Source organism: Cynocephalus volans, chromosome 7 (genome assembly GCF_027409185.1).
Source record: "Cynocephalus volans isolate mCynVol1 chromosome 7, mCynVol1.pri, whole genome shotgun sequence".
NCBI classification, from domain to species: domain Eukaryota; kingdom Metazoa; phylum Chordata; class Mammalia; order Dermoptera; family Cynocephalidae; genus Cynocephalus; species Cynocephalus volans.
In genome coordinates, this window is record NC_084466.1 from 153,769,296 (window position 1) to 154,055,801 (window position 286,506).

The 286,506-nt window shown below is 49.7% G+C and overlaps 4 protein-coding genes across 6 annotated transcripts; 1 reads left to right on the plus strand and 3 right to left on the minus strand.

The window, feature by feature from the left end:
- Window positions 1-217: 217 nt before the first annotated feature.
- On the minus strand, window positions 218-17,630 carry OAT (ornithine aminotransferase). 3 transcript variants are annotated; one of them, XM_063102560.1, is made up of 12 exons: window positions 17,567-17,614; window positions 13,219-13,303; window positions 12,721-12,874; window positions 11,744-11,971; window positions 8,911-9,135; window positions 8,705-8,800; window positions 6,288-6,415; window positions 5,091-5,213; window positions 4,194-4,322; window positions 3,320-3,433; window positions 2,420-2,564; window positions 218-1,140 (listed from the first exon to the last, which is right to left on the minus strand). In XM_063102560.1, the coding sequence occupies exons 4-12, from the start codon at window positions 11,940-11,942 to the stop codon at window positions 980-982; spliced, it is 1,320 nt and encodes a 439-aa protein (XP_062958630.1). In that variant the 5' UTR covers window positions 11,943-11,971; window positions 12,721-12,874; window positions 13,219-13,303; window positions 17,567-17,614; the 3' UTR covers window positions 218-979. The 3 variants fall into 3 exon arrangements, with proteins under 3 accessions (XP_062958630.1, XP_062958628.1, XP_062958629.1); XM_063102558.1 differs by lacking the exon at window positions 12,721-12,874; XM_063102559.1 differs by lacking the exons at window positions 12,721-12,874; window positions 13,219-13,303 and having other exon boundaries at window positions 17,567-17,630.
- A 14,537-nt stretch (window positions 17,631-32,167) lies between these two features.
- On the minus strand, window positions 32,168-34,648 carry NKX1-2 (NK1 homeobox 2). Its single transcript, XM_063101669.1, has 2 exons — window positions 34,435-34,648; window positions 32,168-32,913 (listed from the first exon to the last, which is right to left on the minus strand). Exons 1-2 carry the CDS (start codon window positions 34,646-34,648, stop codon window positions 32,168-32,170), a joined length of 960 nt encoding a protein of 319 aa, XP_062957739.1.
- An 18,467-nt stretch (window positions 34,649-53,115) lies between these two features.
- On the plus strand, window positions 53,116-187,687 carry LHPP (phospholysine phosphohistidine inorganic pyrophosphate phosphatase). The gene is made up of 7 exons (XM_063101777.1): window positions 53,116-53,282; window positions 71,451-71,638; window positions 74,767-74,920; window positions 81,220-81,283; window positions 82,199-82,291; window positions 98,825-98,916; window positions 186,715-187,687. The coding sequence occupies exons 1-7, from the start codon at window positions 53,158-53,160 to the stop codon at window positions 186,809-186,811; spliced, it is 813 nt and encodes a 270-aa protein (XP_062957847.1). The 5' UTR covers window positions 53,116-53,157; the 3' UTR covers window positions 186,812-187,687.
- A 4,509-nt stretch (window positions 187,688-192,196) lies between these two features.
- Window positions 192,197-273,833, minus strand: FAM53B (family with sequence similarity 53 member B). Its single transcript, XM_063101776.1, has 4 exons — window positions 273,714-273,833; window positions 263,625-263,679; window positions 249,386-250,164; window positions 192,197-196,301 (listed from the first exon to the last, which is right to left on the minus strand). Exons 1-4 carry the CDS (start codon window positions 273,831-273,833, stop codon window positions 195,939-195,941), a joined length of 1,317 nt encoding a protein of 438 aa, XP_062957846.1. The 3' UTR covers window positions 192,197-195,938.
- Between the last annotated feature and the right edge of the window lie 12,673 nt (window positions 273,834-286,506).

Here is a 286,506-nt window from a genome sequence, read left to right on the forward strand (position 1 = left end):
GGGAGAAAAGCCATTATTTTGAAAGAGGAGTATAAGAGATTTTCACCCTCTACATTTATTTTCTTTTTGTAATTTCTATTTTTCTATGGATCACCAAAGGAAGCTGAAATGCTCTTAGAAAGCACATGGAATAAAGCAAGGTAAGAATATTCTCAAAGTGCTTAAAACTGTTAGGTAATTGGTAACATTGCAGTAATAGTATACTGATCACAAAATAGACATTTTATATATAAGCTTTATTTTAGATTTAAAGAAACATTGAAAATAAACATTTTTTTAGAAATTATAATGCAGGGCTGGCCCACGGCTCACTTGGGAGAATGTGGTGCTGACAACACCAAGTCAAGGGCTAAGATCCCCTTACGGTCATCTTTTAAAAAAAAAAAAAAAAAGAAACTATAATCAAGCACTCAACATAATTTAGGAATATTAAGCATTAATTCTTAATTTGAAATAATGACATCGATAGAATACACTGTGGTGTTGGCCAATACAAAGTTTACTTAAAACTATTTATTTTACATATGCTTAACCATTAATTCTTCCTAAAATTCAATGCCTATAATGATTCAACTTTATAATGTTAAGCAAGTCTTTCAGTAATACCCTAGAAATAACTTTTTCAAATATAAAACATTTCTACCAGCAAGGAAATTATGAAAATGTACATAAATTACACTGAAGAATTTGATTTAAAGGCTGCCCATGTACAGATAGCTACACTTTACCTAGAAAGCACACACACACTCTCAACAACACTTAACCAAACACAGATGCCGCTGCATTCTCTTAGTTACATTACACAGCAAACTGCAGGCGCACAATAGTCATCGTATTATGTATCAACTGAAAAAAAGTATTCCAAAAAGTGTCTTTGAGGACACATGGGAGTAGAACGTGCCTGCTTTAAAAGCAGAGCTTTTACCGGACCACCTGCCTGCAGCAGGCCGCCAACAGCCAGTGAACACAGTTACTGCCCTCAGAAAGACAAGATGGTCTTGATAATGATTTCCACGGACTCCCGAATCTCATCCTCCTTGATCACGAGTGGAGGTGCAAGTCTGATGATGTCGCCATGGGTTGGCTTGGCCAGAAGTCCGTTATCTCGAAGTCGCAGACACACCTTCCAAGCATCATAATCTAAAGAAAAAAAGTCAAACACGTTTGCTCAAAGACAAATGTTTAAACATCCCCTTGCCATACACACGGGCAAAATGCAGCCTAACAGAATTCCCAGCACCAGTTCAAGAAAGGAAGCTTTGAGCTACAAATTTGATTTATTCTTATACTTCAAAATTAAGTTACTCCTGACTTTCAGCAAGCACATAACTAGGTTTGAATGGTATGGTTAGATATATCATGGTTTTTATTGGTTTTTCATAAAAGAAAAGGACCAAGCAAAAAAAATACACACATACTAAGGCTGCTGTATTAATTACAGGGGGAATCAATGCAAAAGAACTTGGGCATGACACAATTAACTGACCCAGAACAGGCAATACTCAAAACCCAGTGAGCATGACACATTCTTCAAATGGATTCACATCCTGAGCTGTGAACTAGACTCTCATCTCATGACTTTATGGCAAGGACTGTCCAACTCTAGCTACATATCAGTATCACCAAAAGAGCCATTGCTAATGCCTGTGCCCCACCCCAGACCCACCAAAGCACAAGCTCTGGGGTGAGGCCAGGCTTTGATTCAAAACAAGTGATTCTCAAGTACAGCCAAGGTTGCAATCACTGCTTTATTCATCTTACCTATTTATTTTGGCAGATGGCTGGTAAAGGGATCGAACTATGGACCCTCGTGTTATCAGCACCATGCTCTAACTAACTGAGCTAACCGGCCAGCCCTGGAATCACTGCTTTAAAAGGAAGGGTTATCACAAGAAAATCCAGCAAGGAACCCTTAAGGGTTACAAAAGATGTACTAAAACATCAAACACTCAACTAAGTGGCAGCTAGCATTGTTTTTATTATCAACACCATCATCGTCATCCATATCATTATTACTATTGCCCCTACAACCTCTACTGATATACAAAGTACCAAAGTGAGGAAGGAAAGGATAGCAACGAGGAATTTAACAAGGAGCTCTTCAAGGACAGAGTTCTGTACAGACTAACAGAAAATAACTTGAAATCTCCAAGTATCGTATGACTAACTTAAGGCAGAAAAACAAATGTCTTAAAGGAAAAAAAATAGGCCAAATTAGTTAAACATGCCTTCGGGTAGGAAAGAGCTATATTTATACCATTAACATAATTATAAATCAGACAATACTCTGCCTAAAAGACTTGGTCAATAAGTCAGTCAACTGTTTCAAACAGAGAACTCCAACAACCAATTAAAATACCAAAAGGAAATCTTAGCCCTTCCTAAAAGCAATCTTGAGTGAAATGTTTTATCTCCATACCTTTGGTTTCTCTAATAACAATAGCATTTAATAATCCTTTTCCTCTTACGGCAGTTACAATATCAGAAGGTAGCTTCATGAGTTCGTTTCTCAAGATAGTACCCATTCTGTCAGCATTTTCAGCAAGGTTTTCTTCTTCCAAAACCTGTGTTTAAAGAGAAATTACATAAATGTTAAGACTGCCCCTTTTTTGTTGTTCTTTGGAAGGCAACACGGACTATAAGCAGAGGAAAAAATTAGTAGATAAGGATCGGAGTAACTTAACTTTCATTTCTATTTTTCAAAGCCTGTATTAGTTTACTTTCTAATAAACATACACTAGCTCAGAGCTTTGCCTCAGTCACAAATTCAGTGTCTATCTGTTCTCATGGCAAAATAAGAACTAAAATTTGTTTAATGCATATGATATACTGTCATTAGTTAAATACATAAGTGGACTAAATATAATTTAATTTTTAAATAGAGTGTCCTTTATTTTTTTTCTTAAAAACTTCATCCTCAGAGATTACATAATTTTATGCCTTCGTTAGGCACGTCAGGAATAAGTCTAAAAGCACCGGAAATCCATACTTTAAACAAACAAAAAAACCTTGCTTACTGAGCAAGACTCCTGGTAGGCAGGTCACAGTGTGGGAGTTTTGTGAGGGACAGCCAGGGCCTAAGGGCTCAAAGCCCCAGGAGACTGAAAACTCGGGATACCCACCAAGGAAACCCAGTCTGCTAGGCCAAGATTTAAATTGCTTTTTGAGAATGCCTTACTCCTAAAGTCTTTTGTCTTTACTTCACGTTCTCTAATACCTGGCAATCTTATTAAGTTTCTTATTAAACCTTGGACCCAATTAAAAATCACTTCCATACCACATAAAGAAATAGGTACAGTAACGGCGCATCAGCTTTTACCTCCAGGGCTGCAATGGCCACTTGGCAGCCTAGTGGATTGCCACTATACGTTGACCCGTGCTCCCCCGGTTTGATGGTCAGCATTATTTCATCATCACACAACACTGCAGACACCTGAAGGACAGCACACCCAGAGCACAACTGTTTACATGAGGCTCACATTAAATATACATAAAGCTTCAACCAACAAAAGCTTATGTCTGCCATCCTAACTACCAGTAACAACCTGAGTAATACCTTAGCACACTACAAATACATCAGGCACACTTCAGTGTCACAGAACAATACAATTTTGGAATTAAAAGCAAAAATCTATTTCTGCAACGATACAATTTACAGTCCTTTCCAACTTTAAGGTGAAATGCTTTGTGTAACTGCTTAGAAAAAGTTGAGCACTCTCTTCACCAAAACAGTTTAGTCTATTCAGCAAAAATGTCTATACTTCAGAGCCCTTTAATCCAGTGTAATTATTGGATCAGAAGAGCAAACCCAAGAAAAAACAACAAAACATTAATTTCTTCAATCTCTCTATTCATTGCTCATGGTTTTAAACAATTAGTAATGCCATGGTTCCGAACACTGGAAAAAAGGATAGGAGTCTACACAAGTACTTTCGAGTTAAACTATTTCCATCCAAATCAAATGCTATAGAGCAAATTCCAAGTCATACTCAACTCTTCAGTCAAAATTAATTGTGGGTCATACACTGGAACCCTAAAATGTTTTTATCACAGATATTCCAAGTGACCTGGAGCATACTTGGTAAAGAACAAACCATCTGAAAGGCATTATTGTCACAATCAGTTGATGTAAAAATATTTTAGGGGTATACTTCACTACAGCAGGATGGAAAGAGGCTTGACATTAAACTTACAGGGTATAAGCCACCAGAAAGGGCCTTTCCAAGAAGGACTATATCAGGTCTGACGTTTTCATGATCTACAGCCAGCCATCTACCAGTTCTGGCCAATCCTGTCTGTACTTCATCAGCAATAAACAGAACCTTTTGGAAAAACATAACAGTATTAATTGCTAATTTGGTTTCCACAGGAAACAAAATTTCCTTCACAAGGAACAAAATTTCCCCCCCATAAACGTGTAATCCTGACATGCCTTCAGATTTGCAAAAATGTTTTAACTACCCAAATAATTTCAGGAGTGTCCTATGAAAAGCTTGTGGACACACAAGCTGCTTCCTGTGTCAGGCCACCATCTCCCAGGGGCCCATTCTGCACTGCTGTATGTAGAAGAAAGGTGTTTATGCAAAGGTGAAAGGGTTTGTAGGGCTCTTCTGGATATAACTATCCTCTGGGAACAAATCAATTCACTTGTTTATTCCACAAACATTTATCAAATATTTACTGTGTGACAGAAACTGTCAATGGTGAACAAAAGACACTAATATTAGCCTTGGTGAGAGAAGAGAGAGAGAGCTTATACCTTCTAAAGCAGAGGGATACAACAAAGGGTTTGGGAGGGATTAAGAGGGAAAGGCTCCTGGAGAAGAGAAGAGGAAAACACGGTGAAGGCCAGGAGTTCTGCAGCTCTGCCCAGAGCCCAGGGTATGGCCACTGTTCCAGAGACAGTAAAAAAGTGAGCTTCTGTGCAGGTTTCTAAGTTCTAGAAAGCTCTGAAACTCTTAGAATGATGTTTCCCTCTAGTGGGAAGTTGTTTTAATCTTTCCATTAACCCTCTCAGCAGAATTCAAAGAGATGAGGGAAGTTAGGCAGGAGCTGGTTGGGTCTCACCACAAATAATTAACATGCACAACCTGGTGCCTGGTGCAGAGTTCTCGTACTCCAGTCAGGTAACCTGGATCCGGAACAACAACACCTGCTTCACCCTGAACTGCTTCTACCATGAATGCAGCAACATTTGGATCCTGAAGAGCACGCTAAAAAAGAAATATTCGGGAATAAGTTTAAAAAACTTCTTTTCTACCATATTTGGAAATCTCAAATCATACATTGCACATATTTTTAAGTATGGAAATCAAGTTTTTGCACTAACTTATATCCTGACTTCACAAGTATATTTCCCACTGACCTTCAATCACCAGAAACTCCAAATACTTCGGTGTTAAATTACACTACCCTACATTTTCTAATACATAAATGTATTATAATTAAAACCTAAAGTAAATAGCCTTTTAAAGCCATCTTAAGGCTTTTTAAAATTTTTAACATTTACCTGTACCTATTTGTGGGGTAGAGTGTGTTGTTTCAACAGAGGCAAGCACTGTACAATGACTCACTCGCGGCAGACAGCATAGTTTTGTACCTGTTAATCCACCTCTTCCCCTGCCTCCCACTCCCTTTTCCCTCCTGGTCAGCTCTGGCAACCATTATTCTACTCTCTATTTCTATGAGAACCCCTTTCATTTTTTTTTAAAATTCCACATATGAGTGAGATCATGTAGTATTTGTATTTCTGTGCATTTTAAGGCTTTTTTTAAAAACAAAAATCAACTTCATAATTTAAAAAAGCAAGCTGAAAACAGAGAAATTTTGTCTAGTAATTAAGCAGGTAATACCCAAGTGAATTGTTATGAAATATAAAAATCTTGGGCCGGCCCATGGCTCACTCGGTAGAGTGCAGTGCTGATAACACCAAAGCCACAGGTTCAGATCCTATATAGGGATGGCCAGTTTGCTCACTGGCTGAGTGTGATGCTGACAACACCAAGCCAAGGGTTGAGATCCCCTTACCGGTCATCTTCTTTAAAAAAAAAAAAAAAAATGAAATATAAAAATCTAAAGTACTATTTGGTTGTAAGGATTAGATCACAGAACCTAGTTTTTCCTGTGTTGGAAACTAATTGACCATTACTGAAAGCAAGTCTTAAATCTTGGCCTGACTAAATAAGATAAATTTTCATTATAGTCACATAATGTACTTTTAATTCATATACTCAACAGGTTTAATTTCCATTTACTATGAGCTAAGCATTGTGATACTACTGAAGTACCTCAAGTGCAGGCAGATCATTATATGGGATGACTTCAAAACCTGGCATAAATGGTCCAAAACCATCATAACTGGTTGGGTCTGTGGAACTGGAGATAGCAGCCAAGGTTCTACCCCAAAAGTTTCCAACTAGAAAGGCAAAACGAACAGTGATTATTTCAAAGAAATCCCTAAATTGAATAAGCACTCTCCCCCCAAAATACCTTGGAAAGTATGTATGACTTAAAAAAATTAATCAAGGGTTTGCTTTAGAAAATCTCCAGTGAGCTTTCAATTGTTAAAATCTGATATGAAACACCATGGTTCACATGACATAAGACTACTAGATCTGGCCTTGTAATTACTATTTTAGGTACTTCTCTACTGAACTTCCTGTTATATATACAGCCCCTGAGGACAGATACTTTTCTTTCAATAATCCCAACCCCAATACTAAACCCTAACAATTGAGGCATTCAATGCCTGTTTTCTAGAGAAGGTACATTTATGACAATGATATATGAAAGAGAATGAGTTTTCCTTTTAAAAATCTAATACTGCAAGCTAACTACTCTACAGAATGCAATTTCGGTTTCATTTGAAGAAAAGATTCTCAGACAATCCAAACACTTTCCATTTTGCCTTCCTTGATATTATCCTTTATAATGCTAAATGACAGACATCTGCCTTTCTTCAGGAACATTTTTTAATCCATTAATAAATGTGATTGGGGCTGGCCCGTGACTCACTCGGGAGAGTGTGGTGCTGATAACACCAAGGCTCCAGGTTTGGATCCCATATAGGGATGGCCGGTTAGCTCACTTGGGTGAGCGTGGTGCTGACAACACCAAGTCAAGGGTTAAGATCCCCTTACCAGTCATCTTTAAAAATAAATAAATAAATAAATGTGATTGAAGACCTATCATACGTCATCAACTGTTCCAGGTATTGAGAAAGAATGGTGATCACATATGGCGAGCTCCTTGTCCTCAAGGAGTTTCCTTTTCTAGTAGGGAAGAAACACCATAACATAAACCATTAAAGAAAAATGAACTAGATATTTCAGATTGGGTTAAATTCAAGAAGGAAAGAAACAATGTAGAATAATAGAGAGGTTGGAGATTTGCCTACATTATGAATTTTTTTTTTTTTAATCCTCCCAACACCTCTGCCACCAGCAACTCAATTAACTCAAGACTGGATTATTGGGCTTTGGCTTCATTGCATCTCTAAATATTACTCTTGCAAAGCCTTTTTCACCTGCATCTCTCGTCTACAATAATCTTTTACTCATCCACAAACAATAGCATATTGATTTTGACCAGCCTTGTTTAAAAAAAAAATGCAGTGATTAGACAATGAGCCTATTTGTTCTGTTCTGCCTAACCTCAGCAATCTCCTCCACAGCTCACCCTGCAGGCATGAGGGACTTACAGTTGGGGACAGTCTTCCTCTGTCTCTCCACCCCACTGACTCATCACCAATGCTCAGGTGAAAACATCTTTGCACCCTTTGCTAACATGAAAGAAACTGAACACAGTCTGCAAGAACGAAAATCACCATAAATACAATTTTTGTTTGCAAGAGATAGTTGTGTTGTCCTACAACTAAGGCATAAGATTTTTAAATGGCAAGTTACAGAGTTGTGCAAAGATTACTTTTTCTTCAGGAATCTAATCTGTCATCTCAAATACCAATTACCTCCTGCAATTGATTGAACTCTGGATTCTATTATGTTATGGGGTTTATAATTTAAATGCATGCATTTATAAGCAATAATATTTAATGATTTCAACTATCACAAGAATGAATTTTGACCATGTATAATAACCAATCTATGCATGCTTTTTTTTTTTAAATTAAAATCGAAGCTCAAAAAAAAAGTCAGACTCTATCATTTGAACATCATATAAAGATTCTAAAGTCAGATTACATCATCCCAATTAATTGTTAGTCTCCCTAACCAGAATTCAAGTTATTCCTCTCAACCATTCCCAGAAGTATAACAAGAGCAACCCCAGGCCTCTTCTTCCCAATACCTTCTAAGAAGAACATGGCACAACAGTACATCCAGTAGGACATGACCCCACTCTAAAATATACCAATCCCAACACCTAACAAAAACCCTCCACCGGTAAGACCATCTTATTAACTGGCAAACTGCTATGGGAAAATCTGATACACGGATGAGAAATTAAATTATGCAACCACTCATTTCAGGGAGGGAAGAGTAGGGAGTTAAGAAAGAAAAACCCCACACATGAAGAAATAATTTAGAAATAAACCCAAGAAGAGGAAATCACTCAATTTTTATGAAACATTCAGCAAATAATGTATCATGTACCAGGCAAACACATTAGAAATATTTCATCAATAAATTAAAATAGTAAATGATATTGTATGTTTAAATCATAGCAGTTAATATTTAATTTCACATACCTACAAAAACAATCTTTGCTTTGTATTTCTGAATACCCTTCACAGTATAGGCCCATTTACGAGCAAGTTTACAGGCAGTCTCTCCAGCCTCCACTCCTATCAAAGGGAGATATTTTCAGATTTAAAAAATGTTTTAAATTATCAGAAAATAGTAAGATTATTTTCTTGGGTATTTAACAAAAAAAAAAAAAAAGGAAATGCTTTACCTGTATTCATAGGAAGAACTTTGTGGTAGTTGAAGAGTTTAGTAACATACTCCTCATATTCACCAAGTACATTATTATAGAAAGCCCTAGATGTTAAAGTCAATTTGTCCGCCTGACTCTTTAGGGCATTCACAATCTTGGGGTGACAATGCCCTTGGTTAACAGCACCATACGCACTCAGGAAGTCAAAATATCTTCTGCCTTCTACATCCCATACGTAAACACCTAAAATATATAAGGGAGGAAAATAATTTTAGAAAATTACTGTATGATGTCAAGTCCAAAGATTAGGGCTGCTAGCAAGCCCTTTGAATGCCTACGTATGAATGTCTATTTAATACATACTTTTAGTTAAGGCTTGTTTTAGCTCAGGCATAATAAACTGGTTTATAAGGAATTGTAAAGGATTATATTTCATCGGTCCAGCTTCAAAAGACACATTTAACAAAATATACATTTAACAAGAACAAGAATAACACAAAAAGGCTGAAAACTCTGGAGTGAAACCTCTACCTATATTCTAACATTTAAGAGCCAAAATTAGAATATAAAAGCAGAAGTTACACATAACTCACAAAAATCATGAGAATACTCACCAGGATAGTTATAATTTTTTTAAAAAGGAAACAAGTTTTGGAAAGGATGTGAAGAAATCAGAACTCTCATATACTGGTAGTGGCGGTTCCTCAACAAATTAAACACAGAATTATCATATGACCCAGCAAATCCACTCTTAGGTATATACCCAAGAGAATGGAAGACAGGTGTTCAAACAAAAATTTGTACATGAGTATTCATGGCAGCACTATTCCCAACAGCCAAAAGATGAAAACAACTCAACTGATGAATGGTAAACAAAATGTGGTCTATCCACATAATGGAACATTATTCAGCCATAACAAGGAATGAAGTCCTGACACATGCTATAACATGAATAAATAAACCTTGAAAACATTAGGCTAGTGAAAGAAGCTAGACATAAAAGGCCACATATGATTCCATTTACATGAAATATCCAGAACAGGCAAATTCATAAAAGATAAAAAGCAGATTAGTGGTTGCCATCACCTGTGAGGCAGGGAGAATGGGGATTGAATGCTTAATGGGTATGGGGTTTCCTTTTGGAGTAATGAAAAAGTTCTGGAACTAGATAAAGGTGATGGCTGCACAACACTGTGCATGTACTTAATGCCACTGAATTAAATTCTTAAAATGGCAAATTTTCTTATGTGTATTTTATAACAATTTTTAAAAACTGACTATAGAAATTAAAATATATTGGGGGGGGTTGTTAACACCTACCTTTTACTGTGTACCATACTGTGTTAGGTGCTTTCATACCTTATTACATCAAAAACCCCCTTATGAATAGCAGAGTTACCATCTCTGCTATAGAGGTAAGGAAATAGACATTTAGATTAGCATGTAGCCCAAGTTGGCACACATGGAACATGGACTTGAACCCAGACAGCCAGAGTCCCAGAGTCCACACCTTGCTAAAGTAGGTGAAGAGTTATTTTTGTAAAGCAAATTGTTCCCAAACTTGTAATATATAATATAGATTTTCATTTGTTCAAAAGAAGATATGTCTATATTACACTACTGGTTTCAAATAAAATACAGGCAAAGGACAAAAACGTTTAATACTCTTAATATTGTCATTTTCTGGCATAAAGCTAGGTAATAAACTTTGATTACATTTGGTTAAAGGAGTTGTTTCGAAATGCAGATTAAACCACCATTTGATGCCTATCATAGTAATCATTTATTCAGGCAAGACTCATTAATGGATGCTAAAATTGTAAGTTTCATGAGTAATAGGATATTTATAGAATCCCGAACTAGTCCTCACAAGATACTTCATACAAAAGGGAAAATAGTAACTTTTTAGTGAACTACCTTACCAAGTGATCAAAGACAAAAGCAGCAGTAACAGAATATGTGGACATCTCCTGATGTGATGTACAGAGGAGGACACAATATCACTAAGCAAGGGTACATAATTTGACTCTGACTATGAGGAAGCACCAGACAACCCCAAATTGAGATGCATTCTACAAAATTATTGGCCTATATGCTTCAAAAATATCAAGGTCGGGAAGACAAAGAGGAATTGTTCTGAATTAAAGACGACTAAATCTGACAACCGAATGCAAACTCATGATCTGAGGTTTTCTTTTGTTATAAAGAACAAATAAAATCTGGATTAGGTCTATAGATTAAATAATGATGCTGTATCAGTGTTAACTTCCTGACTTTGATAATTACACTGTGGTTATAAAAGAAATAATCCTTGTGGTTTAGAAAAGACACAGCAGGTAATTAGGGGTAAAGAGGCACCATGTCTGCAACTTCCTCTCAAACAGTTCAGAAAAAAAATGTATAATATGTGTGAGTGTGAGGGGAAAAGACAGAGAGAACACAACAAAAGTGGTAAAATGTTACCACCTGGGAAATCCAGGTAAAGACTAATAGAAAGTTTTTAGTACTGTACTACCACTGTTACAACTTTTCTTTGAAAAATCTAAAATTATGGCAAAATACAAGTTAAAAGAAAAAAGACAACAGCAATATTACAGTACTTTCCTTATTTCCTTTGCACTCCCTCTCGGTGAGGTCTACCATGACAAAGACTAAATGAGTTCATCTTTGTAGCCCCCACAGCACCTGACATAGCAGCACCAGACACTGAGTAAATGTTGAATTAACCATATCTGCAAAACAGACATTAAATACATCTGGAAAAATGTATACTGAGAAAATATAAAAGCAATTAATTTTTATAAAAGGTTTCAAGCAAAAGGGGGAAGGACGGAATGAATTCAAAATGTACCTTTCCCTCTCTCCAGGGCTACAGGTAAAGGATGGTAATTGTGTCCACCATATTTAAATTCCCGTTCAAAAATGTAATCAGAGGATAGAGGGCCTTGGACTGTTCTTTTAGTTGTAACAGATGCAGCAGAAGCCACTGAAGAATGAACTCCACGACGAAGTACCGCAACGGCCTGAAAATGTGCTAGTTTGGAAAACATTGTGTCCTTCAAGGAGGAAAACCACAGACCTATCCAAAAAAAAAAAGAGAGACAGCATTAGGAGTATGAATCTTTCCAGAGTTGATGTATATTGACTCACTAAGTATTTGTGGCACTTATACCACAGTCTGATCCATCAGGCTTGATACTGTAAGTTTTTAGAGTACAAACCAGAGGCAGGGGACCAGATCGGAGAAGACTGCCTGAAAGTAGTCACAGGGTAGGAGACAAAGGGACTGAGAAATATTTTGCATATTGACTCTGTCCTTGTACATGGGGAGTGTAGGAAGAATCTGGTTTCTACAAAGATAAATAATACGGACCATCCTAAAAAAAAAAAAGAACAGGTGTGGAAAGGAAAAAGTGACTTTGGGGGAATGGGAAGAGTGTACCACCAAAATAGAAACTTTAAAAGGTAAAATCTGTTAGCCACAAATATCTAAAACTTCTATAGGTCAAATTTATCATAAGCAAAGGTGAAAGGCAAAAAGACTAGGGAAAAAATGTTTCGCAATTTATAATAGCCTTAAAGAGCTTTTACAATAAGTTGAACAAGCCTTAAAAAATAAAATAAGCATAAAAGATGAAAACAGGCAACTCCCAAAAGAAACAATCTATTTCGCTAGGATGGTTGTTTCCATGAAACTTATCCCCAAAACAGGCAATTATTTGAAGGAAAAAAGGTAATTAGGAAACAGAATATCAAAGTTCATTAAGTTACTTGTATGAATGTTAGTAATAAACCTTAACATCACCGAGCACATCGCCATTTACTCACGTGTGTTTATATATTTCAGAGTCAGGGCTACTCTCTCCAGTTACTACAGCTCTAACTCCATCCCCCACCAAAGTGCTTCACACACCTCTTTGTATCCAATTTGCCATTAAGTATCCTGATAAGCCATGAAGTAAAGACTAAGCTAAGGAAGAAACTAAGAGTAAAAAGGAAATTAGAAAACATGCATAGCAATCACGTCTGGGGGAAAAAAAGTTTTTAAAGATAAGTTCAAGATTAGGAGAAAGGTGCCCCAAACTAGGCATACTTAGTACAATACGTCTTTTTTAAAAGACAGCTTAATTCGTGTTTCAACAGAACTCTGTCAAAGACAAGTCAAACCATGCATAATCTCACAGCACTCTTGATTTGAGCTGCCAAATTAGCAAAACAATACCTGGAGCTTGGCTTACTTCCCTCTGTACTAAACATTACCCAGTAAATCTAGTACGTTCAGGAATTTGCAATTACTAAACAAAATCCGGTTTGTCAAAGACTCACCAACTATCCCTTCTACCCACAGTTCAGACTAGAATACAGATTTTTAATCCAAGTCCACGCAGTCTTCAGAGGGTCCAATTAACTCCTGAAATAAAATGAACAAATGCATACCGAGGTACATTTTTCTAAAGAGAAAATACATAGATTTCACCAGATTTTATCTCAAAGGGGTATGTATCAACAACCCCCCAAAAAGTGATATAAGAATCATTAGACTGGACATGGCTGCTAGCAAAAATGCAAAAATATTTAATTATACTAGACAGAACTTCACAAAAATACTACTGCTAAGACTAAAACATTTACAATTTCTTTCTTGGACTCTTTATGCTCTACTCAGTATAAATTAATTCAGTTTGACCAACTAAAAAATTTTAAACATTAGTTTTTGCCCATCAAATTAGCAATAAAACATAGCAGCACGTCCTCTCAGGCAATACCTAGTGGTACTCTATACTGAAACAACTTTCTGAAAAGAATTGTAGCCATAATAAAAACCTTTGAAGTGTTTGTACTCAGACCAATAATTATACTCCCAAGATTTTATTTAAAGAAATACTCAGGAATGTGGAGAAACATTCATGCATAAAAAATTTTCAATAATGTAAGAATGATTCAACCTAATCATATACATAATAATGTGTAACCATTTAAAGTAAGTTTCTAATGACATGAAAGAATAGGTGTTTTAGGATATGTTTAAGTGAAGAAAATAAAATAAAATATATAGATGTTCAACTATGCTAAAAATATAAGAAAAAACTATAAGGAAAGGCACAAAAAGATCACTACGTCTATCTTTCTACTTTTTCTGTACTTTACACATTTTCTACAATAATTATGAATTACATTTATAATCAGAAAAAAATACCATTTACAATGAAGTTGGATGTCTGTCTGATTGTCATATTAAGACAAAAAGAAAGCTTAGGCAACAAACAAAACTAAGAGAAAAAAAAAGGATTTGTTAAGCTTTGAGAAAAGTGTGGTTAAAAGAAAGAGAGAAATCACTACCCCTAGGAAGTGAGCCCTACAAAAGTTCATGTGTTTCTAGGGAACACAGTCAAATTCTAAAATAAAAACTATTCTATATAATGATTTTACTATCAAGGTCTGCAGCTCTGTGAATTCATCAGTACCACGCAGAGAAGCACCTTTTTAAAAAGGGAGGGGAGTATTTAAAAAATACTGAAAACCCTCATTCAGAGGGTTTTAAGTTAACTAACAGGCTGATAAAAAGACTGCAAGTGAAAAGAATGTTTGAGATTATCTAAACTCAGCATTCTCATTTTATAAGAGTTATTTGCTCAGCTAATTCCCAACAGAAAAGGAATTTTAAAAAACCCTTTTATTTGCCAAGTTCAGGCAGTTTTGCTAAAGAATTACAACTTACTGACAAAACAGTAGCATTCAAAACATTACTAATACTCATTTTTACAGTTTTTAAAGATGAACTATGAATATTTAATTCAACTGGGAAAGGTCAGAAGTTGGATGCACCATGGTGTAGCAGAATCCTGTAAACACACTTCTATTAAAGAACCTTCTGTATTCAAGTTACCGTGTTTGGCACTATGCAAGAAACACTAGAACAGAATTAAGATGGGCTTAAAAATAGCCAACATCAACGATTTCTTCTTCCAAAAAAGGTTTGGAAAACCAGGAGAATAGAATGGAAAGACCATAGAGTTTGGAGACCCAGATTTAAACTCTGTCTATGGAGTATCTCTTGTTGATTTTGTCAATCTTTCTGAGCTTCAATTTCTCCATCTGTAAAATGAGGTTGAAGCCATTCAGGGGCGTTACTGAGAATTAAACGAGTTAATGTTAAAGCATGAACCCTAGCATAAAATGGCTGCTCATTTAATTTCCCTCTGCCCTTAAATTCACAAGAGAGCTAGCCAATTTCTGCAATATCAAAATCAACAGTGGTACGGTTTCTTTTTTAAAACTGGATTTTTTTCATAAAAAAAATTTTGTCTGTTGATAAAAAATTAGAAAATACAGCCAAGAAAATTACCTGCTATTCCATACTTGAGATAACCATTAACATTTTTTTCTACACATAAATACTATGCACTTTAGCTTTTGTTCACCCTCCCCTATAGAATTTACCAGATAGGTCCCTCATGAAGACTCCCAGGAACTGTGTACAGACCTTTTTGTAACAGGTCCTAACACTCAGGGCTCTCGTTTTCATACCTATCCCCCGCGTAGGCCTTAAAAGGAGAGCAACCATGTCTTAAAATTCTTTGCATCCCCAGAACCTAGCCCAGGTTTGGGAATTCTGTTGGCATTCTTTGTCAAATAAACCAGGTCATTTGTAAATACATTTAGGATTCCTGAAAGAGTGAAGGTAGCAACAGAAAGTGACCAAGACTATCAAAAGAGAGAATTAAATCACCTATCCCTAATCAAGTAGTGTGTAACTCTAAGAGGAGGCTATCACTCTCTGATCTCATCTGGAATAACTCATCTTTTGAGTTCACTTCCTTGTCCCTCAAAGGTCAAAATAATGTGCTTCAGGCTATTGTCACACATTTAACCAAGGCTGAAATCCCAGACCTGGAAATGAGAACAAATTGCTATTGACAAGCTAAAATTTAACACTGAATGTTTTAAGTAATGCACACAATTAACATATCCTTCAGGCTACCGTGACTCTCTCTCGCCTCTACCTAACTCATCCTATCTACATCAGAACATGGCTACAACAGCATTTCCACAAAAGGCTGCATTTTGAAGCGTTAATTTAGCTACACTATTAAAAACTATTTTCTTAAACTACTCTAAAAGAACAATCAGCATAAAGTCATTAAAAAGCCACCTGAAATATTCAATCTGAGGACTAAACTTGGTTTTGCTATTTTTTGTCAAATATTTATTTTCCTTGAGGTAATCATTCACAAATAGGGGCCTGTTATAAAAAAGTTCTGCCAACAAGTTTTTGTTTGTTTTTTAACGTAGTAGTATTCTGGCTAAAATTTAACTCAGGTGCGTCACTGACTAAACAACTAAAGCATTACTCCTGAAAAAAGATTGGGTCAGCTACACACACCCTCAACACACCTCTCCAAAACTCGGTCCATTCATCACTATTTTATCTCTGGGCATGGTCCCGTAGTCCCAGGAGAAGCTCCATTTTGGCCCCATCTGCCAGAATGGGATTGGTGAGGCCCAGAGGGAGCCCTGTCTTCCCTGGGCCTCCTCTCCCCATCTCCATTCATCACTATTTTAAAATGTATGAGATCTGGCCCATCCTCACGAACTCAGGAAAGGACATAAAATACGCTCACAAAAAAACTGCAATAAAGGCAGACTATGGGGGAAATCCATATAAGAGCCTCTTTAAGAAAAAAAATGCCTTTTAAAGAATTTTTGCTATTTAAAGCTACATTTAGAATTGAGAAATTGGAGATGAGTAACTTCTTAAGGTAAAGCCACTTAGTCCCAAAGTCACTCTTTCTTTTGCCCTTGAATTTATCTGAGATGTAAAACTGAACGATATACAAGGACAAAGGGAGGAGACCGCAGGTCACTGAATTCCACTAGAATTCACTGATGCTCCTTAATGTTTGCAAAGGAATTCTAAGGATGGGGTGGGGTCTTCGTGCTGAGTGTGTTGTTGGTCCCACTCCCTTGACACCCTCTAATTAACCCGCATGTTACTGTAAGATAAAGTTCTACTTCCGTAATTTTCTGTTTGGACAAATGCTGGAGAGAAGAGATAGGCTGGGGGAGGGGAGCGGCGGGCAGGTTTAGCTGCAGGGCCCAGGAGCTGCCCGGGAGGGCTCGGACCCCTTCTGCACAGTCTCTACCCGCGCCTCCGATCCATGACCGAAGCCACCCGTTTACTGCTCAGTCCCCCTGTATCCAAGATGCACCCTCCTCGCCGACCCCAGGAACCAAGGGTGCCCGCTATGCCCCGTCCCCAAACGCGCCCTTCCCGGAAACTCCGCAGCGCGAGAGGCGTCGTGTCCCCGGAACGAGAACTAGGGGTGCTTCAGGGCTTGGCGGGCTCAGGGCCGGAGAGGAAAGAGGCCCGGCCCCCACGGGCCACGAGCCGAGGGGCCGGCCGGCTCCGCCCGGTCTGGCCGGCGGAGGTGCCACATCCACAGCCCTGTCTGCCACCCGCCCCCCTCGCCCGCCGCGCCCCCGCCCGCCGAGGGTCCGAGCCGCCCGCGGAGGCGGAGCCTGCCCCCCGGCCTTGGCCCGCCGCGCCGCCTCAGCCGGCTCCCCGGAACCAGACCCCGAGCCGCCCCGCGCGCGCCCCTCCCCGCCTCCCCGGCTGCGGTCGGGGCGCCCGGGTCCCGGCCCGAGCCCGTGCACGGCGGCGCCCTCGCAGTACCTGACGGAGCCTCAGAGGACGACCTGGACACGAGGCGTCAACGGAGCGCAGCAGCGACGGCGGCACGTCACAGGAGCTTAAGGCGCGGCTTTGGCACCGCCCCCGCGGCGCCCTCGCGGCCCATTGGCTGGGGCGGACGCCTAGAAACCAATCGCGTGGGCCTCTCCCTCAGCCCCGCTCCCAGCCCCGCTCCCAGCCCCGCCTTCCCGGCCGCGCGCCGCGGACTCTTCTTCAGAGCGCGGGTCGAGTCGCGCTCGCGTCCCCTGCGTGGGCCTGCCACGCTCCTGCTGCGCTTCCTGGCCAGAGCCTTTCCGCGGTCACCTCCGCTGCCGGGAGGAGAGGGATCACTGCCCGCCTTTTCCCGGCGAAAGGAATGAGGCTGGAAGGGATGAAAATGCTGGGCCTCCAGGCTCGCTGCGTTTCCTGGCCCCCCACGGCGCCGGCCGGGCGCGGACGGAGGCGGAGGGACGTGGATGGCGCTAGACGGCAGGCTCGACCCCTCGCACCTGCCCTCCCGGCCTTCCTGCGGTCCCTTGTCTCGCAGAGCCTTACGGGGGTCACCAGCACAGGCTGTGCCCCACGCGCAGCTGCTGGGCCCCGTGCACTCTGACGTGCCGCATGGCCTGGTCGTGCTTCTGAAGCCACCTCCAGAAGGCATCGCTGCAGCAGGAAAATACGCTGCCCCCCTGTTCCTGGCCGGTGTTAGATACTAGATGACGGCAGTACACAGTACAAATTTGCCTGCGGCGCCCTCCACATCCAATTGTAAAACCCAGAATTCAAAATGGATATTCCAGGGTAATCTCATGTTAGAATCAGAAGGGACTTGGACATCATTTGGTCTATAACATTTATGTTATATATTGGAAAACAGAGACCCAGAGAGGGGAAGCGACTTACACAGAGTTGTACGACAGGCGGGGGCAGCCTAGTCCTGTGTGCCACCCACCGCTCTCAGAGGACAGTCGCTGAGAGCTGCAGCACCACATTCCATTAGACCGCGGCGGTCTGTCAGGGTCCCAGGCAGAACCAGATGGCACACTCCAATTTGAAAATGTATTTCAGTGTGGACAAGTAAACCACAAGGGATAGAGAAGTGACCTGGGGCTAGTACACCAGGAAGGGCCATTATTAACTCTAAGCCTAAAGGGCTAAAAGTGGGGTTTCCGGAACCCAAAGAGAAAAGAATTGTGAGGAGAAGCCACCTGCCCAGGCCCAGGTCATCAGACTCCCCACTGGAGGGAGCTGGGTGATAAGCATCTCCTGCCAGGGTTCCACGTGGGCTGAAGACATTAGCAGATCAGAGGCCTAGGAAACCCTGTAAGGCAGTCCCTACAGGTCCTGGGACACAGACCACAGCGGAAAGGGTGGAAATGGGGTAGGGGGGCCAATGGAAAATGAAATCTAAGCTATCTGGTAAGGACGGGGAAGTGATGGCACAGAGGCAGAACTGTGAACAGGGGGGTCATTGTCTGCAGATGTACAGAGCAAGACACAAAGGATTCAGTCCTGCCAGGCTCCCTCTGCCCTAGACCAAGGTCACTTGTTCAGATTGCTATGGCCATTTCCCCTCCGGGGCTCACTGGGGGCAGAACTTTGCCTTTTATTCCTTTAATGTCATTCCACAGCACAGAATAGGTCGTTAGGAAGTTTGGTCGTTCTGCCCAAGGGATCAGAGACTAATTGTTTCTCCATGGTCCTGCTGTACAGACGGCAGGTGTGCAGGGCCGAGCCCAGCTCTTGGAACTCTTACAGAGCACAGGAATCCCCAGCTATGCCTTGGTAAGTAGGGGCGGGTGAGTTCAGGAAGGGGCAAGATACCCAAGATCTAAGTGTAACACCAAAATGTGTCGCAATGCCTTTACAGATAAGGTGCTCTTAATGAAAAAGTTTTTGTATGCGAGAAACTGCTGAGAATGTCTGAATTTTATCTCCTCTCTTATCAGAAAAATGTAATGGGTACAGAGAGCATGGTATTTTATGGTTTCTCTGCCAGCACTTGCTTTTCAGCTTAACATGACCTTGACAGGGAGACCTGGACTCGAAAGCTGCTTGTTTTTGACCAAGAAACAAAGCTGCTCTATTTCTACGTATTTTATTTGTACAATCTAGAAACATAAGGATAGGGCGTACATTATGAAGATTTTTGAACTCCTAAAACTATCAATATTTCAAGTAATTAACTACATGGGAACCATAAAACCTGAAGATATAAAGATTGACCCTGATAGCAGATAATTAACTTCATCAGTTCAATGGACAAATGTATACTGAGTGCCTTAGGTGTCTGACCCTGCAAGGGGTTTCACGTAGGGCAGGAACATGTGAGTCTCTTTAGTAAACAGGGAGAAGTTCAGGAAATGTTCCTTCAACAGGTGTGAACAGAAATCTTGCAACTTTGACCATTTAAAAAAGCTGCAACTACATAAAAAAGGAAAGAATACTTGATTTTCTTATACAGGCAATCCAATTATTTAGTGACCAGAAAAACAATTTATGGGTTATGAAGGCCTCTTGCTGTTCATGACGTCCTTCATTGTTCAACTTCTTACTTTTTATTAGTATAGACTACACATAACTAGGTTTCAAATGATTAAAAAGGAAAATCCAAGCTGACAGACAAGGAGCAAATCTGATCATGAGACTCAGAAAATGTTTGGTGATTTTTACCCAGCAGGAGAATTATGTTTTGCCAGATCATATTCACCCTAGAAAGATATCTTCCCAACGGAAGACTGGGCAACATCCATAACTCATCCCTCCTGTGGCCACTGCACTGAGTTGGAGGAGAGTAAACCTCCTTAAATTCACAGTGGCAGAGATCTGGAGGAGGAGATTAAGCAGAGCAGTGAGGAAGCGGAAGAGAGATAGCTGGTAAAGTTCTGAACTTAAGTCTGAACTGGGAACTGGAGGCAGAGACTCAGAAACGTCGAAGTTAAAATATGGGTCCTGATATGAGGATGTGCCTGCCAGTATTTCTTTTCTCTGCCCCATAGCTGAACCTCACCTAAGAACCCTAGCTGCAGCTCCTGTCCTTCCCCATGTGAGACCCCCCCTGACTGGCTGCAGAGATCTCTTCCTCCTCCCTAGAACTTTTCATCCACTCGTCATAACCTCTCTGCAGTCATTATTTAACCTACTGTATCTCTCTTCTCTATCTATGTCTTATCTTCTCAACCAGACTGTAAATTCTTACAGGTCTGTCTTGCAGGACTTTTACAGCCTCCCAGCACCCATCTCTGTATTGCTTTCAGGAGGAATTATTATTCTACACTTGTCATTACTCATATTTTATTCCCCTGGGCAGGAATTAGAGGCAGAGCAGGTGGCCATTATGGGAGTATGGTCCTGAGATTCCAAAAACCCAGTTGACCAAAAGCCATCTTGACCCCTAGGTTATAATAGCCATTCAGATTAAAGCCCTAGAAGTCTGGATTGAAGAAAGGTGGATACTTCAAAGCATTACTGTGCTGACTCACCACTACTCACTCATCAGTGCTAGAGGAATGCAGCGTGCTTAAGGAATGTCACATGGGCCTGATAAGCTGATAACATTTCTGCTAGAGAGTAGAAGGTGGACCAGTTCTTAGCACGGGGCGTGAGATCTGGAAGGAGTCTCTGAGAGGATCTTGGGAACTGGGTGGCTGTGGCCAGAGGACATTGTGTGCCCAGAAGACTAGGCAAGGGAAGGAGAACAGAAGATACCAGAAGAGGATGGAGGAAGACCAGGCCAGTCCAGCTCACCCAGATAGAATCAGGGCTATTTAAATCAGCTTAGGAACAAACGTTTAAAAAGAAATTCAGCTCACAGAGCTGAAAAAGTCAGCTAATTCTCAATGTTGAAACATATTATTTTTAATAATAATAATTTTATCTCTTAAAGACCAAAGGTAACAGTTTTAAAGACAGAGAAATCCAAGATTCCAAGGTAAAGGGCCCCCACCATGTTACAAAATAGGTCATGGTGCAGCCAAGAAGCCAGGTGTTCCCCCCCCCCCATCTTGTTCCAGGTTTGAGACACTTAATATGAGGTAAGAATTTAGGCTAAGAGCAAAAAAGTTTAAAGTAAAAATTTCTGACAAAAATTTAAGTAGTGAGTTAGCAGCAACATTTATTTGGAAAATACTGTATTGCTCATTAATTTAAAAAATAAGATAAATTCAAGTACTAGTTAAATATTTACATCCTTGTCTATTAGGTTCTAAGAAGTTCAGTGTATTTTGCAATTTTTTTTTTTTTTTTTTTTATTGATTCCATAAAGGTGAACTCTGAGTGCCAAAGCTTAGATTAGCTTTTATTACTTTTGTTCTGAGGACTTTAATTCTGACTCTTTTTGCCTGGACTATAATAAAAACAATACCCCCAAAAAAAGATTTATAAATTGAAAATAACTGACTTTTTCCCTAGCATTGTTGACTTTAATAAATGTAGTTTTAAGATTCTTTTAGTTTCAAAAAGTCAAATGCTATTTAATAAATATAATATGGTATTATATAAATCATTTCATCTTTGGTGAAGACATTTAATATTTTTTGCTCAGAACTTTGCTGAAAGTTATTCATGACTGTGGAAAATCAAGTCACAGACAGCAATGCCAGTGCTGGTATTTGGGTCACCTATATGCTCTGCATTTGTAGTTATCATATCCTTAATAGTGGTGTAGGAGCCTTCTCTTATCTTTTAACATGGGTTTTCCCCAAAGGATTTTAGTGATAAAGATGAATTAAATCCTTAAATTAGAGATCCTTAAATTATATTCTTCCCTGCCACCTCAAGTTTGACTTATTCCATTGATGAAACAAATTAACTTGTTTTCTGACTTCTCTATTAATTTATACATAATTATAGCACCAGAGGATCTCAACTACATTGGTCTGGCCATTTTTTATTTAATTTTGAGCTATTACATAGTGCCTCCTAGTTCACAAAGCACAGTACACAGTTCCAAGAGGAATCAACGGAACTGAATAAATTACAGCTCCAGTCTTCTAAGTCGAGGCAGGCAAGCACCATGCTCAGCCACACTGGTGCAAGTCTAACAGTGGCCCATGATCTAAGAACCAAGTTAGCCAAACTCCAGAGCACCTAGCATCCGTGCTATGTGTTGGGTAAGAGAGCAGGCTTTGGAGTCAGACAATTCAGAAGTCAAATCCTGAAATCCTGACTGCACCACTTGTTAGCTGGGTAAACTGAGACCCCTGTGGCTCACTTATCCCATGCTGTAAAATGGGTTGTTCTGAGGATCACTGATAGATGTGGCACTTCTAAACCATCCAGCCACTTCTAAGCCACCCAGAGGCTCAATTACTTACAATGGTGAGTAAAGTTTCTCTTCCAAGTCCTCTAGCTTTGAATCCTCACCTAGCTTTGAATCTTCCCTCTTTTACACTTTTTTTCATAGATTCCTATGAAAATCTATATAAATCCCATATTATAGTTAGAAAGCTTTTTTAAAAGTGTCCATTAAAAAGGCAACAATATTTTAGCACTGGGATCTGTTTGAGTAATTTTATTTAGAAAAGGCAACTTTTAGGGTTGGCCGATTAGCTCAGTTAGTTAGAGAGCAGCGTTATAACATCAAGGTCAAGTGTTTGGATCCTTGTACTGACCAGCCACAAAAAAAGAAAAGGCAACATTTTTTTTTATTCTGTTGAATGAGATGTCGCCCAGAAGGCTCAGAAGACTGTTCACACTCTGGCTCTCTAAACACGGGCTGCCCTGGGGTTATCTCTGCAGCTCCTGGAGTATGGGAAGCACAGTCTGGCCAGATTACATGTTACAAACTTCACTCTCAGCTGGCCGCCTTCTTGGTCAATAAACAAGCATTGGTAACACCTTCCCACATGTTCGTTTGTTTGTTTGTTTAATGCATAGATGAAATAGCCGGCCCCATGTGTTAATTTTCTAAAGTGACTTGTCCAAGGTCACACAGCTAGTAAGAAAAAGAGCAGAGTCTGAAAGCTGGACCTAATGACTCCAGGGTGATTTAAATTATACATGGGGCTACCAATCACATAAAATATTTGGTTAAATATATTTTTAAATCATTTGGGAGCTGTTTGGGCATTCTGTAGCTACAGGGAAGTGGCAGCATTGGAATGAAAGGTAAATCTCAGAGAGGTAGCCCAGTGCCTCATTGGGCAGATGGTCAAAGGACAGTTTGTAATATCACCTAAATTTCCAAAGATTGATGCTAGAAGGTACTTTGGAAACCTTCACATTATGTAAGTTTAAGTACCTAGCTCTTTTTTTCTGTTTTATCACTCTGTAGAGCTACTTTCCTCTTTGACATCCATTTCCACCCCCCCACCCCCCACCAGGCAACTTCTTCTTTTTGTTTTTCAAATGGTTAATACATTTGCTTCCTTTACAAATCAAGGCAAATTAAAAAATTACTCACTGAGAAGTCTCTTTCCTGCTCCAACCCCATCCCATCCACTCCATTCCTATGAACTACCCTTTGTATTACTTCCTTGTTTATCCTTCCAGCGATTCTTCATGCAAATAGAAGTAAATACATGTCATTATTTTCCTCACTTTATAATGCCCAAGGCAGCAGGTTATAAACACTCTTTTGTGCCGTGTCTTTTAATATGCCAGTATTTCTCTGTGTGACAGTATTGAGACATTGCCCTCATTCTTTTGTTTATAGCTACATAATAGCCCCTATTGCTGGATACTTGGATTATTTCTAGTCTTTTGCTATGACAAACAATGTCACAAAGGACAACCTTGTCTCTGACATTTCATGCAGGTATATCTGTAGGATAAAGTCCTAGAAGTGAGATTGCTCGGTCAAAGGACTTGCCTACATGTCCAAATTCAATGCTAATATATCTAAATCCAGGACCTGAAGGAGAGTAAAGCAGGCTATTCAATGTGTGGTGTGTGGACTGGTGCTAGTCTCTCAACGAGATATTGCAGAAATTGAGAGAAGTTAGAAAATTTAGAGCAACTTTACCTTGTGGTGACATCTAAGTGCTTTATGATTTTTCTAAGTAATTCCTTTTTACTGATTTTTATCAGCCTGTGACAACTGGCTGGAAAGAGAAAAATTGCTTCTTATGGTTATGCAAAATATGTTTAAAATTACTAATAAAAATCAGTGCTCCCAAAGTTTTGAAAAGCTTCTTTATTAATGTGAGAGTTTCAAGTCATTTCAAATCGAGAAAGGTTTGTTTTCCAACCTCCTGAAAAAATTCTGGAAAAATAGAACTATCCCTAAACATCAAAGAATAAAACAAAATTAGACTGACCAAAAAGTGAAAACATGTTTCAGTTATTTAACAACAATTAATTGAATACCAATATATTGGGGTGTAAGAGAAAAAAGATCTGCCAAATATATGGATAAATTGCCATAGAGAGAGAGCATGCCTCTCCCAAATGAAACAAGTAGTCAGTGACACAATACAAAACGTAGTCGGTGCTAAGTGATGTGGTGGGGTATCACCTGCAAAAGATCTGGACTCCAGGCAAAAAAGCAAAGTGTCAGGAATCAGCCTATCTGCCAGGACACCAGTCACCAAAAAGTGGGTGTAAGATGAAACATGGTTGTGCAGGAAGAAAATGTTAGAAAACCTATTTATGTTTTATAATATTCTTTTAAATGTACATTTTATTTTGCAATATAGATCACCTGTTAGCACTGTAGTATATGTATACAATTTAAATAAATACATATATTGGGGATGCAGGCTCACTATTTTTTATCCTGAAAAGTATGTGTAGTGGATTGAATTATGTCCCCCCAAAACTCACTGGAACTTGAATTGTGTCCCCCAAGTTGTATCTATTAGAAACTTAGCCCCCACTGTGACTGTTAAGAGGGTGGGAAATCCTATTATGGTAATTGAAAGGTAGGGCCTTGAATAGGTGATTGGATTGTAGGACCCTGCAGTAGTGAATGGATTAAAAATGGTGGTCAGGGGCGTGGTTCTGAGGGCTTTAAAAGAAGAGTAGAGTCTGCCTTTCGCTCTCTCTGCTCTCCCTGCTTCCACCATCCTGCAATGTGAGACCCCTGGGTCACCGTCACCACCACCAGGTGGACTTTGGACTTCCCAGCCTCACAAACTGTAAGCAATAAATTTCATTTTCTTTATAAATTACCCAGTTCTGAGTATTCTGTTATAAGCAGCAGAAACGGACTAATACAGTATGAGAACAAAAAAGCTGAAAGGCCACTGGAGTGTTAAGGATGGGGCCTACAGGGCAGGGCTGGAGGGTGGGGCTCACGTCTTCCTTGCTTACCATTGCACCCCCAGGGCCCAGCACTACGCCTGATACACAGCAAATGAAGAGGAATTATGTGGGCTCTGTTATAGCCTTGGAAATAAGCACTCGCATCCAGGGCCCAGGTGCTTCTGCAGGTGTGGTTGCTAAATATTTAAGCTTCTAAAGACAGAGTAGGACAAAAGATCCTATATCTGTCTGCCATGGAGTTCTTACTTGAACATAATACTTTCATCTTCTAGAGTTGAAAGAGAAATTCGAAATCAGCTCTGAATACAACTATGTGGGTTTATACTCCATAAACACATGCAATCCTGCTACCAGGAAGACAGAAATTTCTCTAAATCACTGAAGATAGTCCTACTTCAACTTTTTTTAGAAAGCCATGACAGAAGCTAATGACTTTATAAATGGAAAAAAACAGTTATGCTTCATCTCAGTAAAACAAATAACTCTGGTCCTTTGAACTTATCTTGGTACGATCCTTACCTCCTTTGTTAGTTTTGCCACACTCTTGGGGTTATAAATGCCTAGCAAGACCTTTCTAAAACACAGACGAGATCTGTATAAAACAAGAATGGTAAGGGTGGAATCAGTAGCATACTCATGTTTATTTCCAGGCTGAATTCCAAATGACGCCAGTGCTAAGGACAGTTTTTCCTTGTACAGAGACAGCTGACTAGAAAGCCACGGCATTTTCTACACTTCATTGCATCAACTGCACACCTGTCTGTCACCTCCACTCACCTGAGCGCCTTGCCGGGGTCTTTCTATCACACTTCCACAGCCTTGGGTAACACGTGGCACACAGCAGGTGCCCAATAAATGTGCAAAGGAAGGGAAGAGGAAATCTTGGGCCATATATTTAATGTACAAATAGATGGGGGGGGGGATATAAGTGTTTTGAACACACAAAGAACTCTTAAAACTCAACAAAAAGACAAACAACCCAATTAAAAAATGAGCAGAGGATGTGAATGGACATTTCTCCAAAGAAGATATACAGATGGCCAAAAAGCACATGAATAGATGCTCAATGTCATTAGTCATTAGGGAAATACAAACCAAAACCACAACAAAATACCACTTCCCACCTACTAGGATGGTTTTAATTCAAAGAAAGAAAACAAGTGTTGGCCAGGATGTGGAGCAATGGAACCCTCATAGACTGTTGGTGGAAACATAGAAATGGTGCAGCCGCTGTGGAAAACAGCTGAGCAGTTCCTCAATAAGTTAAACATGGAATTAGCACATGGCCCAGCAAATCCACTCCTAGGTATACACTGTAGCCAAAACGATTGAAGACAGGTGTTCAAATAAAAACTTGTACAAAAATGTTCATAAGCAGTACTATTCACAATAGCTAAAATGTGGAAACAACCTAAATGTCTATCAACTGATGAATGGATAAAAAAAAGGTGGTATAGCCATACAGTGGAATATTATTCAGTCATGAAGAGGAATAAAGCACGGACATGCTACAAACACAGATGAACCTTGAAAGCTTTATGCTAAGTGAAAGAAGCCAGGTACAAAAGGCCACATATGATTCTGTTTGTGTGAAATATCTAGAATAGCCAGATCCATAGAGACAGAAAGCAGATTAGTGGCTGTCACGAGCCAGGGTGGGAGGATGATGGAGAGGAGAGGAAGGAAGAATGGAGTGCCCTTTCATTCCAGCACTGCCACTTCCCTGTAGCTACAGAATGCCCAAACAGCTCTCAAATGATTTAAAAATATATTTAACCAAATATCTTATGTGATTGGTGGCCCCATGTATAATTTAAATCACCCTGGAGTCATTAGGCCCAGCTTTCAGACTCTGCTCTTTTTCTTACTAGCTGTGTGATTGTGGGCAAGTCACTTAAGCTCACTCAGTCTCAGTTTCTTCTCAGGTAATGTGGATGGCCTTGGGCAAGTCAATTCCTCCGTAAGACTCCATTTATTTTACCAGTAAATGAGGGGTCAGCCAGTGGGCAAGAGACTTGACCAGGTACTTGACCAAAACAGATACTCAAATGGCCAATAGGCATATGGATGTAGTCAACATCATTACTCATCAGGAAATGAAAATTAAACCAGAATGTGATACTACTGCTTGCCTTCCAGAATCATTGGAAAGAAAAAGGTAGTCTATCCAAAGTGTCCAGAGGATATGGAACACCTGGACTTCTCATTTATTACAGGTGGGAATATAAATTGCTACAACCACACTGGAAAACTGTTTGGCAATATCTACTACAGCTAAACGTGCACACCCAGTAAACCCACTGCTAGATATATTACCAATGGAAATATGAAGACATATTTACCAAAAGACATGAACAAGACTGTTTGGTCATAATAGCCCCAAACTAGAAAGTATTTAATTACCCATTGACAAAAAAAAAAAAAAAAATGGATAAATAAGTTATGGCATTCATATTACAATAAAATACCAACAGTAATAGGAATGAAAAACCACAACTATATGAAACAACATGAATGAAACTCAATGTTAAGCAAAAAAAAAGCCAGACATAAAAGAGTTCCTATTATATGATTTGGCTTTTATAATTAAAGGAAAAAAACCAGACACAACTAATCTGTGGTGTTAGAAGTCAGGATAGTGGTTACCTTTGGGGAGGGTAATTAGTAGAAGGGACACAAAGGGTTCTGGGGTGCTGGTGAGATTCTGTTTCTTGATCTGAATGCTGGTTATATGGGTGTTTCATTTTGAAAATGTACCAAGCTGTACATATCTGATATATTCCATTTTGTGAATATTTATTACACTACAAAAAATTATTTTCCTTTAAACAAGGTGGTTGGGCTAGGTACAGCATCTTTAATGTCTTTTCCCGTGTCAACTGGAGTAACTACCATCATTGTGCCGGGCACTAAGCTAAGTGCACTCCACATAACTTCTCATGTCTTTTCCCTCATCCTCTGAGGTGGCCATTGTGAAGAAACTGAGGCACAATGTCATTGATAACTTGCCAAGGTCACGTATCCACTGAGGGGTGGAAGTAGCTTTGAACCCAGCCGGTCTGAGGCCAGGGGCCACAGTTTGAGCACTACGCTGTCCTACCTCACCTGTAGTCCTTGCCACTCACAGCCCAAGGGAACCAGGAAGGGTTAGGTGTGGTGGCAGTGGCTTTTCCTGGCTGACACCCCAGAAGGGAACCTGAGTGTCTCTGTGGCTCTCTCCCTTTGTCTCCACCCCTTCTGAGCTTTCCTCCAGCTCTGGAGCACTTTATGTTTCTCTTTCTCCATTTTTCTCTCCCTAAATGTGTTCTCCTACTTGCCCTTAGGGTCTTAGATGCTTCCCTTCAACTGACCATATGAGAAAGGTGTGCTTTTAAACATATTTAGCATTTATTGAAGAATTTCTTATGTTACCCCTACTCCTAATTTTGAAAGCTAGCTAAATCAGTTCTTAAGGGTTATTTCTAAAAAACCAGACACACTACATTAACCTGTGCCCATAAAATGGATTGGCGTTCTCTCGATGTAAGAAATGTTCTCCACTCAGCTCCCTGGCTCCATGGTTTCAAGTGGGGATTTAAAATGGTCATTGTTGGGCCAGCCCCGTGGCTCACTGGGGAGAGTGCGGTGCTGGTAGTGCTGAGGCTGTGGGTTCAGATCCTATATAGGGATGGTCGGTGCACTCACTGGCTGAGCGTGGTGCAGACCACACTGTGCCGAGGGTTGCGATACCCTTACCGGTCAAAAAACAACAACAACAAATAAAATAAAATAAAATTGTCATTGTTAACACAATAAATCTATGACCAGCAGATGGGCCCAAGTCTGAAAAATTATCGACTCGGCTTTGGGGGGTATTAAGAACTTATAAAGTAAGGCTAGGAAGTTAATGTCCTAGAAAGCTGATAGGTTGGTATCGATTTAATTAGTAGCCACTAATCAAAATTTTGTGAAGATACTTTGCTTATGCTATGAAAATGGCCATAAATGTGCCTGTATATACTGCCTGCAAGTGTAGCCATTCTGCGTACACTTAGCATGGGTCTGAAAAGGATAGCTTAAGAAAGTACTGTTGGGGTAGAAATACTTTTTATTTGTGAGTGCTAGCTGGTGGGGGAGGGGCTTTACATGTATACATCCTCTGATAATTATAAAATTCTTAAAAAGTTTGCTAATAGAAAGGAATAATTAAACAAGAAATCATTACAAAAAGAATTTATTAGACAAACACACCAATAGAATCTAAGGATTTGGTTGGAAAGCCACCGGGCCTTTTAAAGCAGCAGAAGACCAAAGTCACACGCTCCAAGCATTACTCTGTGACAATACGTGAAAACAAGAAGGAATGACAGCACCATGCTAGTTCACAGACAGATGAGTCTCCTGCCTCCCTTCCTATTTCCTCCATTCTGCTGAAGTCTGTGATTCTGGTACCTGAAAGGACTGGAAAGAAATATTTCCCACTTATTCCAGAGAATCTGTTTCTTCTCATAGATCTTACCTCTGTGCACCGGAACTGCCTGTTCATATGCACGGAATGTTGCTTTTGAGAAACCAACAAATAGTTACTGAAGGAGTGTTTACCAGCTTGTAAAGTGAATAACATAATATTCTCTATTACAGCAACTGCATTTTTAATCTCATCCGGCACCAACTGTCTTTTAGAAAGTTATAATGTGTTGTTCGGAGACATTCTTCTTTACAATAGAAGAAAAAGAGTCTAATTAGCAAATAATACGTAATTAAACAATACATACTCTTAAATCTTACGAGAGTCACGATAATATGAAATCTTTGATTTGGGAGAAAGGAGGATATTTTCTATCATTCCTGATAACAATAGAACTAGATATTTCAAGATGATAATAGTATAATGTGTTCATAATACCGAACAGTGTGCCTTTACTTTGAAGCCATTGATCATTAAATTATTGATGGCATAGGCTACCAAGAAATAGTAAGGAATGTGGTATCCATATAGATATCAGCTGGTCTCAAGTAATCAAAGAGAGGATGAACATACATGATATACTGTAGTTGTGTGCATCTTGGTTTCTGAGATGTGGGCTACAAGACCATATTACATAGAACACTGAAGGAAGGCATTCCAAACAAAACTGGCAAGGGAATTTTGCACAAAGTAATTTTCCAATGGAGATGATAAAAGCAGCAGTCAGAATGCAGGTCCATGTATTAAGTTCCTGCAGTTGAATCAATTATGAACACGGTTTTGGCTTCTACCAGAGCTCTTTACACTCAAGAAGTATTTCTTTCACAGCCCTTACAATCTGTTGCTTGTTCACCATCAAGGAAAGTGTGTTTGGAACAAAGAGTTGCTTTTGAGTCAGGATCTTAGACAAAGATTTAAAATGCTGAGTTTGTGCTTTTAAAAAATAGTCTGATTCATGACGGTGGTGTGCGCCGGTGGCGCTAGCTCTCCCCCAACTTGGTTCAGTATTTGGGAGCCCAGGAATCGCTGGGATGGATAGATTAGTCAAGACTTAAGTTTTAAAGCAGCAAATACTGCAAATCAAAGCAGACAGCCTCATGCATAGACTTCGTGATTTGAGTTGAACCATGGCTGTCTTCGTCAACATTTTTATGCATGTGGTTTGTCCAAGCTGTTCTCAAAACCTGCAGTGCAGCAGACCTGTGACTGAGTTAACTTTCCTAGCACAAACCTCTGGTCTACTCGGAAAAATAAGGAACCCACTACTCTCTCAGGAATAACCTGTGGACAGTCTGTGTGGAACAAGTATTGCCCTCAAGTCCGAATCTTAAACGAAGATGTACAGATGCTGAGTTTTATGCATTTAAAAAAAAAAAAAAAAAGTTCATTTCACAGCGGCAGTGTGTGTGCTCGTGGACCAAGCTCTCCCTGGCTTTGTTCAGGATTTGGGAGCAATCGCTGTTTCGGGCAGATAATCAGGTATGAAGAGGGAAACACTCAGCTATGACAAGGGATCGCTCCTCACCCTCTGAGCTGGAATCTTTGGAGACTCCATCCTAGGTGTAAGCAGCGGGCGGGCAGGGTGTCCTGGCTCCCTCGTGTCTCCGTGGCACTTGTGTTAGCCCCGCCAACCCCCTAGACCCTCCAAAGGGCCCTTGAGCTGAATTAAACCTGACCCAAAGTGAAGAGCGAGGTCCAGGGACGGGAAGATTTGAGGACGGCCTCCGTCTCCAGACCCTCGACCCTTTGTGGCCCTGGATTCCGGGCGCGGGCGCGGCTTCTCCCCGCCCCCTGGCGGCCTCTCGGCAGCCGGGAGCTCAGGGGCGCGCAGACACCCGCGCGCCAGGAGGGGGCAGTCCCCGCGCGCCGGCGCTCCTCCGGGGGAGTGGGGCCACAGGACGATGCCAGTCACTCGTGAAGCCGACGAGGTGGGGACCCCAGAGGTTCCGGGTTCACAGGTGCGGGGCGTAGAAAGGGGTCAAGTAGGAGGACCCGAGGAAGGGAGCGAAGGGGCTCCCGGGGGCGGCGGTGGCCGTCAGCGGGAAGGAGGCGGCGGCCGGGAAAAGGACGTTGGCCGCCGAGTAGGAGGGGAAAGTCTGGAAAGGCAGAGCGCCGGGGCCCGGCGGGCCGGGGCTGCCGACCGTGCCGCCACCGCCACCGCCGCCGCAGACCCCCGCCGCCGCCCCGGGCGTCCCGGCCTGAGGCGCGCCGCCTCCCGCCTGCGCCGCGCCGTCGGCGCCCGGGTTCTGCTTCTTCCACTTGGTCCTGCGGTTCTGGAACCAGATTTTGACCTGCGTCTCGGTGAGGCTGAGCGACAGCGCGAGGTTCAGGCGCTCGCACACCGACAGGTAGCGCGTGGCCCGGAACTTGTTCTCCAAGGCCACCAGCTGCTCGTAGGTGAAGGCGGTGCGCGCGCGCCGCGGCTTGGCGCAGTGGGGCTCCGCGCGCCGGCGCCGGGGTCGCGGGGAGTCGGGCGAGCCGGGGGAGCCGGGGGAGCCCGCCGGGCCGCCCCCGCCGCCCGCGCTGCGCTCCGCGGCCGCCAACGCCGCCGCCGCGCGGGCCTCGGGGGAGCGCGCCGGGCCGGCCAGCAAGCGCGCAGCCCGGGGCCGCCCCGCGTGCTCCGCGTCCTCCTCCTCCTCGTCTTCCGCCTCCGAGCCCTCCAGGGGGGACACCTGGCCGGCGTCTCGGCCCGCAGCATCTAGAGGAGAAGGGGACGATGACCAGAGCGCAGAGCGACCCGGCCCGTCCGGGCCCCCGACCTCCTCCGCTTCCCCCCAGAGCACGCAGCTCTTCCCGCAGCCCAACCCCCATCGCCGCTCCCCTGCCCACATCGCGCTGCCCGCAGCCTCCGACCGCACATCCTCGCGAGCGGCTTTAATGTCCTCTTGCCACATCTGCCGCCAAGTAGGCGTCCAAGAGTGAGTGGGTGAATGAATGACAGTCCGCATTAGGAAAGAACAGTGACCTTGTGGGGCAACGTTATGGGGGCGGGGGTGGTGTAGGGTCGAGGCTCGTCGTACATTAGGACAGCGAGACGTCCAGTGTGTTCGGGTTGTGCCCCTCCAGCCCCTCGAAACCTGCCTTAGTCGGGGACTCCTAGCAATTAAAAAAGAAGCTATTCAGCTCGCCCCCGCCCCCCGCCTTTAGAGTGAAATTCCCCCTTTCCCATCTTCTCTCTTCTGCGGTGTTAATAGAGTTTCAGATTTGTGCGGGGCCGGATCGATAGATGTCATCTATTAAAGGTAAGTTTTAATCGAATAATATTAGGATCAGACAGGGAAAGGGGGTTTGAAGTCGGCACCTGCAAGCTGCGGGCAGGAGATATGCGGGCGCCAGTAATAGAATATCGATCATGGGGCGGGGGGCGCGGCCCCTCGGAGAGACCATCGGAACAACCACCAGGCCGGCGGCCGGGGCCCCAGACAATCGCTGCCGAACTTGGGGAGGGAGAGCAGAGAGCTGCGCGCGTCCAACCTCCCTGGGGACCGCAGCCCCTGACCCTTGCTGTCGCTCCAAGGAAACTCGTGCCCACGCCCCACCCAGGACGAATCCTGCTGTCTTCCGTCCTTCCTTCTTGCCACAAACTTTCCTGGACCCTTCATCAGGTGCCCGCCAGCGTTACAGGAATAAGTCAAAAAGGGTTTTCAGGAGAAGGTACCGAAAGCCTCCTATTACTCCACCCCAGTCCCGTCCCCAGCCCCGGTTAACGGTTGGGTCTGCGTGGGGCAGCCGAGTTCCTGCAGGTGTCTCGGGATGGTTGGAAGTGGACCCCTGACCTCTGTACTCACGAGACCCCGGGCACATGGCTTAACCTCACCTCCCTCGTCCATAAAATGGGCGTGATGTTAACGACGCCGCCAACCCCGCAGGTTCCCAAGCATTGCATTACCGTTGTCCCAGCCCCAGCCCGAGTCCTTGCACGTGGCAGCTCATTAAACCCCTGACAAATGAATGAGCCCGGGAACGTGGGCGCCGGGTAAGTGTTAGTTTCCACTGCGAGCAAGGCGTTGCTGCGGTGCGTACCGCGCAGGGATGGCGCTTCTTTGGGACCTCCCTTTCCCCGAGTGCTGGGACGTCCTTGCTACCTCAGTCCAACTCCAGGCGGGGCTGCACTCGGCACCCGGTCCTGTGCATTAAGAGCCACTCGCCGGGCTCTGGCCGCTCACTCACCCCACACACACTGCGCGTCATCTGGGCAGGGGCCGCCCCGCATGCTTACCAGGGGTCTCCCGCTGTCGCACCGGGTCCCCGGGGCTGGCGTCCTTCCCCGCTTCGACCTCCGCCAAACTTTTCTTGTCTTCCCGGGGGGCGAGACGCACGGCCGGGAGCGCCGCGCGGGTGAATTTCTGCGGGTCCAGGATGTCCAGCACCGAGAAGGAGATCTTGTGGTGGGAGGGAGCCGGCTTGGCCCCGCCATCCTGCCACGCCAGCATGCCCGCCGCCCGCGGGTCCGGGATGACCGCGCTCGGGCTTGCCTTCGGCTGGGGCTCGGCCGCAGCTCTCCGGCGGGGAGTCGGGGTTCGCGCGGCCAAGTGAAGCCGCGGAGAGGGGCGGGGAGGTGGGGCGGGGAGAGAGCCGCGGGGGGCCGCGCGCCGATTGGCACTGGCGCGGCCCGGGCCAGCCTCAGGACTGTCCGGCGCCTCGCGGGGCCGCCTGCCTGGGCTGCGGGAGCCTCCACGCGCCGGGAGCGCGCGCCCGTGGGGACCGCGCCACCCGCCCCGCGCTCCCCCGCCCGACCCGCAGGGACGCGTGCAGCGCGCGAGGGAGGCTTGGGTCCCGCCGCTCCCCGACACACGCGCACTGTCCCCGGTGCACCTGCCTTAGACTGGGAGGTGCAATTGCGGTCAGGACCGACTAAGGCAATGCCCCGCCGCAAATCACAGTAATAGCTTCAGACCCGGTTACCTCGTATTTAAAAGCCCTCGTGTTCTCACAGTTGACAGTTTACAAAACACTTGGGCTTGTGCGCGCTTTTGATTCCCTGAGCGTCCCCGGGGGTGGGCGTGGCCTGGCACAGTCCACTATACCCTTTTTAAAGATGAGGAAATTGAGGTTCAAAGATGAGACGCGATTTGCTTAGGGTCACTGTGAGTTGGTGACAGAAACTGAGTTCAAACCCAGGCCTTCTACTGGACCAGTGCTTTTTCCAGCACATCTTCCTGTCTCGGAAATGGAGGAAGAAAATCCTGCATTGTGTCGGAGTCTTTCCCTTCCACCCCGGAGCCGAGCCGGGCCAGAGAGCAGCAGGAGTTTGGGAGAGGTGACCAGGCCCCGCCAGGATGCCCTGCCGCTTTGGAAACCTTGGCGGGTTGCGGGCTCAGAGCCAGGCGACATGGCTGAGAGTGGCTGCCCCGGGTTGCTGCGACCCTGAGCACAACCCTCGATGCCCTCCGGGCCTTCCCCACAGCCACGAATTCGATCATTTGCAACAGAAATTGGGTCTTTGGGAATTCAGGTTGCAGCTCTGATCCCAATCCCCTCCGAGCCCCAAGAAGAAAAGGTTAAAAGGTGCTTGTCTGGTTTGAATTTACCGTCAGAGAAGACAGACGATTGAAATGACCCCACCTGTCCCACCAGGTCCCCTAGGATGGCGAGCATCAGTGGGTGGGGAAGCTTCTACTGGCCACTTCTGTCCTCCCATGTCTTCTTTTGTCACTGGGTGACCACACTGCAGTGTGTGAGCACTAAGCATTTACTTCAGCGGCGAATTCTGAGGCTTCTCCGAGCCCCTCCGCCCAGATCCACGTCTCACTTTGCGGTCCCTTTCTTCCCTGCCCCATGGGGTTTCCAAACAATGACTTGGCAATTAGTATTGTCTGAGCAGGTAAGAAGGAGGAAGAGGAGGAGAAACCTTCTCATTAAAGTGCTGGGGGCTGCTAATCCCATCTGTTATTGAAGAGGTGTCCTTAGAGGCCAGCTCCTTGTAGCTTTTCTCATTCAAACCTTTCTGCCCCTTCCAGAGGTGGCCACCATATTCCCTGCAGACTTTAAAGCTCTGCCGAATTCAAGCCAGCTCCAGTCCTACAGTGAAGATGGACTGGACCACCTCCCACCAAAGGGAACGCACACCATGTGAAAACCAAAGAAAAGATGGCCCTGGAACCGAAAAGTGGCACCCAGGATCCTGGACTGCAAATCACACACAGAACCTTCCTGAAATACAGATAGGGTACTTTGATTTCTGTTTTGAGAACTCTTTTTCACCCAGTTCTCACTTCATTTTTTTAAATCTTCCTTTTTCGTTTTCTTTCTCCTCCCCCCTTCCCGCCTTAATCGCAGCCCCTTCCACCTCTTCCCATCCATATTTATATTTTCTTGTACTTGGGTTCTTCAGGGTAGCTAGGAATAGACCTCTTTAAGGCAGCTGCAGGATGGACATACGTGGCTTCCCTTGTCCTCTTCTTACTTTTTTTCCTGTAAGAAACCTTGAGACCATTTTCACAGCATGGTGGGCTGGCATTCCAGAGGGCACCCTATGCCCCAAACCAGAGGAACAGGGAAGGCCCCAGACAGCCAAGAGCAGCCCCTACCTGGGTCATTTCCATTGTTCTTTATAAACTGCCTCAAACATTTTTGTTTAAATTATATGAATCATCTTTCCTTTGAGCTCCACAGATGTTAAATATAAGAAAGGAAGCTAGAAAAGGGAGGAGGAACAAATTGGAGAGCAGGTCAAGAACATGTAGAGGCCATGTTCTTTAAACCTGTAAATCTTTAAGAACTCCTTCTCTTAATGATTTTTAAATTTTTCTTAGGACCGGCCTGTGGCTCACTCGGGAGAGTGAGGTGCTGATTAACCCCAAGGCCACGGGTTCAGATCCCTATATAGGGATGGCCGGTTAGCTCACTTGGGAGAGCCTGGTGCTGACACCACCAAGTCAAGGGTTAAGATCCCCTTACCAGTCATCTTTAAAAAAAAAATTTTTTTTTGCCCTTCATTTTTCCAATGTTCCTGATGTGTGTGTTCCGTGCAGTGCAAGGTTACAAGAACTCTCACTCTCAGTACTTGGCTTCTGGGCATAGATGACACACAGGAAACACAGCTGTGTCTCCCACTGACATCAGAGGGATAGAAATGCTCTCTCTTACTCACCCAACTGAAAGAGAACCCCCCCAACCAAAGAGAATCCCCACCCACCCTGCAACCAGGACACATTCTTCAATTTGCAGGACACTGGAGGGGGATGTCCTAGGGGAATTTTTTTTGTGGCACCTGCTATATAAAAGACCAGAAGACAGCGAGGCCTCCCTTTCGGTACAACTTGGCAATGCATTTGGCAAGCTGATATAGATCCACACCAATGTATAAGGTATTCCTATATCATACGCATACCCATATCCAACAAGCCACCCTCCTCTGTGCATGGAGTTAGGTGTTTTTTGTTTTTTGTTCTGCATGGGCATTAAAATTCTGCCTGAGTGCTGTCTTTAAATTGCTTTGATGCTAGGTGGGTTCCAACCCTGACCTGTCCTGATGGCAAGCGATGCCTATAACAAACCCGGGATCAATATTCATAGCGGGTGTCCTGAGCTGATAACACTATCTGAGACAATGTTCACTATCAGTGCGGACAGCTGAGATATTGCGCCATTAGGGATGTTGTGTTAAATAACCTGATCCATTTCTAGGGCTATTTAATGAATTTCACAGTTTAGATAGTATCTTTAAGGAGAAGGCAAAGGCTATTCTGGAGGCACTGATGCAAATCAATGGTGCCAAGCTTCCCGAGCTATTTCACAAACAAAATGGCCTATAATTGCAGCACAGCCTTGAGGAGCTGCTGCCTGCACCATGAACGTTGTTAACAATGGAAAGAATTTGCAATTTATGCAGAGGGAGAGAGGGCAATATTATGAGCCATGTTAAAGCACCTTAGATAAAAATCTTATGTTCCTGAAATAAAATACAACTGAAATTCTCTAGGTAAAACCCCACGGTTTGAGCCAGCCCACAGGGTAGGACGTATATGCCAAAGAGACAGCTTCATAAGGCACAGCTTGGTGACAGAGGGAGATGTCAATCGTGGGGACAGACTTGTAGGACACCCCTTTTCTCAGGCCCTCAGCCAGTTTTCCCTAAAATGTGCTTCTTCAACTCAAATTGGTCTATAAAATGGGAGGGGAAAGGCACTGGATTTTAAAAGGATACTGCTGATAGCAGAATCGGTTGTTTGTTTACTTGACTCTATATCACTTGTTGCTGGAGAGTTCATTTACAATTAAAGGTTAGCATTTACCATTTCCCACCAGAGCTTTGAACTCTGGCTGCCAAGCGGAGCAAGTATTCCTTTTAAAAACCCACCTTGGAGACTTTGATTTGTGAAAGCTGAGTTCAAAGTGTCACCTTCCCACCTGTCCCCAAACTGCAAACAAAATAAAAATGTTGTCTCAACATATTTCACTTTAAAAGATCAGTATGACTTCTTAGAAACCCACGGGTTTAAAAAAATCAACTTCTTTGTCTTAGAAGTACAGAGGTAGCATCAAAGAACATGAGAAAGCGATAGAGGTTATATTGGTAAGTGGAATACATGCTAATTGTTCCTGATAATAATAATTAGTATTAACAGCAATAGCTGCTCTTTCATGGCCTGGCGCTGGACTTAGGGTTTTTGGGGGGTTTTTTTGGCAGCTGGCTGTACCGGGATCCAAACTCTTGACCCACTGTGCTAAGCTTTCTGCACACGTTATTTCATTTAACCCTTCCCAAACCCCGTGACACAGGCACTGTTATGATTCCCAATTTATGGTTCAGAAATATGGAGCTTAGAGAGGTTAAGTAACTTGCAGATGCCCCAGAGCTAGCAGGAAGTGGTGGAGCTGAGATTTGAACCCAGGGACTGAGATTTCAGAGCCCTAGTCCAATATGGTTCTTATCAGGGAAATTCCTGCCCCAGGATGAAATCCCATTGCAAACATTTATCGAATGGCTTTTCCTTCAAAGTTACACACATAGTTGGGATATGTAACAGGACCTCCAAGGAAATAACTAAATCCAAGCACTACCTGGAAGTATATTGTACTACAGGGTTTGGGGGATCCAGTTTAAAAAGCTCTTACATTTTGTGTTTTCTAACGTTTTAAGTAAGATATTACCAGGAAGCTCTCTTGAGAGAGAGGAATTGTCAGGCAAGGCAAATTGCCCTGAGCATCTGGAAAAGCAGAGAAATGTAATTAAGAGAAAGAGAATAGAGAAAAAATGCCAAGTGACAAGCTGAGGACATCTGAAGGGAGAATTGGTGAAGGACAGGACCAGAAAGATCCGGGACTCAGATGCAGTCTGGGCCCTTTCTGGCAATGAGCATAGTGTACCACGTTAATACTGCCCAAAGAGAGGCATATACAGAATAAAGACAGGGAAGTAGGGTAGAATTTTGCAAGCACATAAACCAACTGCTTTTGCATGGAATTCGATGGTATAATTTGTTGTTATTCAGTGGTGTCCTGCAAGGTAGATGTCAAAGTCTTCTGTTCCTGGAATCTGCACCTACATTTCACGCCTTCATCTTCTCCCTGGCTCCCCTGTCTGCAGCCTTGCTGTCCCTGCAGTCTGCTTGCCTCATATGAGTGTGCAAACTCCAATCCTTGGAGGGCCAGGCTGTGGCTTACAGGAGCAAAGCGAGCTAGGCCAGGACCCTGGCAGGCTGGAGCACTGGTGTTCCACATCAAGGGGATGTTGCTACTCTACCCAGTAGAAGGTAATCTTGCAGAAATGTTGATCTGCACTGCCAGATCTTCATATTGGCCCAAACAAACCAGAAGTCTGGATTCTTTGGTGACATCTGCAAACATTTGAATGCTAGTAACTGATTTAAAATGTTGGGAAAAAGGCCGCCAGAAACAGGGCTGTGGATCACGAGTTTGTGACCTTGGCTGTGCACATGCCAAGTGAGTTCGTCTGATTCACTGTCCATGGCATTTCAATGGCTAGGGTGGTTCATGGGATGAAAACTCAATGCCTTAGCATGGAATGCAAGGTTTTTTCAGGATCTGATCTAACCGCCTGTGCAGCCCTGGTCCCTGGGCAGGCCGTGCTCTGTGTGAGATGTGTGTAGGTCCTCTGCATGTGCATGCTACCTTCTCAGAGCTCTGCCTCAGTGAGTGGGCAGTGGTTCAGGTGGGAGGACACCTGACCCATGCAGTAGCCTATTCCTGGGCTGTCTAATGACCAAACTGGTGCAGTCAGCTCAACCAGGTGAGCTGGACCAGCTAGATCTCTGTCTCAGGAGTCTGGATTAGGACCGTGGGGCATGTTCCCTGCCACTGGTGGGCACTTGAGCTCAGTGGGCAAAGAAAATGGAGATGAGGGGCAACTGAGGGGCCACATGAGCACCAGTTATAAAGAAGTAGAGACTCAGCAGGAGCTGGGGGAGTAGATGAGAACAGATGTACACAGCACAGCAGAGAAGTCATGAGACACAGACAGACGGGCGACCACCTTCTTCCTGAGGCTGGCTTTTTTGCTTCTTCTGGGTTCCCTGTGAGCCTCCCTGCAACCCTACACACAGTCCTCCCCACTCTGATGACCCAGAGGGGTCCTGATCCTTGCAACTGGAAGAGCCCTGCAAGAACTGACTCTCACACCTGTGTGCACATGCCACTCAGCAACTCCGTCTTCACCCCGTACCTTCCCGGGAAGCTTCTTTTTTTCTTTAGGTCTCTGTTCAAGTGTTAATTCTTCTGTGAGGCCTTTTCTGACTTACCCCTTGAGGACTTGGACACCCCTGCCCCTGTTGTTTCCGGGGCACACTTCCATCACAGCCCTCAGCGGACATCTCTTTGTTTTACCTGATCTGAGCATCCACTCATTCTTTTCTGTTATCAGTAGTTCGATTTTGCTCTGATCCCCCTGACCCATGCCCTGTATGTGCTAGTCATGGGACTGCCAATCAGGGCCAAGAAGTGGGGGTGGGCTCCCATGGGACCAATCAGGCTCTCTCTCCCTTGGGAATTTGGAGCAGAGAGACACTGGGTTGGGGCTGCTTCATTCTGCCTGTGGTGCCCCAAAGAAATGATCAGTTATTTCCCACTCCTGGAGCTGATGGTTCTGGTACTTTCCAAGGTCTGGTTGCTCAGCATTTCCTTTGATTTTAAAAATTGCCTACATCCTTTCCTACCATCTCCCTCCACTGCCCCTGCCCCCCAACACACACAGTTTGGAATTAAATTAGCCAGAGTCAAAGAACTCTGACAGGCACAGACTTTATCATACTGTAAGGGATACAGACTGGCTGGTCCTTGGACCATCTTACAGTCAGGCTCCAAAGAGCATTCATCTTTGTGCCATTAGCACCCTAGCATTTAGTAGTTTGAAGGGTTGAAAGGGATAAATGGTGGCCCAATAACATAAACCTAAAGGTCCACAGTTTGTTTAAGATGGATTGGAAAGCCATACCTGAAGAGGAGCATAGGCTGAAGATGAAAACAGGACCAACACATGTTTAGATATGAATATGGCTTCATCACGGATCTGACTCAGGGGAAATGTCATGCACCTGTGGAACAACCTTAGCTCTTTGCAAAAGAAAAATTCAGGAGTAAGAGAACCACAAATTTAACCCAGTGTGGCCTTTCTGACACTCTGGTAGAAATGTGTTGTGTTATTTCAGACTCCAAAGATGACCATCCTTAAAAAGCCACATTACCCTTGTGTGGTCCACTCTCAGGCTGAACCTGGTCTGACCCTGGTAACCAGTACAACATGGCTGAAGTGAGTCTATGACCTCCAAGGTTGGGTCACAGAAGCCCTGCAGCGTCCACCCTGCTCTTTGTTCAGAATGCTCACTCTTGAGACATTTCCTCTTCTACTCGTTCAATCTGTAAGATGCCCAAGCCACACATAGAGGCCGTGTGCAGAATTCCAGCAAACAGTGAGCAAGAGCTGACAGCACGTTCCAGATTCTCAGGACCATCCCAGACCTCCTGAGTCCAAATCTGTGTTTTAATAAACTCTCCAGGGCTTCGCTTGGTCTGGTCTCACTTTCCAGGGGAGACGGACTTTGATAATAGGAACAAAAGGTCCCTGTGGGTAGTGGGCACCTGCTACTTTTGCCTGTATGGTGTTGCCTCCTTCGTCCTCTCATTACAGTGTCCTGCTCTTTGCTGGGGGCCTTCTCTTCTTCCAGTCCATGTGGCCATGGTGGGACTGTACACATGTACCCCACTCCCAGCTCTGGTAAGGGTGCATGAGACAGGCCAGGTCACCACAGTTCTACTTCCCTCTGAGCACAGGCACGGGGAGTGGCTGGCACTGACCCAAGAAAGCCAATCACAGTACTTTCTGGAACTGGCAGATCCTGGTGAGGAAAAGGTTATTCACCAGGTGGTTTACCTGGTACTCTGGTACCCCAGAGCTGATAACTAGCCATGCCTGAAGCTACCAATTGCTAGACTATCTGTTTATGTGAGCCAGTAAATTTCTTTTAAATGTAAACCATGTGAAATTCAGTTTCTGTCACTGGAAACCAGGGTCCTGATTAATACAAGCAAATCTGGAAGGATTGTACACACATCTACTATAGTAATAGAGGACTGATGCATTCATATTTGAGCTGAAATTCAGACATAATTTGGAAATTTGTTATCGGAAATGTAACAGGCCTGAGCCCTGTTGTGAGGAATGCATCTCTGCGTACTACAGTGTTAACACGCTGCTCGACTAGCTCTGGCCCAAAAGATGCAAACAAGAGTGGACTGGATCAGGATTCTGGGAAAGCTTTTGTTTTCCTGGTATAAAGGGCAAGACTCAGCTGTCACATGCCCTATTTCCTTTTCCTTCCTGTGTTAGTCCACTTCTGTTGCTTATAACAAAATACTTGGAACTGGGTACTTGGTAAGAAAATAAAATTTATTGCTTACAGTTTTGGAGGCTTGGAAGTCCACAGTCCAGGGAACACTTATGGTGAGGGTCTTCTTTGGTGGTGGCTTTACAGCAATGCAGGGGTCTCACATGGCAGAAAATGGGAGAGCAGAAAGAGCGATAGTTCCTCATGCACTCTCCTTTTATTTTTTATTTTTTTTAATTTTATTTTGTCGATATACATTGTGGCTGATTATTGCTCCCCTTCACCAAAACCTCCCTCCCTTCTCCCTCCCCCCTCCCCCCCCAACAATGTCCTTTCTGTTTGCTTGTCGTGTCAACTTCAAGTAATTGTGGTTGTTATATCTTCTTCCCCCCGCCCCCCGGTTTGTGTGTGTGTGTGAATTTATATATTAATTTTTAGCTCCCACCAATAAGTGAGAACATGTGGTATTTCTCTTTCTGTGCCTGACTTGTTTCACTTAATATAATTCTCTCAAGGTCCATCCATGTTGTTGCAAATGGCAGTATTTCATTCGTTTTTATAGCTGAGTAGTATTCCATTGTGTAGATGTACCACATTTTCCGTATCCACTCATCTGATGATGGACATTTGGGCTGGTTCCAACTCTTGGCTATTGTAAAGAGTGCTGCGCTGAACATTGGGGAACAGGTATACCTTCGACTTGATGATTTCCATTCCTCTGGGTATATTCCCAACAGTGGGATAGCTGGGTCGTATGGTAGATCTATCTGCAATTGTTTGAGGAACCTCCATACCATTTTCCATAGAGGCTGCACCATTTTGCAGTCCCACCAACAATGTATGAGAGTTCCTTTTTCTCCGCAACCTCGCCAGCATTTATCGTTCAGGGTCTTTTGGATTTTAGCCATCCTAACTGGGGTTAGATGGTATCTCAATGTGGTTTTGATTTGCATTTCCCGGATGCTGAGTGATGTTGATAGATGGTATCTCAATGTGGTTTTGATTTGCATTTCCCGGATGCTGAGTGATGTTGAGCATTTTTTCATATGTCTGTTGGCCATTTGTATATCTTCCTTAGAGAAATGCCTACTTTGCTCTTTTGCCCATTTTTTAATTGGGTTGCTTGTTTTCTTCTTGTAAAGTTGTTTGAGTTCCTTATATATTCTGGATATTAATCCTTTGTCAGATATATATTTTGCGAATATTTTCTCCCACTCTGTTGGTTGTCTTTTAACTCTGTTAATTGTTTCTTTTGCTGTGCAGAAGCTTTTTAGTTTGATTTAATCCCATTTGTTTATATTTCCTTTGGTTGCCCGTGCTTTTGGGGTCGTATTCATGAAGTCTGTGCCCAGTCCTATTTCCTGAAGTGTTTCTCCTATGTTTTCTTTAAGAAGTTTTATTGTTTCAGGGTGTATATTTAAATCCTTAATCCATTTTGAGTTAATTTTAGTATACGGTGAGAGGTATGGATCTAGTTTCATTCTCCTGCATATGGATATACAGTTATCCCAGCACCATTTGCTGAAGAGGCAGTCCCTTCCCCAGTGAATAGGCTTGGTGCCTTTGTCAAAGATCAGGTGGCAGTAAGTGTGTGGGTTGATTTCTGGATTCTCTATTCTATTCCATTGGTCAGTGTGTCTGTTTTTATGCCAGTACCATACTGTTTTGGTTATTATAGCTTTGTAGTATAGCTTAAAGTCAGGTAGTGTTATGCCTCCAGCTTTATTTTTTTTGCTCAGCATTGCTTTGGCTATGCGTGGTCTTTTATTGTTCCATATAAATGACTGGATAGTTTTTTCCATTTCTGAGAAAAATGTCTTTGGAATTTTGATGGGGATTGCATTGAATTTGTATATCACTTTGGGTAGTATGGACATTTTCACTATGTTGATTCTTCCAATCCAAGAGCATGGGATATCTTTCCATCTTCTTGTATCCTCTCTAATTTCTCTCAGCAGTGGTTTGTAGTTCTCAGTATAGAGATTTTTCACATCCTTGGTTAACTCAATTCCTAAGTATTTTCTCTTTTTCGTGGCTATTGTAAATGGACAGGCTTTCTTGATTTCTCCTTCTGCATGTTCACTATTGGAGAAAAGAAATGCTACTGATTTTTGTGTGTTGATTTTGTATCCTGCTACAGTGCTGAAATCATTTATCAATTCCAACAGTTTTTTTGTAGAGGTTTTAGGCTGTTCGATATATAGGATCATGTCATCTGCAAACAGGGACAGTTTGACTTCATCTTTTCCAATCTGGATGCCCTTTATTTCCTTCTCTTCTCTGATTGCTCTGGCTAGTACTTCCAACACTATGTTGAATAGGAGTGGTGCGAGTGGGCATCCTTGTCTAGTTCCTGTTCTTAAAGGAAAAGCTTTCAGCTTTTCCCCATTCAGGATGATATTGGCAGTGGGTTTGGCATATATGGCTTTAATTATGTTGAGATACTTTCCCTCTATACCTAACTTATAGAGGGTCTTTTTCATGAATGAGTGCTGAACTTTATCAAATGCTTTTTCAGCATCTCTAGAGATGATCATATGGTCCTTGTGTTTGAGTTTATTAATATGGTGTATCACATTTATTGATTTGCGTATGTTGAACCAACCTTGCATCCCTGGGATGAATCCCACTTGATCGTGATGAATAATTTTACATATGTGTTGCTGTATTTTGTTTGCTAGTATTTTAGTGAGGATTTTTGCATATATATTCATCAAAGATATCGGCCTGTAGTTTTCTTTTTTGGTTATATCTTTACCTGGTTTTGGTATCAGGATGATGTTTGCTTCATAGAATGAGTTTGGGAGATTTGCGTCCGTTTCAATCTTTTGGAATAGTTTGTAAAGAATCGGTGTCAATTCCTGTTTGAATGTTTGGTAAAATTCTGCTGTGAATCCATCTGGTCCTGGGCTTTTCTTTGTTGGGAGCCTTCTGATAACAGCTTCAATCTCCTTTATTGGTACTGGTCTGTTCAAATTTTCTACGTCTTCATGGTTCAGTTTTGGGAGCTTGTGTGTGTCCAGAAATTTATCCATTTCCTCCAAATTTTCAAATTTGTTGGCGTATAGTTGTTTATAGTGGTCTCGAATGATTCCTTGTATTTCAGATGAATCAGTTGTAATATCGCCTTTTTCATTTCTAATTTTTGTTATTTGAGTCTTCTCTCTTCTTTTTTTTGTTAGCCATGCTAATGGTTTGTCAATTTTATTTATCTTTTCAAAAAACCAACTTTTTGATTCGTTGATCTTTTGAATTGTTTTTTGGTTTTCAATTTCATTCAGTTCTGCTCTGATCTTAATGATTTCTTTCCATCTGCTAACTTTAGGTATGGATTGTTCTTGTTTTTCTAGTTCTTTAAGGTGAAGTGTTAGGTTGTTCACTTGCCATCTTTCCATTCTTCTGAAGTGAGCGTTTAATGCAATAAATTTCCCCCTCAATACTGCTTTTGCAGTATCCCACAGGTTTTGGTATGATGTATCATTTTTTCATTAGTTTCAATAAATTTTTTGATTTCCTGCTTGATTTCTTCTTGGACCCATATGTCATTAAGTAGAATGCTGTTTAATTTCCATGTGTTTGTATAGTTTCCAGAGTTTCGTTTGTTATTGATTTCTAGTTTTAATCCATTGTGGTCTGAGAAAATACATGGGATAATTCCAATTTTGTTGAATTTATTGAGACTTGATTTGTGACCTAATATGTGATCTATCCTGGACAATGATCCATGTGCTGATGAGAAGAATGAATATTTTGAGGTTGTTGGGTGGAATGTTCTGTAGATATCTGCCAATTCCAACTGGTCTAGAGTCTTGTTTAGATCTTGTTTTTCTCTACTGATTCTTTGCCTAGATGATCTGTCTAATATTGACAGTGGGGTGTTCAGGTCCCCTGCTATTATGGTATTAGTGTCTATTTCGTTCTTTAGGTCTAATAGCGTTTGTTTTATAAATCTGGCTGCTCCAAAATTGGGTGCGTACATATTTATGATTGTTATGTCTTCTTGATGGATCAGTCCTTTTATCATTCAGTAGTGTCCCTCATTGTCTCTTTTTACGGTTTTTAGTTTAAAGTCTATTTTGTCAGATATAAGAATAGCTACTCCAGCTCGTTTTTCTTTTCTGTTTGCATGGTAAATCTTTTTCCATCCTTTCACTCTTAGTCTGTGTGAATCTTTATGGGTGAGGTGGGTCTCTTGTAGGCAGCATATAGTTGGGTCCTCCTTTTTGATCCAGTCAGCCAGTCTGTGTCTTTTGATTGGGGAATTTAAGCCTTTTACATTAAGAGTTGTTATTGAAAGTTGTTGATTTATTCCTAGCATTTTATTGGTTGTTTGGTTGTCTTAGGTGTCTTTTGTTCCTTGCTTTCTGATTTACTGTTTGGTTTCTGTGTTTGTTGGTTCCTTAGGTTGTAGATAGCGTTTTTGTTTGCTTGTTTTCTCTTCATGAATGCCATTTTTATTATACTAGTGGGTATTGATTTTTCTTGGGTTTTTATGGCAGTGGTAGTTATTTTTCAGGAACCAAACCCAGTACTCCCTTGAGGATTTCTTGTAAGGGTGGTTGTGTGGTAGTGAACTCCCGCAGTTTTTGTTTGTCTGAGAAATATACTATTTGCCCTTCATTTCGGAAGGATAGCCTTGCAGGGTAGAGTATTCTTGGCTGGCAATCTTTGTCTTTTAGTATTTTGAAAATATCATCCCATTCCTTTCTAGCTTTTAGGGTTTGTGATGAAAAGTCTGATGTTAGCCTGATTGGGGCTCCCTTATAGGTGATTTGACGCTTCTCTCTTGCAGCTTTTAAGATTCTCTCTTTGTCTCTGAGTTTTGCCAATTTGACTATGACATGTCTTGGAGAAGGCCTTTTTGGGTTGAATACGTTTGGAGATCGTTGAGCTTCCTGGATCTGAAGATCTGTGATTTTTCCTATACCTGGGAAGTTTTCTGCCACTATTTTGTTGAACATGTTTTCAACGGAATCTCCATTTTCCTCCCCTTCTGGAATACCCATGACTCGGATATTTGAGCGCTTAAGGTTGTCTGATATCTCTCTCAGATTTTCTTCAATGTCCTTGATTCTTTTTTCTTTCTTTTTGTCTGCTTGTGTTATTTCAAACAGCCCATCTTCAAGTTCAGAGGTTCTCTCTTCAACTTCGACAAGCCTGCTGGTTAAACTCTCCGTTGTGTTTTTTATTTCACTGAATAACTTCTTCAGTTCAGCAAGTTCTGCTACATTTTTTTTCAGGGCATTGATTTCCTTGTACATTTCCTCTTTCCGGTCCTGTATACTTTTCCTCATTTCATCATGATGTCTAGCTGAGTTTTCTTGTATCTCATTCAGTTTCCTTAGAATTATCACTCGAAATTCCTTGTCAGTCATTTCAAGGGCTTCTTGTTCTATAGGATCTAGAGTTTGAGATTTATTAACTTTTGGTGGTGTACTTTCTTGATTTTTTTGTATTTCTGGTATCTTTTTTTTGATGTTTATTCATTGTGGCAGGGGTTTTCACAGTCCACCGGTTTGAGACTGACTAACTAGGATGTTGCTGTGGTTGCCAATTTCGTATGGCCACCTCCGTGACTGCTCAGTTGGCCTCTAGTGCCTTGTGTGTGTGGTTGCCTCAGGTCTTGGGCTTCTCCGGGGAGCCACCTTTCTGGTCAGCTTGGACTCTGCTGGGCTGGTAGATCACGTACCACAGAGTGTGTGATCTCTGTTGAGCTTTCACTTCCTGTGCAGGACTTGTCCCTGTTCCGTGTGCTCTGGCCCAGGCTGTTGGATCGTGCAGTGGCGACCCCACTGGGTGTGTGGTTTCGGTCGAGTCTCCGCCTCCCTGGCCGCATGTCTCCCCACTCTGTGCACACTGTGCTGGGCTGGGGCGTGTCTTCTGCAACCCTCGTCTCTCAGCTGGGCCTTCAAGACCCTGCTCGGCACCGCCTCACCCAGGAAGTCTACCAGGTTTCTGGTAGGCACAGACGACCAGTCGCTCTGGGTGCCTTTGTAGCACTGTGTAGATCTTTCTCGGGACTTGTTCACCTTTGTATCCCCCCGGCATAAACCGAATCTAGCGCCCACCTGCAGCCAGCTCTCCGGCAGTTTCAAGCGGACCTGGGAACTCTCCTACCACACTATTCCCAACCAGAGATTGGTTAGGCTTTTTTCCGAACTGGTGGCCGCAGAGATGGTATCTGCCTCCCAGTAACAGGAAGTTTCCTGGGGGCCGGAGTCCAGGGTGTGGTGGAGTGGCAGTTGGCCCGCCCGTACTTCCTTGCCCTCCCGACACTGGCCTGGGACGCCCCACACCACCAGCCCCGCCAGAGAACCGCGGAGGGAGTGGGAGGGGAGGCCGGCCCGCAGGCTCCGGGAAGCCCCGCGCTGGGCCAAGCAAGTGGGAAGGCTCAGTGACGGCCAAGCCGGGCGGAGCTGCAAGCACCTGGGAAAATGGAGACAGCCCCAGGGCTGTGAGTGAAATGGTGATGCAGGCGGGAGCCAGGTGGGCGTCAGCCCCCCGAACAGGGCTTGGGCAGGGGTCACTCACAGGGCTGTGCCAGGTCAGGTTCTCACTCTCTGCCTCTGGTTTGTCGCCTTCCCCGTTCTCAGCCGCTGCCGCCTCGGGCTGTTCAGTAGCGGCACGGCTTGGGCGCTCCCAGGAATCTTCTTTAATGCCGGTCTGAAACCTCGAATCCTGAATAGGGCAGCTGGCTGCCTTCAGCGCGGCCCCAGCCTCCGGGATCCTGTCTGCATCCACAGCAGCCCTGGCGCCGTGTTCCCTGTTTTGAGACTCGCTTTTGCAGCTAAGAAACAGTTCTTTTCCTGCTCCACACTTCAAAGCTGTTGCCTGTAAAATCTGCACTCTCCTTTTAAAGCCTTCTAAACCATGCCCCTGACCACCATTATTAATTCATTCACGACAGCATGGTCCTACCATCTAATCACCTCTTCAAGGCTCCACCTTTCAATTACCCACCCTCTTAACACTGTCACAGGGAGGTTCAAGTGTTGGGGGACACTCAATTTAGGCACCTCCCCTCTTTCCTGCTTGAAGTGCAGAAGTGATGCCTGGGGGTGCAGCAGGCACCCCCAGCAAGAGAGTGAAAGCCACTTGCTGAGATGGTCAAGCAGAAAGATGGAAGTAGTTTATTCCCTGATGGTCCTGGGAGCTGCCGTACCTGCCCAGAGCTGCCTTCCTCTTGGCTTCTTGGTATACTAGAAGAGTAACCCTATGGGCCGAGCCCGTGGCGCACTTGGTAGAGTGCTGTGCTGGCAGCGCGGCGACGCTCCCGCCGCGGGTTCGGATCCTATATAGGACTGACCGGTGCACTCACTGGCTGAGTGCCGGTCACGAAAAAACGACAAAAAAAAAAAGAAGAGTAACCCTATGTAGTACAGTAACTATAGCTGAGTTTCTGCTACATGCAGGCAAATGCAGCCCTGACTTAGACAATGCACTTCACCCATTGCATGCATCCAAAGAATGTAAATGGTCTTGCATTTTTGGATCAGGTCTCAGCCCAGCAGTGGCTCACACTTGGAGACTTGCCACCTTGGTCATTTTTCAGGTGAGGGACCTGGATCCCTGTGTTCATTTCCTTTCACTGCTGTAACAAATTACCACAAACTTAGTGGCTTAAAACAACAGATAATTATCTTACAGTTCTGGAGGAAAGAAGTCCTAAAATCAAGGTATTAGCAGGGCTGTGTTCCTTTTGGAGGCCCTAGGGGAGAATCCATTTCTTTGCCTTTTCCAGCTACTAGCGGCCACCTGCATTTCTTGGCTCATGACCCCTTCGTATCCAGCATTTTCAAATCTCTCTCTCCCTTTCCGACCTCTGCTTCTGTTGTCACATCTCCTTCTCTCTTACTCACCTGCCTCCCTCTTTCCCTGGTGAGGACTCTTGTGATTACACTGGGCCCATTTGAATCAAACAGGATAATCTCCCCACAAGATCTCAGGCTTAATCACATCTGCAAAGTCCCTTTTGTCATGTAAGGTAACATTTACAGGTTCTGGGGATTAGGATGTGGACATCTCAACGGGGCATTATTTTGTCTACTATGGTCCCAGAGATTGAAGGTGACTTGCCCAAAGTCACACTCAGAGCTAGGTGAAAAGAGAGAACCACATGCAGGCTCACACCACTGCCAGAAGCACTTTCTCCTCCTTTTCCTCTTTCTTGCAATGAAGCCAAATCCCAGCTGTTCTTCAAGGTCCATTTCAGGCTGCCCCTCCTCTCAGAAGCCACTGCTCGTGGCTCACAGAGTCCATCCTCATCTGTGACTGTGTCACTCATTGGCACTCACACACATTTGGTCAGCAGCCTTGAGGGTATATGCCTTGTTCTCTGCTCAGTCTTGACCCTTGAAGGCAAAGATCCCACAGACCTTTTTGCACCACTAGAGCTCACTGCAGAGTAGAAGCTCAATACATGTATGCTGCATGATGTTCCTGGCCGATTCTCCAGACTGACCCACTCAGCTCCTGTATCACAGAGTCTGGAAGGCTAAAAACCGCATTTCCAAGACTCCCTTGCAGGTTGGACTAGGTTCTACCAAGCTAGGCATGGTGAAAGGGAAACAGTGGCCACAGGTGCAGAGAGGAAATCTATGGAGAACACGGTGGTGGATGTGTTTGGTTCTTTGGGGGCCGCTGGGCTGGGGGTTGTACTCGTAGGTCCCTGGCCACTTGGGAGCCATGTGATGGCAGCAGTGGTTCCAATGGAGCAGTGCAAGTAGGGGTTTCTCACAGCTGCATGGTTCCTGACTGTATAGAACTGGGGCTTGGTTTCCCAGCCCTTCTGGAAATCTGTAACGCCTTCTCTGACTCGGACTCTCCTGCCTCCCTCCTTTCCTTATAAGGACTCCTGTGACTACATTAGGCCCACTTGGATCAAACACTTTTGCCATGTGAGGTAACATAGTCACAGGTTCCAGGGATTAGGAAATGGACATCTTCACGGGGCCATTATTCCACCATAGTCCTAAGGCCCTGTTTAACAAACCCCTGTAGCTGAAATGGTTTCTGCCGTCTACAACTAAGAAACCTTGTGTAAGATATAATACTCCCCAGCCCCCACCATGTAAATCCCCAAAGGGCAGGAACTACATTTCATATTCCTCTTGTAAACAGTTCCCCTAGTTACCTTACCAATAAAATGTACACAGTTCATTGAACTGGGTTAAAGTTCCACATTCTGATGAATTCTTCATCCTTTTTGTGAATCAAGATCCTGAAACAAAGTGGTGGAATAATATGGTCCTCCTCATTTGAAACCTCAAAGCTAAATCAGACCAGAAATCAAATGTTCTCAAGTTTCAATTTAATTACTGGAAAAGGTCAGGTCCTTGGCCGCCAAGGAAACCCTTTCCTTTTCACATATATTTTTACTTGTTTCAGAAATAATGTAACATTAAATGGAATTTTATAATTCATCCAAGAATCTCACTGGCCTAACACATTGTAATAGCCCCCTTTTCTCCCCATCCCTACTCCTACGCATGCTCATTTTCACTCGCCTGGTGTCTGCGTGCAATTTTGTATTCTACTTTTTCACACAGTGTTAGAACATGAGCATTTTCCACGTTGTCCCCTAGTCTCCGTTTTGGATGGCGTCATGCTTCTTTCATTGGCCATGTTATAATTTCTTGAACAATCGCCGTCCTTGAACATTTCATTTTCTTCCAGCTTGTTTGGACTCATTTCCTCAGCGCCGCTTGTCAGGCGCGGGACTGTCCAACACTGGGTCCGACCGTCCCTGCTGCTTTCAGGGCGGTCACACTTTCCCGCCACAGGATGAGAGCCCCTGCGAAGCGCTGGCACAGTCCGTTCCCTTCATTTCGTTGTTCTTACGGGTGCCTTCTTGTCTTAACCTTGCCCTGATTTTTAAGGATGACTGTTTCCCAGGGACTCATTTTTCCTGCTGTTTGTCCGCCGATCTACCGGGGAGAAGACCCCCGACAACCACGCTATCTCGGGGACGCGTGACCCCGAGCACGGGAGGCAGCGCTCGCAGTGCGCGGTGAGCGCCGAGGTTCCGGGTTTGCGCCCGGCCCTTCCCGCCAGCCCCGCCCCCTGGACTACACTTCCCAGGCGCCCCTGCGCGGCGGGCGCAGCCGCGGAGTGCAGCCGCCCGTCGGGACGGCAGTCGAGGCGCACGGCGGGGCACCATGGCCGCGTGGGGCGAGCGGCTGGCCGGCGTGCGTGGGGTGCTTCTGGACATCTCGGGTGTGCTGTACGACGGCGGCGCGGGCGGCGGCGCGCCGATCGCCGGCTCCGTGGAGGCTGTGGCGAGGTGAGTGGGCCGCCGGCGCGTGCCTGGTAGGCGCCGAGCTCTGCGTGCAGGTGGGTCCCACCGGCCACTTCCGGGCTCTGCCAGGGGGACGGGGCGGGGCTGCTACTCCGGCCCCGCCCCGGCCCCGCCCCCGCCCTTGGAGGACCGCGCTGCATCCCTGGGTGCAGGAGGGTCGCGGCCTTCAGTTCTCATGCACTTTCCTTTAAAGCCTTCTAAACCATGCCCCGGACCACCGTGATTAGTTCATTCACTACAGCATGGTCCTACAATCTAATCACCTCTTCAGGGATCCACCTTTCAAGCGCCCACCCTCTTAGCACTGTCACAGGGAGGGTCAAGTGCTGGGGGACACTCAGTTTAGGCACCTCCCCTCCTTCGTGCTGGACCTCTGCTGGTTAGAGCTGCGCGGCCCTTACTGGATTCGTGCGGCTGCTGAGCGCTTGGAATGTGGCCAGGCTGAGCTGAGATGTGCTGTAAGTGGAACATACACACTGGATTTCCAAGATTTAGTGGGAAAAATGCAAAATAGCTCATTAACATCGCTTTATGTTGATTACAAGTTGAAGTAATGATACTTTTAATACACTAGATGAAATAAAATATGTTAAATGAATTCCACCGGTTTCTTTTGACCTTTGTTAATGTGCTTGCTAGAAAACTTTGAATTACAAATGTTTCTGGCATTGTAATTCTATTGGACTGCATTGGTTTAGACAGAAGGAGGAAGCGGGCATCTGGCCCAGCAAGTCTTGCCCATGGAAGACACTGCCAGGACTGTGGTTGGCAGCACTGGACCTGGATGTCTCCAGCCAGTACTGCAATGGTGCCGATGGGTGGTTGGGAAGGGTTAATGGCACAGATCTTCGCCTCCTGGAATCACTAGCTAGGCACCCTAGCTTGGTGGCCTGACCTCTCTGGGCTCGGTTTATCGGCTTGTAGATGGCAGTTAAGTGAGCCTCTTGGTCCTTCTCAGAGACCCCACTCTACCAGTCTATATGGATGGGAGCCACTGAGATAACAGAGGCCCAAACTGTCCTGCATGGGAAAGCAGGAGGTGTTTGGGAGTCTGGGAGTTTGGAATGGGGGACCTATCATCCAGGAGCACGTGTGAAAGGCAGCCCAGACCTAGGAGATTCCCCTCCACTCTGGGGTTGGCCCTCAGGGTTGGGTGAAGTCCAGGTTTAAGTGCCTTCTTGCCTCCACCTTATTCTTCATTAACCCCAAAGCTTTAGGCTAGCCTGTCATAGATGAGAGCATTATGTGGGCGGCACTTATGGGAATGGAGCGGAGACCACTGGGCTGTGTTTTGGGGTGAAGTGGGCTTCATTTGAAGGAGAATGTCAGAGTCTCAGTGCTGTGACCGAGGCAGACAAGGCCTCATGGGGCTCACATCTGGAGGGAGATGGACAGTAAACCTGCACACAAATGAGTAAACCAGCGATGTGGAGAAAGTAGGGTGCCGAGAGAGTGTGACAGGCGTGTGGGGGGTCTATGCTAGAGAGGGGGCTGGAGATAGCTCTGAGGAGAACTCATTGGACTGAACCAGAGGGATTAGAAGGAGCCATCTTCGGGAAGAGGTGGAGGAAGTGCATTCTAGACAGAAGGAACAGCAGCTTCAAAGTCCTGAGGCAGAGGGAGCTTGGCATGTTCAAGGAGCTGGAAAGTCCCACGTGCCTGGGGGGAATAGGGGGAGAGTGGCCACACCAGGCAAGGACTGAGGGCCACGTAACGGTGAGTGGATTTCATCCTGAGTGGTAGGAAGTTGCTGAAGATTTTAGGCTGGCTGATTTATGTTTCAAAGAAAGTTAAATGTAAAAAGTGAAAACATGTAAGTGCAAATGAAGGAAAGGGAGATTCCTTTTGTGTTGGTCTGTTTCTGTTGCTTCTTGCAGAATACCGGAAACTGGGTGATTTATAAAGAAATGAAATTTATTTCTTACAGCTTTGGAGCCTGGGAAGTCCAAAGTCCAGGGAACACATCTGGTGAGGGCCTCCTGTGTGGGAACTCTCTCCTGGGTCCAGTGATGACTAGGGTATCACATGGCTGGAATGGGCTGAGCAAGAGAGAGACTAAGCTTCTCACTGGCTCTCTTTATAAAGCCATCATAGCCACGCCCATGACCACCCATTAAGCCATCAGTGGATTAATCCATTCACGAGGGCACGGTCTTCACTATCTAATCACCTCTTTAAGGCTCCACCTTTCAATTACCATAATAGGATTTCCCACCCTTTTAACACTGTCACAGTGGGGATTAAGTTTCCAAACATTAAGTTTTGGGGGACACGTTTGACCCTTTGAAATCTCGCAGTGAGAGAAGTCCTTTACATCTGTGCCTCAAAATGTAGAAATAACAAAAAATCAGCAACCAATATGGGCAAAGGACATAAACAATTCACAAAAAAGGAAAGACAAGTGACTCGTAAGCATATGAAAGATGCTCAGCCTTCCTCAAATAAGAGAAATGCAGATTAGAACTATACTGAGATGTCAATTTGACAAAATGGCAAAAATCCAAAAGTTTGAGAATGCATTCTCTAAGTAAGAGTTTGAGGAAACAGACTCTGCCATGCATTGCTTGTGGAAGATACATTTGGCATTATCTATGAGCAGCTCCACTTCTGGGAATTTGTCCTACCTTGTACAAGAGAAATAACATAAGTACAAGGTCATTCATGGCAGCACCTTTTGAAATAGCAAAAGACTGGAGACAGCACAAACATCCATCAGTGGGGAGTATTATGGTCCATCTGTCCATACAGCAGGAAAAAAAAGGACCTAGCACCCCGTACATATAATGAGCAATGTGTACACATATTGCCAGTGAAGACAGCAAGCACACACAGGGTGCTGTCTTCTGTGTAAAAAAGACAGAAATGCAAGTTTGTGTTCCTATTGCTGTTTTTGCATAGAGATACTGGAAGGACACGAGCTACTTCAGAATCTGTAAAGACCAGCAAGAGGGCAGAACTGGGTGGTTGTAGAGAGGGTGGGAGGAAGACTCTTCTCTGTGTAACTTTGTATGTCCACATTTTAAAGTTTTTGAGTCATGCAAATGTACTTGTATTTCCCATTCAAAGTATTAAATTAAAAATATATTGAGAAGATCTCTCCAGCTGCAGTGTGGAGAATGGGGCAGGAGGTAGGGGGCAAGAGGGGAAACAGGGTAACCAGTTGGGTGACTGTTGCGGTGGTCCAGGGAGAGCTGATGGGCTTGGATTAGGGAGATGGCCATGGAGAAGGGGAGAGGGGCATGAATTCAAGGGATGATTCAGAATGAGGCCAATGGGACCTGCTGATATACTGGATATTGCAGGGTCCAGGGAGAACATGAAATGAAGGTGGCTTCCTGTGTCCGATTTGAGCACCAGCCAGGGAGGGGGGCATGGGGCAGGGGCCACGATGGCCCGTGGCGTGTGCCAACTTCCTAGCCCAGGGCTTGGCACACAGTAGACCCCAAAACAGTGTAACATTTGAATATCATTTTCTTTGTTATTAATACAGGAACTCCTTTTGTGCATGCTTTACTTCTTATTAAAGTAAATTATACATATAGAAAAACGCACATATTGTATGTGTAAAACTCAGTAAATTTTTACCAGCTGAACTCACCTGTGTAACCAGCACTTCAGAAGCCTCCTCCATGTTCCCTGGCAATTACTCGCCACCCCCCACCCCCACCCCAGCCCCACTGCCAGGGTAACCACTATCCTGACTTCTAGTAGCACAGATTAGTTTAGCCTGTTATTAACTTTATATAAATGAAATCAATCAGTATGTTCCCCTTTATGCCTTATTTCTTTCACTCAATGTTATGTTTGAGAGATTTGTTCATATTTGTGGCACGTAGTTGTAGATGGTTCATTGTCATTATTGTGCAGCGCTCCAGTGAGTGAATACCACAATTTATCCAATCTCCTATTGATGGAGTAAAGTTTCCCATGGTCGGTTATTACAAGCAGTGCTGTTATGAACATTCTAGAACATGTTTTTAGTGAGCACGTGGATGCACTTCTGTTGGGTGTGCATCCATGGAGTGTGCAGACCTAAGGAGTGGAATTGCTGGGTCGTAAGATAGCTGATATTCAGCTTTGGTAGATGCTGCAGAATAGTTTTCCAAAGTGGTTGTGCCAATTTGCATTTCAGCCCGCAGTGTAGGAGAGTCCTGGTTGTTCCGTGTCCTCACCCACACTTGGGTTTGTCAGTCCTTTTCATTTCAGCAGGGTCATTTTCACCTTTAAAAAACCTTTAAAGTAAAGTAGGATCAAGGATATAGACAAGCCTGAGTCCCTCCCCACATACCTTCTGCTAAGGAACATAGAATGGATTTCAGCAGTGGCCTTGGAAAAGGCCGGTGCTACTTGCTGAGCCCTTGTTTTCCAGTCAGTGACATGGGTCTGCTGTACACACTTCCCAGGCAGGAGAAGGCACTGGGTGTCTCCCGGCAGCCGCCAATGTGGCTGCTCTCCAAGAGCACTCACTATCTGTTAGGCTCTAGCGCTTTCCTCTTGCTGTTTCATTTAGTCCCTCTAACAGTCCCTCTTTAACAGCAGGAGCAACTTTGGCTTGGAGTGGGTGAGGGCTTGCCCAGGCCTCTGAGCTGGGAAGGCACAGGGGCAGCTAGAACCCTGGTCTGCCTGACCCAGGGGCCATGATCCTAACTGCTGTGCCAGACCTGTACTTGGAATCCTTTGAGGGAGAAGGGGGCATTGCAGATGGCCAAGGCTTCTCTCTAACAGCTTCTGATTAGATGCTCCCAGCCTGACACAGAACTGTCCAACAAAGGCCTGCAGAGACTCCAGGGCGTGGCATTAAAAAGAGTTCTGTTAACCTCTGTAGGTTCTGTGCTGGCGTCTTCTGACCAATCTCCAGGAGGGTTTTGTTTTGATTAATTCCTGCAGATTTATCTAGCTGGGGTGTCTGTGGTAACAGATACACCGTATAAATCTAACAGTAGTATAAACAACAGTCCTAAAATATGCCACAGCCAGTTATGTAGCTGAGAGGCAAACAGCTCCCATCCCAAAAACCTGTGGAATTATTTTTGGCTGAGGAGCATCATACCCATCATCCTGGGAGATCTTATCATTGTGCTGTCTGGGGGCCCAGAGGTGATGGCCTGGAATCGCATGGGCTCCCCACGCCATAGGACCTGGTCCCCACGCCTCCGCCTGGTCCACCAGGACCTTGTCAAGTGACCTTGGTACCTCTCTGACACCCTGTGGCTTCCCACGCCAGAGGACCTGGTCCCCATGCCTCTGCCTGGTCCACTGGGACCTTCTCAAGTGGCCTCCGTGCCTCTCCCCCCGGCTCCCAGTCACACAGACCCCTAAGGGTCCAGCACCCACAAGGCCCTGTCCTGCCCAGATGGCAGTGCCCTCTGGCTCTCTGCTGACATTCCTTTCCTTCTGGCAGCTTTTAAGGACAAGGCCCTTCCACCCAGGCCCAGCCTCCATAGGGCCAGCCCCTCACGCTTAGGCCCAGGAAGCCCATCCTGCTCATGGATGACCCTGAGCCCCCACTACGTGCCCGTGGACGCTGTGACTGAAGCACGAAACCGTGTCCAGACCCTCAGGGGCAGTGAATGTAGTGCAGGAAACTTCCCCTTCCAGTAAAATGTGCCTACTTTTGGAGTTTTCCATGGGGATTTTCCACAGATACGGGACACTGTTATTTTCCTCTCTTGATGGCTTAGCCGGGAGTGGACTCGACCAGGAATCTTTCACGGGACAGGACCCGCTTGCCAGGGGGAGCATGCTGGGCTGGCCTGTGTGGCTTCTGCAGCTAGAGTGAGGTTTCTTTGCACCTTTCACTCTGCGGCCTCCTTGATATGCACAGCTTGCTTTGAAGGCCTGAGGGAGCTCAAAGGAAGTTCGTAGGGTGAGATGAGCCCTGCAGAGGGACAAGTGTGATGGGCAGGGATGGGGGGACCTGGGGTCCTGGGCGGAGCATGCGTCTCCACGGCAGCTCCCAGCACTGGGGGCTCCCAGGCAGAGTCTTCCATTCTGTGAGCCTGGGAGGGGTCCACTCACTATCCACCATCCCTCTTCCTGAATTTTCTGTTGTGACAGGGGTCCTCAGACATTCTTATTGTGGGATGCAGAGCACATGGGGAGGGTAAACTCAGCTTTTAAAACCAATGTCAACCACAATAGTAGTTGTCACCATTCTTTGAGGGAGGCCTGTCATGTGTGAGGCAGGTGCTTACCCCCCACCATGTCCTTACACCAGCCCTTGGGGTAGGGGGTGTCCTCCCCTCTTCAAGGACTGAGGGTCTGAGAGATTCAAGAACTGGCAGAAGTAGAAAAAGCAGCTGAGGCCTCATGAAGGATGCATGCATGCATGCCTGCATTCACTCCCATGCCCAGCAAACAGGCACTGGGTGCCTCTGCTGTACTGGAACACCATTCTAGGCACTGGGGGCTTGTGGCAGTGAGCAAGGCAGATGGAAACCCCTGCCCTGGTGGAGCTGATGTTGCAGTAGGGAAGATGGGCAGTAAACAGTGCTCACCCGGAAGGCTAGTGTGTCAGATGGAGGTGGGGACCCGGGGGTGGGGTGCATGGCCTCACAGGTCCTATGATGGGTGAGCTGGGATCTGAAGATACAGAAGGAGCTGGGCTAAGAGCAGCGCAGGTGGAGGAACAGGAGGCCCTGGCTTCTGAGGCCCCGTTGATTCTGCCCTTCATCCTTCCCGGGCAGTGTGGCTCTGGGTCCCCAGGTTGCCTGCTGCACCTTCCTGGAGTGCTAGGGACAGTGCTGGCTGGGCGGGGCCCACTTACTGCTCTAGGACTTGTGGGTGGGCGTAGTCAGAGGTGGACATCTGTAACCAGCCTGGGTCCCCCCTGACATGCTCTTTATTGGAGCCCATTCTGGAGTGGATTGGGCTCCCCAAGGGGAGCTATTCAGAGGCGAGGCCAGGCACAGCGGGGGCTGCAGAGGCCAGCCTCAAGACCGGCCAGCACAAAGGCACAGCGGCTAGCTCTCACCCGATGGCCCCTGAAGCATCAGCATGTGAAAGGCAGTGGGCATTTACTGCATCCTGTCACGGGCCACTAAAGCACATCTGCTGGCCCAGCCCAGGCCTGGCCCCACCTTTTTGGAGCCGGCGGAAGGAAACAGGCTCAGCCTGGGCCCTGGGCAGCCTCATAAAGCAATTCCTACCCAGGACCGCCCCGGATTGCCCTGGTGCTGCTGAGCCAGGCTCACCACCCATCCTTCCAAGTGGCACCTCTCCATCTCTAGTGTGCCCCGAAGCCTTAGGGACCCTGTTAAAACACAGGTGCCTCCTGGCAGGTCTTGGAGCAGTGAGGGACCAGGGCCAGGAGAACTTTGTCTCAAGTCCTCGCACCTCAGGACCTTCTCCTCGATGCTCAACTGCCGAGGTACCATCAGCCCTAGGGACATGGGCCCCAGAATTAGCAAAAGTACTAATACTAATACTACTTAATAATAATCAAGAACTTGGGGCCTGGGCTGGAGCTCCACCTGCATTACCTCATCCCAACCCCCACATGTGGCGCAGCACCAGCCAGAGAAGGGCCCTGTGGGATATTGCAGGGGGAGGGCCATTTGTCTGAGGTTATTTAAGCCAACAGGAGCTTTCCTGACAGCCTGGACCTTGGACAAGGGGTGTTTGTCAAGAACGTGCTGCCCCTTATGCCATTCGCTGTCAGGAGGTGAACCGCGTCATCTGCAGACAAGGGGGAGGGTGTGGGAGAGCATTGTGCCCTCCTCATCCCAGGCTCTGTGTTTTCTGCTTTATAATACCAACATTTTAAGCTTCCTAAGAAATAGGTGTCTTCCTTCTTGCCAACATTCCCACCCGCACGTGAATATACAGTGAAAAGTCCAAGTCCTCCGTCACCAGCCCCGTCCCAGTCACTTCCCTATGGGGACATGGTGGATCCTTCCAGACCTCTTCCTTTGTATTCGCCCAAAGCACAGCAGCTTTCGAGATGCAGCCCTACCCTCACCGATGCTCCTGCAGTCGTTGGGCACCCGCCCACCCGTCACACTCTCCACTGCCACCCCTGCCTCCTTGCTCAGGGAAGGTGTTCTCTTAGTTCACAGCTCACAAATGGTCACTGGAGGCAGAGACCCCTTGCAGGTCCCTGAGCCAGGAGTTTTGAACTCTTATGTAGCCTCAGAGCATTTATCCCCCAAATTGAACTTGGGATAAGATTCACCCTCCCCCCCCAAAAAAAAATAGATGAAAGGGCGGTGTTTGAATAGTTTGTTTCCCAGGTTCAAATCTGTAACGTTGATTATGCGGTCATTCAGTGAAAATGATGAAAGTGTTTTGCTGAGTAACAGTGCTGGAGTCTGGGGCAGTGACCGCACAACCCAGTTGATATGTTTATAGTTTTTTATGTGCTGGAAGCAGCCTGAGTACTGATCGGGAGAGAGGAGTAAAGAAGCTGTGGTTGTCCAGGCCGTGGGTACTGTGCAGCCGGGAAGAAGTGAGCTCTGTTTGGTGTTGACATTAGTTTATATGACACGAATGTTGTATATGCTAAGGGAACGGCTATAGAATTATATGTATAAAATACCATTTTTGTTAAGAAAAAGTAAGAAAGGAAACACAATGACCCTGTGAAGGTTAATTCTAGGTGTCAACTGAGTTAGATGAAGCAATGCTGAGAAACCTGGTAAAGCTGTCTTTTCAGGTGTGTCCGTGAGGGTGTTTCCGGCAGAGATTAGCATGAGGGTCTGAGTGGCCTGGGTGGAAAAGACCCACCCTCAGTGTGGGTGGGAACCATCCAGTCTGCTGGGGGTCCGGAGAGAGCAAAAGACAGAGGAAAGAGGTGAGGCTCTCTCTCTGCTGGAGCTGGACACACTCTTCTCTCCTGTCTGTGGACATCAGAGCTCAAGACTCTTCAGCTTTGGGTTCCAGGACTTACATCAAGGACACCATCAGCTTCCCTGGCTTTGGGGTCTTCGGACTTGGACTGAGTCACACTGCCAGCATCCGGCTTACAGACGGCCTGTCGTGGGACTTTTCTTGACAGTCGCGTGAACCAATTCCCCTAATAAATCCCTCTCATGTAATTATAACATATCCTATTGATTCTCTCTCTCTGGAAAACGCTGACTTATACAGACCCCCATCTATCTGGGGCAGATTAACCACAACATGCGTGAATTGTGCGGAAGGAAGCTGAGGGACGTCAGGTGGACGTGTGAGGACGCTAGCCACGGTGCTGCTCTCCCGAGTGAGGTCTGCTGCTTGGTTTCTGATCTCAGCCTTGGTGGGCAGGGGACACCCTGTGGAAATCAAGGGCAGCCAGGGTGGGATTCTGGGATGGAGTTATTGGTTTACCCAGCAGATCTACCTCTGGCAAGAAGCCCGCGGCCAGTTAGGAGGCTCATGTGGCACAGGTGACTCAAGAAGCACACAGAATCCCAACCCTGCCCCAGTGCCCCAAGGACGCACAGCAAAGCCATACTGGCAAAGCAGTGCTCATGCCTGCCCGCCGTGGTGTGCAGGGTGATGTCCCACACCCCTGGGGGCAGGTAAGTCACTGTCCAGCTTGTAGAGGAGCCTAAGGTGACAGTGCTTACTCAAAGACACCTTAAGGAGGAGTGGGGGCTGGTGCCAGGGCAGGTGCCACCCCTTGCCTGTCACAGAGCTTTATCCTTCACCTAAAAAGTGATGGATGTCAGCTCTGGTGGGTGAGAGCCTGGGTTTCCAGTCCCAGCTCTGCCCCATGGCTGCAATGTGGTCTCGAGCAAGTTCTTTCGCTTATTTCTGCCTCCATTCTGATCTGTAAGAGTACGTCACAGGTGTAACATTTTACTTAGCAGATCTAGCAGCTGAAGGAGCATTGTGTTGTTGAAGGGTCAGATAATGCTGAGGAGGGGGTTGCTTTGCAAATAGCAGTCTTAGTTGTGGAACCTGGTGCATACTCAAAACAAGAGCACTCAGTTCTGCCCCAGGAGTTGTATTTGTCACATCTGTGTATATTTTCATAAGGCCAACACAAAAGGATTCTCGTTCCAACTCTGCCCTGAGGCGAGTCACTCAGACCCTCCTAACTGCAGGTCCCCATCTGTAAATGGGCATATGAACCCTCCTCTCAGATTGTCACAAAGATTCATTGTGAACGAGTGGGTAAAGCCCAGTGGGGGAAAGTGTCCGGTGACGGGGCTGTTGATGGGGTTCCCTCTGTCCTGGGTGTCCACGAACCCACCAGGCCAGGCTGGAACTTTCCCCTCTTTCTAAGGTTGCCCCCAGGCAGTGCACTGTGAACTCCTCCTGCTGTCCTTGCTTCACCTGGCATTTGGCTTCATGTCAGAGTGTACCTGCTTCGAGGGTAGCACTGGGTTTGTCAGAGATGTGATTGTCACTGTCACCACGCTAGTCATCACTACCATGTATTGAGTACTTGAAAAGTGCCAGTGCTTCCCATTTGTTTGTTTCTTTGTTTTTTTAAATGTGATCTTCATGACAGCCCTGTCCTGTAGCTACTGTTCATGCCTCATTTCACAGAGGAGGAAGATGAGGTTGGAGAGGGTTAGGTGACAAGACTCAGGTCACTCAGGGAGGAGGTGTGCCTGCTTCTGAGCCAAGGCCCCACCTTACCCTTGGAATGCCTGGCCTCTGTCCCCCGCAGTGTTCAGCATTGGAGCAGCCTGTTGTGGCTGCTGGCCAAGTTTCCAGGGCTGAGGAGTGGTAGAGAGGCCCCATGATTCCCCCAGCACACACTGAGGCCCCTCATGTCTCTCTCGGCCTCAGTCTCCAGCTCTGTGAAATGAGCCACTTACATCAGATGATCTCCAAGGTCTCCTCTGGCTTGCAGATTCTCGTTTAGAGATTAGTTTTAAATCATGTTTATTAATTACTATTAAATTGATGCTCATAGGCTCAGCATGTTTCCATGACCAGAGCTTTGTGGCTCGGGTGCGTCATAGAAAGAACATGCCTGCCAGGCAGGTAGGGAGGGCACAGACACGGGGAAGGTGTGCCACATGTTTCGTAAGAGGCCTGGAGGGGGCCTGCCGCAGGTCTGCTGAGGTCACTGTCTCCCTGAGGTCACTGACCTGCTGGCCCGGACTGAGGGTCCCAGCCAGGGCTCATCCACTGTGTCACTGCCTCTCTTCTCTACGTCCAAACTGTGGACTCTGAGGGCACGAAGACATGTGTGGCTGCACAACAGTGTCCCACAGGATGTGGGGAGGGACATGGTGAGGTGGGGATCTGGCTGGCAGCCCAGCTGCAGGCGTGCACAGGTTAGTGGAGATGAGGGGTGAGTGCAGCAGGCCCCAGCAGAGCTGGTGGCTGGGGGTAACGCCAGCACAGGTAAGGAGCTGCAGGGTCTCCTCTGTGCCTAGCCCTGGAGAGCCAGGAGGCCAGGTGCCACCATTGCCCCATGTTATGGCTGGGACTCAAGGACCCCAAGAGTCTGGCTGTGGTCGCCTGGCTGTCAAGGGCAGGTGCAAGACCCCAGCCTGGAAGCCAGACCCCATTCCCATGGAGCAGGAGTCTTTCTGTAGCTGCTGTGATCATGGGCAGCTCCCTGACCCCAGCTCAGGCACATCAGGGCACGTGGGGAGCTGGCCCACATCCATCCCCAAGCCAGCGTGGGCGTCCCTTGATATATGCCGATAACTAGTTATTTACTGAAAAACAACTCTGCTCTGCTCAACAGGGCTCCTGTTTGACCTTCTATTTTAAAAAGTTGGGCTCCTAGAGGACATAAGCACTTTGCAGGTTTCAGTTCTCCAAATGTGTGTTTCCTATCTCCCCTGCTTTCTGAAAGGGAGGCAACCAATGATCTCAAATCAGACAATGGCTGGCACTGCCAAGGACTCTCGGTATTAAAGATACTTCAGTGCCATCGGGGCTGCGGAGGGCCTGGGCGCTGCCACCTGCATGTTATTTCACAACAGCCCCCTGAGATGTTGTCACCGTCCTTCCTCTTTCTGAGGAAACTGAGGCACAGTTTTTATTTTTCTGTGCTGGTTCCCATTTCAGTAGTAACAGGGACCCTCCATCCCGCACCAGGTCAGGTCTGAGTTGTGGCCCCAGAGGCAGGAGCAATCTGGTGGGTTAAGGAGGCTGGAAGCCTGATGGGGGAAACGCCCCTCCCTGCCACCTCCATGCCCGCCTTTCCTCCTGGAATGTATTTCTCTGATACCAAGTGAGCCTCTCAAATCTGAAATGTGGATCAGTTAGGTGCTTCTCCCAGTAAAGCGTCCACCATGCTGGGTTCTGGAGAGAGCAAAATATACCGTGCTAGGTATATTTGGCAGAATTCTAGAGATCATCTAGGCAAACTTAATGCAGGAAAATGCCAGTCACTTCCTGCCGGTCTTGGATGCCTGTGAACCCTTGAGCTGTCATTTCCCAAATCTGAGCTTCACTCTGTGGACCAGGCAGCACATCTAACCTGTGAACTGCTGATCTGAGCCCTTTGCTGGCACTGCCCCCGAGGGTCCCCTGTGGCCCTGTTCAGCAGCTCCCTGTGCCTAATGTAGCCCCCCTGAGCACCTGGCTGGCCCCTCTTCTGGCCTCAGTAACCCTGGTACCCAAAGCCTCATATTCTGACCCAGGAGACACCAAGGTGGCACCCATGTTGGTAAACTGAGGCTCTGGTCACTGGGGATGTGGGCTGGTCAAGCACTAGGATGCCCCCAGGTGCTCTGCTCTGCTCAGCTGTGTATTCGACACCTGTTGTTGGAGCACTGGGCATAGGCAGCATGCTGAGTAAGATGCCCTGGCCCTGCAGGGGTCCCGAGCTGCTGGAGGAGGCAGAGGAAGGAGATTGCACCACTGAGGCCCAGAGCAGCATCAAGGGCTGTGAAAGCCCAGCTGCGGGAGCATGGGTGCTGCCCAGGGCAGGGCAGGGCCCGGGGCTTCCCAGAGGAAGGGACCTACAAGCCAGGCCTTGAAGGATGAGAAAGATTTGGCTCTAGGGGAGGGTGAAGGCAAAGACTCAGGGTGAGGGGAGGGCCTCTGGGTCAGACAAAGGTGATAGATTTCAAGGGCTGGAGGGGAGGGACCAGCCGGGAGGGGTCCTGTGCTGCTCTTTCCCTGGCAGACTCCCGCCTCCTGCCCAGCCTCCCCTCCAGACCCCCCCAAGGGAGCCCCTGGCTCTGGCTCTCTGCAGCTTCCAAGCGCTTGGCCAGCCAGAGAGGGCAGGCTGTTGAGCTGTCCCAAGGTCACTCAGGATGTCCAGTAATTGTCCTAACACTTTACCTACTGTGGAACAGTAATGAGAGGGTTTCCATTATTTTCGGGTGAGCGCTCCTGGCAGATGCCGACAGCCAGCAGATGTGTAAAGTCCGAGGTGATTTGTAAGGGACCAGTTCATCTGATGCACGGTAATTGCACCAGGTGACGTTGTCACTCAGAGACTTGTCCTCGCCTGCGGGATGAGGTAAAGGTCAGTTCAAAGATCCAGTTAGGCTGCAGGAAGTGGGAGCAAATCCCCGCTCCCCCGGGACTCCCAGAGAGGGGCAGTGTGCTGTGTCTCAGAGGGGCTGTCTGGGCAGCCAGGGCCCCGCAGGGTGTTGGGGGTGGGGGTGACAGCCTGTCCTGGAGCTGGGCCTGCCCCATGCCGAATACCTCTTTGCAGCTCTTTGCAAGCTGTGCCCGGGCCCTGTAACTGTGCCTGGCTTGGGCTGTCCTGACACTGGGATCATGTATTCCAGGCCTCCCATGGCCAAATCTGTGACAGCTGGTAGCAGGCCCCACTGAGAGATGCCGAGGGTTTGGCTCCTCGGCTGACTTAGTGTGCTTGGCTGCCGTAACAAGTACCTCAAACTGTGTGGCCTAAAAAATAGACTTTTTCCCCACAGTTCTGGAGGCTAGAGCCTGGAATCATAGGGTCAGCATGGCAGGTTTCATGGCCCTGTTCCAGGCTTGTAGGCGGCGGCCATCTTTCTGAGTCACCTGACCTCTTCTATGTGCGTGCAGGGGTGTCGCTGGTTGGTGTCTCTTCTTATAAGGACACTGATCCTGTCATATCAGGGCCCCACCCCATGACTTCGTTTAACCTTCATTACCTCCCAAAGGCCCCATCTCCACATACCATTATATTGGGGGTTAGGGCTTCAACACAGGAATTTTGTGGAGAGTTCATTCCATAGCACTGGCCATTCAGGGCCTCACCATTGTGGCTCGACGCACCATCTCAGAGTGCCACATACACCCCTCCCTGCAGGACACCTTGCAGCAGAGCTGGGCCTGTGTTCTTGGTGCTGCTGGGCCTTGCTCAGGGCTCAGGGTTTCCATTTGAGGGGCTGGGCCCCGGGAAGGCACCCACTCTGTTTACTCGCTTTTCAGGGGCCGCTCGCGCCACCGCAGACTGTTGAGGGAGCAGAGTTGCTGCCTACAAGCTGGTGGCCTCGGTCCAGTCTCTGCCTCCCGGAGCCTCTGTTTGCTCTCTCTAGGGTGGGGACAATGGTTCTCGTGCACTTAGTGAGGGCCACCTGTGAGCCAGGCACCTGGCCTTGAGGATGTGTGTCAGGGCCGTAAGGATGAAGTCAGATCAAGGACACTGAACAAAGGCACAGTGCTGTGTTACCATGTTACTGTTTCAATAAACTTTTATCAGTAATTTAAAATAATGAAGAGGCACCCTGGGACTGGCCGGTCCCTGGTGTTCAGAAAGGGCCTGTGCTGACGCATCTAAAGGGAGTGGGGTCAGGTGGCACCAATGGACAGGACCCAGGAGGAGGGGCTCACCCACGCATTTCCCACTATATTTTCAGGGACAGATTTCATCTCTAAAACTAGAACTTTTATTTTAAAAGTATATATTTAAATGAGCTCACGTTAATATTTCAAAGGAGGCCAGTGGCTTAAGTGTCCTGACGTGAGTTCTGTGATTTACTCTTTTTTTACCCACATCTGAAGTTGTGCTTGGAATGACAGATGTGAGGCACTGTCATCTCACCATCACACCGATTGTTCACTGTTCTGAGAAGGTCACATCATCATTCATTAGCAGTAATTAGTCCCCTGGGACCCCCTGCACTTCTTCCCTCAACTGCTCCATTAACTTGGGTGCGAATCACACATTCCCAGCACCCGTCTATGAAGATCTATCCATAACGTTACAAGGTGATGCTATTAGTTACAATATATTAACTGCCTAATTTAAAAATAAAAAAGCTCTCTTTATGAAGGGCAATTAACCACTAAGTGTAATTGATAATTCGTAAACCTCTGATTAGGAAAGACAAATAATAAGAAAGGGATGAATCACCTGGGCTGTTGAGGGAGACACTGTCAGACCCTCGGTCTGTGTTCTCCGGTGTCAGTAGACGTGCAGATTTTTTCCTGCATCGCACCCGTCAGCTCCAGGGCTGAGAGATGTGGAGGCTCATTGCACAGGGGAATGCCTGTTTTTACCACTGAAGCCTGTCTCTCTGTCTAGGGGATTGTGAGGGGGCTGCAGGCTCAGGGACACCCTCAGGGAAGCAGCAGAGGAAGTCATTTAGGCTTTTCCATCAGTCGGTCATTCAACGAATGTCTGTCCAGAGCTGTTGCATAGCAAGCCCTGTGGAAAGTGCTGGGGATGCTGTGAAAAGAAGAGATCCTGTCCCTGAATTCATGGACCGCGTAGGTCAGGGAGAAAGACAATAAACAAATATATGCATCAGATGATTGGAGATACTGGTTAATGTTATAAAGAAAGAAAAACAGTGTGTGACAGATAGAGACGGAGCAGGGGCAGCGTCACACAGGATGGTTGGAGGAGGGGACATTGGACTGAGACCTAGTTTCCAGTTTCTGTCAGCGCCAATGAGGGTGATATTTGGAGTCCCCCCGCCACCCCAGCAGTGGGGTGCCTGGCTCGTCCCTGCCCTCTCAGTGGTCCTCCACTCCAGCCTCATCTTCCAGCTGCCCCTTCCGTGTATCCCAGGCTGTTCCCATTCTTTCTACCTGAGAGGGTGGGGCCTGCTCACCTGCCCGTCCACGAAGGTGGGCTGCTCGTCCCTTCACTGGCCTGCCCTTTCCTGGGACCTCCTTGTCCATCCTGCAAGACTCCAGTTAGAGCTGGATCTTCCAGGAAGTCTTCTCTAAGACCCCCCTGGGACATGACCTTCCTCCCCTCCATAGGACAGCTCTGGGCACACCAATTTCCTGTTCCTGACTCCATTGTAAGTTCCAGGATCCATGTTGGGATCCATGTCCCCAAAGTCTCAGCCTCAGGAGGAGGAACAGAAAGCTCTTGACCTTTCTGGGACTCAGTTTCTCACCTGTAAAATGGGATTAATTATGTTATCACTGGGGTTGAGGTTGAGTTGAATTTTTGTTTATTTCTCACTTACCCAAATAGAGGTTGATTTTAAACCATAGTTCTGAATAACTGGTTTACTTCCAGACACCTTTGACTGGGGCCACATCTGTAAAAACAAAACATGAACAATGTGTATATTTATATTTATGTGTATTTATTTATATTTAAATATTTATATGCATATACGTTTATATGTATATGTCTATGTGCATAGATATATACATATAGATATATACATATGCATATGAATTTATTGTTTATATATCTACGTATGTTTATTTATAAATTATAAATTATGCATTTAACACTGTATTAATGTATTACTTAGATTATAAAAAATATACAACTTAAAAGGATGGGTGAAGTCCAGATGTCTTCCTGCATCTCTGGAGACCAGTGAAATGGACATGCTTAGGGACTTGTCTGAGAACAGTGCTGGGTGACGATTAGCATAGTTGGTTTATTGTAGTAGGGTTTCTTGAAAGTGCCTTCAGGGCCTCCAGGCCTGCAGCCTGGTGTCTTTTCCATGACTCCACTCTGGGGCTCTAAGCAGATGCCAGATATGACTGCTGCTTTGATGGGGCTGGGTTTGTTGAGGGAAGGTTGTATAATCTGGGCTGGACCCAGCCACCCTGCCGCCTGTGTGGACTGCTCTCTCACACTTGTCCCTTTGCTGCTGGGCACCAGCTGTCCAGCCACCTCTCCCTGTGCAGACGTGCTGTGCGCTGGTTCTCCCAGTGTCTGCTGTTCTCTGTGCTGGATTGCAGGCCAGCCAGTGCTTTCTCTCCCGAGGGTCTCAGCTCCAGAGATGCTTCCCCAGGGAGGCCTCCCCCGACCTTCCTACTCCACCTGGTCGCCCTGTTTGTCCTCTTATAGCACCTCTTTTCTATTGCAAATTGCCCTTCTTTCACGGGGGTTCCTGTTTATTGCCTGCCTCCTACCTCGCCCATCCATGGCTGTCCCTAGAGAGCAGGGACCTTGCCTTCACTCATAATACGTTCCATGCACTAGCCCAGTGCCAGGCTCTTAGTAGGTACTCAGTAATTGCCTGTGGAAGGGTGAAATGTTATTTCATTTGGGGCCTCTTTAGGTATCTGCTCTGTGGCTTAGTGTTCCGAGAACTTGCCCCAGTGCAGCTGGGACATGCAGGTCTCCTGGGAAGGCAGCCGGGAAGGATTCTTGGTGTTGCCAACAATCGGCCACATCTCAGGCTCACTTCACCTTAATGCTGGGTTGGCCGAGGGTCCGGTCCATCCCACAATTGCCCCTTTCCCTGAAGACTTTGTCTGGCAAACCTTTTTTCACTGACAGTGATGAGAAGACAAACTTCAGTGCGGTCCCTCTGCATTTGCACTTTTGGGGAAATACGGATCCAGAGTTAATAAGGCATGGACAAATGTAGTTCCAGTGCAAAGTAGACATGCTAGTTGTGTAGAAAGAGAAATAGCTATGGACATTCAGAAATGACCTTTAGTCAGGCTGAGCAGGATGGTATGGTGGATGGGAGGTGTTGAGTGTATATCGAGGGGGGAGTAGAATTGGTGCGGGTGGAGAGGTAACATGTCCCAGGTAAAGGGGGCAGAGATGCTTCCCAGGCAGAGGGAGAGGCATGGACAAATGTCAGGTGGAGAACCTTGGGGAGTCTTAGGTGTATCAACTCCAGTGAGGATGGAAAGGAAGGTTGTGGGGGTGTGGCCTGGGGTCCCCTACGAAGGGGTCTGCTTCAGCTTAGAAATCCTAGCCTGAGCACACCTGGGGCTCAGTCAGGGCCACTTCAGGGACCCATGGTGACCTGACTTGCTCTGGGACTTTACCTATTGCTTTTGGAGAAGTGCCCATCTCTGAGCGCCTCCCCAGGAGGCCGCACACTCCACGTGCTGACAGTACTCTCAGCCTGACTTTTCTCCCCACCCCAGGCTAAAGCAGTCTCAGCTGAAGGTGAGATTCTGTACCAATGAGTCACAGAAGTCCCGGGAAGAGCTGGTGAGGCTGCTTCGGCGCCTGGGATTTGACATCTCGGAGGGAGAGGTGACTGCCCCAGCACCGGCTGCCTGCCAGATCCTGAAGGAGCGAGGCCTGCGGCCACACCTGCTCATCCATGATGGTAGGCCTCCATGCCCTGGGACTTCATGGGGCTTCCTGCTGGCAGCTAGGGAGGAGTTAGGACCTGGCTCTGTTCATCCCCCAGCCTCACAGCAGAGGGTCCTTAGAGGCAGGTTCCAGAGTCTTATGGGAGGAAAACCCTATGATAGCTTTCCCTGGTCTAGGATAGACCAAGGGGCCAGGGCCTTGTCAAGAAGGCAAAATTCTAGCTCTTGTTGACAGAGGGAAAGAGAGCGAGAGAGAGAGGGAGGATGAACAGCTAGGTTGAGTTCCGTAGCTTTCCAGCATCCGTCACCCATAACCGTGAACCATGTGAGTGTCAGTAACAACCAGCCCTGCTCTTTGGTGCAGCTTGCAAATGGATGTAGGAGCAAGGTTTGCATCTTGATTTTGGTCAGAATGCAAGAAAAGGGCCCCTTTGACCCTCACTGGGGAGTTTTTTTGGAACAAAGAAGAAGTAATAGTGTTATCTGGTACCTTCTGATTATTTAAAAAGAAGAGACATTAGCCACGCTTCAGAATTCAGGACACTTCTGTCGTCCCACTGAGCCTTCCTCCTTTCTTCCTCTGCACTTGATGTTTTTAGTTTTACAAACCACTGGGCAGAGGCAAGCATGCTTTTTCTCTTCCCAGGGCAAGAGTGGGGGCTGTCAGAGGTGGACAGTGCTCCCTGGAGGCCCAAGTGTTGAATTCATAGCCCTGGCGCCAATGAAGGGTGACATGCCCGGCCTTTAGAAATCCCTTTTCTCAGAATCCTTTCTCTGTAGTCTAGGAACCCCGCCAGTGTCTTTAGAACATGGTCCTCAAAGAGAGTAGACTTAAAGGAATTCTCTCTCCCGTCAACCCCCAGAAAAGGGCTGCTAGACATGGGAGTCGGGGGTGGAAGATGTGGGAAGGAAAGGAGTTTTAGCATTTGCCTGGAAGGTGGTGTCAATCAGCGAATCAAACAAGCAGGCAGCAGAGCTTGAGAGGACCGGACCGGAGAGGAGGCAGATGCCCTTCTGGCTGTAGCCCGGCATCTGTGTTTTCAGTAAATGCACCCATGTTTTCTTTCAGACTTTGAATTATTCAAGTTTTATTGTTGGTGGATTCCCACCCCCCCCACCCTACATTTTATTATGAAAAATTTCAGACATACAGCAAAACCCAAAGAATTTTCACTTGGAATATTTTTATACCCATCACCTAGATGTTGTCAGCGACATTTTATGATATTTTCTTCACCATATGTCAATCCATCCCCCCATCCATCTATGTATGTTGTTTTAGATGTATTTCAAAGTAAATTGCAGACCTTGGTATCCTTCCCCTAAATGCTTCAGCATATCATTAACTAGAGTTCAGTATTTGTTTCCAGTTTTTTCCTGTTGATGTAAAATTTACATACAGTGAAATGCAGAAACCTCAGGTGTACTTTTGCTGAGTTTTGGCAAATGCATGCACCTGTGTAACTCAACCCACCAGCAAGATCTAGAACATCACCATCACCCCAAAAGTTACCTCTCCCCTGCCCATCAGTCCCTGCTCCCTGCCCTCTTAGAGGTGACCATTATTTTGACTTTTTCCATTATAAATAAGACTATCCTAGAATTTCATATAAGTAGAATCATACAGTATGTAATTGTGTCAGGGGCCCCCAAAACCACCCCCAGTGTCAATGATTTGCTAGAAGGACTCACCAGACTCAGAAAAGCTGTTACACTCATAGTTATGGATTATTACACTAAAAGAATACAGATTAAGCTCAGTAAAGGAAGGAGACACATGGGACAAAGTCCAGGAGAAACCGGGTGTGAGCTTTCAGTTGTCCCCTCATAGTGGATTTGCACTGGGACATGCTTGATTCTCCTGGCAATGATGTGTGACAATGCATGGGAAGTGTTGGCAACTGGGGAAGACCACTGGAGCCTCAGTGTCCCAGGTTTTAATTAAGGGTCAGTCATGTAGACATGCAGCTCCCATGTGACTTACCTCAGCTACTCAGTCTCTAGCCCACCCCAGAGCTCAAACTAATATAGTGTAGCCCAAGGCCTTAAGCATACAAAACCCCTTTTATCAGGTAGGCTACCGCAGGGGCTCAGAAGTTTTCTCCTAATAAGCCAGTCCCAAGACTCTCTTTAGAATGTGCAGGGTTTGAACAACCTAGGCCTGCTGAATTAACCCTTTCTTTCACAATTGTCTTTGTGTAAGGCTCTTTCACTCAGCGTAGTGCTTTTGGTACTAATCCATATTGTTGCATGTATCAGCAGTATTTTTTTTTTATTGCAGAGTATTGTTCCATGGACTGAACATACCACAGTTTATCCATTCACATGCTGATGGATACCTGGGTTGTTTCTAGTTTTAGGATACTATGAGTAAATCTGTTATGAACATCCCTGTACAGTTCCTTGGGGTAAATACCTAGGAGTGGAATTACTGGGTTATAGGGTAGTGTAGGTTCAGTTTTATGAGAAGCTGTCAGACCTTTTTCCAGAGGGATTGTACTATTTTACACTCCCACCAGCTGTTGCAGTTGCTCCATGTCCTCACCAGCACTTGGTGTTGTCAGTCCTTTTAATTATCATCCTTCTGATGGGTATGAAGTGGTATCTCATTGTGGTTCCTTCAATTGTTTTAATCCAGAAAGGTAAACATCTAATACCAAGAGAAATGAGAGCATGTTTATTTTAGGAACTGAAGACATAAAGCCTGAAATGTGTTGATGGCTCTCACAGTTTGCAAACAGCAGTACCAACCCTCTATGGGTTGCAAGCAGCCTCATTTTGGCCTGCTGCTGGAGATGTGTTACAGGCAGATTTCCCCTCCTAGTTACAAAGCTATGGGTTTCCTGCCCACAGTATTGAACCACAGGAGCTCCTGGGACAAATGCTGGTGTTGGGATTGTGGGTCCATCTTTCTAACAAGCTCTCTAGCTTTGGGGAGCCAGGATGCCTTCATCTATAAAATGGGAACAGCATCCTTTCCTTGTCTACCTGCCATGGTATCTATGAGGATAGAAAAGAAATAGTGTATCTGAGAAAGAGGCAGGGCAGACATGGCAGGCATGACAGACAAGAGATGTCCCTGGTGGGGGTGGGAGGTGGGCCATGTTATCCCAGGGCTTGACCATCCTCTCTCTGTCTCCAGGACTCCGCTCAGAATTTGATCAGATCGATGTGTCCAATCCAAACTGTGTCGTACTTGCAGATGCAGGAGAAGGCCTTTCTTATCAGAACATGAATAAAGCCTTCCAGGTGCTCATGGAGCTGGAAAAGCCTGTGCTCGTATCACTGGGAAAAGGGTAAGTCGGCTCCAGGGAGAGTCATTTCTGGTTGCTTTGGAGGATGCTTTGTGGTTCTCTGACTTGCAGAATCCAGTAGAAAAGGGTTCAGGAAAGTGGCTGTGGAGTGAGCACAGGTTATTTTCTTCCCTCCCTCTCTTTTTCTTCTTGCTTTTTTTCTCTTCATTTCTTCCTTCTCCTTGAATGTTATTTTAGGAAATTGGAATAATCTGTCCTCAGGAGCTGATTGATCAAGGCTCCATGTGGACCTTAGGCTAGAAGAGGCGGCAGGGGGTGGGGAGGGACTACATTGTAGATGCAGAGCCCTTGGAGATCTTAGAGGTCATGTGCTGATTGTCCCAAGTTTGGAGCAAAGAAGGCAAAGGTGCTTTTGCACAGGATATAGCACAAGGTGTTGAAGAATGGTCCCAAGGGATACCTAAGTGGTGAGAAGTAGGCTTGAGGACTGGTGGGATGCTCTGGTTTGGGCACCAGTGTCTCTAGATGCAGAGCACTGTCTCTGTGAAATGGTGATTTTGTGATCCATGTTTTTGTCTGAGCCTTTGGCACACGTCTCACTGTCCCTTTCTATAAAGAAACAGTGTTGCTTATTTTTCTTAACACCTTTCTTACCACCAAGACAGCACACATTTCTCCAAGAAAATACAGATGAGCAAAAGAGGAAAACTAAAAGTATTTTTATTCGGACTGCACAAGGAATACAACCGTCAACATTTTGGTGTATGTCCTTCTGAATGGTTTCCTGTGCAAATGGATCATTATGTATGGATGTATACACAACACTGGTATCAAATCAAACTTGACCTTGCCTGTCCGCTGTTTTTTATTGTTCACCAAAGACTATCTTGTGAATGACTTTCCACACGGTAAGTGGATTTCTCTATGGCGTGATTATCCATCGCATGGATGTCCTGTTGGTGGACACTTAGGTTGTTTCTGATGTTCTACCACAGTAAGGCTGGCATGAGCATCTTTGTGCATTTCAGATGATGTCTTCAGAGACAATTACAGAGCAAGCATTTTTGTGGTTCTTGATTCATGTTTTCTAGTTGCTTTCCAGAAGGCTGCGCAGATTTATTCTGTCATCAACAGAAGCAACACTAGAACTTTAGAATGACAGGTTCTTAAAGTCCCAAGGACACTTTGGAGTCTCTACCCTGGCTTCTCAGGCAGTGCGGGACTTCTAGGGCCATCTCTGAGGAAGTGTTTTTCAGCTTAGGAGCTTCTGGTGATTGGGCACTGCCTCCCTCTGCCTGCTGAACAGGGCCAGCTATTTGAGTACATGGGGAGGGACTTTTTATCCGGCCACTGGCCATTGCTAAGCACTCTCTGTACTCCATTTTGTTTAATTCTGACCACAACCCTGGGAACTGTAGGCAGCGTCATTGCCATTCTGCAGATGGGCATACTGAGGCATAGGAATGTGAAATAAGCCATGGTCCCCCAGCTCATGAGTGCTGGCAGGACCAGAAGTGGCATCTGGCTTGGCTGACCCTAGAGCCCATGCTTGTCACCTCTAGGCTACATTCTAGAAGAGATATTTGTCTGGCCCGTTCAAGATCTTAAATTTTTTTTTAATCTGTTTTTAAAAATTGGAAGAGTTTACATAAAATACCCAGATATCTATTCTTTTGAAGAATCAGAAGATCTGATAGTCCTGGGCCCCACATTCCCTACGCACAGCGGCTTAGCTGGGGCCACTGCCCCTCATTAGTCCCAGTTCACCCCAGACTCCACCACTCCCTATTGCCATGTCTCCAAGCTTCAGTCACTTGCCATATATCGCATGCCATTTGTTGTTTTTCTCATAATAGGGAAATATTTCTTCATGCTATGTCTCTATCTAAATATTTCTCCATGCTATGTCTCTATCAAAAATAGGCAAATGAAAGATATTCCAAGAAAGAAAAGAGAGGATATATATTTTTAGGAACTAAAAATTTCTAGTATGCTTATCATATAAAATGTGGCCTGTATTAGTTGGGGTTCTCTGGGGAAAAACAGGAACCTATAGGATATGGATATATGTGAAGAGAAGTTGATCATGGAGGCTGGGTAAATCCAAGATCTGTAGGGTCTCTGGCAGGCTGGAGACCTAGGGAAGGTCATGGTCGAGTTTGAAGTGAGCCGGCTGGCGGAGCTCCTCCTTGCTTGCGGGAGGCCAGTCTTTGTTCTGTTAAGGCCTTTCACTGATGGGATGAGGTGCACCTGTCTCACCGAGGGCACTCTGCTTTACTCACAGTCCACTGATTTAAATGTTAATCTCATCCAAAAACACCTGCACAGAAACATCCTGAATAACGTTTGACCACATATCTGGGCACCATGACCCAGCCAAATAAATTAACCACTGTGGTCCCTTTTTACACTTCCAACCTTCTGCAATTTAGGTCACTGCTGTGAAGCGAAACACAGGCCTGGTCTGCTCAACTCAGGCTAGGCCTTTTCGGCATTGGTTGCCAACCCCTCATGAGAGAACGAGCATAATTAAGAAGCTCTATTATAACTCATTTACGTTAAAACTTTTTTCTTTAAAGTCTCATAATTAAAAGTTATTCCAGATTATGGGTAAGAGTCAAAATAGGTATGCTGAAAAAAGGTGGAATCAGTTGCTTTTAGGTTTGTGATACTGCAACGAAGTGAGTAGTCGGCAAGGGTTTGTTTAAAAATCAGAGATTAGTGGCTTTGTTAGCTGGTTAGCTGGCCGGGTTTCTGCCTCAGGTGTTCTGACTGTGGGCTGGGTGTTTAAAAGCCAGAGAAAGGAACCCACAGCTTTCGGGCCAGGCCACAGCTTCTCAGAACAGCCCGAGGACCCAGGAAGAGCTGTTGTCACCATGCTGTTGCGTTGCCACTGGGAGTCAGCACTGGTGGGGGCCTGTCCTCTACCAGCAGAGGGCACAGGCTAAGTGGTGCCCGCCAAGGAGGCGACAGCAGCGGGTGGAGGTGCTGAGGCAGAATGTCCTCCTCCTGGAAATGGAGTGATTTACATTTGGCATCTGTTTGAACCAGAGAGTGGGAATTGGCTTGGTAATTTCTTCTGTCATGCCGCCATCAGAAAATTAAGCTGTTTACGAGACAGACTATGGAAGGTTAATGGCTCTTCTGGGAAAGGTCAAGTGGTCCTTTTGAAGGGAGGCTGTGCTGAATAATCGGAAATGGCAGAAAAATAAAGCATAAAATCAGATCTGACTGCTCCTCCCCGGCTTTTCCCTTTCTTTCCAGCGTCCACAGTTTCCTCTTTGTGGCTGCAACACTCAGGTCCTAACCAGGGCTGCTGTTGGTTATGTTATGCCAATAACAAAGGAGAAATATCTCACATCTCTAGAGTATGTAAATAACCTGGGCCTTTATACTTAAAAAAAAATAGGTGCATGTATTTACCGAATCTCTAAAAAATGTTTTCAGCTGAAAGTCAGCCTCAAAATGCCTTTTTGTTTTCCTGAATGAATAAGGAATAAAGAAAAATTCTGGGCACTATAAAAACAAGCCCAGATTCAGATAAACAAAGAAATATTAAAATTTCTTTTTTGTTGTTGTTTTTTTAAAGATGACCGGTAAGGGGACTTAACCCTTGACTCAGTGTTTTCAGCACCATGCTCTCCCAAGTGAACTAACCGGCCACCCCATATAGGGATCCAAACCTGTGGCCTTGGTGTTGTCAGCACTGCACTCTCCCAAGTGAGCCACGGGCTGGCTGAAATATTAAAATTTCCAAGTTTGATTTCTGGAAGTTGGTGTTCTCTGTGGTCGATGAAGATCGGTGTAACAAAGGCAAAGTTCTGATTGGGCGTTTTCAGTTGCATGTTCAGTTTGTTTCCTCCCATCCAGTACTAAATTTAAACATAAGAAAGTCCAGGTTCTTTTACTTTAGAAGAAATACTCGAGGGAATATGAGCCAGCAGAGGTTGTGCAGCGTGGATCTCCTTGGGAGTTTTTTCCAAAGGAGAGAGAAGCATTTGCCCCGAGTCCACCCAGCCTCCTGTCTCTCCAGCCAGCCCCAGGCAGCTGGTGGGCAGGAGGGTGACTCTGAGATGCTCCCATTCCTCCTCCTTCCAGCTGGGTAACCTCTTCACCCTTCTGGTCTCAGCTGAAATACCTCCTCCTGTGGGATGCCTCTCCTGCCTCCCTGCTCCCAGAATGTCTGCGCTCTACTCAGGCAGAGGACCACAGAGCACGAGGTCCCCTTGCCATCCCTGTGTCCCACCCTTTTATATATTTGTCTGTGGACTTGTGTGCTTGCCCACTAGACTGGGAGTCCTTGGGGTGCAGGCCTGGGTCTGGGAGTGTCCTCGAGTCCTGCAAAGGGCCTGTGGGGCAGCGTGTTCATCAGTGTCTGGAGGACTGAGCTGGCCGTGGCTGGTTGCAGCACCCACATGTGCAGGCCCCAGGGCGCGGCGTCTTCCTCTCCCTCTCGGCCCAGCTTTGCTTTACATCCTCATTCGCCATTGCCTTGAAACTCACCTAGCTAAGGAGATCGTCATACCACAAACGTTTACTGTAGGAATGGGAAAAATAAAAGGAAACACTGTTTTGAGGTTATATGAATGCAAAATACATGTCTGAGTTCTGGATTTAAGACATGAAATTAGAGATCTCTAAGCCTGTGTTTTGGGGTCACTCTTTAAAAGGGAGGGCACTTGCAGATCCCCACCCCATGAGTAGTGTGGACCTTGCTGAACACGTGCAGTGTCCCACATGGTCTGCATCTTTGAGGTGGCCTTGGAGCACAGAGCCTGGCAGGCTGGGAGAGGCCTGGGGTTCACTCGGAGACTAATGAGCCTCATCATGACAGGAGATGCCCGTACCTTCAGCAGAGGGACTCCAGGCGCAAAAGCCACCTCACAGGGCTGAGTGCCAGGCCAGCCCAGAAGCTGCTGCGGGGCATGAGAATGCGGAAGGGGCAAGTGACTGAGTGAGTGTCAGGGCCTTAGGCAGGGGCAGGGCAGGCAGGGTCCTCAGCAGTGGCAAAGTCAGAAGGGACATCCCTGGGGCAGCTTCCAAGGAGCCCAGTCCTGACGTTTCAGGTGGCCACAGAACACGTTTCAACCCCACAAACTGGAAAGATCTGTGTTCATTTTCTCTCCCCCTACTCATCTCACTGGCTCTCTCTCAGCCTGGGTGAACAGTTGTTCATAGTGATATTTTCCAATCTTGTTTGAGAATTTCTGCATGCTAGGTATCGTGGTAAAAACAGTATGTGCGTTATTTTGTTCAAGCTTCACAACGGTCTGCGAGGTGGTACCATTTGTTGTTCGTTTTGCCCGTTTTACAGATAAGGCAACTGAGGCCCAGGAGACTTAAGCAACCCAGGGTTGCACCATTAGAAAGCAGAGAAAGGATGTGAATGTTGAAGTCAGCACACTTCCCTATTCTTGTCTCTGGTTCTCTGCACACGTGCTTGTTTAAGGTCCCCAAATTCAAAGGGTGGGAAAAGGAGAAGGGGAACTGAAATGATGAATGGATCACAGACATTTTAATAATTGTAAAAATCAGATCCCCCTTTTTTATTCTTGGATTTCAACAATTCCTGTCTTCAGAGCCGCATAGGCTGAGCTACCTTCTCCGCTCTTTGTAGTCAAGTGGCTTTGCTCAGAGAGAACTGGCCCAGTCCACCGAGTGTCTGAGATGGTGTGTGCCTTGAGGCTTGGGTCTGACATGGGCGTGGGGCCAGCGCTCAGCCAGCGCAGCGCTCAGAAGAGCAGTGAGATCGTCTGGAGAAAGAAATGCTCCTGCAAGCCGAGCCCATCTTGACCTCCAGGAGACAGGGAAGAAATTGTTGTCTTCTCATAAAAGCATCTGGCGCCCGAGAAACCTGGCACCTTGCTTGACCTCCAGCTAATAGGGGATGTGGCAGGTCGCTGTGGAACTAATGGAGTGTTCTTCTTCAGGCAGCAATTAGGGGTTAATTATTAGCAATTAGGGGTTCGCCACATGCTCTGTGGACCTGCTGTCCCTTCCCAGAACACAGGTCACTTGTCTTTCTCTGTGTTAGCAACTGGATCCATCTGCTCCTAGGGTCCCCTGTTAATCATTGCAGCAGGGTCCCCACGAGGCTGGCAGCAGGGGGCCATTCTGACTGACTGAACCGTGGTGTCCCCAGAGCCACTGACCCTCTGTGCTCTTCACTGGGCGTGGCCACCCCACTGGGCCCTGTTGTGCCGGCCTCCATTGGTCATTCTCAGTAGGGCGTCTCACTGACCCTACCCGTGGCCCCACTCTCATGAGCCAGTGGAACCAGGCCAGGGCAGTTCCCGGGTCCCTGGACTCTGCTCAGTGTGCTCCCTCCTGCTCTTTTCTAGGCGCTATTACAAGGAGACCTCTGGCCTGATGCTGGACGTTGGTGCCTACATGAAGGCGCTCGAGGTACCTGCCTGGCTCTTCAGCTGTCTGGGATGTTTCAGGTCTTCCTGGAGATGGGGTGTGCTTGATGTGTGAATGGCCTTGCATGTTTCAAAGTCGACTCTCCTGTTAGGGGCTTCGAGCCATGCAGTCCCTCTCTGCATCACTCTGTTCTCCTCTCCCTCCCCTGCTCTGGTGGGCACACCCCTCCCTGCCAGCATGCCCAGCATGCTGTCTGTGCTCGTGGCTTCCCTATCTGCACTGACCACCTAGCCTCAGTCCTGACCCTGGTCATCTGCAGCACCTCCAGCTCGATGTGTCCTCACTGGACTCCTTCCTGACTCCCTGTCCAGTTTCTAAGGCCATCTGTGGCCAGGCTCCAGCTGGGGCTCCCCACAGTCCATCTTCCCCATGTCCAATCAGCTGCCCCAGCCCAGGGCTCCTACCCCAGGTCAGCTTCACATCACATCTGTCCTCAGGGCTGCAGTGGCTCCTGCCTCCTGCATTCAGGTGGGAGGGTGGGCAGACAGAGCCCTGGACCCCTCCCGGGAGGACCTGTGACAGAGCTGGGGGTGGACAAGGGAGAAGGGAGAGGAGAAGGGACAAGAGAATGGAATTGCAGCTGAGCAAGCAAACAAGAGCACTGGTGCCCTGGTCCTCAGGAGGCCTCGTGGCTTTGCCAGCTGTTGGATGCCTCCTGCTGTGGGCGAGCCTTTGAGTAGATGGCAGGGCGCCTGGTGGTGGGTGCCCCGAACATCCCAGGCACCTGCTGTGGAGTCGTGATGCCCTTGCCTATGAGATATGTTCTTCAGGCCCACAGCATCCTGCCTCTTCAAGGCCTTTGACCCTTGGGGCACATTTCGGACAGTCTTTCCTCAATTGGACATACATCTGCTCCTTGATCCCAAACCCATGCCATGTCCTTCTCTCTTTTCCCAGTATGCCTGTGGCATCAAAGCTGAAGTGGTGGGGAAACCTTCTCCTGAGTTTTTCAAGTCTGCCCTGCAAGCAATGGGGCTGGAAGCCCACCAGGTAAGATGGCACCTCTCGATGTGAGCGTGGGAGGTGGCCCTGTCCAGGGAGGCTCTGGCGCTCATCTGGGGCAGCCTCGGGGCTGGGAGTAGGGTTGAGGCTCAGACAGCCTGTGGGGGTTGCCAGGTGGCTAAGTGTGGACCCCCCCCATGAGAGCTTATTTGTCTGGAAAGGGGGAAAAGACAACAAATGAGGTCCACTGAATGTTTTCAACTTGTTAAATTAGCTTCAGTGTGAGACAGAGAAACAGAAATGCCTGTGGCTTTTTCTAAGTGACCTTTTGCTTCTTCTCCAGAAAGATAAGAATTGGTAAGTCCTATCAGTGTATTAACAGTATTGTCATTGGAATGACAACGTAACAGCAAGATTACAACATTATGTAAGAAATAATAAAATCACTCATCTTGCCACCTTTACATAATGGCTATTTTGGGGATGGACTACCTTCCAAACCTCCAAATCTCAGTTGGAGGTTATGATTTTATTGTCCACAGCCACATACACCCCACCTCGATACCCAGTCAGTGTGGCTTTGGTCCCTGTAGCCGATTCTGAGAGCATTGTTAAGAAACAGTGGGCAAGAGTCTGCAGTGCCCCAAGACTGTCCTGCTGTCTGCTTCAGTGTGGGCACCAGAGGTATCGGGGGATCCCACAGGCATCAGCATCCTGTGGCAAGCCTGGTGCCCTCAGGATCATGGTGGCACTGGCTTATTGTTGGACCCACACTTCCCCATGTGCATTCTGATCTAGAGCACTGGTTCCTCACGATGCTTTGAGAAAGACAGCCCACAACACACAGTCTAGCATCTACACCTACCCCGAGATTCCTAGAGAAGGCAGAAGATGCAGGCTCTCCGGAGTCCCCAGGAAATACCTAGAAGATGCCACACTGGGCTGTGAGAGAAGGAAAGGCTTGTGTCTAGAATGAATCACATCCTGCCAGCACGCCCAACATGCTGTCTGTGCTCATGGCTTCCCTATCCGCCCTGACCACTCAGCCTCGTTCCTGACCCTGGTCATCTGCAGCACCTCCAGCTCGGGGTGTCCTCACTGGACTCCTTCCTGACTCCCCGTCCAGTTTCTAAGTAACCTGGGTTTTTACTGCTTTGCTTCATAGGGCAGAATTTCTTTTTTATTCCAAACGTACACAGAACTAGAATGATGCCATGACCTCCCGCCAATATATTCATCACTCAGATTCAATAATTAAAAGATTTTGCCACATTCCCTTCCACTATCCCTTTTCTGTCTTTTAAAAAATCTACTTTCTTTTGCTGTCATGTTTTAAAGCAAGTCTCAGACTTTTTGTTATTGTATCCTTTCATATTGTGGTATGCCTTTCAAAAAATATGGCTAATTTTGGATAAAACTGCAATGCATTAAAACCCCAAATAATTGCCAGAAAGCTCATAAAAAGATGCTCAGTGTCCTCATTCATTAGAGCCGTGCAAATCAGAACCACAGTGGGATCCACTTTACACCCACTGTGATGGCCATAATAATAATAATAAATGGAAAATAACAAGTGTCGGCGAGGATGTGGAGAAATCAGAGCCCTCATATATTGCTGGGAGGAATGTAAAATGGTGTGCCATTGTGGAAAACCATTTGGTGGTTCCTCAGAGTTAAAGATAGAATTTGCCATATGACCCAGCAATTCCACTCCTAGGTATACACCCAGAACAATTGAAACAGGTGATCAGACTAAAACTTGTATGCAAATGTTCATAGCAGCTGCATTCACGATAGCCAGAAGGTGGAATCAATTCCAATGCCTGCCCATCCATTGATAAATGGGTAAACAAAATGTGGTACATCGATATAATGGAGTACTATTTAGCCATAAAAAGGAATGAAGCACTGATACGTGCTACAACGTGGATGAGCTTTGAACATATGCTAAGTGAAGGAAGCCAGGAACAAAAGGACACATATAGTATAATTTCATTTACAGGAAATGTCTAGAATGGCCATATCCATAGAGACAAAGCAGATTCGTGGTTGCCAAAGGCTGGAGACATGGGGGAACAGGGTCATGGGTACAAGGTCTCCTTTGGGGTGATAAAAATATTCTGGATCTAGATAGTGGTGATGGTTACACAATGTTGTGAATGTACTTAATGCCAGTGAATTGAACACTTCAAAATGGTTACAGTGATACATTTTATGTGATGTGTATTTTATCACAATAAATTTTTAAAAACTGCCTTAAAAATCAACAGTAATTCCTTAGTATTATCTAATATCGATCCATTTTAAATTTCCCTGGCTGTCTCAGAAACGTTCTTTCTGGGTTGATTTGTGGAGTATTCGGTCCACACAGGTGCATGCTTTGCAGATGGTTGTTATGTTTCCTCAGCCTCTCTTTAACCATTCATCGTGGAGCCTTTCAACTACCTATGCAGTTAGAGAGAGCAGGACAAGGAACTCCAGGTTCCCATCACTGAGCTTCAATAATTATCCACTACGAACCACTCTAAAAAATTGTTTTCAACTTTCATTCTGAAGTAATTTCACACTTACAAAAAGTTGGAAAAATAGTACAAAGAATCCCCACGTGCCCTTCACCCGGCTCCCCCAAATGTTGACACTTACTTCGTAATCACAGAACAATGACAAAATCAGGAAATTCACTTTGCTGCAAGAGTGTTAAGCAATCAAGAGACCTTATTCAGACGTCTTCTGTCATCCCACTAACAGCTTTTTAGGGGACACACTGCATTTAGCATGTCCCCTAGTGTCCGTTCCCCTGGGACATTCCCTCAGTCTTTCTTGGTCTTTCATGACTGTAGCATCTCTGAAGAGTACTGGCCAGTTATTTTGCAGAATGTCGCTCAGTTGGTCTTGCTGATGTTTCCTCATGCTTTAATTTACTCTGTGCACTTCTGGCAGGAAACTCACAGAAACGATTCTGAGCCCTCTTGGGGCATTCTGTTAGGAGCACCTGATAGATGTCATTTTGTCCCCTTATTGGTGACATTAACTCAGATCGCCCATTGGGGAGGTGTCTGCCAGGGTTCTCCACTGTAAAGTTACTCTTTGTTCCTTATAATAAGCATCTTGTGGGCATGACTTGACTCTTTGTAAATACCCTCTTTCTGATTATTCCCTCCTCTTCTAATTTTAGCATCCATTGAGAATTACTGCCTGAAACAATTATTGCTGGGGTGTTTGCCACATGCTTTTCTGTTTCCATCATTCTTTCTATATTTATTAATTGGAATTTACCATAAGGAAGATCTTTCCCTTTTCTCCCACTTATTTGTTTGTTTATACCAACATGGACAAAGGATATTTGTTTTATTCCATGAATTACAACCATTCCTATCATTATTTATTGCGTTGCTCAGATTGTCCCATATTTGGCTATTGGGACCTCCTCCAAGTTTAATAGCCACTTGTTTAATCTATACCCTCTCCCCTCCCCTAGATTATTTTGAATCAAAACCTAGAAATCATATCACTTCACCTATAAATATTTCTATGTCTCTCTAAAAAAAGATAGAGATTATTTTTTGAAGCATAGATAGTACCATTATCACATCTAAATAAAATTAACAGTAAATTCCTTCATGTAATCAAATATCCAATCATTGCTCACATCTCCATTGCTTGTTTTATAAATGTTGTGTGTTGTTTACAATTTGTTCGAGTCAAGATCCAAATGAAGTCCGTGCACTGTGATTGCTCAGTATGATTCCTGAGTGTCTTTTATCTGCCAGTCCCCTCCCACTCCCTCCCTTTTGTTTTACTTGCATCTTTTTGAAGAGACTGGGCTGTTTGTCCTGTAGAGTTTCCCAGGGTCTGGATTTTGCTTCTGGCCCTCAGTGGTGCCCTTTAACATGCTCCTCTGTTCTCTCTACTTCCTGTGTTTTTGGTGGTTGGATTTAAAAGCTTGATCAGAGTCAGAGTCTGGTTTTCTAAAAGGACTACTTTTCAGGTGATGTTGTATTTCTCCACCAGGAAGCACAGAATGTCCAGTTGTTTCCTTTTGTGGTGATAGCAGCTATTAACAATCAAGGCCTAAGTCCATTAATTCATTAAGGGTTGCAAAATGGTGATATTTAAATTCTATCATTCCTTCTTCATTTATTACTTTTACACAGGAAAACTTCTCATCAACTATTTGTTACCCTGAGGTTTGTATTGGGAACACCAGATGAATACGTTTCTTTTCCTTTATTTATTAGTTTTCAAAGTAATGAGTTGATTCTCTAGCATCCTCCCAAGGTGACAAGTGAAATTTAAGAATATACATATTATTATAAACCGATGGATTTAAACGTATTTGATTGCTTCAATCCATTGCAGTTATTATCCTAGTGATATTCAAATCATTTAATCTTTGATCAATGAAAGCCTCCTTGAGTGGGCACCTGAGTCCTTTTGACCTGACCGCAGTGGCCTCCGAGAGATTCTTTACTCCCTGTTATGGCAGAATGTTCCAGACGTGACTTGTGCATTTCCTGCCCTGGGCCTGGAATCCACCATCCATCCAAGGAGTCATGCTTGCTTTGAGTGGAACATCGTATTTAAAAACCATGATTGGGACATTAATGGTTCTCACTGCGACGGGTTTGGTCATCATTTCTAAGACTTTTTAGTCAACAAGGCTTGGAAGAATACATATCTTTCAATGTGAGACATATCCTGGGTTCATATTGAAAGTTCTGATCGAGATCAGGCTGCGGGTTTTTCTTAATCTCATCAATCTCATAACTGTGCTTCCTTCTTCCATGCCAAAAATCCTGATTCTCAAAAATGTCAACATAATCATCAATCATTTGCTTTAGCCCATAATACACACAAGAGTCTTGAATCTCAGAAACGTTATGCTGTGTGAAAGAAGCCAGGCACCTCCAATTCCGTCCCTACACCCAGGACCACACAGTGTTGCAGTTACGCTGGGAGTGTGCCGTGTGTGACACTCAGCAGTGTGATTACCAGTTATTGACCGTGACAAAACTGATTACTGGTACAGGTTAAGATTCCTTTTTTTTCTTTTTTTTTTTTTTATAGTTCTTTTTTCCTTTGCAGCATACCCCTCTGGAGATTTATGTATAAAATACTGTATTTTAAAGCTGCTAGGAATAATTCCTTTCTGGGCAGTATTCCCCCAAACAGATCCTCTTTGAATTCACTTTACTTTTAATTTTTACAGTGTTGGTTTTTCAACATTTAAATTTGCTTTATAGTTATGTAACATCTGTGGTTCCAAAACCAAATCCACAAAATAGAAAACTTCTGTCCTTTTCCTTCTGTTCTGTTTCTACCCATCTCCCATAGGTAGCCATTTCTATAAATATCATAGTGATAGAGTCTGAATATGTTGTCCCTCTAAAACTCATGTGGAAATCTGATCCCCAGTGTGGCAGTGTCGGGAGCTGTTTGAGTCATGGGGGCGGATCCCTTATGAATGGATTAATGCTCTCCCTGGGGGAGGAGGTATTAGTTCCCACAAGAGCTGCTTGTTTAAAAAGACCCTGGCACCTCCCCACTCTCTTGTTTCCTCTCGCCATGTGACCTGCTTGTACTGCCAGCTGCCTGCCACTTTCCACCATGAGTAGAAGCAGCCTGAGGCCTGTGCCAGCTGTAGCTGTCTCAGAATCATATGCCAAATAAACCTCTGTTCTTTATAAATTATCCAGTCTCAGGTATTTCTGTTATAGCAACACAAAATGGACTAAGTACATATGGCTTGTCTTCCCATTTTTAAATATAAGCAACTATGTGCATATTTATATCCCAATCATAGTATTAACTTGAGAGAATAAATTCTTAAGATAATTTGTTACAGAGTGGGAGAAAGGCTAATGCTGTAATCTGAGTTTTAAAACCATTATTTAAAATTATGTAAGCAGTATGATCACAACCATCTAAGCAACTCCTTCCCCCCAAAACAACAAAACTGCCACTGCCTAGAAAATAAGACCAGATTGAACTGAATATCCAGACATATTGTTGGTTATATTTGGATAGTTTGTGTTGCTTTGTGTTGCTTCGACCCCCACAGATTTGTCACCCCACTTCCCCTGGGTGACGGAGACGCAAAGGATTACTCAAAGCCCATCTCTTCTGAGCAGTGAGAGACCCCGAAGTGATTAACTTCCCAGGCACCCTCCAGTGAGAGGCAGCCCTTCCTTGGGAAATTAACGCTGAATTGGGGTTCTCGTCCAGCATTTATTTTCCAGAACAGGAAGTTACAGGAAGAGAACATAGGTGGGGTTATAGTTTAACAGTATAGGCTGGTAACTTTCAGTGAAACAGGCCAGATGACATTCCAGTAAGGCAATTAAGTGGTCTTATCAACACAAGCTTGATTTTAGCAAACATTCCTTCCTATAGCAGTTTCTCCGTATCTTTACATAACAGTCAGTAACTAGTCTGTCCTTGAGCCAGCAACCTGCTGTGCCACAATCCTTATCTTGCAACAGAGACTTATAGCCTGAGGAGAATTTCCAGTCCTCCTCAAGGTCAATATTTGAAACTGCAAGGCTTTGGAAAACCAGGCCCTGTGAAGTACACATGCTTTTTAGTATATTCCACAAGTTTGACCTTGGGTAATTTTCTGCAGTCCCCTTTTTCTTCTTTTTGGCATTTTTTACTTATCTTCACAGTCAGCATCTTTCACATATTGAATGAGAAACTGCCCCCCCACTCCCAAGAGAAGCACCGAGGCTCTTATGAGGGTCCTGCTGATCCAAGTTTCTCTTTTTCAGATGCGGGGAGGGGGATAGGTCTATGGAGTCCTGGTGGGTCACTGCACCTGCCTGAGGTTTCAGTCACTGCAGCTGGCTGGTTCCTTTTTAGCATCTGTGGCCTGGGGTAGCTAAGGAATTGCTTTCTCTGGTGACTCGGGGCACATGTGGCCAAGCTATATCCTATTTACCTGCTACATTATCAGTCTTTCTTGCACCCTCAAATGACATCTCTGTCCATCCCCTTGACAGACAGTTGGGGGCAATTGCGTGTTCTCAACACCCCCACCCCACCATTTTTCTGACATGTGCATTAATGATATTTGAGTCTCAGGATGTGTAGACCTTTTAAAGCAGTATTTCAAAATAAGGCCATTTCAGAGGAGCTATGTCTTATGCACAGGGTAATAATTCTCTGTTCCTGCTTCTTCACTTTTAATGAAAAATGCCTGTGAGGAGCTATCTCGCTGCTAAAGTGCCAGGCTGTGGTGAACCTTAAATTTTTCAAGCTGCTTTAATCAATAAAGTTATCACCAGTCATTTCCCTTGGTAACTGCCTCTTCCCGATACCCTGCCTTCCTTCTTGCTGCTGAGGAGTTTTCAGCCCGCGCTCACAATGGATATAACTCCCCAAATCCAATTTTCATTTTAACCTTTCCTCAATAGCCTAGAAATAACAGATGACTGATACTACTCTAGTAGATTAGAAATTCAAACCTCTTAGAGGTAAGCGGGCCCTTTCTAGGGTTCGGTAGTAGGGTAAAGAATAACGTATTTTAAAGGTCACTTCTAGAAATACCTAATTCTCATGGTTTAAGCTTCTGAATCAGTGATGGTTTTATAGCTTCATGCTAAAGCCCAAATGATGTGAAGGTTTTGGAAGTTTTCCATAATCATCAGAAGTTCTATAGTTGTAAATTTTGCGGGTTTAATGGAAATTGGGACTGTTCAAACCAGATGCTTAGCTATTGTGGGACTCAGTATGCAGCAGCCAGGAAGCCGGGGGCTGTAGGGCCCATTTCACAAGGGAGGAGCTCAAGGCTTGGAGAGGAAGGACCTCGTATGCACGGGTGCCAGGCACATCCGGGCACTGTCATCTGCCTGTCTAGTTTATGAAATCCTTATTCCAATTCTCCGCCATAGGTACTCACGTTCCCCTCTTGAGGTTATGACCGGATTTCTCAACCTCGGCACTGTTGACATTTTGGGGCCCGATCACTCTGTGGTAGGGGATGTCCTGTGCATTGTAGGAGCTGAGCAGCGTCCCTCGCCCCCACCCACTAGATGCAGTCGCACTACCTCCTTCCCACGTTGTGAAACCAAAAATGTCCCCTGACATTGCCGAATGTCCCTTGGGGGGAAATACAGCATTAAGGGAATAGTCACAGAAAAGGCTAGTATTGAACCCTATACCACTCTGCTGATGGGGAGTGAAGCCAGACCTACACCGTCATCTTCCCGTCCCCTCCAGGTCTCTCTGCTATGCCCCAGTGCCCCATGAGGGGCCAGAGCTATACCAGTATTTCTTAGGTTCCACAAACGCAGTTTTATAAAAAATTGTATATATTTGTGCGGTACAGTGTGCTGTTTCAATACATGTATATATTGTACAATGATTCACTTAGGGTAGATAGCTTATCCATCACCTAAATATTTATCTTTTCTTTGTGGTGATTACAGTCAAGATCCTCTTTCTAGCTATTTAGAAATATACAAAAATACAATATAATATAATATTATTAGCTCTAGTTAGCCTGGAACACCAGAATTTACTATTCCTGTCCACCTGTCACTTTATACTCGTTAATCCACCTCTTCCCCTCCCCCGGCCCCCTTCCTTTCCTGGCCTCTGGCAACTCATAAATGAAGCTCTAACAGGCATGTTTAGCAATATAATATCATTTTCTATTTTGAAAAATATTAAACTGTATATTGTTGGCAGCATACAGTAGAAAATAAAGTTGGGCAAGATCTTGGTGATGAGGGTAAGTAGAAGAGACGGTGGTTTTCACCAGCTGGTTCATGCTGTCAGGATGGCGTGTCAAAAATGGGGGTGGGGTCTGTAGGTTTATCCAACGAGGGCTGGGCTTAAAAAATGGACTGTGCCCTACCATTTTGCTTCCTGATTCTCAGGGCATCTGTCCTGACTATGAGGCTTTGGGGACAGTCTGTATCCCTGGTGGGGAGACCTGTGGGTGGGAGTGGATGTTCAAGTGAAAGCCACTCAGGGCCACTTGTTGTCCCTGTGGCCTCCCTCCCTCCACCGTAGGTATTTCCACTGAAAGCCCCTCCCCCCACTCTGCTGAGCCCTGCCCCCCAGCTGTGCACAGTGTCTTTGAGAATCAGTTTGGGGATGACCCTGCTCAGCTCCTGACCGGGAACAGGCTGACCGGCTGGGACAGTGTGAGAACCAGGGCCAGGGACAGACACTGCACTCCAGCGGCCCTGGTTTGGACTGGAAGCTCCAGCCTGATGCCTGGCATCCTGCACCGCAGAGGTGGGTCTGAAACCAAAGAGAGTTTGAGGATCTTCCAGCTCTGAAGCTGTCTTTGAGACATGTTTCCGTCATGCAAAAAAACTCGTGGCTTCTTTGTTCTTAAGACATTTTCTCCCCTGGAGCCCTTTTTAGTGGATTGTATTTTTTTCTCAAAACATGCATTAAATTTTTTTTATGTCTGATTTTGAAGTGACTTATGTTCATTAAAAGAGTTAGGAAAAATTCAGAAAAGTATATTTAAAAAAATAAGCCTGTTCATCATTCCACCAGCCTAGAATAACACAAATCATGTTTAATCTTTCTGATTTTTTTTTTGTGTCTGTATATACATTTTTAACACAAAATAGGGATAATCCTTTATCTGCTACCTGAAACCTGATTTTTTTTTTTTTCTCCTCAATACTCTATTGGGAATAGTTTGTTTGGGCTTATTTAAGCACTTTCCAGGGTAATTTTTGTGGCTGCGTAGGGTTCCGTCACATGGGCTGCCGTGGTGTTCTTTGCCATTCCCTGCTGCGGGACGTTAGGTTCCTCTGCATTTCTCTCTTGCACGTTACCCGATGAACACCCTTGTAGGAACATGCGTTTGTACGTTTCTAGCAATCTGCTGGACACCCTCTGGAGTGGTTGTCGGGCTGCGATGCGCACACTTGCTTCTGTTTCAGACAGGCTGTCCGTGTGCCTTCCTCGCCAGCTGTGTGCGCCAGTGCTCGTCGCCCCACACCTTAGCAGCACCTTTGTTTGCTGCTTTTTCAAGCACGGTGTTCTCTAAGTCTTGCTGCATTGGTTTTGTTCCTCACCAATGTGTCAGACATGGTGGACATCGCTTAGTGATACACCATCTCCTGGTTTCTGGGGGAGCCTAGGCTCATCTGGAGCGAGGTGGCATCTCAAGGCCCCTCCCCATGGGGTGCGTGCTCCTGGGGGCTGCAGGGCAGAGACTAAACCTGCTGCCCTTGACCACCCAGCCCTGCTCTTCACTGCCTGTGATGGGGAGAAATACCCCTCCTGGTAGGGTGCTGGATAACTAGAAAACTTGGAAAACATGGGCTTTCTTGGGCAGCTCTTTGGCACTGGAAGCTTAGGCTCTGAAACATCACCACCTGTTAGCCGAGGCTCTTCTCCCAGTGCCTAGGATGGCGAAGGGCAGACCAGGCCGGGCAGACAGGTGTGCAAGGGGGATGAATGAATCTGCTTTTTGAACCCAAACCAGAAGAGCCGCCTCAGTGACTGTGGCACCCCCCCTCTCTGGATCTCTGGGTTCTGAGGAGTCCGACCATTCAGTTTTGCATCTCTGTCTTTCCCTCACTATATTGCAGTCAGAAAAGAAGTGAAACCCAGGCCTGACAGGTAGAGTTTTTTATTTCCCCCGACAGCACACCTCTTGACCTCTATCTTCTTGCCAATGATTTTTTAAATCCTAAATGATTTGGCAATAATTGCTCCTCCTTGCGTGATTATTGCCCTTCACTGATAGTAAATCTGTGAATTCCCCAGGGTCCTGAGCGCATGTTGGTATGCGGAGGCCACAAGCTGGCCCAGACAGGCATCACTGCTCCAGCCCGGTGCCTCGCGGCTGCGCCTGGGCCCAGCACCGTGCTGTCACGCACGGCCACAGCTGCTGCTCGGTGGAGGAGAGCTCGTCCTCCGAGGGACCAGCTTTCTCTGGTTCCATCTCCATGGGCCACAGCAGCAAATGTCCCAGCCCAGGAAGTCCTGAGAGTCTCTATTCTGAGAGGGAAGAATTTCTGCTGTCTAGTGTGTGTATGTGCACGGGGACAAAATTTTATTTTCCCCAGATGCACGATATTATAGGGACACGTAATATTTGGAACACCCGTTCCATCCCAAGGAACCTCCTAGCAAGAGGGCCCCTGGCATCCAGCAGGAGTGGACATTGGCCTAAGTTGGAAGGTTGTGAAGGTTCAGTGGTGGGTACAGGGTCACTCCTTAAGAAGGGCAAAGTAGAATGTCCTCTGGGGTTTCTGGCTGGCACAGCCACCTGGGCCATGTGCCACATGGGTTGCCCAGGCAACCCTTGCATTGCGTGACCTTTAGCATCCCCCTAGTGTGTGTGCAGCCAACTCTGATGCTGGTCCCACTTCAGGAAACACATGGTGTCATGGGCTGTTTCTTCCTTCATGATCTGACGATTTCCAGACAGCTGTGTGGTAGTTTGATAAACACAGACAATTCAGCTCATTTGGATTTGGTGGTGTTTTCCCCAACAGCAGTCCTAGGAAAAAAATTCCAATTTTTACCATATCTGGGTACTTGCCAATGGCACTGTTATTTACTCAATGTTTCTTTAAATAGACTAATTTCTTTCTTTCTCTTTTTTTTTTGCTGGCGGCTGGTCAGTAAGGGGATCTGAACCCTTGACCCTGGTGTTAGAACACCACACTCTAACCAACTGAGTTAACTGGCCAGCCCTGGATTCATTTTTTTTAACTTAAATAAATGTATTTTTAAAGGAACTTCTGATCACTACTGTAAATAGAAAAGCCAAATCTCTCACTTACCGTAACAGATTAATCTAAAAATAAATATAACATGATTACATTTTAAAAATTTATGTCTTTGTTCTACCTAGAATCAAATAGGATGTCACTAGTATGCGTAACACACTTTGGGAAACATGGAAGTAGATGAAGGAAAGATCAGAGAAAATTAGTGAAAAGTATGAACTGTAGAATATTCATTAGGAAGAAACGCAGTTCCATTTCAAGTGACCTGTGGCTTGCAGTGGGCTTTTGGCTTCTCGCAGTTGGCAGAATCATCAGCACTGGTGGTCATTGGTCATCTCCTGGTGCTACATCCGCAGTGGCTCCTCTGACATAGGCCCCTCAGGCCCCTGCTTGAGTATGATTACAGTGGTGAGCCCGTGCTGATTGTTGGAACTGGCCTCCCCGGCTGCTGGGGCAGCACCAGCTGTCTTTGTCCTTTTCCAAAGCTCCTCATGATCCCCCTGGTTATTTGAAGGCCTGTTCGGGAGATGCCCAGGGACAGTTGCTTAGGCTGACCTGCCTGTGCTTATTGGAATTCATTGTTCGCCCTGCCCTGAGGGATGGTGGGCAGATGACAAGTTAGCACACATGGGGTGCCCTCTGCTGGGAGTGCTCCCCTCCACCTCCAACCTGGTTGACCCCCTCTTGCCCTTCAGCTCAAAGCTCAAAACCTTGCCTCCTCCAGGAAGCCTTCCCTGACCACCACCAAGCCCACTAGGTCAGGCCACACAGCCTCCTGTGCTTTATCTCAGGTCTTGACTATGTGTCTATGAAATTAGCTGATTAATGTCGGTCTTTAGTACTTGACTGTGAGCTCCACAAGGGCAGGGGCTGCATCTGCCTGACTCACACTGCCTCGCCTAGCACCTGGCCCACTAAGGGCTCAGTACAAAGGTGCTGAGTAACTGGAAAGAAAGGAGTGCCCGTTGTAAAGTGTGTGGACTGTCCTCCAGCATGGTTAGATTAGTTTTTTCCAGAAAACATTTCCTAATATTTATTTTTCCTTTTTAACATGTTTAGATAACTTATTATGGCCAGGCACTGTGCTAGATGCTTAACTTATAGGATCGCCTTTAAACACCACACCAGTTATGCCTCTTTTACAGCTTGAAGCAGAAGCTTGCCCGAGGTCGCACTGCTAGCAAACCGCAGAGCTGGGATCCCAGCCTGCCTGCTGTGTCTTCGTCTGAGACTTGAGCTCAGTCTGTCCTTTCTGCTGGTCACATGGGGCCTGCTTCCCTTCCCGTGGTCCCCCTTCCCCCTGCATGGAGAGCAAATTCCACCTAGACCCCTGTCCTCACAGGCAGCGTTCAAATCGATGGGCCCACAATCAGTAGGACTCCCCTGGCTTGTGAATACTTTGTGGTCATTGTTTTTTCTTGATTTTGGTTTGTGTATTTATTCACTGGTTAGCCTTACCTAGCATTTGGGAGAAAACTTTTGGAGCAGCTGTCAGTTTCACAGCATCTGTCCCCATCAACATCACGATGCCTACCCTGTCTCAGGAGGCTGGTTTCTCAGGCCCATCTGGCCCTTGACCAAGGAGATTCCTGATTGGTCCTAACGGCAGATCTGTAACATGTTACATGTCTAAGGTGCCAGCAGACCTTCCACTAGCAGAATCTTCCCCTGAAAATATTTTGAAACTTTTAATCAGATTCTTGTGATAGGGGGGTGAGAGAGGCGCTATTGTGTCCTTAAAAATGCATGTATTTATATAAAAAACTATGAATTGATTTAAGGAATAATATTAATAATACATGTTTATATGGCAAAAGGAGACCCACAAATGACTGGTTTCTGCAGCACTGACATGGACTATGGTACCCCTGCCTTCACTGGTGATCTTAAGAAGTCTAGTTGGTTGTGCCTCATGAGTGTCCCAGACACAGAGATCCATGCCTTAATTCAGAACACCGATCTGCTCAGTAAGCATTTGTTTGTTGGTCATGACTAAGTGCCCATCGACAGCCCAGAGTCCTTGCCCTCAAGGGGCTCACACACTTCTGGAGGGGTGAGGTGAGTGAGTAGCCCCTAATAATGCAGCCTTATTCATGCAGTACCTGGTGGAGGGCCCAGAGCACCTTGGGAGGACCACACACCCCAGCCTGGGGGTGGAGGAAAGGTGGAGGTCACCTGAGCTGAGTCCTGAAAGGCTGGGAGGAGTTAGCCAGCAGAAGGGCAGTGAGTAGGCAGAAGGGTCAGCGTGTGCCCACGGGTCACCATTTCTGGTGCCCTCTGTTCCTTTGTGTGGGTTGTCTAGTGTGTCCATCCAGTGTCGTTTTCCTTTTACATTTCTTGTGGGGTGGATCTGTTGGTGATGAATTCTTTCAGCTTTGGATGTCTGAAATATCTTTATTTCACCTTTGTTTATGAAAGATGTTTTTACCGGACATAGAGTTCCAGATGGGCAGTTTATTTTCGTTGGGTACATTAAAGACGGTGCTCCACAGTTTTCTCACTTGCATCGTTTCCAACAAAAAAACCTGTGCCTTTGTTTCTCTGTGTATAACATGTCTTCTTCCCCCTGTGGCTGTTCGTAAGATTTTCTCCTTGTCAATGGTTTTGAGCAATTTGATTATGATGTACCCAGGTGTGGTTTTCTTCATGTTCCTTGTGCTTGATGCTCATTGGGATCTTGGATCTGTGGATCTACCATTTTTGTTGAGTTTGGGAATTTTTCAGCCATTATTTCTTCAAATACGTTTCTGTCTCCTCCTTTCTCATCTTGCTTTCAGGGACTCCGATTACACATATATTAGGCTCCTTGAAGTTGTGCCATAGCTCACTGACGGTCTGTTCTTTTCTTTTAATTATTTTTTCTCTGTGTGTGTCGTTTTGGTAGTTTCTATTACAATGTTTTCAAGTTCATTAATCTTTTCCTCTGCAGTGCCTAGTCCGGCATTAATCTCGCCCACTGTATTTAGATCCCTAAATTGTAGTTTTCATCTCTAGAAGCTTGATTTGGGTCTTTTTCTTTTATTTTCCATTTCTCTACTTAACTTTTGGAACATATTGAATACAGTTGCAAGAACTGATGCTCCTGTCTGCCAATTGTCACATCTGTGTCAGTTCTGGGTCAGTTTTGATTGATTTATATTTCTCCTCATTATGTAATATTTCTCTTTTTTGCATGTCTGATAACTTTTTATTGGATGCCAGACATTGTGAATTTTACCTTCTTTTTAGGTGCTGAATATTTTTGTATGGTCATAAATATTTTTGAGCTTTGTTCTGGGGTGCAGTTAAATTATTTGGAAACAGTTTGACTTCTAGATACCACCTTTAAGATTTTGGAGGCAGCACCAGAGCAGGGGTCAGTCTAGAACTATTATTCCCCACCACTGAAACAAGATGCTTTTGAGACTGTGACCCAATGCCCTGTGAATTATGAGATTTTCCAGTCTAGTTGGTAAGAACAGGTTCAATCCTGTGTGAGGAGGTCCAGACACTGTTTTCTCTAATTTTTTTGGTGTGGCTCTTTCCCAGGTCTCGGGGAGTCTCACACACTCACGTGCATGGTCAGTAGTCTGCTGAATACTCGAGGGGACCCTCTGCATATCACACAGTTCTCTTTCTGTGCGGCCCTCTCCTTGCTGACACTCTGCCCCGTGAACTCTTGCTGCCTTAGTCTCCCCGGAATCCTAGCTCTGACTCCTCAGTTCAGGGCATCTACTGGGTTCTGTATTAGTCTGTATTAGTCAGCTCAGACTGTCATACCAAAATACCTCAGACTGGGTGCCTTAAACAACAGACATTTATTTTTTCACGGTTCTGGATGCTAGAAGTCTTAGGTGAAGGTGCTGGCAAATTCAGTTTCTGGTGAGGACTTTCCTTCTGGCTCTTTCTGGCTTGTCGACGGCTGTCTTCTCTCTGTGTCCTCATATGACCTTCCCTCTGTGCTTGTGTAAAGAGAGAGGATGTTTGGTGTGTCTTCCTCTTCTTATAGGGACACCCATCCTGTCGGATCAGGGCCCCACCCTTGTGACCTCATTTAATCTTAATTACCCCCATAAAGGCCCTGTCTCCAAAGACAGTCAAATTGGGGGTTAAAGCTTCAACATATGAATTTGAGGAGACACAGTTCAGTCCATAGCAGCCTCTCTGCACCCACAGTCTGCAAACTCTGAAGACAGTAAGCTGGGGACTGTCACAAGGCCCACCGCATTTGTTTCCTGGGTCTCAGAAGTCATTGTCCTTCATTGCTTGATGGCCACTGTCTTGAAAACTGTTGTTTCATAGGGTTTGTCTGCTTTTCTACTTGTGTCAGGTGGCAGAGTACATCCCAGAAGCTGCTTTTTGAAATGATATCCAGGCTGCCAGCATTTCCTCTGTGTGTGTGTGTGTGTGTGTGTGTTTATATATTATTTCATTGTTTACAGTTAGTACCTTCACTAATGAAAGCAAAACCTTTGAAACTGTGGACTACAAAGAGTTGCCAGAGATTTAATTAGTTTTCACAGGACCAAGGGTTGGCAAATAACCTGGTTACAGAGTATTTAGCATCAGGTAAAATTCAGCCTGTGTTCAATCAAAGGCAAGACAGCATCAGCACCCCCACACGTCCTTGGGGCACCAAATCACTTTGACGTCTGCTGATTGATTTCAAATTGCGCAAATGTACACCATTCAGAGCCACGGCCCCTGGGGGCAGTGTGAGATATATTCAAGGTGAGTTGACTTTTAATCAATACAATGACAATATTATCTTGTTTAATTTGTATAATGGTGGTTTTAAACATCAAGCAGTTTATTATGTCAAAAAGATGAAGGAGTACAGGAATAAAATTCTTTTGACATCACTTCTGAGCATATTTTACTGCTGTGACAGGCCATCATGATTGGGGACGACATCGTGGTTGACGTCGGCGGTGCCCAGCGGTGTGGGATGCGAGCGCTGCAGGTGCGGACCGGGAAGTTCAGGTCAGTGCCCGCGGCTGGGTCCTTCCTGGGGGGCCGCGTCCTCATTTGTTTTGTTTTCCAAAATAAAGGGGCTGTTCCTTCCAGATAGAAGAACGGTGTGTGGGCATTCACTGTCCTGTCTGTCACTGACCTCTAAGGACGGTCTGGCTGATCTTTTGTAGCAGAAAGTGGAAGGGAGGCTTCTGACACAGGGTCCAAGTTTTGAAATGAATTTGAACAGAGCCAAGGCTCTGTGTGTTCTGGGTGGCCACACACCAAGGAGTTGGGCGAATGTGGGTCGCCTCCTTTGCTGCGGCGGAGGTTAGGATTGTGGCCACTCAGCCCCTCTGGCCCCTCCCCTCTCCTTTTGCTCCACCTTCTCTGTTCTGTGAGTGACAGATAACCTAGAGATGGCAGATGGTTAGTCATCAGTGCTTTATAACTGAACCTACATCTCAAGAAACGCTTCTTTTTTTTGCTGGGTCAGAAGTCCTCATGGTCTCAAGCAGGTCACTGATGGGCACCTGTCAGGTGTCGGGCTCTTCTGGGCATGTGGAGGTGCCCTGCGGTGATCAGGCCCTGGCTCACTTGGCTGTTGAGAGTGTCTCAGACATCAGCGTGTGGTCGTGTCTTATTCTGGGTGGTTTTCCATTGTGGACACTAGGAGAAAGTACAGTTTTGTGGATGCTGGAGAGACGTGGATAAAACATGGTTACCAAGGGTACTCGGATTTGGGGGAGGGGGTAGGTCGGTTCCATTTGTCCTGAGTGATCTGCTTATTCAGGATCAGAGAAGATGGATTACAGGGCCTGACGTTCACTCTAGGTCTCTCTCCTGTGTGAGGGACCCACAGGTGAGCACAGGGGAGCGAAGAAGTCTCAGCACACCCGGGGTCCAGGGTCAAGAAGCCCAGTCCCTTCCCTCCACCTCCTGGACCCTCCCAGGCTTGGAGGCCCCAGTGAAGCCCCTAACATACCTGAAATATGGACATTCTTTCTTCCCCAGGCCCTAGCAGGAGGGTTTCCTGGCTCCCCTCAGTTATGTCTTGTCTAAGGGAGTGAGGGAGACTCCACTCACAAGCCGCAGAATCATTCTTTCCAGGAGGCCAGCCTGGGACCCTGAGGTGCTCAATCCTGCCTTTCCTCCAAATTGTAGATCCTGGTCCTGCTGTTTCTCTCAGGCGAGGGGCACCTCACTGCCCAGCAGAACTCGGTGCCCTGCACTGGCTGTGCAGGGCCCATCGCTCTGTTGCACGGTGCTGCCCAGTGTTGACTCTGGGGAGCCCAGCCCAGCCCCTAGTGCGTGCTTGGTGTGCGTTGCTGACTGATGGGCCTATGGGTGACCCCGACCTGTTTGAGCACAGTGGTGTTTCTTAGCAGAAGCTCAAGACTAAGAACCATAAAGTTTTGTGCACAGGGCTTTTTCTGGTTTCTTGGGAGAGAAACATGTCTGTCCCAAATGTGGCCTCAGTGGGGTCTTTCTGGCCAGCTAAGCCAGGTGCCCCATATGCTGAGACTGCACCAGCCTTGCTGCAGGCCCTGACCGTGCCTTTAGGCTGCTGGGTCTTTAAAGAAGGCCCCACACACAGACGGGAGGCCCACGAATGAGTAGGTGGGCGTGTGGGAGGATCCACCCACCCTGTGCCACCCAGGATTGGCCCATTTCAATTCCAGTTACCTGCGTGTCATTTAAAGAAAAGTGTAAGGTGGACATCCCCACAACTCCGCCTCCTGGAGAGTAAATGCCATCAGCGGTTTGCCAAATCTTTCCCAACTGCCTTCTTTGTGTCAATAACATACCGCTAATGTGTGGGCTTTTTCTTTTTACAAAAGTGGAATTATTCTATTTTGCAACCTGCTTTTTTCTTGAACACTAGTTCAAGGCATCCTTCCATGCCCATCCTTCCTCATTTCAAACACCTGACGAGATGCTATGTGAAGTGCTCAGTTTAGGGCCTGGCACATAGCAAGCCCTCAGCAAGTGGCTGGGTGGCGATGGCAGAGCCACCGCTCCTGTTGTGACACCCATCTAGCTTCCAGGTGCAGAGTCATGGTGCTCTGGTTGGAGGGATGGGCTTGGCCTGCCCTTGAAGGTACTTAAAATTTCAGATCTTTTAATTTGTTTGTAAGGACGCACATCTGCCTTTGTTAACATGCCATGGTCAAGGGACAAGAGCCTCAGCTTGAGTGAGGTAGGGACTGAGTCACCTGAGGGGGAGGCCACACGGGCAGAAAAGGAAGTCAGGTTTTGTGTGTCAGTACATGCAGGTGACGGGGATGGGACATCTCTCAGCCAGTGGCGACTCTCTAGAGCCGCTTGGAGTGTGGGGCTGGTCCAAACATGCAGAAGTGTAAATACGCACTGGGTTTCAGAGACTGAGTGGGAAGAAAGATTGTAAAGAGCTCATCAGTAACCTTTTATTTTGACTGCATGTTGAAATGCTGATATTTCATGTCCATTCCACCTGTTTATTTTAAACTTTGTTAGTGTGGCTGCTAGAAGATGTCACAGAGGGCACAGTGGGCGGGAGGCTGCACTGCCCCCTTCTCCCTCCAGATGGCACTCTCGGTGCACATACTCGCCTGGAGCGGGCCTGGTGTGCTGGATGGGCCTGCAGTGGCCTTGCTGTATGTAGGTCTGCTTGCGGACTGACACCCTGCGTGGTGCTCCCCATGGACGTGGCCAGCAAGGGGCCAGTGAACAGCCTCTGACATCGACGGGCACCCTGGCAACAGGGGCACCTCTGTGGGCAAGCAGCACTGGGTGTGGGGGCCAGCAGGGCCCGTCTGCACCAGATGTGAGCTGTGTCTTGTCTGAGACCAAGGGCCTGTCCTTACGCCTGTGATGGGCCTTTCCTCCCAGTGGCCCTGAGTGACCTCATAGAAGCCGAGGGCCACTGGGTGGGTCAGCTGGGCATCAGAAGGCCTCCCAGGCCCTGACCACTGTTGGTGGCCCTGCTCTAGCCAAGGCTGAATTGGGAGAACAAGGGAGGAAGGAGGTTGACTTGTAATGGGGCACAGGTGGCAGAGAGCCATACGGTGAGTGACTTGGTGCTCATACTTGGTTTGATGCCAGAGAAGGAAAGGGAGGCAGAACCAAGCACCAGTCAGGCTGGGCTGGGCTGTAGGTGGAGCTGGTCCTGGCACCAGAAACGGGGGAAGACGAGTGAGTGACTTGGGGCCTCCTCGGCCAGCGCCTTCTGTTTCACACACGTGCTCCTGACGCAGCCCATCAGAGGTCCGAGAAGCTGAGGCGTTGCTGGGGAGTGGGGTATTTGGGCTCCCTCACTGGCTGTGAGACCTCCCTGTCACCTCGGATGTATCCATTCCCCTTGCTGCTTTCTGCTTTTATCACAGAATGGCCCAAAGAAAAGAGAGTGAAGCCTCAGAGTTGGGAGAGATCCCAGGGATCTCTCCCTGAGTTTGGGAAAGAAGTTTTCAAAGGCCCTGCCCCACTGGGAAAGGAAGGCAGGCAGGAAGGACCCGGAGCTTTGCCCGGGGGGTCGGTGGTCGCAATCCCTGTGGCATGCCCCCACTTCAAGCAGATGCTCACACACTCCCCACCCAGCAAGGCTGCCCGGAGCATAGGCAGAGATACACAAAGCTTTCTTTTCATGCCTGCTCTGTTTGGAAGTCCAGCCCAACCAGGGTGCAGCCCTTACCTGGCTGGCAGGTGAAGGCCTTTTGGGTGTTCCCCACACCTGCCCTTTCCTGGCATGTCTGGCGCATGGGGCAAGCTGGCAGAACCTCCAGACACCTCAAGGTCCCACCCGACTAAAGGGCATTCCTGTGCTCAGGCCCCGGGCAAGATTTTCCCCATGGGGAACCTGTGCACATTGGTGGCCAATCCTGGTGGTCTTGGTGAGTCATGGAGACCCAGAGGGTGCTGGCTGCCCTGCTGTGAGGGGCCTTTTCAGCCTTGCCCAAGGCCACCTGGCGAGGTTTTGCAGCACCTAGACTGGAGCCTGGCTACCCCTACCCTCCTGGGCACGTGATTTTGCTGTCACTTTCTGCCACTAGGAACATCCTGCCCTTATGGTCAAAGTCTGCAGCAGAGCCGCAGCAGCTGCGCGGTCCCAGTCTCGTTTCAAGGCCCAGGCAGGGCTCTGGGGTTGAATGACGGGGCTTGGCTGGGAGGACTGCCGCCCACTACCTGCAGCGCTGTGTCTCCTCTCTCTTTCCCAGGAACAGGCCTCAACTTCCCTGCGGGCTGGGCCCTCCCATTCTGGCAAATGCAGGGAAGGGACGTTCTGCCCAGTTCCAAGGTGCCCTCTGTCCCCAATGGAGGAGGAATAGCTGTCAGCATGCCTGAAACAGACCCTTCCCACCTCTTTATATCCCCAACCGACCCGCTTCTCCTGGGGACAAGCCAGAAACCACACAATGTCGCCCTTCACTCTCTTCCCCAGTCCATGCTGCACACCGCAGCTGGCACCCTGTGTCTTCAACACAAATCGAAGCTGTTGCTGCTGGAACAGCCCCACGCCAGTTGTGCTGCTGCCGTGCAAGTAACCCAGCTACACAGAACTCTCTGGGTCTTGCCTCCTTATTTACTCCAGGTTGGAAGATGTTTTATGAGCCCAGGACGCTCTTGACAAAGAGTTTGCCCTTCTGGACTCAGGAGGGAAAGTTTTCTGGGCTAGGATTCCAGGTGTCCTGCAAGGGCCACTCCTGACTGGGGCTCAGGAGCTCCATCTGATCTTCTCCCCTTTGAGACCCCCTCGAAGGGTGGTGGTCAGCAGCAAGTGGGCGAGGGAGGCAGGGACAGGGTGGGGCTTTATAGAGGTGTCCTGTTTGCTGGGGCCTGTGTAGGGACCACACGTACTGGCTTCCGCTGCTCTACACCTCGCAGCGGCCCGCGGATGCTGCCCCTCTTCTTACCCCCACGTTAGAGATGTGGAAATGGCAGCTCGTTAAATGCCATTTAAAGAAAAGTGTAGAGGGCTGAGCCCGTGGCGCACTCGGGAGAGTGTGGCGCTGGGAGCGCAGCGACGCTCCCACCGTGGGTTCAGATCCTATATGGGAATGGCCAGTGCACTCACTGGCTGAGTGCCGGTCATGAAAAAGATAAAGAAAAGTGTAGGGGCTTTCCACCCAGCCGGGTGGTACCTTGCACAGGCCAGAATACAAGGGGATGCCGAGCATTTGATGACGGTTCCAGAGCTGGGGCTGGAGACTGCCCCAAGCCTGGCGCAGTCGCACGTGGTCACAGCAGCTGTCAAAGCATCACCCTTCGACTGGGTCCTCCATGACTGCAGTGACTGACTTCAAAGTTTTTCCTATAGGAAGAGGCCTTGGTTTCTCTTTGGAATGAAACAGATTTTTCTTTAGTGCCACGTGGAGTTGGAGGGATGCAAGTGAGCCTGGTGTGAATTTTTCAGCAGTCACCCACGCCACAGTGAGTGGCTAGTGGAGGCCAGTTGTGGCGGCCCAGTTGGCAGTCCCAAGTGTTGAGGTCTTTCGTCGCCACATCTCAGAGCCTTGCCACAGGCGGGCTTATCAGGACCTCCTGCCCTGGGCTGCTGGAAGACGATCCCATGTCCCGCTCAGGAAGGAGACTCCGGGCAGCTTCTGGGGGGCAGCTGCCACCCTGCTGCAGGTGGAGAGAAGGGGCTGGTGCTGGGCTTGGGAGCTCACCCTTGGGCTCCTCAGGCTCCAGTCCTAGCTGCCAGTTCAGGGAAGGGCGAAGGGAATAAAGTCGTCCACATGGTAAAATGAGCTGGTGAATCCCAGGCGTGCCCTCAGGCAGTCCTGAGGGCCTGACGGGGATGGAGTCTGTGGCTTTGGGATGTGTGCGGGCACTTCCGGGATCAGAGGTCACTTAGCTCACCTGATGTCATACAGTGAGAGAGACACACACCCAGATTTCAGCCTGTACTCTTCCTCTTGTGTCTCTTTTTGCAACAGCTTGAGAAAACATTTATGTCCTGTACAATTCAACTTTTTGCGTACAGTCACAGAATTAGTCACAGAATCAATTTTATAACACGTCATCACTCCAGAAAGAAACCCCAAACCCTTTAGCCATCCTTACCAAAGCCCCCAGCACAATCCCTGCCAGCCCTAGGCGAGCACTAGCCTACTTTCTGTCACACGTACTTTTGTTTGAAGAACTAAAAGAACTTTTTAGTGTGGTACAATATTTAAAACATAACATTTGCCATTGAAAATTGTGATGTGAATAAAATCTGAATACATAGTTTAATCAGTAAAAAAGCAAACAGCCCCAGGTCAAGAGCTAGGATCTCATCAGCTCCCCAAAAGACCCCAGTCCCAATCAACACCCCCAGTCCCCAGAAGTGACCAGAGTCCCCACCCGTCACAGCCATTTCCTGGTGTGCTGCCTCCCTCTGCAGCGGAGCTGGGTCTTGCCTGTTCTTACCTTAGTCTAAGTGGAGTCATGTGCATGTACCGTGTAGCTGAAGCGCACCATCCTGGTGGCGATGTGTCCTCTGTGGTCTGAGCACACCTCTCTCTGCCCTTCCCTCGGGGGGACATTTGGGCAGGTGCAGTCTGGCCATTCTACACAGGCCACCAAGGATGTTCTGGCACATGTCTCTGGACACATGGGCTTGAGTCCTTCTAGGGCAGATCTGCTCACAGATGACCTTGCTGGGTCACAGAGGGTATGTATGTTCAACGTGACCAGATGATGCCAGATGGGTTTACACCCCCACCACAGTGGGCCAGGTCCCTGCTGCTCCACATCCTGGCCACCACTTGGCTGTTCTGGGAGGGAGGCCCATGTTCTTTCTTGTTTGTGGTCCTGAGGCGTGTCAGGACATTGTCAGCATCTCGCAGTCCAGTTCATGCCGACCTTGAGCTGAACCCAGCTCTGCCTGACTTCAAGGCCTGCACCCCTGAGCACTGTCACCACCCGCAATTAGCCAGGTCTCGCTGGAGCTCCAAGCAGGGGCAGGGTCTCATTAAACAGGAGTGGCCAGTAGGAGGGCTCACAGGCCTGTTCAGGTCCTCCCTCCCGCTGGTTGCCCCCTACACACATGCGCATGTACATCGTACACACACACACAGCCCTCCCTGCCAGTGAGCTGGACTTAAGCAGGGCCTGGCTTCAGGGGCTTCTGACCCAGGGCAGGTCCTGAAGTTGGTCATTTGACCCCACCCACACTACCTGAACGCCTGGCATAAGGAAGTGACAAGTGGCAGCCCCAGAAGTCACATCTCTGCTGCCTTTATGAATAAAGTCAGCTAAACCCAAGCCCCCTCTTCCCCTCCTGTGGGGGTGGATACCAGGCAAGTCTGGGCAGCTCTGGCTGGCAGTAGCATGCCACAGAAGTAAGGGGACACCACACGGAGACCGCAGCAGGAGCTGTGGCCCCACCGTCCTGTGCTGGGCTGGCCGCCTGCCCGGAATGTTCTCTAACCCCAACATGAACCTTGTCCACTTGGGGTCTGCTGGATGCCCCCGAGGACTGTCAGAGCTGCCTGCTGGGGGAGCCCCTCTGAGATCGGGGGTCTCACTCACGTCCTGTCTTGCTGCCCTCAGGGATAGCCTCTGCCTCGTTGCTGCCGTGCTTGGCTGGGGATGTGACCAGCGCTATTGGCACAAACCAGCCCAGGGGCAGGGGTGGGCGCATCTCCCAAAGCTCTCACTGTTACTTCAGTTTTCTAACACCAGGGAATTTGTATTTTTGATCCTTTGATGGGGTCTCTGATCTTTGCATTTTCCCCAGAAAAACAATGACGGGAAGAAGGAAAGGTGGCTTAGACACCCCCACTCCTCCAGTCCTTGCAGACACAGCTTAACAATTCTTTGTTATGGCGATCACACAATATTTGGTTTTATTTGTGCTGATGTTCTTCTGTGTCGTGGGCAGGACCCAGGATGTGATTCCAGTGTGCTCCCCAGCCCCGGTGTCATCCTCAGGTCAGGGAAAGCCAGGGGCAGGGACCCCGCCCCCAATACTCACACCACCCTCTGCAGTCTGGGGCTGGAGTGCCCCGCACACTGGACCCTACCTGATACCTCAGCATGCATGGGCACCTGTGCCAAGACCAGAGCAGTGGGAGACAGAAAAGCCTGGGTCCTGCCCCCCCGAAAGCACAAGTCCAGCTGGCCAGAGACTCTCTTGAGGGCTGCAAGGAGCTGGGTGTGCATCCCAGTCACTCCACCACTTGCTAACAGTATAAACTTGGACACGATGTTTACCTTCTTTGGATCTCAGTTTCCTCATGTGTCAAGTGGGGATGAGCCTCCCCTCCCCCCAGCCACTGCCCAGCTGTGTGAGTTGCACAGGGGGGTGGGGGATTAGGCTTGGCCCCCGGGGGGATGGCCTGCTGTGGCGGTGGCTCCCCCATGCTGTCTTTCCCTAACAGTTCCCATTTGTCTGTACAGCCTAGACCAGGCTGAAGGACTATACACTGCCCCTGGGGTGTCCTCCACTCTGTCTACCCCATGGCCACGGTGGCCCTCTAGAGCACAGACTTGATCCTTCCCACACCTGAAAATCTTGATGGCCCCCACTGCCAATGGGAGGACCCAAGCTCATACTTTTTAAGCCCCCTTTGTCGCCACCACAGATATCTATCGAGCACTACTGGGGCCAGGAACATTGTGGACCTGGGGGATAGAGTGAACGTGGAGGTGTCCCCTGCCCTCTAGGGCTGTTCTTTCTAGTGGGGAGACGACATCAGTACACAAGCAGATAAGCCCAAGAGCAAGATCCTTCCAGACAGTGAGGTACAAGCCCCTTTCCTGATGCCAGGTGGCCTCCCAGACTCAGCTCCTCCCACCCTCACCTGTCTCTGTTCCTCTGGTCCTCGCCACTGAATGACACTCTTGTAAGAACAAGAGTTATTGCTTGTAGTAAACATGCCCCACCCACTGGGTCTGTGAATTTGGGGGATTCTTAAAAAAGGAAAACCATCTGAAAGTTCAGGTTTATTAGTCACTTGAAAAGTAAAAGTGAACCCACGCACCTAGTGCTCCTGAGCCTGTATAGGGCCCGACCTGACCACCACTGCTATAGCTAGGTCGCCTTCTCACACATGCAGCATAAACAGCCAAACTCACGCCTCCTTGCAGGGGAAATCTGCACCCAGTCCCAGCCTGGCCAGCCTAGTAAGTGGGCCCTGTGTTGGGCACTCGGCTTCTGCAGCCCCTGGCAATCACACGGCCAGAGGAGCCCTCTGCATCTCTAGAGGTTTCATCCAGGGCCTCAGGGCTCTGGTCACTGGGACTGGAGAATCACTGTGTTCTCCTGGGCCACAGCCAGCTGTGATAGGGAAGGCCGAGGGGCTGTCTGTGTCCTATCCCCACAGCAGTCCCTCCCCCTACGGCCGGCAGGGATGTGGCCTCATTTTGTCCTGCATTCACACCCGGGTCCCACACACTGGCTTACACGCACACACATACATACACACACACATTCTGGCCTGTGGGAGGGTGGCCACCTGAGGCAGGATCGCAGCTGCCCCAATGAGGAATGGGTACCCAGGCTGCTGTCCTGGGCCTTGCAGACTGCAGACCCAGGGCATGCAGGGCAGAGGGTCCAGGTGTCACAGGTAGAATGCTGGTTCTTGGAAATGTGGGGCCTGAGTGGGTCCCAGCTGGAGAGAGGTGGTCTCGGAAGACAGACTCCAGGTCATGAGGCCACCTCCCCTGTGTCATTTGAGAGGACACTTCTGATGCTGGGGAGGGAGGAGCCTGGTGACCTGAGATTACTGGGTCAGTGGCAGCCAGCTCTCGCTGCTCCTGGAGGGTCCCAGGGCGGTGGGCATCCTGGTCTTCTCCCTTTTCTCCTCCAGATTCTCCTGCTGTCTCTTTCCTCCTGTGCCCACTCCGTGTCCAGGAACTCCACTATGGCTGCTCTACCTCTTTCCAGATCTGTCAGGGTCAGCTTTCATTTTCTCCTTCCTCACGCTGCCTTCTGCTTGGGCCACTAGAGGGCGTCTTGCTGCCAGGGATGGGAGACACGGCAGACATGGCCAGGGCTGAGTGCACACACACACGCCCACGAGCTCATGCCAGCCCCCACATGCACACACTCCCACCCAGCTCCCGATGCACACCGCTAGACCTGCTCATACCTGCACACACACTCTGTCCCGAACTCCACCCTGGCCCCTCCTCTGGTGGCTTGCTGCTTGCCCTGCCAAGACAGGGCAAGCTGGCTGTGCCCCTAGGGGCTGCTGTGTCCAGGCCTCCTGACAGTCAGTGAGGCCTGGAGAACATGGCGGGGCTGAGGGCCACGGGCTGCACTCCCAGCTCAGCAGAGGCCCGTACAGCCTGGGGGTCCCAGGACCTCATGCAGGTGGAGCAGCCGCAGCATCCTCACCAGCCCTGGTCTCCTTTTCCAACTGGCACCTTCTGGGGGCGGCAGGAAAGAGAAGCCCCGAGAACCGCAGCTCTAGGCTTGGGGGCCTCCCAGCATTCTCTGCCAGGTCCCTGCATGAGGACAGCCCTCCACCTGGCCAGCCTGTCCTCCTGTCCCTTCTCCACCTCCCAGCCTTAGTTTGTGCTGTGCCCTCTGCCTGTCCCACCACCCCTTCTGCAGCTTGCCCACATCCTGCCGGGGCTTCAGGGCCTTCCCTGGTGATGGGATTCCAGAGTCCTCCCGACAGGAAGGGCCCTCAGGGGAGCCACTGGCAGAGTGACATCTCAAGGTCCTGTGGTAATGCCATATAAGCTGGGTGTGTGCTGGCTCCCATGCCAAGCCCATTTCTGGTGTGTCCAAAACGTGCTCTCACCTCCGGGAGAATTATCTGGCACTCCCTGGATTTCCCACAGCCCTCTTGTTTTCAAGCTGTTTTCAAGATTTCCAGAAGAAAGAGATTCCATGTACCCTTCTCCTGGGGACAGACCCGCTCCGGTTCGGTCACACATTCCACAGGCTAGCCTGGAGAGAGGCGGACTGTCCTGGGGCCCTTTTCTGACATTCCCTGCACTCTCACAGGGTGGTGGTTCTGAAGATTACGAGACAGTCATATTGTCTGATGTTTCCTCACGATTCGACCCAGGTCACGCATTTTGGCCAGTCGCGCAGAAGGGACTCTGTGTCCTCGGCATCGTGTCGGGAGGCACGACATTGGCTTGCCCCCGTATCGGTGATGTTAACATGGATCCCTTGAGTAGGGTGGTGACACCAGCAGCTCTGCCTTTCCCCTTCTGTGATGAGAGGTATTTGTGGGAGGTGCTTTGAGATGACACTGTGTGACATCCCGCTCCTCACCTGCTTTCGTCACTGGTTTTAGCATGCATTGATGTTTCTTGTTTGAATTAATTAGTACTTCTATCATGGTTGCCAAAGAATTCCACATTCCTCCTAATATTTGCTGTTGGCATTCCACGTTAGGGATGGGTATTTTCTTCTCCCCACTCATTTATTTGTGCCAGTGTGGGCTTCTGGATTCCTGTCCCATTCGGTGGGTTGTAGTCTGTCACTCTGATTATCGTGGTACACAAATGGTCCCTGAGGTGGCACCAGAAGCCCTTCCAGGCTGGCCCTGTGTCCTTGCAACACATCCTCACCATTCTTTGAGCCCTGCCTTGCTTCCTGGCACGAACGGAAGTTCCGGGCCCACCGGCTTCTTCCTGTGCTTCGGCCCTGGAATCGGCCATTTCTTGAGGAGCCTTGTTCCTTTCAGTGGGAAGTGCTGCTGGGAATCTAAGCCCAGGGCTTGGACGGTCTCATGTTGCCACTGGGCACTGCTGCCCTCAGACCTCTCGGTAGACAGAGGCAGGAAGGATGTGCACACGTGTGCACATGTGATGCACGCATGTGCCTGTGTGCATCTCTGTGCTCATCTGCGTCTGTCAGAATTCACGAGCTCATGCAGCACCTGATCGCAGGCCAGCACCCAGTGCTCCTCCAGCCCATGCCTCTGCACATTCATACCTTCTTCCTTCCCACCAGGAGGAGCCTGGCTCCTGTCATTCTCTCTAGATCTACTTGCTTGTAGACAGCCGATCTCTGACCCTGCACGTGGTGGGCACTGCACTTGTCAAGCTGAATAACAGCGGTCTTCCCTATTGGGAGAGGCCTTTTCAGTTTCCTGGACCATTTCCCGTCTGTGGTTCTCATCCGAGCCTCATGGGAAGGCAGAGAAATGCTTCTCTGATTTTCAGGGAAGAAGATGACTCGCCCAGGGCCACCCAGCTGGAGAGGGTGTAGCAGGACAGTTGCCAGTGTGTCTGTCCCAGTCATCCCTACGGCCCCTGTGAAAGCTTAGCCACCTGGTATCAAAGCATCTGGGAAGGGACATTTGTTGTTGGCAGCTGGGCATTTGTCTGGGCTGACGCCACTGTGGAAAGGCCTGCACCCTGGAGATGAGAAAAACCGCAGGCTCAAGTCCCAGCCCTGCCACCTACCAGCTGGGAGACCAATGAGCCTCAGTTTTCTCATCTGTAAAATGGAATGTTTTTTTGACTTATTCCCTTAGTATCCTCAGCACCTTTGTTACAGGAGGAACTTTATATGACTGCAGGAAGATAGTTCAGCAAAACAACAGGTGTGCTGGGTGCACTGAGGCCTCTGGGCATTCGGGACATTCCTGAGGGGGATTCAGAGCCGGCCCACACTCCTGGATAGAATCACAGGGTCATAAACTGGGACAGTCAGGGCACCACCGCTTTGAAATTCGCCCCTGGAGACCACGTCCTGTGATTTGCAAATGCTCCCAGACTGGCTCCGGCTTCCCTTTGTGTTGTGGGGATGGATGGCAGCACTCAGAAGTTTGTGTACTTGGATGGGGGACAGAACAAAGTTTGCCCAAGTATGTCCTATGAGGTTTCTCTTACTGCTCCTGACGTGGCAGCCGCTGTAGCCTTAGGAAAGCATGGCACACCATAGGGGCCAGCCTCTCCCAGAAGGGTAGATGCTTGTTTGGAAAAGTTGACTTTTCATTTAAACAGGCACAGTTGGCTATATCAGTGCCTGCTGCATGGGGATGAGGGTACTGGCTGCTTCCTCCCCCCCCATGTAAGTATACAGCCCCTGTCTTTGCTCAGGTCACCTGCTCCTACCACCCAGAGTGCATCCGAAACACAGCTCTGCTTTGCAGGCACCTGCTGTGTGCTCAGCAGTGTGGGGGAAGACAAGATGAACAAGACCAAATGGACTGAAGGATCCCACAGTCCAGAGGTCCCCAACCCAGTGCTGGGCAGTGAGTGTGTGCCCAGGGTGACTTGGGGTGCTCAGGGAGGACTTGGTGAGATACAAAATGCAGGGGGCATATGGAGTTGGGCTCACTGGTCGGCAGGGACCATGTCTGCCCTGCTGATGTCCCACCTGGTGTGGGCACAGGCTCTCCTGCACACACTGCAGGCACTGATGACAGAGTTTGGGGATTACCCGAAGGATGCAGGGAGGCCAGGTGTAGGAGCTCAGGGATGGTGGGTCGGCCAGAGCAAAATCCTTTGCTGCAGTGGAAGCCCGTCAAAGGCCCCAAAGTGTGATGAGAAGTGGGTGGGCTGCAGGAGAGTCCCGCAGCGTAGGCCACCCATGTTTTAGGAGCAGACACTCTTCATGCGGCAACTGGGTGGTCCCTGCTGGGAGACACGTCACCATCTTTCCTCCAGTGCTGGGAGCTCAGCTGGGGAGCAGGCGCTGGGTCTCCTTCCTCCACCGCAGCAGGGCAAGTGGTTTCGCCTTTAAGTTTTTTTTTTTTTTTTAATCTCCTGTATCTGTGCAGCTGTAGAGAGCTGATGGCAGGAAGTAGACAGTACAGGCTCATCAGAAGCCACGGGCAGCTCAGGTTGGAGGCCTGTCTGGCTCTGGGCCTGACCAGCCCTGGACCAGGGGCAGGAGAAGGGCCTGCCCTTTGGGGTCAAATGCAGGCGATGAAATCTGGAACCCACCACCTAACCAGCTTGTGACCTGCATGAGCCCCTTCCCCTCTTTGTGTTCCACTCCCCATCGGTAAAATGCGGATGACTTGGGGGATTTTGCAGGGTGCTGTGAGGCCTGGTGAGGCCTGGGTTAGGCATAGGTGAGGCCGCCGGTCCTCTCCCTCCTGGTGCTAATCGGTTCTGTGAGCTCTGTCACGGTTTCTGACTTGGGCACTGTGTTGTGGCAAGGGCAGCCGTCCTCAGGCTGGCACTGTTGGTGGTGTGGCTTTGGCTGACAAGGGGCTGGGAAGATCTCATTGACTTGACTATAAAGTAGCCATTAGGCCTTACAGATAATTCCAAGGAGGGACTTCCACAGAATCCATTATTTCCTCAGAGTCCATCTGAAAGATTTCTCTGTAGGAAACATTTTCTGTTTGTTAGTCCTCAGAGCCTAGTGGTAAAGCATGCAGGCACCCGCTGCCCAGGTGCAAATCCCAGCTCAGCTGTGTGTCGGCAGGCTGCTTACATAACCTCTCCGTGCCTCAGCATCCTCACTGTACGTGGGGGTCATTAGTGATATGTCTCCTCCCCAAGGTCGTTGGAAAAATGCCAATTGCAGCAGTGGCAGACGTGGGCCCTGCTCTGCTAGAGATTGTCCCATTAGCTTGTTTACCCTCCAGACACGTGTATGAGATGGGTAACTGACATCCTTGCTTTTCAGAGGTCGAGTAACTTACCTAAGGACTCTGAACCCTTTGAGTCTGACTCCATTGTCCATTCTCGGAACCATTCTGCTGTGTGCAGTGGTCAGTCTGTTGCATTTGTTTCTACACCATTTTAAGTTAGACCAGCAGGTTTTTAAACCATGCTGGCCTTGAGGGGTGCATGCTGGGAAGTCCTGCTGGGCTGGGGATGAGGTACCAGGAGGGAATGCTCATGCCTGGCCAAGGAGCTCAGCGCCGCAGGGCTGAGAGCACAGCTGGTCCAGGAGTCCTCAGCTTGTGGGTCTCTGCACCCCACTTCTGCTGTGGTCCAGCAGAGGAACCAAGGTGGGGTTTATGCACCCCTGCTTCTAATTCATCCAGAGCAGTTCTTTTGTCTTCTGGGGTTCCTTGCAAGATTCTACTGGTCCGTGGTAAAAGGGTTCTGCTGCTTCATAAACATTTAAGGGGTTTGAGGAGCTCTGGTCTCCTGTCCTTCTGCAGATGAGGATGTTGCACGGGCACAGGCCCGTGGGTTGGAGGCTGGTGCTGGCACCATGTTCCGGGCCCTTCCCACCCCCTGCTGTGCAGGCAGCCCCACCTCGCAGTCGAATGGGCTCGGGCCTGTCCCTTGGCTTGTTCCTGAGTATTCCACCCAGAGGCCTTGTGGATCCCACGGATGCTGTTTCTGAGGCTGGAAGTCATTTCTTGTTTTCTTCTGGCAGGAGTCAGCCAGAGGGAGAAGAGGGGGTTAACCTATTTGGAACCCACCAGTAAAGAGGAAGCATCAGTGTTTCCACACATGGAATACTTTCACATAAACTGGTCAGCCCTTTCGAGGCGAACCCAGGTGGATCTTGCTGGGGCCGGATGGAAGCGCATGAGCTCCCGGGCTGTGCCAGCGTAGTGGCTCCTCCCTCTGCAGCCTGAGAGCACCCCGGCCTGGCCGATCATGGGCGGCCCAAGGCTTTGGGCTCCATGGGGACCTTACTGGTGGGCCCAGTGTCTCTGCTGTGCATCCCAGAGCCAAAGTAGAAATTTCCCTGAAGGTTCTGTGAGCCAGAGGGCGGGCAAGGCAGAGGGGCAGGCAGGGCTGGGGGTGCAGAGTTAGAGGGAGGTGAGAGAGATTTGGTGCCACTTTGGAAGGGATCCCTTGATAGCAGGAAGCAGGACAGGCCTGCAGTTGGCAGAGGACCTTTGGGAACCTGAGATATTTTAAACAAATCCTACGACACAGCTCCAAGCCTGGGGAAATCCAGATGGATCCAGAAGAATTAGTTTGAACAGAGTATCTTTTTTTTTTTTTTTTTCTTTTTCATGACCGGCACTCAGCCAGTGAGTGCACCGGCCATTCCTATATAGGATCCGAACCCACGGCCGCTGGGAGCGTCGCTGCGCTCCCAGCGCCGCACCCTCCCGAGTGCGCCACAGGCTCGGCCCTGAACAGAGTATCTTGATAGATCACGTTGGGAGCTATCAGTGGTCTCTCTGTGCTTAGGCATGGAAGGACCAAGCCCTGGCAAGGGTCTGGGCACCTGGACTGTGGTACTGGCTCTGGCATAGACTGCCGGGTGGCTCCCTGACCTCTCTAGTAATAAAAATAATAGCCATCTCTTTAGAATAATCTAGCACTTACAGCGTGTCAGGAAATAGATAAGCACTTTTTCTCTTTTATGAAACAAGCCTGTAAAGTAAATATAGTTGTCTCTGGCTTTTAAATAAAGAATTTGAGAATCAGAGACATTTGGTAATAACCTGGTGGATCCAGGAGTCAATCTAACTCCAGAGTCCCTGCTTGCAGCCCCCGCTCAGGTTGCCCAGACTCAGTTTCCCTGCCTGCCCTCACTGCCTCCTGGCTGCCATGAGAGGTCCTGGGAAAATGGTGCTTGTGGGGTGTCATGAGTGCCCAGTGAGATATTGGGGGCCTCAGAGTGCTGCCCATGTGTCAGGGCTCCTCCTTGTTGTGGGGACCTGGGCGGGAGGATCAGGGTGCAGCATGAATCAGGGCTTGGGGAGTGGGCGGCAGGTGTGTCCCACCGGGGGCGAGTGTGCAATCAGGTGAGGTGGGGAGGCCAGGTCCTGTGGAAGGCTCTTGGCACAATGGAGCCTCTTCTGCTCCACTGCTTAGCCTACACAGATATGAGGAGCCCAGAACTTCCAAAAGCCCTTCCATAGCCCCATCAAGAGATGCCATCTAAAAGCAGCACCCATTAGAGGTGATAGCTGGGCTCTCCCCTCCATGCACCCATTCTCAGGCCTTATCTCACCTTCCACTCTGCCCCCACTTCAGATGAATACTCAGATGAATAAACTGAGGCCAGACAGCCAGGTGGCCAGCATGAGGCTGCCTCCCCACTTCCTGCTCCTATGGGCTCCATTTCATGCCTGGGGGCTGGGCTGATGTTACCCAAGACTTTGGAGTTCCAGTGGGTGTGAGTAATTTAGGCTGCATCATAAACAAAAACTGCTGGGCTCATTTCACCCCATGGTAGATGTGTGTGGGTTTGTGCCCCAGAACATGTGTAGCCCAGGGTGGTCTCAGGGCGGGATCAGGGAGAACTAACTGTACTGTGGCCAGGGCTCAAGCGGGAGCATGTGGCCCCATGGCCGTGATGGGGAAGAAGACCTTAAGACTTGGTGATGCCTTTGGCCCCTTTGCTCTGACCAGGCCCTTGTCTGAGGCCACCATTCTGGTTCTCCTTCCTGAGCCTCCCACCCCAGCCCCCCATGCAGGGGCACAGGAGCTTGCCAAGCAGCCTGGTTGTCCGCCGGTGACTTCCACCCTGGGCCTGAGCAGCTCCCACCTCTCTGCAGCCTTTCCGCCCCTGGCCACGTGGTCTCCTGGCTGCCTTCTCCGACCCTGGGGGGATATTTTGTGGGAACAAAAGAGAGGCCCGATGTCCCAGTCTTCTGGGCTGCACACTTCCAGCAGCTTTGGATGAGTGGGCAGCTGCTCGCTCTGAGCCTTCCACCCTGTGCCAGCCGAGGGGGAAATGGTGGCAGGCCTCCCTCCCCTGAGTGCTGAGGCGGACCCCTGCCCACTGCGCTCTGCACCCGGAGGGCCACACACACTGCCCCAGACCGCGCAGCGCCCACAAGGAGCTTGCTACTGAGTTTTGGCTCCTCCGATCCGGAAGAGACCGGTAATGATGAAGTTATGTCACCAGGTATGCCATTTGTTCAGAGACTCGCATGGCTGGGAGAGCCCCTAGGAATTGTCTAGATTTTTCTCTCCCACCCCTGTCACAGAGAAGTGAGACCCACGGTGGCTGCCCAGTGACGTAGCTGCGTGGAAGCTGGATGAAGCTGAGCTTGGGTTTGCTGGCCAGTGCAGGCTCCCCCTGCCCTCGGCTCCTGCAGCGGACACGTGTGCGGGGAGGAAGCCCTTCCTGAGGAGTCATGCTACCTCCCAAGACATTCCCTTTCTCAGAATGTTGGAAGGACTGGACTATTTTTAGCCGAGCCTCAAGGGATCAGAGAATTAGTTTGCAGCAACTTGGGCAGATGGACTTCAAGTGTAGAATGGTTATGCAGGGCCTCTTTCTGGGGGAATTGGATGATTTGAGGGAGTGTGGGGGTGCTCCTGAGGTGGACCAGAGGGCCCCCAAGTTTTCCCATGACTCATCTACCATCATGAAACCAAAGTGGCTCCCCTAACCCTGAGTTCTCCAGGTATGGGTTGGTAACACAACGGGAAGGCAGTAAAGCCACTGAGTTCAGGCCCTGCTCAGGTCACTTCAGGCATCAGTTTTCTCGTTTTTAAAATGGACCTACCATCTGGGGGTTGGGTGAACTAGAACAGCATGTCCTGCAGAAAGCATCCAGTACATTTCCTGGCACAACAGACAGTAGCTATTGTTATTTTTCATGGTGTTCTCATCACCAATCATAATTATCTGGGGAAACTTGAGCCCCAAGATAGCGGTGGGGGTGGGGCTTTACTGCCCAGTACTTTGGATCAGCTGTTCTTGCAGTGTGGCCATATTTCTGTGGTGTGTGTGCCTCCCTTTCTGTAGAGATGCTCTGGGTTGGTGGGTGGCTGTGCCTTGTGCTGTCAGGCTTGGGGGTCTCCCACCCGAGCAGGGGTCTGATCTGCAGCCTAGGCACACGGCCCTGGCCTGTCCCTCCAGGTCCATGTGGCTGTGGGTCCCAACCAGGTGACGGTGAGGTCTTGTGATCCAGGCCCCAGTCTGGCTTCTCCCCCCCTCATGTCTGGTCTGGGGCTTCTCATTTTAAATTTCTTTTAAAATGAGAAGGAAAGACTCCTGTATTAGTCAGTTTATGTTGTTGCCTAGAACTGGGTAATTTATAAAGAAAATGAAATTTATTGCTTACAGTTTCTGAGGCTGGGAAGTCCAAAGTCCATCTGGTGGCAACAACAGTGACTCAGGGGTCTCACATTGCAAGATGGTGGAAGGGGTGGGGGAGAGAGGGGAGAGAGGGGAGAGAGGGGAGAGAGGGGAGAGAGGGGAGAGAGAGGAGAGAGAGAGAGAGAGAGAAAGAGAGAGAGAGAGACAGAGACAGAGACAGAGAGAGAGAGAGAGAGACTCTCCTCTTTTAAAGCCCTCAGAACCACGCCCCTGATCACCATTTTTAATCCATTCTCTACCGCACCGTCCTACAGTCCAATCACCTCTTTAAGGCCCCACCTTTCAATTACCATAACAGGATTTCCCACCCTCTTAATAGTCTCAGTGGGACCTAAGTTTCCAATACATAAAACTTGGGGAACACAATTCAAGCTTCAGAAAGTTTTGGGGGGACATAATTCAATCCACTACAGCTCCCAAACAGGGCCCCCAAAATGTGTTAATGTTCTCACATCAGAAATAAGTAATATTTTAAAGGCCCATGAAAATCTATTACATTATTTAAACTTTTTGTCATGGAAAGTCACAATGTGCCCCTGGGCATGCCCTGCCTGCCTGCCACGCCCACGCAGCACATCGGAGCCCAGAGTGTGTCATGTTCCGAGCGGCCCAGCAGGGAGAGTTTCCAGGATCAGGGCCAGTGGGTGGGCTGTGGTGGCCCCTGAGCGCTCTGCTGTGAGGAGGCAGCGACCAGCCTGCAGTGCCCAGGCAGGCAGTTTAGATGTGAGATTGACTCCATCAAATGGATGCTCCCTTTTCATCAAGGGCTGCTTTGAGGAGAGCATTCACTGTGGAAGGAGAAGGAAGGGCTTCCGAGCTTGCAGGAACATTGCCCTGGGCTCAGAATGGCCATGTGTGATGGAATTTCTGAACTCAGAGTTCACAAAAGAGCCGGCCTCTGCTAGCCCAGACCTAATGGAGGTGGGGACCATGGCCACTCCGAAGGATTCCACCTGGGCATAGACTTTGAGGCTCAAAAGTCTCATGCCTGTCTATACTACAGCAGTGTCGGCCTGGGACTGCCTGGGAGGATGGCACATTGCTGGGGAAATGCCTGGCAGCCGAGGGGACACTGGGGCTGGGGACCTTCAGCAAGTAGAAGCTCCCATAATTCATGCCTCAACTCAAGCTGCAAGGGCTTCTGAGGGCACACTGGGAGTCGGGGGCTTCTAATACTGTCTGCACAAATTTGCACTGCTGGAGACCAGAAATGAGGTGGGCTGGGTGGGCCAGGTCCAGTCCAGATGGGGTGACCACCTCCATCACCTGCATTCCCATCCTGCACCCGCATGCTGACCCTGTCCCTGCCCAGAGATGAAATGGTCAGCAGCAAGGGGGCTTTGTCTGAGGGTCTCTTCTAAGACATCTTCAGCTGGAACTCCTGGGGCCAGGAGCCCCTGCAGCTCTGGGTGGCTGTGTCACAAAGGCCACCGTCATCATTTGCCCTCTTGACCTTCTCATAGTGCCTCATGACCGCCGTTGGAGTTGCTGGCACCCAAGATGATCTGGGGCCGGGGACTCGCTCTCAGGCCAGTGACGAGTGCAGTTGCCTTCAGAGGCCCGGGGGGCATGTGGCTGCCACTACACCGGGCCATGACCCCCAAGAGGGCTGTCTGTGGGGCTCAGCCACAGGGCAACTTCCACTCACTGATTTGCTGGCTCGTGTTAATCAAGCACTTACATGTTTACAGATGTATGCAGAACAGCCTGGAGAAGTGAGTACTAGTATCTTCCCATTTTAGGTGAGACACTGAGGCACAGGGAGGTTGAGTGAGCCATCCAAGGGCACACAGCCAGCGAGTGGGATTTGAGCCCTGGCAGTCTGTTTCCCGTCTGGGTACGGACCAGAGAGAAGCGTGGGACAGGTGCTGGCTCAGGCAAAGGGGCAGTTAGGGGGTCCCTATCCCCCACCTCAGCCCCCTGCACCCTGGGCCCGGCAGGCTGGAGCCCATCCTTCCTGAAATCCTGGCTGTGTGCCTGGTTCCTGGGGCTCTCACTCCCTGCCTGCACCTTTCCTGATGGCCTCCTCACCCCTCGCCCCATCTCACCTCCCCTCGCTTTCATGGGGTTTCATGCCCCGCCTGCATGTCACCATTTGTGTCTGGCTATCTCTCTACTGCGCCCATCATAGTTGCCCTGCCCTGGCCCCGCCGGCCCCACCTGCCCTACAGGTCTTGCTGCAGCTGTGATGCAGCAGCTCTGTGTTCCATGTCTGTCATCCCCACTGCCCCACACAACATGTCCTGGGAGTGGGGGCTGCCTGTGCCGGGCCTCGCTGCTGCCACCTGGCTCCCGTTTCAGGGTGTGGGGCACAGCAGGTCCTCATCTGGGATCTGTCGGAGGGATGGACATCCAGGCAGGACCTTGTCTTAGGGGTAACCAGGAGAGAGAACATCCACATTCCAGCCCAGGCAGCACAAGCTCTGCCTTCCTGGGGTCAAGGTCCAGTGCTGTGTGACAGCTGCTTCCTGTGCAGTCCCCACATGGTGTGGGCAGGATGCACACCCCAGTGGGACACAAGGTTGTGACCAACCTGAGGGTGACACCTCTGGCTGGCCCAGGTGAGACGAAACCTCATCACCCCACAGTAGGGTTTACCTCCATCACAGATTTATCCTTCCAGTGGGACCAAGCAGGTACCCAGTGGCTGTGGCTGCTGTGATGCCACTCTCTTGGGATGGCAGAAGTGCCCCGGGAAGGAGGAGATATGGGAGCCCCAGGAGGGCTGAGACTTTGGAGCCTCGTGACAGGGCATCTTTCCTGGGCTCAGGGCCGTTCTCAAGACACCCCTGGGTCTCCACAGCCACCCTTAGCTGCCAGCAGTGGCGGCATGCTGGGCTTCATCTTGGATCTCTCATCTGCTCCATTAATCCTTCCAGTTTGGGTGTTTTTGACAGTGCCTCCAATTTTTTTCTTTTTAAAATTAATGTAATTTTTTCTAATTATATAAGAAATGCATGCTCTCTGGGAAATACAGAAAAGCACCAGGAAGAAAATAATCCATAATCCCACCTCCCAGAAGGAACCATAGTTAACGTTTTGTTCTGCTTGTTTCTTTAAAATACAAAAAAACACACTAAATGCAATTATTTATAAAGTGCAATTTGGGGGTTAAGATCATACCAAAGAGACACTTGCCTCTCGCCGTGCTCCACTCCTGGGGATGTGATCGTGCCTTCCCAGAGCTGGAGCCCTGTGGCCTTCCAGCCACACCTGTAACAGCAGTGGGGTGACCTTGCAAGGCCCCCAGGACCGAGCCTGCCCAGGAAGCCAAGAGCCCAGCAGAGCAGGAGGGTAGGCTGGGCCCCCCTCCCCAGGGCTGACCTGAGAGAAGAGAAGGTCTGAGCCAGGTGTATGGCCACCAGGGGACGCGTCCTCGCCCCTGGTGCGGGGCAGAGCTGGTCTTCCCACCTGTGTCTTCTGGGGAACACAGTGGAAAGCCCTCCCCTCTCTGGAACCAGGGGTGTGAGGAACTATGCTCCCCAAAACGAATATCCCAGGTCTGTGGGTGAACCCGCCAGCCCAGAATCCCCAGGGGCCAGGATCAGACTGGCAGGGGGCACAGCAGTGATCGGGACACTTGGAGAGCTGGGCACAAGAGCTGTAGTCGGACTTGCAGGCTCCAGCGTCCACTTCCATGTGTCGTTCAACAAGTTGGGGAGGTCAAGATCCTGGGGGAGAGTCTGGGGAGAGCAAGTGTGCACTCGTCTCGCTCCCACGCCCCCCTGACCCCCAGCCCTGGATGGAGGCACAGCCATCGCTGGATTAAACTCTTCCGAGCAACCCCCCTTGTGGGTGGCCTTCGTCCAGAACCCCCATGGGCAGAGGGTGAAAGGTGGCTACCCCTCGGCTGATGGGGGTGGGCCGAGGCCTCCACATACCCACAGCTGCTGGTAGCCCCTGGGCCTGGGTTGCAGGCCAGCAGGCCCAAGTCAGAAACATTCCATTGGCTTTTGTCGGGATTCTTTTTATTTTTGCAAACTTGACGTTGACACATAGCATACGTATAGAAAAGCATACAGAACTTAAGTGCACAGCTCAATGAGTTTTTATTAAGTGAACCCACCTGTGTAAGCAGAACATGACCAGCCTGCCATCCTGTCAGGCCTTTTCCAGTGACTCTGTCCCCTGAGAAACCCACTACCTGACGCCCTCTAACAGCATGGACAGTTGGTGGTTCTGGAACCTTATGTAAACGGAGTCATACCATGCATGCTCTTCTTTCTCATGGTCAGATTTTGAAAGGGGCGTCTGCTGGGCTGGGAGCCAGCCATGAGGTGTCATCCTGGTGTCTGTGGCAGGTGGTGGTGCTGCCCCCAACTGCCCCTGCATAGGGGAGGTTGCTCAGTCACTCTGCAAATGCTGCCTCTGCCCGTCTCTGGCTCGGTTTGAGGGACACTAAGTCCCAGCTTTGCAGAAACTCTCAGTCCAGAGAGGGGATTGACACATAGAAAGGCAAGGTCTCCTTCTGGGGCTGGATGGCAGGGGGGCTGCGCCCACAGCCTACAGAGCCAGCCCAGAGGGTGGGTGGGGTCTCCCTGGAAGAGGTGGAGCCTGACCAGGATTTCGAAGGATGAAGAAGAGTTTGCCAGATGGACAAGAGCTGGGGAAAAGCAAGTCAGGAAGGAGGAGGGGCATGGACCTTTGTATTTGTGCTGGGGCCCTGGGCTCATGCAGACCCAGCCATGTCCCCTGCCCTGTCCCTGTTGAGACTGGGGCCCAGGAGCCACATGTCAGGTCAGGGGCCAGAGTGGAGCTCATTGCCCACCCAAGCCCTCAGGGGTGGCCCATTCCTCAGCACCATGTGTCCTGGTGTTGGGCCAGCATCTTTGTCTCCTGGACTCTGAGCCAGCTGGACGCACGAAATGTGCTGTGACTCCTGGAGGCATCAGGCAGAAACTGCCAATCAGAAATGTGTCCCCATCTTCTTTCAGTGGGTGTAGAGCCTTTTCTTTTCTTTTTTTTTTTTTTTTTTTGTGGCTGATTATTGCTCCCCATCACCTAAACCTCCCTCCCGTCTCCCTCCCCTCCTCCCCCCCAACAATGTCCTTTCTGTTTGCTTGTCGTATCAACTTCAAGTAATTGTGGTTGTTATATCTTCTTCCCCCCCCCCGGTTTTGTGTGTGTGTGTGTGTGTGTGTGTGTGAATTTATATATTAATTTTTAGCTCCCACCAATAAGTGAGAACATGTGGTATTTCTCTTTCTGTGCCTGACTTGTTTCACTTAATGTAATTCTCTCAAGGTCCATCCATGTTGTTGCAAATGGCAGTATTTCATTCGTTTTTATAGCTGAGTAGTATTCCATTGTGTAGATGTACCACATTTTCCGTATCCACTCATCTGATGATGGACATTTGGGCTGGTTCCAACTCTTGGCTATTGTAAAGAGTGCTGCAATGAACATTGGGGAACAGGTATACCTTCGACTTGATGATTTCCATTCCTCTGGGTATATTCCCAGCAGTGGGATAGCTGGGTCGTATGGTAGATCTATCTGCAGTTGTTTGAGGAACCTTCATACCATTTTCCATAGAGGCTGCACCAATTTGCAGTCCCACCAACAATGTATGAGAGTTCCTTTTTCTCCGCAACCTCGCCAGCATTTATCGTTCAGAGTCTTTTGGATTTTAGCCATCCTAACTGGGGTTAGGTGGTATCTCAGTGTGGTTTTGATTTGCATTTCCTGGATGCTGAGTGATGTTGAGCATTTATTCATATGTCTGTTGGCCATTTGTATATCTTCCTTAGAGAAATGCCTGCTTAGCTCTTTTGCCCACTTTTTAATTGGGTTGCTTGTTTTCTTCTTGTAAAGTTGTTTGAGTTCCTTGTATATTCTGGATATTAATCCTTTGTCAGATGTATATTTTGCAAATATTTTCTCCCACTCTGTTGGTTGTCTTTTAACTCTGTTAATTGTTTCTTTTGCTGTGCAGAAGCTTTTTAGTTTGATATAATCCCATTTGTTTATTTTTCCTTTGGTTGCCTGTGCTTTTGGGGTTGTGTTCATGAAGTCTGTGTCCAGTCCTATTTCCTGAAGTGTTTCTCCTATGGAACTAGACAAGGATGCCCACTCTCACCACTCCTATTCAACATAGTGTTGGAAGTATTAGCCAGAGCAATCAGAGAAGAGAAGGCAATAAAGGGCATCCAGATTGGAAAAGATGAAGTCAAACTGTCCCTGTTTGCAGATGACATGATCCTATATATCGAACAGCCTAAAACCTCTACAAAAAAACTGCTGGAATTGATAAATGATTTCAGCACAGTAGCAGGATACAAAATCAACACACAAAAATCAGTAGCATTTCTTTTCTCCAATAGTGAACATGCAGAACGAGAAATCAAGAAAGCCTGCCCATTTATAATAGCCACCAAAAAAATAAAATACTTAGGAATTGAGTTAACCAAGGAGGAGAAAAATCTCTATAATGAGAATTACAAGCCACTGCTGAGAGAAATTAGAGAGGATACAAGAAGATGGAAAGATATTCCATGCTCTTGGATTGGAAGAATCAACATAGTGAAAATGTCCATACTACCCAAAGTGATATACAAATTCAATGCAATCCCCATCAAAATTCCAAAGACATTTTTCTCAGAAATGGAAAAAACTATCCAGGCATTTATATGGAACAATAAAAGACCACGCATAGCCAAAGCAATGCTGAGCAAAAAAAAAATAAAGCTGGAGGCATAACACTACCGGACTTTAAGCTATACTACAAAGCTATAATAACCAAAACAGTATGGTACTGGCATAAAAACAGACACACTGACCAATGGAATAGAATAGAGAATCCAGAAATCAACCCACACACTTACTGCCATCTGATCTTTGACAAAGGCACCAAGCCTATTCAGTGGCGAAGGGACTGCCTCTTCAGCAAATGGTGCTGGGATAACTGGATATCCATATGCAGGAGAATGAAACTAGATCCATACCTCTCACCGTATACTAAAATCAACTCCAAATGGATTAAGGATTTAAATACACACCCTGAAACAATAAAACTTCTTAGAGCCTTTTCTTTTCTACCTTGTCCTCTAAGGCTCAAGGCTGATGCCACGGGGAGGGAGACCACCTGTGCAGGAAGGGGTTGCCATGGCCCAGCTGTGACTTGGCTGGCTCCGCCCCTCGATGAGCCTCAAGCTTGTCCTTCAGAGGAGGCAAGAGTGGGATAGTGGGGTCTCTGGGGTCCCGTTTGGCTTGGACCACCTCCCAGTTAGACGTGTGGTGTGAACAAGCTAGGGTCCATTACCCACGGTGAGCGCTTGAGATGAAGGGCAGTGTCCCGTGGTCAGGGCTCGGTACCCAGATGTGGCTGGGCATGGGGACCAGGCCGAGGGCAGAGTCGGAGAGTAGACAAAGCTCTCAGCCCCGGGGCCATGGGCTTCAGGGGACCACGGGCAGGAATGTGCATAGATGAGGCATTTTTCTGGGGTAAGGAGCTGTGTGACGGGCTGTTACTGGATTTTCTGTGTGCCTGAAATTTTTTTTTAAGAAATAAGCCACTAATAAACATAGTATATTTATTACTTTTACAACACTTCTTTCGTGTTCTAAATTTTTTAGAGCATTATACATGAGTTAATGTCTATCAGGTTTTCCATATTTCCGACATTTGTAGGGTTGCCCTGCAGTGTGAATTTGCACGACTCTAAAAGTAGTTAGTAAAATTTTAAAACTTTCCTGTATTTTAAAAACTAGTGGGGTTTCAATCCAGTGTGCATCTGTACACGTTTGTCAGTACATGGACCAACTGAAGGCTTTTCCACATTCCTTACATTCAGCATTTTTATCTAGTATGAGTTTTTCATGCCCTCAGAAGGCAGTGGAAGAGCCGAGAGCTTTCCCTTGCTGGTTACAGTCACAGGGTTTCTCTCCAGTGTGAGTTCTTTCATGCATTCGAAATGAACTGGCAAGGTCAAAGGCTTTCTCACATCCCTCGCGTCTGTGAGGTCTGTCTCCAGTGGGCATTGCCATGTGTCTTTGGACGCCTATGGGAGAAACGAAGGCTTTCCCACATTCCTTACGTACATACGGTTTCTCTAGTGAGTCCTTTCGTGTTTTCCAAAGGAACCAGACCACCCGAAGGCCTGCCCACGTTCCTTTCATTCACAGACCTTCTCTCCATTGTGAGTCCCTTCATGACCTTGAAATGAACCGGAGCAGCCAAGGGCTTTCCCACACACCTTGCACTGATGAGGTCCACCCCCAGTGTGTGCTATCGTGGGTCTTCAACCACGACTGAGAAATGAAGGCTTTCCCACGTTCCTTACAGGCACAGGGTTTCTCTCCAGTAAGTCCTTTCATGCATTTGAAGAGTGGAAGGCTTTTCCACATTGCGTATGTTTATACGGCTTGTCTCCATATTCCTGATTCTTGTGTGGTTTAGGTCCAGTGTGAGACGGGATGTGCCTATTACGGAATGAATGACCCGTGCAGACTTTTCCACACAAACTGCATTCACCTGGTTTTACTCCAGGAGGACTGTCCTCGTTCAAATTAAAATTTGGTGTCTGGCTGAAGGTTCCACAATGATGACTTTCTTGACTTTCACTGACTTTGTCTGTAGTGTGATTCCTGTAGAAGCTGAGTTTGCCAAGTGCACCATGACATCTCTCCAGCATAGTCCACCCCTCTGGGGTGAAGCTGACAGCCACATCCTCAAAGGGAACCAAGTCCATTTGCTGATTTGCAGGGTGTCCTGGTGTTCTGCCTATGGCTCCCATGGCCAATTCAGGTCACAGTCAGAGACAGGGGCCGCAGCAGAGCCACCGAGGTCGTTAGAGGTGAGACTTGCTGACACTGTACCTGAAATTACAGGTTTGGCTCTGGGGTCAGTGGAGCAGGCCAGTGGCCCATTTGCACTTTTGTCCTGGATGGACCCTGACTGTGGCAGAGGCCAGGACACATCCAAGAAGCGCCACTGAGTCAGTTCAGGTTCACAGTCTGCAGGGGCCACTGATCTTGTCCTTGTTTGATAGGCGAGCCCCCTCCTTATTCCACCTTAGTCCACTTGTGCTGTTTTAACAGAATACCACAGACTGGGTAACTTATAAAGAACAGAAATTTATTTTCTCACAGTTCTGGAGGCTGGGAAGTCCAAGATCAAGGTGCTGGCATCTGGCGAGGTCTTCTTGCTGCCTCACGTGGCAGAAGATCAGAGGACTTCTTTAAGGCCAGCTCCATGACAGAAAGCCGGGGGAACGTTAGAACAAGCCAGGAACCACGTGTGAAAACCTAAGTGTGCACATCATAATGTCACAAGCTATTAAAGACCCCAGCACTCAGTACTATCACATTGCACTCAGTACTATCACACTGGCAATCCCTGAGTTTTGGAGGGGATACATTCAAGCCGTAGCACCACCTGCAGAGTCTCTGAAGAGCGGCGGGCCGGCCTCCTCCCAGGACCTCCCTTGGGATGCTCAAGCTCACAGGGCTGCCTTGATTTACAGACAGACCCAAATTCACCTCTTGGCTACCAGCCCCTCCCTGCAGGAGACCTGGCACCAGTTTTTGCATTTTACCACCACGAGGTTGTGTGTGGTTCCTTGAAGAGTATGGGCAGAGCTCTAAGCACAAGCCTTGGCTCTGCGGCTGGCTGAGTGGCTGGGTCTCAGTCTTCCCATCTCTGAAGTGGGGAGAAGGCCTGCACATTGTCAAATGAGGTTGCAGATGTGTTGAGCTGTGGGAGCCTGGCAGGCCTGTGGCCTGGAAGTGGCCACTCTCTTGACACAGATGCCAGCACGTGGAAGGCAGTCATGATGGCAGATGCTGTCCCATGGAAGTGTGATGCGTGTGCGCCGCAGTGCTCGTGGGCACTGGGGCTGGCCTCCCTTCCCACTCGCCTGGGGGACTGTGGGATCCAGGCATCCGGTGGCCTCTGCAGCTGTGCCCCTGCTCTGAAGCACATCACCTTTGCTCTTGGTGCCCAGTAGACAGCCACTGCGGCTCTGGGGAGGGCAGTGCTGGGCACGCCAGGCACTCTTTTGCGCAGCAGGAACACCCGGGTTCCTCACTGAGATGTTAGCGGATGGCAGCAGCTCCCAGGTAGCCAGGAGGTTCAGCAGGAAAGACCCACGGGGCAAGTGCACGTGTGTGTGCAAGTGTCTGTGTGTGTCGGTGTGCGCGTGCACACTTGGAGAAGTGAAGATTATTTTTTTAACATGTCTCCTGTGGTTTTCAATTTTCTTATCTTATAAAAAGCAATAGACACGAACCACAGGCGCAGTTCGGTTCTGTGCAGGCTGACGCTGTCGTTCTGCCACGAGTGAGGCAGGGAAGTTCAGTCGGAGAGAAAGGCAGCCACCTCTGCCGTCATTAAGTGCAGTTACAGACCGTGACAATCCCGGCTCAGATGGAGCTCCGAGAAGGGGGGACGTGTGGTATTGCTGAGGCATCTGTCCCATGGGTGCGATGTGGGAATTGGGGACCCCCAGTTGCTGTCCTCCCTCCCTGGGCCAAGCTGGGGGGAGGGCCCACATCCACGTGCATGAGACCTCTTGACAAAGCAGAGTTGCCAGTAGTATGAGGTGGAAGGGACGTGCCATGGATCCTAGGTCCTAGGGACTGCCAGCGTATCTGTGCTCATGCATGGCCGCTGGCAGGCAGGGTGGGGGTCGCTTAGTGCCTGCTCTGACCTGGCACCTTGGTAGGTGCTGAACACAGGATGCCGTTTGGTGAGTGTCAGCCACCCATGTATTTATCAAGGGCTGGTGCTAGGCCCCTGCCAGGCTCTGGGATATACCTGCTAAATATTAGCTTGTATTATTAGCTAAATAAAGCAGTACATTGTCTTGTTGTACTTGTGACTGAGAAGTCACTGAGAGAAGTCCAGAGTCATCCTAAATTCTTTTCTCCCATGTCCTGCAGCCTCCAAGCCTTACTGTTCTCCTCTCTAAATGTTCTCAGCCAGGTCCCTCGGTCACTGCTCCCTGCGCTGGCCTGATTCCTGTGGTCACCTTGTGCCATCAGGAAGCACTGGCTGCAGCTGACAGAACACTCCACTAGTAGTGGTGCAACCATCAGGATGATTATTGTTGACCAAAGAAAGAGAACCTTAGACAGGGTTGATCGTGTGGTTTAACAGGGGCTACCTATTTTGTCTTCTTGATCCACCAGCCTCAGGGTAAATCCAGGGTTTTTTGAGGGCTGCAATTTAGACAACTTGGAGTGGAGAATGGCATTTTAAGAAAAAGAATACAACATTAGGTGTGATGGATACAAAATTAGGTTTGAAGACAAAGAACTGAAGACATAGGTTCAAACAAAAGCATGTACACAGATGCTCACAGCAGCATTATACATAATATCCCAAAAGTGGAAACAACCCAGACATCCATCAGCAGGTGCGTGGATAGACCCAACGTGGTAAGGAATTCCTTGCAAAGGAATGGAGCACTGATACATGCCACAACATGGGTGAACCTTGAGAACATTGTGTTAAGTGAAATAAGCCAGACACAAAGAGCTGCATATTGTGTGGTTCTGTTTATGCGAAATATCCAGAATAGGCAAATCTGTAGAGACAGGAAGTAATTACGGTTGTCAGGGGCTGGGGGAAGTGGGGAGTAGTCAGTGACTGCTTGTTGGGGTTCTTCTGGGAATGATGGAATTAGATAGCAGTGGTGGTTGCACAACATTGTGAATGCACTGAGAGCCTCTCAACTGCACACTTTAAAATGGTTAAAATGGTGAATTTTATGTGAGTTTTACTTCAGTTCTTACAAAGTGAACGTTAATGTAAACACATTGCTGGACCCTGGAAGGTGCCCCCGTCAGTGAGGCGCCTGAGACTGAAGATTTATTAACTTCATGGCAAATTCACCCCTGCTTAGCATGTTGGCTTTTTAGTTTCTTGTTTGTCACCTCATCGTCACAAGATGGCTGTCTGAGCACCAGCGTCATGGTCCCTTTCAAGTGAGCTTTCCTCCCATGGGTGTCCTTTTTAAAGCTCTCCCAGAGGTACCCCCTCCCTTCCCTAACAGACTTCCGGTTATGTCTCTGGAGCTGGGTCACATGACCATGCCTGGCTGCAAGGGCTTCTGGGGAAGAAAGTACCTGGCAAAAGGCCGTGGAACTGTCACAACTGGTTTAGCTGAGCCAGCCTTGATTCTCTGCCTAGGAACAGGCCCATTGCTGCCTCAAACAAAATTAGGATGATAGTCAGCAGGGGAATAGCCTACCTGCCTCCACGATACCCCCACTCACCACATCCTTCACACCAGCAGCCAGGCGAGCCTTGCAGATGTCCGAATCTGTCATGCCACGCCCAGCCCAGGACTACTCAGTGGCTCCCCGCAGCAAGGCAAATGCGTTTGCTCCTTGTCTGGAAGACTTTTCATGGCTGGTCTTCTCCAGCCCAGCCTCAGCTCCCGTCAGTTCCCCTCTTGCACTTTGCTCTCCAGAAACACTGAACTTGGAGTTCCGAACAGCCTGTTCTTCTATAGTTTTGGGCCTTTGCAGTGATGATGTTGACAATGATGACGATAACGGCAGCGGCCCAAAGTGAACACCGCCCCAGGCTGGGTGCTGTTCTGTGCACTTTTTCCTGAATCACCTCACTTCAAACCCATAGTCAGGAGCTGCCCTCATCCCTAGTTTGTGGATCAGGTACCTGGGCACGGAGCAGTTGAGTAGCTTGTCCAGAGTCACGTGGCTAGCAGCAACGAAATAGGGTTCACAGCCCAAGCAGTCCCATTCTTGGCTGTGCCACGGGATGTCAGTAATGACAACAGTGATCAAAACCACAGTGACCATTTCCCAAGCTCTCAGCATGCGCCAGGCACGGTGGGCTGCAGGCATGGCCAGCATCGTGTCATTTAATCTCTATAAGCAGCCCCATGGAGTCAGTGCCGTTCTTCTCATTTTGTAGTCAGGACACTGCAGCTCTGAGAGATGGGGCGTGCAGCCCAGCACCCCAGCGCCAACCCGCCATGTTCTTCCTGGACACCTGATTGTCCAGGTGCTGAGAAGCAAACTCGGCGCTGGAGTTTCTAGCATACAAAGACCCTCACCCAGCTGGAGCCCTGAAGGTGCCTCCTCCAGACCCCGAGGCTTTCCCAGGCTCCCACTGGCCTTCCCAGGATTCTGCTCCTCCACCAGATGCGTGACCCTGAGCCCCTTGTCCCCTCTGCCTCAGTCCTTCCACCATCACTTTTGATGGTGTGACTGTTCACCCACCCGTGTCCTGTCGTCACCCTCCTCAGCCCTGCCCCCCTCTGCAGCCAAACCACCTAGACCCTGAGCTCAGTCACACCCAGCCCCACCCTCCAGCCCATCTTCCTGAGAGCCAGAGGGATCAAGCTGCTCCCAAGCTAGGGAGCCACGGTGCTCCTGGTGGGTGATTGGGGTCTGGCTGTCCCCACCTCCAGCCTCACCTTCAGCATCCGCCTCCCCTGATGTCCTTTACCTGCCACACTCCAGTCTCGCTGCTGTTGAGTGTAGATACAATGACAGGATAGTTAGCGTTTTGTCTTCTACATTCTCCCTCAATATTGCACCACGTGTGCACTTCTAATTTTTTCTATACTGCTTGCTTTCCCCTCTCTTACTGCCCCCACCCCGGAATAATCTGTGGTAACCACCTTCTATGCCTCTCCTTCTGTGTGCACATGCACACACACCCCATCCAAATGCGGAGGTGGGTGTTTGATTTTTTAAGAATGGAATCATCCTCTTTGTATCTGGTAAAACTAGCGGGGACCTCACCCCCTCTGCTCACCGTGAACCAGACCCTCCAGCTCATTCATCTTCAGGTATGAGGGGGTGGTTGGTATTAACCTCGCTTTTCCCTCTTTCTTTCCCGAATCCCCTGCCCAGGGGCCACTGGAAGCCCCAACACACCCAGGGAGGGGAGGGCCCCCTTTCGTTCCTTCGGTTCTCAGTTTTGCTCTCACACCTTCTGTCTGCAGCATGCGACTGGCCTGGCCTCAGAACTGCAGGCTGCTCCCTCCTACCCCAGCTGGCCCTCACTTTGCACCTGGGGCTGAGGCTTGTTCTCTGGGGTCCCTGGTGGCTTTCCCTGAAGTCTGGCAAGATCCTACAAAAGCCATGAACTTTGAAGATGTGCCCTGAGCTCAGCTCCCTTTGCACAAGGCAGGAGGCCCCCAGCAGGTCTAATTGAAACTAATTGAAACAAATACCAAACATCCGATTATTTTGTCAAAAAATATTTCAGTCCAGAACTAGAGTCTGGGGGTCTGGGAGAGGGTGCCAGAGAGAGGGAGATCAGAGTGACCCCCAGCTTTGGGCCTCCACAGATGGCTGGGAGGTGATGCTGTTTGTGGAGCTGGGCCGTGGTGGAGGTTGGGGGCGGTGAGTGGCCTGCTTTGGCTCCCTCAAGATTGAGACGCCTCTTAGACACCCAGGTGGAGACCCCTGGAGGGCAGGTGAGTCTTCTAGCCTGGAACTCTGAGTGACAGATCAGGCTGAGCTCAGTGAACATTAAGAGATTTGTCCAAGGCCACGCAGCTTGTCCCTGGACACTGAGGCTGAGTCCTTCTGCTGTGGCCTTCTCACAGGCCAAGGTGAGATCACAGCCTCGGTGGCCTTGAAGCCTCCCTGACCCAGAAAGAAACAGAGAGGGAGGACAGCCTGACCCCGTGGGACATTCCATTTTAGAATAAGTACAGTCACGCATTTCTTAACACCGGGGATAAGTTCTGAGAAATGCGTCGTTAGGCGATTTCGTCGTATGCGAACATCGCAGTGCACTTACACTAACCTGGATGGTACAGCCCACTACACCTAGGCTGTGCAGATGGCCTGTGGCTCCTGGCTTCAAACCTGTGCAGCATGTCACTGTATTGGACACTGCAGGCAGTTGTAAGGCAGTGGCAGGTGTTCATACATCTGAACATATCTAAAAGGAATTTTCCAGCTCCATGATCATCTTATGGGGCTGCTGTTGTATGTGCCGTCCATCCTTGACCCCGCTGTCGTTTGCCGCACATGTCTATAAATGCATTTTTAAATGCCCGATGTCTTTTAGTCGCTTTCAGTACTTTTAAGTAGCAATGGTGATTATTGTGGTTAGACCTGAATGGAAACTATTAAGTCTGATATGAAAATCTAATTAAATTTTCCCCACAAAATAATTTTCCATCAATGCTTCATGGACATAAGGATTTGATGAGTGAATCTTATCTGCTGAACTCAGAAGTTTAAGGGAAGGGAAGGAACCCTCAGTTTCTGAGCTTTAGTTCCGGAAAAGTTTTATTTTTCTTTTCTTTTTTTATTTTCATTTTTCACTTTAGTCTTATTTCTAAAATCTTAATTCATAGAAGAAACCATTTTGTACTTTTCCACCTTCATTTGAGTACATCTGGGATCCCCATGGTGGCCAGTTCCTGCGATTGGCAGGAATGGGGCCTTACGTCCGAGGGGGCTCTGCCAGGTGGGCCTGCCTCTGGCCGCCTTGAAGAGCACGGTCTTCAGAATCGCAGACCTGGGTTTGAATCACAGCTCGGCCTCTGCCTCGTGGGGCTCTTTGGGGTAAATGACAGCCTCTCCGAGCCCTGCTTTTCGCACCTGTAAGTGGAGATAGTAAGGCCTTCTTTGCTGGTGTTGTGAGGATTCAATTGCAGTTGTGTCTGTGAAGCACTTGGCGTGGTAATCAGCCGTGAGGACGACACTGGCCTTGCAGGAACTGGGTGGCACGGATGCCCTGGGTGGGCGTGCAGGGCCACTGGGCCAGGCTTCTGGCGGTTTCGGATCTCAGGGGCCTGGGAACCCTGAGGCCCTCTGGGCCAGCCTCCTCCCTGTGAAAGGACCTCTCTCTTCAGCATGCCACACGCTGGGCTGAACACCTTCCTTGCCACGGGAGTCTGGTCTGCTGTTGGCACAGCCATCTCCAAACCCTGTCCCCCGATCTGTGTCCCATGCCTCTGCCTGCAGGCAGCTGCTGGGCAAGGGGGTCCTGGATGACCCCGGTCTTGGTTGCTGAGCCCTTGCCCTGCTTGAGGATAACTGCATGTCCCCCTGAGGGACCCCCCCTTCTTGTGGCTGTCAGGGGAGAGGACCTGTCCTCCTTCATCCCACACTGCCCCCCATGCGCACCCTCCCTGCCCTGCAGCACTTGTGTTCCATGCATCTGCTTTTGTTTTTTCATAAGATTTCTAAAATGTGGCGGGTGGGAGGAGGGTACTGGGATGGTCTGGCTGCAGTGGCAAGGGAGGTGGCCACAGAACGGCACAGCCGCAGCATGTTTACATGCACAGGGCTGGTCCCTTCCCGTCCTTCATATAGACGTGAATACAAGTGTGGGCACGAGTATGCCCCATGCCTTTTCCCTACCTTGGCTGGTCATGGAGACGACAGACATGTTTCCACTCTCCGGCGGTGATTCTGGAAAGTGGGCTCTGAAATGCCCACCTGCTGGGGAAGAGGGAAGCCAGGGTAGCTGGGAGGGGTCTAGCTGGCCCCCAGAGGTCAGAGCCCTCCTGCCACAAGCCCACTGCCTCCTCTGGGGCCCCAAGGGAACATCTGCAGCAGGGACCCACCCCACGCCCTCAGAGGGGGCTGTTTGAGGTGGTGCTGGAGCCCAGCTCTGGGCCCACAGCTGGGAGCACACCCCCAGTCTGCCACCTGATGACCTCGCCGTCAGCCTCTCTGTGCTCCGTTTCTACATTACCCATCTGTAAAATAGGGCCACAGGAGCCACCACCTCCCGTGATGGCGTGTGTTCCCCAGGCCTGTTGTCCTTGTCATTGTCCCCCCAGCATCAGCACCAGTGGCCTTCCTCTGTGAAGCCGGGGTTCCCAGGAAGGCAGCCTCCTCCAGCCTCACCACCTCTCTGCCTCACAGAACAAGCAGAGAGGAAGGCAGTGACCGATGAGCAACTAGCCTGCACCCAGGGGCGTGAAGCCCATCCCGTTGCGCCTCGGTGTCCCCACCAGAATCCATGCCTGCTGCTCACCTCTCAGGCTTTGGACTCTTACCTCCACCCCCGCAAGCCCTTCCACTGGCCCCTTGTGGTCACACCCCGCCATCAGCAAGCCCCTACCCCCAGCCTCTCCAGAAACCCACCTCGCCTTTGCGCTGACACCGAACACCCCTTTCCTCGGCTCCTGAGGGCAGTTCTGTCACACTGCACCTATGGAAGGGCAGGAGCCCACCACTGCCTCCAGCTCTTTTCTCATCAAGTCAGGGGACCCTCGGGGTCGAGCCATGGTGGTGGGGAGGTTTGGGTCAGGTAATGGGAAGCGATCCCCAGCAGGGGTCCCTGAGTGGGAAATTCAGATCCATAGGGAAGGGGTGGGGTCATGGGATAGGGAGAAGCCTCTGCCAGGGTGGGCAGAGGTACCACATCCTGAGCCCCTGCGGGCTGGGCTGGCCTCTGCAGGAAGAAAATCCACAGCTCGGAGGGCAGGTTATCATGGGCATGGGAGTTGTTCAAGGCCTCCTCCACCTGCAGGCTGCTGCTGAGTTCCCCCCCCCACCCCCAGCAAGGCTCCCTGGGGAGCAGGGGCTCCCACCTCTGGACCTAGCCCCCCCAAGTCTGGCCTCATTGCTGAGGCTGTCCCAGGATGTCCAGAGGGCCCACCATGTGCAGCCAGCTTCCTGAAAGCACTGTTCCACGAGGGGCCCTGCAAGGAGGCCCAGCGTCCTGAGGCCTATGGCCTCAAGACCTTCAGGGCCCATCATGCCTCCCTCCATGGACCGCAGGCATTTCCTGACCTCTGCCTCTGCTCTAGCTGTCACCCCATCCACCCAGCCATCCTCCAAGTCTGTGGGGGTTCCCAGCACTCCATCCTCACTTTCAGAAGAAGGGCCGGGCAAATGTGGCAGGGCCTGGTGCTCTGGGCTCCCCCGCCCTTCTGCCTTCTGTACCTCTCCCCACCCTGGAAAGTGGGTTAATAATATCCACTCCTCTCCCCGGATAAGGAAGGAAAGCCGTGTCTGCCTGGAGGGACCGTGAGAGTTGTAATTAATGGGCTGTGGAGTGTCCTGATTTCCTAGAGGGAAGAAGGGGGGCACCAGGGTGTCCTCACTGAGGAGTTGCATGCCAGACTCAGCTCTTAATCCTCCAGCCGCTGCCCCCAAGCTGGGGCCACCCCCGCCCCCCAGCTCCCACCAGCCCCCACCGCTGCAGTCGTTTCTAAATTGAGCCTAGACGCACTGGACGCTGGGCTGCCAGAGACCATGCAGAATACCCTCCCTCCCTCCAAACTCCCCAAAGCCCCTCTGCCTGCAAAGGACCAGCCCCAGTGTAAGGCCCCGAACATGCCCACATTTCAACAGCCTGACCCTGAAGAATCAGGACAATCCCTTTGCTAATTTATATGCCATACGTTTGGGGTTTAATTGGAGCATAATTGTAATCCATATGCCTGTTAAGGTAATTACACTTATAAACCTAATATAATCCATAGATCAATGGGTTCGGAGCTAATTAAGGCGACTGTAATTAACATTTACAAAAAACCTTGCAATTACTGGAATATCCTTTAAGCCGGCCATCCGAGCTGACAATGAGTGCCTGCTCAGCGCTCCGGGCCTCCCAGTGCTCCTTTATTCTGCATGCCGGGCCTCTGGGTGTCCCCTGGGTACCTGTTGTTGCCACCCCAGGGCTCAGAGGCAGGCACCCAGCTGGTGAGTGGTGACACACAGGAAGCCAGATCCTTGTGGCTCGGCTGTCCCCAGAGCCTGGCTCAGTGGACTCAGCCTGACAAAGGGGGTCTTGGAGAAAGAGGAGGAGAGAGCCCCGTGCTGGACTAGGGTGAAAACGAAGTGCGGTCTTCCCTGGGGGAATATGATGCTTCCCCCAGCCTCAGAGGTCCAGAGGCTGGACCTTGGGCTCTCTGCTCTCCGCCACCCACCCCTGCACCCCTGCACCCCTCACATCCCGGGGCGGAAGTGGGCAGGGCAGGACTGCCCTGAAACCCCAGGAAAATCCCAACAGCTGCACAGAAAGGCCAGGATTGCTCCTGTTCCCATTTGTTTTCATCTTTGCGAGCTGCACAGCGGCCCACTTGCCAGCCCCCACCTGTCTGGAGGAGGGGATAAGCAGGCAGCATCCATCCCAGTGTCGGGATTACTGCAGGCCAAGCTGTTTGGGATCCGTCCCTTTCCTGCTGTACAGGACGGACGGGGACTTCCTGTTGTCCTTGCTGTGCCTCCTCTGGGAACCACGTGCTCCTTTAGAGAGCATCATATGGGTCCTTTGTGGGGAATTCCAGCATAAAAGGAACGTGACCTGAGCCTGAGTGGACAGGGAGTGTGGCAAAGTGCTTATTAGCTCAGGCTGCCTGGATTCAGATCCTGCCTCTGTCACTTACAGCTGGTACACCCTTGGCCAGCTAGAAGTTTTTAATCTCTTTAAGACTCAGTTGACATAATGGAGATATGGCAACCAAATAATGTGAAGAAAATGCTTAGCATGGTACCTGCTACACAGTAAGCACTCAATTAATGCTACTGTTACAGTTGTTGTCACCTCTGTCACTGACAGGAGCCCTGGAGGAGCTGAAGGGGTGGGGCCGGGCAGTTTCTTGGGCTGTGCCCACCACGCTGGCTCCTGGGTTGAGTGTCATCTGGGGGACCCCAGCGCTTGCTCTTCCCCATCATCACTTCTGTGCACTTTCCATGTCTCTGGGCGTCAGGGTATTTCCAAAGACTTTGCAAATCTTTGCAACCCAGACAGGGTCAGGTTCTCTAATGGAGAAACGAGGTAAATGTGTCCAGGGGATTGCTCCGTGGGAACCAGCTGGTTGGTTAGGAGTGGCACACGCAGGTCAGGGGAGAAAATAAGTCATATTAACAGCTGTCATTTATTGAGCACCTACCATGATCCAGACTCTGGGCTGAGCAACACTCAGACAAGATTCACTGACTGACAACAGCTTGATACAGCTGGTGTTTTAGTCCCAATTTATGGGTGAGGAAACTGAGGCTGGGAAAAGCTGAATCCCTGGTCTGAGTTGGTCCATGGTGGGGTGGCTGGGGCAGGATTTGAATCCCTCTGTTCTCAACACCACTGTGCCCTCTGCCTCCCAAGGGGAGCCCCCATCCATCACTCTCTGCCTAGCTGGGCCAGTGGGGCTGGGTGAGGGGTGGCCATGCCCATGATTCTCCCACCCTGATGGTGGAGAACAGGCAAGGCTGGGCTGCAGGGGGTTGGGGCCAGCTGGACGAGTACCTGCCTGGGCCAGAGGGAGAGGCTTGCAGGATGCTGCGGGAGGTCACCCTCCCTGGGGAGAAATGGGGACTGCAGTCTGGAGACCTTGGGGATGGGGGGGCGGTCTGCCAGGCACAGCTTCTCCCTGGGGGACCTGGCAAGGATGGGCGGCACCTGCAGAGAGGCCTCTCAGAGCCTGGCATGTGCCCCTTGCCCAGAGCCCAGCTGGGCCCTTGCATGTCCGCGCTTTGCACCACCCACAGCTCTGTCCAATCTCCCTTGACCCTCCCACAGTCTGGGGAAGCCGGGTCCCCTTTCCCTGCACAGGGCAGCTGTAGGGCTGGCTTCCTCAATGTCCCTCCCCTCTGGGACCTCAGTCCTGCACTCTGCACTGCCTGTTGTCCAGGACTTGAATATCACAGTTAATATATTTTATCCAGTCTTCTAGTGCTTTAAGGCAGGATAATCATGCTATCATGGTCATTAGCCTCCTTATTTGTTAAAAAGTCCGATAAAATAATTCACATTTTTTCTTACTGATACTAAAACCACCGACATTATTGAGCACTTGTTCTGGACCAGCTCGCCCTGAGCTGTTTACATGTGTTACCTCACTGAACCCCCACGCTGAGTCCCACACCAGTGTTCCCTGTTACATATGAGTTACAGCCCTGGCCCGAGGTCACACGCCAGGGCATGGTGGAGCCTGGCCAAAGCTGGCTGGCTGGCCCCACGCCCGGCGTTTATTTAGTAATTACATGTACGGCTCATTTTGTCCCTACAACCTCCCAAAGTCCACGGCTACTAGGTGGAAGAGGCAATGCTCAGATTCAGACAGTCTGGCTCCCAAACTGTGGTCATCGTCACCGTTGAAAATTTAGGAAAACAGAGAAGTGGAGGAAAGAAAGTAAACCACCAACCAGCCCACCATCCAGAGGTGGCTTCTGATGCCACCTGGGTGTCCACCTTCCACACTTCTGTCACAGACATGCACGCATGTGCCACATATCCCATTCAAAGGGAGGCCGGGAGCCTGTGCTGTTTTGCAAGGTCTCTTTCCAGTAGCTGGTTCCAGAACACCTTTCCACACCGTCGCGCCCTCTCCTGTGTCGTTGTCTCCATGGCTGTGTCCTAGCCCACATGTGTGTGCATCATGCACAGTCCTGCTGGTTCTGCTCTTCGTCATCATGAACAAGGCTGAGCTGAGCATTCTTACAGCGTGGTTTTGCACTTATTCGTGATTTTTGCATTAAGACAAATTCTCGCATATGGAATTGCTGGGTCAAGGGGATGCAAAATTCTAAAGGTTCTGGTACTTCTGCAGAATCCTCACTTCAAACAAGAAGTTGCACCCCATCTGCACTATGCACAATCCTGCCATTCCATTCCCTCACCAACAAATAATGCCAAATACTGGTATTATGACTTTTAAAACATGCCTCTAGTGGCAGGAAAAAATGGAGTTGTCTTTGCTTGCTAATGAGACCAAAAGCTTTTTCTACCATCCTCGGTTACTGATATTTTTTTCTTCTGTAAATTGCATATTCATATCCTTTCTCAATCTTTTTGTATATTTTTTAAATGGAGGCTTTTCTTTAATGAGAAATCTGCATTTCATCGAAGACGGAATGCACAGTCTGTGGCTCAACCATACTCTAGAGAAGATGTCTCTTTTTTGTTTTCTAACCCAGCCAGACACCAGGCTGAAGATGTTGGCAAATTAATTTCAGGCATGCAAGACTGGCCAAAGAAATTACATTTTCATCCCAACCAGTCAAAGTGGTGAGGCCATCTCAAGTCGGCTCTGACCAGGTTCAAATCCCCACTCAGTCATTTTCTAGCAATCCCAGCCACTGGAGACCTTTGCTCCCTGGGCTTTAAAAGGAGGCGCTGTGTGCAGTTTCAGTGAGGCTGGGGTGGATGGAACGTGGGTGGCTGTGAGCCTGGAGGACAGCAGGAGCTCAGCAGACCTTCACTAGGATTGGCAGTGGAGCTCATGACACTGGAAGAAATTAGAACAAAGTCGCAGTTGTTGCAGATCAAAACCGCAGTAGGTTGTGGGAGAGGTTGTTTTCCAGATGTTGTTGGTGCTGGGTCTAGCCCAGCTCCTGATGCCATGAAAGGTCAGGCAGATTAAAAGGAAGCCAGAAAAATGCTTGAATAACTAATTTCCCACCCTGCTGGGGCCCGTGTCACTGCGGAGGTATCTGCCTGCTAATTAAATGGGGTGCGAGGAGAAAGTCGGCAGCGCCCGGGTCGTCCGTGGAGAAGGAAAGTCCGCGAAGTCCCGCCGCCACGTGGTGGGCGGGAAGGATGATCGTGTGTGCTGCCAGTGCTCATCGTGGTCGCTGATGTTTACTGGGCATTAGATTGGATGCTATCTTACCCCCACTTACAGACGAGGGAACTGAGGCATAGGGAGGAAAATGACTTGCCCAGAAAGCATAGCTGGGAGCAACAGAGCCCAGGATTGTGGTTCGCTCTCAACGTGGGCTGTGTTAAGGGTCTCTGAGGTCTGTGCCCAGAGAGGGCCTTCCCCACCTGCTTCACGTGCATGCAGTGGGGTTGGGGTGATGTGGCCTCCCGGCCCTGGGCCTCGTGAGTCAGTGGGGCCCGATAGACCGGAGAGGGAGGGTGGCACCAGGGCAGCTGAGACTGGCCAGGCTGCTGTGCAGAGTCTGAGTCAGTGGGAACAATGAGACTGGGGCCTCCACGCTGGTGGCCTTTGCTTCCGTTTTAAAGTGAGGACACAGGGAGGACCTCGGAGCAGGTTTGAAACCACCCTGGCAGGCAGGCACTTGTCCTGGCAATGCTGCACCATTTTCACAGAGCAAAGTCTAAACTCCTGTGCCCGGTGTTTGAGGTCCTTCTAGAACTGCCCCCACCAAGCCCTCTGCTCTCATCACCCACTTTCCTCCCTCACACCCTGAATTCCAAGCAGGCCAAACACACGCCCTGCTGTTCCGAGCCTGGAATGCTCTCTTCCTCTCCCCACTTTTTCACTTTGACTCTTCCTTTGAGAGCAGCCTCTTCTAGGAAGCCTTCCCTGCTGCCACTGGGGAAGTTTAAGCGTTCCCTCATCTGTCCTCCCAGGGCACCTCATTCATGCCTTGGTCACAGCTCTCGTGCCAGGTCCCTCACTGCACTAGCCCAGACCTCAGCTTCTTTGTCTTTCTATCCCCAAAGTCCAGCCCGGGGCTGGCCTGAAATGCGCTGCAGACCTGGTCTTGAGCTGCCGAATGAGTGAAGGCACGAGTAGATGGCCAGCAGAGCTGGCCCCGGGTGCTCAGCTGTGCTCAGTAAGTGGCTGTCATGTGAATGGGCGGAACCAGGTGGCCTAGATGTGCTGCAGCCCAGAAGCACAGGAATGGGCCTTGGGGACTCATGCACACAGCCCCCTGTGTTTGGAACGTCAGTCAACACACAGCTTTAGCTGGTTACTTTGTACTCAAACCCTTGTGTCCTCAGGAGCTGAAGAGACAAGGGTACATAAATAAATGATCTTTGTCCTGGAGTAAATCACAGTCCTCTTGGAAAATCTGTTTCCTGGATGGGGGATGGGGGTCCTGGTCTCAGGGTGAAGCTGGGGGATGAAGCCTCCCGAGGCTTTGTCTCATCACCCTGCTGGTCGGCTCACAGCTGGGCGGCCGTTAGTGGGGTCAGATGTCATCCATACCCCACAGTGACACTGGGCAAGGCTGACCGAGCAGGGGGGGCATGGGAGGGTGGCTACACAGCGTGGTGGGGTCCTACCAGGTAGTCTTGGGCTGAGGGGTGGGACACGCTGACCAAACATGAGAGGCCATGGAGAGTCTAGGGGAGTGCAGGGCAGGGCCGGGGTGGGGTGAGACCTCATCCTGTGTCAGTGCGTCCTGACACAGTGGATGGTCACACAGCGCCTGTCCTCTTGTGCCTGCTTCTTCCCATCCTGTCCGCCTGGTGCTTTGGGGATACAGGAGAGAGGTGCCCTGTTGACTCTCGGCAACAGTCGAGAGCGCACCAGGCTGAGAGAGAAGCACAGTGATGCTTCTGGAATGTGAGTCCTAGGGCGGGAGCAGCCGGAAAGGCTTCTGTGTGCTCCCTGAGTGGACGTCCCCAGCGAGCAGCTCGCGCTACGTGCTGCCTGCATTGCTGCACAGCCCCTCAGTACAGCCCCTCTCCAGGTGAGGTGAATGAGGCGGGGGGAGCCAAAGTCACCTGCCCAAGATCCCCTGGCAAGCGGCTATTACCCCAGAAGCTGAGCTCTGAGAGGCTCTGTGGAGAGGCCCGGCCCCTCCCATGAGTGCACGTGGTGCAGAGACAGAACCTTCTGGAAGGCTTGCAGGAAAAGATGGGGATGGAAGCTCTGAGCTGGCATCCTGGCCGGCCCTGGGGGTTGGGACAGCGGGCCCCCAAAGGCCCAACCAGCATGTCACAAAAGGGGCTCAAAACCCACTTTTATTTTGGTGGAGCTTTTAGTCCCCATTTACATGTTTTGTTTTTCCTTTGTAGTCCCAAGTGTCAAGCCTAGCAGGGCACAGATGTCTCACCAGACAAAAATAGACCCATCTGAGGAGGGCTTTGTGGCCACAGACATTCTCATGCTCTCAGCAAAACCGAGCTCCCTTGCCAAGCACTCTTTGGGAGGATGTTTGGAAAAAATGTCAAGGCATTCATTTTTCTCTCGACCTTTTTTTGGTTGGAATTGTGGAGCCTTAACACTGGAAGTAAAGAAATTATAAATAAAGATGCGGCCCCCTTCCTGTGCCTGGACAGCTCCAGTGCGCAGGCCTGGCCCTGTTCTCCCAACTCTCCAGGTGGCTTCTCCCTCTGCAGATGTCACCGAGCACCAGGCTCTGGCTGGGGCCCCTGCCTCTATGAGGGAAGTTAGCAAAGATTTCCAGATAGCAGAGCTGCAGGGAGCAAGGTTTCCATACCCTGGGCCAGCAAAGAAAGGGCAGACCCCAAGAGCCAGGGAAGCAGCAGAGGACCCTGAGGGGGTGGCTTCTGGCAAGGTGGTGCCATCCGGAGAGAGTTTGAGCTTTCAGGAATATTTGCTGAGTTCCTCCTAGATTTTGGAAGTGTCCTTTCTTTGCTGCCCTTTGGTGGCACTGACCATCTGCTGAGGAGTTTGGGTGGGCTCTGGGAGTACCTGCCCATGACATGTCCCTACTGGCTCTCAGCTGTACCCATGTGTCTGCACTTACTCAGCTGTGGATCTCAGGCACCCGGCCAGGGTCCTGGCTGGCTTCCCCAGGGCCCACTCCCTCCCAGCACATTCATAACCCGAGTTGTGTCGAAATGAGGCCACCCACCAAGGCCACAGAGGGGGACTGCTGGTGGGGCCAAGGATGTATCTGCTGGGGAAGAGGCCACACCCAGGCCGGGTCTGCCACGGGCTGGAAGCCCCCTTTCTGTGGGTGGTGAGCAGGTCCTTTCTGTCGTCCTCAGCAAGTCTGGAGTGGCCATGGCTTGGGGAGATAGATGGACTGTTGGCAATACAGGGTTTTCCTGCCCTGTTGGTCCTTTGGTGGCACTGACCATGTGTTGCAAGTCTGAGGGCCCCTGTCTGGGTGGTGCACCACTGGCTCAGCAGCCCATGCTTGGTGGGTTCCATGGGGTCAAGCATATCTTCAGTCAGAGCTGCAAAGTGACTCCCTGCAATGGTGTTGCCACCTGAGTTGCCACCAAAACTGGAAAGCGTCGGAGCTGGGCAAGATAGCGGCTTTCAGGAGCTCAAGGAAGAGGCGTCATTTCCACTCTCCAGGGGTCATGATCTGGTTTGCAGCATGTGCAGGGCCACCAGTGCCACCTCCACCACAGCACAAGCTCCGAAGGGGTGAGCCCAGGTCCAGGTCACGCAGCAACCTGTGGTGCCTCAGTGTGATCACTACTTTGTTTTAAAAGGGAAGAGGATTGCTTTTTGGTTTAAATTTTTTAAATTTTATAAATGCAATATGTTCACATGGAAAATTTGGAAATTATAAACAGAGGAAGCAGCTAAAAAAAAAATCCTTTCATAACCCACCAGTAACATCAGTTAACATTTTGGCATATTTCTTTCCAGTCTCCCCTTTTTTTAAGTATTTTTTAAACATAATTGAGAATGTATTTTATGAACAATTTTACATGTACTTGTTAGCTTTGAAATAGCCCATCTGCGTTGTCGATTTGGGCTACGGGGAAAAGACCAGATTGCTGAGTCTTAGCTGAAGCTGTGGGAGAAGGAAATCTAAAAATACCCTCCTTGCTGGACTCGCTCAAGGAATGCCAGTGGCCCCTCGTTCTCTTCCCAGTGAGTGCAGGAGAATCAGCAGGACACAGAGCGAGCCTCGTGACGGGCGCTTGGTGTTTGCGCTCACTGAGTGCGCGCTGCGTGGTCTCCATCAGGCTCAGGGATGACACAGGGGCTGTCAGGGCAAGAGGGCTGCTGGAGCCCGGCCTGGCTGCAGAGGGGCCGGGGCTCGACTGCTTCCTGAGGAGCCCCTCAAGGGCCCTCGAGGATCTTCTGCAAAGCCAACATTTTAGGGGGAGCTGGAGGGGTCTTCTGTCAGAGACACATGCTGCTTCTTCCCCCAAGACCCACCCTGGTTGTGAGAGGAAAAAAAATCTAAGCCGTGAAAAGCATCAGTAGAGACTTCTGCTTCCAGCAAAATGGAGAAGTACCTTTTCATATTCTTCCTGCTGAGTAAAAACCCTTGATGTTAGTTACAAAACAAACAGAAGAAGACTCTGAAACGCAGAGAGAAAACGGACTGGCTGGGGACCTCAGGACCTGAGGGACAACATAGTGGTCCCCTGGGTTTTCTTTTTGCCTCATACGTCCCAGACTTGGCGCTGAAGAAGCCAGCAACTCAGAAACACCATCGGGAACAGACCAAAAAAGCCTCCACAGAAGCCTGCTCTCTCCAGCCAAAGGACCAGGAAAGGGGCAACTTAGCAACACAGAAAACTTTTAGATAATACCTGTGGTTTCCACCCCCACCCATGCCAGCAAGGGCCAAGCGGGGAGCCTAGACTTCCACCCCCACCAGGCTGTAATGAGGGTCCCCCACTGGGGTGTCAGTGGGGACCACATGAACAGCCTGTGTGTCCACCCCCACCCAGTGGTAACAAGGAATACCTCCACCTCCCCACTAGACAGGCAGCATCCTAGTGGACAGTCAGGGCTTCACCCCTATCCAGAGGTAATGCGCCCCACACACACAGTGTCAATGGAGATCACACAGGAAGGAATAATGAGGGTTTCCTCCTTCCCAATGAAGGTGGAACTCCCACCCTTGACCAGCAGCATTGAGAGCATCTCCCCCACCTTGGTATCAGGAGGCCAAGTGGAGAACTTACACCCCACCTGGCAGAGGTGAGGCAGCAGTATCCCTCTCCCCTTCCAGAGTTGTGTTAAAAAATAAAAAATAAAAAATCCAGCTAAAAGAGAAGGTTCATATAAGATCTAGAGTCTCATACCACATACCCCAAATATCCAGGTTTCAATACAAAACCACTTGCCATACCAAGAACCTAGGAAATCTTAACTTGAATGAGACAAAATAATCAAGACACCAGCACTGAGGTGACATGGATGTTAGGACAAAGATTTTAAAGCAGCTACTATAAAAATGCTTCAACAAGCAATTGCAAATACACTTGAAACAAATGACAAAGTAGAAAGTCTCAGCAAAGAAATAGAAGATATAAAGAACCAAATGAAAATTTTAGAACTGAAAAATACAGTTGCCAAGATAAAAAACTCAATGGGTGGACTTGACAGCAGAATCAATGGGACAGAGGAAAGAATCTGTGAACCTGAAGATAGAAAAATGAAGGTTACCCATTTAGAACAGAGAAAAATTAGACTGAAAAGAATGAACAGACATTTCACCAAAGATGGTATACCGGTAACAAATGAGCAGATGAGCACATGAAAAGATGTTCAACATCATTAGTCATTAGGAAAACGCCAATTAAAACCACAGTGAGATGTCACTACACATCTGTCATATTGGCTAAAGTAAAAAGTATTGATGAGGAGGATGCGAATCTGCATCACTCAGACACTGCTGGTGAGAAGGTAAAATGGTACAACCACTTTGGGAAGTAGTCTGGCAGTTTCTTAAAAAATAAACATGAGACTATTATATGACTCAGTAATGGCTCTCCTGGGCATTTATTACAGAGAAATAAAAACTTATAATCCACACAAAAACCTGTATATGAATGTTCATAGCAGTTTTATTCATAATAGCTCCAAACTGGAAGCAACCAGATGTTCTCCTGTGGGTGATGGTTAAACAAACCGTGTGTAAAAAGAAGCAAACTGTTGATACTCACAGTGACTTGGATGAGTCTCCAGTGAAAAAAGTCTATCCTGAAAGGTTATGTATTGTCTGATTCCATGTATACAACATTCTCAAAATGACAAAATTATAGTGATGGAAAACAGATTAGTGGTTGGCAGGGGTTGAGGGAGGTGTCGGGCCAGAGGGAATTGGGGGCGGCTGTAAAGAACAGCCTGAGGTCTGGTGCTGATGGGAATCTTCTGTATTTCCACTGGGTTGATGTCAGTATGTTGGTTTTCATACTGTTCTGTAGTTTTGCAAGATGTTACCATGGGGGGAAACAGAGTTACTTAGATTTCTTACAACTATATAACAATCCACAGTTATCTCAAAATAATGAGCTTATTAAAGAAACAGTGGAACAAGAAAGAAAGGAGCCTTTGTATGTAGCAACCCAGGAAAATGCCTCCGATAATCTGAAGTGGCCGGAGCTGATGGCAAGCTTCCTTAAGAGTGACAGTGAGTCTGGAGTGAGCTTATTCCTGGGGAAGACACCAAGGTCCACATGCCCAGGTCGATGCTCGTGGTGGTGGAGTCAATCATCCTGTATCTGTCTGAACAGCAGTCTCCTGCTGTCATTCCTGTAACACTCACAAGCACCTTCTAGGTGTGTGCACTAGGGACACAAGTCCTTGGTGCCCAGGACAAGAAGGATGAGTAACGGGGCAGCTGCAGTGTGGGGTGCCGAGTCTGGGCTGGGCTAGGGCACTGTGCTGTGGAATTTCGGAGCGTCGTTCTTCTTACCTCTGAGTTCCAACGTGGGGTACAGTTATATTATTCTCTTATGATGGAAAAAATTACATAATAAAAACAGACGCCTGGGGTCTTCAGGCAGGAGCTGAGGGACACACCCGTCTGCCTGGATGCAGGCAAGAGACAGCATGCCCAGGGTCCTGAGGCAGGAGCCGAGGGCAGTGTCCCCTGCTGGGAAACTGGCAAGGAGCACACCGAAAATGCCAGTTCCTTGCAGGTGGCCCATCACAGCCACCACCACAGCCACGGCTGCCACAAAAGTGGCTGGACACCACAGCAGTTGCCACAGCCACCGTGTAGGCGGCCCACCAGACACTTGACTGCAGTGACACAAGGAGAGTCACCAGCAGAGACCAGAAAAAGAAAACGACGTCTCTCTCCTCAAAGCCCACTCTAGCATAACAGAAGAGGCACCTGCTCTACCATGCCCCCGCCGTACTTCTGATTTTAGTAATTTCTGTTTTCTCTTTTTTTTTGGTCAGTCTAAATAAAAGTTTGCAAATTTTGTTCATCTATTTAAAGAATCAAAAAAAAAAAGGCTATTAAGTAGTCTGCAAAGCACATTGATGTAAATATTTTAATCAAACATTGACTTTAGATAATTCTTTTAGGGCGTAATAACCTTTATATATGTTGTGTAACTTGTTAAATATGTAACTATCATTCATTTTCTTTGAAATCAAGCTCAAAACTCATTTCTTGTTATGACCTAAGTTTTTTTCCTAACTTTATTTCTTTTCTGCATCTCTTCTCTTTTGACAGTTTTGAATTTTGTAAATCGGATGGTTAAGAACATTTTTGTTTTTAAGAGTTTATCATAATACATTTCTATATTATTTTTTAAAAAATAAAAACAGAAAGCACATGAACAAAGAAAAGCCCCTCTGCTGTCCATCTTCAGGGAGCTCATAGGGCACCACGTTCCTGGGGAGTCCTCTGACAGCAGCTCTGGGATCTGGGGTCTGACTTGCCCGGGTGGAAGAAATCTGCTTCTAAGCACTTTGCTGCTGGTTCTCTGCCCTGCGCCTCTCTGACACACACGTCCTCACCTGGGCCAGACGCACCTGTTCTAGCCTGTTGTCCCACCAAGCACTAAGCCAGAAGGTCATCTGCACACAGGAACAAGGACAGCTGTTGGTCCAGGGGTGGTGTCCACACCCAGCACACGGTCCATGTTAGGCTCCGTGCATTCTTAACACACACTGTGCCCTGATGTCTGCAAACGCGATGCCCAGCAACAAGTGAGGCCCACCTGCGACACTCAGGGGACCTCACTGGACAAAGCGTGGGAAGGGCATCCTCCCCCCTTGGGAATATTTTTCAGTTGTGATAGAGGGTTTAGTTTGTCTTCTTGCTCGCTTGTTCTCTACCTGCAGAAGTAAGAACTTGTCACCCTTGCCATCCCCGACTGGGGGTGATAAAGAATACAGGCACCTTCGTGCTCTCTGTGTAGCCACAGTCTCCGAGAATTCCCTTTCTGGCATGTCTGCCACAGTTCACGTTTAGGGTTATGGTTTAGTTTGGGGAGGGGTTGAGTCGCCAGATTTTGCATCTATTTTTAGAAAGGCCACTATTTTTAAATGGATAGTTGTCCAACCCTGTGTCTGACCCTGTGTCCTTCGAGCACCACGTTAGGAAGGGCCTGGTGCTCAGGAGCCTGACAAGGAAGTAATGCAGGCCCTCGCTACGCTCCCCGGGTGGCCACTGTCATCCAAGAATTTCAGGTTCTTTCCCGCATCACTTCTTGTCACATCCAGTTCTGTCAGGCAGGAAGGAAGCACCACCCTCGTTGTCCCAAGGCGTAGCCAGAGACCTGGAGGGCATTTTGACCTTGCTCAAGGTCACCGGGAGGCAGCTGCAGACATTGGCAAATAGAGCCGTGGAGTACGGTGCCGGCCCCAGCCCCAGCGATGAGATTACAGTAAGGATGGGGGGTGGCGGGGTTGCTGCAGGAGCCCAGGAGAAAACTGGGCTTTACACCTTCAGAAACCTGAGAAAACCAAGACACCAAAGCTCAGAGTGCCTCTGCTATCCTCAGAGGGCCTCTGGTGAGGTGGGCCTGGGGGGCCCGTCCTGCCCTGGGTGGCCTGCAGAGCTGGGCTTGGCCGCTGTGCAGTGTTTGTTGTGGGCAGTTGCTATGCCACGCTCCGGTCTCTCAGCGGGAGAGGCCCAGGGACAGGTGTGGCCAAGCCTGGTGACTTCCGGCCTGGCCTGGCCTCCCAGCCATTCCTTCTCCAATTGCTCTAAGGGGACCAGGTCCTGGTTTCTGGGTATATCATTATATACTCTCCAGATTCTTGCAGATACTGGGAGTCTGGTCAGCATCGCTGGGCCTTGGGAGACCCACTCTCAGTAGGGGTCGTCCTTACACCCCGGGGGACACTAAGCTGGGAGACCGCAGGTGCCGGCCCCCTCTGAGCTTCTGGATTTAATAACTATATCATGTCCCATGGTTCTTTTTTTAAGTTTCTTTAAATGAACTTTATTGAAAAATGACATACTTGTAGAGAAGTGCATGTATCATAAGGGTACAATGTGATATATTTTCACAAAGTGAAATACATTCTGTAACCAGCCCCAGATCAAGAAACAGGACATTTCCAGCCCCCCATGTTTCCCCTCCTGTTATTCCCCCTCCCCAGGTGACCAGTTCCCAGACTCCGACCCCAGGGAGCAGTTCTGAGCTTTGCTTTGTGTAAGAGACACTGTGCAGCGGGTACCCTCGGCGTCTGGCTTCTGGCTTCTCTTGCTCAGCACCGAGTGTGTGTGACTCTCCGGGCTGCTGCCTGCAGGCGTAGTCTGTCCTCCCGCAGTGCTGTGTAGTGCTTCCCTGTGACCTGACGCAGGCTCCCGACATTGCTGGGATGGTGCTCTGGAATGTTCTTGCACAGATCTGTCGGGTGTGCTCGGGGCAGTGGGATTCCGCATCTGACGCCCTTCTTCACCGCAGGCCCATGAGGGGGACTGTTGTCCCAGGGTGGTGTGAGAAGGAGGTCACCTTTTGGTAGTCACTCTGCATGTGGCCTTGTGCTGGGCACTTCATACCCCTCACCCTGTTTAACCTTTACACAACAGTCCTGCCGTGGGTGGTTTTTCCCTGTTTTATAGAAGGGGAAAGGGAGGCACAGGAAAGTGAAGTGACAGCAAGCCCCTGGGGACACTGGGGTGCACACCCAGCTTTGTCTGCAATGAGCTTGTGCTGGGGACCAGCACCCTCCTCCCATGACTGCAGGCCACGTGGGACAGGGTCTCCCCCCAGTTCATGAGAAACAGGCTTGGAGAGGACCAGCTGGCCCTGCCACTAATGGGGGGGTGTACCCCGTTTCCAAGGCAAGCCTACAAACCCCGGGTCTGTGCTCTGGGGTTCTGACCCCCTTGTGTCCTGTCCCCGCCGACACACACAGCACAGGACGAGGCTCCTCCCAGCGCCGGTCGGCACCCTCTCCTGCGGGCAGGGCCCCTGGGGCATCTGTCTTCTCTGCCCAGGAGGGAGGGGCTGCTCGTGGCCCCATCTGGGCATGAGACTGAGCTGGGAGGTCCAGGCTCTTACAAAAACTGGGACTTTATTTTTTCTCTCCCTGGTTTTGGATCGGGTTTCCGAAGTTGTGCAAATGTAGGAATGAGGCCTCTGAGCCCCTTTAGCTGTCCCCACAGGGCAGTCTGCGAGCCAGCTCCTCTGTCCCAGGCACTGCAGCGGGGCCCGCCATCTCTGCCATCACGCACCGCTGGGCTCTGTCGCGGAAAGTCTGAGAGCAGAGATGGCACAGCCACGTCTCCAGAGCAGATGGAAAAGGAAGCAGGAACATGGAGGACCTGCCGACACTCTTGTGTCACGCGACTCGCTCATTCCACAAGTATTTGCTGAGTGGGCTGGTGTGCTTGGTGGCCCCAGAGTAATCCTGTGCCGGAGAGTGGCATAGCAACTGCCCACAACAAACACTGCACAGCGGCCAAGCCCAGCTCTGCAGGCCACCCAGGGCAGGTGACCAGGACAGACATGTCTGCCCTCATGGAGCACACAGTCTAGCGGGGCCACATGCGTCTGCCACCTACCCAATCACAGATGCGATGAGTGCTGTGAAGGGAAAGACCAGAAAGACCAGGGGATCCAAGACACTGCTGAGTGAGTGGCAGTCATGAATTGCAAGCGAGTTTTGTCTGTTCTTCCTTTTAAATGTTTGTTGAGGTGTCACATGCAGTAAAGTGCACTGATATTCTTAAGTGTACAGCTTGGCAAAGTTTTACATATATGTACACCTGTGTAGCCACCACCCAGATCAAGATATGGAACATTCCAGTGCGCAGTCAATTATGGCCCCCAGATTTCCACTGTTCTGACATGCAGCCATGGATCAGCTTTACACCTTTTTCTATTTATTCCTCACAGCAGACGAGGAAGGCCTTTTACTTGAGAAAAACTTCGTTAATTTAGGTTTAAAATGTATTGCTAACAGGCACATCTGACCATGTCCCTCCCTGGCTCACCTCCCTTTGGTGGCTCCCAGGATTACTCTGGGGATTAAGTCTAAGCTCCCCACACAGCTCCGGCCAGAGCTAACAGGCACTTAGCCCTCAGGGCTCGGGTTAGCTGGCACTTCCTCCAGGAAGCACCCCCTGCCCCACAGTTCTGCTTCTCTCGGCTGGAGGAGGAGCCTCCTCTGTCCCCATGGCACCCCACCTGGCCCTCGTAGCCCTTCTCCTGGCCCGTCACTGCCACGCAGTCTGGTGGGGGACTCTCCGTCTCCACTGCTGGATGGACCACGTGTGTCTCACCCCTGGTGCGGCCCCAGTGCACAGCTCTGCTATTTGCGTCCATCTTTTTTAGTGCAGTGCAGCCAGACTCATTAAGCACCTCCTATGAGTCAGGCGTTGAACTGGCCCAGGGCCTCTGGGGGTGAAGGGATAGTCGTGAGGTGGGAGTGGTCCAAAATCAGAGGTTTTCCTCTCTGAGAAGACAGGTTTTTAATTTTTTTAATTGAGATATAATTTCTTTTAAAGTACATAATTCAGTGGTTTTTAGATTTTAATATATTCACAAAGTTGTGCAACTATTACCACTGTTTAATTCCAGAACGTTTATTTACTCCAAAAAGAAACCATGTACCCATTAGCTGGTGCTTCCTAATCCTGATTCCCCAGCTCCCGGCAACCTCTAGTCTACTTTCAATCTCTATGGATTTGCCTGTCTGGACAGCTTGTATAAATGGAATCAGACAACATTTGGTCATTTGCGTCTGGCTCTTCTCATTTAGCACAGTGTCTTCTAGGTTCATCCGCACCGTAGTATATATCAGCACTTCATTCCTTTTTAAGGCTGAATGACATGCCGTTGTATGGACATACCACATGTCGATCCACTCGTCAGTGATGGGCATTTGGGTTGCTTCCACTTTTTGGCTATTGAGGATAGTGCTGCTGTGAACATTAGTGTACATTTTGTGTGGACATATGTTTTCAACTGTCTTGGCTATATAACGAGTTGTGGAATATCTGGCTCATATGGAAATTCACATTTAACTCTCGAGGAACAAGCAGCCATTTTTAAAGACCGGATTACAACGTGCAAGAAAAACTTACATTTATTCACTTCCGTTCATGAAATGTACCAACAAAATCACATGGTGAATGTGAACCTTTAGAGCCTTGGCCCAAAGGTCCCTTCACGAGGCGTCCGGGACGTATTACCTGGAATAGGCCACAGACCCACATGCCCAGAGGAAGGGCAGCAGAAGGTGGGGGTGCCCCAGGTTTTCAGAGACGGCTGTTCGTGGACGGGTTAGTCACGCATGGTCCAGCTCCTCAGTGAGCTCATCAGCTCTTAGAAAGGTGATATTTTCATGGCTTTTCTGCTGTAGTAGATTGAATTATGTCCCCCCAAAACTCCTTCAGTTGTGATGCTTGAATTGTGTCCCCCCAAGTTTTATGTATTAGAAACTTGGCCCCCACTGTGACTGTTAAGACGGTGGGAAATCCTACTTGAAGAGGTGGTTGGACTGTAGGACGGTGCAGTAGTGAATGGATTAAAAATGGTGGTCAGGGACGTGGTTCTGAGGGCTTTAAAAGAAGAGAGTCTGTCTCTCTCTCTCTCTCTCTGCTCTCTCTGCTTCCACCATCTTACAGTGTGAGACCCCTGGGTCACTGTCACCACCACCAGATGGACTTTGGACTTCCCAGCCTCAGAAACTGTAAGCAATAAATTTTTTCTTCTTTATAAATTACCCAGTTCCAAGTATTTTGTCATAAGCAACACAGACGGACTAATACATCTGCCAAGTCCTTCACTCTGTAACCAGCGTCAACTAGGCAGCACTCTGTGCCAGCACCGGCCTGGGCACTGGGAGGCAGCAGTGGCCAGAGCCAGAGGTCCCTGAGCTAGCAGAGGAAGGCCGACATGAAAAGTGGCAAATGAGTAAATTGTGTCATATGTAAGAAAACGAGAGGGCGCTAGACAAAGAGGAGGATGCAGGGAATGGGTCCCAGGTGGCGTGGGTGCAGGTGCAGGGCAGTGAACAGGTGGGTTCAGGTGGGTCTCATTGAATCAAGCAGTGCAATTGGAACCAAGACTTGGAAGGAATGAGGGGTCAGGGATGGGGGGGTTATGAAGATTTGAGGGGAAGGAACATTTCAGGTGGAAGAAACAGCAGCCACTGCAAAGGTCCTGGGGTGCTGGAGCAACAGCGCAGAGGAGCCGTGGCTGGAGCAGAGGGGAGGGGAGCACTGCAGGGGGAAGGCTGGGCCCAGCATGGCTTTCGCTTTATCCTGCCAGGCTGGGTCTGCCAGGTTGGGCCATTGCAGGGTCTTGCGCAGAGGACAGCCATGAGGTGAGCTGCCTTCAGGTATAAAGGGCCCTCTGGCCGCTGTTTGAGAGGTCACAGGGGGCATGGGCAGAGTGGGGAGACCGGTCAGCTGGCTTCAGCAGCTGCCCACAGAGAGGCAGGGGTTGCTCTCAAGGGAGGCATGCGATGTAAAGGAAATACTCTGTTCAAATAATGTTCTCAGAAGATGGACACTAGAAAGGGGATGTCACCATGTCATTGTACTCCCGAGAGACCTGCCACTGGCACAGCCTCTTCCGTGTGCGTGGCAGCACATCCTTTGTACGTCAGTGGGATCAGACCAAAATACAACGTTTCCCATCTCGGTTTTTCCGGATCCCTGTAGCCTGTGCCGTGAGTGTCTGTGTGGACCTGGTTGTGCCATCATGTATTTAACAGTTCCTGGATGGGCAGACATGGTTGTTTCTAGCTTTCCACTATTTCAAACATAGTTGCAGTGAAAATTCTTATACAAGCATGTGTGCTTTTATGCAAGCTTTTCATTTTGGAATAATTTTATATTTATAGAAGTTACCGAGATAGCACAGAGTATTCCTGTCTATTCTTCACCTGATTTCCTCCATCAACACCTCACGTGTCCATGGAACATTTGTCACAACCAAGGAACTGACACTGGTACACTGTCTGTTTGGTTTTGTTCTGGCAGCTGGCTGTTTTGGGGATCTTCAGTTGTGATGTTATAACACCTTTTCCTCGGTGTTATAACACCATGCTCTAACCCACTGAGCCAACCTGCCAGCCCATGATACACATACGGTTAACAGACTCCCGGACTTCATTCGGATTTCACCATAAGCATGTATTTTTGTATACTTGTTTGGTTATTTGTTTAGAATAAATTCCCTGAAGTGGAATGACTGGGCCAGAGGAACCATACAGTTTAAATCCTGATACCCTTTGCCTTATTGCTGCCAAGAAACTTGTGCCACATTATCACACCACAGCGTGGACGAGGGTCCCACTGTCTCCCATGCTCACCAACCACTGAGCATCATGACCAGGGTAAGATCACCGGACTTGGACCGCGGCCACCCGTGCCAACCCAGCCATTTGGTAGATGAGGACACAGGCTTCCTTGCAGAGGCCTGGGAGCTTCCCTGTGCCACTCCTGAAACCCAGAGGTTCGCATTCCCAAACCGTGATTTTGTTTACCTGAGACTCAGAAAGGTCCAAGTTTATGTTGGAGTCCTGGGAAACAAAAACCATTCCACAGCCTCCAGGCACGCAGGTCCCAGGAGCCACTGTGCTGCCCTGTGGTTGTCACCCATGAAGGCGCCTGGCCAAGGTCCTGGCCCCGGTGCCCAGGGGAGCCATGTCTGCAGCTGCGCCTGGCACAGCGCAGGTGACGCGGAGCCCCCATGCTGGCTCCTCCTGACACCTCTGTGAGTTCCGTCTTCCATCAACGTGTGTTGTCTGCGTGCACATGTGTGATACCCGAAAGACAAGCAGAGGAGACCGCCTGCCAAAATATTTGCTGTCACAGAGAACATTAAGTTGTGTGTGACATATGGCTCTTGACACGCAGCTACAGCAAATAAGCAGTGCAGCACAGAGGGCGGCAGGTTTGCTGGGAAGCGAGGCTGGGAGCCGCACCAGCAGCCAGCAGCCCCGTGCAAAGGCGCCGGTTCATGGCTGCCCTAGAGTAGGGCCTGCAGGGAGGCCCTCGGCCCAGTCACCTGAGTGCCCGGAACCTCACACGCAGAGCCTGGCCCGAGGACAGCCGCAGGCTCCTCACTGGCTGTAATCTCCACCAGGTGCTCTGTGTGCACAAGTGGGGGTACTGGCAGTCAGGGAGCTGCTCCTGAGGTGCCAAGGTCACAGGCACACACACCCCACCCCTGTGCCATACCGCCCCAAGGACACAGCCAAAGTTCTGAGGTCGTCCCAGCCCAGGGAGGGAGTAGTCACATCCCACCGGGCACCTGGCATGGCTCTGGAGGTGGCAGCATCTGAGTTGGGCCCTTTAGGGTGATGGGAGGATTTGTAGGGACAGGAGGGAGTGGGGTGCGGGCAGAGGTGCAGAGGTGGGGGCGTCATCTTGGAGAATTGACAGTGGCTTCCTGTGTTTCACCTGCTGAGGAAATGGAGTCTTCTCGCGCCTCCCGACAGACAGGTGTCCACGGCCCACCTCAGTGTCCCTGCAGGGCTCCTCTCCTTCCCAGTCGTCCCTGTCGTGGGCTCCAGGGCAGATTGGCTGGCACTCGCTACTCTCCGTCTCTAGCCTCTGCCCAGGGGACCCCAGGCCCGTGGGATTCTTCCCCACCTCTGCCTGCAGCCCGCCCCCCCCCGAGTTGGGGACGCTGCTGTAAGTAGCCTCGTGACTTCTGCCCTTGCCTGTCAGTCATCTCCAACCCAGCAGCTTCAAAACAGAGGCCGTTGGAAGTTTAAGCAGAAACAGGGTACTTCCATGGCCTTCAAGTATTCCACCCCCCACCCCCAAATATTTAGCAACTACAAAGGGAAAAGCAGGAAGTCGTACAGCGGAGAATCCTGGTGGACACAGCCTTGGCCAAACGATCAGGGTTAATGTCTCCTGTGATAAGACGTCATGTACTCCTGATGACGCGCTGAGAAGGGCTCGTCACCCAGTGTTGGTGTCCTTCCCAGTAATGCGCAGTCACATTGGGGGTCAGGGCTTCCGCATGAGTTCTGGGGGGACGTAACGTACCACGTCCTCAACGATCGCCTGCTAACCGCCTGCTGCAGAAGCCCACCCCTCTCTCTGGGGGCCCTGCCTAGAGCAAGCTCCTGTGACAGTCCCTTGGCCACTTCCTCCAGCCTCTCTCTGCACTGCTGCGGCGGGGCTCCTGGGGGCAGGAGCTTCATGTTTGCTCCTTGCTGCGTCTCCGTGCCTGGAGCTGGGCTCAGAGCAGAGGAGGTCTCATCGGCGCTTGCGGCTCTTGTGTCCATCTCGCCCCTCATCCGTGGCCCCCTCTGTCCACTCGGGCAGTGCCTCCCCCTGCACCAGTCTCCCTAGACCCACTGCCACCTGCTCCACGTGCTCCTGTCTGCATCCCCTGTGCTGTCTGTCATGTCCCAAGTTAATGTCCTGTTCCTCCACACCTAGGCCCCCAAAGGTGTCGCACAGATGGGCAAATAAGTGAAATGCCCAGAAAGAGTGAGCTGGCACCTGGGCGTGCAAGAAGGGTGGTGAGGTATCCGGAGGGCAGAGTGGGGGCCGGGCAGGGACGATGGCCTTGCCAGCCTGGGGACTACAAGTGGCCACCCAAGAGGACCCAGCTCGGGGGTCTGCACAGCCATCAGCAGTGCATGAGACTCAGGTGCCAGCTGAAAGCAGACGGGCCAACTGGATGAGGTACTCGCTTTGTCACTAGCATCAGACCAGGTTTCCTCAATCACTTTGTTCTCTGACACCCAAGGTTTGATTATTAGCTGCTGGGGATGACTTCATGTGAATTTTACTTCAGGAGATTTTACTGCCAAATGCAGTGCACACCTGGCAGGACAAGAGTGAAAATACAGCTTTCCCAGAAATACATTTAAAGAAAAAAACTGTTAACTGGGCAGAACATACAGCACTAGTGTGAGATGTGAGGCAGCAAAGGGATGCGGGGCCATGCGTGGGGGTGGTGGTGGGCAACTCCCCCATGGCCTATAGTTAGCCCCCCACGTCCTGCCTCCAGCCCCCTGCATATCACAGCCTACCTCCCCCACAGCCTGCCCCAAGCCACCTCTCCAAGGCCTGACCTCAGACCCTCCCCCAATATTCTGCCTCCACACCCCCCTCCATATTCTGCCCCCACACCTACCTCCATATCCTGTCCCTAGGCTGCTGGGAACATAGGGTGCAGGATGTCTGGTGTCCCCACTGCACAAGCACACACAAAACTGCTTCTCCCTAAGCAAGGGACAGGCAGAGGTCAAAGTGTGTGGCTTCTTCAGGGCAGGGGTGCTAGTGCAGGGCCTGTCCCAGACGGGCACCCACTGTCAGTGTTGGTGGAAAGCCCTGCCCTCCCCATGTCTCTACCTCCATAGCCAAGGACCCCAGACTCCGCCCCTGTCCCATCTGGCCAGTTTCAAGGGGACTTGGCTCCTTTGGTCCTCAGTTCTCAGGTACCATGTCCTGCCCACGCAGCAGCCTCCGCAGGAGATGCAGGTACTATAAGTTGCGTTTTGAGGGTGAGGAGACTGAAGAGTAAGTGGTAGAAATGTCTGCTGAGCGCTTCCCCATGTTAGAGCTCGGGGAACAGAGGCCAGGCAGGCTCCACACCCCGCCCAGGAGGGCCTGTGTTCACGGCAGAGGAGCAGCTGGGCTGACTGTCCGAGCATGTGCTCCTGACCACCACGTCGTGCGTCCTGACCATCAGGGCCAGCGTGGCTCAGCCAAGCCCCAACAACCTGGGAACGGAGGGCACCTCCCACCCCCAGCCCACCCACACGGCCTTGGCCCCCATCTCACCTTTTTGTTAAAGCGAGATACACCCTGGAATGAGCCCACCCTGAGATTTTATTGATCCAAAGAAGAAACTTAATTAGCTTCATAAACTCACTCGACACTCTCCAGAGGACCCGTCTCCACCTTTCAGGGCCCCTGGGGAGTCAGGCCCTGAAGCCAGTGGCAGGTCCCTGGCCTGGCCCTGCCTTCTAAACATGGAAACTTCTCCCTGTAGTCCCTCTCCTTCCCGGAGGTGAGGCGGTGACTGAGTGTACACATGTGCACGTGCACACACACGCAGGCACACGCACGCACATACACACACACACACAGAGGCACAGGCACGCACACGCACACACGCAGGCACACGCACGCATGTGCACATACGCCTGCACCTCCTTTCCCTCCTCGCGGCTGGCACTGCCTTGGGGCAGCGTTTCTCCCTCCACTCTCACAGCCCCAGACTTGATTTTCATGGCCCCTGTCGTAACTGGTCACTACTCTAACTCCTCGTGTGATTGGCCCTCCAGGCTTGAGCTCGCTGAGGTGGGGCTGTGCCACGTGGTAACCACCTGTCCAGCTCAATCCCAGCACCAGCACAGCCAGGCACACACAGACCCCAGGCTTCCATGGCTTACGCCATTTGGCTTCTGTTGCAGCTGTCCTTTGCAGAGGCTGAGCAGACCCCTTCCTCAGTGCCAGAGTGTGATGCCTGTAGGAGGGGCCCTAGAGTAGCCTTCAGCCCAGACTCGGCCCTCCAAGTCCCGGGACAGTAGCCTGCACACGCCTGGGTGGTGGTTCCTCCCGCGGCCACGTGTCCAGTTCCCACTGTCCTCCCAGCCCCGCCCGGGTGCCGTCCCCTCCAGGAAGCCTTTGCAGACCCTTCATACCACCCTCGCCCTGGTTCCCAGGCATATGCAAGGGGAGTAGAACAAAGGATAAATCCTTATGGGAATTGCTGACTGTCACTGAGCATGCGTCCCCGTGGCCACCTCATGGGCAGCTCTGAGGCCCCACCTGACAGGTGAGGGGTGCAGGAATGGCTCAGAGTCCTCCCAGAGCCTGAGTGTTTCACTGGCCCTCATGCATCATTCTCCCATCTCTTCATTCACTCATTCACACATTGATTCATTCAGCAGGGGTTCTTGAGTGCCTCCTCGGTGCCAGGAGCTCTGCTAGGCGAGAGCGGGGTGGTGCAGAGCTGGGCGGGGCTTCTGCTCTGGAGGACTCGTGGGACTCGGATGGTTACCACCAGGGTGACAGGCTGTGATCGGAGAGGCATAGGGGGCTGGGGGAGCTAACAGGATGGCATCTAGCCCCACCTTGGCAGCAGTGGGGAGGGACATACCTGTGCCAGTTGTCATGGTGGCACAGAGCTGAGGAGAACCAGGCACAGCTGCTGGCTGTGAACAGCTTATGCTCTGCCACGCATCAGAAGCTGGCAGGATCTGAGTAGTGTCTCTGCTCTCTCCCCATTGGGCCCCCACAGCCGGTGCAGCCTGGCACCCAGTGGGCATTCGCTGGTGGCTCGCACATTTTGTTTTGACCTTTAGAAAAAGAGCTCTTCACATTGGGTGCTGCTTTAGCTTTGGCCCCACCTAACTCAGCCTGCTCAGAGGGGTTCCTAGCAGCGGGGATAGCATGGAGGAGGGGTTCCGCAGGCAAATAAGTCTGGGAAGTGCTAGGCTGCTTGAGGCTAGCGTGCTCCTAAGGACCTTGCCCCTCCACCTCCAGCCCCTGAAGTCGTTCCAGATGCTGTCCCTGGGTCTCCATGTTGGAGTCTCTTTAACACAGGTCTTACCGAATAAATAGTAGGTAGACGTGCACTGTAACTATCTGCAAAGGGGTGTGGGGTCTCACATGTCCCAAAGGAGCTTGATGACAGACCCTCATTTAGGGAGTGCCTCATGGACCCATGTTTAGAGTACCCTCCACAGCAGATAGCCCCACCACCACCACAGAGCTGGTGCGTCCAAGTCACTCCTGTGTTTTGATGTAGTCAACTCCTGGAAGGTGGAAGAATCACAGCACTGAATGCTGTCCAGTTTCCCTCAACTGTGTTCACAAGACATGGCGCCAACAGGAGAAAGCCATACACAGCACCTATTCATTTAGAGGCCTGGCCAGCCTCTGGAAATCAGCATTTCAGTGCTGGCCAGGAGGGCGGCCAAAGTGACATGGGAGTATTTCAATGTATGGCTATCCCACAATTTATATTCCAGTCTCCTGTTGATGGATGTGTAGGTAGTTTCCAGGTTTTTTTCATGATTATAAATTATGCTGCAGTGAATGGTGTTGGACATGTCTCCCTGTGCAAATGTGCTAGGATTTTAGACCAATATTCCCTAAACTTGCTGCATAGTTACTTCACCTTAGAGAGCTTGTTAAATATACATATTTCCAGGTCTGCCCTAGTGGGTCTTATTTTTGGACCCAAGAATCTTTTCTTTCTTTCAACGAATACTCTGGTGATTCCTATTGTCAGGGAAGCTAGCAAGTCCTGATGCAGGAGAGCCGGCTGGAGTGGACGGGCATCTTCCATTTTACCAATTAGATAAATCATGCTGGTCACTCCGAAGTGGATGTGCACACATTTCTACCCCTCCAGTGGTGGAGAAGAATCCCATTTCCCCATATCCTTTCCAATTCTGTGAGACTGTTTAAACTTTTCCTAATCTGCAGGGTGTGTGATGGTCTCTCGCTTTAATATAATCTGTGTTTTCTGTGTTATTAGTGTGGTTGCACACTTTTAGAAATATTTGATGGCCACTTAAGCTTTCTTTTTGTGGATTATGTATTCATATCTTTTGTGCGATTCACTATGGAATGTGGTCATTTTGTTACTGATTTGTGATCATTCTTTGGGCATCTACTTCTGCTCCTTTGTCAGTTAGATGTCAGCAAACGTGCACTCCCAGTCTGCAGTTTGTCTTTCCACTTTGCCATGGTGTCTTATTGAACAAAAGTTTTAAAGTGAAGTACAATCAGACTTGTTAATTATTTTGTTATGGTTTGTGCATTTTCTATCTTGTCTTAGAAATCCTTTTATCACCTACTTACAGTTAAAAAGATAGTCTTCTACATTCTCTGTCAGAAGTTCTAAAGTTTTGCTTTGCACATTCTGGTTCTAAATCTACTTGAATTGACTTATGTGTATGGTGTGAGGTAGGGATTTACTTTTATTTTCTATATGGATAACCAGTTGTTCTAACACCATTTTTAAATAGTCCACCCTTTCCCCAGTGACTTACAATGTCAACTCTGTCATATGCCAACTTTCCATATTTGCTTTTATTAGTTCCTATTAAATGTTTTCTCCTTAAAAAAAAAAAACTTTATTAAGATATAATTCACATACCATACAATTCACCCATTTAAAGTGTATAATTCAATGTTTGTATTGTATTCACACACCATCATTATCAGTCAATTTTAGAACGCTTTTATCACCTCAAAAAGAAACGTTGTATCACTAATCTGCTTTCTGTCTCTATGGCTTTCCCTATCTGATCATTTCATATGAATGAAACAATATAATATGTGGTCTTTTGTGTCTGGCTTCTTTCACATAGCATAATTTTTCAAGGTCCATCCATGTTGTAGCATGTATCAGTACTTCATTCCATTGTATGGATATTCTACAGTTGTTCATTCATTTGTTGATAAACATTTGGGTTGTTTCTGCCTTCTGGCTACTACAAGTAATGCTGCTAAAAACATTCATGTACAAGTTTTTGTGTGTACCTATGTTTTTATTTATCTTGGGTGGCATATATCTAAGGAATAGAATTGCTGGGTCATGTGGTATCTGTTTTTAATTGTTTGAGGAAGTGCCAGACTGTTTTCCAAAGCAGCTGCACCGTTTACATCTCCACCAGTGGTGTATGAGACTTCTGATTTTACTGTGTCCTCACTAATGCTTATTACTGTGTGACTTTCTGATTCTAGCCATCCTAGTGGGTGGTGAAGTGTTGTCTCATTTGGGTTTTGGTTTGTAGTTTATTGATGACTAATGATGTCAAACATCTTTTCTTGTGCTCATTGGCCATTTGTATATCTTCCTTGGAGAAATCTTCCAAAGTCCAAATGCTTTGCCCATTTTTAAATTGGGTTATTTGTCTTTTTATCATTGAATGTAAGAGTTCCTTATGTATTCTGGATATAAGACCTTTATCAGATATACAATTTACAAATATTTTCTCTCATTCTGTGGGTTGTCCTTTTATTTTCTCACTGATGTTCTTTGAAGCACAAGTTTTTAATTTTGATGAACTGTAATTTACCTGTTTTTTTCTTTTATTGCTAATGCTGTTGATGTCATATCGAAGAATCCTTTGACAAATCTGAGGCCATGAAGATTTGCCACTATGTTTTCTTCTAAGAATTTTGTATTTTTAGCTATTACATTTGGATATTTAATCCATTTTGAACTCATTTTTGCATTTAGTGTGAGGTAAGGGTTCAACTTCATTCCTTTGCATGTGGCTATCTAGTTGTCCCAGCATCATTTGTTGAAATGACTATTCTTTCCCCTTTGAGTGGTCACAGCATCTTTGTTAAAAATCACGTGGCTGCACACACACTTTTATTTTTGGACTCTAATTCTATTCCATTGATCTATGTGTCTGTCCTTATGCTAGTACCACACTGACGTGATTACTGTTGCTTTATAGTAAGTTTTGAAATAAAGAGATATGAATTCTCCTACTTTGTTCTTCTTTGTCCAGACTGTTTTGCGTATTTTGGGTCCTTTGCAATTCCATAGGATTTTTAGAATCAACTTGTCAGTTTCCACAAAGAAGTCAGCTGGGATTCTGATAGGGATTTTGTTGAATCTATAGTTCCATTTGGGGAGTGTTCTTCCAATCCAGAACATGGGATGTTCTCTGTTTATTTAGATCTTCTTTACTTTCTTTGAATGATATTTTGTAGTTTTCAGGTATAAGCTTTGCACTTCTGTTGTTAGATTTATTACTAAGTATTTTATTCTTTGTGATGCTATTGCATGTGGAATTGCATTCCTGTTAGATGTGTTTTTAAAACAACATTTTAGAGTAAGTTTTTCTCAGGCAAGCTCAAGGCTGATGTGCTCAAGGTCCCAGGTAGGGAAGCAGCAGGTGAGTCCTGGAGGACCATCTCCTCCCACTCCTACCCTAGCAGCTGTCCCAGGTATTGTGGATGGGTCCCTGCTTGGTCTCCTTTCTGTCTACATAAGAAGTGGGGAGAAGAAAGGGGGATGATCAGTGAGGTGAGTCGGTCCTCCCTTGAGGGGCAGGCCAGTGGAAAGAAAGGCCCATACTGTTCCCCCAGAATTCTTCCTTCCTGACAGGAGCAGAGGTCAGGAGAAATAGCCCCCACCCCAGACTTGATCTGGTGTGGACCGTGGTCAGTTACAAATATGAGTGAGAAGGGCCCCTGCCCTGAAGGATCTCCCAGACCTGTGGCAAAGAGACATAAACTCAGCACAGGATGCTGAGGCTGGCCTGGCGACACAGCGCTACGCCCAGGGTGGAGTTCTCCTGAAGTGGGCAGCCGGCAACGTCTGTGAAGGTCCAGGCAGGCTTCATGGAGGAGGAGAAATCTGAGCTGAGTCTTGAGGGAAAGGCAGATTCTCTGGCAGACAGAGGAGGGGAAGACTTTCCAGTGGACAAGGGGGAAAGTGGTCCACAGGCCAGAAAGAGGCCACAGCTCGCCCGTGGACCTCCACCTTGCTACTACTAATTTTAATGGCTCAAAAAATTTTGTAAATTAAAGGTTTGCTTATTTAAACAGAACTTCCCTGGGTTAGTAGTAATTAGGTTTTATTGTCATTATCTTGGAAATTGCCTCACCACGTGTGTGAACACTGGCCTATTTCTAGGTGAGCATATAAATCACTGTCTCGTGGAATTGTTTTTAACTAAGAGGAACTTCAGGGGTTTTCAGGTTCCAGTGGTGTGCTCTAATGTAACAACCAGCTCTTCTTGGCGAGGGGTGGGGGACCGGGTTTGTAGCACTCTCTGCTTTCCATGGTGTAAATACTCCCACCATGGCTGATTTTGAGCTCCCAATGTGATGTCGCTAACGTGGAATTGAGGAGAGATGCACAGTCAGCTCTTGCCAGCCAGTGTAAGCCGCTCCAGCACCCTGCTGCTTGCAGCCCACTTAGTGTATGTTCTGAAAAGGAAAATGCAATCTCATGATTCTTTCTGGGGGGAAACTGGTTTTAGCCATACAGACATTAGCTAATTTCACCCCTGAGTGCTTGTTCATGGTTGTGTCGATAGAGCCCTGGGAGAGAAGGATGCACGGATATTACTCAGAGAGGGGACTACTTGTGGCTCATCTTTGCGGAGCATGAGGTCGGCAGTGGATGAAGCAAAGGGGTTTCTGGGTGGGCTACTGATAGAGTTTGGATGTGTTGTCCCCGCTAGAACTCACGTGGAAATCTGATCCCCAATGTGGCAGTGCTGGAAGCTGTTTGAGTCATGGGGGCAGGTCCCTCATGAATGGATTAATGCTCTCCCTGGGGGAGGGAGGATTAATGAGTGAGTTCTCCATCAGTTAGTTCCCGTGAGAGCTGGTTGTTTAAAAGACCCTGGCACCTCCTCTCTCTCTCTCTCTCTCTTGCTTCCTCTCGCCATGTGATCTGCTTGTACCCACTGGCTGCCTGCCACTTTCCACCATGAGTAGAAGCAGCCTGAGGCCCATGCCAGATGCAGCTGTCCCAGAGTCATAAGCCAAATAAACCACTGTTCGTTATAAATTACCCAGTCTCAGGTATTTCTTTATAGCAACACAAACAGACTAATACAGCTACAGAAAAGGCAAGAGGAGGACGTGGAAAGAGCAAAGATATTCTAATCCCATAGGAAATGCCACCTGGCAGGGACATTCCCAGATGTGACCCCAGCTCCATCTAAGCATGGAACACTCAGGAGTGCACAGAGGGAGCTCCCACTTCCCTCCAAAAGGGGAGCCAGGTATCTGGAGAGCAGCCAAGGGTTTGAATGCTGTCCCCTCCAAATTCATGTGAAACTTAATCTCCAGTGTGGCAGGGTTGAGAAGTGGGGCCTTTAGGAGGTGATCAGGTCATGAGGGTTCTGCTCTATGAATGATTAATCCATTCATGGATTAATGGGTTAATGAATTAATGGGTTATCATAGGAGTGGGTCTGGTGGCTTTATAAGAAGAGGAAGAGAGACCTGAGAGAGCACATTCAGCCCCTCACCTTTATACCCTGTGCCACCTTGAGACTCTGCAGAGTCCCCACCAGCAAGAAGGCTTCCACCAGATGTGCCCCCTGACCCCAGTTTGGGATATTCTTTTATAAGCAACACAAAACAGACTAAGACAACCAGGTTCTGGGTCCAGGCATTGCCCCAAGGCAGACCTCTCTGCTTCTGACCCTGGTCCTGGCCAACAGTGCCCTGCAGATGGGGTCTCTGCACAACAGCAGCAGCACAGCCTGGTGGGAGCCTGCGTTAGAGCTGACATGCAGATAGTGCCCATTCTGGCTGTCGTTCCTCAGGCCTGGGCACGGAGGCTCAGGAGTGACCCTGTCAGTACCTCGGCAGCGTTTACAAGGGCTCCAGACAGCCCTTGCCTCTGTCCTTGCTGTGTGCCAGCCACTTGGGACTCTGAGTGGGGTGTTAGGTCCAGAGGGCCATGGAGCCTCAGGCTGGGGCACAAGCCTCTGGATGGCAGGGGGCCCCCAGGGAGGAGGGGCCACGCTATGCCACGCCTTGGCAGTTTCCTTGGGGGCTCAGAGGGCAGCCCCTGCCCTGTCACTTTGGCCAGCAGCGCCTTCTTTCTTGGGCCCCTGTAACTTCACCATCAGTTCCTCAGTTCAGTCTGAACATTGTCTCTCCTTCCTGATTCACCCCCTTCTTCTCCATCCCTCCCGCCACCCTGGAGGCCAGGCCTTGCCCCTCAGCCAGGGTGATCATGACAGCGCCGCAGCCTGCACCCTGGCCCACGCTCCTGCCCCACTGGCCGTGCTCGGCCTGCTTCTTCCCTGTCCCTCCACTTCTGCCTCCATGGTCTTCGGCCTAGGCCGTTATCCTCAGGTGCAGCCAGAACCCAGCCTGTGTTTAAAAGAAAAAAGGCGAGAAATGCTCGTGCACTGTCTCCGGGGCCGAGCCCACGTGCCCCCCACAGGAGGAGGACATGGAAGCCCCAAGGCCTCAGTAGTGATGGGGATCCCGCCCGCCAGGCGGTGCTAGGGCACAGTGGCCCTGATCAACACACTAGCAGGGCCACCCTCCTGCTCGCCTGCCGGCTGTGAGCGCCTGTCCCATTGCCCACCGCCCCTCCCCGGGAAACCCACCCTCACCAGTGCTGGGTGTGGAGGGCCAAGGCTGAGAAGAGACGGCCACCGAACAGGCACGTGTTGAGGGTCAGTGGCTTCGTGTTCCTCCCCGAGGCAGCCGTGGCCTAGCACGTGTCAGCCTGGGCCTCCTCACCTTCTGGTGACCCCTCCAAGGGGACCACGGGGTACAGTCGACCTTAGGCATTGCTCTCTGGAGCAGCCACCTATGGTTTTTAATTTTTAAAAAGTTACAACTGTTTTCAAATGTCTGTACAAAAATACCCATATCGATGGGTTCGAGCTCCTCAGGACCTGCGGTGACCATGGCTTGCAGGGGTCGCAGCTCCCCCAAGTCTGCCTTCCACGGGGAGGGACGGGGGTGGATGCACATGTCGCATTGCTCCCGGGACTGAGGCAGGAAGAGCAAAGGTTAGGGAAAACCAGACAGCATTTTCTCTACCAGCTGTGTTGTTGGCCAAGCACGGCTATTTATAACCACAGAGGAGCATCTGTAAATCAAGGCCCTTCCCCCAGCAGTGCAGCTACTGAGGACTCTGAAATGATCTCATGGTACCCCCTCTGTTAATCCAGCTGAGGGAAAACAGGCCTGTCACCTTCAAAGACCAGCTCCTCTGCCGAGGCTTGCTCAGACCCTCACAAACCCTTGTTCCTGTGGCTGCGAGGTTTACAGGCAGCCTTGGGGACAGTCCGTGCAGAAGTGTCAGTTGCCTTTTCCTGCAGGAAGCAGCTCAGCTTGGGGGCAGCATGCTCATGCCTGGTGGTGGGATCTGCGTGCCACCTGGAGCACGCTTCAAGTCCTCACTTCTCGTCCATTCCGCACACAGAAGCTGTCAGCTGCTGGATCGAGCTGCACCCGCCAATCAGGCTAAGCTGCCTCCAAAGGCGAAGACGGATCAGCACACATGAAAACTTGGCTTTAAAAAGGTGATGTGGGCTCAGCCATGGAGTTCACAATCCTGCAGGACTGCACTCAGGAGCCAGTCCGGGCAGCGCCACGCAGGCTCAGCACGGGGAGCAGGGAGGAGCCGGGCCCCTCCTGCGTGTGAGAACGTGGGCCAGGCTCAACCGGAAGGTCACTGTGCTGAGGGCTCACCCCTCCCCAGTCGGGGACTGGCCTCCGTCGTTCCCATTCTCTGGGCTTCCTTGCTTGCTGTCCATCCTGGACAGACCCTCTGGCCTTCCCTGCATCTGTGGGGACGCCCCCCGCTGCAGAGCTGAGGTCGGCTCTCCGTTGAGACCCGCAGAGCCCTGGTGCCGCAGCCCCCTGGCTTGAGGGCCCTCCATGTGCAGCAGCTCCCAGCCCAGCTCGGCGTTGAATGAGCCCATTATTCCCAGCCCTGGGCCGACGGCTCTTCAGGCTGGCGGAGCTCAGAGCTGTCCGCCTGCCAGATCCAGTTGTTTGACTTCATGTTTCAAGGCCAAGTCCTTTCAGGAAAGTTCTTTCCACCCTGCCCCCCCTTAGAAAAATAGATGTGCGATTGACTGGCTTTGCAGGTTTTTAATCCACAGTTCTTTCCAAAGAATAGTGTGAACAGCTCATCCGTCAGCCACATGACACTGCCTCTCGCTGTCTCTCCCTCTCTCTCTCCTTCTTTCTGTCTCCTTGACTGTCTCTGTCTCTGTCCCTCTCTCCTTTCACAGGCACACGAAATGGAAGTGGGAGAATGTGAGCATTTCGGGGTGGGGGCAGGATGGGCACTGGCTCTGGCTGAGGCCCACATGGGAAAGCACCCCTCTACCAGGGAGTGGCTCCCACGTGTCCATGGGGTGGTGCTGGAACCTTCCACCCAGCTCTGCTGCTGCTGGATGTCCCTGTCAATACCTCTCTATGCCTGTGATGTTTTGAAAGACTGGCTCAACGGATAACCCATTTGTGTATTTGTATGCCCACCTGGTCCCCACAGTTGGAGGGTGGCACCTCTGGACTTGGCCTTGTGTCTCCTGCAGGTGAGGGATGAAGGGCAGTCAGGGGAGCCTTTCTCGTGCTCCGAAGGCACCATCAGAGCCAAGAGAACTTTCCGTGACCTAGAACTCTGAGTTGAGGTCTGATGTGGGCATTGGGGATGGGGAGCGCCTCCAGGCCGCCCTGAGACAGCCACTCTGTGACCCTATCAGGGGACTTGGTTTTCCTGCCAGGCAGTCCCACAGCCCCTACCCAGCACCTGCAACTTGTCACTCCTAAGCCAGGAGCCCCAGGAGGGGGGCAGATGGCGTCTGTCCTGTCTGCCCAGTCCCCTCACCCACCCCACAGGGAGGCTCAGCCAAGGCCCCGCATGAGGAGACACAGTGGGTGAGAGGCCCAGCACTGCCACTCACCTGCTCTGTGACCCCAGGGACGTTACGGCCCCTTCCTGAGGCTGCACTCTTGTCCACAGAACAAAGACCAGATTTTAATAGTGCACACATGGAGGAGCAGAATGGGCTGGTAGCACTGTGCCCTGGAACCTAAGGGAGGGGACTGTGGTTGTTAGTAAACACGGTCGCCAGCCTTCTTTGCAGGAAACCGGATCCTGGTTCCAGATAGAAAAGGTCCTGCCTGTCCTGAGGCCTAAGGTCATCATCCTTTTGTGAAGTTTCCTTCAGACCCAAGCGTGAGGAATTCCTGTTTCCGCAGCAGTCTGTGTGGAGGACATAGCCGCCCTCCTAAGGGGTGTGGGGTTTGCAGGAAATAAGCCAAGGGCAGAGCATGGTGGGTGGGTAGGTGCTGTTTCGGGGCCCAGGCTTGTTAATTAAAGGGCAGCGGGGCCGGGAGGGAAGGCTCCCCATACCTGACCGCTGGCGTGCGCTGTGTGGCCAGCATGTGTGTCCTGAGTGTCTGGTGGGGGCAGGGGGTTACAGGGGGAAAAGACAAAACCCACCCAGCACGGGGGTGGGGGGTGCTCCTTAAGGTGGAGCAGAGCCGGGGCAGTGGGGGGCTCATCCACAGGGCAGGCCCGGGGCTGGGGGCAGAGTCCTTTCCCCCGCAGTGGAAGGGACGGGGAGGGCAGGGCCCCCGAGGACTCCCACCCCCGGCCTGTCCCTCCCACCCCTGCTGCCCCAGGTTCCTCCAGAAGCCCCAGGTTCCTCCAGAAGCCCCAGGTTCCAAGCAGCACCGTAGGAGAATGTCAGGTTTAGGACTGAGCTGGTTCGGACAGTGAGGTCCAGAGGGGAGAAGAGACTTGCCCAGGGTGTGCAGCAGGCTGCTGCCACCGCTGGGTCCTTCGTCGCATGCTCGCTGCCTGCTGTGGTTACACTTGCTCTCCGTCTCTAGTTTCTTTAGGTGGGAGCTTAGATGATTCACCTGAGACCATTCCTCTCTCTAACAAGCCGCCAGTGCTGCGCCTTTCCCTTGTGGTGCTGCTTTAGCTGCATCGCACGCTTTAGACACCTGGCCAGAGCATGTGTCCCGTGCCCCGCAGGCGGCCCCAGTCAGCAGCCGGTCCGAGGAAGAGTGTGCCCATCTTCTCTCTGACTGTGGGCCTCCAAAAATGGAGCTAACAACACTTTCCAGTTCACTTCCTAGGGTTCCGAGGAGCAGATTAGACATTGCCTGCTGGAGAACTTTGGAGACAATTTAAGATACCAGCAGGTATCTTTCCTCCCTCCTGCCCACCTCCTAACACACCCTGGGCCAGTTAATGCAAAAAATAAGTGAGCAGAACCCATCAGGAAATCAAATCTCAGGATGGGGGACACTGAGGGAGACGAGCCCTACAGTGTAAAGCCTCAGCGCCAGCACAGCATGTTTCTGGCACACAACTAGACCAGGGAGGGGTGGCTGCCTGCACGTCACCCAGGAAGAAACATGTGGCAGATGGCACCTGAGGCCTGCTTCCCCTGGACCTTGGGCCCTCTCAGCACACTGGAAAGGGAGGTCCCATTACCCACGATCACCCAGCCCCAGCATGGCCCATTGGTTCTCGAATCTTGGCACACTTGAGCCCTGGAAACACGCTGAACCTGTGGCTCAAGGTTGAGCCTTCCTGGTGAGACCCAAGGGTCACTGGTGGGGAATCAGGACTTAGACGACTAAAGGGAAAATGAGTCACTGGGGCGTCCTGAAACTTGGGAAAAACCCTGGCCCCAGAATTCTGAACCTATATTGCTGCCACCTGCCAGGTTCCACCTTCCGGACCTCAGTTTCCCCCTCTCAGCACCCTCCTGAGGATCACTGAGCCCTGACAATGTCATCTCCACCCACAGTGGGTGGCTAGGTGGGTGGGAGCTGCTGGAGCTGCTTCTGGGCCTTTCTGGAGGCTGCAGAGAGGCTATTTGGGCCGGTTTATGGTTTCCCAGTAAACAGTGGGACAGGCCAGGCTCTGAGGAAACCAGGGCGGTGTTGGGTAAATGTTCTGGAGGAGCAGCTCTGCTCCCTGGCCTGGGATGAAACGGGAGAAAACAAGATTCCATCTAGGAATCGTCCAGGGCACGGTGTCCTGCCAGGAGCCAGGGCAGCTTGGATGGGGTCCCTGCCGGCACAGTCGGCCCAGTGTGGGGCACACTGCCCTAGCAGTCTGGTGTCCCTGGGGGCCGAAATGAATGGCCCCTCACTGGGCTGCTTCGACGATTTATGAGGTGACAGTATCTGGACTGTGATTAATGAGGTGGCCTCAGTCAGCTTTTCGGGGAGCCTGGGGTGGGAGGTGCTAAGTAAATACAGGGGGAGGGTGCTGGCCACTGCTCTCCACTGGTTCACTCTGTGTTTCTGTTTCTGTGCCTCAGTTTCCCCATCTGTATAGAAGAACAGATGACTGCCCACAGCCCCCCTTCCCCTGGCTCCCGTATTATAAGTACAGGCAGGAGAGAGACCTGGGAAGGAAACTGAGGGATCCCCTTTCTGCTCAGGCCCTGCTGCCCTGTGGGTGGCAGACAGACAGCCCAGAGCTAGGCTCAGCCCTCAGGAAGGACACGGATTCTGTGGGTACAGCCTCCGTGAACATCTGCCCTCCCTGGCCTCGGTTTCCTCATCTGAGACCTGAGGGGTTGCCCCCTAAAGATGCTCCAGTTCTTGGTTTTGGGGGCTCATTTTTCTCTCTCTCTGGTTGTTTCTGGCATTGGAGTGACACCAGGATCCGTATCTCCAGCCCTTCCTTTCACCCCCACATGCTGGCTCCATGACTTGAAGCAAATCCCATTACTCCCGTGTCCTCCTCTTTGGGGCTGTGATATGAAGTCTTCACCAGGAGGTCCCGAGCGAGATACCACCGTGGACATGCTGGGCGGACCCCTGGGCTTTCTATCCAGAAGGTGGTGGGGCTTGGGACCAATGTGACGCCTGTCGGTGGCCAGTGGCTGGCCAGAGGGGCCGGCTGAGGACCAGCTCTGGGCGGTCTCCAGGAGGTGTGCATTTGAGGTTGGCAGTTCCACAGGCCCCAGGGGTTACCTCGGCTGAGCTGGGCTGGCCTCTCTCTCTAATTAACTGATATGGTCTGCAGAGCAGGTGGCATTTGCCATACCCAGCCAGGTATTCGGCCCCAGGGCCAGGACTGGCCTGGACTGTCCCTCCCACAACTGTTGTGGCCCAGGAGGGGCTGCCGTGCCCCTTGTGTCTAGCTGGGCTGGAGAATAACCTTGACTTCTTGGCCTTGTCAGTACCTCCTGTGCAGCAGTGGCAAGAAAAACTAGAAACGTAGCTATTCTTAGGTGCATTCCTGAGACAGCACTCACGGCAGCCCCCAAGGGAGCTGGGAGAAGTTCTGCACGTCCCCACCGCACTCAGACAATGGCTTATTCCCCACGGTTTCCTGCCACTCCCTGCCGTCGCCACGGGCATGCACGTGTGTGACTCTTGCCTTCTTCCCCACACCCGGACCCTTGTTCCCAGCTGCATGGTATTTTACGGAACAGCTGTAGCAGCCTGGCCTTAATTACTCCCTGTGGCTGAAGATCGGGATTTTTTTTCTATTGTGACTTGTCTTGAATGTCTCTATAATTTGTATAGCTTTTTCCCTTCGATTCTGCAGACTTCTTTTACATTTTATTTTTAATCAACAAATAATAATTGTATCAGCAAACTTTTCTTGAAAACTCCCCCATGCCAGACTGTGTATGAGGGCTCTTTACAGTTGTCTTTAGGGAAGGTTTCTGAGAACGGGTTGAAGAACACATTCTTTCTGAGGATGTTCCCGTCAGCAGTCAGGTCACCTCCCCACATGCGGCAGCCGCTGCTCTGGGAGGGAGGGCCCGGGGGCTCGGGGCCGGGGCGGATGTGCGATCACGCAGAGGGCCTCGAGGTGATGCGCCTCATTCGGGGAGTCACTCGATCGATTGGGTGGGGTCTGGACCCAGGCGCAGAGTCGGGATTGTGCACGGGACACTACAGCCAGGCCGTGTGCCCCGGGGCTGTTGCTGCCGCCCTTTGTGCAGGAGGAGCTCCCACTTGAGCTCAGTGGCGGGCGGGCAACAGCCACGCGGCTCCTGGGTTGGAAGCTGACATCAGGAGGGGTTGCAAGCAGCTGGGTGCGGTTCCTTCTGTTGCATCAGTGCTGGAGCCTCCTGATCGTGGTTAGTGAGTGACAGATGACTACCTCGGGACCCTCACAGTGGAGCACATGACGCTCAGAGGCGGCATTAAAACGTCTCATTCACCATCTCGTTCGCCACTGCCTCTTTTGGCTGGAGCGAGTCTTCCCCATGAAGGTCCTCCACCAGCCTTGGGAGCAACTTCTGGAGCCTGGGGGACCACAGGGAACAAGGAGAGGAGAGCAGGGACTGTGCCACCTACCCTGGAGGCATCCTCGGAGCCGGATGCGTGGCGTGTGAGCTGAATGATGAAGTCCCGCAAGGGGCTCTGACACCCCAGTGGCTTCAGGACCTCTGCCAGCTTGCCTTGCTGTACCAGCGGGCCCCCTGCAGCTGCCCCAGGCCTGAGGCTGCCTCCGTCCCCTGTCGGCCCCTCCACACGACACACGGGCGAGACAAGCGGGAGAGCCCGGACATCAGCTAGAGCAGCCCCTGGGTTTGTGAGTGGGGACTGAAGCATGAAAGATGGACGCCTCTGAACAAGAGGTGGCCACGTGGCTGAGGGAGAAGTGGGAACAACCAAGCGACCGGCAGTGCCAGGTGTTGGGACATCCTGAGCCAGTGTGGACCCAGAGGCCGACCGTCCCCTTTGGAGCCACATAACAGGCACCTGAGAGTTTGCACGCATAGAAGATGGCCAGGGGTCTGCTCGCTTGGCAAGAATGGCTTTTGAGCTTCTGCAGAGCCCATGCTGGAGCCTCTGCTGCCACATAAAGCCACGTATGTCCCTTGCATCCTGGTGTGTGCTGCTGGGAAGCTTGTCCTCCTGAATGATCATTCGTTTCTGTGTAACCTACAGAGTTTCCCTCTTTGCTTTATTTGCTGGGGAACTCAAAGAGCATTTTTTTGCTCAAATTCTCAGGCCTCTGGTGCAGATATTTTCCCTTTCCTCACTGTGGTTTCTGGGCCACCTCTCTAACTTCCTCTGGATCCATCCTAGCATAAATATCACCATGTGCCGCCTTAGGCTACCTGGGACACAGGCTTTAATTGAGGCTCAACTTGCATACAGCAAAGTGCACGAATCTGAAGTGTACGGCTGATGAGTACCCCTTTACAACCACCCGCAATGGAGCATTTCCAGCACCAGAGGGCCCCCTGGGCCCCTTCCCAGTCAGCGTCCTCCTCCAACGAGCCACCCTGTGACCTCGTCCTCCTCAGTTTTCCCTGATCTTAACCTGTGGTGAGTGGGCTTCTGCACGTGCACTGCTCCTGTGCATTCAGCCCTTTCGTTTGTTTCTTCCCTCCACGTTGAGCTGTGTAGCAGGAGTCCCTTCTGTCACTGATGGGTGGTGTTTCCTTAGATGACCGGACCATGATCTGTTTATCCATTCTACTGCCGATGGACACTGGGGTTGTTTCCAGGTTGGGGTCCTGATGAACAGAGCTGATAGGAATATTCTTGTCTATGTCTCTTGGTGGACACAAGCCTCATTTCTCTTGGTCATGTATGTGACCCAGAACTGGAACTGCTGGGTCCCACGGTGTTCATGCACTTAACTGTAGGAGATATTTGCCAGACATTTTTCCAGAATGCGTGCCGCACCATTTTGCATTTGGCCAGCATGTGTGGGAGTTCCTGTCGCCCCACATCCTCGCCAGCATTGGGCACAGCCAGCCTATCCCCCCACTGTGTGGTTCGTGACACGGAGCCACACTGTGCTCTTGCTGTGCACCTCAGCAGCACTCCTGGTGCTGAGCGCCTGTCCGTGTGCTCAGTGGCCATTTGGACCCCTCCTCTGTGAAGTGCCTGTTCTAATCCTTTCCAAGTGGGACACGTGCAAAGAAGTAGGAGCTCGTAGATCAGAAGTCCCGTGTGAATCCCTGGAAAGCCATGGAGCGAATGGAGCTGCATCTCCAGCCCAGGCCTCACGTGGAGTGAGAGCGCCCCGGGAGGGGCTGCCTGCTCACTGGCATGGGGGCACCGCGGAGCGCGGGGGCCTGTCGTGAGATCTGCCTAAGCAAACAGACCAGGACAGAAGTTCCAGGGTAAACCCTGTTCTGCCACTTGGAGCTCTGGGGAAGTCCCTGACCCATCCTTGAGCTTAGTTTCTTTACTTTTCAAGGGGGAGCATTGGTGCCACTTCCCAGGATAGCAAGTCCCCATGAGCCTTCACTGCCACCTCCCAGCACAATCCCCTGGCCCAGCCACCCAGGTCTGCGAGAGGCAGTGGAGATGACACTAGGCCCTCAAAGAGTGGCACTGAGTGACCAACTCCCACTGCCCCCAGGACTGGCAAGGGGAACGCTGAGATCAGAGAGGGGACTGGCACCACTCTCTGTGCCCTCGCTTCTCCTGGGCCGCCTCATGAGAACCGGGAGCTCAGGTGTGCAAGGCCAGGGTTGGCTGAGCTAGACTCGGGGCCTCCCTGCCCCGTGTGTTCTGGTTTGAAGAGGAGAGGCGATGGGTGGTGTTTCTGGGGGGGCCCTGCCCTGTGCCCCTGGGTGGGGGCCATGCAGACTTCTCCGGAGATTTGGCCGTTGGCGTGCATAGTGCGAGGGGCTGGGCCAGCTCTTTTTAATCTAAACACACACCAGGTGCTCAACATGTTTTTATAAAAATATTATGAACAGCTGTCACAGGCTCCTCTCCTTGGAGGCCAGATGCCCAGTCCCCAGCAGCCCCCTCCCTGTGCCAAAGTGAGCCTTTCAGGTGAGCCCCTGCCTGCTGCTTACTAGCCCAGCCCCTGCTCCTGGTGGGGTCTGGGCCGGGCTGCAAGTGCCTCCAAGCCCAGGGTGGAGAGGCAGACAGACCTCCCAGCTGTGTGACTGTGTGACTGGCTGTGTGACTCTGGGCAGGCCACTGACCCTCTCTGAGCCTATCAGCTATAAGGTGGGGGTGGTAGCACTTACCTCGCTGGGCTGCTGTGAACACCAAAGGAGCTGAAGTATGGAAGGCCCTCACTGGGTCCCCGAGGGAGAGCTCTCCTTGACCGTCACATTACAAATAACATTATCAAGAAAGTCCCCTCGGCCTGGAGAAGTGGGCCCAAGGGCAGGCTTAGGGGACACAGGCTGGGTCAGCATCCCCCAGGGGCTGCCCCTTTCTCTCAGAGGAGTCCAGCATGGCCCCTTGCCACCTGTCCCCTGGCACAGCTACAGGGTCATCTCTGTAGGGTCTGGGCCGCCCGGGCTTGCTTAGCAACTGCAGAGCAGGAGCACGGCACCCCATCCCTGGTGGCCCGGCTGGCGCACAGCCTCAGGACTCTATCAGGAGCCCTTGGGAAAGCCCGCCTGAGATGTTTGGGACTCAGAACTGTCCCGCCATCTCCACAGGTGGTGCCTGCTCTCCTGATGGTGACCCAACAGGACTTTCCCATGAGGGGCTGTGAGCCTTCCCTCGCTCCGGCCAGAGCCAACTGTGAAGACTCAGCCAGGAGCAGGTCCACTCATCCATCCACCCTGCAGGGTGCCTGCTGCCCATCCATCCGCCTGGACTGTCCCTCCACCCCGGTGCCAGCTGCGTCATCTCCTTGAATCTTTACCGCAGCCCTGGGAGGGGCTCTTTCCAGCTCCACTTTATGGATGAGAGAAGGGCGGCTCTGCGGCTATTTGCCCAAGGCCACTCAGAGGTCAGGGCCAGCCTGGTCCAAACCCGTGGCTGCATGGCCTGGAGCCCAGCTGCCCGGAGCCTGCAGGTGGAATAGCGGGCGGGCCCCACACGCTCTGCCCTGCAGCCCCGGCCCTCGCAGCCTCCTCTTCCCGGTCCCTGGCCCTGCTGCGGGAGGCTCGAGCCCTTGTGTGATGGTAATTAGGGTAGCCTGATCTCAAGGTCAGGACCGAAATGCTTTTTGGAAACAAAAATGGGGGAGAAGAGAAAGCACCTTGCTGTTTGCACACCTGTGGGAGTCTTGGTGGCGTGTGGTGGCTGACTGCTCGGGGCCTGACTAGGGGTGCCCCAGGAGGGCCCAGGAGCTGCGTCTGCTCTGAGGCCCTGAGGGGAACATCAAGCTTGGTGGACGGAGCCGCCTGCTCTGGGGGTGCTGTTCCCGAAACCATCAGCCCCCATTCTGGAAGGTTCTAACTCGATGCCCTGGGCCTGTGTCCCAGAAGCCGCACAGGTGTCCATTCATTCGTCATGCATTTGTCCTGGGGGTAGGACAGGTCCTGGGACCACAGGGGCGGGTCGCTGTGGGTTGGAACTTGCAGAGGAGTGGCTGTGAGAGGATGTTCCCAACAGAGCAAAGGCCTCAAGTGAGGCTTGGACAGTTGGGGAAGGTCAGTGTTGGGGAGCTGGGGGCAGCGGAGGGGAGCATGGGGGTAGCTGGCGGGGCCAGCTCTGGGGCAGCCTCGTTGGGCTTGTTGGTCGTGGGGACCCTCAGGGGTGGTGGTGCCTGCTCAGACCTCCCGGACCCCTCACCACTGTTTTGGTGCCACCCCGGCTTCCACCACCTTTGCTTGCACTGCCAGGAGCTCCTGCTCTGCCGGTGGCGCCTGCAGGGAGCTGCAGGCAGCGGGCGGGGCAGGGACCACCCTCAGGCTTCAGCTGCACGGGCCCGCAGGTTGGGCCGCAGGCAGGGCTGGCCCAGGCTGGGTGGGGCCGGGGTGGGTGGGCGGCATTTCCACGCTTCTCAGGCCGGATGTGAGGGGAGAGGGCAGCTCACCGTTGAGCAGGTCTCCTGAAGGAAACCCTCTGTGGCCTGGGGTCTCAGGCAGTGGGGTCTCCCCTGAGGAGCACGTGTGGCCCCTCGTGTGGGAGCCTAGGCTCTAGGGAGGACCTGGAGAGTGAGGCCAGGCCAGGGAACGAATCAATTATAGGAGAGCGATGGGGCCTCTGATGGGGTCCACACAGGTGCCACGGAGTGCAGCGTGGGCACCTGAGGAGGCAAGGGCCAGGGGAGGAAGACTTCGGGGAAGACTATCTGGAGGAGGTGACTGGCTCCTGGGGAATGAGTCCCAGACAGGCAAAGCTTCCGGGCAGGGCAGCAAATTCAGATGCCTGCGGGGCAGGCGGGAGATGTACTGGAGTGAAACGTGCCTGGTGTAAGAACAGGGAGACAGTAGAGAATGGTGGCAAGTGTAGCAAACGAAGCCACTCGCTCCGTCACATCAGCCTGTTGTTGCCTGTGGAATGCCAGCCCGTTGTTACTGACTCTTGCTGATTTTCAAAAGAAGCCAGACTTCCAGCTATTTGTGAAAAGCTCTTTGTGGGCCTGACTAGCCATGTCCAGAGGCCTTACTGTGTGTGCGAATTGGGTAAAAGCCTGAGGAAGACAGGTGGTGGCACCTGCCACATGCTCCAGCCTGGACCTGGGGGCTCAAGGGACCCGATCTGTTGGTGTGAGATAGGCTCTGGAGACCACCGACACACTGCCCGGTCACCGTCAGTGTGTTCCACCTGTTCTCAGCCCCCACAGTGCCTGCACTCAAGGGGGCAGCAAGAACCACCCAGGAAGCAGCTGGCACCATGGGGTCAGTTCTGGTTGACAAGTTGCCACCTGGCTGAACCAAGTTGTAAATAGGCCCTGTTTCCTCCCTGTGGACAGGGACAGTGGGTGCCAGGGCCCACTGCAAAATCCCTCCCCCTCTGGGCTCAAGCCCTACCCAGTCCCCCACTGCCCTGTGCCTCGCTGGCCACGCTCTTGTTCAGGCCTAGGTTTGAGATGCCACTCAGCACCCACTCTTGCTGCAGCCCGGTGCTCTGTGAGTGGCATCTGCGGCTCACCCTGCCTGCTGGCCGGTGGCAGCTTGGGGTTGGGGACAGCAGGCAGGTCTGACTTCCAGGAGTCTGTGGCTCCTGGGGATGCATGAGACTGTGGGTAAGTCCCTTCCCCTGCCTCGGTTTACCCACCAGGGCTCCAAGCCCCTGGGACTGGTCCAAGTCCACCTCCCGCCTGAAAGAAAGGGGAGTTCAGTGAGCCCTGCCCTCCCCTCACCCCAGCTCTTCACCAAATCCAGATAGGGGTCAGACCACCAGGAGATGGCAGGGCCGGGAGAACAGGTAACATGACCCCCCCCGGCTGCACCCCAGCTCCCCGCGCCCACACCTGCAGCGCACATGCAGGGAGGGTGTGTCTCTCCATCGAGGTGCAGGATCACCCCACTCCTAGCTTCACTGACATGTTGGACAGGCCTGGACAGGTCGGGGAGGGCGAGGTAGCCAGCCACAGCCCCTGGAGGGGTACCGGGGCCAGGTGGGACAGCGTTGGGGGGTCCCAGCCCCTCACCATTGCCAGGCCATCTTCACACAGCACTGCGGGGGCACACGCTGCCAGGCACCTGCCCTCCCCTCCCCTGTGATGTCTGACTCAGCCCAGGTGGGAGAAGGGTGGGGGTGAGGGGCACAGCCTTCTCCTCTGCACAAGGACGCCATGGGAGGGGTGCTCTTCCCCCCCTGCCCTGCACATTGCAGAGGAGCAGACGGATGGCCTGACCCCAACCCCTGCTGCCTCTCTCGCTGGGCCATCAGGAAAGGGAACTTGGCGGCACGACCCCCTGACCCGGCTGGAGCTCTGGCTCTGAGGGAGGCCCAGCCAATGGAAGCACGTCCCCATTCCCTTTCCTGGCCAGGCAGCGTGGGCCTCAGTGGGGCCCAGGACGAGAACTTGTTCAGGCCTGGGTTTTCATTTAGATAACAGTTTTCTCCCAAGTGATTTTAAAGCAGCCCGAGAAGTCCCTGTCCCTGCAGCTTGTTAGGCAAGGGGAGGGCAAGTCTTGCAGGCTGGCCAGCCTCACAACAGCCCGAGTTCTGGGCTGGTGATGTGGCCTTAAACCCTAGGCCATCCCCAGGTCTCTCCAGACCTGATGAGGAACGGGAGCCAGACCCACATTGCCGTCTGCACACGGCCCCAGCCTGCCAGCATCAACAAGAGGGGCCCTGGGCTGCAGGATCCCCAGTGGAGCTCCGGGCTAGCTTGCAGTGGGCCTCACGCCTGCTGGGCAGGGCTGGGGACAGGTCTGAGGACTGAGTGATCCCTGAGTAAGGACAGGCATCTGAGGCTGAAGCTGATACCCACCGGTACCTGGTTAAGGCACCCAGGCGGGGCCTAGCACTTGAACACATGGGCTTCTGTTTCCGTGTGATCTCCTTGCAGGCAGGGACCAGGTCAGAGTCCCTCTGTGCTCCTCTTGGTCACCAGGCCTGGGTGCAATAGTTGCTCAGGAGGCCTCAGCTGGATGAAGGCTCTGTGGGAAGAAGCACCTACCTCGTTTCTTTGTAAGCAGCAGGATGCAGTGTTTTCCCAGAGGCATCTGGGGGTGTCCATCCAAGTCTGGGCATGCCCTGCCCCAACCCACCTTCAGAACACAGGCCCTGTGTTGGCCCAGGGGCCAGAGGAGTAGGCCTGTTTGAGATCTGTGACCGACTCTGCCCACCCAGCCTCTGCACTGCGAGGTCTCTGACCCTCGAGCCCAGCTCAGGCCAGGGGGTTGCAGGGCAGGCATGTGACGTCCTCACGGTGTGGTTCTGGGCCAGCAGGTGGACAGCAGGAAGCCCCCTGGACACGTGCCTAATGTTTGAGCCATGGTCCGTGGTGGGTGTCCCCTAAATGACCTTCAGAAAAGCATGGACTTGTGGGCGGGTGGAGGCAGATCTCTCAGCAACATTGTCCAGCATTTGCAGAGGCCAAGCTCTGGCCCACACCCTTTTAGAAACAACCGCTCAGGCTCCTGGGGGTCTTGGACTCCTGGGGCACAGAGGGAAAGACGCTCTTTGCCCAGCCTCATCACCTCCGGCCCCATGAATCGACGCCCTGTGTCATTTTCCTCCAACTCCGTCAGCGCAGTCCAGAGTTGGCGTCAGCCTCCTGACACCAGTGCCCAGATCCCTGAATTCACTGGGCAGCCACCTCCAGCACCCAGGCCCTCAGCCACTGCCCTTACAAAGCAGTCAGAACAAGGACATGTGCCCTTGCCAAGGAGCCCAGAGCAGCACTGGTGCCTCAAGAACCCCTCCAGGAGAGGCTGCACCTGTCTCCCCTTAGGTAGTGGAGCTGTAAAGGGGGTGCTGGCCCTGTGTGTGCGCTAGAGAAGGAGTCAGGGAGATAGCCCTTGCTGGGCTCCTGTGCAGGGTGTCTGGCTGTCGTGCCTTCAGCTGGCACAAAGACCATCCCTGTGACGCTGTCCAGGCCATGCGCAGAGCATAGGTCCGCCTGTTTTCTGCCTCTCCCTTAGCCATCGCCTGCGTTGGGCCCACAGGGCGCGAGGGGGAGGAATCACTAATGACAGACTGTGCCCTGCCCAGCTAGGGCCTTTGTTCATTCATGGGGCGACATTTCTGGTGCCTGCTCTGGGCCAGGCCTGTGGCGGGGGGGACCACCGAGGGCAGGGCCACCTGGCCCTCCTGGCAGGTGAAGGACACGGTAGCACAGGCTGCAATGACGTGGGGCAGGGGAGGGGACGGGTGCTGCGTGCTCAGAGAAGAGAGCACCTCACCCTGCAGAGTGGAGCATCGAGTCGGAGCTGGGGCCAAGTGGGTCGGGTCTGGAGGGTGAGGAGGAGTTTGCGGGTGGAGCAGGTTTCAAGGGCATGGCATGGACAGTGGCGTGGGACATCTGAAGAGCAGCAGGCCCTGGTACCGGGTGGCCGTGTGTGGAGGGAGGTCAGCTGCCGGGGCCTGGTCGGGGTGGACTGTCTGCTCTGCTGAGGAACTGGGACATGACGTGGGCAATAGGGAGCCCCGACAGTTTGCACAGGGGAGAGGCGGGAGGGGAGGGCGGGCCTGAGGGAGGACCGCGCCCAGCCCCCCACACGGGGCGCCCTCGACCTCCACTTCCAACCCTGAAGATGGGCAGGAGCGCGCCCTGCGGGTGTGGTGCGAGGTGGGAAGAGGTGCTCCGAGTGCCGCCTCACCCCAAGCAGGTCCCCAGGCTCTAGGCTCAGCTGGAGACACCCAAATGCCGCCTGTGGGAAGCTGAACCCGAGAGGAGAAGGGACCCCAGTGGTCCCTCAGCAGGGCGCCCAGCTAAACCTGCTGCTTTCTCCACCTTCCAGCCGAGACCTGAGGGCCGTGCGCTGCTGGCTTAGTAAGGGAGACATCCTCAGGAGGACGGCAGCAAGAAGGATGGATGGGAGCTGGGCTCTGGCCTTAATGTCCCTGTTTCTGGAAGCTTCCCTGGCCTCTGCAGGTCCCCGTCAATGCCCTCAGACCCCTGGCCCCTTTCTTTCCTTCCCAACACTGGTCACAACTGTGAGTGCAGAATTGGGCTGTGAGGTGGGAAGATGAGAGGGCAGGATGGGGACGAGGTCAACGCCAGTGCCAGCTCGCAGGTCCCCAGGTGCAGGCAAAACTCCAGGTGCCTTTTCAGTCATGCCCACTTCATTCTCAGAGCAGCGCTGAGAGCCAAGTCATGCGCCCACCTTACAGACGAGGAAACTGAGGCTCAGGCAGGTGGACAGACACGGCTCATGGGGTTAGAGCAGGGAGCCCACCCTGTGCGGGGCCTGGGCTGGGCCTGGAGCAGGGGGAAGGGCAGTGCTGTGACTCCCATGGGGAGCCCCCGGCCAAGCCTCTGCTGAGCCCATATGGTCCAGAGAAAGGGGGGCTCCCCCAAGTCACAGTGGGGCAGAGGGTGTTATCAGGGGCCCGCGTGGCCTGGACACGGGGACTCGGGCTCCCTGCCCCATGACTCTGGTCTGTGTGTCTCCCCCACCCCGCCCCATGGTGCGTGCTCTGTCCCTCCCTCCCTGTCCCTCCACACCCGTCTGTCTGGCCTCCTTCCCTCTTGTCTCTCTCCAGCCCTCACCCCCTTCCCGCTTCCCCCGTGTCTCTGCTCACCCTCCCCCACTCCCACCTCCTTCCCTGTTGCTGGGTCTCTCCCTCTTTCTCTGACTCTGGGCTTCTCTTTCCTCCTTTCCTCTGTGTCTGTCTGTCTGTCTGCCCTCCCTCACTCCCCGCCTGTCTCCCTCTGTCTGTGTGTGTCTCTCCCTGCCCCGCTGTGCTTTCAGTGCCCCTCCCTCCTCCGCCTGCTACCCTCCTGGTCACACACATCCTGCTCTGCCCTGGCAGGGCCACTCAAGGCAGGGAGGTCTTGGTCCTTTCTGCTTCATCATCTCTGTTTCTCTCCCCACTGCCTAGGGGCATGTTTTTGCTGGGTTTCTTGGTTCAGCTCCATAGTGTGACATCTTTGGGTCCCCTGGGTCAAAGGGCACTGGCCAGCCACACAGCAAGGTCCTTACCTGCCCAGTCCATTGGACCAAGCATGGCTGCCTGAGGAGCTTTGGGGCAGGCAGGCCTGGAACGAGTCCCCTGACACCTATCCGGCTCCCAGAGAGCAGCAGCCCACAGCAGCATCGTGTAATTAAGACATAAAAGTCCACAATTTCCGCTGCATGTAGGCAAACACCAGCAGGCTGTTAATGCAATCCTTTCTTTAGTGGATTCTTGAATTTAAATGATCTGCAATTACACCTGGTTAGCCATGCATGCCGTCCCATTCGGCTAGGTGCCGTCCGTGTGCTGAGTGGGGTGGCTGGAGTCACATGACAACACATCTGTTACGTGGGATTCTTGTTCCCTCTCAGGGTTGATTTCATTCTACTGGACAGTAACCCTGGCCCAAGGACATTCATCGGAGGTGTCTGAGGAGGGGAGTCCTGGGGGCTGGCTGCCTGGGGACTTGGATATGTTGGGGGGGCGGGTGCTTGCTGGGAGAATTTTTGTTCCACTTTGGGCATCTGCACTGAGCTTGCTTTACTGGGGAGAAGAGGGGAGTCAGGAGGGAACTGATGGGGCAGCAGAGAGCAGGAGCCTGTAGCCTGGCGGGCTGGGGTACCCCCCACATGTCATCAAGCTGGGCTTTGGAACTGCCCTCAGGACTCAGGGACAGCGGAGGGAAACCTAAAAGGTCATATCCAGGGCAAGGCAGGACATGGCCTCGCGCACACAGGCTGAGCAGAGGGAGACCAGGGGCCGGCGGCAGGGAGGCACCATCCCTGGCAGGTGCAGAGGACAGCAGGGGCCAGAGCCAGCGTGCCGGCCACTTCCTGCAGGATGTGCTATCCCTGGCGTGGGGGCTGTTGGGGTTCCAGGCCCCTAGAATCTTGGTCTGAGCCTCCCTGACACTCCTGCTCCAGTGCCTGTGGTGGGACTAAGTATGCCACCCGCTCACCGTCTTCTCTGCATCTCACATACTGATGTGTGTCCATCTGTCTGCCTGTCTGTCCCCCCACCAGCCTGTGTGCCCAGGGGATGTCTCCAGGCCGGCCACTGCTCCATCTCCCTGGCCAGCCCTAGCCCTGGTCCACATATGCCCTGGGAAAGGCTCACTGAGCTCTCTGTAGCGAGAACAGCACTGAACATGCCACCAGCCTGTCCTTTCAGCCTCCAGTGTGTTGCGGAGAAGCTTTAGTTTAGGGACAGGGACACCAGAGCACAGAGGGACTTGCCCAGGTCACATGGCTAGTAAGGGTGGAGTCATGTTTATTCTCATGACACAGATCAGGAAACTGAAAACTGCGGGGAGAGACGGTTTACTGACCTGGCCAGCTTTTCTGGTGCCCTCCCTGACTGTTTCTCAGAGGCCCCTCCCGCCCACCTGCTCGCCCTCCTGCCATGACCTGCAGGGCCAGCACAGTCTCAGAGGTAGAGCTGCCACGAGCGTCCTCTCCTCCCTTGTGTCCTAGAGGTGTGTCCTGCTCCGAGAGAGACCCAAGTAAGGGGGGGCACTTCAGCAGCCACAGGAGCAATCTTGTACCCCCGCCTGCCCCTCATTCTGTACTGGGGGTGTCTGTACAGCCTGGAGCCAGGTGTGGCTGGCAGTGCCCACTGAACAGCAGCCCCAGAGGCCAGAGCCGCCCGCTTCCCCTGTAGCACTGGAGTGCTCGAGCACGGAGTGCCGGGTTCCCAGGAGGAAGAACCTGCTCACAGGAAGAGCTGTCTACGGAGGCCATGGACAGCAGATACACCAGCACCAGGGGTCCCGCCTCTTCTGTAAGGGCCCACACAGCAACCGTTTTGGCTTGCAGGCTGTATTTAGTCTTTGCTGCATGTTCTTTCCTTTTAATGATCCTTTAAAAATATAAAAACTGGCCACAGGCAGGATTTGGCCCATGGGCCGTAGTGTGCCAGCTCCTGGGTTCCACACTAGCCAGTGATGGTAATAGACACCTTGTATTTGTGAGTATCATAGGTGGCTTTTTAATTAAATTGTTGCAGCATAACATATATGGCAATAAGCGCACTAAAAGTGAACGGCGTGATGCATTTTGCATATGAGCATGTGTCCACCCATTACCCCCATCCAGGTCAAGACCTAGAAAGAACATTCCCATCTCCTCTAACCCCACTCCCCCAGGAAGTAGCCACTGTCCTGACCGCTGTCTAGAGGCAGCTTTGCACACTGGAGCTGTGTATAAATGGAGTCATCCAGTGCAGACTCTGCGTCTGGCTTCTGGTGCTCGTCGTTGTCAGTGGGACTCGCCCTGTTGCTGCGGGTGGCGGTAATTCATCCTGGGTGGGAGTGTTGTCAAGTACTCTCGTGTGTGAATCTGCCACATCTCTTCTTCCATCCTGCAGCTGATGGGCCCGTGTGCAGTGTTCACTTTTTTGCTGTCATGACCCTCCAGACCACTGGGCTGAAAACCCTTTGAAAGAAAAAAAGCCCTTGCCCATGACAGTCATTTTAGGGTAAAGCCTTTTGCAGAAACCAAACCCTTTGAAAGGCTTTTAGATGTTATCAGACCAATTTTAACCACTTCCTTCTAGACCAGGGTGGGAGCTTCTGAGGCTACTGGGAGGATGGATTTCCCTGCTTTCCCGGGCCTTGTGGTCAGGCCTTAGGGTGATCCAAGAAGCATGTCCCTCAGCAGTGGGTAGCTTTGCAGAGGGAGGCCCCACCTCCTGCCAAGCTCCAGCGAGGCCTCTCTGGGTGCAAGGCTGTGGGGAGGGGCCTTCCAGTGGCCAGGACTGCCCACATCCCCTGGGATGAGGTCCCACCTCCTCAAATGAGTGTCAAGACTCTGGGATGTCTCCACCAGCCCGCCTGGACCCCTCATGTGATGGGATCTCCTCTCACTCACCGTGTCTACTTGGAGGCCCTGCTCAACTTCAGGACTCAGCGCACAGCCTCTCATCCACAAAGCCCCTAGGCAGGGCCCAGAGGCTTCTGCACTGTCCTGTGGTATCATTCCCCTGGGTCCTCTGCATCCAGCTAGACCTCAGGAGATGTCTGGAGAATGGATGAAGGCCTCAAGGAGGTTCCACCACCTCGAATCGCAGCCAGAGAACAGCTTTTTCAGGAGCCCATGTGCCTTCTCTGCCAGTGGGAGTGGCCTTGGAGTGCACTGACCAGATGGCAGGTGGCATGCACGGACTCCCTAGGCACCCCAGCATTTGGGCGGGCAGGCACTCCGGGTCTCTGTCCCCACTATGCAGACACACTGGGCTCCTCCCACCAGACACTAGGCCAGGCCAGGGGTGCGGGCAAGCCCCAGAGAGTCAGAGCAGGATGCACTTGTGGCCCTGCTCACACGGGTGTGATGCCTCTGCTGGAGGCACAGACAGGGCCGGGGCCAGTTGTCACTCTGCCACAGGCTCCCAACAGGATATGGATTCAAGGAGGTGTCCAGGTAGAGGGAACAGTCAGAAGGGAGGTGGGTTGGGGGTGAAGGGAACAGCAGATGGCCATAGGACAGACTGCCTCACTGAGCATAGAGATTTCCTCAGGGTAATGCCAGGCCTGTGCTAGATGCTGGGAGGCATCTTTGCTGTAGCCACCAGGGTGTGTCTTCAGGGGGTCAATGTGGGGTCAGTGACTAACCCATGGCCCTGCTCTCCAGGCCCGGTGATGAGCACCATCCAGAAGTGAAGGCTGATGGGTACGTGGACAACCTCGCGGAGGCTGTGGACCTGTTGCTGCAGCACGCAGACAAGTGACGGGCCTTCTGGGAGGGCCCCAGCCTCCTTCCAGCCCTGCTTCTCCACCCACCCCAGTTCCCAGACCACCAAGGCCCTGGAAGCCCCGCCCCCTGCCCTCTTCTTGAACCTGCAGGCGAGGGCAGTTCTGGGCCACCTTGCCCCTAGACCTGAGCCAGCCAGCCCCTTCCTCTGCCTCCCCCTCCCCAGTCATGTCCCCCCAGCCTCTGGGCAGAGGTCTGTTCCCTACTGGGTGGCTTGCCCCCTGAATGGGCCCTGACCATGGCTCCCTGGAGTGAAGTTCATGAGGATAGGACAGACCTCCAGAGAATGAAAACTCTCTGGGCCTGGGCTAGAAGGCTGCCTCTGTGAATGTCCCAAATCCCCGAGTTTCTTCACTCTGTATTTGCACCTGGTTCTTGAAATGCAGTAAGCCCCACCTAATCAGATTCAAGCATTTTATCTACTGCCCCTTCATCATGCCCCCATTGCATTTAAGTGATGAGTCTGGAGAAAATGCAGGGGCCTCCCTGCACAGATCATGCAGCCCAAAGCCAAGTCAGCCTCCCTGGGTCTGCCCACTGACCCTTGCCCACCACCCAGTCCACACACCCCACCCAATGTCAAAGTGACCCATTAGCACTGCCCCCACTCCAAACAATGCCAGCCCAATGCTACTTTCCCTGTCCTGTCACTTTTGCAGACAAAGGCTGGGGGGCAGGTTCTGGGGGCACTTTGAAGACTACTGTCCTATGGAGCAAGGATTTTAACCTCTGCTATCAAGGTTGAAAGCACAGAGGGTATACTTTCTGGAGCCATAACTGGATAGACTTGAATGTGTCATGTAATGTGTACAGTAGGAAACTAAAGGTTCAATAAACCCTGCCTTGAACAGTAGCCTCTGACTCAGGCCTTGACTGCCAGGAAGGGCTGTATGTGGGGAGGCCATGAGCAGGGTCCCAGGTACTGTCCTTGGCCCTGCAGTGTGCTTAAACCACTGGACATCAGAGGGGCAAGGGCCCTGAAACACCTCACCTGCTCCAACCCCTTTAACAGATGGAGAAACCGAGGCCTGGGCTGACAGTGAGCTGCCCTTGACCCCCACCCCCACCCCCCGACAAGGCATCATTGGCACTGTGTTCCCTGGCAGAGCAGCCTTGAGGCCTGGTGGTGTGAGTAGCACTTTCCAGACCAAGGGAGCAGTGGCCTTCCCCACAAGACCTCTGGGACCAAATTCACTCATAACACAAGATTCAGGTTTCAAAATCAGACAACTGGATAACTTGATTGCTCTGTTTCTCCCCATATCAATTCAGAAACCACTGATAAATCTTGGGAGACAACTCATAAAAGTAGTCTTGGGTCCTCTGTAATAGGATTTCCATTAAAGGAAGGAAGACCCTGAAACCTGAATCCCCCTGGCCCTGGCACAGTAGCTATGAGCCAGGGGAGGTGGGGAGGCAGACCAGCCACCATTAATTCAGGATTAGGAGGACCTGGTGACTGTATCTTTTCATCAAGATGAAAGGCCACCAGCCAGGCTAGTGTCACTGGCATTCAAGGGAGGGCCCTTTGGGCTATTAGCTGGGAAGTATGCGATGGCTTGCTCCTTGCTGGAGTCCCCGAATTACAGCACATTCAATCAACAAGGGGATGTGCAGGCAGTAGGCCGCAGTCATTAGCAGTTTGGAGGGTGACTGCGGCGGGGACATGCCTGCATGTGCTGCTGGGTTTGCTTTGCGGGTGTTTGGTTTTCCTTTTCCCTTTGGGCATCCCTTGCTTGCTCTCCCTGGCAGGAGTTTGCAGGCAGGGCAGCGCCCCCTCTGGGAGAAGGAGGCTGGTTCTCTCACTGACAAGCTGGGCCTCCTCTTTCAAGCTGCTGCCCAGGAGTGGGGTGCAGAGAGGGACAGCTCATGAGGGTGCAGACCTCTGTTTTGTCTGGGCAGAGAGCATGCCACCCTCTGAGCTGCAGTGGGCTCAGTGAAGAGGATGTTGTCATTCTTCCCATTTTACAGATAAACAAACTGAGGTGCAAGGAGACAAAGTGACTCACCCAGAAGCTGACAGTAAGGGGCAGAGCTGAGACTTGAATCAAGGTCTGACCCCACACCCCATGCCCGTTCTAGGCCTTCTGCAATGCTACCCCCATCCTTGCCCAAAATCCTTCCACAGGGAATGGCCTGGGATGGCCCCAGTGGCTGTGATTTTCCAGCTGAGCCAGTGTACTGTCATCTTCTCTTTAGAGATGAAACATTCTTCTGGGGGTTGAAGGTCCAGCCCTGCCTGTGGGGGATTCATGTAACCTCTGTGCCTCTGTCACCTCATCTGTAAAATGGGAAGATTCATTTCCTTAGAGGCATTTACTGAGCCCTGCTGGGTTACAGGCAGATGGGCTCAGGTCCTTGGGCCAGAGATGGCATAGAGCCACCTGTCCCATGTAGGGCTGGAGTTTAGGGATGGCAGTGGCCTAGGGACCTGTGTTAATGGAACTGCCCCTAAGAAAGACCCTCAAACTCCAGGGCAACAGGCCAGGCTGGCTCCCAGTAGCCTTTTCTGCAGATACCTGGAGTGAGGCAGCAGCCTGGGCTCAGCCACACTTCGCAGCAGAGCATCTGTCAGGAGGAACAGGGTGGATAGGGCAGAGAGGAGAGCAGTGAGGGCAAAGCCACCTCTTTAGGGCCCTTCTTACCCCTGGATCTTTGAACTCTAAGGCCCACACAGTACGCAGCCCTGGGATGAATATGCCATCTCATGAAAACCCAATTCCAATTAGGTTAATCCATCAAGAGACTTTACTGTCTCACATGACTTACAGTCCAGGTCTGGCTGGATCTGGGGTCCCAAGTGATGGCACAGGGACCCTGTCCTTCTCCATCTCAGTCACTCTACAGGTGGCAAGATGGCCCTGCAACCCCAGGCTCCCTTCCTGCTTGCTTGGCAACCCCAGGGCCTGCAGAAAAGGTTCAGGAGGACTCTGGCAAATGGACCCGACCAACACCAGGACAGGGGTACAATGTCAGCCCCACCTGAACTCCCACAAGAGAGAGGCAGGTGTGTGGTACCAGATGAGGATGTGAGCCAGCACTTGTCCACACTCTCATCTCGTGATGTGAGGCTGCAGGAGGTGGAGTCCTCAACAGCAGGTGTGTGCACCATGGGGCCCAGGTGACTTCAGTTCTCTCCTTCTCCAGTTCAGGTTCAATGTAGGTCCCTCCAAAGGCTCAGAGAAGCCAAGCCCAGACCTGGTCCCACTGTCCTGGGCCCTCCCTGCTGGGTAGTTCCTGCCCCCTTCAGGGAAGCCCGTGGGCAGCTGGCAGGTGGAAAGGCTCTTGTGTGTTCACCTTAGAGCAGAAGTGGGGGACACAAGGTGGGACCAACACATGTGGCATGCCTGTGGGGTGCTCATGGGTCCACCTCCCATCCTAGTGTGACTATCAATAGCTCCAGCTCTCTGTCTCAGAAGTGTCCTGGTTTAGATGATAAGTAGTGTTGGGCATTTTGTATTACCTCTTAAGTTTTGATTTCTTTTAGATTATAAAAGCAATATGTATTATTGTAGGAAATTTGAGAGAAGTATAAAAAGAAACTGAAAGTCACCCAGAGTCTGCCTAGTGTCATTATCTGGGGACATTCCCCTTTGGTCTTTCTATGCACACTCATGATTGTGCTGTTTGTCCAGGGTGGTAGTGGGGTTTTTGCATTGATTTTCTCATGCAAGCCCCCAGGGTTACAATCCCTGTGTACAGATGAGGGCATCGCTCCAAGAGTGAGCACATGGCCGGTGTCCCACAGACAGTGCCCCCATGTCACACACACCTGTGAGCTGGCCCGGCTTGAGGACTGCAGCCAGACCCCACAGCAGGGCAGAGGGGAGCTGCTGCCCAGCGAGCCCTAGCACCTGTGCCCAGGGGCAGAGTCCCAGTTTCAACAAACCTTGAAGTGCAGGAAGATAGACAAGGGGGTAAGGCTCTGGAGAAGGGAGCCAGGGTGCCCATCACTGAGCCAAGGTGAGCTTGAGTGGGGCCGGCATGAGGCCGGAGCCCAGCCAGGGACCCTGTCTGGTGGGGGGTGGGGCAGGTAAGGGGCTGTTAGGAGCCACAAGTTCATCCAGGGCCACTCTGTGCCCTCTCACATGGGGAACTTGTGGGAGGCCCACTGTGCCTGGAAGAACCTCCCCTGGCCTCTGCCTTGCCAGTCATCCAACAGGTATCTTAGGCAGGGATGAGGGTAGGCTGGGCAAGTCAACACGTCCAGCCTTGGATCAGTGGGTCCCTGGGCCTCAGGTGCTGCAAGGCTGCCAGAGATGGGAGTCAGGGGCTCACCTCACCCCTGGTAGCCTGGCTTCGCCTGTTTTTTTGTTTGTTTTTTTTAAAAGATGACTGGTAAGGGGATCTTAACACTTGACTTGTTGTCAGCACCATGCTCACCCAAGTGAGCCAATCGGCCATCCCTATATAGGGATTCAAACCCGTGGCGTTGGTGTTATCAACACCACACTCTCCCAAGTGAGCCACGGGCCAGCCCTTCACCTGTTTCTTGAATTAGTTGTTCATAGCCCATTCTGTTTGAAAAAGGCTCTGGTGCTAAAAAGAAAACAAACCAAGAGTCGGAATTGAGCGCTCCAGAGCCTCATTCCCAGAGGGGATCCTGCAGGACCTAACAGATGTCCTAGGCAAAAATTCCGTGGCCAGATTACATGGGCAAATGTTGGGTTGTGAAAACTAAACAAACATCTCCACGCCTGTCCTCAAGGCTATAAATGCCCTGCATCTCCTGAGGTTGGTTAACCAGGCACAGGGACTATGTGCCCATGCTGGGCCAAGCTGCATGCTCTTATGTCACCACAGGCTGAGCACCAGGCTGGACATTTAGGAGTGAGACCTGGAGCACACTGCCATGTGGCCCTTGTATCTCAGGGTGGCTGAAGGCTGAGCTGATGTGCTCATAAGGGCAGACTCTATGCTGTGTGAAAGGCAGACTCCTTCCCCACTCCTGAGTGACCAATTACAGAAGGACTGTCTACTCTCTGCTGTCCTGAGGTCCCTGGCTCTGGCTGCAGTGAGGGGCTGGGCTCCTCCACCCCCACTCTCACACGTGCACTGGCCCCTGGGTGCTGGTGCTGGACAGCCTGCCTCTGGAGGGCTCCCGTGACTGCAGCTGGGCCACAGCAGCCCTCCCACTCCACAGGTGTTCACACAGCCGCCCGCATTTGAGCATGCCCATGGCTCTGGGACATGTCTGCTACCCCCACTGGGGATATGGATCCTGAGCCTGAGGCTAGGAAGGGACAGAAGGGTCTGGTCTATGCCCTTCCCAGCCCACAGCTAATGCTCCCATGGGCAGAGGGGACCTGCTGGTTCAGTGCACCCAACAGAAACCACACAGCCAGCTGCAGGCAGTTGGGTATTGAACCAGGAAGCTTTATTTACACAGTAAAGTAACAAGCAAATTCCTGAGAGACTAGAGCGGCTCTAGTGCAAGACAGTCACAGCCTGCTCAGGGAGGATAGGCTGCGGGGGGCGGGGGTTGAGGATAGGACAGAGACCCAGCGCCCTCTGCACACAGATCGCTTTGCCCCTGTGCAGGGGACTGGCCCAACACTACACTTTCTGGCCGCCACACTTCCTGAAGCTCTGCAACACCGACGAACAGTTTGGGAAAGCATACTACAACCCTAGAAACAGCCTATGTGCTGTCACCTGTATCCCGAGGACATCTCCCCCACGCACTGAAAACTATGCTAGAAGGTGAAACTATCCTACCGAGGCTATAGGTGCTTGGCTGGGCTGCTCTGTCCCAAGCGGCTAACATCTGAAGCAGTCATCCTTCAGGTGACCACCCCTGTGGCCACAGAGCACATGATTTTAACCTCCCATGGCACGAGATCCAGGGTGTGTTTTCATTGCTAGGGAAGCTTGCTCCAACAGGCAAAGTGAGCAGAGCATGGACAATGCATGCCCCCCTGCACTCGGAGACCCATTTGGATGTTGGGATTTGTTTTCTTTTTAATGTGAAATTTTCCTTTATTTAAACTGTCTTTCAGCATACAAATTCACAAAATTTTCCTGCTACAAAATTTTGTTGAAAAGTAAGGCTTTCTGAGAGTGAAAATCCATATGTACGGTCAGGATGAGCTCCCCGTGGGCCCCGGGCCAGCCCTGGCCCCCACCGTGAGTAAGGCAAGGGGGTTGCGACAGTGTAAACGGAGGCTGCGCCTGCGCCTGCCCGGCCCCCAGCAGACGACAACGCCTGTCAGTGCAGTGGCTGTTGCAGCGAGAGGGGATGCCATGGGACAGGAAGCCCCTCCTCCCCACCCAGTGCTCCTGGAGCCCCTGCCCCACTCGTCCTCCAGGGCCCCCTGGGCAGGTGGATGACCTGGCCCAGCGACCCTCTTGCTGTGCACTTCTTCAGTCTCCCCTCGCAGGCAGGAGGGCAGGGCACTGACAAAAATGAGGCTCCTGCTGCTGCCATCAGCTGGGGCCCCATATTGGGGTTAGCCTGCCTGTCCATGCCCCATGGGGATGACCCTGGGTGAAGCTCCCTCCAAGAGCTCCGAGATCAAACGTCATGGGGCCAGCACAGTGGAGCAGGGTAAGCAGCCTCTCTGGGGTAAGGCTGCTCAGAAGATGGCGGTGGCACCTTCTGGATGGGGTCTGCTCTCTCCAAGCAAAAGACAAACATGAAACCAGTGGAGCCATTTCTTTCTCTAAGCAGAAGGGATGCCCACATTTTCTCCCTAATTGCTGCTACTGTGGCTTGGCTAGGAGCTTTGGTAGAGCAGGAAGTCGGGAGGGGGCGGGGGGAGCCTGAGGAGGCTGGAGAGGGTCAAACCCTGACTTGGGCCTGGACCTCTTCTACCCCTAAGTGCCCTGGGGCTGGGCTTGCTGGCTGATGGGACTAGCTTGGTGGGAGGTAGGGAGGACAAAGCTGTGACTCAGCAAGCACCATTGCTTGTCCTTCCTGAGGGCAGGTGGCCCACACTATGGCCTGTGGCACACGCCCATCACCATGTGCCTCCCTTCCTGGTGCTGAGAGTGTGGCTGGCACTGTGCTCCCTCCTTCACTGCAGTGCCGGCCAGGAGATGAGACCCTGCCCTGCCCTCACAGGAAGGTCTGCTTTAGAGGCTGTGCTCCGTTCATGTCCACTCATGGGGTGGCCATTCCATGTGCCAGCACCTCCCGTCCTAGGTGGGTTCTGAAGACACGAGGCACAGGCATGCACTCTCCACACCCACCCACCAACTGCCCCAGCCTCCTCCGGATTTGCTCTGAGAAGACGTGGCTTCCACCACCCACCAGGCAGGGATCAGGTGAGATGCCATCATCTACCTAGAGCTGCCAGCTCTCTGGTTTGGCTTTCTGAGGTCCTGAGTGGATGTGCCTGTGGTAGGAGCTATATCAAACATCAAACTGAGGAGAGCTGGTTGCCCCCCCTCCGGGACCTGCCTACCCAGCACACCCACTGTGCCATCCAGCCTGAGGCTGTCAACAGTCTGAGGGCCCCTGGGTTGGAGGCTTTCTGCAAGTATCTTATGGCTGAATTTTAAGAAACACCACCTACAAATCAGAACTTGAGCCACCACCCTGTTGATGCAGTAAAAAGTGAGGATTTAAACAGTTTCCAAAAGGGCCTTTCTTTAGGAGGAAGGTAAAGAGCATGTGGACTCACCCTACAAAAGTGGGGCATCCACTCGCCCACAGGAGATGAGTGGAAGCAAAGTGACCACACAAGCACCTCTGTCATATGTCTGCGCACTCAGGAGATTGCACCAGCCACTCTTACCCTTACAGGAAAATGAGCCACTTGCTCCTAAGCCAGCCCAATTACTACTGTCTGTGGAAGATGCCAAGTTTGCTAAAAGCCAGATTCCCAGATTGCCCATGGGGTGTGTCTGCAGGGCAGGTGGGGAGGAGCTGCCTGAGGCAGGCAAACCTCAAGGGGTCAGGGGCTGGGGCTGGGCCTACAGCCGGAGGCGGCACTGAGTCCTGGTCTTGTCTTGAGGGACAGTGGGTGCCTTAATTAAAGCCAGCAGTCCCGTGAACAAATTGGGAGTGTGCTTGGATACTGTAGGGGCTCAGAGGCCCTGTCCCAGGCATCCTGGAGTGGCCAGCAGATCCTTCACCCATGAACTGTGTACAGGGCTGAGATCTGTGCACCTGCTCAGAGCTCTTTTCTCCTAAGGACATTTTCAAGAGACCATCCTTTTTTCGTGACATCTCTACACTCACCTGAATCAACCAAGCTAATCATTTAGTGGCTGGTTAGTCACAGAGAAGGGCCGTCATCTGCCAGTCCTGCTAAGGCAGCCTCCAAAGTGGCAGAGCCATGGGGGCAGCCTCTCCAATTCCACGGGAGAGCAAATGGGTCTGTCTTCTCTGCCAACAGATCCACCAAATTTCTACCCACTGTGGACAGTCTCTAACAAGCACCCCCAAGTTGTTCCTTGGGACCTAAGAGTTTGGACATGAGCTTACCCTCTGAGGGCCACTCCAGCACCCCAGGAACTGTCTCCCACACCTGGAATTAAGGCCAAATGGTTCTGATGTTACTACAGAAGGAAGCATCTCCCGAACTTTTGCAAGACTGAAGCAGGGAGATCTAGGAAAGAAGGCACGGAGTAAAACTGAGTGAAAGAAGCTGTGGGGCCAACTCCCCAAAATTGAACCTGAGCGAGGCCAAAAAGGGCCCTGACATAGCCATGTGGACCCTGGCCCCAGCCCTGAGCCCAGGCCCTCCCTGACAATCCCCACCCAGGGGATGCAAAGTGGTGCCCAACTTTGCGGGGGAAATGACAGAGACTGCCCAACAAGCCATGAGGAGAAAGGTGGAAAAAACCCAAACCAAAAAGCTGCTCTGTAGGCTACAGTAGTTCCGTGGACCTGGTGGCCGACATGCTCAAGTCGCTGGTGAGAGGCTGATATACTGCACTGCGTGGCATGGCCAGGCCAGCTGTCACAGAGCCAGTCACTGCAGGCTGGACAGCCTCTCCCTGGGAGGTGGGTGGGCTCCCTCTAGGACCCAACGCCTCTCAGGAAGCTTTCATCAGGCCCAGGAGTTGGGTTCCCACTTCGAGTGGCCACCTAGTGCCCAGAGGGAGACTGGTTGACTCTAATGCACCCCCATCCCTGACTGGCATCCACGGCCCCCTCAGTTCTTCTCTATCTGTTCAATGTCCAACTCGCCATCCAGGGAGCAGAGGCTGTTCCCGGCAGCTCTGTGGTCCCGCCAGGCTATGGCCAGCTCCCCTCTCCTGCTGCAGTCCTCGCCCAGGGTGCAGCCATCTGACTCCTCACATGACAGGTCCTCCTGGCAGGCGAGGTGGTCGTCGAAGGAGTGGGGAAGAGGCTCGGGGATAGGGGTCCCAGCGGGAGTCCTGCCCCCTGGGCTGGAGGCCGACAGCAAGGCGGTCCAGGACCTGGTGCTGCTGACATGGAAGGCGAAGGGGCTCTGGGGGCTGCAGTCTTCCATCCCCATGCTCAGGCAGCTGAGGCTGCTGAAGGTCTGACAGTTCTGTGGAGGGGCAGGTAAACAGGTTACTAAGGGGTCGTGTTCCCTCCCAGAATCCCAGGACCACACACACCACAAGGCCAGGCCAAAGCCTAGCTGGCAATTGGCCCACCAGGCTATGACAAGACCACCCAAATCTTGGATTCCTCCACCTCCTGGGCAAGGACAAGGGGCCACCTGCAATTCACTCACAAAGAAATACTATTGCCAGTGAACACTCTGTGATAATAAAGAAATGCAAAATTCTATTATTCACCTACTAAATTACCAAAGAGCAAAAATTTGATGAACACCCAGTTCTGGGGAGGTTGCAGTGAGACAGACTCACTCATAATGTTTCATGTACAACCTTTCTAAGGGATGACCTGGTACAGATATATCTGATTCCTTGATTAGGCAATTTCACTACTAGGATTTTTATCTTAAGAAAACAATGTAAGATGCATGCGAAAATTAAGTGACATGAATCTTTCTAGTCACACTGTTAAATGGAAAAGAAGAGAGTAACCCAAATCCCCTACAATGATGGTTAGATAAAGTATGTATTTTCAGACAAGAGACATTATGCAGCCATTAAACAGAACACAGCAGCAGCGAATTTACTGACACACAGTGATGCTGCCCTTGAGAAGAGGCCTGAGTTAGATGGAAACATTGCCAGGCTGCATGCTGTACACAGGGGGGCATAATGCCCACCCCACTCACTTCCCACAGCTGGGGAAGGGGAATCGGTCCAGAAGGGGTTGAGTTGACATCCCAAACCTGGTGCCTATCAGGACCATCCAGGGAGCTGGTTTAAACATGAGTCATAGGCCCTGCTTGGAGATGCAGAATCTCTGGAGGAGAGTGGCCCTGTGCCTTCCTTAGGCACTGGCAGTGGGGGTGGGAGAACACTGATCTGTTGGAGGGGGGACCGGGCTCCAGGCAGAGCCCTCAGGTGCCTCATCTGTAAGAGGCATGTGATGGCCCCTGACTACCTTGTAGGGCCCTCTGAGGCCCCAGAAAGAGTGTGGCTGCATTAGAATTCACCTGCCTGCCAAGCGCTGCCTCTGTGTGGGAGCTAGTCTGGGGCAGGAGGCAGCCTGGGGCCTGCCCAAGCAGTGGGTGCAGCTTGAACACAACTTCAAGGGTACGCAGGCCAGTCTTCTCAGAGCCGCCCACCAACAACAGGTGGCAGGCCTGACACTGTACAAGAGTGGGTGTAGTTAACCTCCACTTTCAGAGCAGAGTACAAAATTGGGCCTTCTTCTCTCCAGAGACAGATGCATAGTCCAGCAGCAGACTGGACGGAGGCTCTGACAGTGAGGCATGCCCATAGCCCAGCCCCAGAGGTCCCCAACAAAACCAGCAGCAACAAGGCCCCTTCTCAGAGGGGGTGCACTAGAGGGGCTGTGCACATAAGGCAGGGACTTGGAGCACCTGCCACCTCTTGCTCCACAAGCCTGCCAGTGCCAAGATCACAGACCTGTCCCCAGGGCCCTGATCCTTTCAAAGCCTGTAGTGTTTGCGTGTTGCTCTGAAATAAGGATGACCACCAGATGTCACAGGGAACAAGCTGCTACAACAGGCTCAGCAAATGGAAAATAAAAGGCACTATCTTTTGAGGAACGTGGCTGTGCCTGTTGTGGGCATGCTCCTTGTTCCTGAACACTCTATGGAGGAAGCTGTTCTGAAGAGTTTGCTTTTCTTGGAATCTTTTGATTAACTGAAAAAGGTGAAGGCACTGGGATCGTAGAGAGAGAAACAGGCCACTGAAAGACCCAAGATGCTGGCCCAGGCTGCAGAGGGAGCCCAGGTCCTTCTAGCTGGCACCACACTGAGCCACAGGCCCCATCTGGGCCGTGGCAGCATTCTGTGTGGCCCCGGGGTGCACAGAGCACATTCCCTCCCACCACAGCAGGGGGCTGGAGATGGCACCTCATACAAAAAGGCTCTCAAGATCCTCAACACTTCCAGGCCAGGCTTGGACAAAGGATCAACAATTCCCGAATGCAAACCTGATGTCTGGCGAGGTGGGGTCCCCAGATGCCTGTGATGGAAAGGTCTCTAAGGCCCATTCTGCCTCTTAGGCACTCTTATGACAGGCCTAGACTGACTCAGGATAGAATGAGAACTGAGTGGGGGGCACAAGAAAGTGGAAAGATGGCCCAGCCTGTGCAGCCTCAGCCCTTTTGTTCCTGGCCTTGCTGGGCCAGGCTGACCAGGACAGAGGCCCAGACTTTCCCATCCCCAGCTGAGTGGTCTGTTTCTTTGCCTGTGTAGAAGTTGTGCGGTGTAAGAGTAGATATAAATAACAATGTCTAGTCTAAGCCCAAGGGTCCTGAATGCTGTGCTGTGCATGGATTCTAGGTGGGTGACGGGGCACTGACTTGACAGCCCTTGGGTATCAGCCATGCCTGTTCGCACCAGTGTACCCAACACCTGAACACCTGCCATTGTTTTTTCTGAACTATAATGTGAAAAAGGGCAGGAAGTGCTGGTGTAAACCTGAACAGAAAATGCTCTGTGCCTAGTGCTCAAGTCTCCACTAGCCTCTTCATTTTTTTTTTTTTTTTAAGGGCCTCTTCATTTTTGATCAGTCTTCCTGCCTGATCTCATCCAGTAAATCACGTAAGGTGCAGGTGGGTAAGGGAGCCTAATTTTATGGCCAAAGTGAGAACTTATGTCTGGACACTAATCATGGTGCTATGGTCTGAATATGTGTTCCCTCCCAAAATTCATATGTTGATACCTAATTCTCAATGCAATAAATTAAGAGGTGGGGTTGCTGGGAGGTGATTAGGTCATGAAGGTGGAGCCCTCATGAATGGGGATCAGTGCCCTTATTCTTTTTTTTTTTTTTTAAAGATGACCAGTAAGGGGATCTTAACCCTTGACTTGGTGTTGTGAGCACCACACTCTCCCAAGTGAGCCAACCAGCCATCCCTATATAGGGATCCGAACCTGTGGCCTTGGTGTTATCAGCACCACACTCTGCCAAGTGAGCCATGGGCCAGCCCTGATCAGTGCCCTTATAACAGAGGCCTAAGGGAGCTCATTTTCCAATTCTGCCACATGAGGTTGCAGCAAGAAGGCACCATCTGTGAAGAAACGACCCTCGCCAGACACTGAATCTGCTGGCACCTTGATCTTGACCTTCCCAGCTTCTAGAACTGTAAGAAATAGCAATTTCTGTTGTTGGTAAGTTACCCACTCTAAGGTGTTTTTGTTATAGCAGCCTGAATAGACAAAGACAATGAAACTTCCAGAGACATGCAGCTTTTGCCACAAGCGTGCCCTGGAGAGGGCTGAGATCAAACAGGCTGTTACAGATCCAGATTCTGCCCCACATAGGCATCACGGCTTCAGGTAAGACACTCCAACTTCTGCCCTTTAGCCTGCCTGCTAAATAAGGGGTGGCTACGAGCACCCTAGGGTCACCTCTTGCCCTAGCTATCTGCAATAATTGGGCCTTTTTTGCTGTGCGGCAGGGCAAGAAGATATAACGTTTGGTTGGTAAATCTCATCACAAGCAAACCACAGGATGCCACTGATCCCCCAATATTCCTCAAAGGCATCTGTCCCTTGGCTGCAAAGCCAGTTTCACCTTGAAAACTTCACTGGCTCCAAACTCAGCCATTTCAGTACAGTGAAAACCAAGAGCTGCCCACTGAATGCCCCAGCTGGTGGCACACCCCACTTGCTGGGGAGGAATGTGACTGCCACAATGGGGCAGTGTATGTTCTGCCCAGAACCCCAACCTGGTGAACCCACCCCATGCAGACATCCAGGGTATACCCATGCCCAGGCCCTGCAGCTGCCCTGTGCCCACCATACCCTTGAGAAAGGGTCCTGCCTAGCCTCTCCTAGCAACTCAGGCTGTTCCCACAGAAGAATGCTTCATGGGCCTGTTGGAGGCCTGTGTGCCCTCAAAAATGTCTGGGGAAAGCTGCAAAGCGGCTCAATTCAAAGCACCATATGAACACATCATTCCAAGATAAAATCATTGCTCCAAGACAAACTGTGCCCCCAGCTGGCAACTTCTGTTGTCTTGAGACCAAACCCCGGCCCAGTGGTGGGCCATCTACACCTGGTACAGGCCTGCCCAGGTAACAAAGCTCAGTGGGAACTGTCTATATGGCCTCAGCCTACTGGCCAGAGACATTGGTTGGGACCCCACTCCTAAAATCTGCAAAAAGCAGACAATAGCAGCCTCCTGTAGAGGGCAACTCTAGAATGGAGCCCCTGAATGTCGAGCTTTTCCATCAGTACCACCAGACCTCAGCTCTAGCCAACCACGACAGAGGCCACGGCTGCTCCCCACTGGTCCCAGCCTGAGTCACTGGCCCAGCCCACCCCAGACAGTCTCCCAGGGACTCCCAGCCAAGAGCAATTGCCCCCTCCTCTGCAGGGACTTCCTCTGCAGATACTTGCTCCTACATCCTCCTCTGGTTAAGAGGTCCCTAGCTGGGGTCTGGAGACAGACAAAGGTGGCCTGGCCTGGTCCTCACCTTCTAGGTGCAAGCTAAAAACCAAATCCCCCCTCAGGAAACATGTTAACAGATACCTAGCCCCATCCCATGACGCTGCCATGCAGCCCACCACCCACACTGCCAAGCCTTGGGCCCAATGAGCTTGTTCCCTTCCCCAAGTGCTACTGTTCCCTGGGCCAGCAGGGTCAGAACATAAGAGGGACTACAGAACATCTTCTGAGCCGAACTAACCACATGTTTTATCAGTAGTGACCCAGAACCTACTCTGACGCCATGAAGGGTAAGACCTAGCAGGGAGTAGGGTGGGGCAGGGGGAAATACCCACAGCATTGTTCAGGGAATGCTGCCTGAGTGCCTGCCACATGCAGGAGTGAGTATCCAGATCAGGGAAATGGTCGGCTGGTCAGGTGATGTGTCAGAGTGGACAGCAGCAGCTCCCCTTTGTCCTGGTCATCTTTTCTAAGGAGGATAGAGTATTCTCACTTCCTGGGCCCTAACTGGCCCCTGAAGCTAGAGGGCTCAGTGGAGGAGATTCTTGAGTCAAAGGGATTGGGCTCCTCCACTGACTGAGTAACCTTGCTCCCTGTTTCCTCCCCTGGGAAATGGGAACAGTTGTCTCGGGCTGGGCTATTTTGCTGGGCCATTGCAAGGATCACAAGAGAAAATGGAGGCGAATCGGGGAATGCTGGTGCCCTGCCCAGACCCCTTAACCCACAGAAGCACCCACTCTCCACTGCCATGAGCGTCTGCTGCCGACAGCCCACGGCTGCCCCTTCCAGAACTGCTTTGGGCTGAGAAGCCTAGGAGGTTACCCCCTCACTGGGGCAGCCCCCAGCCAGTGACTGACTGATACGAGTATGAGAGCTGCCCTTCACTATGGGTGGTCGGGGTCAAATCCAAGGTGCCAGTCACACTCCAGAGCTCCTGGGGCACCAGACTGAGGCCAGAGTACAGCTGAGCCACCTCTCTGCTTGGCATCTCCCTGTTCCTGTAGGTTTCCCTCACCTCCTTCCGGTCTGTCATTTGCACAAGAGTCCCCAGCTCAGGCTCTGCCTCCAGGCACCCCGCCTAAGACAGTAGGTAAAAGCACGTCATGTGCTAATGGAGTTGTACATTATACACCTGCCATCAGTAGCACTGTTCTCTCCAGAAGAGGAACACCAAGCCCTGGTCCTGGTCAGAGACTAACCACCAGGCCCTGTCAGGAGTCCAGTTGTCAGCACCAGCCCACTGCACCCTTGCTGGGGAGTGGTGGTTGTCAGGGTCACCTCTCCTTGACTAGTCAGTGTCCTAACTGTACTGCCCACATGAGACTTCCGTTCAGCATCTATTTGTGACCAGCCTGTCTCCCCCAGGCATTTGCATGCTTCCCTCTTCTGCCACTGCTCTTCAAGGCTGGCATATTTGCTTTTCCTCTTTTTGAAGCAATCTCTCTTTTTAATCCAATTTTATAAATCTCTTTGTGTTATAGGTTTTTAGGGAGCTGCCTCAAATCCATCTAAGAAAAAGGGACATCAACAAGCCTAACCAACAAGTCAGGATGAACAGACCAGGTCCCCAGCCTGGCCTGGCAGCCTCCCTGCTAGAAGCTACTAGGCCCAGGGCTCTGGCTGAGCAGAGGCATTTCCTCCCCAGACACTTGCACGAGAACAGAATTCTCCAAGTATCAAGAAAACACCAGGCCATAAGAATGGATGGCTAACAGCCTGGAAATTTTCTAAGTCTCACTTGGTTGGAAGCTGGCACAGAAATAACCAAGCCGGCAAGGCATGTGGTTTCCTGGGTTTTTTAAAAAAAACTATCTCAGAAAAGAGAAAAAAAAAAAAAAAAAGGCACAAGCATATTTTTGGCCTATCTTTGATCCATCTTTGGTAAACCTCTCTTACAGGAAGCTGCTGCCCTAACCCCCTGGGGCTGGAGGGTCAGGTGGCAGGGGCTTCTTTCCTCCAAGCTGCCCTACGTTGGAGCCATGGGTGGGCCTGGTGTAAGGCAGATGCTGGAGATGCCTCAGATGTTGTGGGCATTCCCCCTTTGCTGGGGGCTAAGTGCCCAGGCTCTGTGCAGCTCTCCCCTCTGGGTACCTGTCCTTGTGCCTGCTGCTTGCCAGCGGGCAGGTCAGCTGCTCACCGAGGCCCACGTTAGCGCCCAGTCTTAAAAAGGGATGGCATCACGCTCGGCCCATTTCCATGTAATGCTTACCTTTGGACCCCAATAGAGGCAGCCATTTTGAGTTGGAACTGCCTCCTTATCCTCAGGAATAAGGGAAACACTGCCCACAAAACCCAGATGAGGAAGCCAGGTTGCCAAGACCTGAAAATAGGAAATAAAGTAGCTGGGGGGGAGGGGCCTTCTAGGCCCCAAGAAGCACCACCAACTTGGCACTCAAGGCTCTTCCCAGATCACAGATTCTAGAAGCAAGTGGCCCAGATCCCAGATGGGGTGGTAAATAGCTACTGGGTGGAAGGCTGGCCCTGGTCAGTTACTAGGCAAGTCACTGCTTCCTGTGCTACCACTTTCTCAGCTCACTTCTGCAAGGGCTGACAAATGTTTACTGCCATGTGCCAGACAGATTGTAGCCACCCACCTTCCAGGAGCCAGTCCAGTAGGGGACAGACTATAAAGGGACTGTCTCAATTTAGGCTGGTCAGGCTCACGAGGCAGGTACCTTTTTGCAGACATGGAAACAGAGGCTCAGAAAGAGAATGGATTTGCCCCAAATCTCTGATATCCCCTCCAGAGGGGATGGTCCCCCTCTGAGAGGCCAAGATGGTGCCAAAGCCAGGTGTGCCACGTGACTGAGAGTCACTTTAGGAGAGGTAACACCCAGCTCGAGGCTCTTTTTTCAAGACCTCCACCCACAGCTGTTCCTTGGCCTTAGCCGTCCCTGCTCTGATGGCTCTCTCGGGGCCCCCATGCTGCACACCTCTGGGACCCTTCCCATTGTAATCTATGTGCAGTGTGGCCCTGTCACTGGTAACTCTGGGGAAAATGACCTATGGCCCCTGGAGGCCAGGTGGTCATTCCTGGAAATAGCCCAACCCCAGGCACAGGCACCTAACAACCTGAGCCCACAAAGACCAGACCAAGAGCCAGTAGGCCCAGCCTGCTACCTCCTGCGCCAGCCAGGGGAGGACAAGAGTGGGCTATAGAAGATCCTCTGCTATCACTGGTCGGTCGTCCAGTGGGCTGTCGGGGGAGGAAGGTTCCACATGATATAATCTCGAAAGTTAGCCCAGCTGGCCTGGGGAACTGTGGGGGATTGCTGGAGCAGTGCTCATTAGGCCAAACCCTCCAAGTAGGCCAGGGCCCCCCCTTCATCAGGGCTCGGCTGCCTGTGCCCTCCACCTACCTCACTGCTCCCCACGCATGCTCTGGCTCCTTCTACAGCAAACTTCTGTCAGCCATGTGAACTTCCCTCTACAGACAGCCCTGGGTCAGCACTGTTCTGGCCGCTCCACTCTTATCTCTCTCTTATTCACTAGCAGACTCCTTCTCACCCACTAAAACCTGGCTTTGCATTCTCCCCTCTGGAAGTGGGTCCTGAGCTCCTATGTGTACCCTGTTCCCTGACATCAGGCACACGGGGAACCCTGATCCTATACTGCCTGACTCAGGAACTGGCATTCCACGATGGGTGCTCAGTGCAGCCTGGGGGGACAGAAAGGAAGGACCCACCCTGGTCTGCCCCTCCTGGCTCAGCCCATGTACCTGCCCAGCCCTGAGGTCCTGAGGCCTACACCCTGGGGTGCTGTGGGTAAGAACAGGCCTTGGAGGCCCAGCGTCCCACGTGTCCTCTGAATAGTAGCCAACCCAATGGCCCCTCTCTTCTGGCACCCCACAGACCGCATGGTGGTAGACACTGTTTCTGCACCAGGCCCCCGGATGGCAGACGGCCTGTCTGAACACAGAAGGTATGGAAGCCGACAGCAAAGGGCCTCCCAGTGCTCCCACAATTGGAAAACAAACATTTTGTTTCTGCGGTGTGCATTCCAGCCAGCACATACTCAGGACAGGACTTGTGAAACCACCTTACTTGCAGCTTGGCGTGAAGAAAATTCTTTGCCTAACAAAAGTCAAGGGACCTTTCCAAAGCACACAGGGCTCTGGCAGGGGGCCAAGGCTAACGCGCTGCCGGAGCCCACAGTCCTGTGTGCAGAAGGATGCACACAGCATTGGGGGGTGGCTTCTGCAGCAGGACTGAGGGCACACAAGGTGGATCCAGGGCCTCAGAGGGGATGGTGGGCACTGGTTTGTGTTAAGATGCCTGCAGCTGGGCACCCAGGGACCATGTCAGGGCCCCAGGAGACAGGACTGCTGAGCACTGGGGCCCCCTTTGCACCACCCCAGAGTTCCACATCTCTACTCCAGATACTGACTTCCATGGAGGGCACACCTGAGAAAGGGGATCCTTTTTGGAAAAGTGAGCAAATCACTAGCCAGTTTAACCACGTCATTTTGCAGATGGGCAGACAGAGGCCAAGGGAGGAGAACAGACTTGCCCCATATCTCACAGCTAGTTAATATGCAATCAGACCTCTTAACTTCCGGGCCGTACTCAGAAGAGCTTGCCATCATCGGGCAGGATGGTGGCATAGAAATGGTTGGACAGACCTGAATGGGAATCCCAGTTTGGGAATGCTCACTGGGGGACCTTGGCACAACATTAAACTTCTCAGCCTTAGTCTCTCATTTGTACAAGGCTAATAAGAGCCCCAAGCAAAGCCACAGAATTGTTTGGAGGACTAAACAAATTGAGACCATCTATGGACGGTGCTCAGCAAACCTGAGCTCCCCTCTTCTCACTCTCTACCCACCCCACTGTGCTTGGGCTCAAAGCATGTGCCTGTGGGTCTCTGTCAATGCCACAGCAAAGGGGTTTTGCAACAGAATCTATATTCAACTGCCCTTTCTAACAAAAACCTGCTTTTAAGAGCAAGAAGACACACCAGCCACACAAAAGATAAAATATCTAGGAATAAATTTACAAGAGATGCAAAACCAATAGAAGAAAACCTTAAAGAACAGAAGAGTAGAATTAACAAAGAGAAAGACATCCTGTGTTGTGCATAGGAAGACTCAACCTTAAAAAGGTGTAAATTTTCCCTAAATTAATTCATAAGTCTAATACGATACCAATCTAAAATATCAACAGCATCCCCCAGCCCCATAGTCTTAAGACAAGCTGATTTTCAAGTTATTAATGGGAAAAATAAAGAAATAAGATTAGCCAGGAAAGCTCTGTAAAGAACAATACAAGCAGACTAGCCTATACCATATAATATGTTAAAACATATCATAGTCTCAATAATTGAAATAGTACACCTGCATATATACATAGATTAATGAAATAGAAGAGAATGTTCTGAAACAGACCCAGTTTGATATATGATAAAGGTGGAATCTCAAAGGAGAGAGGAAAAGATGGTATTGAGACAAATGGGTAGCTAGGGGGAAAAAAAAAAAGGTTGGCTACATAGTCATACCATATACAGGATAAACTCCACACAGACCAAAGATTACAATATAAAACCATAAAAGTACTAGAAGGAACATAGGAGAATTCCTTTATAATCCTAGGATAGAAAGGCCTTTCTAAAATTCAAAATCCAGAGCCATAAAAGAAATACTTAATAAATTGAGAAAAACATATAAATGTAAAAAATGCCAAAAGTTCTGGTGGGAATGTAAAGTGGGGCAGTCGCTGTAGAAAACAGCGTGGCAGCTTCTCAAAATGTTAAACACTGAGTCACTGTAAGACCCAGGAATCACACTCCTAAGTATACACCCAATGGAAATAAAGACAGAGCTTCACGCAGAAACTTGTACATTAATGTGCACAGCTGCATTATTCATAATATTCAAAAAGTAGAAAAAACTCAAATATTTATCAACTGGTGAATGGATAAATAAAATATTTGTACAATAGAATATTATTTGGCCATAAAAAGGAATGAAGTATTGATTCCTATAGCATATATATGACTCTAGAGAAGTTATGCTAAGTGAAAGAAGCCAGGCACAAAAGGCCACATATTGTGTGATTCCACCGATAGGAAATGTCCAGAATAGGGAAATTCAGAGACAGAAAGCAGGTTAGTGGTCGACAGAGGGTGGTGGAGGAGTGGCTGAGGGGGATGGGGAGTGACTGCTAATGGGAAAGGGTTTCTTTTTGGGATGATGAACAAGTTCTAAAATTGATTATGATGATGGCTGTACAACTCTGTGAATATATTAAAAAACTACTGAATTGTACACTTTAAATGGCTGAACTGTGTGGTATATGAGTTGTATCTCAATAAAGGTCCAGGATACCAAAAGCAAAGTCAGAAACAAAGAACAAATTAGAAGTAAATATCTGTAGCTCACATCACAGGCAAAATTAATCTCCATAATACATAACTGACAAAAAAAAAAAAAAAAAAAGACTAATGACTCAATTTTTTTAAAAGGGCAAATGAAGACAGAAAAGGACATATGAATGGCCTTTAAATATACAAAAGGAGGGCCGGCCCGTGGCTCACTCGGGAGAGTGCGGTGCTGATAACACCAAGGCCCCGGGTTCGGATCCTTTAATTAATTAATTAATTAATTAATTAATTAACTAACAAACAAACAAACAAACAAAAGGATGTTCAACTGATTAGGAAAATGCAAACTGAAATGACACAGAGAAATCATTTTTTACCTATCCAGTTGGCAAAAATTGAAATGTTTGGCCTCTGTTGAGGAGGCGTTGGGGACATGGACTGCCTCCAATATGGTGGGACAGCTTCTACAATGACATACATGAACTGTGACCAAGCAATCCTACTGGTAAGAATGGACCCCACGGAGATGTGTCTGCCAACATCCGAAAGGATTTGTGTGCCTGCAATTCATACCCAAAGGCAACTGGAAAGAGCTCAGGGGTCCTGCAGCAGGGGCCAGGTAAAGTGGGGCACATCCATGCAACAGCAGCTGGAAAAAAGGGAGGGACAGCCCGCTTCTGACCTGAAAACACCTCCAGGGCTTATTATGTAAGATAGCAAGGTGCAGAAAGGTAAGTATAACATGTTATCTTTTGTATAAGAAAGGAGAATAAAATAAGAATGGAAATTCCTGTCTGCTTGCATTTGTATAAAAGAACTCTAGAAGGAGCACAAGAAATAAATGTTAACCTGAGGGCATCGGGGATGGGAAAGATGGGGCAAGAGTTTATATGCATGTTGTTTTAATTTTTAAACATGAGAAAGTATTATCCAAAAATAAAATATGCATGCCTGTGTATGTGTGTGGGTGTTTAAGAGGAGGGGACACACTAAGTTAGAAATGAAGAAAAGGCCAAAATCTTATTCAAATGGCCACTTCTATTTTCTAAAAAAAAAAAAAAGCCCACACCCCATTTCCATATTATAACTTTTTGACATCTCTATCAAAGTTCTTCTGTTTCCTTTTCTGTTTATTGGTAGGAACAAAGATTACACATTCTTTAAAATGGGACTCTGCAAAATTGTGTGGATAAAAAAGCCTGATTAGCCCCAAGTTCCTGAACTTCATGATCACCAAATTAAATCTGAGTTTCACACAAGCAAAGGATGTGAAAATATCAGAAAGGGCTAACCCTCCAAAGGTCAGTTGGCCACACCTGTGCCAGACACTTGCATGTGGGCAGCAAGCCATGTGGCCTCTCACAAACACAGGAAGAGGGATATCCCTGGAAAATATTCGCTTTTTTAGAGGTTCAAATGGCTCTTCAAATGGCTCTTCACACCTCTGCACAACCTGGAGCTCATTTGGGGTTTCTTGATCCATGGAAGAACACAGCTGAGCTTTCTGGGCAACCCATAGCAGTGCTGGGGGCTGCTTTTTGCATGCAACCTCAGACTGTGCCTGTCCTGTTCAAAAGGTATACAGTGTTGGCTACTTGGAGCAGCTGCCTGGCCCTGCCGCGCCACAAGGGGAAAAAAAGGAGGAGGCTGCTCGCTTATCACAAATCATTCTGGGGAGGGAGGAATGGCCCCCTCATGTTTGTGAGCAGCCTTGGTGGCCACAAGAACATTCTGACACACACCTCAAGATGGACACTTGGTCCATGTGTCTACAGTTCTGGTGTTTGTGAAGATGAAGCCCCAGTTCCACCTGTCATATTTCTACACCTGACAACCAGATGAGATGCAGAGACCAAGTTCATAGTGTCAGAGTAAGCTAGATATCATTTCAGGTTTGTTTTTTTTTTTTGGCTGGGCGGGGGTGTGGAGGGAGGAGACTCTTCTTTTCTCCCAACTATAAAATATAAATCATAAAGAAAAGTCAGGCAAACATTGCAGAAACACAATTGACTGATTTATCTGCCCAAACAGGCTTCAGCATGGAAAACTCCAGAAGCAAATTGTCACCACAACCTTTCACAGACTGCCCGTTTTGCTCAACAAAAAGTGCTTCCTCTCCCACACCAAAGGGCCACATTAGAAATGGAGTCTAAACATATCTCTGGGGGACCTCAGGCAAACCTTGCTCCTTTCTCTAGGCCTCCATATGTCCGCTGTTCTGATAAGGGGTAGTCCCCGAGGGTCCCCCTTGCTAGCTCTGAGCCTTGAAGCAGTCTGCACATGGTGAGAGACAACCATACACAATCCAAGGACAGTGTGGTGCCCAGGGAGTGCCTGACAGAGATGTGGGCACCTGGCTTTTCGTTCCAGCCTGCCACACATCGGGAAAGTCCTACCTGCTCTGGGCCCATCTACACAATGAGAGGGTCTTCAGCATGAGCCCCAGGGTTCACCACCATGTCCTGAGAGGCTGCTGCACAGAGACCAGCTCTGACTCGACCTGAGGCACCAAAACCAAATAATACCTGTACCAATTGACCACAGTGGCCCCAAATAGCCATCTTCAGGCCAGATCCTATCTTGAGCTCCAGACCCAGTGGGCATGACCCAGCAGATGTCCCATGGGCCTCTTAGCTCAATGCGTATCAAACCTGATCCAGCACCTTCCTCCCCAAGCCTTCACTCTAAGGCCAAAGGCCAGGCCTGCTGCACACTACAGGGCCTGTCAGCCCTGTTCCCATCCCACCCGTGCCTTCCTTGCCTACTCAGGCTCCCCTGGGCATACCAGGCTCTCCCATGGGGGGCCCTCCCTAGGCCAGGATCACCCCCCTTAATAAACCCCTCCTCCCCCTTGAGAAACTCCTCCTTATACTTCACAGCCCAGTGAAAATGCCCACCCCTGCTCCCACAAAGGATACCTGGAGCTTCTCTACCCAGGCAGAGGGAACACACACCCTTGATCTGGCTGGTGGGGCCCTGGAGGGCTCTGGCCCCAGCTGCCTGAGTGCCTCAAGACAGGAAGCAAGTCTCTGCTGGCTGCATCTCCGATGCCTGGAAGAACAGGGTTGAGTGTTTGTACGAATGAAAGGTTAGAAACGATGATCCATCTGGGGTAAGAAGCCTGCCTCTAACACTAGGACTGGTGTTTCCTTGGGCACATTATGCAACCCGAGATTCTTTTTCCCCATTAGCAAAATGGAGAAATAAGACCGCCCTCACAGAGTTGTAATGGGCTGAAATGAGATCACAAACAGTGCTTGGCTCAGAGGAGCCTAAACACCACTTAACAGTGCCCAGCCGCATTATGGTGCAGGGAGAGACTCACATTCCCACGAGCAGCCCCAGGCAGAAGCAGCCTAAGGAGAACTATTTATCTCACCTGTGTTTCATCCACAAATAGTCTGTGAAAGCAAAAATCCCAGGCATGCTAGGGAAAGGAGAGGCCACGCTGGCCTTCGCTAGCCACTGGAGTCCTGCAGGGGCAAGTGGTCCAGCTGGGTTTGGCCAGCACGTCCCAGCGTGCCCAAGCAGGGCAGGTGATCATGGATGTGCCTGCTGGCATTAGGTGTGGCAGGACATTCCTGGGCACATTCTGCTGTTCTAGGTTCAGCTGGCCCCACCTGCAGAGCCAGAGGTGAGTGGTGGGAACAAAGTGTGTGGGACCCTGGTACTCCCTGAGCCCTGGAGGACCTGTTAGAAGACTGCCTTTTCTGAACCTTTATCTCACCTGGAGGCAAACCAAATACTTGCTTAGCTATGGGATGGGAGTATGAGGAGACTCACCCTGGACTCTTACCCAGCAGGTGCCCTTCCTGGGGGTGGCCTGCTCGCTTGCTCATATAAGTCCCATTTCTCCAACCCAATCTGTCATCCTGACGGGTAGCCCCTAGTACAAGACTTTTGGGCCACAGAGACGGGAGGTGGGGCATGGAAGGGGTTCTGTATTCTCTACCAGGACCAGGACAAACCCACTCCATCAGGAGGTTATGATTCTGAGCGAGATAGGCACCCAGAAGATATTTCCTTCAAGGGCTCTGGAGGTGCCTGGAGATCCCCAAGTGGCTGCTGAGGACAAAACCCCTCCTCAGCAGTGGGAGTGTGGCTCAGAGCATGCTCCTTGCCACCAGAGACACAGGAATGGAGGTCTGCCCCTCCGCAGCTGAGTGGCTTTGGGCAAGTAATTTCCACTCTTGGAGTCATGATAGGAATCATGATCCAAGACTGTGAGGCTGCTGTGCACACTGGATCAGAGGAGGGAGCAGAGGCTGACCCAGCTGAAGTCCTCCGCATACTCAACAGAATATGGCTTCCACTTGCAGACCTGACCACAGGCTCCAGAAGGGTTGGCCAGGGCGGGTCCCTGTTCCTTTGACTTTTCCAGGCACACCTCAGCATAATTGAATTTCCTGATAGGCTTAATTTTTCCCTTTCTATTTTTTCCCTTTTGTTCATTCCTATTTAAATGCTTGGCAGATTATACAAACACAGCACCTGCATCCCAAGGCATCTAGAAGACCCAAGAAGCCCCGAAGTCTGAGTTATTGTACCTGAGATGGATGCCTGAGGTGGCCCCCGGTGAAACTCCCACCTCCCAACTTCCACCCACAGAGACAGGCTCTGCCAGCCTCCCTATTTATACTCAGAGAGAACAAAGTTGGCTTGGATAAGCTCCCACCAAGGGGTAGCCGCAGGGCCAGGCTCAAACCTGGATCTGTCTGTCCAAAGCCTTTTCCTTAGTCATCACCTCAGTGCTACCAGAAAATACCAGAATTCAGGACGGCAGAAATGCAACCTAATACCCACCCTCCAAGATCCTCCGGCAATCCTCGCCTGCAACTTGGTAAAAATTCCCAGCTATAACAGCTGAAGGCCTTGGACGTGATCTCCCCACCAACTGGAACAGTAGAGAAAGCAGATCAGGGGAGCCCCCATAGCCTCACTTTGTACAGGTACGTTCTCCTTGGAAGCGTCCTTCCCATTTTCCTGCAGAGTGTGAGGAGTGGCATGGCCTCAGGCCCTCCAGGCTTCCCTGGTGGACAGCATCTGCAGCCAGCACCCCCAGCTCACACCTGGCTCACTCTGCAAGATGGGTGGGGAGGGAGCTGTGTGGAAGTGGGGATCCTAGCCCAGGAAAGGGTAGGCAGTGACTAGAAAAACGAGGGTCCCAAGATGGCCCCCGAGGAATGTGCAGGGCTTGGAACAGCCCTAAATCACTCTTAAATCCACACACTTCTTCCTGTGTAGAAAACTAGTACACAAGCCTGAGCTACCATAAATTCCAACTGCCCATCATTCCCTGGAATCTTGTCTTGTTCTGGGAAAAATGTCAGGGCATTTCTGAGGGTTCAATTTTGTGTCCTAGTAGCTGCAAAGCCCCAAATGACAGTACAGCTAACATTTACTAAGCATTCAACCCGAACTTCATGATCATCCTGCTAAACTTCACATCAACCCTGGCAGGGGGCACTACTGTCATCAGAGAGAGGCTCACGAACTTACTGAGGCCACATAGGGAGTAAGTAGGGAGGATCTGAACCCCAGCAGTCTGACTCCAGGACTAAGTGCTAACCAACATGCTATACTGCCCTGAGTGCAGGAAGGAGAAAAAGAGGGAAAGAATAGGCCTCCCTGCTGTAAAACACCATTGAGACAACACCTGGCAAGAGGCCACAGAGGGTATGCCCTGCTGACTCCATACCTGGCAAATCCCTCAGCCAGATGGGAAAGGAGGCAAAGGCCATGAGCATGTTACTTTCCACTGGACCCAACCTCCAGGTGATGAAAAACATGTCAGGAGAAAAAGCTGAAAGCATCCAGGAAGAGGTAAAACCAATAAGACAAAACAGACAAGAAACCAGCACAGTGCCCAGTTTCAACACACTCAGTGGCACACAGAGTCCCAGGCAGCTTTCTGAGGCAGCTATTCTGGCCCTCACTCCCTTCTTTCCCTTAGGTATAAGTGTTTGCAGATGCATGTGTGTGCACACATGACACACACACACACACACAACACACACACACACACACAACACACACACACACACACACAACACACAACACACAACACACACACACACACACACACACACACCCTCTTTCACCATTTTGAAATAACTTCAAGATGCTGCAACTCCGCCAATGACCAATGATGCTGGGGACAGTTCGACCCTAAGCCACCAGTGGCCCTCCCTGCACAGAGGGTAGGGTGAGATGTGGCAGAGAATAGCAAGGACAGGAGGTGCCCACCAACAGGAGACTAGCTTCAGGGCAGGGCCCCAGCCACTGGCCTAAGACCATCACTGGCTGAGCTCCTGATATTTCCTTATATCAGGAAATAAACCTACTTCTGTCGTGCAAGATGTCTGATTTGGAAAAAGCAAAGAACCCATGGGGGAAGTCCCTCAATTTCCATCTGCAAGTGACTACCACAAAAAGGAGCTGCCAGCCATGGTATCATCAGCTGAGGCCCATGTTCACTCAGAAAGGGAGCCCAGAGCCAAGGGGAACTCAGGAGATAAGATTCTAAATCCCTGTGAGAGCCACCACCATGGCTTCAGGAGAAGAGCAGACCTAGGGCCAGCCACAGAAACAGGGGCCCCTTCTTCCCCCACTGTCTTCCAGGCAAATAGGTGGGTCTCAATTAGAACACAGGAGTTGATGATACTTACAGCTCGCATGAACTGGACACCTCCTACGTGTGGGGCACTGCACTAGGGACTTAGCACACCATGGCCATTGTTCCTGCAGACCCCCTGAGTGGCGAGTGGCAGCGTTCCTATTTTAGAGATGAGGAGCCTGCTAAATTCACCCAGCTGGAAGCCTAAGGCCATCCTCCATCTGAATGGGACACACGTGTGCACACCCTGCCAACTGGGATGCAGTGTTCCCTGAGGAAGGAGGAGCTGTTGGAGCCCTAACTAGCAAGTCACCACAACTCCAGCCAGTGGTCATGCAGGCAGGCTCAGGCACAGAGCTGTTATTATTCTCTCGCATCCTCAAGAGCACTGGCCCTGCCGAGAGCGGCTTTACAGCAATCTGCTGTGCAAGCAGGTCAGAGAGATCTTAACGAGGCTCAGGCTCCAGACAAGGAGAGGATGAAAGCAGGAGCCACGCATGTGGATAAATCCACAGTGACGGGTCTCACTCTCATGCCAACACCTCTCCTGGCGGTTGTGGCAAAAGCAGGCCAGCTTTAAGGGAGGGGCGGTGGGGCTGAAGTGATTTTGCTGCAACAGATGGGCAGCCCAGCATAGCCCAGATGGCCCAGATGCCACCTTCTCAAGCCTGGCACCTCTTTTTTACAGGAGTACCCGCCTGGGTGTGGGTGCCACCATGGTGGCCCAACAGACAGATGGGTACTCAGGCTGGCTTGCCAGCGCCCACTCAGCCACAATTGCCAGACTGGCTAATGTCCTTTGGTAGCAATGTCCCAAGTAGACAAGGATCCTGAAATCCCTGTGGGGTCAGTAACCCCTACAAACACTTGTATACATGTAATTTATACTCACCAAAGCTTAAAGACTATGACTCTAGAAAGAAAGGGTGGCCTTCTCTGTCTTGTGCACTTAAAATTGGTTCTCATTGCAAAACTAAATACGAGCCAAGAGTTTTCCCTAAAATTGTTCTGGCAGAGTTGGGGTGAGTCTGGAAGAAACCCCTTTAAAAGTCATAGCATAAAGCTCCGTGCCAGGCAGCCGACTGCCTTTCTCCTTTCCGTTTTTTACTTGCGCCCCTTCTCTCTTTAACTTCCGCTATTATCCCCTCTAAGTTAGACCTCATAGTGTTTTCATGAAAGCAAGAAAAATGGACATTCCTGAAGGTATTGTGGGACCTGTCGAGGCGGAATCGCTCACATACGCCTTTTTTCTCACTATTAGTTTGAGATGATCTTAGAGAAAGAAAAAGAGAGAGTGAAAAAAGACACACAAAACACAAACAAAAAGTCCCTTCCTCGATGGCTGACAAGAAATAAAGCAGGCTCTCTGTCTCTTGAGAGAAACATTAACTGTTGGAGCACTCAGGTTAACAGAGAATCACAGAATCAAGCATCCGACTCACCCAGCTCAAAGCAAGAAAGCAACTTCCAATTGATTGGGGGAAAAAATTAACTGTGGCTTTAGAAAAATCTTTTCTCTGCTGCAGGGCCATTGGGGCCATTGAAGGCCGGGAAGCTCTGCAGAGCACTCAAGGTTCTCACTATTCACGACTCGCAGGTGGCATCCATTTCCCAGGGTTTCTGAGTACAGTGATTGCGCCTGGCTCTTTCAGCACGGCTGCAGGAGTCTATACAGGTCCACTAAATCAGTCTAAAGCTGTGAAAGGCTCCATCACTTGCCGCCCGGATCTGGCCGCCCAAACAGAGCCCTAGGCGGGCCAGCAGGCGGGTGCACGGCCGGGAGGATGGTGCCAATTAAAACCCTGAGCCCGTGGCCTTTCTCTTTCTCATCTCCAGTGCTACATTGTGTCCACTGGCAGCAGATTCCAAAGGCAAAGCTGCTGCATTCAACAGCCCAGAGCTTTAGGGCTGCCATCTCCAAACTGGGCTAATTAAAAGCAGGAGTTCCCTCCCTTGGGGAGCAGCAGAGATGCAAGGCGCAGAAGATGAGGTACAACTGTGTGTACCAGGCTGGCAGGATGGGGAGGACAGGTCCCATCTTCAGAGGCACAGAGTGTCTGGAGGGAGGAGAATCCCTACCTTTCCCGGGCATGTGTCCCCGAAAAGGCTGGTCCCTCTGGTCTCTGAAACATTCTAGTGTTCCCTGCATGTGCCGGGGGCTTCCAAACCTGCTGGTGAAGATGGTGAAACCTGGTGGGGGTGGGGGTGGGCAGCCTGTAGCTTACACAGCCCTGCTCCAGGGATGACATGACTCAGGTGGACTCACCACACAGTGCCTGCTCCCAGGGCACCTGGTGGACAGCAGTGGTTATGTTTCCTCAACCAGAAAACAGCGATAAGGAGAGCTAGCTAGCTGAGTTAGCTGGGCCAGCATAGTAACGGCCCACACAGTCCTCACTCAGTGACAGCTAAGACCACCACCACTAATCACAGTGCTACCAGTGGCCACAGCCTCTTTAGAGGCTCTCCCAGCAAACCAAAGAGCTTTGGTTCTTTCAAAGGTAAATTAGAACTTCCCAAAATGGGACAAGGAGCACTTGCTGCCCACCCTCCTCCCTTCCCTTTGGAGTTCCTGGACAGCTCCTAGCCCAGAAATGGATAAAGATGTGGGTGGCAATGCTGTTCTTTCAGTGAACTGCAGGTTAATTCCAGCTGAACTGCCTGGCATTCAGCAGCCCTTCTCTAAATTAACAGGGTATCCGAGTTGCTGAAAGCATGGTCCCCCTGGCAAGAAATGCTCAGAAATGCACTGCTCAAAGGTTTTTTTGCCATAGCGAGAGGCCCAGGAGGCGACCTCCCTAGATTGCTCAGAGAGGCTTGGGATGTCGTTTCCCATATGGCTGTGGGCAGGAGATCTGGAGAGATCGGCAAAGTCCAAGAGCTTGACCTGAGAAGGCAGCTGGATCCTGGAGGAGGAAGGCAGTAGAGGGCCACCTGGGCTGGTGTTTCCAGTCAGTGCCTCCTCTGGCTGGAAGGCAGGGAGACAGAAGGGGACAGTGTGTTGGCAGAAACCAGGCCTCAAGGCAATGACACCTGCCATGGGAGCAGCAGCAGAGTAGTGACCAGGATCAGCCTCCAGAGGGGAGTCCCAGGGTGCCCATGGCCCCACAAGGAGCTGGCCTGAGCTCTCAGTGTAGAAAGAGGCGGTCGGGGCAGCTCAGGATGTCCTTGGAAGCCTTGGGTAAGGGTGGGCTCTGCCATCACCTCCATTCTGTGATCAGACATCTTCCTCAAAGAAGCTTCCTTCTAATTTTTTAAAAGTGAAAATTGAGAGCAACAATAAAAACAACATTAAATCTGTCTGAGTGCTCCCTCAGGCCCTGCTGAGGGATGCACAGCTCTATCCCCTGAAACAGGCTCCCAGTTCCTGGGAGGGCCCAGATTGGTGGCAGGGCCCTCCCCGACTCCACTGACAACTGGGAGGAGGTGGAGTGGAGGCAGCGGCTGTGACCAGAGCTGAAGGCAGACAGGCGATGGTAAATCAAGCAGAGCTTTGGCCAGGCAGTTCCTAAGATCGCTCCAAGAATCCTGAAATCCTGATTAATGAGCAAGATGGCTCTGTGCTTTGGCAGTGGGACTCAGCCTTTTCTTATGAAAAGCAGCGACACACACTGCTGGCGGCTGTCTGGCAAAATGCCTGCTAGCCTGGCCTTATTGCAGGGGCTTAGTGGAGACCCTGGCATCACCCGGCAGCCAAGAGAAGTGATCTGAGAAGCCACTGGACAATGTCACCATCCTTCCTAGATCCTGGGAACATGGACTCAGGGATAGAGGACAGAAATTGTGGGGCCAACAAAGGTAAAACCCCATCCCAGGGAGCAGCAGTCCCTGCAGCGCACCTGTGTCTACAGGTAACAGGATACTCTGTCACCCAGCGCCACCCCACCCTGCATGGCATTTGATCAGAGTGGGCACTGAGAAGGCACCTCTCCTTTGCCACTGTCCAGAAGGATCAGCTTTCTTGTCCGAGGCCAGATAGCAGGGCTTCAGGGATTGCAGTCACCAGGGAAGTCAAGGTCTTTTACTTTAGTCAGTGGTTCTTGACCATCACAATGGTGCCTACAGGTGACTGTCACTTGTCACAGCTGGTGGGGGGGGGATCTTGGCATCTAGTGGGTGGAGGAAGGGATCCTACAATGCAGGACAGCTTCCCTCCCGCAACAAAAAACTACAAGCCCCAGATGTCAGTAGCACCTAGGCTAAGAAACTGCTCTAGTCTTAACAGCTATAGCTTTTCACCCTCTGACTGCCTTTCGAAGTGAGGCCTTCTTTCTTTTTAAGCATCTGCTATGTGCCTTAAATAACATTCCCATTGTGGCTTCATTGCAGACTATATTTGCTCTGGACCCTAATGGGCTCCAACATCTTTCCCAGGCCTCTAATGCCTGAATGGAGAAGGGAGGAGAAACATGTAATTCTACGGCAAAGCATACAAGGAATCCTAGAACAAATGGAACTGCTTTCTGTCTGTCTGCCCCAAACTGAGGCTCTCCTGTTGTCATACCAGTACCTTCCATTTCCTCCTCAGTCCTTTGCCTCCCAGCCCTGGGCCTTTGGAACTTCCGCCAAAGACTGAAGACATGAGATGAGGTTTGCAGTGGATGCAGAGGTTTAAAGCCAATTGTGTCTCTACTCTCCAGGCCAGGTGGCAATGGCTGCTCTTTGCTGCTCTTCTCTGCAATCTCCTCCTGGTGCTAGGTAATCCAGCCTCCACCCAATTCCCTCATGCAAACTCTGACTTCCCTTCTGAGCTAAATTGTGAGCCTGAAGTACTGAGATGATTCATTTGATTACTTTACAGGGAGGTTGGAAACAGCCATGATGAATGCCCAGGGGTTCTGGGAAAATTACTGGCATCTCTTTCGCTGCAGGAAAAGAGCCTATGGCAAACGAAGAGTCAAAGTTTGGACACATGAATGCTGTTCTCTCCAGGTATAAAGTGAGGCACCATCCATGTGATCCAAGGTGCCCACGCACCCTCAGAATCAGCCCCAGGGATCACGCCCAAGGTAACACAACCAGCTTCCTTGCAGGGCCATCGCTAGGCACTGAGGCCTACTTTAGCTGGCCGCACACCAGGTACTGGGAGCTCAGAGCAGAGGGAGACAAAACTCCACCTCTGAGTAGCTCACAGTTGGGGAAGGGATGAGGTTTGTGAGCTGTGCCCACCAGGGGGAGGGTCTGGGCCAATGTGTGCTGAGCACTTAGCCTGTGCCGGGTGCTCTGCCAGGCACTTTTGAAATCTCATCTCATTTAATTTGTGCCACTTCCCCGAGGGACTCAACTTTACTATTATCCCCACTTCATGAATGGAGAATTTGAGCCTAAGTAACTTGAATGAATGGCTAGCAGAAAGCCACCGCAAATCTCTCCAACTCCAAGGAGCTCACTGCCCCATGTTCTCGGTCTACTGTTCCTAAACCCCACACCCCAGGATGTGATGATCAGGTTCTTCAGATCTCTAGCTGGATGCTGATTTGTACATTTTGAAGTTCCAAATTAACTGGAAGCTCCCTTCAGATGGGCAAGCAAGAGAAGAAAGGGAAGGCAATTTGCTGAGGACTCAGTATATGCTGGATGTTTTACATGACATGATTAAGTCCTCACAACGATCATGAGAGGAGAAATGAATGTTATCAACACACTAATGTGGAAGCTGAGGCTTGGAAAGGAAGGTTACGCACCAGCGTCACACCTAGGAAGGAGCAGAGGGCAGGGAAAGCCTGTGCTCTTTCCATGTCACCCCACATGAGGCCTGAATCTCCCTTTACACTTCACTGCAATTGTTGACAACAGACCGAGACAGCTGCCTGAGATGTGCCAAGGAAAACATTTTTGGTTTCACCAGAGACACACAATACGAGCTTTGGGACTGAAGCAATGGCACTGGACTGGGGTCATTGTTCCCTACAAAGCCTAGGATAGCTGGAGAGGCAAACACAAGCACGTCAGTAGCTACACTTAGCTACCAGCCAGCAGAGGGATCAGGGTGGCGACAGGGATGAGAAAGGAAGTAGGTGTGGGTAAGGAGACAGTCAACATGCTTGGAACATGCAGTGTAGCCTCACTGCCACCACCTCCAGACTTCTGCATTCTCGTTTCTCACTTGGACACTGAAAATCTGCTTGCCTCTGCAGAACAAAATGGCACACTCTTCCTCCTCAAGAAAGCCCTCTCTCTGGTAGGCACCCAAGCTTCTGGGAGGAAACAAAGACATACTGAGGTTCCCTAGCTCTGGGAATGTCTGTCAGAAAACCCCAAGCTCAAGACCACAGGCCAGGGCATGGCAAAGGGCCAAGCCTTAGGCAGGAAACCTTCGAGATGAAGAGGAACAGATGGGCAGTGGCCACCTGCAGACCAACATAACCAGTGCCTGTGAACCTACAGTCTCCATGGAGGGTCAAGGCCTGGCTGGTTGGGCAAGAATGAGCTTCGACCTGCTGTGTTTGGGCCTGGCTCTGCCACCACCTGCCATAAAGTCATCACTCATCTCCTTCCCCCTCAAAGCCTCCATCTCTCTCCATCTATTTTAATGGCAATAATGGTCTCCATCCAGCCTACCTCATAAGATAGCCATTGGCCTCAAGAATAATAGCCATGGGGCTTCAGAAAGAACCTACTAAAATAGCAACAGCAGAGCCTTCAACCACGCCCTCACAGTGGGCTGGGCACTGCACAGGCACCAACAACCAGCCCCAAGAGTTCTCTTCTTTGCTTTGCAAATGAGCAAACAGGCTTAGAGAAGTTAAGTAAGTTGCCCAAGGTCCTACAGCTTAAAGTCACTCCACCAAAACTTGAACCCAGCCCACCTGTCCCGCCTGCTCAGGGCCCCTCCTCTTGCTGCTAAGAGGCCTGGCCAGAATTAGCAATCGTGGGAAGCTGCCCTGGGAAGAGAAAGCACCATCCCAGCCCTTGAGGAATGTGCAGCGTCACTGCACAGACCAGCGGAAAGTGCTTGCCACAACAAGCGAGTCACTTGGAGGCTCAGGGTGAGGGCTGAGGAGACAGGATGGAACCAGCGGGAGATGAGAGCCACTTCCTACCAACTTGCAGAAACAGCTGCAGGCCTGCTGGGCAGAGTGCCAAGGGGGGAAGGGCAGGTAACAGCAGCAATGGAAGGCCAGGTCTGGTCACTGCCCTATCACCAATTAATTCACTAAGTGACCCTAAGCAAAGGGCCTTGCCTCTCTGAGACTTAGTTTCCCCAGATGCACAAGGGCAGGTCCCTTAAAGCTCTGAGCCTTATAAGCTCCAGCCAGAACCTTCTGCACCTACTGCTTCAACCTCAAAACTGGGAGTAAGTAAACCAGCACTGATCATTGGTAAGTTTTCATGTCTTCCTAGAGGAAGATACTGTTGTCTCAGCAGATGCCAGCACACCGACTTTGGCAGCAGCCCCTATGCAGTTCTTGGACCAGCTTGGCACCCTCTGACCACCCACCTGACCAAGCAGTATAGGAGAAGCGGGGAGAGGGTGCTGCTGGGCATGCTGGCCCAGGCATCAAAGCCGCAGCAAGAAAAAGAAAGAGCAGCCCTGGCCAGCCCCAGCCCCATGTGAGTCAGCAGCTGTTTCTCCCAACATATTTTTCCTCCATCACATACCACAGGGTACTGTCAGAATCTCCACAACTGCAAGGACTTGGACGATGCCAGTTCTAAATGAACTTCCACATTAAGCTTCGGTCCGCTTTCACACAACTGTATGAAGGATGCCTGCCCATGAACAGTGCCCAACCAGAAGATGGCAGGATTTATGAAACAACAGCTGCCCTCCCCCTGCACTTGGTCTGACAGTGTCCATGGTCTCCCTGGCACACACTTGAAGTGTGCATTACATTTTTTCTACTCCTTCAGATTCCCAAAGCAACTAACACTTACCAAATGCACATACTCATATATCTTGGGAACTGTATCGTACATTTTAAGTCTTCACGGTGCCTCTAAGAAGCAGGCATTGTTATCCCTATTTTTCAGGTAAGAACACTGAGTTCCAGAGGAGTCACTTGTCCAGGATCCTGCAGCTAGTGAACAACAGCAGAGCTGGAAATGGCCCCCAGACCCTCTCGCTCCCAGGCTAGCTCCCTCTCCACTGTTCTTGCAGAATTCACCTACTAGGACATATATGGCATTAGGAGCTAAAGTCATAACAAGATGATTTGTCAACGGGTACAGACAACATAATTATCTACCAGACAGCTTTTCTCCAAAAATGGAGCCAGAATATTTTATTCTTAGTAATATAATTAAGTATAGGATAATTTTACAATACTGTAGGCTCTGCCGTGCTCTCAGAGTGAGTGCTAAGGAGACAAATCTCTCCCTACAAGGAAGAAGTTTCTATTTGGAAGAGGCTGAAGGTAAAAGAGGCCTTGTGAGGGGGCAGTAGCATCCATGAGATGACAGGTGTCTTCCACTCTGAATCAGAGAGCCAGGCACAAGCCCTAGTCTTCTAAGTGTTCTGCTTTGATTCTCCATGCTAGAGGAGGATGATGATGGTGATCATGGTAGCAGTGATGGTGATGATGGTTTTGATGATGATTATGGTGGTGGTGGTGATGACGGTGACCACAGCAGCCACCATCTGCTGAGCACCCACAGTGTGGTCAGACGGGCCAGGTGCTTTATACCCTTTGGCTATGTGATCTTCAACCCTGTGAGGCAAAACCCACATTTTACAAATTAGGAGAATGAAGCTCAGAGTAGCTACCTGGCTAGAGAGTGGTAAGGCTGAGATTCAAATCCTTGTCCACTGGATTCCAAAAGCACTGATCTCTTTTACCTCATGCCCCCCTAGTGACCCACTCCAAAAGAGAAACCATTTCTTCTGCACATGATCGATTTCCTTTCCCTAGGACAAATGTCCAAAATCCCCTATCAAGCCAACATCTCTTTGCCATCAGCCATTTGTTTTAAGGGACAGAGTGACTGAAAGGAGAGGGTTCATCCTAAAGCAGATTTTTCTGTGCCCTGCACTCTGAACTTCTTTCTCCTGCCTTCCTCAATGAGAGTGAAAACAAGCTTCTTCAGACAAGGAAGAAAGAACCATGAGAAACAATGGGCACTGGGGAGGCAGTACGGGGCTCCAGGCATGTGTATCAACTGTGCCAGATACCAAGGGGCCCCAACCTCCCTTCAGAGGCCGCTTCCTGCCCAAACTACCTCAAAGCCAAAGCTGCAGCAGAAAAGGTGGCAGTGAGGCACAGCAACAAGCACTGAGACAAAGCCAAATCCTTTGGCCTTGACAGCCTCAATTTCTCCCTCTGTACCACCAGGAGATGGGGCAAGGTGACCCCCCAGCCCTGAGAGCATGTGCTGTGGCTCTGCTGCCAGCCTTTACCAGGAGTTGATGACCTGAAGGCCCTAACTCAGTTCCTTTGTGTTCCATTTTCATCTGGCACCAAAGGCACAGGAGGAGACCTGGAGGGGCAGAGCCAAATGCAGGCTGATGCCTGTCGTCCTCCTGGGCCTGCTCTGACCTCTAAGCTGCAGGGGACAGGCAGGGACAGAGCTGAGGAGGGCCACCAAGGGAAGGAAGTACAAGGGCGTGGCTGTAGCCCAGTCTCACTCCTGACCCGCAAGCACCACAACTGGGAACCCAGCTGCTGAAGGAAAGCACAAGCCCACAGACACCAGGGGCCTAGACTGAGCACCCTACTCTCCCCATGGAAAGCCCAGGCCCAGCGGCCTCCTCATTTCCTGCTCAGGGTAGCACCATGGAGACTGTCAGCTGACTTCCTGCCCTGGGGCTTGGCTGCTCTGGAGAGTCAAGGTCAGCAGAGCTGGCTGGTGAACCTCTCTGTAGACACCTGGGCCCCACCCCAGGTCAGCAGTAACCCCCAGCTTCCTGAGCACTGACACATGGCAGGGACACGTGGCTCCTGCTGCCTACTATGACCAGGCCCGAAATGTTCACACCAGCCCCAGCTTCAGGACGACCTGAGACTGAGGGCCATTCTCAACCCAGAGGGCCTTTGCACGCTGGTTCCTTTATTCATCCCCCATCTGTGAAGCACCCACTGTGCTCCAGGTGCTGTCCTGAGCAACATGGACTCAGCGACCAGCAAGACAGGTCCCTTCCATCCAGGGGTCACCTTCTAAAGGCTGCACCTGCAGAATTTCAAAGCCAGCACAATTTGGCCTTTCAAAGTGCGATAAGAATGAGCATTCTTTTGATACTGGAATTATCCCTCCAGGCTCTTCATTTCTAGCCCTCTCTTCCTTTTGGGTCCCGAGACTTCCCTAAGTTTGTCTCTGCCTGTGTCCGTCGATGGCTGTGAAAACCTGCAGAGAGAAAAATCATTCATTCCCCACTGTTTCTACTCAGTAGGTCTGAACGATAATAACAGTACCTAGGACTATCTGGGGTTTTACCATGTACACAGCACGTCCACATCCAGCCCTGCCCAGGGGGCAAGCAAGCAACTCAGGCCCAATTCACGGATCACGAAACCCAGGCCCTCCACAGCACAGAGATGTGGACAGTTTACACTGCTGTCAAGTGGCCACAGGCTTTGGGGAGGAGCCTGGCCTATAGCTGCCCTTGGTTCTGGCCCCATCCTATCACTCATGGTGACAACCTATTGGGTGACCAAGGCCCAGCCACTTCCCTCCTCTGGGCCTCAGTGGCTTCACCTGCAGAGTCAGGGGTTGAATGAGGTGAATGACATTCCAGCGCCAATAAATACCAGGAGTTCCGGTGCTAGTGGGAAAGGATAGTGCGTACTTTAACGATTACAAAGAGCCTCCTGGCAGAGAGCCTGATATAGCCGTGTTCCCCTGCCCTATTCGGTTCCCAGCTCAGGGTACCGATTCCTTCAGGATGCCCTGTGCTGGTGTGGCCTTGACCAATCAAACATTTCCAACTGCAGATAAAATGGAACCGCCTTCCCTTGGACACCCAGACGCCTTGGCCATGAGGAGACTTTGCCACCAGGCCTTGAGAGGGAGGACTCACATGCCCATGACAGTGCTCTTCCATCAGATCTGAAGGGCTCTACAGAGAACTCAGTTAAAAAGAGCCACAAGGGCTGCCTGTCTACCCGTCAGATGCCCCAAAGACACTGGCAGGGTTTTGTTCTTCAAAAACTATTTAGATATGATTTCCATCTTTGAGAAATAGAGAGAAGTCTACCAGCTGTGAGGAGTTTCTCTGATGAAGTCCCAAGCTCAAGGCCAGCCAGGAAGTGATATCTTCCAGATTTCTTAAAGAGCTGTGCCTGAGGCCTGGGCAACTGGCTCTCTCTATACCAAGAGGGTTGGGGTATAGCAGGGGCTGGCAAGAAGGGCTCTGCTTGGGGACCCTGATGCTGATCCAATAGGGGCATCTACAGAGCTGAAAACATCCAGGCACTGCCAGGGTCTGGTCTCCACTCTCTACATTCAAGACACTCTGCTACCAGTCCATTGCCAAGGTGGCTGGCATGGCTGATGGCACTCGCCTATAGTGCCAAAGGGCCAGCTGGGTCTCACTGGCATGGCGGGATCAGACTTAGAAGCCAGACAGACCTGGGTTCAAAGCCCTCTCTTCAACACTTCCTTACTGTGTGACCTTGGGCAGGCTCCTCCTCACTTTCTTCACCTGCATGGGGTGAGCAGAACCCATCTCAGAGGGGTCCAATGAGGAAGAAATGAAATGAAGTGCTTCAGGACCTCCAAGGGGTCAGGCAGATGGAAAGGTCCATGCCATGGGCAGTTCAGGTCTGGAACTCCTGTTGTCCAATTCACAGCTGGATTCTCCAGCTTGCTTTTACACTGACTGGCACCAGCCAGAGACTCAGCTGATAAACCTCATGGGCTGGGTTCTACCTGGCAGCTTCTGGAAGCCAACCAGGCAGCTCTAGTCAGCCTGTCCTTCCTTGCTCTGTGAACGCAGGAAGGACAGGTGCTCTAAGCCATCACGGAACCCACTGGATAAGGGCCACTAGCTAGGCTGCCACATATCCCCTTATTTGGAAAAAATGTGGCTCTGGAAACTCTTAGGTGCTAAAGAAAAAGGCTAATATCATTACCAATGAAAATAATTATGAAGCATTAAATGAGAACAACAAGCTGAATGCTGTGCCTGGCACATGCTAAATACAACTATCATCTTCCTGCAACACTGGTGCTCAGGAAAAGATCTTAAAGCAAAGGATCTGAAGCATGGGGCCTCGCTGGCCTTCCCAACCCCTGGCACTGATCAGTGACATTGCTCTCTCCATAGTAAGACCAAAACTGGACCACACTGGAACACAAGCTCTGGGAAACAGATGTTTCTGATCTGTTGCCATACTGGGGATGATGGGAAGGAAAGCGTGCTCCCAGGGAGGGGACTCCTGGTTTCCCAAAGGTCTGCAGGCACAAGGGTGACAGTGGGGATAGCAATGGTGGTGCTGGCTGATTTCCCACTTAGAACAGAACAAACAGATTGGAGTTAGCTAGAAGGCAGAATCTGCCTCTGATTCATTTCACCCATGTCCCCACCCACCAGGGCAGCACCACACACATAGTAGGCACTCAGAAACTGAAGGCTTGGGTAGAAAGCCTGATTCCAGTCATGTGCAGGAGTGGTCTCCTTCCCAGGCCTGCAGCTTGGGTGGTGGCAGGAACTTGTTTTCTTCATTACCAAGGAATGGCCAGCTCTGAGGATACAAGTGTTGTGGGTGGAGCTGCAGGTGGCTTGGCCTTCCTAAGGCCTCTGCTTTCCTGCTCCCCCAGCTCTGAATCCCTACATGTGCAAGCAAGCCGCATACAGAAGCAGGCAAGGAGGCCCTTCCATGACTCTGCCCGCCGTGTCCACATTTGGTCTGAGGAGCCTGATGGGGTGAGTTCATACCAGGTCACCCAGGCTTCTTTTAAAAGCAAGACAGGCAGCAATGGCACGATAATTACTTTGCCAACAGTAAAGACTAGTGTGAATCACAGGTCCCAAAACAGCACCCAGGTTATGGCAGCCTTAGGCACACACAGGTCACAGGCTTCTGGGAAATCCAAATTTTGTTACAATGACACACATCTGAGTTCCAGGGCCCAGAACTGCCTCCCCAGGCCCAGTTTAGGTGCCCATTCATAATTTCACTGCTCCACTGGACACTCCTGGCTGGAGATGGTGGACTATCCACAGAGTCCTATCACATTCGGTTGACAAGGCTAGCTTCATGACATAGTCATCTCCCATCTCCCCGTCCACACCCCAAAACCACCCCCACAAAGCTCTTCCGCACAGCAGACAACCCATTTGGAGGCACAGTGTTTCCACATCAATTCAGGGTTGGTGCCAAGACCTACTGGGCTAGTGAGGGGCCAAAAAGCCATAGCCCTCTTGGATGTCAATAGGAAAACTAGGGGTTCCTTGAACTTGACACCATCTCACCTTCCCCCACCAAGACATTTCATCCCATGGACCTTCACAGGCCATACCAGCAGGACACACAGGATGCTGAGGAACAAGGAAGAGCCACCCAGTGCTGAGATTCTGAGAGACAGCCCCTCCTCACGGTGAACTTTACCATTCTAGGTGATGGGCATTGTCACCCAAGGGACTGCTTAGTGGCAGAGCTGGGGCTGGACCAAGCATGAGTCTCCTGACTCTGGAGGGGGTTCAACAAGCACAAATGAATCTGCCGGGACACCCCTGCTCCCAGCCACAGCCAAATCCTGCCACATATGCCACCCCTGCACGTGGAAGGCCCTTCTGCTTCTCTGCCCATTGGCTCTAACCCATCACTGTTTCTTGTCTTTGCAGCACTTACTCTGTCTAATGTGATCTTCTCTGCTCCTGCTTATCTGTCTGTACACACTAGACTGAAACTTTCAGAGAGCAGGGACTGTGGCCATCCTGCTCTACACTGCATCCTCAGTGCTCAGAGCAGTGCCTGCACACAGTAGGTACACACCAAAATGGGACTGGCACCCAGAAAGGGATCTATCTAGAGAGAGGGAATGGGGTCTTGCTTCTCTCCTTCCTGCTCTGCAACGCCCAACACATAGAAGATCCCCGGAAAGATATGCTGGATCGAAGAGAAGATGACAGAGAGAGACCTGAACATGTGTCCTTCACAAATACAAAGGAAATTCAGGAGGAAGCCCGGAGTCTACTCACAAGGCAAGGTCTGAGACCCCGAGAGACAAACAATACAACACAAGTGCATCTGGGTTTGCTCCTATAAAACTCCAGCTCTGTAGGGGCAGTCTGGAGGCAAAGCAAGACCCACAAATAAGCATGTCCTGAATGATCACAGCACCAAAGACTCCAGAGAGCCCTGCAACAGGGGGAGTACAGATGTTCCGGGGTACTATGTCCCTAACAGAAGGGCTGGCTTGGAGAAAGTGACATGCCAAAGCAGCTATCCTGAACTCATGTGCAGACCATTCATTAAGAACAAAACCAAAACAGTAGGGTACTGCCCAGTCGGCATCTGTATTAGTCCATTTCTGTTGCTTATAACAAAATACTACAGAACTGGGTGATTTATAAAGAAAACAAAATTTACTGCTTACAGTTTCTGAGGCTGGGAATTCCAAAGTCCAGGGAATACATATGGTGGTGGCAACAGTGACCCAGGGGTCTCACACTGCAAGATGGTGGAAGCAGATAGAGGGCAAGAGTCTCCTCTCTCTTCTTTTAAAGCCCTCAGAACCACACCTGTGACCACCATTTTTAATCTATTCACCATGGCATGGGTCCTACAATCTAATTACCTCTTCAAGGCTCTACTTTCAATTACTGTAATAGGATTTCCCACCCTCTTTTATTTATTTTATTGAGTCATAATTGATTATACATATTTTTGGGATTTGATGTTGACATATGTTGATCAAATCAATGTTACTAGTATGTATATTGTTACAAACTGGACTTATTCTTTATGCCCCTTGTCCAATCTCTCCCTATCCCCTTCTCCCTCCCACCTCCCACCACTGATAACTCTAGATTTCTTCTCTCTGAAAGAGTCATGGTTACTCTGTTGATTTGTTGCCTAGATGATCTGTCCGACGCTGAAAGGTGTGTTCAGGTCCCCCAATATTACTCTGTCACTCTGGAATGGGCTTTGTGGAGAGAGACATCCTACTTTTTTCTTTGGTCTCTGCTGGTGACTCTCCTTGTGTCAATGCACTCCAGTGGCTGGCGGACCATCTGCATCGTGGCTGTGACGTCTAGCCACTTTTGCAGCAGCCGTGGTTACTGTGGTGGGCCACCCACATGGAGGTGAAGTTTTTGGCATGCTCCTTGGTGCTGGTGGTGTGCCTGGTTGTGGGCAGGGGGTCCATTACCCGACTTCATGCCCTGGGCCCCCAAGCAGGGCCCCAAGGTGCTGGCGGTGTGCCTGGTTGTGGGTGGGGGTACCGGTCCCTGGCTCCATACCCTGGGCCCCCGGCTCCATACCCTGGGCCCCCGGCTGTGGTGGGCCACCCACATGGAGGTGATGTTTTTGGCATGCTCCTTGGTGCTGGCAGTGTGCCTGGGCCTGTCTCCCCAACTGCCCATGCTCCAAACACTTCCCATGGGAAGGGCCCTGCGCCGGTCCCTTGTGATGACTCACCGGCCTCAATGGCTCCCCTTTTTCAGCTGTTCTGGTTCCTCACTCCTGCATGGGTCCATGGGAACCCTATTAGTGGTCTTGCTGTCCTGGGGGCCACCACAGCCCTCTTCTCCCCTGCCGCCTCCAAGCAACTCCATCCAAAGAGCACAGCTGCGGCTTCTGCCAGCTCCTGCTCCATGGGCTCAGCAGTTCCAGCCTTAAAATGGCCGCAGGCCAAAACACTCCAAGCAGTTTTTTCTTTCTCTCTTCATGACTTCTCCCCCTTCATGAACTCCGTATGTCTCTCCTCCTCTTCCCCTGAGCTCCACCCACCCCAGCTTGGCTGTTGTTACATTTTTATAGTTGTAAATTGGTTGATTTGTGGGAGATAGTGACGCTGGGGACTGTCTATTCCGCCATCTTGACCAGAACCCTCCCACCCTCTTAACAGTCACAGTGGGGGCCAAGTTTCTAATACATAAAACTTGGCAAATACAACTCAAGTTTCACTGACTTTTGGGGGGACATAATTCAATCCACTACATTATTCTTGTTCCTCCAGGGTCCACAGCACAGGACTGATAATGGAAACAACTCTTGAGTGACTCTTGTTTATGGATGGACTGCAAACATCTGGCCAAACTGCCCAGTGCAGCCAGGCCAGCTCAGCTCTTGAAGCTAGCCAACACACCATCTGAATAGACAATGGGGCTAATTAAATCATGTGACCTGTTGCCCACACTGATGGAGCTATGTTCTTTGATATAAAAAGGGAAATCACATTATTACAAACTAAAGATACAACAGTATCAGCACATTCACAGAGCATGAACTGAACAGCCTAAAAGAATTCAATTCTATTTTGCACAGGACCAAGATTTCTTTTTTTTTATTTTAAACCATATGTCTTCTTTCCTTATTGGATAGAATGAGAAACCAATGCGAAGTTCATATATTTTCTGTTTTAATTTAGTGTTTCTTTCATTTCCCTCTTTAAAAGAACAAACTCTTATTTCTTGTCATAGCTCCACGCATGGTATATGCTATTTAAAACCTACATTTGAACCTGTGGAATCAATGGACTCCTGAGGCTAGAAGAGGTGTCAAGAGTCTCCATTCAATGTTATAGTTGCTTGGAAAAAGGACTGCAAACCAAACATTCAAAGATGTTTATCTCTGTAGGTAGATTTCAGAGGAATTTCACTTCTTGTGCTTTTATATTACTAAACTGTAATTTACCTTCTGAACTTTAAACTTTTGAAACGTATGCATTAATTTTGTGACCAGAAGAAACAATAAATGTCGATGAATCTGGAAATTACTCTTGGGTTGATATACAAGCGCTTGTGCTTTCTGCCAACAAGAATATTACTATTTACCATGAATTGAGCACTTGTTCATGTGCCATTAATCCTGAATATGAGACAGGATTATTTTATTTATTTTCCCTCCCTATTTTTACCATTTTACAGATGAGGAACTGAGGGTCAAGGTAATTTAATGACTTGCTCAAGATCCCACAGCTAGATCCACACCCAGCTCCATCTGTTCCACAGGCCTTATCTCAACCAGCCAATTTCACAGCCTCCTGGCAGCCTGGAAGGCTTTCTACTTTCTACTTGGCCACTGAAAGCAGCTGTGATGATATGTAGGTCATACTAACCATAAATGTTACAGAGACCACGGAACTAGGTAGGCACTTTGGTAACGTCTGGGTCATGCATGACAAGTGAGTTCTCACCCACAAAGAACCAGGTCAATTCCCAGCTTCACCCAGCAGACAGTCCAGTGCAAGAGAAATGAGCAGCCAGCAGGAGCCTGGGGAAGGGACTTTGCTACACATTAAACTGAAGAAAACACTAGTGTGTTTGGGGATGGGGATCCCACTTCACAAATTTGGAGGCCTGGCCATATTCTGTGCTGCCACACACCATGCCACCTGAGGTTTCAGGACTAGAATTCTAGAGTCACCTCAACAGGATCCCAGGCCGTGGACCCCAGAACAGATATCGAGCAGATCCCCTCTTGCCCTCTGTCAGGTGCTCAGCCTTGATAACATGTTAACTGGTGTTCTTAAGGCTACTCTGCCAAGGGGTTGGCCCTACCCATGCATGCAAAACGCTGTATTCACTCCTTCATTTTTCTCCACCCCACCCCCACCACCTCAGGTATGTGGGGGCCCTTATGCAGGTTCCTGGGCTTCATCAAGGCCACCATTAGTGGTCCTGTTTGGGCACTGCTCACTGTCACTGCTTCAAACTCAAGTTTTAGATCTCAATAATAACCCAATTTTAGCCTACTTCATCGAGAATGGTGACAACTGTCAACTTGGACTGTCTAGACGGCTCCAACAGCCAGCACAGCAGGGGCCAGACCAGGCCCCCTAGGCAATGTCATGTGAGATCCCAGCTGCCATCCCAGGACTGGACACCTATCCTCGAGACCAGTTGCTTCACTGTGCTCACACCAAGAGTCCCATGTGTACACCATAGCTGAGGCAGAAATACCTGGCCAACCCTCAGCTATGAACTTCAACCCTCACTTGCCCTTAACCCCTGTGCAGATACCTGAAATGAGATGGACCTAGCATCAGAAGCCCTGCCTAAGCTCCCTGAGAGGGAGTGGAACAAGCAGGGGCTTTGTAGCCACTCCTGGCACTGTAACCCTGGCTGCTACTACGAACCTCAATCTCTTCTGCATAACGGGCAGAATAATACACATTTTCCAGGGTCCTAATGAAGACAACAAGCAGCTACACAAACACTTAGCACAGTGCCTGCCACCCTGTGCCAAATAAACAATAGTATCATCCTTGCTTACTGAATATCATCAATGTAGGAGCTGATTTGCCCATTAGGGAAGAAACCAGGCCCTTTGCCTCTGTTCATTCATTCGTTCGTGCATTCATTCATGTATTTAATAAATATTTAGGAAACTCTTGGCACCTTAGTAGGTGCCAGACATCTAGTTGAGAACCAAACAGGCACAGGCCCTGCCCTCAGGGGCTCACAGTGTAGACCAACTTTCACGAGTTAGTGACACAGCTCAGGGCTTCTCCCTCTGTCCACCACTTGGTCCCCACACCTCAAACACTAACCGCCTGCCTGCAAGCCCAGACCAGGTGAAAAGGAGTTGCACACAGAGCAGAAACAACAAGAAGGGGTCACTGGCTCCTTTGCACATAGAGGGGCAAGGCTCAAATCTAAGCCTATTCCCTCTCATCCTTGTCTCTGAATGTCATGTGAGTGTGGCTCCCAAAAGATCACAAGCCATCCACGACATGGACTCCATCTGCCTTCTAACCCTCCCTCCACTGACCTGGGGCTAGCCTGGCATAGAAGCTGTGGATACCACCAGACAGAAGGGCAGCTCTGTCACCATCATGAAGCAGGGTCAGGGAGTGGTCAGACAAGCTGCATTCTCTCTCCAAGCCTCGTCCCTGGACCACAGAGTTACAGTGGAGTGCAGGACACATACACAAAGTGCAAGCATGCTACCTGTGCACAAGAGCCATCAGTGTTATCATTTGCATGTTGACCAGTTTCCAGGGGCAGGGCCTCGGCCAAATGAGGTGCAGGGCTCTGGCTAAAGGTTCCTGACATGAAACACACTGTCCTCATTCCTGGGGAGAAGGGACAATATGGGCAGAAGGCTGACCAGGCAGGTGACTCAAACCAAAAGCCAGGGAAAGGTGGCAGGAGAGGTCTGCACCAGGGCTACCCAGGACCAAGGACAAACCAGAGATGACCTCCCTCAGAAGATCTATCTCTTATATTCCAAGCACTTTCAAAATCTAAGGAACACAAACCACCTGGTCATCTTGTTTAACTACAGATTCCACTTGGCAGGTCTGGAGTGGAAGCCAGGAATCTGAATTTCTATCACACTGCCTGGCAAAATCCAGATGCTGGTTGGTGGACTGTATGCTGTGAGCTAGAAGTTTTCCATGGCCATTTGTATGCCCCTAACAATAGCTGGTCATGGGTCTTCATTTACCCTAGGACTCACTCTTTTCCAGGGGGACTACCAGCAGCCCACATCCCTACCCTCAGGATTCTCTAGAGACTGGAGCTCTCTGCTCGAAGACTGCTGGGGACATAAAGACCTTGAACTCACCTTCTCTCACCAAGTTTCCAAGGCCCCTCAGGCAAGGTATTGAACATCTCTATTCCCCAGTTTCTCTGTGAATAAACTTACCCCACATGAACACTGTGAGGTTTAAACAAACTAACACAGTGTCAGGCACAGAGTGGTCAGGGTTGATTAGACGCTACAACAATTTCCAGCCAGAGCACGAGCTTTAGGTTTACACAGCATCAGGCACTTGAGAGGCCTCACCTGCCCAAGACACCTACATGCTGAGTAGGTGTTCATCTCTGCTTTAGAAAGGGGGGAAACTTGAACACATCTGCACCTCCTCCCAGGACAGTTCCTGGGGCTGCTTGACACCAGCACATCAAGTGCAAGACTTGCCAGAAAGCAGCCTCAGGCACCTTCAGGGAGCCCCATGGGGAGGCTCAGGGATCTGCCTGCTCTTCAAGGCTGGGGCCCACTTCCCCCAGGCATCCAGTTTTCTCAGAGCTTCAAAACTGACCCCATCACACTCAAGAATATTTGTCCCATCTTGCTGGCTCTTCCCATGTGCTTGGGAAGGAGGGCAGAGCCCCAGCCAAAGAAGGGCTCTGGAGGCTGAATATCCTTGGTGGCTAGTGCAGCCTCTGGGCCACCCTGGCACCTTGCTCACCTCTAGGAAACTGCACAACTTGGAGGGGGTGGGGGATGAGGTAGGCACTAGGCCAGGAAGGCAGAGACCTGGGCTTCAAGCCTAGCTCTGCCATCATAATCTGCCTTTTTATCTATGGCTACGAGGCCCCCAAGTCTTCAAAAATCTCAGGGATACAGTTCCAAGGGTGAATTCCAGGCATGTGGCATAAAGTCAGTCAAGTGCAGTCTCTGGGCTGGGCCTAGTGGCCTAGCCTGCAACAAGTCTCCTAGAAGGTCGGCAAAAGGCAGGACCTGGCTGTGCTTGAGTCCAGGCTCTCGACGCTATCGCAGTGGCCCTCCTACCCACCCTAGGATATGGGGTAGTCCTAGATTCCAGAAAAATGATTTACTAAGCATTTGCTATGTGCAGGCACTGCTAAATTCTTTCACATTTTAACCCAGTAAATTCTTCTCCCCAATTTTCAGATCAAGAAACTGAGGCATAGAGAGGTTAAGAAACCTGCCCAGGGCAGAAGGCGCCATAATCCCGCTGTTCAGGCCAGTCCTAAAGCTACCTCCACTAAACAGCTCAACTCAGGAGTATTGCCTCTGGCTTTCTTAGCTCCTGAAAGGAAAAGAAAGACAGTTCTGACTCAGTTTGCCTCCCGAAGGACAAACTTGGTGAAACTCCATTTTCCTTGATGAATTTCCCTTTCTGATAAGAGAGAGGAAGAACCTGCCTGAGTGGCCTTGCAGAGGTCAATTCCAGTTAATGGCCCCTGTCCTATTTGCACCAGGCTCTGGATGAAGTCTTACCCATGCTGGACTCCCTTGAGCCCCTTGCCCAGGCACTTATACACAGCTGATGCTCAATCAATGCATGCTGATTTGAACCAGCTTGCAGGTTTGTTGGCTGCCTGGAGTCTGAGGGCCCAGAAAGTTCCCATGGTAGGCAGGGCTGTGTTACTGAAACTCCCAGGCTGATGAAGCTGCAGGTACAATATTCCCATAAATCCCTCCTGGCAGGGAGGGGCAAACTAAAGCCACATATGCAATATTTCAGAAAAACTATGGCTAGCAGGCTGCTAAACTCTAAAGACAGGATAGCTATGGAACCTTCTGCTTGGTTAGCAGCTGCCCCTGCCACACTCACCCTTGAGCCCTACCCTACACCTGCCCCCACACCCTTCCAGGCTCATACTCACTGTGGGAGGGCTGGTGGGAGGGGCCGGGGGGGGGCCTTACCGCCAAGGAGCTCCCTGTAGATGGGGCCTGAAGCTGGTCTGCTGTGCAAAAGCTGTCTCAGATGGTTGCTCAGGAGATGTGTGGGGATGAATGCACAGCTCAGTCATCAAAAGCTAGACCACAAACATGGAGAAATGGCCCAGGATTTGTCATGCTACAAAGCTATCTTCTCAGCATCCCCCACTTCAGCCTTCCAATGCCACCTCCCATCTCCCCCAGCCCTGCCCTGGCCACACACCAGGAATATCAGACTGAGTGGGACTGCACAGGTACAGTAACTTCAGTAGAAAAGAGCACACCAGATACAAAGGCAGAATGCTCAGAGAAATGGTAAACTCCCCCAAGCGTCCCTGATTGGACCTGCTCCAGGAGGGGTGCAAAGCAGGGAGCCTATGAATCCCTGGTTCCATGATGGAACAGTCCCATAAGCACCCAAAAGCTCCATTACTTGGGCCTCCTAGGGCTTGTTTTTCCTTGATGCTGTTCCAGTGGTAGAGAGGGCCCCGTCCCAGACAACCCACCACATCACGGCAGGGGCCTCTTGTCCAACCCCTTCCTTTACCTGTTGGCACAGTGGACCTACCAAAGGAAAGGGGTCTGAGCAGCAGAGCCAACTCACTTAAATCAAGGCTGATTCTCAATCCCATCTCATACATCCACATCCCAAAGCCTACCTACCTGCTTGTCATAAGCTCTGGCGTCTGACAGCTCAGGCAGTGTGGCCTTGGGCCAATAATGTGACTGCGCACTGTCCAATACGGGAGCCACTGGCCACATATGGCCATTGCGCACTGGAAATGTGGCCAGTCCAAACTGAGACCCACTTTGTAAATGTAACACACCCACTGGAACTTAAAAACTTAGTACTAAAAAATAACATAAAATGTCTCATTAGTAATTTATTTATATTGACTACATGTTGAAATGTTAGTATTTTGGAAATACTGGGTTAAGTGTATTAAAATTAATTTTACCTGCTTCTTTCTTTTTAACTATGACTACTAGAAAATTTAATATTATCTATATGGTCTGCATTCTTGACCGTTTCCTCTGAGACTCAGTTTCTGCCCTTATGACAGGCAACACCACATCTACTTCACGGTGCTATATTCAGAAGAAATGCAATAGGTGAGTTTCTTCTGTGCATCTGCTCCCACCTCACTCGTTGATGGTCAGCAGCCCATGGCTGCTGCCTCTCACTCTACCTGTGTGCTTAAAGGCTGCCCTCTGAGCCTCCTGTGTCCCCAGAGGTGGACAGGGCTGGGCAGGGCTCCTGCCGCTGCTCCTCAGTGCCTGGGGTGTGGGAGCCTAGGGGAGGGTCTGGCATCCAGCCTTCTTCACTCTCCCACTATAGCCTCTCAGCCCCATACAGGGCCACGGGGGAGAAGGCTGCTCCCTCCCTCGCTGGGCTGCCCCTCAAGCTAACCACAATGATGCCTCCAATGGAAAAATCTTTCAAGAAACAAGGATCCTGCTTCAAGATCACAAGTAGCAAAGAAATAATAGTGGTGATAACACTGATCCCAGGGCTGTTTCTCAACAGCATACCACACACCCACCTTTTCTAAGTGCTCTTCCACTCATTAGATTAATTTGCTTAATCCTTGCATCCTGTGGAAGAAGACACTGAGGCCCAGTGATGGGCAGTGACTTACCCAGGACTACCCAACTGGTGAGTGGCACACCAAAACTCCACACCAGGCCCATCTGGCTCTGAGGTCCAGACTCCCACCACCAGCACAACCCAGGCCAGAGCCTGCCTTACATTTCCCAGGTTTGGAGCGGACGGTGGCATGGGTATTTGGTCATAGCTTCTCTGTATGAATTAAGCTGAAGATCTGGTGTCTCTGCAGAGTGACAATTAACCTCAAACCATTTCAGATGAGATCTCCTTTCTCTCACCAAACAGTTAATATTGCATAAGCAGCCCACATCTGCTAAAATGCTCTCCCCAAACACACTGCTGTCTCGCCCCTTCTGCCTAGGCTGTTTCCAAGCAGGCCTATGTCTCCCCCACCCCCACCCCAAAAGGGTCTTTCCTGCTGCTGGCTCCCCTGCCTGGGAGCCATTTGTATTTTTATTCCCATTTTTAATTCTCAGAAAATTCCACTGTCCAAGGCTGAGATGGAAATTCTTTAGGTGGATCAGGCCTGTTTAAAGCTGGGTTCCAACTACAAAGGAGGACAGAAGGTATGTGTGCTTGCCCAGAATGGGTGGAGTTAGAACTATCTGGAGAACCCAACCACAAGATAAGTCCCAGGCAGGATCCATCCTTAAACAAGGGACACGAGATGCTGAGACAGAAAGGCATGATGAGAGAAGGCCCAGGTAGCCCAAGAGGGCATTCTTTTTATCTCGTTATCTTCTTGGGGTATCCATATGAGAAAAGAAGCAGAGGAGAAATCAAGGCAATGAGGTAAGAAGGGAACTTCATGGAGGCCAAGCAGCCCCTCCAGCGAGTGTGAGCACAGACCAGGGCCACCTGGTGTGGCACAGCCATCTCATAGCAAACCCTCAAAACCACCTTTCCCTCTTGCCAAGTCCTTAGTCAATTCAGTACAGGCTTTGGTAGGCATCTTCCTTCTGGAACACAGAAGACCAGTTTCTCACACCTCTTCTCTCTGTGCCGTGGCATGCTGATCACTTCAAAGCTGCCTCTTGGGGAGGAAGGGCAAGACCAGGAGGGAAGTGAGAGGAGTACATCGGTTGTGGCCTCTGAAATGGCCAGCTGAGGGGTCAGGGGGGAGGCCGTCCAAGGGCAAAGTGCAGGGCTGGCTTGGACCTCACTCCCAGCATTCAGGACAAGCCATTTTGGGGGTTGAGAGGGGTAGATGGCAGTGGCCAAGAGCTCAGAGATCTTCCAGCAAAGTCATAAAAACAGGTCACAAAGGTTCTATTTTGGTAATAAGAAGATTATCCCAAATTGTGGACACATCCACCTTTTCAAGTGCCTCCACTCAGTAGGGCATAGAACAAGATTGCTGTTACAAGAGAACCTAGAACAGGACAGCTGAACTGTAGTGCCAGGGCAGAGCTGATGCTTTCCCAGACAGGCAACAGTGCTGTACCTCAAGTCCTCTCTATGCCCAGTGCCTTGGTTTACCAACCTGAAAACACATCTTTAGAAATGCAGTCTGCCTGGTGGCTGAGAGAAAAAGTCTGGGCTAATGGGGTTTCAACGGTCTATCCATTGATGGGCCCAGTGGATATAAGTAACAGCTGCACTTCCTGAGAACATCCTGTATACCAGGCCCTGGGCCAAAGACTGCAAACAGCCCAGTGGTGAGGATGTCACCATCCCCACCTTACCATCAGGAAACCCAGAGCCTAGAACAGGTCCCAGGCTTACCTGGGCCCCATGGGTCACAAGCGGTGGGACAGCTCATCCCAGGAAGTGAGCCCTTCGGAGAAGTGGAGGCCCATGGGCCTTGGGGGCCAAAGAGTGAGCAGGGATACTCACTGCTCTGCCACGTGGCAAGTGAGCAAATGTCCTCAATGCTCCATTTTCTTCCCTGAAAAGTAGATGAGAAGAGCTCCTCCCAGGATCAGTAAGAGGACCATACACCCAAGAAAAGGCCCCCATGAAAGCTGGCCTGGAGGTTAGGAGTTAGGAACCTGCCTCCCACAGCCAGGGCCAGACTGATGTGTGTGAAGATGCAGGAGGAGATGATTCAGGAGGCCAGCAATGGGGGAGGGGGAGTGGCACTGGTCCCCGTGAGAGACACTCCGGGAGGTGCGTACTTCCTCCCTCCAGCCCGCACTGAGGCGCCAGTTAGTGCCTCCCTCGCTGTGGTTTCGCCTTCATACACCATCTTGCCATGACCTCTTTGCATCATGGTTTCTCTGGTGCTATCTGAGGTCAAATCTCCAAGGCTGAAAACAGCCGTAGAAGTGAAGTAAGGCAGTTGATTCGGACTGTCCCATCAGATCCTGGCTCCAAAGCCCTGATAGCATTATCAACACTGGGCTTTGGAAAAAAAGCCTTGCCCCAGCCTGTAAGGCAGATCAAGCTGGCTCTGCTGTCCCCGTGAGCCTCCCCACACCCACACCCCCAGTCACAACAGCCTCACTGTACCCTGTTCTTGCCACCCCCTTTCCCACCTCCCACCTACTGTGCCTGCTTTCCCTCTGCTTGGGATGCTCCCCTCATTGTCTTCCTAAGGCTGAACATGTCTCATCACCCAGGTCTTTCTGCAAATGTCACCTCCTCAATGAGGCCTCCCTGTCCCTCCAGTCTGAAGCTGACCACTTCCATCTCTTCTCCTCCTGCCTGGCAATCCAAATCACGCCAGCCTGTTTGATTTTCTGTCTAGCACATGTAACCAACTGAAATGATCTTGCCTGTTGTTTGCTTGCATATTATCTATCCCCCTTTCTGTCATACAGAAAAATCCTCAGGGCCTGGCTGAGTGTCAGGCACCCAGCAGACTCAGGTAAAGGTGTGTTAAGTGAAAAACGAACTCGTAAGGAGCTGAGAAGAGAGCCAGAAGAGACCTCTGGTTCTGTTTGAGGATGCCAGATAGAAGAATGCTGAGGAGTGCTGAGGGGAGGAGGCAGGAGGGCCCAGCATCTACCTTTCTGCCTCCTGTGCTGTCCCTGTCACCCAGCCCTGCTGCATGACCCGACAAGAGCTGTTTCTTCCATTCTCAGCAGTTGCTTCCAGTTGGCTGCTTTTCCGGCAGTCACAGACCAGCTTCACAGCCCTTCCTCTTCTCAGGCTCAGCCAACCGGTGCCCCCTTCTCCAAGGTCGGTCTGTACCCAGCCCCGTGGCACCTGAAGCCTTCAAACTGTTAAGCTTTCAGAAGTGCAGCCTCCACCTTGTGGTCCCCCAGCCCTGTGGGTGGGGGCAGCTTCCTGCAGTTGCTTCTCCATGATGGTGCATGTACTCTTCTTGGCTGTTCAGTTCCTCAGAAACCTAGTGAAGTATGTTCACAGTGAATTCCTGTGAACCTAACAGGGTGGTTTCCATCTCCTGACAGGCCCTGGCTGATCCAGGAGTCCTGCCGCACTCTCTCCATGCACAGAGCTGGCAAGGAAACAGCTGTGGCTCCTCCCCACCCCCCACTCCAGGAAGACTAAATGCATTATGTGGCCCTGCGCTGTTTCAGGGAAAGAGCTGGATGCCTGATGACCTTTAGTGACACATTCCTGATGTGAGCTCGCTGCTACTCCCACAAATGAAGCTTCTGGTGGTTGCATTATATTTTAGAACCAACCATTTCTTTTGTTTTCCAAAAGATTTTAAAAAGCCACCCCTCTTCCTACCAAAAAGGAATTATCCAAGAGTTCTACTATGTCAAACTTTCAAAGGAGGCATTGTTAATCTTTGGCCATAAATAAGCAATTAACACCCACTCTGACTCTAGTCAAACCAAGTTCCTGCCAGCATGGGGACTGCAGCAAAGGGTTTGTTCTTCTGCGTGGCATTTCTTCAGTCCTTGACTGTGGTTTGAAGCAGTAAGAAAGGGTGGTAATTCAGGATGGCTGATACCACAAAAATGTTATAGATAAATGGGCTCTTGTCAACAGGAGAGATTCTACATTGATACAGTGCTTGGGACAACAGTGGACCATGCTGCAAAAGGCAAAATGGACTGAATTAAGGTTTCATGCTGCGTCAGACCCATGAAAGCCAGCAGCCTGCATGGTCTCTGGGTGAAGGTACAGACAGGCTCAGTGCTAGGCCTGGCTCAGTCATCAATCACATGTCCATCTTGGTGACACCTCTGTGCTTCCTGCCTCCAGCACCTCACTGGGGGGGCACTCATGGGCTCACAGGCACCTTGCTCACTAAGGGCTTGGACATCTTTCCAAGGAGGTGTTATCCTGATGCCCCTGATAAGGAAGAAGGAATAAGACAGGGAATGCCAAAATCCTTCCGGGGTCTGTAAAGCATACCTTTCCCCTCCCTCCTTTGAGGCCTAGCTGGGGATTATTCAGCTTTATTAGGAAATTCAGAGAGGCCATTGCAGGCCCCTTGTTGTAAAGCTGTTGTAAACTGACCAGATGTGGCACAGCTGAGACAAGACCCAGCGTGATAAAGCATTTGAAACCGTGAAAGAATCCTCCTGAGGCCCTAAGCTGCTTCCAGCCCAGTGTTCAGAATGGGGCACCCAATTTCAAATAGACAAGGACAGAGAAGCTTCACCAAAGGACCTAGTAGTTTATGAACTGAGAACTGAGAGGAAAGGGTAAGGAATTGAACCTTTATAGAGTGGGAAAGGGCAGCCAGGGTTGGCAAACAACTGAGGCACAAGGATTGTGGGGTGGGATGGTTCCATGGAGACTTACAGAAGCAAAATGAATCGCGGTGATCCACGAGACTTCACTTCTACTGAGAACAGATCAAGAAGAAATACAAAGTGAAGGCTGCAGGTGAGATAACAAGAGGGACTTACAATCAGCAAACACTAAACCAGGTAGCCTGAAGGAAGTCACCATCTTTGGGGATTTGGGTGATTGATTCTCTGCCCAGTGAGATCCATACTAAGGGGCTGGAAGCTAATCACAAGATTAACCCATTGGCCAGTTCTGTTGCTTCTACCTCTAGGATTTCCTCAGCCCCTAAAGTGAATCAGCATGTCCACTGCCCCCATCCTGGTCTAGCCCAGCACCTTGTTTGCCAACAGCTTCCTGACTGGTCTCCAATCTCCCCCAGGCCCCTCAGTCCATGCTGCTCGCTACAGCCTGAAAGAGCTTTTTTTGGGGGGTACTGTTGCTCCCCTGCCTAAACCCTCTAATCCTTCCACTCTGAACTCAGAATAAAAGCCAAACATCTTTCAAGGACCTACCAAGAAGGCCCACCGTGCTCGAGCCCTGTGCGCCCCCCTCACCCACTCTGTTCCAGCCACACCAGGGCTCCTTCCAGCCCCTTCCTGACTCTGACCTTTGCAAATGTGCTTCTCCTGCCTGGGACACTGCCCTCCTCCTATGCCTCCAGCACATCCTTCAGACTCAGCTGAAAGTCACCTCATCTGAGAGGCTGCCCTGACCATCTCTGCTGTGGCTGCTGCCCTTACTTGTTTCCCTCATAGCACTGATTCCAATGTGCTCTGTGAGAACATTCTGGAATCACAGTCTCTTCCAAATACTTACCAGGGGCCAGAGACACCCAGCACACACAGCATCTGGACACAGCATAAATAACCACACTGGGTTCCTAGTCATTCACTCTGCTGCTGAAACACAAGACTTGGGATATTGAACAATGATGTGGAACTTGCCTTTAATAACCCATGCATAAGGACTTGCCTCGGAAATGCACAATATTATTAGAACAGTTTTTCCAGACACTTCTGAAGCAGCCAGGTACCCACTTCAGCAGAAGTCAACCTCAAGCCTTCTTTGGTGCTCTAAAAGGTTCACTAGCAGGTGGGGATGTCATTGCTCTGTGAGGCACAGCAGTTCCGTGGGTGCTTGTCCTAGGACTTGGAAGTTGGATTGTTGGGCTCTTAAATCCCTTCTCCAGGCCAGACCTTTCCTAATCAAGGCTGAGCTGGTACCTACTGACCAAGGGGCCTAAACTCTCAATGCCATCTCCATGAGATGAGCCAGTCCCTGTGTCTCGGTGGAATTCACTGGGCCAGGTGTGTACCTACCCACCTCTGCTGCTCCCAAACCCCTAAACTCCCTTGGAGAGCTTCCAAAACCCCCAGGTGCTAGGGCCTTGCCCCAGATCTGCTGACTCAGACTCTCAGGGTGAGACCCAGGAATGTCCTGGCTTCCCAGGTAATTCTGACATCCATGGCCATACCAGGACATATGTAAACATGGTCAAAAACCCGAGGCTCAGAGAAGCAGGGCAACTGGCTCACAGTCTCAGCGCAGCTGGGTGGCACAACCAAGTCTCAAACCCAGGACTTCTGACTCCAAATGCAGCTCTATTCCAACAACAAGTCACACTTTATCTCCCTTATGACACAGGAGGCATCTGCCATGCAGCAGCAAGGCAAAATGCTGACTTCAGAGTTAGAGAGACTTGGGCTCAAACCCAGCACTGCAGTTTGACAACTCAACTGGGGCCCTCAGGCAAGCCTCATGAGCCTCTGGGCTCCAGACCCTGTTCTCGGAAACAGGGATATTACAGAGAACCTCAGAGTTGCACAGACAAGGAATTCCCAAGGTGAGGACCCCTCACATATGACAAGTACCAGAAGTTCCCTCTTTTGGACACATTTTTCCCCTTACTCCTAAAATATGACTCCCAGCGTGGCAGCTGACGCTCACTGAACACTCACCCTGAGAAAACATGGTACTGAGCTCCACATGCTTCATACAAATGAACTCACTTAAAGCTGAGAGCAATGCAACGAGAGAAGACATTGCTACCCTACCTCGTGGGTGGGGAAACTGAGATGCCAAGAGGTTTCCTAAGTTGCCCAGAATGAGGACCAAGCCCGCCCCAGAGGCAGGGCTCTGGCACGAGGCACCGCTCTCCCATAAGCCCTCTGTCTCCTGTTGTCTCAGCCCATGCTCTCTGCTTCTCCTCCAGCAGCTTGGGAAATACATGAGTGTTCCTCTAAACCCTCCTCTGTGAGGGGTAAACTAGAGAACAGAGGACAGATGATGCTCAGCTGATGATCAAAGTAGCTGAGGCTGCAAGACCACCAAGGGGAGGATCCTAAGACCTACTCTGAATTCACCTGGAAAAACTGCCACAATTGATTAACAATGTCTGTCAAGCACAGGGAAGGAAGCATGCTAGATCAGTACCCAAAGCTGCCACCCCTTGGCATCAGTAAACTCTGACAGTCCAGGTCTCAAAGGCTCTCTTCTTTTCTTCAAACATGTCTTGATTGTTTACGAGTCAGAAGCAACTACTGTGATCACAGAGGTTTCTACCTTTACTTTCATTGGGTATTTCTTTCATTCCAATTGGAAGTCTAAGTCTTTCTGTATCTACCTCTCTCACCAGATCCCCACAGCCATCTGCATTGTGTTTTATAAAGGGTGGTTCACCTCTAAATTCCCCTACCTGCTGTCAGCAGAGTTTCCCCTCCTGACAGGAATGGTACTAAGGGTGCAAGGCAGCAGGAAACCCAAACGGTTAATGTGGCCAGCCACTGGCAGTATGGACAGGAGAAGGCCATAAAGACTTGGCAAACCAGCCCCACAGCCCAGGGACTTAGCCAAGGAAAAGCACAGCTGGCCTGCAGCTGCTGGTGCTGCCTGGTCAAGAAGACCATGTAGCCAGTGGCGTGAAGGGCCACCCCACATGGCAACTAAGGAGGGCAACGGTCCCCAGAGATAACCCTGCCCAACAAAAAGCCACAAATTATTGATAAGCATCTGTCATAACCCACCTGATGACTTCCTACAGCTACCCCTCATCCCACAAAGCCCCTATAGCCTTGGTCAACACCACTCTCCTGGACTCATCCACAGGACCACAGTTCTTAGAGACTTCTCAAAGATGTGGGGATATACTAGTTTCTACCACATACTTTTTTTCTGCCCCAAACTGCCCCTGGCCAGCTTTCACGGGTCCCTCAAACATCTGCTAGCACAACAGTTGCTGCCTGTTCTGAGGCCTCCTCAGGGAGGTTCGGGGACTCAGTGTGTGGGCAGCTGCAATCAATCAAACCTCTGTTTTGGCATCCCGACCCCTCCCAACAAATGTCTTGCTTCTGTTTGAAGCATTGTTGAAAAATACAATTTGTTGTTCTTCCAAGCTGACCAGCTTGGAGTTAAAACTACAGCAAGAACTGTGCCACTCAGGGGCACGGCATTCAAAGGGTAATTTTTTTAATAGTCGCTTTTTCTGAAATCTTTCCTCACACAGATGTGATCCATGTCTACATGGCCACGTATAGCTCAGGTTTTGCTGGGAATCAACCAAAGCTTGGTGACCAAACCAGGTCTCAAAAAAGCAGTAACTAATAATGTCAGCAAAAGTCCTGCATATAAACAATCCATATGCTGAGGGTGGACCATGCCCTCTATGGTACACAATGTCATTTTGCAAGAGAGGCTGCAGCTTCATAAAACACCAGGCAGAAAGAGGTGCAAAAACCCACGTGAGGAGGAAAGCTGTAGGCGGAGGTCAGCAGGATCAGACTTGCGCAGGGATCGGAGCGTAACTGATCCTCCGGGCTGCCTTCAAGCACCTTGCTCTGTGGAACCAAGCAGTTGTGATGACAATTACAAGGAGGGCGGCCATTTCTCGACTATGTCCTTGCATCATTTCCCTGCGCTGGGTCTTTCCTCACTACAATCAACCTCCTCACTCAGGATCCAGATGCTGCGTTACCCGCAGCCTCGTTTGGTGTCCCTGCCCACAATCTTGGCATTTGGGTTTTGAGAAGACATGACCAAGGACAGTCTGAAAGCAATTTCTACACACCCCCAACCACTGTGTCTCATCTTCACTGCTAAGAGAGACAAGAACCACCACTGCTGGCTAACTGGACAGTTGCACCCCAGGGATATGGCGGGGAAGGGGCAAGGTGGACTCCCAGGATCATTTCCACCCTAGTTTCAAGGGTGACAGATATGAGACAAGAATACTCACATACGGCCAACTTCCTCTGGCAGGTGGCAAATCTGATTCTGTCACCATTTCATAACCCTCGGCTCTGAACATGGAGCTCACTGAGCTGCAGGGCAAGCCTATGGCCAGCAGGCCTCCTTCCCATTTACAAAAGAAAAAGGATGAGGCAAGAAGATGAACGAACAAGTAGTAGTAAATGTCAAGGACAGAAAAGAGAGGATAGAAACACAGAGGGGGGAAAGGTGAACAAATAAAGAAAAGGGGGAGTTCTTAGACTGATTGTGTCTCCAAGGAACATCCGCCCTTGGGCCCCAATTCTACTTCTGGAGTCACCCACACCTTCCCTCTGAGCCCTGTAACTGTGACAATTATAGTAAGTATCTGTCAGCAGGCCTGACAAATACCCTGAGCCAGCCAGTGCATTCGGTGGTGAGTGTGTGCATACAGATAGCTATAGATACACACATATGTATATATACATACATATAGACAAACACACGTACATATATGCACACTCACACATATATGTAAACACATTATACACACACATGTGTTATTTCCCTTTCTCCTCCCACAGTCCTATGTTGGTGGTGGTGGTGGTATTTGCCACACAGAGACTTTAGGCAATTTTCCCGGGGCTGACAGCCTCCTGTCCCTCCTCTGGAGGAGTTCTGGTTTGTCAACGTCCCCTCCTAAATGCAGATCCAAAAGTGAACATCATGTCCAGAAGGGGTCTAGCAGGCCCAGCAACAAGTAGAGCCTCAGTTTCCTCAGAAGGGGCTAGAATGAACAAGCCCTGAGATCACATCTGCCTCTGACATCCTCTGCTTCTAGCAGAGTCTACACCTCAGGGCACAGCTCCAGATGTTGATGAAAACAGGGCCTTAGACCTCAGAGCTTTCTGCCTTTCTGGTGGTCTGACTCTCTTGGGTTCTCTCCCTGGTCCCTTTTCTGTTAGCAGGTTGGAGGGGCTCTTCTGGCTATCATCATCCTTCGGGCCACTCTGACCAATGGCCAGAGGGAAGCCTCTGTGTACTCATGCACACCCTAGAGATCTTCTCTGAGCCCCAAAGGTCCCAGCCCCAGTCAGGGCCTCCAAGAGAGCCAGGGTTTATCAGAACGCCCAATTGCTCCAAAGGCCTAACCAAAAAGGCACTTTGCACCTTTCGTCTAAGGCTCCTGTGCACCTAGTCCCAGAATCCACATGCGAAAGGGCTCCTTTACAAGAAATCTCAAGTGGATCCCCCTTCCCCCAAAACCAAATGTAAAAACCAAAATCAAAGTACCCATTAAAGAGAGTCCACAACCCAGCTTAAAGAAGCATGGGTCAGTACCAACCCTGGGTACAAGCCTACCCTTCCATGAATATGGAAAAAGCTCACCTACAAGTCTTTCTTCCACAGGCATACCCACTTCCCAGTAGTTACAAATACTGAGTGAAGCAACAGCCTACAAAGGCTAGGGTCTATGGGCAGTCGGCCACACATCAACCACCCTGCGGCAATGCGCAGATCTCTGTACACCAGCGTAATGCCCAGCTCACTGGGTACCCAGGCACAGGGCCCTGCAATGTCCAGGCTGAGTCCAGGGCTCTTAACAAATGAACATGGCTTGCCCTAGGCCTGGTTTTCAAGGCCTCCTGGAAAAGCAAGGCCTATCTCCTGAAGCCATAAATCATCCAGTGGGGAAGCCAAAACAGGCAGAGCCCCAGAGCCCCATGGAGAGAGGGCTGGCCAGGGTCTAGATGCTTGGTGGGAAATGGCTCTGAGTCCATGGGCCCCATCCCCAAGGCTCTAGCCATAGGCTCTTGAGCACATACTTCCCAGGGGCCCCTCTGTACTTTCCCTGTGCTCTGTTCTACCCAGGACTTGCTGCCAAGCAATCAGCCAAGGACAGACAGGCTGAATCAAGGCAGCCTCCTTAGGCTCTGGCGTGCCTTCCTGGATCTTGGAGGCCTGCCTGGAGTCAATGAAGCAATCTATACATTTGGGCACAGCCCCACCGAGCGATATATTTTTAAACAGTTTCTACCCAAGTGAGGCCAGGAAATGTCTCCATGATGCCAGTGGTGTTATTCCAACTGTGGCTAGTAAAATATAATAACATGTGTAAGTTGTTTTTATTAGCTATCTAGCTTATTAGCTAATAAAATAAGCTCAGCATTAAAAGTTTAACCGAAGCTGTTTATCACACCCAGAACTTAGGGCTCTGGGTTTCCTTCAGAAGTCACCCCAATCTGTCACATTTCCAGCCTTTTTACCTATTTAAATTTCTCCAGAGAAGAAAAATTCCTCTTGGTACCCAATGAATGTGTTCAATCATTGTCCAGCTAGTAAAGTCCAAAATGTCCACTATACAGGAAGAAGAAAGGGACAGACCTGGAAACACAATGGAAGAAATAGAAACTTGACAAGGAGGGGCAGGAGGTCTGCCCCATGTGGACCCCACCAGCATAGGGGAGGCGTGAGCACATCACTAACTTGCCTTCCGGCTGCAGCTCATGAGCAAAGGTGGCCAAAACATCTGGACTCTGGGCCGGGTGTACTCTAGACTTGAGATACCTGCACCTCTTCTTTTGTGGGAGGACATCTAGGCTGGGAGGGAGAACTACAGGAGAGAGAAGAAAAACTCCGTAAACAGAAACTACATCTTCTTTCTAAAACAAAAGGAGGCCCACCTGAGAAAATAACACTGGGCCCTGAAGGAAGACAGTGTGCCTGCCCGAAACAGAGTGGGCACATCAAGACTACGGACCTGGCCATGACACAGTTCAAGCAGGGCCAACTCCTCTGAGACCATCCTCACCAATAAGCCAATCTTTATCCCCTTAAACTGATCAATGAACGATATTTACATATACAGACCCAAAAAGACGGTGGTCAAACCATGGCACTAAGCAACTGAGGGCCACCTAGAATGGACACAGACCAACAGTGCTATGTTCTACCCACCATGGCCACAAGGGACAGCCCTCCTCTCCAGGCCTCACTGTGACACACTCATCCTCGGTCCTCCTAGCCGGAACCAAACACAGCTAGCCCTCAGGCTCAGAGACTGTCCTGATGGGATGCATTAACTCCAAGTTCATCTCGTTCGTATCAATACCCAAGATCAGTGTTAGCACAAGGCAGGGCTCCAAGACAAAGAGGATACAGTTCAAGGGACAGGGGCGTATAGCCAGAGGCTTCTCCTACAATGAATAGCAAGGATGATTACAAAGGCAGCACGGAGGATACTGATCACAATTTCCTGATGGTCTAACATTTTTGACAGTTTAATCAAAGGAATAAGCATCCCCTGCCTCTCACTCTCTAACACCATTACGCACGGCCCTGATCTCAGGATCAGCATAATCCAAGTGACATTGAATCCCAATGTGTGTGAGTGTTTCTTACAGAGGCTGCAGGAGTGGGTTCCGGCGTGGGAGGGCCCCAGAGAAGGGCTGGAAGGGGATTACCAGCGTGTGGTCACATTGGTCTGCCTGCTGAAGCCTGCCTCTCCCCATCTGTCAGCTCTTGTACCACTAGTACTGCACTTCACAGGAAAACAGCATGTCTGATTTTAAATGGAGAGATACAGACCCTTAAAAAAAACCAACTTGAATAAGATTTTAAAAGTAAGTAAATTAACCACCTCCTGGGCATTTCTGAAACTGGCATTCTGCACTTGGCTGGGATGGGCCAGGATCATCAGAGGCTCCACTGAGTACCAACCTACTTCTGCAGCACCCTCCAAGCTGCTAGGGCTCTTACCTGTGCCATCTTGGCAAGGTCTAGGGAAGGCCTCTGCTCCTGGACTTCTTCGGGGCGCCGCCGTTTAACACCAACCTTCTTGTCATTCAGGACACATGGCTGGGAGCGGCTGCGGGCAAGCCCACTGGAGCGTCTTGCCAGCTCTGGTGTTGAGGCAGGTGTGCTGTTGGCTGAGGGTGGACAGTATTCCACAAAGGAAAACTGCTCATGCGAGCAGGAGAGGGACCGTTGCAAGTCCAGCCGGTCCCCTCCCATGGGGTGTGGGTCAGGGCTCCAGGTATCACCCACTTGTCCATAGGGAGCCAAGCCTGGTGCCCCTTGGCAGGACTGCCCCCTAAATTGGTGGTGGAGTACTCCCTGGTCGCAGGGTGAGGAGAGCATGTTGGCCCGGGAAGGGAGGCTGAAGCTGGAGCTCCTCTGCATAGTGCTGATGCCATTGGAATAGCGCTGGACACTGCCCCCACTGTAGCATCGTCTCTTTTCCACAGGAGTCCAGACTTTGGATCCCAAGGGCCTCCATGATGTCCGGCAGCTGGACATCTCATCAGAGAAGGACAGTGACCGGCACTGGCGCTTGCTAGGGGGTGCTGAAGGGTTCCCATTATGGTCACTGATGCTGAGGTCTTTGATCAGGCTGGTCACGGCGCAGGTGGTCACCGCCTCCTGGTGCCACAGTGAGCCATCCTGACACTTCTCAGGCAGGCACTCCCAGATGCTGGCACTTGGCTGGTCAATCTGAAGAGGGCATTTCCTGTCCAGGTCTCGCCATCTGTCATTTTCTGTTTCATAAGTGACAAAGAGAAAACAGGATTTTAGAAGGCCTTCAGACCAGCCCTCTATCTTCATACCAACAGCATACACGAGATTTTAGAGCCAGAAAGGCCCCTAAAAACCACCCAATCCAACTTCAATTTACAGATGAGAAACTAAAGCTCAGAGAGAGGAAATGAGCCCTACAGTGTTGAGTTAAACATAGAGTGAGGCGCAGAATCCAGACCCCTGAGATGCCTGATAACAGTTTTCTTTTCAACATACCATACTGCCTCCCAGCAAAATCCAAAGCAATATTTTTCACCTAAGATGCTTTTTAATCTTATAGATGGGAAACTGACTTGCCCCGCAGCCCACCCTGATTGGTAGCAGATATGATGTCCTGACTCTGCTAAGTCTCTACTCAGTTCTCTCTTGCTGTTAGGACTGGCAGGAGACCACGGCCAAATATGAGTCTTTCAGTACTGCAGATGGTCAACGTCAAAAAGGGGGCTGGGGTACTGACAGGTTAGTTCATCTGAATTCCATTTTAAAAGCACTTGCTAATAGAAGCTGGATTTTTTAATTGATTTATGTCCCCTCCATCAAAATGCTCATCAACATCAACAACATCAATGAAAGCTGCCAATCACTGCACTTTCTCTGTATTCACTTGATTTCTCACTGAAACAGGATATTTAAAGCAATTAAAATCTATAAGAGCAAGTCTTTGGCTACACAGACTTAAGGATATAACTTAATCTTACATAGTCAGGTCTCTACTTGAATGCATGAATAAGTAAGCTAATCCTAATGTGAAATGCTGAATTTGCACTTGAGTCTTTATTTTAGTGAAATATTCCAGAACTATTTGTTGTTTTTCTACTAAGGAGTCAGGCACTGTGCTGGGAATTTTAGGAGATGCAAAGATAAATTTGACATAGTTCTTGTATTCAAGATTACAGTACAAAAGCAAAGTTAAGAATATGCTATGTTGGGCTGGTCAGTTAGCTCACTTGGTTAGAGCATAGTTTTGATAACACCAAGGTCAAGGGCTCAGATCCCTGTACTGGCCAGCCACCAAAAAAAAAAAAAAAAAGAAATATGCTATGCTATCAAGGATCAACATGTTAGCACTCTCTATTTTTTCTAGGTTACATGTATTTATAAATTTTGCAAATGTGAATGGTTCGAGTCATTCAGTCAGCAGAAGGATAGACGTGAAACCTAAAATGATATTCAGTATGTATTTCAATGTTTCAATGCACACTGATTCTCACAGCAATGCGATCGTTTACTGAGCATCCACCCTGGGCTATGTAATCCACACAGCACTTTGCATACAGGTACTATCAAGGCCCAGATGGAAAGATGAGGGTTATGGGGAGGTTGAGTAACTGCCTAGGGCCACAACAGCTAACACATGACAGGATGTAAATCCAGGTTGCCTGACCCCAAAGCCTGTGCTCTATTTACTACATTACAGCGCTAAAGAGAACCACAGGTGAACTTGACACCGGCCCTGCCCTCAAGGAGTTTATGGGTCAGGCAAGATGGGCTATAGGTTCAGAACATTGTGATTTAACCCACACAAGTGCTCCAGACAATAAGGACTACAAACCTATCACCTCTACCAGTGGCCACTTCCCAAAGGGCATAGAGAGACACCCTGGACTGAGCGTCACAAGCAGCAGCTACTTGACTGGTTTAAGACGGATGATCAATGTAGCCCAAAGGGAGGTCCATAAGCCAAAAGAATAGCCAAGTCATGGCTAAATGTGATGCTCGTTCCTCTTTGGCACTGTGCAGAAGGTCATGAGACACAGAGCCTGAGCAGCTGGGACCCTAGGCAGGGGACAGAAGGAGGAACAGCCCAGAGGCTGTACCCATGGAGGGCCTCAGAAGAGGGAGATGCAGGAGAGAGATTTTCCTTAAGGCCTGGCAGGCCAGCTGTGAACAAAGCAGGACTGTGGCTAAACATCCAATTCATCTCATCCCGGAATCTTCCCAGGCCCTGACTAGGCAAGGCTCCATACCTGTTCCTTCAATTAGACCTGGTAAATTATTTCCAAAAGTTACGAAAAAGTATCTTTTTGCAAGTTGCATTTATGTTGTTCAAATATGTCTTCGCTACCTATGAAATCATTCCCTTTGAGTATTCACCATTCTTTTATTTTTTTTTTTAATTTTTTTTTTTTTTTAATTTTTTTTTTTTTTTGTCTTTTTCGTGACCGGCACTCAGCCAGTGAGTGCACCGGCCATTCCCATATAGGATCCGAACCCGCGGCGGGAGCGTCGCCGCGCTCCCAGCGCAGCACTCTCCCGAGTGCGCCACGGGCTTGGCCCTTCACCATTCTTTTAAAACTGCTGACTAATTTGACATTAGTCAGCAGCTGAAAGTTCAGCAAACTAAAACAATACAGTAAAATTAAAAGAAATGAACACTGAGTCATGACAGTCTCTGTTATCTGTTTTAAAAGAGAGAAAGTTATCCTTAGAAAAAAGTGGAGATTTATGTATGATGCTGTTCATCAAAATGATATGAGTGACAGCAAAACGGTGAACATAACTACACTGTCCTACAGCAGGGGGTTGGCTAAATTATCAAGGAATAACATGAAGCATGAAAAACCACAGTTTCAAAGAATATTTAATGATGTGGGGAAATGCTAATGATGCAATGCTAAGCCCAGAGAAACAGGATATAAAGCTATATAGACAGCATGATTCTTATTGAGTAAAGTATGTATGTTATATGTGAAGATGAAAAGGAAATAAACCAAAATGCTAATAGCTGGTTGATTTAAATTTTTCTCCTTTTTGTTTTTCTTATCTCTTTTTTGTTTTTCTATGAGGAAAAATGAATTTCCAAACATGTGGGATGTGACTACCAAGCCCACTAGTACTGTGCTGTCTTAACTCAGGAAGGGAGCCAGGGTCAGGGCCAGGGGTTGCAACCCATCCTCCTCTGGGTTTGCTCCTTCAGGTTTTCAGAAAGTCGCGGTAGAATAATGCTGGTACCAACTTCTCTTTTGGGACAAGGCACTAAGGAGCCAGATGGGGCAGGAATGTGGTGGAATGACAAAGGAACCAGTGGACTCACACAGAGAAGAGAGGGCCCCAAGATAGCACCATGGTGGCCAGTGCTTAAGGAGCCTGAGGCATACTACAGAATGCATCTCAAACAGGCCTCGGGAAACCCGTGTAATTAAAAGAGATTGATCCCATCCTCAGAAGACACCAGTTTCTGTTCCATGTTTGTTTCACTGGCCTGGAATTTTCCCTAACTCTTGGGAAATCATGAGATGAAAGGAATTGGGAGCCAATTAAACAAGAACGTACTGTCTCTCTCATTTGGCAGTGCCCTTCCCTTCCCCTGGCCATCCCTGTGATCTAGTGCTTCTTGACTGGACCCCTCAGGCCTCCCTACTCCAGTCCCACCTCCTCACTGCCTCTAGAGAATTTTCTGAAGCCCCCACCTACTGTGGTTGTCCATCCCCTTTGGCAGTTGCCCATAGCCTCCTAGAAAGAATGCAAATGTTTCAGCCTGGCATTTAGGCCCCGTCTACTCATTGTTTCCCTGGCAGACCCTACACTCCAGGTGCCAAACTTCCTATGACACTGGAAGTCAGACAAGAATCATGTAGAGTCAAAATCATCCTTGAAAATCTTAGAAATATCCCATAAAGTACACTCCTCCTGATTTTGTGCAGACAACCCTGAAGAACAATTTAAAGTTCAATAATGAGACTGCAGGAATGAGCGCAGGTAAAATCTACATGCAGAGGACTAGGAATCCAATTTGCTTGGCCTTGAAGTTAACCATCAAATCCCCAGTGGGTATCAGGGTTGGATGGTAAACTCTTAACTTACCCCTGCTTTCCTACACGACCTACTCCATTCTGTTCTGAAGAGTAAGCTGCTATGACCTTCATATAAAAGATTTCTTAGTTGTTGGGAGTTAGTTCTCAACTCAGTCCACTAGTTCAATGAGAAGCATACTGCAAATGCAGTAAAGTTGCAGCTCCCCCCAAATGTCAGATCTTTCAAGCCTTCACATCTTGGCAAAGGCCTGGAATGTTCTTCTGCTGTCTTTATGCTTTTTCCACCAAGAGTCTCCTACTCCTCATTTAAGAACCAATTCAAACCTCCTCTGACGACACATCATCTCCATATAACCCCATGTGCACCCACAGTTCTTTGCCTAGATTTTCAGTCATGTGGTACATATGTTAACTGAACCTTAATTATCACCTCACGTATCTACTTCTACTTAGCCACAAGCTCTCGAGCACAACTCCAGTGTAGCTCTCTGGCACCCAGCACAGAGCATGGCACACAGCAGACTCAGTCAGTGGAGAGTGGAGAAAGGAGTGGGTGACAAAATGCAGATGAAAGCTGCAGAGCAGGCTGTGGGTGTTCACTTGGTCTCATCTGTCTTCTGTCTTTGGCATGGGTGACCCTTCCTTGGCCAGGAAGCTCCAACCTGGACTGTGCTTTGAACCCTCTGCCCCAACAAGGCCTCAGATGGCTGCGTGTGAAGCAGCCAGGAGACTGGCTGTCAGAGTAATGTCTAAGATACTTTGAAAATGCAAAGCACTCCTATTGTGTATCAATACCAGCCAGGTGGCCACTTGTTCTGTCTCTGGAGCAGATAATACTTGTTTTTACCTTTATCACTTTAAGAAGTACAAAATAAGAAAAGTAAAAATAACTGAGTCTATTTTAGCCCTTGTGTTTTCCCCCTTCGCTCAGGAAACAGAAAGCAATTTGTTGAGTTCGGTCACCAGATAAAATAAACAGGAATAGAAGCTAATTTTTAATGGCAAACTGCCCCAAGTACTAGGCCCCAATGTCACACTATACAAAAGACCTCAGTAGGGCTCCAAAAAGAGGATACACCACCCTCCACAGCCACTCCACTCAATATCACTTCTGCACATACAAATATAACTCTTTCAAAAATGACAATGGCCATGGATGTGGGGAGTCCCACTGAGCAATGATCACTTGGTGTGATGGAAAGAGTGTGGACCTGGGTTTGAACCTCAGCTCTGCAAGTTACTTAATCTCTCAGAGCTATTATGAGAATTAAACAGGTATCTAGCATAGGGCCTAGAGCAGGCTCTCAAAAATGGCAGCCATCATTACAATAATTCATAGTATTGGAAAATATTCATATTTGAAGCTCAGCTCTTCTGCAACTCAGTACTAATCTCTGGAATCGGGCTGGAATGGGAAATTATATTCTCTGCACTAGGATTTCTCCAAGTATGGTTTCTGGACCACCTGCAGGGGCATCTTTTGAGGGAGGGGGATGTTTGTTAAAATGCAGACTCTTGGTCTTTGTCCCTGACTTGGTAAATCAGAATCTCTTGGGGTAGGAATCTGCATTTTAATAAGCTCCCCAGATTATTTCAATACAAAAATGTTGAGAACTACTCTCTGGACTATAGGCTACACAGGGGCCTGAATTCTCAAACACCTGTCAGAATGGCAGCCTAGTCAGACCATCCAGCAACACCCAGGAAGCTTCTAGAGGGTTGAGTATTCTCTACAAATGTGTGTCCATAACACCATTGAAAGTTGTTGTTTTGGTTTTGGACTGGGCCAATTACAGGAAGTAAAACTGTGGAGAAGGATCACTTTACCCTCAGGTATCCAGAGGTCCATGTTTCACAGGAAGAGGTGGGGACCCCTTAGGGCTTCCTTAAGCTGCAAGGCATGCTCTGGATGGAGAGTCACTGCCAAAGGCCTGAGAAAGTCAATGACTCCTGCAAACAGGATGAGTCTGACGCCTCCCAACTTCTTCCTAAGAATCCGCTGTGGCCCATAAGTTTTATCCTGAAGCTTCACAGAGAGACTCCCCACCCACCTGGAGCCCAACACCAAGACTCTGGCAGACCTAGGCAGGCATAGCATGATGGCACACAGCCTGAGAGTAGGCACACCAGCTATTTAAATTCTATGCTGTTCCTGTTACTTTAACCTTCAGGTGCATCTAGTTTCTCCATGTTCCTACCACACCTATCTTCACAAGTCTGAAATTATACATGGGAGTGTGTGTGCACACATGTATGTAGTGTAGTGTAAACACACACAGGGCTTTGCATACATATGGGAGGGTGAACCACACAAACATCCTTGGGTCCAGTTCCCTCGTGGATAGACCAAGTGACCAAGGGCTTTTCCAAAACTGAGCTTGAAGTTTCTCACTTTTGATTACCCTGTGAGGCAAAGGAGACTCAGATTACATATGTAGAGACAAGGACCCAAATCCCCAAATTCACACTCACAAGGTTCCAGTCCCACCACTCCTTGACTAAGGAGTGTAGAAGGTTTCAGGGTGCAAAGATCCTAGAGCTCAAAGAAAGAAAAAAACTCAGAGGAACATGAATGGCATTTGACCTCAAATGTTCTTGTTTCCATTTCTGCCTTTAAACTTAAAGGGAAATCTCAAGGGACCCAGATTCTTAGGGGACTATAATCCTTCTTATGTTCAAAAGACAGGGGAGTTTTACAGCCCTAGAGAGCTCTGTGCTGTGTTTTAGACGCTGCCTTATAGTGACATAAGCACAGCCAAATGTGGTTTCTAGAAAAGGTTAAGCACCTTACGTACAGACCCAACATACAAGATTCTTGCAGCCTCCCAGCCTAGTTAGCAAGCCTCCAGCCAGATCACGACTGGCTGACTCATTCTTGGATTTCACACCTATCTACTTGTGCTGACAATGAGTACCTCTCCCCTGCCCTATGGCCAACCCATAGCACAGGTAGTTGTGCTCACTTGGTCTTGGGGCTGTAAGGACTCTATGCTTGATCTGGGGAGAAGTTCACCAACCTTCTCAATGGGAAACTCTAGAGAATTGAGGTGTCATTCTGCAGACTGCTTTGGTAAACTGATTTTATGAAAAAAGCATGGGGAGGAGGAGGCAGAGCAGTGGCACAAACTCTCCCACAATGGTTTCATCTATTTTTAAACAGACTGTAGAGGCCCCAGCTCACTGGAGTGCCTCTTTGCCTGTGTCATAAGAACGGAGACTCAATTCAGAGGTGTGTCAGGAGGGAAAGATTCTTGGGACTCACCTGCCCTGGCCTCAGCCTCTGGTCCTACTCTATCACCTGCAACTGATAACAAAATGGCAACTATGCTTTGGGTTCAGGGACAAAAACACAATACATCAAGCTCCTCACACAGGGCAAAAGGGACAAAAGATTAGAATGGCTGGAGATGACATTCCACCAGGTCCTATTTGGAGAAGCAGGAAGGCTGGCCTACAGGACTCTGGAAGAAGCCAGAGAGGCTAGTGAGGACCAGTATTGGGGTTCAGAGCAGTTACCAGGGCCCTGCCCTCACCAGCAGAGTGGGGATGGCACATGGCAGCTGTCACTGCTTCTATAAAGTCCTTGCTGTTGCAAAAAGAGGCTCAGTGAGATCCCCAAACTGGTCTTTGGGAGCATGGGCCTCAGTCTCCCAAATCTATACAAGGCGGGGTGGACTGGTGCCCTGTGACAGCCCTTGTATCTCTGACCAGGACCTCCTACTCCATCCCCAGCACCTAGGGGTATTCACAAATGTGTAGAGAAAAGTTAGTATTCACAATGGCAACAAAAACTCTGCAGGGACAGAAAGGTCAGTCTGATCCATCTCCTTTGGGTGTGCACAGAACATGGGAACTGGGAGACTTCTTGTGATTCTTGTATCTCTAAACTGATGTGCATAGCAAAGCTGGGTGCCATTATACAGTCAGGCTCTTCTACCATACGAAAAATCTCTTCAGGAAACTGTACATAAATGCACATTAACTGTTAATTAACTAACACCCCAATGGGATCATTGCTGAAGCCAGGAAAGAGCAGGAGTGTATATCTCAAGCACATCACTCATCTCATGGGTTGTCACAGCAATCTCCCCACATCACCGGTGGGAAAACTGAGCTTCAGAACAGTGTTATGTCTCCCTTATGTATACACAGCTAGCAAATGGCAGAGCCCAGACTTAAACCTAGTGTGCAATCCCATGGCCATGCCCTCAAAGTTGAGCCAGGCTGCCTCCTAATTTGAGCATCTTTCTAATACAGAAAGCATGGCACCCAAAGACAGACTGGCAGTAGCCATTCCCTGTCCTCTCGCACTATTGTACCCCCCCACCCCAAATCAGCCCAACCTGGGTGAGAAGGCAGCCTGAGAGGCTCCCTTTCACTTGTTACTGTAAACAGCTATCATATGCCAACTATATTTCACATCTACTTCCATTCTGGTCTTTATTCCAGAAACACTGTCTGAAACCGATAAGTGGTGCAAAAGAGAATTTAATGCACACTGTAGAAATGAAACTTAAACTATTTTAGAGATTTTAAAAAACCACACATATGACCACAATAAATAATAAATTTTAAATAATAAATAAATTTTTTAAAGTCACACATATGCATACTTGCACATGGATGTAATTTTTTTAATGAAAACAAATCTCGTTCTAGCCTAAATATAAGCAGTCTCCATAGGAGGCCCTGGTTCAATGATCACATTCAAAATGACTATTTCTGCAACAAAGGCCAAAAATTGGGCCTGAGGAGCTCCATTTTGTTATGTTGTTCATTTTGTTTCATTCATTTATTTGTCCTAAGAAAACAAAAAGACAACCTCTGAATGCCAATTTTTTCATACAAAGTGTAAATTCCATTTTCAACGACAAATAGGGGCTGAGTTAAAAGACCAAAAGCTACCAAACCTTAAAGTGAAACCTCTTAGTCCCACACACCTCAACACAGCCAACTAGCAGAAATTAATACAGAGAGTGCCCCCAGGAACAACCCTTTTATGTACAGAGTAGACTTTAACAGCCAAGTAATTAAATACTCATAGTAAGGGCTTATAATTAAAACGCTGACAAACCTGCACCAGAGCAGCACAAATAGGGCTGCTATAATATTTTTACAATTCCTTTTTATACATAATGTATGATCCTTCTGCTGAAGTTTCCTCTATGTTCTTTGCCTATGAAATAGTTTACAATAATAAGTAATTTATTACCACAACTTCTAAAGTAATAATGGGTTTTCATCTTTTTTTTTTTTTTTTTTTTTTTTAGCATATGAATTGTTTTGTCCTCTATCCACTGGACTTGTATTTACAAGAGTTTTCCTGGTTGTTGTTTTTAAATAATTGGTATTGCCTTCACTTTCTCACACAGTATGTGATTTCGATGTCTTCTCACCCGAGAGGTAAGGAAAATACAATGTGTGGTGTCTGCAATCATAATACACTGAATAGCTGCAATTAGCCAAGGTGGTGAATAGAGCCTGTTCTCACCCCATTGCCCTGTTTCACCAAAAAAGATTAAACTAGTACACATGCAACCCCAGGTCAGCGTGAGGTAGCACCTCCCACTGTAAAAGACAAAAGATCTAGAGGCAGCCATGTACTGGGGATTCATGTGCAGCCCCTGCCTCTCCCAACACAGTGTGGTTCTCTCAGCTGCAGCTGAGGCCCTATCTCACCCACTAGAATTCAAAGCCAGGAACAGGGACTGGATGGGTTTGCCCAGCCAGCTGACCAGTGTGTGGTCCACACCTGTGGAGCTGCCACCTGACTAATGCCTCCTGTGTCAAGAGCACAAGAACCAGTCATGTAGATGGCTCTTACCCCCAGAAGCTATCTGCTGTGCCAGGGACAGTCTGGGAAGTAAGAAAGGAAACCAAGAGGTAAAACATGGCCTCCACTAGAAGGGGACCTGTGGTGACAGGGCTGAGCTGGCACCCTAATAAGGGGTACTGGGCACTGGCACAGAGCAGGCCGGGCAGAAGCTTGGCTCCACTCTGCCCTGCTTCTCCCATCTCCAGCTCGCTCTGGCTTTGTTTTCTCCCCCACTTTAGAAAAGCACAAAACCACTTCTTTGTATCAAGTTCACAAACTGGGGTGGCTGACAAGGGTGGGGAGAGGCCTGGTATCCAGCTAGCAATCACAGAGCATGAAGTACTTTTAAATAATACACACACACATTGTTGTGAGCACTTGATTATATTAGTAACACATTCTACCTAAGTGGGTGCAGAGGAGGCCAAGCTACTTGAAAGGGTGGCATTTTAAGAAGCAAACAGTCTCCTGTGCTCCTCACCCTAATGCACTTGCCTGGGTTTTCTTAAGAACATTTATGAAACTCAAACTCATATTGGTTTCCAGCTAGGACCCTTGCCTGGGGGCTTAGAAGGGAAACCCCTGAGTCACAGGACCAGCTGTCCCCAGCTATCATGGGAGAATTCCACTGATCACGCCAGAACATGAGTCCTTTATCTCCACGAGACAGGCTGGAGGTTGGTGATTATAATAACTTGGCATTTTATCTTTGCTCAGCATTGTCCAGCCCTGGAAGAGCCCAAAACACTCATGAAAGGTCTGGCTGGCCCCTTGGGGTGATCTCTTCCCCAGTATTGAAAAGCAGGCACACCTAAGATGAAATCTCGCTAAATGAGGTGCATTCCCAGTTCACAGCACAGGGTGAGGCCACAAAACTTCGATCCATGAGTTAAATGGGCTGGAGAGGTAACCTTAGCTTCCACTAGCACACACCAGGTTTGGTAAGGCCTCTGACTACTGATACTCCTGCCTGAGCAACTGCACAAAGGCGGGAGAGGCAAGATGGATGGAGCTCACACCTCTCTTTGAATCCGCACAAACACCCACAATTTGTAAGAAGAAACTGAGGCTCAGGAAGATGGGGTGATTTGACCATATCGCTAAGTGCCTTTACCGTCTCATGGAAGTTGGCCTAGCCCATGCGTAATTCACTGACTGATGTTCCTTCTTCACCACCAGAAAGAAATCTCCTTGATGGTAGGGGCAGGGTCTTATTTACACTATCAGTGCACCAAATGCCTGACACACAGTAAGGTGCTCAATTAATATCTACCAGAACAAGCCACTGAAATGAAATGCGGTAAATGAAAGCCTTGATGATGTACGCTGTCACATGGGTCAGGGTTTTCCTGAATTAAGAAGAGGGCTGAGCAACAGAAAAATGAGGCCCATGGGAAAGAGAAGCAGAGAAGGACAAGGGGACTCCACAGACCCACCACCGATGCAGTGGCTCCTGGCTTCTCCCTCTGCTGCCTGGCAGTGGCTGCAGAGCAGGAGAAAGACAGGGCCCTGTAAAAGGGAACAGCCTGGGACTGAGGCACTGGGATCTGGCCAGCGCTTCCTGAAGAGCCTCTCTATAAGCAAGAGCCTGGGGACACAGCACAATCCCTCCTGGAAACCCTAGGCCTCCTTTAGTAGAAAGCAGGTCACTGGGCTCCACAGGCTTAGACAGACTCTCCAGGGCATTCTGAGCTTGTCTCCATACACCTCCCTTCCCCATGGTCTCTGCCTTGGCCCCTGGGCCTGTGGATCTGCCCCTACAAGGGCAATTCTGTCACATACAGTCCCTCTCCAAAGGAAGCCAAGGTGGTCCCTTTGGGTATGGAGGCCTATTCTCAGGGAGCAGGATGTCTCATTTCAGGTCTCAGCCCTCTTTTTAACCTATTACTCATGGAGCGCTCACTCAGTGCTAATATTTCTACAAACATTATTTCATATAGTCCTCACAACAAGCCCACAAGGTGAGTGCTATCATAATTGCCATTTTTCAGATGAGGAATCTGAGGACTCAGAAAAATTTCAGAGTGACTGTAAGAGCCCCAACACTGCCCATCACAAACCCACAAGAGTTCCACCTTATTATGACTTACACAGCAAAAAGGCCAAGGAAGCCTAATGCATGAACAGCCTTAAAATGAAGACCAACATCTCCACAACTCAGTTTATTAGTCTGGCCCAGCTTAGAGCTAAAGTCTACGCAGGGTTGAGGGGCTAGGCAACCCCAGGGGGCTCTTTCTCTTTCCTGGGCATGACAAAGGAAGGCAGCTCAATCGTGAGACTGTCCCAGGAAGAAGGCAATGAGGCAGGCTACTGAGCCATGTGGCTGGGGTACTAAGGGTTTGCTGAAAGCTGTTAATCACCAAGGAGGTATTCAATCATGTGGGAACAGGGCTCAGAAATGTGTCACATAGGTAAACCAAGGCCAGGTGGCCTCCCTGTTTTCATTTCCTATGGGTGGCAGCATCAAGACGGCAACCCAGCTCTCCCAGAGCAGTGGCACGTGATTGAGAAGAAAACAATCTTCCTCCTCTCCCTCCTGGGTCCAAGTCTGCCTAGCAAGGGACCTTGAGGAAGGTTACCTCACTAGGCCTCAGTTTCTCCATACGTGAATGAGCACCCCCTGCCCCCTGAAGCTGCTGGCAGAGTCAGAAGGATCCTGTATATAAAGAGCATGGGCCCAGTGCCCAGCACAGTGCTCAATATGACATACCCAGCACCCTCCATCCTCACTGTCTCCTCCACGGGAACTGCATCTAAAGAAGAACAAAAAAACACTATACACAGAGAGAAAGGGCTGAGAAAGGCCAAGAAGACTCTATACAGTCCTGCAAAGACCAACTTTGAATCTGAAAGCCCATAGTAGTTATCCATCACTGAAGTCTGGGTTCTGACTCAACAAGACATTACAGAAGTTCATATGACATCCCCAAAGCAGGGGATGGGTCGGGGGGGCAAGAAGGCCATGGAGACAGCAAAAGGAGAAACTATGCCCAATCATCTGGAGCATCAAGAAATCAATACAGTCATCTTTTTCCCCCATAAGAAACAATAATTCACAATTGCACAGAAACAGAAAACCAAGGCAACCTTTCTGGAAGGCACATCGGTAACATGTACCAAGAGGCTTAAAATGTTCCTGCCCTCTGGCCTTTCCATTCTACTTCCAACATAATAATCCAAAAGGCAGACAAAGACTTAGATGCTTAGACAGTCACTGTTAATTGCAACAGCAAATAAAACAGCTCCTTTACCCAACAACCAGGAGATAGTTACATGTTAAAGACATTTTGATACATCCACACAACGCAGTCTTACAGACCATTAAAATGCATGGAATTAGCAATTTTAATGCTGTGGGAATATAATAACAACTACTACCAAGAGAAAAAAGCAAACAAATATAGTTTTCTATAATTATATGTTCATCATGAAGTGGGCTATGTAAAAAACACAAACAACATAAACATACATGAAAATATCAACTGTGGCAATTAGCAGGTACTGGGGCTAGGAGAAATTTTTATTTTATACTTTATACTATGGTACATTTTCTGATTGAAAAAATCAAAATGAATTACTTGAGTAATCAGATAGAAACTCTCAAGGTTAGACTGGAAATTACATTTGTAAACTAAACACCAGTGCCTGTCCCCTCACTTAGCCCCAGCAGCCCCCTGGACAACTCCAGCACCGCTGAGGACCAAAATAGTTAAAACACACAGGAAAGAGTCCCCACGGCTGCTCTTACTGAACTTGTGTCCAGAAAGTGCTTTCAGCGTCTCACCTGGAGGACTCAGGCCCTGGCTGGAACGACTAGAGGAGACAGCTCACAGACGCCTTGGCTACTTACCCATAATGCCACAAGAGAAAAGTGTAGGTCCTTGACTCATCTTCTCTGGCGTGTGCTGAAAACAACCAGAAAAGCTATTCACTCTTCAAGTCATAAGAAGCATGTCTGCACATGACTCTGCACTGATCCCTTCCTAAAGTCACAGTTAAAGGGGTAACTGTCCTTTGCCAATGTCAGATTAGGGAAAGGAGAAAAATATATTTGAAGAGACAACATCTGCTCAGAATTAGGCCTGGACGCTTTGTCCCAAGCCTCCAGTGAGTTATGGAGTACATCAAGTTAATGGGCTTTAAAAACACACAAAAAGCCCCATGACTTCTGACACGAGGGGATTTTCCACATAAGTGATGTGGAGGAGGGCACAGGGGGAGGTGTGATGGTAAACAGTCGAATAAACTGCTGGGTTGAAAAGAGGCTGGGAGAGGAGGGGACCTCCCTGGGGACAGGAAGAACTTCTAGTGAAGAGCAGAGGGCCCCATATCCCACTCCCAGATCCCTCCTTCAAGTTACATGGAGAACAGCTCTTCCTTCTCTATGTACAGGTATCAGGTAAAGATCAGGAGGGTTGGCCTCTGCTCTACAGGCTGTTTTGCAGATATAGCAAGGCCCCCCGAGGCATTCTCTCTGAACTGAAACAAAAACTCAAAGGTTATATATATTTGGTCTCAACATAACAGCTATGGCTTTTGAACTCCACGGCACCGTATTTCCAGTTTCCCTTTCCACTGTAAACATCTCCCCTCACACCCTACACCTGGCCTCAGCTGAACACTATGGCCATTGGGTGAAAATAGAGGCCTACTGAGGCCTATAACCCCAAATCCAGGGCACTTGCTCCAAAGCTACACAGTAAACTAAGGATGGAGTATTCTGGGTGTTCCTGGTGCTAGCTGACACCCAGGTCAAGAGCCCTGTTCTGACCTCTGGTGAGAAGACTGCGCCCAGTCAGGATCCCTGGAAGAAGGTCTGCCCCAAATATTCCAAAGACTCGCTCACTCACTCATCCACTCATTTAGTAGATATGTGCCGGTAATTATTCATGTGCAGGCTGTATAACAGGTTGATCATGCAACTGTGAAAGAAGCTGTCAGCCCCAGAGGAAACAACCTGGCATTGAGGGCTCTGACTTCTGAGAGGAACCCCCAATGCCCTCCCACCCCAAAATGACAAGAACAGGCAAGACTTCCAAGCTGAGAAGTGGGTGAAAGCCCAGGTTCTGGCTCTTTAAGGTCTGGAAGGAGGGCGGGGCTGACTAGAAATACCTGGCCCACCCAGATAAGAGGGTGGCAAGTGACTGGTACCAGCTCCTTGCCCCCTTCCCCAGCTGCCCATTCCAGGGACCTTTGTACTTGGGCAGCAGTGCATTCATCCCATAGGTTGTTAAGAGTCCATCCTGACCAGCCCAGGGACACAGAGGTTAAGGAAGGCTCATGGTTCATGGAGGACAGAGTCATGCAGACAACCATAGCACTACAGAGACACTGAGACTAAAAGGGGGTCCAGGGCATGTGTGCTGGGGTAGGGGTGGAGGTCAATGCTGGCTTCCTGGGGGGAATACCTGAGCTGATGTTGAAGGAGCTGACAGGGGAGAAGGGGGTGGGTCAGTCCTTCTCCAGTCCCGCCTCCTAGGTATAAAACAATTCTTATGCTATCAAGCCAGGTCACCCTCCTGGATTCCAATGACAAAGCCATCTACAGCCATCCATGGCAATATGTGGAAAGAGTTAAAGATGGCTGCACCTGCCTCACTCCCAGCTGACATGGTTAACACTGCAGGATGCACAGCTGAAAGCCCACACCCAAGTCACCCAAGGAAAGGCAGGTAACAAACACGTGAGAGCCCTGCCACCAGGGCTATGCCACCTACACAGCCAAGTGCACAGCCTGCGGAAGCCAGGCACAACACTTGCTCCCAGGGGGAGGGTTCAGAGAAAGAAGTCAGATTGGTCCACAGCCAGGGGCCCCGCATACTGAGGGAGACAGCTGCCAGTGCTAAGGGAGGACCCAGGCACGAGGAAAACACCCGCAGGGAAACCACAGCCCACACTCTGTGCTTGCCAGGTGGGCCAAGGCAATCTAGGCTGGAGCCTACAGAAACCCACACCCAGATGGGGGCTGGGGAAAGCAGAAGAGAGTAGGAGCACTGGAGTGGCTTGTTTGCTTCACTGGCATGCAGGAGTCACTAAGGAGGGGTTGGGGTTTTCCAGACAAAAGCAGGAAGCAGAAAGTGAGCCAACCCCTGCCTCATTGGTGGAAAAGTGCTCACTGGCATTCTCCTCCCACTAAGCTAACGTGCTTTAGACCCAGAGCACCACAGAGCCCTCCCAGAGAATGTGGACACATGGCACCAGCCACCGTGCATGAGATGCTGGGGTTTGTCAGCCTATGTCAAGGCCTGCAGAGGAAAGCCACTGGGGCAGCACCCAGGGCTCCCCAAGCCACCATTCACTCATTCACTCACTTGCTCATTCACTCGCTCAACAAGTACTTATTGGCATTTGCTACAGATGTCCAGAGTAGCATGCCATTTCCCAGGTTGGGAAGACACTTCCTATTACCCCAGAGCTGCTCCAGCTCCAAGACACCACCATCCCCCACCAAACATACCTCCTGTCTAGTCTCCTGGCCTGGCCCAAATTCTCTCTCCACCCAGAACCAAAGTCATCTTAAAGGAGAGATGAGACTACTGCCTTCCTCTCCAACTTCCCATAGCAACCAGAATAAAATCTGGGCCATTCCCTCTCCCCAACAGCACATCAGGACCACATGAGCCAGACCCCAGCACCCTCATCCCTACTGTCAGTCCCTCTTCACTCACACTGCCAATCACTGCCACCTCGGGGCCTCTGCATTGGGATCCTTACACGACAGGCTCTGTGTCCTCATTCCTGTCCTGTGGCCTCCTCAGCAGCCTTCCCTGGACATCCTGGTGACATAGTGCCCTCTCAGCCCATGCTTTTCTCTTCCACGTGTTACTTAACATTACACAGCATGCATCAGTTCATTTATTCTTGTGCTTATTCTCTGCTCCACGAGAATAAAAGCTTCTTGAGGAAAGGGAGGCTGTCTTATTCACAATATTCCCAACACAAAGTGGCACCACGGCTATGGACACCTGTCTGCACCATCCTGTCTTGCTCCTGCTGCCCACACATCCAGCAGATGCCAGGCTGATGGAAACAGGGTTTTACTGGGCAGAACCTACTGCTTCCCAAAATTGCTGGGCTCATGAAAAGTCAAAACTCAGTGGCGAAAAGGAGAGAGCATCAGCTGGGAGTCAGGGTCACCCCTCAGGCCTGCACAGGCTCTTCACAACATCCTCCAGTGCTCCACCAAAAGGTGCCAGTGGACCAATAATGGTGTGCACTGCAATTTCACAACCTGAAGAAATGACATCACCATTCTCCTCTGTTCTCGGTGAGCGGCCTTTGCTCCTCTCATTGATCAGATGAAACTGCATGGCCAAGTGGTGAAGCCCCCCTTCTCCTGCTAGTAGCACTCCAATTTTGCATTGGGATAACTTCCCCCTTCACCAGATAGTGTCTTGGTGGCACCACCAACCACAGCGCCTCCATCTCCCCTGGCCACAGGACGGGCACAGAACTCAGGCTTGGCTTTGCTGACCTGACCGTCAATCGCTCCGTGGCTCTGATTCCTGAACCAACGGGATGCTGGGGCTGATTCGCCCAGTGGGGAGACCTCAGTCTGCCCATGAACACCTGCTTCCGAAGTCCTCCCAGTTGCCTGGCCCTGCCCTTTCAAGGGTCTGATTCACCATTTCTTCTCCAGTCCTGTGAGCTCTCTCCCATGGCTCCAATGAGTTCTCTTTTGGTGTGAGTTAGCTGGAGATGGTCTCTGTCAACTACAAATGAGGAACCCTGACTAATGTCACACTGTACCTCAAGATGGGATCAAGGCCCGGTCTTGCTCTCTGAGCCCAGTCTGTGAGGGTAGGCAGGTGGTGACCAGGCCAGAATATCATGTACCCGACAGCATCCAAGGGTGTCAGGCCCCAGACACACTCTGATCACTGGCAGGTTTCCCTGGGTCCAACTTCATGTGGGCAAATAAAACCGAGTTGCCGCTTGGCTCCAGGTTGGCTGAGCCTTTATTTCTAGTCTACCCAGTACATGATAAATTCCTGCTGGTGTGTGCCATTTGTGCAGCCAGCCTTTCTTCTTTTTTTTTTTTAACATGACCAGTAAGGGGATCTTAACCCTTGACTTGGTGTTGTCAGCACCACACTCTCCCAAGTGAGCAGCCAGCCTTTCTAACCCTTCCAACCCTCTGTAACCACAATGGGAAGGATCAGCAGATCACCACGTGTTGAGGCCTGCCAGGCCCAGAGGGAAACTCTCAGCCCCCTGTGGTTTCACAAGACACTCAGTGTCTGCACAGAAGCAAGCACCCCAACCCTAGCTGAGGTTTGCAGTGAAACAAGGGCACATTTCCCCTTTGTCTTTCTCCCACTATGAAGCCTCTATTCCCAAGCCCACCACAGGGCAGGGCCTCACTTCTGTGAGACTCCTTAAATCACAAGAGAAGGTTTTTGGAATCAGATCCTCACCAGAAAGGCAAAAGCTGGAAATCAAATTGAGACTTCTGGGCAATCTGTCTGACTAAAGGAAGGAGCCCTGACTTAAATTAAGGCTCCAAATGAGGAACTAGTCCATGCAGAAAACGCCAGACTATAACCACGGCTCTTTACAGCTTTCTGCAGATTGATTAAAGTGATCAAGTCACCTTTTCCCTCTCCTGACATACTGTTACAGGGAGCCATAGTGCAACATGGAGAAGCCCACGCTCATGCACTAGAGGGAAGGAAGTGGAGCACCCATGACCCAGAAACAGAACTTGGTGAGACCATGGCAACAGAAAGCAGAAGGAAAATCCAGGCCCAAAAAGAGAAAGAGAAGCTGAGAAGGGAACAGCGCCCCTGGGTAGAGGCTCTCAAAGATGCTAGAGATATGGCAGCCCCAACTTCAGGTTCGGGTTAGCCATGGCATAGGTGAGCCCCTTGGTACCTTTGCTTGCCCAGGGTAAAAGGCATCAGACTTCCGTGTAGTCCTGGTGCACTTCTGAGTTCTTATCTCAGGCTAGTCTGTAACCTTCCAGGGATCCTGGCTGGGGCTATTGAGCCCAAAGTGCCAACTCGTCACGACCAGGAGTATGAAGACATGGTGCCCAGACAGCTGGCTGCAAGACCCAACATAGCTACAACTCTTCAGACAGGGCAAGTAACAGCCTTGCCATATTAATCTGACAAGCTCAGAAGGAAGTACCTGTTCTATCTACCAGATCAGCTCCTCCGAAAAACTAGTGTCACTTGTTGTAGGGAAAGTCAGGCAGCCTAGAACCACACAAGGCCCTCTGCCCTGGAGCGGCTGGTCACCAGCTCCTCTGGTCTCCAGACTTTAGAGAGGGCGGGGAGACTTGCCGGGGAGAAAAGTCTGGGCCTGGCCAAGGGAGGTGGTCACTCTGGAAACAAGAGAACAAGCCCTCAGCCTGAGTGTGGGCGAGTGGGAAGGAGCTGGGGGAGCACAATGCTCCCAAGGTCAAATGTCTGGGCTGCTTTCCAGTGGCAGCAGCTAATGTTAGAACACTGGAAGGAAGAGCCCACTCAACAGAGGAAAGTGACCGCTCAGAGTCGGGGAAAGGGGAACCAGGCACAGTCATGGCTGCCAATTGCACAAGCTGAGCCAGGGCTGTGGGCAGGGCCTGCGCCCTCAGGCCACTTTTCCCAAGGCAAATGGACCCCTACGTCAGGAAAGGCAAAATGCTGTGTGTCAGTCCTTTTTTTCCTTTTTTCCTACACCTTTTGCAGGAGTTGGTATAGTCATGCTGTCACCAGCATTTAGTTTTTTTAAAAAGGAGAATAAGAGTACTATTACACGGACAACTAAGACCCTAAGCAGGGAATCTGAGTCCTCTTGCTTCTCACCAGGCTGCCAGGGAATGGCTGTGGGCTGCTCCTCCAGTGTGACTTAACACCCAGGGGTCCAAGGACCCTGAGTAACTTTCCCCTGTGGTTTCAGACTCTCTCTCCTCTGTGACTGAAGAGTTGCTCCAGGAGCACGGTGTCCTGTGCCTCTGGGGCCTACTCCCCTAATTCCAAAGTGGTCTGAACTGATGTATTTCCCAGCCTCCTCCAAAATCATGTTTTCTTTTTTAATCTTAAACCTCTATTTCTGTTATCTTCTTAGTCTGATTAGAAAATAAAAGAGAAATTATTTTCCATCTTTTCTGTTGTCATCTTGATGGTATTTACATGAGGATGATGTCACGAGTTTAGGAAGCGGAAGCAAAACCTCATGTACTTCCTCTGAACCTTTGCTTGCTGTCCAAAGCAAATGCTAACATCAGTTTATCTCACATTCTATCTCATGGATGTCATCACTAGACTGAGATTATTTGGGGTTTTTCTTCAGTTATTTACAGCGCTTCTCTCCCGGAGACCTGGAGGAGCCCTGAGATGATCTGTACAGAAAGGCACTGGGTAGAGCAGACAAGAGCCCAGACTTTAAGTCTGTGTCCTGGTGCCCTGCTTACCAGCTTGTGTTATGACCTGGGTGCGCCCTCCCCTGAGCTCTTTGAGCAGCAGTTCCCTGTCTGTATAACAGGGTAGAGATGTACAAGCCCCTGCCCTCAGCAAGTGGTGTGAGGCTCCTGGGGAGCAAGGGGAAAGGGAACTGGAACTCTGTAAGCATCCTAAGGTGCTGGGTGTAGCCACACTCTCACACCTTCCTGCTGGCCCATCCTCCACTGGCCCTGTGCAAGCAGCACTGGGCCGGGCCAGGTCAGGACATGGCCAACACTCAACACGTGATACGTTAACACACTGACAGACCAGAAAGCCCCTCTCCAAAGAGTCTGCTCCCCACAACTGACCTCCCATTTGGAGTCAAGGGGAGGGAAGAGAAAGAGGAAGAAGACAAATGGGCCCAAAGTCCTGTACTGGGCCCAGACCAGCCAATAATGAAAGCAGCAGAAAGAAGGATACTTTTCAAAAAGGGGAGGGAGAATTCAGGAAGAAAGCAAAGATCCTAATCTGTAAGGCAGCAAGGTTGCATGCAGCAAAATCCCTTCCAAGGAGTCCACTTTCTTTCCTCTGACTTTTTCCCTTTCTGTGAAGACGAGTTTTTCTTCCCTGGCTAGCGCTGGAAGGCCAATTGCACAAGCTGACAGCTCCTCTGACAGAGGCTCAGGCCACATATCTTAGAAAAGCAGCTCAGCTGACCTTAGGGCCACGTGCCCTGGAAGCAGCTCTGCAGCCAAGACCAGCCAGTACAACTCTGAGAAAGGATTAAGCACAGAGGCAGCTGCTGAAGCCAACCAGAATAGCTGGACCCAGGAAGAGCTCCTCCCTAGAGACCTCCACATGGCCCCTCACCATTGAGGTCATTCCTTTCTGGTCAGAGCTACTCTAGATATGTTCTTCAGATTTCCCCAGGAAAAGAAAATCACCAAAAAGGGAAAACAGAGCAACATGTATCTGCATCCACTCAGCCGTAAATTTGAGCAGCAGTCAGAGAGGCACTAAAACAATGACAAGCTGAAAAGCAGCTGGGCAACGGGAACCTGAACACTCGTTCGACTCTACAAATACTCATTGGGCACCTACCATGCACCAGGCTCTGGTTTTAGGCACTGAGCATTCAGCAACAAGCAAAAGAGACAAAATTTCCTGTCTTCATGAAGTTCCCATTCTAGTGTGGGGAGTCATTCAATAAACACAATCGACAGGTAAAATGTTACAAAATGTTAAGTGCCTAAGAGGAGACAGAGATAGGGAAAGAGGACAGAACGTGTGTTGGGGTAAGGGAAGTAGGAGGTGGTGGCAGGATCAAATTTCAGGCTGGGGCCAAAGAAGGAAGGAAGGGAGAGAGAGAGTACTGTTACAGGGAGAGTGTCCCAGGCCATGGAAGTACAAAGGCCCTGATGCAGACTCACACTTGGCGTGTTTAAGCAAGGAGGCCAGTGTGGCTTGAGCGGACAAGCAGGGGAGAGAAGAGATGAGGCCACAGCAGTCATGTGGACAAGACTATGTGGGCCTTGCACATCCTAGCAAGGGCTTTGGCATTTGCTCAGCATGAGATGGGAAGCCAGTGAAAGGCTCTGGGCAGGGGAAAGACAGATTTGACTTGTATTCCCTTCACCTTCTGGGTGGAGAACAGTTTAAAAGAACCAGAAGCAGGGGACCAACTATCAAAAGAATCCACATGAGGGAGGATGGCAGGCGGGAACAGGGTGGTGGCAGTGGGGATGGTGAGAAGTAATCAAAATACAGATGATATTAACTGTGAATTGGAAGGCAAGTAGTGATGGCAGAAGACCTGAATGGCCAGAGCAGCTCTACTTCCTACAATGACCAAGGTCGCCGTCAACTAGATACACACTGGGTGCCTGCTGTCTGGCCCGCCCATGGACACGGGGCAGAGCAAATCTAGGTCCCTGTCCCTGAGGCTGGATGTGGACAGGCAAAGGGACCCCCGCAGGCCTCGTAGGCCTCATGGGCAGAATGGATTGGTAAGAGCTGGAGAAATGAGACAAGGAGGGTCGCCAAGACCGGTGTCCAAACACCGGTCTGAGGGAAGAGGCCTGTACACAGGCCCAGGAAGTGGGTGGGTGGGAGGGGACGAGACAGAACTGGTGAGGCAATTACTGTTCTGCTTCAGGTCTCAGCTGCACATTTGTAAAATGAGGAGGTCGAACCCAACAGTTCTAAGCCATGTCTACTCATCCTTCAAGGCCAAATCTAGCATCCCTGTTGTGTGAAACTTTCCCTGATGTGCCACAGCCAGGCTGGTCCTCCTCTATATCCTGGACTTAATGGTCCGTCCAGACTACTCTCCCTCTAGGACTTTCTCAAGAGCAAGAAGGACAAGGCCCATTTCTGACACATCTTGCTTTCTGAATTCTTCCAGCCCAACCCAACACACCGAAGGTGCTCTGTGAAAGCCTCAGGAATGAATGCACGTTCAGTGGAAGTTCTTACCAGGGCCAGAGATCCAGACCTGTTGGCTCTAAGGCTTGGTTTCCATTGGCATGACACTGGGGAAGGAAGCCCATCAAGGGTGCTTGGTGTGGGTTCTTGTAAGGGGCTTTAAAGGTGCCAGGAGGGGTCCTGGACGATGTGACCCTGGGTGGTCAGTCCCTCACTGACCATGGAAGCTGCAGAGAGTTCTGAGGACTTACCCTTCTCTAAAACTCTTCTATCAGTGTTTATGTCTGAGCGTGACTTCTTGCCCCGTCTGCAGGGGAGCAGCCCCCATTTGCTTCTTTTTTTTTTTTAAAGATGACTGGTGAGGGGATCTTAACCCTTGACTTGGTGTTGTCAGCACCATGCTCACCCAGTGAGCCAACCGGCCATCCCTACATGGGATCCGAACCCGTGGCCTTGGTGTTATCAGCACCGCACTCTCCTGAGTGAGCCACGGGCCGGCCCCTCTCCATTCACTTCTGAAGTATTGGGCTTGGAAGAAGGGTTCAGTCTACTTATGGAATTTAGCTGTCAGAGGTTGTTTTGTACATGATCTGAGAAAGCCGACTTATTTGCCTCTCTGCCCCAGCCTACCATTGTTTGGTCAGAGGACAACTTTGGCCGAGGATAGCCAGAAGGTGGCTGTCATCACGGCCCATCACCTTGGCGGCCAGACTGAGTCTTCTTTCTCCATTATCTCCCACCCCTGACATTCCTGAAGCAGGAGCTATCACTCTGCACTGCCCTTTGGAGATACAGACTTATCTTGGCTCCCACTCAGGACACGACCCCCCTTCTAGACACCATCTTCCTTAACAAGTGGAGACAGAAGGAATGTCAATCTTGGCCTGGCAGAACAGGGTGATGACCTTCCCCTCGTCACTCACCAGATGACCTCTAACCTGGGCTGGGCTACTTCCTTCTTGCAAATATTTAGCCAAGCTCTGGGTTCCTCTGTCCTGCCACCCAGCTAGAGCGCCTCACAGAGCTCTACTCTTGGGTTCTTTGCACTTAGTTTGCTAAGCCTGGATGTTCAGTCCACAGCCCCACCTGTACATCAAGCCTCAGAAAAGGTCATCGAAGAAATGAAGCCCACACTAGGTCCTTACCAGTTCAGTGTTGAAGGTCCTGCATGCTATGGAGTCAGCTCCCTGGTTGTTGAGGTTTTTACTTAGGATCATCACCATGGTAAGGACCTCAGGTGCTGAGCTCCATCCCAGGGTGGGCATAAGCCATCTTCAGTTGGGCAGACAGGCAAAGGCAATGACTGGGCACCTCCCAGGAGACTGACATCAGTAGAAACAGCTCCCCATTGGCCACTCACCCTCGGAGTAGGGCCCTTCTGGGAAATGGCCAAGAGTGGTCAACTCCCTGGAAAAACAAAAGAAAGGCAAAGGGATTCAGGACTTGGGAAGACCAGGGCCCTGAGAGAACGGTTCCTCCCCCTGGGCTGGAAACCTGGTGGGGATGAAACCACCTCCCTGCTAAAGGAGATGCATAATGGGTCACCAAGGCCCAGAATCACCTTCACAGACCCCCTAAACCCCCACCCCTGCACCATGCGGGCCTCAGGGTACCCCTTAAACCAACACCCTGGTGGACAGAGCAAGGAATTTGGGTCCAGCCACATGATACCTTTAGGATTTATCCAGGGTCTGAGTGGTTAACAATCTGCTGTCCCTACAGTGTGCTCAAACCGTGTGACATCTTACCACTGAGCTGGCTTTACAGGCAGCTTCAGTGCACACAAGGACGTGCTAAGGTAGGCTGAGGTTTCAGAACACACCTCATCCCCACATCCAAAACTGAAGGGGTCAGCCCTCTGGCAGCCAATGGGCAGTGGGGGGCCCACAGTCAGTACACACTGGCTCCTCTTCTTCACCCAGTTATGAACAGAAGTTACTGGAAGAATCAGGGGGGTCTATTTAAAGGCACACATTTCCTGTCCTTGGAAGTACATTTCTATATCAACATATTTCCAACACTGGGGACCTCTGTAGCTTTGTCCTCTTCCCCAGAATGAACCAAACCAAGTGAGCTTCCAGCAGTGATAGGACCCCCTCAGCATCGCCATTCTGCACCTCCTCCCCAGTCCACCATCATTTCCCACCAAGCAAATGCAGAAAGGGTACAGCCTTCAGTGCAGATTTGAAAAATTGCTCCTTACAAATTTCTCTGATCCTGTTTCCCCACCCCACTCTTCTGTGGTTAAACCTTCAAAGAAAGTCACATGGATACAATGAATCTGATACACCATCAAAAAGTAAAAAAATGATGATAGTAATAAATAAATAGGAAAGCAGCTCCTAATCTGTAATTAAAAATAAACTACTCAGTGCAGAAAAATGTTTTAGAATCTGCTGCTCTGTGTAAAAATTAATTGCACCCTGGTATTTACTTGCTGTCCAGATTGTAAATCATATTTTCCTGTTTACTTCGATTAGACTTTACAGTGGGTGTTATTGAAACTGCTCAATTATGGGCCAGCTGGCAAGCACAGGAAAATTACCTTCTACTGTTCTTCGAAAACAAGGTTCATCCAAAGTGCAAAAGCAGGGAAGGGGAGGAGGGAAATCAATACATTTTCAAAGCCTTGACTGTTCAGGAAGAGATGCCCAGGGGAGTCTAAAGATTCCCAGGTCGCACTGGAAGACCTGATGCAGTTTCAATACCACATCAATCTAGAAGCAACACGTTCGGACCACGTATGATCTGTTCAAGGAAAGAATTTCAGACCACTCTTCCTAGTTCTGGCCAGACAGCTGAGCCAGAAATGCCCGCCGGCCCCCTGGATGCTTGGCTTGGGAGCAGGCTAGAAGGAGTGCTCCTAGACTCACCCCTCAAAGAGGCCCTTTGTGCCGCCTCAGTAGCAGAGGCCTGATGGCAGCTGTCATCTTTCTGGGTGTGAGCCTCAATTCAGTTCTAGGAAAGCCAGCCATTGGCACACGGCCTGGGAGATGACCTCCCTCCCTCCACAACTCCCATTTCCTCCTTCTCTAACAAGACAGGTAAGTTCAGTGAAAGTCAAGCACAGCTGGGTTGGAATACCAGCTCTTGAAATATATTATTTGAGCAAACTTTGCCAAGTTACTTACTCTCTGAGCCTCAATTTCCCTTTCTGTAAAATTGGGACAACCACACCTGCCTCATGCTATTATTGTATCATATGAAAACAGAGCTAAGCCCTTTGCTCAGTGCCCAACTCATGTGAGTAAGTGCTCAGTAAAGAGTAGCTACCACTGTTAGTTTCATGGGGGAGCCTGTGAGTCCAGATCATTTTCTCAGCAGTGGACACCCAGGCAGCCATCCTCTCAATTCTGTTTAAAGGGAAAAAAGCTAAATTCCATCAAGAGGGCCCATCCTCTGGTGAAACAGTAGGTGGCCAGTAAGAATGATACTGTCTGTGGAAGTCTATTGCCATGGAAACACATCAGCCCATCCAGATGCACCTCTGTAAAAAGCAGGAAGCCAGACTGAAGCAGTGACGAGGGCCTCCTGGCTCTCACCAGCTCAGTCTCCACCATAGCTCCTACAAGGGAACAGGGCTCACAGAAGCAGCACAAGGAGTGAACACCAGACCACCCTAAGCTCCTGGGTAACCGGACGGTCGGCAAGGCACCAGGAGGAGAACGGAGGTACAGCAATTCCCTGCCCTCAGGGGGCGCGGAAAGAGAGTGCTGTGAACCAGGCACTACATATACCTGAGGCAGACAGGAAGGGGAGCACCAGAGTTGGGTATTAAAGAGACTCCTTTGCATGAGGGCCAAAGACACACAGCACTGCCTGTAAGAGCCCCAAAGTGGGGACAACCTAGATGCCTATTAACATGAAACTGGTTAAATTATGGTGTAGTTATGTAAAGGAATATCATGTGGCCTTCAAAAAAATTTAATGAGGCAGTTCTAATTGTACAGATATAAAACAATCTCCAAGATATGCTATAAAGTGAAAAAAGCAAGAAGAGGGAATCTAGTATAGTCCCATAACCACGGTTGCCTTGAGGAGGGACCTGTGGTTCTGCAGAGGCAGAAGGCACTGACTACAGCCTTACATGCTATTTGAATATTTCACCCAATGCATACTTTTCTGATTTAAAAAAAAAAAGGCAAGATTTCAACAGGAAGGAAAGAGGCACCCAAACAGAGAAAATAGTGTAAGTGAAGCATGGCAGCCTGGCCTGAACATGGTGTGTGAGGAACAGTGAGCACACTGGTGGCTTGTGCACACAGTACGTGGAGGGGGGTGGCAGCAGGACAGGAGCTGGAAAGACAGATTTAAACCAGACCAAGGACTCTGAATCCCATATTGAATACAGACTTTATCATGTGGTCATGGGAGCTCTGAAGGAGTTGAGAGGCTGAAGTTAGCTGCTTTGATCTGTTGGAAGATAGCATCTTTTTCCAAACCCTCTGCAACACCTAACACAGTGTCTTGCATACCATAAGAGCTCAATACACGTTTCTGAAATTGTGCTAAATCACATTAACATCTCAAATGATCTGGCCACATTCTCAGACCTTGTGAGGCAAATCCAGACCAGCAGAGCCTGTCAAAATCTGAAATTCCTTGGGAGGAATTCCTTTGATCCAATGCATGGGCCTAGCCAACTTCATCAGGGAATGCTGGTGCCAGTCCAGAGACCTAGAACCCAGTCTGAGAATATGGCCAGGGTCTTCTCAGGGAGAAGCTGGGGCATGAACTTGGAAAGGAAAAATAAATGGGTGATCCCACAGGGGGCAGTGTGAAAGCCTGACAAAGCCTTCCCAGAGGCCCCCTCTATGACACAGATCCTGATTTGGCCTGGTGGATCTTCACTTAACCTATATTAAGAACAGCTCTATCTATTGGGCACCTACTGTGTACCAGATGCTTTACACACATTAGCTACAAGCCAGGTTCAATTATCCCCATTTTATAGCTGTATGAAACAACTCACCCAGGGTCTGGGTTCACAGCTGGGATTTACGCCCGTGTGGGGCAGCCCCCAGGCCTCTGTGCTTCCTACAAGTACCCATCTCTCCATCCCAAATGCACCCTTCAGAAGCCCACTCGAACTAACATATGGCCAGCAATTGCAGTCCTTGGCATTTATCCCAGAGAAATGAAAACTTAGGTTCACACACAAACCCGTACACAAATGTTCATAACAGCTTTATTCATACAGCCAAAACCAGGAAACAACTCAAATGTCCTTCACCAGGTAAATGGTTAAACAAACCATGGTACATCCATACCATGGAATACTAGTCAGCAATAAAAAGAAAAGGACCATTATTACATGAAACAACTTGGATGAACCTCCAGAGAATTAAAATGAGTAAAAAAAGCCAATCCCCAAAGGTTAATTATTGTATGACTCCATTTATATCACACTCTTGAAATGACTAAATTATAGAACTGGAGAACAGATTAGTGGTTGCCAGGGGTTTGGGATGAGGGTGTGGGGGCAGGAGGGAGGTAGGTGTGGTTAAAAGGCAACAGGAGGGATCTTTGTGGAGATGGAAATGTTCTGTACCTTGACTGACTATATTGGTGTCAATTTCCTGCTTGTGATGATGTACTATAGTTTTGCAAGATGTTACTATTGGGAGAAACTGAATAAAGGATACAAAGATTTCTCTGTATTATTTCTTATGACTACATGAATATAAAAGGATCTCAAAACAAAAAATTTAAATAAACCCCACTCGATCTATGCATTTGTCAAAACTCATAAAACTAAACACCAAAAGAGTGAATTGTACCATATGTAAATCTTTTTAAAAAAAAAATTTTTTTAAAGCCCATTCGAACACCATTGCCAATATCTTCAGGGAGACTATGTGCAGGGGGTAAGGGAGGTAGCTTTGTCAGGGCACGTATGTGTGCTATGGAATTTGGCATCCTTGGCCTTCACCTTGAGCAAGTCACTTGACTTCAGTTTCCTCATCTTTAAAATGGGGATAATACCTTTGCCTTGGGGGATGCTGGGAGACTTAAATTAAAATATGTATATAAAAAAGCTCAGCACAAAGAAGGCTCCAGACACTGGTGTCCATTCCCATTGACAAGTAGCAACTGTGGTCAGCACTTCTCATCTGTCAACATCATCCTGGTATCTATTCTGCAGTTTCCTGAGCCTATATTTAAATCCTCTATTGTCACTTCACTGTCCGCCCTTTCACCTCCCACCTCTACACTGTAACTCCCTGGGCAATGTTCATGACAGACAAAGGTCCTCCCCTGCCCCCCCACATTTCTGGGGTTGCCCAGTGTCTGCCAGAAGAGAGATGGGTGAGGGTCTTCCCTCAGCTGAAGGCCCAACCTGACCATGGGGACAAGCTCTCTCTGGCTCTGACCCCACAAGCCTCTCTACTCAGTGACTTCTCTTCAACAGGATTTCTACCAAAAGAGCAAAAGGCAAAGTCAAACTTTCCACCAATCCATGATCCCATTTTCCTGATCACTCTCACATTCCCTGCGTGCAGACATGTTGTCAGAGGATCCCCTGGCCACCACCACGTCCTGACCCCAAGGGTGCAGAAGCCCAAGAACAGCCCAGAGCTTCCCAGCACTGTGCCCAATGCAAGGCTTGCAGGATGGGACAGTACATACATGGGTAGTTGCTGCCCATGGTCAGCAAGAAGCCCCAGGGACAGAGCCATAGCACCTCTGCCCCAGAGCCCACCTCCACCCCCATGTACCCACATACAGCCATACTTCCAGCCACAGCTCTCTACGTCATCTCGACTTCTCGCTTCCCTGAGCAGCAACCACAGGCTGAGCTCTTCTCATTTAATCCTCCCACATTCCTATAAATATGCTTTGCTGTTATTAGTATTCCCATTTTCCAAATGAGAAGATTAAGGGTCCAAGAAATCAAGTCATTTGCCCAATATCCTACACTTAGCAGGAACAAGGCCAGGATTAAAATCTAGGCTTGGCTCCTCAGGATGCTCTCTCTCTCAAACCACAGGAATAGGGGACAGCTTTGCTCTCTCACATGAGTCCTTCCTAACACAAAATTTTCTTCCTTTTTTCTGAAATCTTCAATGTGCCTTCATTTGTTTGCAATCCTTGAACACAGCTGGTCTGATATCACTGTGGTCTGAGACTCTCAGCTTCTGGCAAATGAAAACCCCACTTGGTTTATCCACTTCAAAAGAGGAGTACATGCTAAATGAATTAATACACACACAAAAGTTTTTCAAATTATTCAATTCTATATAAATCTTAAGAAGACTGGGGAGTTTACCAAATGTTTCTGTAATGCATTTTGAAGGAGTACTCCTTAAAAAGAAACTGACCACACTGGAAATCATTAAGACAATTAAATTTTTCCTTATTTTAGTGTCTTTATTTAGCCTTTACTTATTGCACACCTTAGTTTTACAGCAAAGAAATATCTCACTCTTAAAAACAGGACTCAGATCATAAACTTGGCCACTGACAGTGATTTTCCTGAAGGATCCAGCAAGTCATTGCTCTCAGAGCTTTCATTCCCCCCCCCCCCCCGCCCATTAAGCAAAGGAAATGGTAGAAAAACCGCCAGTTCCACAAGCTCTTTGTGAAGGCCTCATGCACTTTTAAACATTCGTTAACTTAGGTTGTTGGTGTGACAAAAGCAATCTGTACACAGAATCTAAAGGCAAATTTATGAACATTTAGGCAAGAGCATTTCTCAGTGGGTCATGCTGTCATCTGCCAGATTCTGTGACAACCCAAAAGTGCACGACGGGTTGAGAAGGAAGTTGAATCCTGTGGTCAGCAGTCAAGCTCCATATCTGCCAAGAGAAGAGAATTTAATCTGCCTGGAGATGCTTTTGCTTGCTGTTTTTATAACTAAGTCAGTCATCTAAGTTTAAAGGATAAAAGTTAAAAGCTGCCTAGGAACTTTATCAAGAGCCTATATTTTCCCAGACTGAGTTGATATCAGAAAGAGAGCTTGGAGTTTCAACCAGAAGACAGGTCCCAAGAAGGTGCACTTCCCCTACCACAGTGAACATTTCAACTAACTCCCTCAGCCCAGGTTTCCAGGTCTTCAGGTCCTATTGAAAGATAACTGACAAAAGACAGATCTGCCTTCAGCCTTACATAGCCAATACACAGAGAGAAAAACAGAGGCAAATAAAACCTCTTTTGTCAATATTTCATCATTAAGGACATGTTCAATACCAAACATTACTGATTTAAGGAAACTCTACAATAGAGACAGTGTCCAGAAAAAATACATTTTTTTAAACCCATTTTCCTAGTTCTTGGTCTATATTTGCATAAATAATGAATGACACAGAGTCTACCTTTTCATGCAGTATTGATAAAGTAATAGCCACAGCAACAGTGCCAGGCCCTGAACTTACCATGTCCTCAGAGTATTCCTATGAGAGGGTACTACTGTCACCCCTTTTTACAGATGGGAAAAATGGGGCTCAGGCCCAAGATCACCCAGTTGTGGAGAAGGTACAAAAACTCAACCCATATCTGCTGAACTCCCAAGCCTTTGTCTTAACCACTACACTCTTCTACTCCTGGATCTGTAAGCTTCATCATAATTATCCTGTAACTGCTTGATTTCTCTGTTAAATCACCATACCCTAAAGCATAGATGCTAAGTTTGCAATACCCACCCCCCCCAATACAGCTCATCCTGAGGTACCCGGGGCCAAATATCAACCTTCTGGAACTTAATGTTATAACATGGCACTAAGGGTTCCACTGCAGGCAGGGGAGTGGGCAGATGAGAGTGTGTCTTGGAGAGGGTAGGAGTGAGACATAAAGCCAGCACTGACCCAGCCTTAACTGCATGGATGTGCACCCATGCTGGGTGCCATGCAGAAGGTGAAATGTCTCCCAGGAAACTCAGGGTGCTCCCAGGCCTAGAAGGAGTCTCAACGACTTATTGCTGCCCGAGCTGGAATCTGTGTGTATCTACCTTCCATCGTCACTTGGCCTCTGCCTCCCACTGTCCCTTCACCAGTCACCTTGCCAGTCTCCCAACATTCACCCCTAGGGTGTCTGTGGGGAGCCCTCCCCTCCATGTGTGCAACCTGGATGTGGACCTGCCTCAGTCATCCTCGGGCCTCAGCACAGAGCCTGCCCACAGCAGGAACCCGATCAATGTCTTTCTGCTAAGTCAATACTAAGGTTGGGAAAGAGCACTGGACTTCAAGTCCAGAATCCACACTTCACAGCTTAGTCCTGCATGAGCTGTGGGACTCTGGACAAGACACATAACTTTGCTAAGCTCACTTTCTTCCTTTGTAATAGGTTAAGATGTTATGCTTGTTCTGCCCCCATTAGATATAAGAAGGTTAAAGAGATAATACCCTATAAGGTGGGGGCTCTACAAAAATGTCCCTAGAAGTACTGAAATCCTTAGGTGAGCACAATTCTTAGCAGAGAGTAGATCATTAAATGCCTGTAAAGCGGCCTTAAAAAAAAAAAAAAAAAAAAAACTTGTCTCCAGCTATTGCATGAGCTCCTATGTGCTCTTGAGTCCTCTCAGCACCTCCCTCCTGGGCCTGGGCTGCTGAGCATTTGGGGCTGAGTGATGCTTTACTGCTGTAAGCATAAAGCACCTGCTACTCTTAGACAGAGAGGGCATCCTCACCCCATCCCTATCCCGTGCTCCAGAGTAAGGTATGTCCTTGGAGGTGTTTTCTTCAATAACTAGGATTAATATATATTCTGTGGTCTACTCCTTCAGGTAAGCAAAGGCCACCAAAGTCCCAGATGGGGGGAAGGAAGGGCAGTCACATCACATGGCTGGACAGAGACCCCACCTCTGCCCCTGGCTGAACAAAGGGGCCAAGGCTCCCCTATGAGTCTCTCTTAATGGAGGGAGAAAAAGCAAAACAAAACAGTAAAATGAGCTGTTGAGTCAAATCAGGACTCTGTTCTCCAGGAGTTTTCACAGTCCTTCTTAGAGTGTTGCAGGGATTTTCTGCTTTTTTAAGCAAATAACATTTTGAGAGGAAGGGGATAAATGATATTATTCAGGGACATGAAAGTGCTGAGATTCAAAACCAAAACAAATCTGAACATGACAACAAGACAGCCCATGTTGTTTCTTGAAGCTGAAGCCAACTGCATGCATGACTTGTCAAGAGCTCATTTATCAATGAGAAATAACTGACATACGAGTTACCTATAAGCACTCCTATAATTCTCTCTACTGCTCATATCATTTCAACCCACCTAATACAACATAAGAAGAGCCTGCTATAGACTAGAATTTGCTGAACAAACTCAAAAGGGAGGAAATGAAGGACAGGAGGGGAGGAAGGGAGGAGAATTAATACTTACTGAGTGGGCACACAGCTAGATACTGCCTTCTTCTCCAAACCAGTGAGGGAAAGAATGGGCAGAGAACCAGAGGACGGTAAGGGGGCAGCAAGAGGCCCCAAAGATAATCTACTGTAATGTTAAGCCACTTAGTCTAAGACAACTATGACCTGTTCTTCAGTCAGACCTATTTATAAGTATACTGAATTTAATCAAATCATGATTAAAATCCAAGAGATGAAGGGTAAAAAAATAAATTAAAAACAAAACAAGAAATGGAGAAGCCCAAACAAGGAGCTGTGTGGCCTTTGTAATAGAGCAGAAGTTAGGACATGTGTGCTCTGCCCAGTTTGCCAGGTCACTTCCCTTCTGTGGGCCTTGGTCCCCTCACCTGTCAATGGGGGGCTGGGTCAGACAAGCTCTGTTTTTGACTAGCAACAATCTAAGTGCAGCCACACATCAGTGGTGTGGCTTTAGCCAAGTCATTATGCCTCTTGGAGCCTCAGTTTCCTCACCTGTCACATGCAAATAGAAACCCCAAGACAGCATGAGAATCAATAATGGATTTGAATATCAGCAAAAGATAAATCCTCACTTGCTGCCATCAGCTATGACCTCCCACAAGGCCAGGTTGAGTTGGAAGCAGGAGTCCAAACAGGAGGCCATGCTGACATTCTGGTCTACCTGCGACAGATGGGCTGGGGATGAAGGTAAGGAAAAGTGAGGTTGCAGAACCAGTATGCTTTCTCACATATCTATGGGGTGGGATGGGGGTATACAAGCAAGTGCATTTTCCAAGCTCAGTCCTTAAGCACAAGGGGGCATCTTGGTACATTTCAGTGAAGGTTACATTCTGAATTAGAGGAGTTCCCTGGAGGGGCAGAAAGTTAGCCACTGACCAGTTTTGACACCTTCATCTCCCACCTCCCAGGACAAAGAATCTCCTCTTCCTTTACAGAATGTTCACGTACTCTTAGGGCCTTCAGACAGCAACACTCTCTCCTTCCTGCAGGATCATCCCAGGCTACATGCACGGCTTTCCTACCAGGGTGGCTCTAGTCACTCAGCAGGCAGGGAGAAACATTCCTGTTGGCAGCAGCAGCCACAGGCCAGTGCTGTTCTCACAGAACCCCCCAGGGCCACTGCATGGATGGAAGGTAATCTCTTATCAGCCAGTACTTGGGATACAGCTGGGAAGGCAGTGATCTCTTTGTCTCAGAGGACTGAGGGCTGGTGGCTCCAATACTTGGGTCCAAAATGGTATCACAAATATCACACTGGAACACTGGAAGTGACATAGGAAGGGACCAACAAGCTCTATGAGAACTGCTGCAGACACAAGGGCCATCAGGTTTCCCATCTGCCACCCACTCAGAGGTCACATCCTGACCTCTGCTCACACTTCAGGACCTCCCAATCCTGATCTGATTTGAGTCATATCTACCAACCTATTTTGTAGAGTCTGGTGTAGAGATTAATTAGACAGGTTATTCAACCACATTTTAAACTTTTCACATTCTCCCTTCTACCCCCACATCACACTGCACATTTAAGAAAGCCATCATCTGCCAAAATAAAACTGGAGCAACTCCAAGCTACCCAACAGGTCTGTCAAACGACAAGTAATAAGTCACATGACCTGAACGCTGTGGCACTTCTCAGGTCAAACTATCAAAGCTTTCTATCCACCTGGTCACCTACTAGGGGAGGGGAAGGGTTCTGAAGGGCATGATAAACTAGTAGGACCACTCCCACCATCAGCTGCACCACCATCACTGGGGAGCCTCTCCGTGTGTCACAACAGCCATCTGTGTGCAGACAGACCAAAAGAGCACCAGGCTCCTGTCTCTTAAGACAGAGAAAAAGACTCCTGCTAAGAAAGGTTTCACTAAGTCCTAATTCAAAGCTAAGCCTAAGTCTCTAAATTACTTAGAATTGTCCATATATAAGGAGTTTGGGGGATCAGCTGCTCATTGAATCTTGAGCTCCTTTTTTGGTTTTTGGCAGGGTGGGGTGTCAGAAGGGAGGGGTACCTCATTCACAACCACATCTCCACTTCCTTGTAAGCACTCTGGATATGACACCTGGGCCTCCTGTACTTAGAATGAAGACCTCGGGGGAGTCAAAGAGGAAATGGCAAGGCCGACCAGATTCACCCTGCTTAAAAGCAAGGAACCTTGAGAAGCCAAAGTGAAACTCTTCCAGACCCTTGAGCAGATATCTTTACATCACTAAACAAGACTCAAAGGACCTTTGAAAGAGTTAACCTAGCTTTCAAAGATGAGTAAATCATCTTCTTTATCAGAAATGGCCCATATCCCAGAAGAAACAAGGTTCATTCAATTGTCTACAAGATACCCCAAAGTGCTTGATAAACTGCCAAACGCACCAGCTGCTGCTATAGCTGTCATGTTATTGTCATCATCCCCCTAGGGGAGCCATTGGGTTTTGGTGCAGACTTCCCTTGCTCTCAGGATGCTCATCCACTCAGTCAGCAGCAAAATTCTAAAGCCAAGCCTCTGAGCACTGCTCCACACACCAAGTGGTAAGCTGGCTTTCACCTCCATGTGGGAAGGGCCTTTCCCTGGAATCATCTGGAGGGGTTAGAAAATGTACAGAAGAGAGGCCGACCCGTGGCTCACTTGGGAGAGCATGGTGCTGACAACACCAAGTCAAGGGTTAAGATCCCCTTACCAGTCATCTTTTATAATAAAAAAAAAAAAAAGAAAGAAAGAAAGAAAGAAAGAAAATGTATGGAAGGAAGGCTACACATAAAACCATCAACAGTGGCCACCTCGATCAGAAGCAAGCCTGGAGGAGGTGGTTCTTGAACTTCAAAATAACAATAACAAAGTTAAAAAAGGAAAAAAGCCTGTCAGATTAGATAATTGGATGGGATAAGAATGGATGAAATTTAACAGGTACTGGTCACAGGTTGTCTTTTGGGCAACAAAACCAAATTGCAGGTATGCCTAGTGAATAGTTAACAGCATGCTGTCAGCCCTGGAAAGACTAACGTGATCAGTAGTTGTATTCACTCATTCAACAAACCCTTATTGAGCAATTGCTCTGTGCCTGCTGTGATTATGGCAGGGGTTGAAGACACAAATGTACAGAAGCCACAGTCCCTATTCCCCAGGAGGTGAAAATCATTTACTGATGCATGAGTGAAAAAAAAAGTAAAATAAAATGTGCTAAGAAGCAGAGTACACTTCTAAAAACAAATAGCATGATAACACAACTAGGCCCTCTAAAATTCAGAAATGTACATCACAACCTTCACGAGGTAGATGCAAAGCCATCCTAGGGTCTCTCCCTCCCACACCCTGGCAGGTTCTCTGCCTGGGCAGACTCTCACTCACTTAAATTATTAATAAATCGACAAAACACTAAAGAGAGCTGTGATGTTTATGAGGCGCAAAGCCTAGCAAGTGCCTGAAAGTGGCATCCACATCCATGAGGCCCAGCAGGCAGGGCTGGCAAAGCCACACTGCAGGCTTCTTCAGCACTGGCTGGCCTTGCTCTGCCACTAGGTGCGGCCTGAGGGTCAGAGTCCACATGGGAGTCTAAGCAATGTTGACCACACCCTGGGTGAGCCTCACACTGAGCACTCATACTGGGGCCCAGTTCCCTTTCACA

Coding starts and splice junctions, on each gene's coding strand:
- OAT (XM_063102559.1), bottom strand. CDS start 11,942: ATGTTTTCCAAACTAGCACATTTTCAGGCCGTTGCGGTACTTCGTCGT. Junction 8,801..8,910: donor AGTTCTTCCTATGAATACAG/GTAAAGCATTTC, acceptor TCCCTTTGATAG/GAGTGGAGGCTGGAGAGACT. Junction 4,323..5,090: donor AACTCTGCACCAGGCACCAG/GTTGTGCATGTT, acceptor TTTTTCCAAAAG/GTTCTGTTTATTGCTGATGA.
- NKX1-2 (XM_063101669.1), bottom strand. CDS start 34,648: ATGCTGGCGTGGCAGGATGGCGGGGCCAAGCCGGCTCCCTCCCACCAC. Junction 32,914..34,434: donor GCGACAGCGGGAGACCCCTG/GTAAGCATGCGG, acceptor CTTCTCCTCTAG/ATGCTGCGGGCCGAGACGCC.
- LHPP (XM_063101777.1), top strand. CDS start 53,158: ATGGCCGCGTGGGGCGAGCGGCTGGCCGGCGTGCGTGGGGTGCTTCTG. Junction 81,284..82,198: donor CCTACATGAAGGCGCTCGAG/GTACCTGCCTGG, acceptor CTCTTTTCCCAG/TATGCCTGTGGCATCAAAGC. Junction 98,917..186,714: donor GTGCGGACCGGGAAGTTCAG/GTCAGTGCCCGC, acceptor CCTGCTCTCCAG/GCCCGGTGATGAGCACCATC.
- FAM53B (XM_063101776.1), bottom strand. CDS start 273,833: ATGCCCACCCTGGGATGGAGCTCAGCACCTGAGGTCCTTACCATGGTG. Junction 250,165..263,624: donor TTTCTCTTGTGGCATTATGG/GTAAGTAGCCAA, acceptor CTTATGAAACAG/AAAATGACAGATGGCGAGAC. Junction 196,302..249,385: donor ACCTTGCCAAGATGGCACAG/GTAAGAGCCCTA, acceptor GCCCCTCCACAG/AACTGTCAGACCTTCAGCAG.